General features: G+C 30.4%; 12 protein-coding genes and 2 long non-coding RNA genes across 24 annotated transcripts; 7 read left to right on the top strand and 7 right to left on the bottom strand.

Annotated features, from left to right (window-relative positions):
- Positions 1-406: 406 nt before the first annotated feature.
- On the top strand, positions 407-12,425 carry LOC130449306 (translation initiation factor eIF-2B subunit epsilon). 3 transcript variants are annotated; one of them, XM_056787038.1, is made up of 12 exons: positions 407-581; positions 2,005-2,137; positions 2,318-2,442; positions 4,190-4,381; positions 5,762-5,939; positions 6,528-6,772; positions 6,928-6,978; positions 8,236-8,546; positions 8,795-9,010; positions 9,569-9,687; positions 10,528-10,692; positions 12,121-12,423. In XM_056787038.1, exons 2-12 carry the CDS (start codon positions 2,033-2,035, stop codon positions 12,334-12,336), a joined length of 1,923 nt encoding a protein of 640 aa, XP_056643016.1. In that variant the 5' UTR covers positions 407-581; positions 2,005-2,032; the 3' UTR covers positions 12,337-12,423. The 3 variants fall into 3 exon arrangements, with proteins under 3 accessions (XP_056643016.1, XP_056643017.1, XP_056643018.1); XM_056787039.1 differs by lacking the exon at positions 407-581 and adding an exon at positions 671-842; XM_056787040.1 differs by lacking the exon at positions 407-581 and having other exon boundaries at positions 1,740-2,137; positions 12,121-12,425.
- A 3,016-nt stretch (positions 12,426-15,441) lies between these two features.
- LOC130449850 (sushi, von Willebrand factor type A, EGF and pentraxin domain-containing protein 1-like) lies at positions 15,442-67,299 on the top strand. The gene is made up of 31 exons (XM_056787891.1): positions 15,442-15,831; positions 17,020-17,151; positions 21,752-22,010; positions 22,335-22,514; positions 22,619-22,765; positions 25,559-25,741; positions 32,177-32,389; positions 33,557-33,754; positions 33,838-33,939; positions 33,997-34,149; positions 35,655-35,776; positions 38,520-38,634; positions 40,062-40,193; positions 44,064-44,141; positions 46,685-46,770; positions 46,832-47,159; positions 48,084-48,245; positions 50,141-50,257; positions 50,312-50,512; positions 52,767-52,985; positions 53,382-53,604; positions 54,533-54,779; positions 55,814-55,923; positions 57,385-57,557; positions 59,098-59,315; positions 60,596-60,788; positions 62,847-63,020; positions 65,079-65,261; positions 65,688-65,942; positions 66,561-66,746; positions 67,086-67,299. The coding sequence occupies exons 1-31, from the start codon at positions 15,442-15,444 to the stop codon at positions 67,247-67,249; spliced, it is 5,643 nt and encodes a 1,880-aa protein (XP_056643869.1). The 3' UTR covers positions 67,250-67,299.
- On the bottom strand, positions 67,296-74,593 carry LOC130449938 (NADH dehydrogenase [ubiquinone] 1 alpha subcomplex subunit 10, mitochondrial). The gene is made up of 8 exons (XM_056788045.1): positions 74,263-74,593; positions 73,484-73,734; positions 71,935-72,065; positions 70,880-71,090; positions 70,380-70,544; positions 70,140-70,254; positions 69,067-69,176; positions 67,296-67,430 (listed from the first exon to the last, which is right to left on the bottom strand). The coding sequence occupies exons 1-8, from the start codon at positions 74,488-74,490 to the stop codon at positions 67,421-67,423; spliced, it is 1,221 nt and encodes a 406-aa protein (XP_056644023.1). The 5' UTR covers positions 74,491-74,593; the 3' UTR covers positions 67,296-67,420.
- A 1,713-nt stretch (positions 74,594-76,306) lies between these two features.
- On the bottom strand, positions 76,307-94,761 carry LOC130449160 (protein timeless homolog). 3 transcript variants are annotated; one of them, XM_056786835.1, is made up of 4 exons: positions 94,615-94,741; positions 93,652-93,821; positions 89,774-90,082; positions 76,307-79,830 (listed from the first exon to the last, which is right to left on the bottom strand). In XM_056786835.1, the coding sequence occupies exon 4, from the start codon at positions 79,823-79,825 to the stop codon at positions 76,373-76,375; it is 3,453 nt and encodes a 1,150-aa protein (XP_056642813.1). In that variant the 5' UTR covers positions 79,826-79,830; positions 89,774-90,082; positions 93,652-93,821; positions 94,615-94,741; the 3' UTR covers positions 76,307-76,372. The 3 variants fall into 3 exon arrangements, with proteins under 3 accessions (XP_056642813.1, XP_056642812.1, XP_056642814.1); XM_056786834.1 differs by lacking the exon at positions 93,652-93,821 and having other exon boundaries at positions 94,615-94,761; XM_056786836.1 differs by lacking the exon at positions 89,774-90,082 and having other exon boundaries at positions 94,615-94,734.
- On the bottom strand, positions 82,437-83,210 carry LOC130449849 (transformer-2 protein homolog beta-like). Its single transcript, XM_056787890.1, has one exon. It carries the CDS (start codon positions 83,208-83,210, stop codon positions 82,437-82,439), a length of 774 nt encoding a protein of 257 aa, XP_056643868.1.
- Positions 94,762-95,283: 522 nt separating the features above from the next.
- Positions 95,284-102,953, top strand: LOC130449806 (nitrilase and fragile histidine triad fusion protein NitFhit). Of its 2 annotated transcripts, XR_008910502.1 has the most exons (3): positions 95,284-96,091; positions 101,794-102,686; positions 102,723-102,951. XR_008910502.1 is itself a non-coding variant. In XM_056787824.1 (2 exons), the coding sequence occupies exons 1-2, from the start codon at positions 95,467-95,469 to the stop codon at positions 102,558-102,560; spliced, it is 1,392 nt and encodes a 463-aa protein (XP_056643802.1). In that variant the 5' UTR covers positions 95,284-95,466; the 3' UTR covers positions 102,561-102,953. The 2 variants fall into 2 exon arrangements, 1 of the variants encoding a protein (XP_056643802.1); XM_056787824.1 differs by having other exon boundaries at positions 101,794-102,953.
- A 1,983-nt stretch (positions 102,954-104,936) lies between these two features.
- Positions 104,937-107,455, bottom strand: LOC130449652 (uncharacterized). Its single transcript, XR_008910478.1, has 2 exons — positions 107,289-107,455; positions 104,937-107,123 (listed from the first exon to the last, which is right to left on the bottom strand). It is a non-coding gene; the product is annotated as an uncharacterized LOC130449652 (long non-coding RNA).
- A 77-nt stretch (positions 107,456-107,532) lies between these two features.
- Positions 107,533-127,763, top strand: LOC130449920 (protein EFR3 homolog cmp44E). 2 transcript variants are annotated; one of them, XM_056788011.1, is made up of 14 exons: positions 107,533-107,804; positions 115,496-115,700; positions 115,800-115,950; positions 116,824-117,072; positions 117,243-117,394; positions 118,204-118,282; positions 118,864-118,999; positions 120,581-120,840; positions 122,603-122,775; positions 122,860-123,084; positions 124,429-124,675; positions 125,737-125,937; positions 126,813-126,971; positions 127,433-127,763. In XM_056788011.1, exons 1-14 carry the CDS (start codon positions 107,720-107,722, stop codon positions 127,565-127,567), a joined length of 2,457 nt encoding a protein of 818 aa, XP_056643989.1. In that variant the 5' UTR covers positions 107,533-107,719; the 3' UTR covers positions 127,568-127,763. The 2 variants fall into 2 exon arrangements, with proteins under 2 accessions (XP_056643989.1, XP_056643990.1); XM_056788012.1 differs by lacking the exon at positions 107,533-107,804 and adding an exon at positions 115,181-115,440.
- On the bottom strand, positions 111,701-115,151 carry LOC130449921 (uncharacterized). Its single transcript, XR_008910509.1, has 2 exons — positions 115,013-115,151; positions 111,701-114,225 (listed from the first exon to the last, which is right to left on the bottom strand). It is a non-coding gene; the product is annotated as an uncharacterized LOC130449921 (long non-coding RNA).
- Positions 127,764-130,826: 3,063 nt separating the features above from the next.
- Positions 130,827-133,873, top strand: LOC130449292 (proteasome subunit alpha type-3). Its single transcript, XM_056787014.1, has 5 exons — positions 130,827-131,339; positions 131,401-131,607; positions 131,759-132,004; positions 132,059-132,171; positions 133,607-133,873. The coding sequence occupies exons 1-5, from the start codon at positions 131,319-131,321 to the stop codon at positions 133,782-133,784; spliced, it is 765 nt and encodes a 254-aa protein (XP_056642992.1). The 5' UTR covers positions 130,827-131,318; the 3' UTR covers positions 133,785-133,873.
- Positions 133,874-171,755: 37,882 nt separating this feature from the next.
- LOC130449781 (glutathione S-transferase 1-like) lies at positions 171,756-178,825 on the bottom strand. Of its 2 annotated transcripts, XM_056787782.1 has the most exons (5): positions 178,752-178,825; positions 178,539-178,692; positions 174,302-174,502; positions 174,020-174,187; positions 171,756-172,017 (listed from the first exon to the last, which is right to left on the bottom strand). In XM_056787782.1, the coding sequence occupies exons 2-5, from the start codon at positions 178,677-178,679 to the stop codon at positions 171,865-171,867; spliced, it is 663 nt and encodes a 220-aa protein (XP_056643760.1). In that variant the 5' UTR covers positions 178,680-178,692; positions 178,752-178,825; the 3' UTR covers positions 171,756-171,864. The 2 variants fall into 2 exon arrangements, with proteins under 2 accessions (XP_056643760.1, XP_056643761.1); XM_056787783.1 differs by lacking the exons at positions 178,539-178,692; positions 178,752-178,825 and adding an exon at positions 174,561-175,122.
- A 1,010-nt stretch (positions 178,826-179,835) lies between these two features.
- Positions 179,836-188,072, top strand: LOC130449743 (TIP41-like protein). The gene is made up of 4 exons (XM_056787729.1): positions 179,836-180,092; positions 183,616-183,795; positions 184,821-185,040; positions 187,752-188,072. The coding sequence occupies exons 1-4, from the start codon at positions 179,914-179,916 to the stop codon at positions 188,004-188,006; spliced, it is 834 nt and encodes a 277-aa protein (XP_056643707.1). The 5' UTR covers positions 179,836-179,913; the 3' UTR covers positions 188,007-188,072.
- Positions 188,073-189,583: 1,511 nt separating this feature from the next.
- LOC130449741 (cyclin-dependent kinase-like 1) lies at positions 189,584-214,408 on the bottom strand. 4 transcript variants are annotated; one of them, XM_056787727.1, is made up of 7 exons: positions 212,950-214,408; positions 206,800-206,989; positions 202,980-203,265; positions 198,684-198,791; positions 197,011-197,240; positions 193,840-193,971; positions 189,584-191,560 (listed from the first exon to the last, which is right to left on the bottom strand). In XM_056787727.1, the coding sequence occupies exons 2-7, from the start codon at positions 206,965-206,967 to the stop codon at positions 191,447-191,449; spliced, it is 1,038 nt and encodes a 345-aa protein (XP_056643705.1). In that variant the 5' UTR covers positions 206,968-206,989; positions 212,950-214,408; the 3' UTR covers positions 189,584-191,446. The 4 variants fall into 4 exon arrangements, with proteins under 4 accessions (XP_056643705.1, XP_056643706.1, XP_056643703.1 ...); XM_056787728.1 differs by having other exon boundaries at positions 214,294-214,380; XM_056787725.1 differs by lacking the exon at positions 212,950-214,408 and adding an exon at positions 211,238-212,318.
- Positions 214,409-214,667: 259 nt separating this feature from the next.
- LOC130449720 (staphylococcal nuclease domain-containing protein 1) lies at positions 214,668-235,396 on the top strand. The gene is made up of 16 exons (XM_056787692.1): positions 214,668-214,826; positions 215,145-215,260; positions 215,525-215,667; positions 216,891-217,051; positions 218,666-218,836; positions 219,399-219,600; positions 219,972-220,109; positions 220,820-220,966; positions 222,801-222,984; positions 226,168-226,345; positions 228,180-228,318; positions 228,953-229,305; positions 229,839-230,082; positions 230,491-230,846; positions 231,113-231,221; positions 234,848-235,396. Coding segments are annotated over exons 1-16 (2,697 nt in total). The 5' UTR covers positions 214,668-214,772; the 3' UTR covers positions 234,850-235,396.
- The last annotated feature ends 2,827 nt before the right edge of the window (positions 235,397-238,223 follow it).

Here is a 238,223-nt window from a genome sequence, read left to right as displayed (position 1 = left end):
CTTTGCTAGTGTTATTGGAAGTGTTCATTTTTCATATTCAAAGGATACGCCAGTTTATTAAATTCATAAAAATGCCAACCTTAACTTCGCTATAATTCTTTATATATTTCTCTATATTATTTAGACAATTCATTTATTATAAACTTCAAAAAATCTTCTTCATTTTCGTAATAGAAAGATCTCATCCACTAGGACTATTCGGTCTATTTTATTGATTTTTTCGGATCTTAAATGTTTCTAATGGATATATTTATAAACAGAAAAATTCACGTATTATGAATTATGACCTAAATTTTCAAATTTAAATTAAAAATCTAAACAGGCTACTTCATGATTTCTTAGTAGGCTTAAAAAGTGCACTCAACTACTCAGCTTTCAGAATCATCAATAAAAAAAATGTTACTTAACAGTCTACTTTTGCTAGAATTAGCCTTTAAAGACAGCGAAGTGGAAAAAAATCAAACAATTGGTTTAAAATAAATTCTTGCTATTTTATGATTTTTCTGATCAAGTTATGATAGAAAATGCTGCAAAGTAATAAAATCTAGCTTTAGAGGTTGGTTGGTCAAGAAAAGTTTTAGGTAAGAAAAAGGTTTGGCACTAAAGCACACATCATAATATAAATAAAAAAAAATTATTTATGAAATTTAAAGTAATTTTTCAAGTGGCCACCTCCAGCCGCAATGCCCATTGTACACCTTCGTAGAAAATTGTCTTTTAATCGTCTAAAAGCTGGCCTGTTCTCTCTAACGTTACCGTTTAGTTCAACGTAACTATTTTCAACTCAAGACGTTTTCCACTACCTCTATCGTTCACCAAGATATAGACCAGGCAGACCACGGGTATGTTTATGTTTCTAAATGTTCTTGATTTTAGGTCCCTTCTGTTTCAAAATTATTGAAAAAAAAACTAATTTAGAAACAGAAGTAATATGATTTAAGTTAAAATTGAAGAAAAACAAATAATTGTCTACTTCGGTTTTCAATATAAATCGTCATCGTCTTCATTATGTGAAATTCCACTTTCGCTGTCACACTATCCTCCTTGTTAAATCTGCCTCGTTTTCTATATGTTCTCTTTCAATATATTCATCTTTAACTTTTGTCACATTTGCGTAAATATTTTTTCAATATTCTATATATATATATATATATATATATATATATATATATATATATATATATATATATATATATATATATATATATATATATGTATACATATGTACATATAAAATATGTACATATATTTATAACCTACCAGATAGGTCTTAGCAGATAGTTTGAACAATATATTAACAAATCCGCCAAAACCTTTCATTATTATAAAATTTTGAACGTGTAATAAAGATAGGAACATGAACGAAAAATAATTTAAAAGAATCATTAAAAGAAGTAGATTTTGTATCACTAAATGATCGAACCTTCCTAACGTTATCAGATCGAAACAATACTATTTCAGCATTATATGAAATTATGCAAAGAAATCTACTCTGTCTGTCTGAAATTGGTTTATATCATCGCGGAAACGGAATGAAGAGTCTCAGCAAAACTATTTAATGTTTAAAGGGCAGATCTGTTCCTCCTATTTAAAAATAATATAATTAAGCTTTTAACCATATACTGATAAATAAGGCTAAACATATGTGTTATATGTGGGTAATTCAATGTTTTCCAGCGTAACTTATTTTTCTGCCCGATAAATATATTACCATAGTTTCATTTGTATGAAAAACTCTTAAACTGAAAATACCAAACTTGTTGCTCTCTATGCAGCACAAAATAAATTTCTACAAATTTTTAAAATTTTTTAGAATACAAGATAGTTTGAGTTTACTTGTCTAATTTGTACATGTACTATTTTGTAATCAGATATTATATGTGTAATAGTAAATATAGGTTGTCCAATTATTGTCAAGGTGGAGGCCAAGAAGCTTCGTGTAGAAGCCATAGATAACCTTTATGTTGGAAGAAGTATAATATAAATAAAGTTACGTTGTTCTAGGATTGAAAAATTAATATTCTTCCAAAAAATGAGCAATAAAAAAGAAATTCAGAAAGAAAAAACAACTCAAGCAGTAGTGGTAGCCGATACATTTTCAGATGAGTTCTTACCTATAACAAATGCTGTTCCTCATGTTAGTATTTGTATTTATAATTGATACTGTCTTAGTTGTATTATTGACATGTATTTAAACCATTTCAGTAATACGTAAGATTAGGTTAACGTTTTTTTAATTATTTTATAATTTCACATACGATATACATATAAATAGATAACATATATTTATCAACTTATTTGTTAAATTAACTTTTAGGCCCTATTACCAGTTTTAAACAAACCGCTAATCGACTATACTTTAGAATTCTTATGTCTTGGGGGAATAGAAGAAGTGTTTTTATTCTGTTGTAGTCATGCTGAAGAAATTAAACAACATATTAGGTGAGAATTGCACTAGATATATAGAACAATATTTAGATAAGGATTCATTGACATGAAAAATGGTTTTTTTGGATTCATAATATTGTGGCTGCTTACCCTCTAATTAGAATTTCTTGACTTAGTAGGTAACTATTTGTAATATGGACTAAGAGTTCTCTTGGCTTGTATTTGTATGCAAACTATGTCAAAAGTAGCAAGTATGTTATCTGTTTGTTTCTTGTGTTAAAAGTAACGTTTTTAAATTCCCATTACTTTCTTTACTCATAATAGTTCAACATATATAAGTTATGCTAAACAACCAATTAGTTTCTTAAATTGGGATGATAGTGAAAAGGTGTGTAAATATATTCTACCACTCTATTGTACCAATTCATTTGTCTTAGTTAACATCATTTAAATAATTTCATATAGCAACAATGAGTTGTGGTGATGCACCATTTTGCTGAAACCAAATTTCTCATAATTCTTACCAACTGCATTTCTTATTCCAAGAACTGGTTTCACAAAATTTCATTTTGGGTCATGATTATCTTCAGATAGTTCTTGTATTACCTTTACTTCATAAGAATAAGACTTATTTTTAATTTCACAGACTTTTTTCTCAACAGAAATACTAATTTAATAATTTTAATTGTGAACAACTCTAATTTTGAGACTATTGAATGTAGAATTGTGTGTGATTTGAATTTGTAACTTAATAGATTATAAAAAACAGAAAATTTATATGGGGTGTTCTGTTTCAAAAATATATTGATGAGTTATTTTTAAGAAACATTTATTTCTAATCCACTTGAGCAGATAGCCTGAATTATTTGAATTGAACATTTTATTTGCTATCTATTTGGCATTGAAATATTACCAAGTTATGTTTATATTGTCTCCAACAGATTGACCAGAGCTTTATGAAATGTAAATTTTTTGATGGGACGAATATTTTCTACCTCTTTGAATTTTCCCATAATTCTGAAATCATCCAAATAGTTCCATCGCAAAAAATTACTCATTGAATCACAGCAAATAATAAACATCAATCAACTAATTAATGATAATAAAAAATAATATGGATCCATATAATAATATTTACTAATATTAAAGAAACAACAATCTGATTGCTAAATTAGGTTATAATACTGTACTTATATCACAAATAATAGAAATGAAATTACATTTTATTAAATGTTATTTCTTATCTTAAACCACCCACTTCCTACAAGCAGAATGCAACTATTGATATAATTCTTAAGTTATCTCAAACAACCGCTTCTTAAAAAATACCAATCTTCGGAGTTTAGTAATTTAATATCAATTTTTGGGTAAGATGAATCAATGAATTTAAGAGAATGTTAGCAAATTTTCAACTATTATAAATTAATTAATAATAATTAATAATTAAGATGGTATTTTATTACCCGTCACAGAGAGAAATATCAAATGTTTTCTCCGCACAAAGTAGCATTTGTGAACCATAACAAAATCAAAAGTAGTGTTGAAGTTAGTTAAGAAAACTATCAAGATTAAGCAAATATTAATTGATGGAGGAATAAAAAGGTCCTTACATCATTTAATGACAATACCAAAAAAAGTGTTTCACTATTTTAGTTATTTCCTGATACTGTTACAAGCTTAAATGGTAATTTTCATTTGGCATTCTGTTCTAAGTTTTAAAAAAGCTTAAATAAACTTATTACAATCCCTTTATAGATCATTAAGATGTAACAATTGTATTTTACATTGTGATTTATTTCAGCAAGTGTATAAATAATAGAGATGGTTGGATATTAACTATGAAAGTTAATGTGATTGTATCAGAATCATGCCAGTCTTTTGGTGATTGTCTTAGAGATTTGGATGCAAAAGGATTGATTCGTGGAGATTTCGTTTTATTGGAACCTGGAGTAATATCCAACATACCACTACTACCACTTTTAGAGAAGCACAGGTAAATACTCTCTAATAGTCCATATACAGAAAATCTATTACAAGGACTTCAATTTTAGTTAAATTGAGCATGATAATAACGACTTGAATTTAAAAGAAATTTGATTTGATTATAAATTATAAATGAATTGTGATAAAAAAATGTGATGAATTATTTTATTGAAAACTATGTAGAAACATTACAAAATTTGGATTAGTTTCCTATGGCTAGCAATGCAATTATTCCAATCTTTAAACCATGACAGGAAAAATTTGCTCTGCTATAGTCTTTTTAATGTCAAGAATGTTGTCAAAACATTTCCCTTTTGGTATGTATTTTATTTTTGGAAGTCAAAAGTCGTATTCTTCTAAATCTGTGGAGTAAGGTAAATGTGAACAGACAGGAAGTATTTTAGTGACCAAAAACTCAAGTGACTAGTGGCTTGACAATAAAATTAGCAATTTTTAGTTATCTTTTGAATTCAAGACTCCACTGCTTCCATTATGTTTATGGAGGTAACCTAAATTAGTTTTGAGAAATTGGTTTTATTGGACTTTTTATAATTGAAATTACAATCCAATGTATCGTTTAATATAGAACCACCGTTTATAGAAAATATGTTGATGGTTACAATGCAAATTGATTTGATATCTCATTCCTTTAAGTTTCCCACTAAAACTTCTCTCGAAGCTAATAGATCATATTTGGATTGAACTAAGAAACTATGTTGTGAAAAACATTTAAAAATAAATTTGCAAGCTTTATTAGAGTTGATATTTGCCTAAAATGTATTCAGCAAGTACATGAAGAAAGAATACATTTTTATTGTTAACCAATGCAGACATCATTTTTTTGTAACTGCAATCTGCCAAGTTAGCAATTAGCATTTGAAGACTTGTGGAGTATCACTCTCGTGAGTGTCCAATGTTACAACTGATTTAGTTTGCTGTATCAAATAGCATTGAGTTTGTGGTTGTAAAATTATTTTCTTTCTCAGCACTGGATATAGTTTTGCTGTAATTGATTAAGTTTGGATTGTTTTGTTGATCATTTCATGTTTTTGTTTCAAGTGGTTTTTACAGCCAGTAATCACTCATTCTTGTTTGTTTCCTGGATTTGATCTCCTCTGGACTTCTTAAACATTGTTTGTTTATAATGGTCTCCCATTTATTTTCCGTACCAATGTTTGTGGCTGTCTGTTCATCAAGTTGGTACTTTTTGGCAATTTTGATATACTTTGTTTGGAGGAAAAACTGAACACTGAACACTTGCTTTTTAAACAATATGCAATAAATATTTGATTTGTTTAGGTTAGGTGTAATCCTGCTGTGTTACTTGATTAAGGTGAAAAAATAATAAATATTGGTGATTCACAGATTATAAAATAACTATTAATTACAGAGAAACTGTAAAGAAGGACAAATATGCGGCTATGACAATAATTTTACAAGAATTTGGAATTGGTCACATTGGATGGCAATCAAGTGAAGATATTCTATTGGCTACAGATTGTCACAATAGAATTCTGCTTTTCAAACAACTTGGTAAATCCCACACCAGAAAAGTAGAGTTTCCTATTGTAAGTTTTTGAAAACTATGTTTCAGAAATTTTTCATTTATCAAAGTGTTGTTATATTTTTTCACATTAATTTTTCAATTTTGAAGAACTTTTTCGTCTCATAATATTACATTATTAGTAGGTTCAGGATGGCAGGAACCAGAACAGATATTAAGATTTATTCATAAAATTTTCAATTTAATTAGTATTATTTTTACGGCATAAAACAAATAGAACTTGAATATTTCTATTTTTTAGAATGTGATTGATTATGTTGATTCCAATCTTACTTATAGATTCCAAACATGTTTCTAAGATTAGTAAGAAATAATCTTTTAAAAATGTTACAAGGCTCGACATTAATGTTGAAAGAATAAGACTCGTTAGTTGCCTTTATTTTCTAGTACGTAAAATGTGGATGATACTCTTTCCTATGGCGTGGTGTTGTAAATAAACAGGGATAATAAATCTAGTCACTGATATGATTGTAATACTGTACCTAATAATATATTAGTAATCTTAACACAACAATTAAAATTAGTTAGTTATAATATAAATATAATTCATGTATAAAGTTGAATAGTGAACTGTTCAAAATATTTATTTCAGGAAATATTTTTGGAGAATTCAACTGTAAACCTTCTACATAACTTAAAAGATACTCGGATTGCTATATGTTCTCCATCTGTTCTTCCATTATATTCTGATAATTTTGATTTTCAAACCAAGGATGATTTGATAAGAGGATTGTTAATGAATGAAGAAATTTTGGAAGGAACAATTTACACTCACATTTTACAAGGTAGTGATTTTGGAGGAGCTATTTCTTCCTGGAAAATGTATCAAGCAATTAGGTATTATAATATTATTATTTCTTTTGAAATATTTATCTGTGTTTGGACAAATTTAGAAATTCGTTAGTAAAAGTTAACAAAAAAATAATATTTTTTTGAGTTCTTTTCTACTATTTTGTCTAATTCCATAATTAAACTGTAATTACAATTTTCAGCAAAGAATTAATGAGAAAATGGATACATCCCCTGGACCAACCTCGAAAAAAGTAAGTTACATGTAAAAATATATTTGACTCACGATCTGATTTTTTGGAACGTTTGTTCTTTAATACCTTAATACTCTTGTTTTTCTTTATTATTCTGTGGTTCAAGTATTCTAAAAATGTTTGCTATATTCCATCCAATATGTTGACGTGAATTGTCATACTATACTGAACATACTGTTCACTACCATCAACACTGACAATTTTGTTCACATTCAGTCTCTGAAGATGAAAATGTGCAACAGTTTAATTGTTATTGTTGGTTTAGTGGTACAAATAGTCTGCTAAGTGTGTCACCACTGATTCCAGACATTCCAACTCAGTTGCCATACTTTATTTTATCCCATGTACATAAAATTTACAAGTTAATCACAGCTTATATTTTTGGAGGTGTTCTTTTACTATATGTTTCATTTGTATTGAATGTATTGTTCATAATCACCAATATATGCTTATAGTTTTCAGTTTCTTCCTTGCGCATCATTTATTGTGTTCTACTTTTGGTTTCGTTACACTTCCATCGATGTTCTCAGTAAAGTTATTCCTCTGTAGTTCTTTCATTGATTGCTAACTCCTGACTTAAAGACTTAGAAATTAGTAGTAACAACGCTTCTTCCAACCTTTTGGTTTCTTTGCCATATTCCAAGTAATGTATATTTTTGTGAATATGTCGTAAGCCTCCCATTCCCATGCTTTTAACATTTCAGGTGTTGTTTTGTAGCATCCATTTTTAAGCCATTTGATCACTTCTCTAACTACTTCTTTCATTATCACTTCTTCGTTTTTATCGTGGTCCTATTTATTATTTATGTTATTAATTTCTTTATTTTGTAAATTATTATTTTCTGTTTCCATCAGTAGTTGCTTAAAATACGACTTCTTGTTTATTACCTTTTCTTAAAGATTTAATTATTTTGTAAAACAATTTTTGTTTTCCTTTGCTGTTACGTTCCAGTTTGTCCAGTTTGTTACCTGTCCATCTCGTTTTCTTTGCTTTGGCTACCATGTATTTTACTTTTTCATAGTTTTATATTGTTTGCTAGATATAACTTTTGTATGTATTTTCTTCCTTTATTTGGAGTCAGTTTTGTATTAGTATTTGTTTTGCATATTGCACTTATGATTTTCCTCTCTGCCCTTCACTTCCCTTGTGTACTTGTGCATATTTTTGTGTTGGAACCATGTGTTTCTTATTATCATCTATAAAATTTCAATTAGATTAATGTAACGGGCGCTCTATATTTTCAAAGATCTTTTTAGGAACAAGATTTTCAAAAATGGTGTTGTTATCGGAGCTGGGACTCAGGTTACAGAATCATCGAATGTTAATAAATCTATTTTAGGCCCAAATGTGAAAATTGGTAAAAATGTAACACTGAATAATTGTTTCATATTTTCTGATACCAAAATAGAAGACAACGTTTCTATTCTTCATAGTGTAATTGGCCCAGAATGTGTAATAAAAGCTAATAGCAGAATATTTGCAGGAAGTATTATAGGAAAAGGTGTTGTAACAGAAAACGGGGTGGAAGTAGAAAATAGTTTGATTCAAGCCGAGATCCCCCAAAATGGTGAGATATGATTTATTTTCACTTCCAGCAACATTGAAGTTTCGTGAACTGTTATAAATATTTAGGAAAGAAGTTGAAAAAATTTAGTACAATGAATGGAAGTGCAAGCAATAAAAAAATGAGAACTCACTACTAATTTTTCAATATAAATTTAATTAATTGTATTCTTTATATAAATAGGATTTAAAAAGTGCTTTTTAGTTAGCTTCTTTAACTTGGTTGTTAAATGCATTTCTCTGAAATTACAGGTGAAGAATTTGTTAAATTGGGTAATAAAGCATACCAACTGAAATTATCTTCTGAAAACGATAGAGACGTATTACTCTCAGCTTTGTACAAAAAGACATATGTATTGCGGATTAACGATGTCGAAAGCGATGAGGAACATGAAGTTTTCGATGATTTTAGCGATACTGAAGACGAATTGTCTTATACTCAGTCACCTGTTCCCGATGACACAAAATGTAAGTTATTTTAACATATTGTTTTGAAATTTAATACTCATTACTTATAAAATAAAAAACATTCTTTTCTCCCTTTTAAAGCCTTTACAATTACATATCTAAATTGCCTTGCAGTATAGGGGTGGCTCCATAAGAATAGCTCTTGGTGTATATCAGAAACCCTTTAAGTACAGTTGCACATGAAAAACTATACCAAAAAAGAAAAAACTGGAATGTAATTTGAGTTTATATGTGTGTTAGAAGGCGCAATTGATTGAAAAATATTTAAAAAGTTCTATTCTATAAAATTCATGGAATAAAAAAACAATGATCACATGAGTGTTGAAAGTGATGAGAATGGAAAAGCTTGTGAAATCAAATAACAGTAATTTATGATACAAATGTTTAGAGTATTGCAAAATTTTTCAATTGCTCGATAATTCAGTTTTTAGATATTCGTAGCTGTTCTGATAAAAAAGCTTCTTAATGAATACTGTTTTATCAATTTTTTTTAGAATGGAGATTGTTTAAGTTAAACGGAGTGACTGTTTATATTAATAATCAACTATTTGTTTTTAGTATTTTTTAATGAAGTCATTGATAGTCTAACAAGAGGTTTCGAAGATAATCTGTTATGTGATAATCTGATTCTGGAAATTAATTCATCCCGTTATGCATATAATGTAACTGTCAAAGAGGTGAATATATTTTTTTATTCTAAATTAATTGATATCGCTATTTTCACCACACTTTATTCAACTCGCACTGTTTGTATGTATGGTAAAAATGTTTTAATCAATATTTAACTAACTTCCCACTAACGAATCAACTTGAAATTTTGCATAATTACCTACTCTGGTGGTAATTAAATGGGTAATATTTATTATGTATTTGTTCATGATTTCATCAATATACGTTGAGCTTGAGCGTAGTAAGTTCAATAGATAGATTATAAATACTGCTGTATTGCTTGAAGCTAATGGGAAAGAAACAACGAGGCGCTAGCTGATATGGAAAGGCCCTAAGGTTTATCTTAATGTAATTTGATTTTATGACTAAACAATTAATAGAACATGGGAAGTATTTAAAATATTGTTTATAAAATTTTACTAATACAATTACAAGACTAAAAAGTAAAAAATAATATATTATCAACAAAACTTTTTTAAAAAATACACTTTATAAAGGTTTAAAAATTAACTAAAACATAAATAATATATTACAAAAAAACCTTTATAAACTACACTTTATAAAGGTTTATAACTGTACTAAAAAGCAAAAAATAATCATGGCGAACAAAGTGAAGTCTTGTCTATGTGTAAAAAATTGTCTATCTAGTTTTTATATTTGTTGTATCTGAGTTTTTGAATTTTGAAATCAGATATAAAAAAACACAAGGCACAGACCAATAATGACTTCTTGCAAACGATAACAGGTACTTCAACTATCTGATTAGAATATAAATTCACTTGTATTTAGAAAATTTCGTATATGAAGCATCTCTTTCAGGAATTTCTAATGCTTTACTCATTTTTTAGGTAAACTTCAACGTGGTAAAAGCTATACTTTGCATCTCTGTGAAGGAGCCTATTGGTGTGCAATATTTCTCACACTTATCCCGTTTATTGTCATACTTTGCTCCAGTCCTAAAGAACTACCTACGTAATGAAAGTGCAATGTTGGATAGTCTACAAGCACTTGAGGTATTTTTTACTGTGATTTCCATTGTTTTAAACAATTCAAATTTCACTTGTTATTGAATTTACATATATAGAGCTTTTGCAACTTGCTCCATTTTGATTCATATGTTTTAGGATGTAGTTCTAGCTCATGAGTTGGAAGCAGTGAAAATTAAGATAAAGTTTGCATTTGAGCAACAGCTCATCAGATCTGGAATAATGTATAGAAAAATGTATCCAAATATTTTTTCAGTACATAAAGAAGTTATAAAAAACTGGAGATAGAGTTTTTTATAGATTTATACAAATCCAAATGAGAGAATATTCTCAAATCACAGAAAGTTCCAAATAAACAAAGTGCCAATAATTAGTCATGAAATTTTTTGTTCCGTGAGGCCTTTTTAATATGTGTTATCATAAATCACATCATATAAATTTAAAAAGTTTCAGTATTTTGTTTTTCTTAATAAATTTCTTAAAAACTAAAGCACTTGCATAAAATATTTTTAATTTTTATTCCAGAATTTTTGTAATGATAATTGTTTTATGTATATTCACTTTATACATTGAAGTTGAGTTATGGAATTTCCCTATCATAACAATATCTCAGTAAAATCATGCTAGCTTCCTTATAGGTTACCCATACCTCAGATAGCACTTTATAGGATTAGCAGAAACTTGTGGCGATTCTATGAGAAAGATGATTTGTCAATACAAACATACTCAAAAAATGCTTTAATTGAGAAAGCTCTTAAAGCATAGATCTAACTCTTCACTCCAACTATACCATAGTTAATTCGGAAAGTACGTGGTGTACTAAATCATAATAGCCCAAATTAGAATGAACCAGTATCAAATCAAACTTCTGAGACAATTTCTACTTATTCGGTGATTTTTTTTTAAATGTCTGTATGCTTTTCCTAAACAGAACAACGATCCCCATTTCTCTTTACAGAATGATAATCACAATTTGCCACCGCAATAGGTACTTACTTATTACTTTTACATGCACAATGAATTTATTAACCTATTAATTGCCATATTATCCTATAATTCTCCAAATTGCTCTTAATTTAATAATAGACTAATATAAAATGATTTATTACGCCAGCAGTTTCAAAATTCTTTTCTTATCACTGTAAGTATCTTGATCTCTGATTATGCACATTACTTCTGCAATACAATGTAATACCTAATCTATATCTTTGAAACATGTTTTCTTGGCATGATGATATTGATTTTACCGAAAAATTTCCTTATAGATAATGGCAATGAAAATGATTATGTTCTTATTATAAAGCATCTAATTTCTGTAAATTGAAAAAAAAATAGAATGTTAATGTTAAAAGGATCTATTAAACTTGTTAGTTTGATAAAAATCATAACCTTTTGATTTATTGTAGTAAATATTAATAAACATGTCATTTTTGTAACATACTTTCACCCTTTTAGGATGTTGCAACAACAAACGAAAATGTGAATGAAAAGTGGATAATAGCAATCTTACAACATGTGTATAATAAAGATTATATAACTGAAGATGTAATCTTAGATTGGTTTAATAATCTAGATCAGTCTTCTAAGTTTAGAAATCAAGTTAAACCATTTGCTGAATGGCTCCAAGAAGCAGAAGAGGCGTCTAGTGAAGAAGAAGAAGAAAGTGATTAACATTTTTTAAATCAAGTTTATTTTGAAAACAAATAAACGTTAATTTTGGATCCATTTAGTTACTAAACCAATTAAAAAAACTGTTTTAAACCTGTATTTCCCCCGGAATTTCATCCGTTTTTTCAACAACACCGTACACATGCATTGATTTGAATCATTTTTTGCCTTTCTCATCGTTCTAGCCATGGATGATATTATGACTAAAGGTTGAAATCCATTTTTTAGTATTTTTTCCATTGTTGTAACTTTTTTTTTAATGTTATTAAATATTTGTTTTGATCCCATTATGTTCACCAATGAAACACCAGAGGGCGCTCACTCCGATAGTAGTGCTGCCTCTATGTTTCACGCACGATCCCTATAGAGATAGATACTGATCACAATCTCTCCTGTGGCTGGAAACTACAGATATCTGTCAATGATCCTGTTCTTACCTCCGCGATAGTTGTGGCCTCTTGATTCGGGGTCGCATAAATTCCTACACACTTTGTAAAATAATCCATTACGAATAGGACGTATTTACAACCACTGTCTGTCGTCTGAAATTGTCCAGCGGCCATAGTGCTCTATAGATCAAGCGTTCCAGAAGAGCCTCCTTTGGGGGCTTTTTTGTCGTTCAACTGCCCTTTTTGGGACTACTTTATAATGAATTCACCCCTTTTCTGGGTCAAATGACTGTTAGTGTCGGGGTCAAGTGTGTGCCCAAATAAGGAGACTATACAGGTTCAGGTGAATATTATTTTCTTTCCCATTTATTACTAACAGGCAATGGAAAGGGCCAGGAAATCTTTAACTGGGGAGGAAACTCTCTCCGGCAGTGAGTCCGCTGTTGGTTTTGATATCCAAATCTCCGTTAGGGATTAGCATACGGAATTCATTTCTCGAATTCCTGATTTCCGTCCCCTCATAATTTTTTTCTTTTCTTCATTCAAAACACCTCGTTCACAAAATGCTCAGATTAGCCCGGTCCGCAATTCAAACCTTAAGCAAGCCGTCTCTCTCCACCACCTTCATAAAGGAATTTCCTCCTCTTCAGTACAAACTAATCACCTCGACGGACATCGTCAGTTACATTGACATTTTACAGAACCTTATTAAAAAGGAAACTTCTGCGAAAGAAAAACTTTAAAAAGCCTTACAATTCATCGAAACATGTCACAAATTCCCTCAAAAATAACAAAAGTTCATTTCCTGCACTTTCTGCTAGATCCTTTGCGTCCATGGTTTCGTAGAAATCTCAGAAATCTACTTACAGCTAGATTACACTCATCTGAGCGCAATTCCAAAAAGGAATAGAAATATTCCTCGCCAAAAACCACAACCCACTCAACCACCCTTAATTTGAGAAATATTCCTCAAAAATACACCTCCCAGAGGGAGTTCTACAATCTCCTCAACACTCAAGAGCTGTTGAGGGCACAAATGAGCTTCTTCAAAGCCAACCCCAACGGTACCGCCCTCCTAAAAATTCATTCCACGTTTCATCCCGAAACACTGGCAAGAAAAATCCATTACGCCATTGGCGGCGAGAAAATCGCCGTCATCTCCACATCCCGCGTGCTAGTATCCGAAACGCTACAACGCCTCATTCCCTCCTTTTACGGATACAACTTACCGTGACTAGCGGTGGGTAACCGCATTCATTTTGCATTTACCCAAAAGCCAAGTACCTTCCTAGGAAGTGTGAAGTTCTACGAACTTCACAATAGGGACCGTTAATTGCCAAGGTTTGGCCAGAAAGCTTCGTCTATTGAAGCATCTATTAAGCTCCCACAATATTAAAATTTTATCTATCACTGACACCCTCTTGAAATTACCTCCAAGATTCACTGGCTACACCACTTTCCATTCCGTAACAAACTCCACTTGTCACACCACCCACTTCATCCAATTCTGTCCCAACAGAACCTGTAGAGAGTATCTTAACATATACTGCATTTCGGACATCCACAGTAACATATATACATATATCGAAAACTACGCAAAAAACAGCTTTGGAATTGTGAACTTTGAAGCCAATAAAATAAGGAAACCACACATAACACTTGTTTTCAAACACAATTTTAGACTAGTCTAAAATGAGTTTTAGAGCAAAATAATTTATAATAAAATTGGGACTCTAAATATAGCTAATTATTCAACCTGTATGAACGATTTTATCGTTATCAATTTCTACAATAGATGAAATATTTTCCATAACACGGGCGTAATAATTGTTCTCTATACATATCATCTTTATTCCATAAAAATGTTCAAATTGGCTTCTTGATGGAATATTATATATCGTATTAGTGGTTGAAGCACATAAACGTCACACATTATCTCCTACAGACATTGAGACAAACATAAGATTGCTGGCGCCATAAGACTTCTGTTTATCCATTTTATTTCACGATCGTTATAATCGAGACTGAATTAAAAAATGACTGATAGTACCCTTATGGTCGCATTAATGATAAATATAATAGTATACCAGTCTATACAGATTAATAAAAGACATAATTTTGTCTGGATTTTATTTGATGGATTGAACATTTTTGATGAGTGCTACTAAACAAATACCTAAAATGTAAAAATCTTTCACCTGACACGGTAGTTCAGAACTAAAAGGATGGCACACAATCATCAACAGCTTGAGCAAAGGGAAAAACAAAACTCAATAAAAATTTCAAATGGTTCAAGTTGATTTGTCTTAATAATCGAATTCTACACTTACGATTTTGTTGGATATTGCTTTGAAATTACTAGAAAAGAAAAACAAGTGCACTACTTTATAAATGTATCTTTATAATTTTTGAATTTTTGTTTTTTATGAAATAACAATTTATTTTGGTATTTTTCCATTTACTCATCATATTATCATAGAATTTTCCCTACATGTTCTCCGTATATTTTGATATAAAGTAAGAATTGACGTAATATTTTTGGTATAAAATGCGTATCATCTCTCGTAAGTTATATTAGAGAATTTCGGACAAAACAATAACCAATATTTTCATATATATCTGAACTGGACTATAACAAATGTTTGAACAGATGTAGCAAAAGTAGTTTAATGAACCTACATCTATTTTAGAGTTTGACCCTAAGCTAAGCACTCACATAATGACAAATAACATTATTTTAGTAATTTTAATATCGTTTATCATAGTAATAACAACTTCATTTTCAGAAAATTTTATAGATGATTTTACTACAAACAGTGAGTTTCTAAATTTTGGAAGAAAAAAATTATACAGCTCTGATAAAATTAATTCAGATAGTGAAAGTAAATCAAAAATCGATATATTGGGAGATATATTGAAAATTCAAACAGATTCCATTAAAAATTTCACAAAGCTGGATATAATTTTTCTAATAGATGCTTCGTCTAGTGTTGGTGAAAATAACTTTAAAAATGAATTGAAATTTGTGAAAAAATTACTCAGTGATGTGATAGTTGATTATAATCACACAAGAGTTGCCGTGGTAACATTTAGTTCACCGACTAACATAGTAAGTATTAATAATTATTATGGTATTCACATTTAACTATTTCAACAGGAAAGACAGCGTCAAAGATTATTTCAACTTCAGTTTTAATAATTGAATGACAAAAATGAATTGAACCCCGATGACAGAATAGTGAAACTGTATCTAGCAAAATGAGGATAATTTAAAACATACAAAATAATGCACAGGAAGTTGTGAAAGTGTATGTTGATGTGTAACAAGTTATCATAAATATCACATGTTACACATCAAAGAAAGATTACCGGTTGCTGATTATAATAGTGTCCCATACTTTTTCAACAGTATGATTAGAGTTTATTAAGTTTTATACAGATAATGAACGTTCAGTTTTGGTTTAGAAACTTTGGTATTTGATGAATTGTTCAATATTGTTATTATAAAGTTAAAGTTAATATTTATTCAAGTATTGACAGTATTTGTCGTTAGAAGGTATTAATGTTAACAACAAAATAAAAAAAAAGTTTAATAGAAATTTGAAGTTTTAAGCTGAGCTTTCTTCCTTTTTTCTTTTCTTTTAACCTTTACTTTTTGTGATTACTTTCAGACAACTTTTTCATTCTGTTGCAAATTATACCAAAAACTGGCAACCAAACGAAAAAACCATATTGTGTGATTTTTTTGTCTTTTTTTTAATCTTTAATCTTTTTTTTAATATATATGATTTATCTTTCTTTTAAAAACATTAAAAAAAACTAATTTTAGAGACTTAAAATCACGAACATTTAGGTCTTTTCTGTTTTAAAATTAGTTTTTTTTAATTGAAACAAAAAAAAAAATTTGGACGTTTCCACTTCTCTTTGAGTGTTATCCTGTCACAAAAAAGATCAATGACAATAAGTTTGGCTGATAGATCTATCCAACTATCAGATCCTGAATTTAGATGCTTAGCTATTCAAAGCTAATTTTTCAATCTTTATAATTGAATTTATGTTTCTTTGATATATCACGGTTCGTTAATGCAGTTTTATTTTTTTTATCGTATTGATGACCTCTCAGTCTATTTTCTAAATACTGAGATGTTTGCCCTATGTAGACAGCGTCACAATCATTACAAGGTGTTTGATATATAATATTACTTATTTTGTTTCTGTGCGTTTTAGATTTAAAATGTATTATGTATATATATAGAAAAAGAAAAACTATATATTTCTCAAATTTCTTAATTTTAAGTACAAGAATATCGATCAGATTGGAAGAGTTGCTCAAAATTACAACAAATGTGTCTTATTAAATAGACATTTGAAAGAGGTGAAATATAGAGGAGGAGAAACTTATACTTTGGGAGCGTTCCAAAAAGCTAAGGTAAATAATATTTTGATAACATAAAAAAATTATTCTTCTGAATGCTCTTGATTTTAGGTCACTTCTGTTTTAAAATTCTTAAAAAAATAATTCTAAAATAGAAGAGAGTTAAAATTAAGAGCATTTCTTTAGTTTCTTATATCGTAGACCTTATCATGTGTTTATATTACTCAATCGCCTTGATTTTAGGTGTCTTCTGGTTTGAAATAAATTTTTTATAATTTCTTGAAGACAGATAAACATTTGACTTTTCGACCTCTTGCAGTCAAGTCAAAATATGACTTGACACTCACAATTTACGTACATTAATAAAAGAACTGATTCAAATAACCTCAATTTACACATATCATTTATATTTTGAAAAACAAATTCTATTACTACTACTTCTAATGGAATAATTACATTCCATTTTTAAATTGCAAAAATGTATTGATCATCCGTTGTTGTATAAAACCTTTCTTTCCATTCAAGAATAAAATAATTTAGTGATTGACCTGTCGAAATACCTTCAACAGCTTTTATCACGCATATACTATTTTCAACCCTCCTACTTCCTATCTTTTCGGGTGGTAAGGTTGGCAATGCGAAATGAGCCCCGTATTCGGAATCAGATGAGGATATGATAGTAATGGCAGATAACTTATTAAATAAGCCTGATTCTATCGATAATCAAGACTCCTTAGCAAGAGAGGGAGAGATAGAGCATCGGTATAACATTATCCATCTCTCATTAATCTATTCTGACTGGAGGTTTCGAGTGATTGAAACGGCGAACTTATTGCAACGTTTGATCAAACAAAACCGGCCACTTTTGGCTAAGAAAAAAATGTTGTTTTATCAAGACAATGCACCAGTTCACACATCCGTTGTTACAATGGCCAAAATTAATAATATAAAGTTTGAATTGCTACCTCATGTACCCTATTTGCCGTGATGTCGACAGTTAATGGCTATTTTGAGGAACTTGAGGATTATTATTATAAAAAGATATCGAACATCGCTGGGAAAAGTATATGGACCTAAAAGGAGTGTACATTGAAAAATAAATAAATTTTTTTTTCCAGAATTATTGAGTTTTCTTTGCAGGACCAGGTACTTCTATATATACTGTTCCAATGTATATCCAATGATAGGAAAACTCATCTTCTGAGTACGATGCGTCAACGGAAATGGTAATTCGAAAAAAGTTAAAATGAAAAAATGTTGAAATTGTGGCCAAATATTTGAATAGTCAAACCGTAGAAATGGAAAAGACACTAATTATTTCAATCAAGTAAATTAAAGAGCAGCTTGGAAGTGAACGAAAAGTTCTTTTAGATAATAGGATGCCGTATTCATCCAGTTTGCGATTTACTTTGAAATAGCGTCACAAAGTTAATGATATTATTTATGATTATGAATCGTCGTTATGTAAGAATTCCTTAACAATTTTCGGTAGTTTTCGGGCAACAAAAGTATCGTGAGTATCAAATGAAGGAAATCTCCAAGTACAATCATAGCAATTTGAACCTAACCCCGCGAAAGTATCAACAATCACATAGATTCGGCAGAATCAGTGAAAAGCGAATATCATATCATGAGATTAGAAAATTTACATATGACATGACATTCTGTAAAGGTTGTCATTAAATACTACTACCTACAAAATAAAAACTCATCACTCTCCTAGAAGTTTTATGTCAATAAAAATACTTCAAGCCAAAGATGATAATTATATCAAGAAAAGCCATATCAGTTATTATAAACAAGTAATTTAATTAATACAACAATGTATGACGTTGAAGTTTTGAAATAAATTATTAAGATAGCTATGATCGAATGAACTTGTTCAATTCGAATGAATTAGCCATTGAATAGTGTATTTTTAGTCTCAATAAAGTATCTTTTTAAAAAGTGACCTTTGAGATAGTAACATTAATTTGGCCCAATCATAGGCATATTGGGTTAGGTTAGGTTAGTTATCCTCTTTAACTATAAAGAATGTTTGAGAAATATTAAAGAGTGCTAGAACAAAAGTAAATTATATTTAAATCCAAAAATAATTCAAAGAATCATAAGAAAAGTCGACAAAGAAAAATAACCTTAGGAAATGTAAGTGACGGAGTGAAGAAAACAGTAAACAGTAGTAAACCAACCAACAACTAGCAGGTATATGAGAAATAACCATCTACATAAGTTACCATCATCTCTTATGTATTCACCAACTTTCAAACTGCAATGGTGAACTCCCCTTTCTATCACAAAAAATTCTATTCAGGCTATTCAATATCGAAAGAACTCAAAGAACCCCATGAATCATCATAATTCTCAAAAAAAAAAAACGTTACAAGCTACTCTTAGAGGAAGCATAACTTCAGGGGATAATAGTTTCGTGATGAGAGCATTTGACAATAATACAGATGAGCCGATGAAGACTAATATGACACTAATGCCAGCACAGGAAACAATTTGAGCTATAGAAGGCTTACTTCAACAAAATACTGGGACAATAAATAAAGTTCTAACTTAGGAATTCACAGCAGCTAAAATCAATTAGTTACTGTTAATTGATATTCAGACTTATCAATCATAGTCTAGCTTTCAAAGTTAATTTCCTCTGTTACTAGGAAATATATATATTCGTAAGTTCATGGTATTCCAACCCATTGGGTGTCAAACCCATTACTCCAAAGACATTTCTTAGATGAAATTTAGCATTGATTTGCTGTAAGAGAACCCACTTTGGGTTAACTAATCTTAGTTATCTCCGATAAAACCCCATATATACGTATCAGCTATCGGAATTGATTGGTAACCATCTGGAAGTACAATAAACCTTCATAATTCCATCGGACACACAAGACTTTCCATTCGAATCAAAAACTCTTTGTGACAGGTTCTTGTAATTGTACTTTTTCCAAACATTGATTTTTCATGTTCGGGTTGTTTAAATAAATCCATTTTTCATCGCAAATCAACGATGCGTTTAATGAAATGATCATCTTACTGCAGGGCAAGTAGCTTATTACACACCTCTACTCGACGTTTCGCTCATCTAATTCATGTTTTAATCCATTCATTTATTGATATAATAATTCATTCACTATTTATAGATATTACCTAATGATTCGATGTGTGGTATTTTTAGAAGGTCCAAGGAATCCGATAATCTGCTAGGTCTGGTACTAGGTTGGTTTTCTATTGCTTAGTTATAACCTTAATATCCCACGCAGGTAAAAGACCTGAGCGCGAATGATCTTTAAGCTTCAAATTTTTATTACAGATCGCCACTATTATCATATATTTTTCTTGCTGCTACGATTGTTTCAAACTTTTGTTTCCAGTAATGTATTAACAATACACTAACTTATTGATTGAAAGGACGTGAAGAAATTTGTACTTTCAACAAGTAACAATATGTTTAAATTGAGACGTAGTCATTATCACATAAGAAAAACGACATTACTTATGAGACACCCTCCGTATATTAATTGAATAGAAAGCTCATCCTATACGCATAGTTGGATGGAAGATTTGCGATTTCTGTTGAGTAGATCCACTTTTATAAATCCTCATTAGAACAACGTACTAATGTTTAACATTTTCAAAGGTCAAAATTATGTTGTATAAGTAGGGTAGTTGGAAAGAGCTGTTTTCAAAAAGACCAAGCTTGAAAAAAGCAGTTTATATAGAATCGGCGTTATTAGTGTTTTCCACAATGATGCTTCTCTTCTCTCCCACTCTTTATTTTAGTAGTATTTTAGTCATGCCTTGAAAGTTTTTATTGAGCCTAAGAAACAGGTTAATTTTATAAATTTTGGCTCTTATCATTTTTGTTGCTTCAATTATGCCCTCAAACGGTTTCTGATATATGACTGTCTTATTGTGACATCCGGTACGTGTGGACACAACTCGTCATGTATATTAATTCTCCAGGTTACTGAGTAGATGATTCCAAAAATTAGGACAATCGATATCTTCTTCTTCTGGTGATTTGTCCCTTGATATTTTCACAATTCGTTCTTCCGTCATGCGGTCAATGTGCTCATTCCATTTTATCTTTCTATCCAGTACCCAGTCATTGATATTATCTATCCCGCATGTTCGTCTTATGTTTTCACTCCTTTCTCTATCCAGTAGTGTTCTTCCCGCTATTCTTCGAACTATTTTCATTTCTGTAGTCCCCAATATCCGTTTCGTTTTAGAGGTCTCAGGTCGGGTCTCTGCTGCATAGGATAATATAGGTCTGATTGCGGTCTTATATATGCGGGCTTTTGCTTCAGTTCGCATGTATTTATTTCGCCAGATTGTGTCATTTAGGTATGCTGCTGCTCTTGAGGCTCTTGTAGCTTGGTTTCTTACTTCCGTCTCCACGTCCCCGTGTCCAGATATTTCGATTCCCAGATATTTAAATTTCATTTCCTGGTGTATTATTTTGTTATCCACCACAAGCTTACATCTGATCGATATGTCGACAATCGATATGTTGTTTAAATTTCCAACTGAATGATAATTTATTGTTTCCTTTAATATATCGCACAAAGTCTATAAAATCTGTTGATGTTTCATAATTCCTTTCCTGTTAGTACTGATATCGACGGACTATATTGATTTGTTTCAGGAAATTATAGATGCATCGAACAGAACAGATTCTAAGAAAGTAATTTTTCTAATAACTGATGGTTACTCCAATGGCGGAGATCCTGTTCCTGTAGCAACAGAGCTCAAATTAAATTCAGTTATAATATTTACAATTGGAATTAAAAACGGAAATTATAAAGAGTTATATGATATTTCTTCTACACCCGGACAATTCTATAGTTATTTGTTAGACAGTTTCAACGAATTTGAAAGTTTAGCGAGAAGAGCTCTCCATTCAGGTTTGTTTTTTTGTTATTCTTCTCAAACGGCATTCGTTATTTTGACAAAAACTCTTGACATAACACAGTAGAAGATAACCAAGCTTAGTTTTTCACTGTATCATTAAAAAAAGTTTTTAGTTGACATAGATGTATATTATTCCTATGAAAAAATGAAAAAGATGCAATCTTTGACTAAAAATTACAATATTCTTAAGTTTAATAATTCCTGCAAGAAATAATAAGTAAATAACTTATAAAACCACTAATAGAAAAGTTTTTCATGTGGCTCCCACATATGTATATCGGTCTAACAATTAAAAATGATGAAGATATTTTTTGCAGATCTGAAACATGGAGATTACATTCCTTTGGGATACAATTTTGCTTGCAATGAATTATGTAGAGAAAGTGGGGACTGTTGTGATGAGAAGGCTATGTGTACATGCGGAACAAGTACCGGACATTACGCTTGTGTATGCAAGGCGGGTTATTATGGATCGGGCCTCAAAAATAATTGTTTCCGTGAGTAAATTATACAAAATCCATTCGTGAAACAACTAAACTTATAATTTTTCCTGTAAGTCATTGAGTTGTCAATGTAAACATTCAATATTTTTAATCTTCAGCTTGTGAACCAGGAACATATTCAGATGGACCAAATATATGTTTGCCATGTCCTGATCAGTTCCATACTACAATTTCACCGGCATATGGAATTGATAGTTGTATTTGCAAGGAAGGATACAAAGCTACCGGAAATGGAGAATGTAAAGGTGAGTTAAATACGAGGTATTATTTTCTTGTGGTATTACGTTAGAACAATGCTAAGAATAGGAGAGATGCAAGAAATTGGATTCAGATTAAGAAAGTATGAAACAGATATCGCGGCACTACCTACAGGAAAGAAAATTGAAGGGAGGAGGAATTATAGAAATCAAACATTTTAGCTGCTGATATTCATAGTTTTTGGGGAATTAAGATAGAAAGTCTTGGAATTCAGACCAATAAATGAAACGCTGGCATACTTAAGAATTGAAGTCTCTCTAAGTATCAAATGTGTACGTCCCAACTGAGAACAGTGAAAAGTACTAAATTTCGGCACCATAAAAATCACTGAATGACCTGGGTATCGCCAGATCAAAAAACATGCTTACAAATACATAACGTGATGGTAAATAGAAGAAAACACGCATCAGTAAAAGATGTCAGATCGTACGGAGGAGCATGTGCGGACTTCCAACATTTCATGGCGAAAATAACTAGTACAAACGCCATAAATAGAATTTGGACAAACTACATCTGATAGAGCATAAAAAGGTAATGTCGAGGGAATAAAGGATAAAGACAGAGAAAGATCACCTATATAAATAAATATGGGCACATTTCTTTCAAAGCTTGCTAACTCGCATTTAGTTAGTGTATAATAAATAGTCATAGTGAACAGAACAAAATAGAAAAGTCATCGAAGAATTTAAATAAATTATATTATAAAGTTAGTGTTCGTGATAAGTTGCTTATTAAAATTTAGTTAAATGACCATGAGAGACCGTGTTTATAAATTCACCCCACGAATAGAAAGATTGTAAATAAATAAGAAAAATATTACACAATCCAACTTCTATTCTTAAAATTTAATGTTATTCATGTATGTATGTATGTATGGATATTGGAGTATCATATAAACTGCCATTCTAAGGATCTATCGTGTTTACAGCTGATCTGTCACACTCCTTTTAAAAAGTATAGAATTTGGGATGTATGTAATTGCCGGAGATCCTCGTCTTCTATTTCATCCGCTCCCAGGTGTAGTTACGTAGTGTTTCATACTTCGAGAGAATATGAATAGAGGTTTCGTCCTCTATGCAATAACATCTGCATTATCTACTAATGTCTAGCGTCTTCAAGTGTGTGTCAAGCCGACAATGCGTCGATAGGACTCCTGTTAGTATTCGTAGATTGTTCTTAGATTGATACATTCAGAAGATCTTCTCTGATCATAGTTTCCTATTAGAGTCTTTGCCTGCCCTGTAGGTCATTTCAATAATGGGTTTCGTTCCTATCTACCTTCTTATTCACTGCTTCTTCCATTGTTTAGTAGCTGATACCAGAGAAGGGTTCAGTTCCCATGAAGGGCTTGTCTGCCCCCTCTTAATATCATTCATAATCTAACCAATAAATATTCAACTTCATTTATAACGACCTAACCTAATCCAACCAATGCGAATTTGACGTGTTCCATAATCTAGCTAAAAAAAAAAACACAACCATGATCAATAGAATGCATATTTATGTCACCAGTCAATTTTAATATTTATTTTGAAGCTTATGAATATCATGTTTGTTAGAAGAGAGTTTCAACACGCCAGAATCCTCAATTGATGAATGTGAGCAATTCTTTTAATATTGTTATTGTATTTTAATCATAATTCAATAGATATATATATATTTATATATATATATATATATATATATATATATATATATATATCTGAGCTTTCAAATGGCATTTGATTTGCCACCTTCCCACTACAAAAACGTTTATAAACTAGCAAAATGTTCTAGGAAATATTAAATTCATCTTAGGCAATAAATAAACTATGCATATGTACGAAAACTATAAAATGTTAGTGCCAAATTCTAAATATAGAAAATTGCACCAAGTCAATCACAATAAAGAACTTTTCACAAGAAACTGGGTAAAGTAGTTCAGCTCAACCAAAATTCAGAATCTAGAAATTATAAAAAGTAGTAACTCAATGACAAACGTGTCAATTGATATATGAATAAGTTTAACCCATTGAACCAATAACACTTTGTCGAAATTTTCTGCAGGACTTAGCATTGTACTTATATTCAATTGTAATTTCGATTGCTTTGGCTATGTTAATAACAGTAACTGCCACAATCCAAACTCAAAACCAGGTAATTCAAGATTTCTTCTCAGAGACTTCGAGGACGAAATCTGTACTAGAGAAAGGAATCCACTGATACAAAATAACAAAAATAACAAAAACAATATGCACATAGTCAGCGGATTCCAAAACATGGATCAAATAAATATAGGTTGATTGCTTTAAATTGCAACTTCATTGTTAACCCTAATTAAAAGTAAGATTTTTTTCCAAATTTCCGTTTCTGTTTGAGTAAATTGTAGTTATTGTAAATAAAACATTTTTAAAAAACATTTTTATATCCACAATATTATTTGACAATACTTTTTTATCTCTTTGTTCATCAAACTGGAGTGATTGTATCCAAATCGCTAGAAAAATTACCTATTGTTTTGACCATTTTTATTCCTCGGTACAAATGAATGTCAATAAGCAGATCCAAATTCATATGTTCAGTTGCCAATATATAGGTCAATTAACCATAAGTTAGAGGACCAAATCTGATTGCCTTCAAAATTTATTGATTAATAAAAAAGACGAATGTTTTTTAAATCATTTCTCATATTGGATATTGTTGAAATAGTTATGTTCCTGTAGCTATTAGAATGTATTCCAATAATCGTATTCGTGAAAGACATCTTACGTTTTCTCTTCTTTATTTATTGTATTTTTCAGAATTGAAATGTATGAAAATAATAGCTCCAGAACATGGTTACTACGTAAAAAACCGAATGTGCCCAAATGTTATTTTCAGTGCATGCGGTATAAGATGTGAAGTTGGATATAATTTGAAAGGGACCAGTGTGAGATTATGCCAAAAAAATGGTACATGGAGTGGAACGGATCCTTCCTGTGAGAGTAAGTTATAGTAAAAATCAATTTTTCTCAAACGTTTTTAATTATATACGGGAAAAACAATTTTTGAAGTGTGCACGAAAACCAAAGTTTGATGTGTTTGAGTAGAAATTCCGCGAACTACATTAATTATATTTGATATGAAACAACAGTAATATCACTCATTTATATGAAAGGAAGCTATCCTCTGTAATATATACAAGGTATATGATTATCGGAGAAAAAAAGACATATTTTGAAAAATATTTATTTAATACATCTGTACCTTGGAACAAAAAGGGCCAATGTCCAAAATTTGAAAATTTGAGTTAAATGAACAATTGAATTCAGGATGCGACATATAGTAATTGTTAAAAGGACCAAAGTCCTCTTATTATTAGATCATTGAAACTCAAATATTTTGTCACGGCCAAAGCTATTTACTGGAAATGCAAAAATGGCCAATTCCTCAAATTTAAATTAGGGTTCCTGTCATTTGACGAAAATAGACATTGGCCCTTTTTGTTTCAAGGTATATACAATCAATTAATCTTTTTTCAAAAACGATGGAAAAAATTAGAGAGTCACGAAAATGAGAAATTAAACACATATTGCAATCCAAACTAAAAACGCGAAAAATATATATCAACCCGTATGAAAGTGAAGTAAATACAAAATTATACTTTGTTCAATTCATATTCATACATCATTCTTCTTTAGTACTATAAGTAGATTTAATAAAGCAGAAGTGGCATCAGGCGAGAACTAAAGCAGAGAAACTATTCAGATTGGTCTTTGATATGAAAAACAAGCGAGAGAAACGTTAAGATTTGTAGAGAGAAAAATATAAACCACTAATTACAAGATAATAACTGTTAATAGTGTCTTATTTTATTCTTCTTTATTCTTTGCACTACAACGTTAAGTTATTCTTTAATTAAGTTCGTCCAAAATTGGCTGTTGTGCCCGAAAACATCAATGTTGTACGTAAACTGATAAAGTGAAATCGTTATGTGACATACCGTGAAATTGAGGCATTAGTCCCATTTGCATAATTCAATGCTACATGAAGATATGGCTGCCAAAAAGATTTGTTCGCGTTGGATACTGCATAATTGGACAATTGCTGAAAAAAAGCTCTTGTCGATTGGTGCAAATGCTGAAAAAAATTAATCGCGGTGCTTGAAAAGACGTCTATAAGATCGTGACAACAAATGAATCATGCACATAAACTCGAAACTAAGCAACAATCGACTGTATGGGTCTATCAAGTTGTAGTTGAATCACTAGACATGTCATAAAAGTTCCATTAGAGCAACGAAGGAAGGTCAATTCGGAATGATACACCAGCATTTGGTTGCCAGAAGTATTCGAAAAAAGATTATTCCCGCAGATCAGATATTCCGAGTACAACATTTTTCTACACCTGAACAAAAAATTTTTCGGCAATTGGTTCAAATGCATGCAAATGTGTATTGATCTTAATGGAGAATTTTTTCATAAACAGTAAAGTCAGATCCAATTATAAATATTTGACATCCAGCATTCTAAATATTTTTAATAATTCTTCTGACTGTGAACACTTGTTATTTAAGTACCCGATGAATCACCTTAAATTTAGAACAAGAACTTATTGCAAATTCTCAGACTGAAAAATAAAATGTATTTTGGCTAATTGAATAGAAAGAATTATATATAAAGAATAATTAATCAATTACGCTATTGCGGATTATACAGTGCTTTTCAGATAAAAGTATCCACCTTTAATAACTTTTGTAATACTGGTATTTAGAAAAAATCCAAAAACACGTCAATTTATGTTGGAAGGGGCAAGCATTATGGCTTATTTAAACTCACTGGAAAAGCCACCCCCTCACCCCTAGCAGCATCCCCTTTATTTTTTTAAATTACTTTTCATATTTTTTATGTAAAATTTGGATACTCCTCTTTGAGCTGATTTCAAAAATGTATAATACTTGTAGGTTAAAGTGGTTAGTTTATGAGATAAACAATTTTTCTTTTAAGAGCACAAATTTTACTTATTATTTACTTTCACCTTATTTGCCTGTACTAAAATGGGTTGTACAACAGTTCAAACTCTTTAATCTTTTTAACTGTGCTATTTATTATGAAGTTACAATAAGTGTTCAAAATGAGTACCATTCACTTCCATACAATGGTATAATCTATTTTGAAATGCCTCTCTGACATTGCTTAATACGGCTGGATTTAATTGTCGACATTGATTTTCTATCCTCTCTCGTAAATCATCCAGAGATTCTGGTTGGGTAGCATAAACTTTTGTTTTTAAATACCCCCATAAAAATAAGTCTAGGGGTGTTAAATCCGGTGACCTAGGTGGCCACTCCATCATCTGCCCCCTTCTACCTATCCAACGAGCGGGGAATGTTTCGTTTAAAAATTGTCGGACAGGCATAGCATAGTGTGGAGGAGCTCCGTTTTGTTGAAATACCAGTAAATCTTCGGAAAGGTTATCATCATTTTCTATTATTGTTGTAATACGTGGGTCAACCCCTTCCCTGAGTAACTCAAGATATGATTCACCATTTAAATTTCCGTTGATGAAGAATGGTCCGACAATGTGGTCACCTAGGATACCACACCAAACGTTTAACTTTTGGGGATGTTGTGTATGGAATTCACGTATAATATGTGGATCACTTTCAGCCCAATATCTACAATTATGCCTACTTACTAAGCCATTTAATGACCATGAGCATTCATCAGAAAAGCAAATATTGTTTAGCAATTGTGGATTGTTATTGATAATTTGCGTCATTGATTCGCAAAACTCTAGACGACGATCAAAATCATCTTCATTCAACTCGTGCACCAACTTAACTTTGTATGGGTGGTACTTGAATTTATGTAGAACTCGGAAAACTGTAGAAGATGAAACACCGATCACTCTACTTATTGTTGACAACGATTGGGGTTGTTGAGCCTCTAAGCTGACTTGCCCTAAAATTGCCACTTGGATTGCTTCGTTATTTACGAGTCCCTCTCGCTTATGCACTTTATTGCAAACAGACCCTGTTGTGGTAAATTTCTCCATCAGTTGAATTACATACTTATGAGTTGTTGAGTAATTCGTTAAATATTCTAGCAGCAGCTCTTGCACAATTATTATTTTGGTAGTATAAACCTACAATTTCAATTCTTTCTTGCAAAGAGTAAACCATTTCAGAGAAACAAAATAAATAATGTATCAAATTACACTATCAATAGTGACTACAAATTCTAGTTGACAATGTCAAACTTTAATAAAAAGTAGAGTTTTTTGTTGTTTGGATTTTTTAAGTAGAATAAATAGCACAGTTAAAAAGATTAAAGAGTTTGAACTGTTGTACAACCCATTTTAGTACAGGCAAATAAGGTGAAAGTAAATAATTAGTAAAATTTGTGCTCTTAAAAGAAAAATTGTTTATCTCATAAACTAACCACTTTAACCTACAAGTATTATACATTTTTGAAATCAGCTCAAAGAGGAGTATCCAAATTTTACATAAAAAATATGAAAAGTAATTTAAAAAAATAAAGGGGATGCTGCTAGGGGTGAGGGGGTGGCTTTTCCAGTGAGTTTAAATAAGCCATAATGCTTGCCCCTTCCAACATAAATTGACGTATTTTTGGATTTTTTCTAAATACCAGTATTACAAAAGTTATTAAAGGTGGATACTTTTATCTGAAAAGCACTGTAGTATTAAACGAACTTTCACATGACATATTACGAGATCCATATATAAATTTTACAAAATAAACAATTGTCAATTTTGAGTATGATTTTGTTGATCAACTACTCAACACGGAACTCTTGTTTAACTAACTTTTGAATGACATTTTCCTCCTCCACCGCCTCTTTCTTAAAACAAATATCTACCTTAAAAAAGAAATTAAAACCTGATGACATAAATATTTGCGGAATCAGCCCCACTTCTCGGCTCAGCATTTGAAAGTTAATCACTTCTGCACCAGGAAAGTTTTCAATATTAAGTCTGGATATGATAGCTATTCTGGAATAGCACTAGATTGCAGAAAAAACTAAAACCCAAATTAGATCCCAGCGAAACTGCCGAGCTCGCAAGTCTAACATCTAGGAATTCAAAATACCTCAGATACTGACAATCACGATCTAAATTAATAATATTACGATTTAGGATAACTTCGGCCATCAACTTTTGAACAGATAAATTATAAATATTCATTATCCTACAATGGAATTGCGACAGCTAAGAACAAATTCAGCATTTAACTTCAGCTTCTAGACCAAATCTTTTATGTCTTCTGGAGAAAAACTCCACAACAGCTAATCTCACGCGACCCAAATCCTTCAAAGGTTTTCATTATATCAGGTCAATGTCTATAAGAGCTAGTGGCGGTGCTTCAATATTCGCTTCCAATGTTATTTATTCAACCTTACTTACTTTGTATACAGAGCTCGAATCTATTGCTATAACTGCATATTGTCCAGATAAATTTACCATATGCTCTTTATATATTCTTCTTCTGAAGAAGAGCTCTTTTGTTTTACATACCAACTACCTCAACTATTTATCTTAACCGGTGATTTCAATGCACCTAACAAAATGCGAGCCTCTGCTCCATGTAATTTGATCGGATATTCTCTTCCTTTGCTAGTCCAAACCTAAAACAAAAATATGAACTTATCCCAAATAGATATCTTTCGAATATACCACCATGGTTAAAAACTCTACCCTAATCTGATATTTCCCTCTGCAAATTCAATAAGGAAATGCATATGTTTTATGGTTAGCCATTGTTGAGTAGTGAACAGTATAACAAGAATGCCTCAAAGACCGAAGTTGGAGTTGGATGTTATGTAACATAATTAGAGAAACTCATTGGATTCTATAAGATCTCTTTCTGTAGTGTTAATACTGGTAAACTACTTGCAATATTACAAGTGCTTAAACATACGCAACAGCATACAAATTCACGCATAGCAATATGCACAGGTTCCTTATCTGCCATAAATTCCATCAAATATGCATACACCAGATAGCACAAGCTATACATGATATAAATTAACCGTTGAGAAATCGAAATACCTCCATCACGATTATATGGGTTCGTGCTCACGTTGGTATTATAGGTAACAAAAAAGCAGATTGCCTCGCAAAAGAAGCAACATCTCTCACCTCCATCACTAATCTCCAAATATCTGAAGACGTAAAAGCTTACATGAAAAATCTAAATCGTAACACCTGGCTAAATCATTGTGATGAAGTTACTTCGGTTCTACGTGACATTCAACCAATAGTTAATAAAACCACCAAGTTTGATTTATCCAGCCGAAATGTGTCTGGCATTCGCAGATTACGTATTACCTACACTCGCCTCACACCTGGTTATCTAATGTCAGCATCTCCTCCGCCAAATTGTTAACATTGTCACACGAAGCTCACAATAAACCATATTCTATCTGAGTGTCCAAACTACGCCATGAGACGTCACCGGTTTTGTATAAAATCGAACAGCTTATTTCCAAAATAGAATATCAAGTCATTAGACTTAAATTAATTGTATTTTATTTCATGATTCCTCAAACTGATTTTACTATTTCTAAAAATAAATACTCAAATTTGTTTTGTTTCTATCAAAAGAATTTCATGTAGTGATTTCGTCGTTGGAATCAACAAAGGATAGTCACTAGGCGAAGAATACGGAGTAAATCGTAGCCTAAATCATCCCAAATTGAAATTACTGTTCTGCCTGCTGTTTAGTATCTAGTGTGTGGATTCACGATTACAAAACAGTAGAATTACGTCCCCAACAACATCAAACATTCCTAAGTACTTGTCACAGGATCGCGTGTATGGTCGATTGTGAGCAATTACGGGTCGTATCCAAAATGAAAACCAATGTCAAATTGTTTTTGTTTGTCAAAAAACAGCTTTTATGCTTGTATGGTCACGACGAAATTTGACAAATAATGCTTAAAGTATACACTATATCCTCAAATCACAAAGCATATCAAATACAAGGAAAATGATGCAGTTTTTTTTTCAATTTTGTCAGGAATTAAACTACGACATTTATGGGGCGGGGGATTCAAAATGAAACGGACGTACTGACCTCGTATATGCATAGTATAGGTGTACAGAAAATTTTGTTTTAAGAAAGTTTTAAGAAACTGTGAATTTGATTATAATAATGAGCAATTAATATCAGAACTATACTCGAAATCATACTACTTATCTTTTAATGCCATTAAGCTGTGAAAAACGCTTATTAAAGGTGACTCTTATAATAATTATTACTTCCGAAAGCTATCATTAGGGAAAACCAAATGTTTCTTTTAAAAATGAATCGAAAGAATGGTAAGAGAGTAACAAGCTTATTTGCAAATATGTATAACTTTTGACATTGTCTTAAACTATTTAATACTAAGATTCTAAATAATTTATTATTTTTCAGTTAAAACATGTAACCAGTTGGATATTCCCAAAGGGGGTAAAATGCAATGTTTCCAAACAGACACACAGAAAGAATTTAATCAAAATATGACAGAGCTTCCTGTTGACACATCTTGCAAATTTTCTTGTGACGAAGGGCATATTCTAACTGGATCAAAGGAACGAATATGTTTACCTATATCTAGATGGTCCGGGCTAAGAACACTTTGTAGACGTAAAATACTTTTATAATAATAATTATCAAACTAAATAAATTCGATAGGTTGTCAATTACAATCAGAATTACATGTCTCCAAATATACATTTGTTACTTTAAGTATACTCAAATATTTCTGGGCTGTCACGTCGTGGACTTATTTTAATTTACAAAGGTTTTGACATTGATTGAAAACATTTTATGTACACTACTAATTAAAAAAGTTATCTATCCCTAAAAAATTATATCTAGGTCAATTGCGAATATTTTAAGCTATTTTCTTAACTGATATATTTCAGTTTCTTATTTTTGTACGGTTGACTAATAGACATGTGATTTTTAAGACTTCTTATAAGTAGATTTTCAAGAAATTCTTGTCTCTCACGATCTAGAGTGAAACTATAAATGCCTGAGAGTATTTCAATCCCACTTTACCGATATGTGACTCGGTAGAATTGTGTAGAAGTTGACTTAAGAGCTGGGGATCAATTATATATAGAGTGTACTGAGAATATTTTTTATGGAAAAAATAAAGGAGTAGCTGTAGCAAATAATAATATTCATTAACCGTGTAATATGGCTAAGTTTAGTGGGTACGTAATATTCATTTGTGTTGTTTAGTATGATGACGTTAATATTTTCAAACGCCGTTTTATTACGTTATTTTTTACATAAAAAAGGAAATTACTGTGAGGTAATGTAAAGGTATCATTCCACTTTTGAAACCGTAGTCGCTTGTTATCATGAATATCATAGCAGACATTAGCAGCCAGAGAATTACTGGACATTGCAAATAGTAGTGACGGTCCATCGAATGAATCTGAGGATGATTATTAAACGGAAACTTATGTGTTCTTCTAGAAAGTCTACTCTTCAAGTTTTACGAAAATTTTACGAAAATCTAGAAAATTTTTTGAGCTTGATGTATAACAAAATTTAAACACACCAATTCTTAACTGTTGTTAGCCTGCAAAAGTGCACAGGAAATTTTGAATTTAAACTAATAAATTTATTTTGGTTACTTAGGTAACTCTTTCACAAATTCAAATACACGTTTTTTATTCGACATACCAAGCGTTATATAACGATTGTGAACTCTCAATCATTTATGGTTTGTTATAATGATGGATCTATTTTTTGTGGCATTCTACTCAATAGATTGATATTGGATCAATATTTTTCCAGCAATAAAGTGTAAAAAATTAATACCAATTAGTTTCGGTGATATTGAACCAGCTTCGTGCAAAGTTGGAAAACAAGAAATGGGTAAAACTTGTCGAATAAGATGTGATGAAGGATTTAAAATTGAAGGCCCTGAAGAAAAACACTGTTCTACAGAAAATGGGAACTGGGACAGTAAGTTTGAATCAACAACATGTATAGGTAAATATAATGTTAAACTTGAATTAGCTAGCTAATTAAATGTGTTTTGACTGTACAGCAACCATATTGCTTACAAATTTTAGATATCACACCACCAGTGATTGTTTGTCCAAAAAATGTAATTGTTAATTCTTTACCAGGAAAAAAGTATGGCCATATTTCTTGGGATGCACCTTCAGTAACAGGTACATAAAGCATTATTTTTTAATAGAATTTCATCAAGTATATATCATATATTTCAGATAATTCAAAACTCATTGTATCAAGTTGGATGAGTCCTGCAGTTTCAGATATAAAAAAAGCCAAATTTGAAATTGGTACCACCAGAATAACATATTTTGCTCAGGATGCTTTTAAAAATAGAGCAAATTGTTCTTTCGAAGTTACGATCAAAGGTATACTATATAATATTGTTTGTACATGTCCAATATGTTTGATATTCAAGAGAGATATCAAAAATTAGATCAGATTAAATTATTGGGATCTTCTCTGGCGCTTGTAAATCTGTTGATACACCACAAAAAGGTTTTGGTATAATTGTCCACATCGTTCCCCTTTTATCTAAGCTGAAGGTACTTAATCTGTCTTAACTTCGTTAGTAAGGTTTTCTAAAATAAAAATCACTGTATGGAAATTGAATATAAGTGATCCGAAGCTCTGTCCCATGAAAAGTGATTCCTTTAATTGGCAAAAATTCTTGCCTCAGTGATAGTGTGCTAAATTCAATTGTATAGGTTCATACAGGTAGAACACCAGTTTTTTAATTATACAGGATGCTGCGGGACTTGATGCAAAACATTCGGGAGTAAGTAGATGACGTAAAAATTTCTCATACGACCTCTCGTTTCTGAGTTATAGGCCTGTAAATTTGAGAAATTAGAACTTATATTTTTAAGTACATTTTCTAAATTATACATTCGAATATCATGAATTTTTAATGGATATTCTTGTGGCCGCTCATGCCCAATGGTTAACAATCCGTAACTTTTATAGGGACAACCTATATAATCTAAAGATAGCAGAAATCAATTTTTCAATCGATTTTAAAACAAAAAGGTACTCTTTGATAGAATTTATGGTTTAGAAGATACGTATATTTTTAGATCGTTTTACAAGAGACGTTCTGAAGAAAATTGTCATTATTTATTGAAAATACTAACAGGAGGTAATGAAACATAATCAAGCATTTTTAATTGAACTGCATACTGTCGAACATCGAATTAATTACATAAATAAAAATATGAAAAGTAGAAAAAATTTGTTGGTTAGGTTTTCTTACTTACTTACTACAACTTATCAAATAAAAATAAAAAAAAAAAACTTTAATAAATGTTCGAGGTGAGCAGATATTTCTTTGAATTTGGAATCGCGGTCTGCCTTATAGTATCACAATAAAAGCTTATTCTAAATTTCATTTTTCTAAAATAGAAGAGGTTCGTTTGGAAGTTAAGTTCCAATTTACTGATATATTTTTTTCAAATCCTTTGGAGTTGTATTGATTCTAGAATCTTGGGAATGAAAGTCGTTCCGATCAACTGTAATCGTCAGTTGGTTTCCTTGGGATATCATATTCCTCTTCCTATATTCACATTCTTAGTTTATCCTATTCTTCTTTAATATCTATTTTATATACAATCAGAATTTAATATTACGGAATATTTTGTACTCAAGGCTTAAATGAAAGTGTTTTAAGGAAAACGAATATTTATTATTATTAGTGAGAATGAGATAACGTATTAATGGTTATTATCTCTATTGAAAGAGAACTGATCTTATTCAATAAGTAATTTCATGGAGTCTAGTTCAAATAGCGTAAATGGCTGATTCTACGCCCAACTTATTAAGAATTTCCCACATTTCAAATATTTAAATCATTTTTATTAAATCAGTAACTTTTTAGATATGGAACCGCCAATTATTGAAAGTTGTGTGGATCCTCCAACTTTTCTTACTGGTGATACAAATGGGGCTAATATAAGTTGGGATGAGCCAATCGCATTTGATAATTCCCAAATTGTATCGGTAAGTACAATGAAGAGTTTCATAATACTACAAAAATGCTAGCTCCCTTCTAGAATTTAGCAAAGATCAAGTTAATGATAACAGTAATCAATTTTAGCTTCAATTTCCAAATAGATACGATTTTTTTGAAATTTCTGTATTTTCTATTCTTTCGGCGGTATATCACAATCGAGGTAGTTGTAGCCGATTGTCAGGACTGAATATCTATTCTTGATACTAACTATAATACAACCTTGCTTTTATACGAGAGACAAAGATGCCTTATTGTCAAAAATAAATACACATATAAAATAAAATCCAAATATTAAAGTACACACACGAAAAATACAATAAAGAACAATATCACCTTTTGAAATGTAGATTCTTCAAAGTTTATATATAATATACATTACATGTATACATTATCAATACAAATCAAATTCAATGATGTGCATAAACTAAATAATAAAATTAAATATATTAGACGGATTCAAATATGAATAAGGAAGGAATAGTCAATAATTTGGATCTTCTAAAGAAGTACCGACAGTGAGTCCTGCGATTAAAGAAGGACATAAAAAACTGTTATAGGGGTTGAGATATTCAGTTTCTTGGTAGGTTAGCGTAAAATAGAGCTTAATTTTTCATATAAATCGGCAGATATGTAACTCCAATTTCAAAGAGTTGTCTACAACAAGCACTGAGAATTTTACATATTCAACGACATCAATAGTGGTGTTATTTAGAACTAAACGCTGCAACGTATTTTTATATGGCATAGAATATTAGAATCGCACTACGATTGAAGAGTGATTAGATCACTAGATGTGGTCCTATGAAGTACAGCGACATCAGTGTTGCTCACAAAGAAACTAGTATCTTATTCAAAGACATAAATTTTACAGGCAGATGTGTAGATAGGCAATGTCGTTGATGAACAAAAGAAACGAAATAGTATTGAGCCTTGAGGCACTCCACATTCTATTGGCTTGCAAGCGAAAGGTGTTTCCCTGAAACCGCAGTACTGCATCACTTCAGTAAATTAAAATGTTGATGCACTAACGAACAGTTTAAATATAAATTAACGATTTTTATCACAAAGAATCAATGAATTTTTTTGTCTTTCAAAAACCTGCTGGAAACAATGATCGAGACTATTTCCTTCGAAAAAGTTAAGCCAACCAAAAAGCTGTAATATTTTATGTTTACCTAGCAACGATCAAATTTCAGCGATAATACTGCACTAGTGCCAAATTTTCGTCTAGGATTAATAAAAATCATTTGGTTTTAATTTTATATTTTAAGAAAAGGAACAATTATTGAAAATGCAATTAGAATATACAACTTTACTGGAGGCCGACGATGGTGTTTCTATGCTGCTTCCACCACTTCTTATTGTTACTTCGCTACTCTCATTTCGCATTTTTTGTACAATTCATTTTGAAATATTTTTTCACGAACAAAACTGTTGTCAATAAGTTACCGTAGATACCAATTCAATGCCAATATGATGATCGTCAACTACGGTATAATTTAAAGAATTACAAATTTTAAACACAGAATTAAGTTTATTTTGAATTAAATTTTTCTCAGGAAATAGTCTGCCAAAATGCCCTCTCGTGCATCTCAAATTGTCTCATAATTTCCTCGAGTGCGCATTCGCGCACTCGAGAAAATTAAATCATCGACAATTTGACATTAATATTGAATATATTTAATGAACTGCAAGATGTAATAGAAATCTCATGTGACTCTATATCTTTCTATCTCCATCTTCAATGCATCAGAATCTATACGCTGCATTATATGCTTAGTCTAGCGTTTTCAGGTGTCCATTTTGGCGACGTAGCCCAGATAGGAGTTCTGTTAGTCTTCGTAGGTTTTTCTCACTCGTGTTGATACGTTCAGCAGATTTCTGGATATAGTTTTCGCGGTGAGTCCTTGTCTGTCTCATCCTCTCTAGGGTGTCCCAGTAATTGGTTTGCTCCTATCTACCTTCTTTTCCACTGCATTTTCTATTGTGTTGTAGCTGATACCGCAGAAGGGTTTAGGTCTTATGAGGAGCGTGTCCCGGAATTCATTGTAGGGTAACTTTATTTTTTTTAATAGCTCCTTTAATGTTTCTAATTTGGATTTTATGATATTGGCGATCAAAGCCCTGATGGCTGCTTGCGATAGTTCCTTTCCAGATTAAACTCGACACATTTTTCAATAGCATAAATTTCTGCTTGAGAAACGCTTGGTGTGTTGCCCAGTCTTTCAAAGTGTTTTATTCTGGACCTCTATACTCCTATTACAGTTATGTTTCTTCTGCCATATTATCCAGTACTATGTGGAGATGTAGGAGATTTAGAAATACCTCTAGAGCAGCTGTGAATAATTTTAGGGCTACGGTTACACATATACAAGCCAGAATTTATACCTCTGTCTTGGTGGCCAGTTTATGGAGGTGAAAAGTCTTAAGACTCTCCGTGCACAACTTTCCGTTCAGTTTTATATCAATTGGAAAGCCAGAGCTTCCCGACCCCAATGGATCATCTTATTCAGTACCTTAAAAAATTATAGTTCTAATGTTATTATTATCAAAAATTAGGAATCTTCCAGACAGTGACTTGGTGGTTCAAAGAATTGTGTATTCTCTAATCTATTATAAAAATGTGATGAGCAACTTGTATGGCAGAATAGTTTCTAGCAAAAATATAGAGATGCTTCATCACACATAATGTATTATGATTGATTGATTGATAATAAGAATCTTTTTCAGATGAACAGATCCCACGAATTTGGATTCTTTCCAATTGGTACTACAGTCGTAACATATATAGCTTCTGATAATTCCAATAACACCAGTACATGTAAATTGAATATTACTGTTGAAGGTAAGCTAAATTTCGCAGTATTGATGTGCTTTGTGTGAGAAAAATACACTCGTTTGTTAGAAATATTTCCCAATTTTTATTTGTCAGAAATTTGGTGAACAGTAATTCAACATTAAAAATATATTATGCGAAACGATTATCTCCTGTTTAAGACATTCGTAACAAACCAATATGGATTTTGATAATCCCTACACTAATTACTAGTTTGACTCCTTCACTATTGTATAAAAAATTTTTTTTTATTTGGCGTGAGTTAATCTTCGGTAATTTTATATGATCAATTTATGCCCATGAACCCTTTTTAAATCGTCACTAAAAACTGTATTATATTCAGTGTTTTCGATTGAAACTTCAAGAATTTGATTCAAAAAACCTCAAAACTACGCCCCTTAGTAATTTGTTGTCTTGAACTCATATTTCATAGCGAGAGAACCAAGAAGATGCAAACTGGCAATTTATAATAAAAGTGTAGAGCAGGTTATGTCTTTTAAATATTTAGGGGTTAACATCACGAGCAATAGGAACTTGAAACAAGAAGTCAAAACGCAAACAACAGCAGCATCTAGGATATCAGGATTCCTTCGAACCGTGATATGGAGGAATAAATTTTTAAGTATCGAAAGCAAAACTTGTGTCAGACCAGTAATGACATACGCCATAGAAACGAGGGCGGAGACTGCAACTACTAAGCGGATTCTTAGAACGACCGAGATGAAGACATTTCGCTCAATCACAGGGAAAACACTAAGAGACAGAATAAGGAGCAATGAAATCAGAAGAATGTGTGACGTTCCGGATATAGTGAGATGGGCCAGAACTTGAAGAAGAGCATGGAGAGATCATGTCAATAGAATGGACGACGATCGATTGGCGAAAATCGCAAAGGAAGAGAGACCCAATACAAGTAGACCGCCTGGAAGACCACCAAAGCGCTGGTATGAGAGCTGGTCCTCGGAGTCACCACTTAGGCTGCCTCTTTGAAAACACAAGACATAGTCTTAAAATAAGAAGAAGAAGAAGAACTCATATTTCCTATTTCCAATTTTCTCCTTCACCATACGCATTTTGAAAGCAACAAAGCTGACTATCAAACACTTATCGAAAGAAATCGTACAGAAACTGTATAAAAAAAATTTTAATATGAAATTAATAAGTGTAAATGGTGACTTTAGTTATCTGCATCTAATTTTAGATATTAAATAGTATATGCAGATTGAAAAAAAATAATACAAAGATTTAGAATTGATGAAATGTCTGAGAAAATGTTGTTATATCATCGAGAAACAATAAACAGAAAATTTATGAAAGGGCAAATTTTGTAGTTTTGATAAATCGAAATTATCAATGTCGCAGTATTGTCAACATAAAATTGTCTTCATTATCAATTTAACAGTAGAGGTTTTAAACATCCTGATACTGTATTACAGTTTCAAAATGTGAGCCATTACCAGATCCACCAAATGGCCAAAGCAAATGTACACAACATACTGAAGGCATTCGATGTGTGATAACATGTGAAGAGGGTTACAGTATACCTATTTCGGACATAGCTGAAAAAGGTATGTACATTTATCTATGTTAAGCTAGGAAGGTAACTAATATTATTTACCAAATAATGAGTGTTCACACTCAGTTTTGATTCACGAATTTCTCAATATGTAGAACTTTGTTATATCTTGTGACTTGGAATGGATTATATCTTGTGACTTGGAATGGATAGAGGCATATTTTTGGAGTTTATTCCTTAAGAATCGATTTGCATATATAAGGGTCCGGTATGAGAAAAATGTGAGGAGTAAAATCTATCGATGAATGACCTCGTTACGTTTTTGGTGCGCACCCTATGACGCGCAACTTTCTAATTTGTCAGTGTCAACATACTTATATTGCTGTCTTTGTAAAGTTTTATTATCATTGTGTTCCGTTAAAGTGAACTGAAAGTATTTTCAAATAACTATGGCAGAAAGAGGTGTAGATGATATTGCCGGAACATCTAACAAACACGTGGTTGCAAGGTACGTTATAATTCATGTATTATATGTATGAGCATGTGCAATTTGTATTTATTAAATATTTTAATAATTATCGATGTAGTTCATATAAATATATATTTGAAATGAACACATAAAATTAGATAATCAACCCAATATGAATTATCGAGCGCATCCACATAAAATAGAAAATTTCTAACCTAACCAAAAATTAATTTTTTTGTCAATGTCTATAAATTCTTCCACGTTATTATGATTTATTTTATAAATAATTTTTAAATATTAACAACTGTGGTCAATAATTCGATAATATTATCAGAAAAATCGACAATATTTTTTCATTATAATAATGTTTTTATATAATTTTCTTTCGAAAAGTTATTTTTTAGCTTATTTAAATAATTTTCATGTACTATTTATTATTGTATGTAAAAGATTTAGTGACATAATTATCTTTTTATAACCATTTTTGTTAATTATTAATATAATATTATATTTTAAATAAAAAATTAATTATAATAATTTAAAAAACATGTTTATAAAAACCTTTTTTTATCAATTTTCTTAAAGTCGGTTAAAATTTTTATAATTATGCATTTATAAATTTTCTAATTTTTTTCATATTTTTTGACTAGGAAAAAATCTAAACCTCCAAAAACTCCAGCCGAGAGACAGCGAGGTTACAGATTAAAAAAAAAAATTAATAAAGGAAGCCCAAAATATTCTGGCAATCAACCAATCTTTTTTAAGTTAAATAAACTCTTTTTGCGTCTGGTTAGACTATCGAACTTAAGGAGTAAACTCCAGTCGTACGTCGGAGCTGACACACACAATTTTTTAAAATACGGTCCTGCTAAGAGGCGAATAACTCGTTTTAATTACGCTCCGCAATTCAACTCAAAATTTAGACAAAATTAATCATAAAGTGTTGAATTGTGTATAGTATGGAAAAAACAAGTAGGAATAGGTATATAAATAAACATTCATTAAATAGATAAGCAATTTTACAGAAAATATAAAATAACTCGTAAGAACGGGTATCCCTATTATTTAACATATTCTTAGTAATTCAACTGCAAACGGGGCCGGCTAAGAATTGTAATGAAATTCGGGAAAAAAACGGATTCAGTCAGCTCTGAGTGGGCTAAAGTTCTAATTTAGTCAGTCTTTGGCATAAACCACGGATTTCGTAGACTAACTGGATAGGAGAATGTGAAGCGACGATGATTACAGTACAGATGAAAGTAGAAAAAGGAAATACCTTGAAAATCTAGCGAACCTCGTAGGGAAAAGTTCTAAATCTACGATAGTGGTAACCAAAACCCAAACTATGTTACAGGAAATGAAGATTGCACAAAAAGAGAAAGAACGAAAAATACAAAAAATAGAGAAAAAGCAAAGTTAATTCAATTAAGAAATTATTATGGAGCTAAAACAGGAAAACCAAAGCACAAGGAAAGAAATGATTGATCTTAAGCAATCGAAAGAATCTTTGTAAAGAAAAACAAGAAATAAAAACGTGGTAATAAGCGAATTGAAGTTACGCGCTGCTGGGAACCAAGACATATTAATGCTAAGAATATCTAATTTGCTTAGAAATAAAAGTTTACATTGAGAAAGCAAAAACTCTTGAGAAAATAACGACAAACTACAACATAGACGTACTAGCTTTCCAAGAAATGTAGCAGAGGGGGAGTTGAAAAGTGGACCTAAGGAGACACATATTATTTAGAAGTGGAGGAAAAACAGATTTTACGGAGTAGCTAGAGATCATGAGAGAGGAAGTATACATTTTAAAGCGATTCAGAATCAATAGGGTAATATAGAAAGATAAACATTATAAATGAAGTAATAAAATACATCCCAAGATAAAAAGAAATCATATTATGGGACCCAAATGTAGAAATAGGAATAGAAGAGATATATCGCAATATTACAGGGGGCAAATGTCTACATAAAAGTAACAACGTAGCAAAACTGAAAAACACAATAAAATCCAGTCAGAAAGACAAATATGTGATGCTAAGAAACAGAAAAACACATCAATTGATTGATTGGGGAGAGATTTAGAACACGATGGTAGGATTAGCGACCCTTTGTCTAGAAAAAAGAGAGAAAGAAAAGAGAAATGGTTAGATAATGAAGCAAGTGATAAAAATAAAGCAAAAATGATGAGACAAACATAGAACTCAACTAACAAACAGAGAGTGCGAAGAGAAGAGAAAAATTAAAAAACCCATCTGCAGCCAAAAACGAAGAAACATCTGGAACAAACACTTATAACAAATAAAAGATTCCTATGATAATTGAGAAAGTGAGAATTTGTATTGAGAAGTGAAGAAATCAAGACATCATATGACGACAAGAACGAATTATTGTAGAGACGAAAAGGGGCAGCAACAACGAGACACAAAAATGGAACTAGACAGATGGACAATGGGCAATTTAAACAAATATTTCACCGACGAAGAAGGTATACAAGAAGAGCGAAGATATAACGAAAACCAAAATGATAAAAAAGAAACTTCAACAGAAGAAGTATACAGAATTATAAATGATCCGAGAAATAATAAAATGGAATCCCCGCAAAAATGATAAAATATTGTGAAATGAACTTACAGAGCAAACTATATAGCCTTTTAAACAGGTTGTGGAAAGAGATGGAAATATCAGATATATAAAAGGAGGCGCCATTTCTCACTATAACGCACAATGTTTTGCATATGCTGATCAAAAATTTGTGGGTAAAGCAAAAAAGAATGGCCTGCAGATAAATAAAGAAAAAACAAAACACGTGAGAATATGCTCTGAAGTCACAGATGAAAGCAAAATCTAGGAGTAACCTAGAAGGAAACGAGATAGATAGAAAGAATTCTGAAAGGTAACAGAGCGGTAGAATCATTAAGGAAAAATAATAAGAGCCTTTCAATAAAAGTCAAATTCAGAGCATATTTACACTGTTTGCTGCTAACACTACATTAATACTATCTAACGCGCATTTCGGTAACAAAGTTATCGTTTTCAAAATAAAACTCCTTTGGTACCTTTCAATCTTGATTAAACAAAAGGATTTGTGAATATCGTTAACAGAGTAGATTTGAAATTAGTCAATAATTCCCGCAATATTTTGAAACAATTAACAATTTTAAAGATAGAATTGTTCCTCGCAGTAAGACGTTCGATGGCGGGAAATTTTTATAAGTAAGTTTCAATTCACCTTCAGGCTCTGAAGACGATAAATCAGTTATCGATACGTGGGTCATATGGGGTAATTGTGAGGTAGTAGTTTATCGGTGGTGAAAATTTTATTTGATAGTCGACTGCTTAAATTTGTTTAATTCTCTTCCCCAATCCATTTCCGCAGTATAACATAGTGTGTTTACATTTATTCGAGTTTTCTGAACGTGAATTCTTACTAACTAAACATTTTTTTGATAGGAAATGATACGTTATTTTTATGCAACAATTTCAATCCGGTTTGGTATGGCCAAGACGACTTTTTCCCAGAATGTTCAGGTGAGAAAGTTTTCAAACGAATTTTTAAACTGGTTGATATTTTTATATAGATGTGTATATACGTAGGTATCAATAATATAGGAAATAATATACAATATTTTGCTGAAGTGGCCTGATGAATAAAAGTATGTGTTTCCCAGTATTATTACCGAAAAGATCGGCAAAGATCGTTCAATCTACAGGCAAAGTCATGACGTTGGTTTTATAGGATGCACGTGGGATAATTTTCTTTGACTATCTTAAAAAAGAAAAAACTATGAACGGAAAATATTATGCAAAAAATGAAGTGTTGTTTCATCAAGACAATGCACCAGCTCACACATTCGTTATTGCAATGGCCAAAATTAATTAAAACTTTTAATTGCTACCTCATGCACTCTATTCGCCACATTTAGCCCACTCGGATTATTTTCTGTTCCCAGACTTGAAAAAATGGCTCGGTGGTCGAAGATTTTCCAACAATGAGGTGATGTTGAAAGTTAATGGCTATTTTGAGGAGCTCAATAATTCTTATTATTGAAAGGGTATCGAACATCGCTGGGAAAAGTGTATGGAGCTAAAACGAGATTCCGTTGACAAATAAATATATTTTTTTCAAAACTTTTTGTGTTTTCTTGGTTGGGCCAGATACTTCTGAGATCATTCTCACATAAAAATATTGAGATAGCTTTAGGTGGACTACGCCAACTTCAATAGAGCGGACAACTGGGACTGTTGACTATTCATCAAGTTGATCTAGCAGACCAAATCTATAAAACATCTTACAAATAGTGGAAGAATCATTGTAGTAAGTGTAAGGATTGTATTTGTGAGACAAACCAAAACTACTAGAATTTCTATCCTCGACAACCGAAGATCAAATAACAATTGACAATTTAAGACATTTGAGGAAAAAATAATAAAGCATGAAAAGTGAACATTTGCCACTTGAAGAAATTACAAGAAGGCGATTCCAATGTTGCTTACTACAAAATTTGTTTTACACCGTACCATAACGAGAGGATAGATAAGATCTTATTTTGTGTTTTCTCGAAATATGAAGATACATTTTCCAGACAGAGCCTTGTCTCATCTCGTTTCGTTTCGTTATATTAGATTTTCTTATTATAAAATATCAAAAAAAATTAACATATTTACTTTTTCTGGAAAACTATTTAAATTTAATAACATAGATATGAATTAAATAGATGTAGTATTGAAATGTATGTATATTTCCGCAAGATTATGAACAAAATAATTTGAGACGAGATGGTCCATCAAAAAAGAAGATACTATTGTTGTATCCCATAACTGTGAAAAGCGACTCATATTGTAAAGCTTTTTTGTAAATAGGACGTTTTTCCTGTATAAAAAACTTGTTTTTAGTAGTTGTTGAATTTTTTAACACCGACAAAATGAGAAAGATTCAGTATTAGTTAATCAAGAAGTAAGTGGGTTCTAAAACAAATTGTTTAATTTTTCACAAATTTATAAAAACATTAATTTCTTACTTTCTCACTCTGCAAAGAGTATACGTTCAGAGTGTAACATAAAAAACCAGTGATTCTGTATAAGAGATTCTAAAATGAATTACTCAAGGCAAACAAAATATAGTTGTCCGGTACAGGACAGCTACACTGTAATTATTATGTAATATATACACACATACATAACATACATACCGACATGTCTTTCTTTCTTCATTGTTCATTCATTCATTCAAAAATCTAATTTTCATTGCCTCATTTATAAATGTGTACAGTCTCTTGAAGTAGTGAATCCAAGTCATCTGAATGGCTCCGAATATTAACAAAATAATTTCTTATACTCGTTTACATTGAACACACTAAAACTATTAGCTGCTATTCGTTCCAGGTATCTTAGCGCTTAAATACCTTCCTTGAGTTGAGTTGAGTGACATAGTATCTATACGAGCGCACAGCGAAAGGAATTGATTTTTATTATCAAATATTACTAAAATCAGATTTTTCAAAAGACTTACGTAAAAAATACGCATTTATTTCAAATATTTCCTCTTAAGCAGTTTCATTGTATTTTTCAGTTGTACCATAACAGCAAATATTAAGGTTAAATTATATGACCTGCACTTAATGGATTTTCATCCGCCATACTCTTTAGATAACACATACCATTTCTCACTTTCTTTCATTTCTGAAAAATATAAAAAAAAGATGAACCTCTTTGGAAATAATGTGGTGAAATAATTTGGAAAGAAAATATAGTGAATTATATTTTCATCGCTAGTCCAATAAATGATATTTGGTATTTCTATAGTCAGTTTGTAGCTGGGTGTGGGTGGCCAATGCCTACAAAACATTTTTTTCAATAAATGAGGGTTGAAAAGTGGTCATATAGTGATGGGATAGCCATTATAGGTGTCAATGACCAAGAAACACTTATAACCTGCAGTGAAGGTACCGAGACTTAATTGAGACAATTTAATTATTTCTAATCTTATCTCAGCTTCTCTTATATTACGCAAAATCCCGTGGCAGAAATTATTTTACTAACAATTAATTTTAAATAATAATAATTGTTTCTAGTCACTCAAATTCCAGAAGAAGTACACACTGGTGAAGTCGTATTTTCAGATCATGAAAGCTGTAGCGATACACAAAGTACTGAAACAGTTAAGTGTGTACCAAACAATCATTCTAATCAATTTTATTAATATTTTTAATTAACAATAGGTCAAAAATGATGTGAAGTTATTTCTAAGCGAAAAATTTTGTACTGAAAATTGTACCGTAGACACACAGGTAGAATGTTATAACGAAATTCAGAAAATGGCAAAAACAAAAAGATATATTCAAAACGACGAAAATTTGCATAATCAACGACAAAGACATAAAAAAAGAGTAAAAGTGAAGTTTCAACTTAAGCACGGATATGGTCATACAAAGAAAAAACCATCCCCAGATTCAAAAGTAGAATTTAAAAACGGACGTCAAGTTACTCTACATTACCTGACAAAACTTATATGCTCCAATGGTTCTATTCAGAGGGGTAAACGTTGCGGTAAGTTAGCAGTAGTGTAGTGTACTCTCAAGTTATTATTAGGTGCGTAAAAGATTATAAATTGACAGGGCCGGATTAAGCTAGGGGCTTGGGGGGGGGGGCTATAGCCCCGGGTCCAAGAGGGTCCCATCATTTGGAAATCATTCTGTATTTTTTAATGTGTTGATGCCACAAATCTAAAGTATTGATACTATTTTGTGAATTTTTCCGGGTTTCCGATTTCCTTAAAGGGGCCCCGTCATTATTTTAGCCCCGGGCCTTATAAATCTTAATCCGGCCCTGTAAATTGAAAAAGTGTTTTGACAAACCAACATTCCAATTATCTTTCTCTATCTTGCTTTCTATTACATAGGAAATATTAAAAATTTCTCATTTTCTCCACAAACTTCGAACTTTTATAAGTTACTTCAATTTTTTTATAATCAGAGTTTTTGTAGTGGAATTACCGCTAAATTAAAGAACAAAGTTTACTATTTCTAATATATTTCCTAGCATGTAACAAAAAAGATCAGTAATTATTAGTTTGGCTGTTTGATGAATTTAATGATTTAAAGACATAACAAATTTTCAAACACCGCAATTTGATACTAAGTAACTTTTATTTATTTGTTGATGATGAGTACATAAGTATTCGAAAATCAGATATTACATATACAAAAACCATTTAAACTGAGAACTCTCTCAACTAGTTCACTAGTTTTTATCAATGTTAACTCATCAGAAGAGTTAGGTTGATTATCGAGTTCAACTTATTAAATTCCCTCCAACTAGAGCATTCAAGGAAAATATCAATTTCCCAAAAATTAAAATGTTATCTAAATAAGTTCAACTTTTTAGTATTCAATATTTATTCGATCGTTTTATCATCTGTAGTTTGAAAACTCTACTTTTTAATGGAATAAGTTATTGTAATTTTTCTTACAGTACATTGTCCAAGGGGAACATTTCATAACGCAACAAGGGGTACTTGTCAGAGTTGTCCTTTTGGTCAATATAATAATAAAACTGGAGAGATGTCATGTAGCCATTGTCCAGAGCATTATTCTACTGGGAGAAAACGTTCAAAAAAAATTACTGACTGTAAAGGTAAATTTTTTGTTTGGCGAATAATTATTTCGCATGTCATATTTATATAAAATTTCGTCCAATGATTATTATAATATAAAATGTATTTGTTAATATTTATAATCTTGTCCAGAAACATTAAAAAGAATTGGAATCTGAGAATATTTCAAGCTCTGAACAGATTTTAGATGGAATATGTGGAGAAACAGAAATATTCTTTTCTTATGAACTAGGAACAATGATATTGTTACGAATATTGATAATTTCTCAACGAAATATCTAATAAAACTATTTAAGAATATACAAAACTTGAATTCCATGAAATCATATAAAATGGACCAATATCTGGACATATTTCCTGAAGAATAAAAACATAGCGTATAAAATACAAGGGCTATTCATAAATAGGGATACGTCTCCTTCTAAAACTCTCACTGACCGTGGTCGAGGTCCTGCTATAGACATTTCAATACTGGTTTTAGCAATAATGAAGTTTAAAATGAGCTATGTAACTGGATATGTGAATATCATGCTATTCATGAGAATCGGTTGGTGATGCGGTTATTAGCAGAGATTCTTAAACTATGGGAATCATTGTGTGAAGTGTATGGAAACAACGTAATAAATGGAAGTCCTGAAATGGTGCAATTAGTCTAAGAAAGGCCGTAATAATGAACTAACTGGTCGCTAAAGTCGAAGAAAACATGCGTGTTAAGCTCCGTTCTGGAATAGCAGAGTTTTTTGTTTTTTATATATGCCAAAGCTGCTCACAGACCATGAATGTGAGTGACGGAGAGCAACTTTGACTTTTTTAGACCCCTACAACGGGCACTACTGAATTGAACTGTAAGTAGTACGAGACGTTAAGAAGACATATCCATGTCATGGACAGTAGTTCCTTTGAATGATCTAGGAAATGTTTGCAAGACTAGTTACTCAGCAAATTATGGCGAGGCAAGGTGTGCTTCTTCTCTAAGTAGTACTGTCAAACTTTTGCAGTCCAAAATAAGCACCGAGAAGAGTTGAAGTCCAAAAGTTTGGTTTCTCATAATAATGCTCGACCTCACATGGCAACTGCTCTCAAAAACTTCTTAATTTATTCAAATTTAAAGTTTTTCATCTTATTTTAAAACTTTGTGCTGCACTTGTTTCCAACAATGAAGAACTGGCTAGTAACTCAGCGTTTTGATGACAAAGAGGAGCCGCGGATCTATGCCTCCGAGTGGCTGAAATTGCATGCGGCTAAATTATATGTCCATAAAATTTCAATGCATGGCCACCGCTTTGATAAATACCTCAACTTCTTTGGATACTATTTAGAAGAGTAGAATCTCAGATTATGTTGCTAATGGTAATCACTTCTCCGTGAAAAATAATATTCAATAACCATGAACCGTATTTTTTTTAATATTTACTTACACATCATAACGATATGTATAAAAATGTCTGTTAAAGAACAAAGAATTGTTATTCGACTATTCAATTACTGGACGATTGTTATTGTGTCTGTATATATAGTTCGACAAAAAAAGTGACACAGGGGCGGCGTGAGGATATTAATGCAGAGTTACAGCATTACTAATTGTTTTTAGTTTTATATAGCTAATACCCATCCAACTAGTCATCCTAAATGATTATTTGTGGACTAAGTTGTTTCCAATGACAGATACATATTTATTCCAACATTTCACATAGGATTTTTGCACACTATGGAGAGTGCCAATAATACTCTGTCATTCTGTTAATAATAGTGGAACACAATGCCTACATATATTGCAATGTTTTAGCACTTTTCAAAATTTAAACTATCTTAGATATATATTTCGTATATGTACTGTATTCTGTTTTCCACAACAATTATACCGCGCTGCGTTAAGTATTAGGAATAATTGAATATTTACTGAATTGCTTTTCAGAAATGTGCCCACCAGGTACACACGCACGAAAAAAACTTCAAAGGACATATAGACATTTTCATAATGCTACGTTCGAGAAAACGACATTAAAACCCTTCTGTACAAAATGTGGAGTAGGTGAGTATAGAAGATACTTACCATTGAAAATATTTGTATATTTTTTTATTATAGGGTACTTTCAACCAGGTTATGGAGAATTAAAATGTATCCAATGTCCGGATGGGTACACCACTACAAGTATAGGAGCAACAAATATTGAGCAATGCATACCAACGGCAGAAAAAATTTGTCAAAGCGACATTTGTAACAACGGAACATGTCTAACAATTAATAACTACGAATACACTTGTAATTGCTCCAGCGATTATATAGGTAATTGAGTTTGAGGCTAACAATACAACAGCAACAGATTAAATTAGGAATAATTGAAGAAATCATTGACAATAGAACAGATGAAAGTAGGAGTAATTGGAAAAGTCATTAACTTACTCCCTTAAGGGGAAAAAATATAGTAATTGGACAGCTAATAATACATCAGCCATCCAAAATACGTAAATAATATGATTTGTAAAATTTAACAAAAAGAAAATTGAAAAAAAAACCTTTTAGTTTCACTTTTTATTCTTTATACTTTGAAAACTCCACTTGTTATTTATCTTTTTATTACAGTGTATTGTGCGAGGGGAACTTTTCATAACCCAACAAGAAGTGCTTGGCAGAGTGGCCCGTTTGGTCAATATAATAATAAAAGAGGGGAAATTTCATGTATCTATTTTCCAGATCACTATAGGCTAACTGTTGACGTCAGTATAGAGTTGATGGATATAACAAAAACATTGCTCTAAAGATTAAGTACTTACGTTTATATATTTCTTTAATTTCTGACATCTTTTGATACACTCTCTTTTTCGTGTACTAGATTCCGTTCCAAGAATTTTTTTAATCTTTATAATTGAATTTTTGTTTTTTTGATATTTCATGGTTCGTTAATACAGTTCTATTTTTTTATCGTATTTATGATCTTTTAGTCTATTTTCTAAATACTGAGATGTCTGCCCTATGTAGACAGCATCACAATTAGTACAAGGCACTTTTGTTTTTTAGCGTTTTGGATTTTGATTTAGTGAAATATTTGGATGATGTATTATGTCCTCTATGACTTACACTAATATCATATTTATTGAAATAATTCGATAGTTGTTGGGAAAGTCCTTATACATATGGTAAGGAAACATGTTTTATGTTCTGATGTTTCGTTTCTGTTTTGCTTTTAAATTGATTGTAGCATCTGTTTATCCTTTTCTTGAACATGTTGTCCACAACTTTTTTCTGTATAATTATTTTCTCTTAATGCAATTTTTCAATTGCAGTTTAAATGTCTTTAGGACCAAGTTGGTTTCGTAAAACTTTCTGTTCTTATATTATTGTTAATTTTATATAATGTCACAACAAGATAATTGATTTTATTGTTTTGTTCCATTTAGATTGTGAATTGAAGATAAGAATTGAATTTTTTATTTCTGTTTTCAATTTGATTCTTTGATTAGGCACTAATCCAATCATCTATATCTCAAAAAAAGAATGGAATATTTACATCAAGTTTCCTTAGGATAGATTCCTCAATATTTTCCATTACCAATTGTGCTATAATACTTGAAATGGAAGGTCCCAAAGCACCACTATCAATTTGTTTGTATATTTCATTTTCATATTTGAAATATGTTGTTGTAAGTAGGAGTTCTATAGCTTTAATAAATTCGTTTGGAGGTATTTCTGTATATTCTTTAATTTTGACCCATTTTTTCATTAATATATTTTTCACAATGGTAATAGGAATGTTTGTATACAAAGATATTGAATTTAATGGAGTGAATACATATTCGTTAGTTAATTTTTTCTTTGAAATCACATGTCCTAACCAAACCAACTTGGTCCTCAAGATATTTGAACTTTAATTCATGTTATCCTATGTCATAAAAAAGATCAGTGATAATAAGTTTGGCTGATGAATGTATCCAACTATCAGATCCCGAATTTAGATGCTTAGCTAATCAAAAACTAATTTTAAAACAGAAGATATCTAAAATCAAGAACATTTAGAAGAATAAACATATATAAAAGGTCTAATAAATACGAATATATGAATGCATCTTAATGTATATATATTTTTTATCAATCTCTTAAAAATTATAAAAAAAGAAACTAATTTTGAAACAGGAAAGACCTAATATTAAAATAATAATGAAACTCATTCGACAAAGTCAAATTATTACATCCAAAGATACGCAGGTACCAAGTAATCAATTTATTAAAAATTCATTTTGACACGTATATATAGAGTTATAAAAACATAATATTTAAAACAGATCATTCCAATGTCAACGTTTTTTGTTGTTGATGAGAGATAAGACTCACCAATATGTAGAAATCTGTAAAAAATATGTTTTTCTTCAAATATAGATGAGAAACAAAGGGAAATAAAGGTAATTTGCACCATATAGTCTGATTAAATTTTCACTTATACCTAATCCTCACTACTATATAATAATTTTCTTCCTGAAATATTGAGATTTCATTTCAAAATTGACAAATGGCTATCAGATTGATCAAGACTCTAAATTTCCAGGAACACATTGTGAAAAGGGTATTGATTCATGCCAATCTAAACCATGCTATAATGGTGGAAGTTGTATTGATAAAACAGATGGATTCGATTGCTCTTGTAAAGATGGATATACTGGAAAATACTGTGAAGAATCTATCGAAATATGTGATAAAACTTGTTTAAATAATGCAGTATGTTATTTAGAAGTTAATGAAACTCAATTATGCTTATGCCCACCCGGTGAGTTTATATTTAAATTTATTAAAATAAGCATGTATGTGGCCAAAACAGATCTACATCAAATGTATGTGTACGGTGTTTTGGAATATTTGGATGATTCGAAGCAGCACGGGCAGTATGCATTTATTATCGATATATCCATTTTGAATTCACTCATTATTCTGAATACTAATTTATCATTTGATAAACTACCCCTTATTATGAAACGGTTCTAGAATTAATAACCTGATAATGTTGTTTTTTTTTTTCATCTCTCGATTTTCGCCTTCTAAAATCCTGTAAGGCTCCGCCACTTTACCCGTTATTAACATAGTTCAGACATTCCACCTTGATAGTTTTATTTCATTTCTTTGTATTTCAAATCAGTCGTATATAAATGTTCTATTTTAATTTCAGAATTTACAGGAGACTTTTGTGAAATTGAAGTTGATTTTTGTGAAATAAACTATTGTGAGAATAATGGAACATGTTTGAATCAAATTGATCAATTTCGCTGTAAATGTGTCGGTGGATTCATTGGATTACGATGTCATATATTGCCGTGCGATTATAAACCTTGTGAAAATTCAAAAATATGCATCAATATTCCTGAGGACAATGCTACGAGAGATAGTTATATGTATGTAGATTTTATTTCATTTTTCATAATCTACCAAAATATCGAATAGTTGGACATAGTAAGGCCATACCTGAGGAATTAAGAAATAATATCCTTTTGAAGCTTGCAGTCCAATTTTTCACGGTCGCATACGAAGGACGTTGATCACCAAGGGTATTAAGCATATATTCGTAAATCTGCTTACCTCTTAACCCTTCTAAATACAGATACTTGATGATGGCTCGATAAACCAATTTTTCGATTTTCACAATTCACTTTTTCGACTTTACACTGTCACTTCTAATAAGTTATTGTTCGTTGCTATGGTAACGCAAAATTTTGGTCTAGACTATCTAGATATCAATACATCTTCGTAAATTATCAAAATACCGTTTCTCCCTGATTTATGAAAAATTCATTTCTATTAACTTTTATAAATTCTGTTACAACTTTTATAGAAAAATTTTCTTCCTTTTATTTTCAACAAAATTTCTAATTATAAATACCTAACCAATTGCAAGAATACCACAGATATTTTGCAAAATTGCAATTGTCTAACTGATCCAAAGTCTTAAATTGGAAACGTCAAATTTGCGGTCTCTTTTCAAATAGTATTCCACACAAGCAAATTCAATTTTGTTATTTTCACCTGAATACGTAGAAGAATTTGTCATTTTGATACAAATGAATTGAGCAAATTATTTTAACATCTCATACCAATTTGGCCATCAGGGCATAATTTTCAAATAGCTATCACTTCAATTACAATTTGTTTATTGAATAAATTACTTTTAGTTAGCTTCTAAGATAACTTTCACATCAACAATAAATAGATCCACTAGTTGCACAAATTCTTAAAAAACAAATTTGTTATTGAATGTTTACATTTCTTTCCGCGATATCATCCAAGGAAAGTAAGTGCTAAAAGTTAACATTTTTATATTTTTAGGTGTGTCTGTCCAGACGGTTACACTGGCAAAAATTGTGATGAATTAATAAATAACTGCTTGAAAAATCCCTGCTTGAATGGTGGAACCTGTAACAATGATTTGACAACTTATTCTTGCACCTGTTCTAGTTTATACTTCGGTAAAAATTGTGAATTCAAAAGAAATACTGAATATACTTTCAATTTCAACGAATATAGTGTAACCAATTATATAAAACTGAAGCCATTATCCCAAAATTTAACCGAGGTAAGAAAATAGATAAAAAACTTGCAACAACTGTTGAAAATAATTATATCGTATACATGTTACTCCAATTAGTAGCTATTATTTGGGGTACCAAACATACGGCGGATGACCCATCAATTCGATGTTTTGATGTTCAGAAACGTTTTTGTTTGAACTGATGTGTGTCATTTTTTTAGCATTTTTTTTTTAGCATTTAGTCCACAAGATGGCATTACTGAATGTCACTTGTAAATAAATCATGTTAAAATACTTATTTGTGAGAAACTGTGACTCAATATTGTATTCGTTTGCTTATTTGACTTACCCACGATAAAAGAACATGTATATTTATACATACACGTATACGTTTCGGTTTTGATTTAAAACTATTTGCAAAAAATGTTAAGTACAATATGTACAGGTACGATAATGGCCGTTGTTAGCGGGAGTTCACAACGCGTGTTTATTTACATGAGAGTAAAAACTGCCTTTTCAGTTATTAATAAATAATTATTGCACTGGAACTTAATGATAAATTCACGATGAGAGTAAAATTAAAATGAGAGCACAGAAAAATCAAAATGATACGTATAACAGTCACTTCTACGATCGATACAAAAAGGAAATTGAAATTATAAATAAGAATTTATCGTACTATAATTATTATATTCCATTGCCATCTCGCAATCTTATTGCGGATCTGTGGATAAAATAAAAAAATTAAAAAACCGCACTGGAGAAATAGGGGACAAAAAATTTTATCTAAAAAATTTAGGGGGATGAAAAATAGATTTTATTCGATTCTCAGACCTACCCAATATGCACACAAAATTTCATAAGAATCATTCCAAGCCGTTTCGGAGGAGTTCAATTACAAACACCGCGACACGAGAATTTTATATATTAGATAAATAAAAAAAGACTAACAGATAGTTTGAATCGTATATGCAACAGAATTAAAATTAAAATCTTGATTCTTATATAATTGATTATATACAAAATATTGCTAAGGATTGCTTTAAGATGAGAAAATGAAATTTAATTCATTTTTTCAGATAACTGTTTGTCTATGGGTACAGACATTAGATGAAGTGAACTATGGGACTATTTTGTCATACGCTACAAGAAACAACGATAATGCATTTACAATAACAGACTACACTGGGTAATAAAAGTAATACATTAATACTATTTTACCCTATCATATCTAAATTTTCGATACAATTAAATCACTAATATATTTAACTTGTAACAATGTTATCTGTTTGATGTAGTTGTATTTAAAAGGGTTAAGAGGTAAGCATATTTACGAATATATGCTTAATACCCTTGGTGATCAATGTCCTTAGTATGCGACCGTGAAAAATTGGACTGCAAGCTTCAAAAGAGGCAAATTTTCCATTGAAGATGATGAAATCGGTGAATCGATCGGGAAAGCCAGTTTCTGTGTCAGTTCCCGAAAATATCGATGCAGTTCATGACATGATTTTATCAGACCGTCGAATTAGTCTAATTATTTCATACAAACGCGTTCATCATATAGTTCTCGTCGATTTGGACATGAGAAAAATTGCTGCAAAATGGATCCCCAAATGTTTGAATGTTGACCAAAAGCGTACAAGGGTAGAAGAAGCATTGCGTTCGATCTGTGCTCGATTTGAAAACGATGTAGACTTCTTAAACCGAATTGTTACTATGGATGAGACTTGGGTACATTTCTACAATCCAGAAACAAAGGAACAATCGATGGAAAGGCGACACTCTGATTCTCCGAGACCTAAGAAGTTTCGTGTCCAAAAATCTGCTGGAAAAGTTCTTGCTTCAGTTTTTTGGGATTGCCATGGAGTAATCATGATATATTTTTTGGATAAGGGTAGAACAATAACTGGAGATTACTATTCGATATTATCTGACTACTCTAGGGGAAAAAATTAAAGAGAAAAGATGCGGAAAACTAGCAGGACACCGCCCCTGCACACAAATCTCATGTTGCCACGCAAAAAATTCGTGATTTAGGGTTTGAATTACTAGAACACCCCCCTTATTCACCAGATTTGGCTCCGTCCGACTATCATCTTTTTCCTCAACTGAAAGAAAATTTAAAAGGTCGTAAATTTTCTTCCAACGAGGAGGTAATAAAAGTTGTAGGGTTTGCAGAGCAAGAAGAAACAAGTTGCAGGTTCGCTGTAATAAATATATCCAATTAAGAGGAGAATATGTTGACTAATAAAATATTTTGACTTTGAAATTTTGTTTGGTTCTATAGTAGGCTAAGAATTTTTCAATATATCCTCGTAAAAAAGTTTCATACCTCCCATCCATTTTTTGAGTTTGGGTAAAGGTAAAGTAGTACTTCTATGCACGATAAAGACGTTTCCCCGTGCGTTTGTATCGCTTTGTATGCATCTTTAAGTCAATACTTAAACTCTCATTGTAATGAATACCTACTTGTAAATATCCATATAAGCTATTTTGATGACCCAAAATAAAATCAGTTGAATATAGGAGTGCTAGATGTATTCCATTATATTTACTTTTTTCAATTTATTGTTAAATTGTTTGATTAGCCAAGATATAATAATAACACAGTGAAAAATTCTCCCTCAAATAATTATCCATGTTCCAGACTGGTACTCTACGTTAATAACAAGTATGTTGTGACTGACATACATTTGAATGATGGAATGTGGCACCATTTGTGTGTAAAATGGAGTCAGATAAATGGCAGCTATGAAATTTTTGTCGATGGAGAAAGACGAAAATATGGTGTCAATCTTTCGACTGAGAAACAAATTGAAGGTGAAAAAGACTTTTTAATGTATCGAATAATTACTTTACTATACTTTAATATTTGGTAAATGATAAATAACTATAACTTGACAAAATCCATTGAGAATTGTTCGTATATGACTTGAATATCCTTGTTGGAACAGCTCCAGGGATAACCAACAAGATAGTTAATCCCATGACATAAAGATTCCAGGAATGCATCTTAGCATTATCTGTATTTTATAACAGAACAGAACAATAGAATTTAACATAAGTAGAGATTTAAAATTGTCGAATTATCCAAGTAACTTTAGTACTAACGATGCGATGTAGACCCTAATAACATGTCTAGAGATAATACACAATAAATCTATTTGTCGTGAAGAATTTATGCAATATTTTGATTCTACTATTGAATCATTAATATAACCAAAATAACACTTGTGCGGGAAAGTAAAATTATGCAAATTTTGACCTTATTAGATAGTTTTTTACTTCGGGGGTTATAACTATTGTTACTACAGGTGAATAAATATTTACGAAATAGTCCATCAAATGAACCTTTTCTAGCTTTTTGTAACATTTTTAATTTTTTGAAAATATAAAAGATATTTTTTATATAACCATGTACATTGTTCAAAGGAGTGTCACAAAACAACTATCAAACCACCCGGATTTGATATTAGTTGCTATGACAACCCAGGCGTGTAATTGTTACTAAAACATCAAAGTTGTTCGAAACGTCTTGGAAGTGACCGAATAAGTACAATCTTCTTCTAAATTAAACCACATTAAACCGAATCCGATACAATAATATTAATAAATTCATCCGACGAAGAACTTCACGAAACCATTTTGAAGGCTGCAAATGAAGCTAATTCCGAGCTGTTACCTGCCAAATCCAGACTAAGGTATGAGAAGCAATACGACATTTTGTTACATGGTGTAAGGAGGAAGGGACCAAAACTTATAAGGAAGAGGTATTTCTGGCGTATTTTTTAGACCTAAGTAAGGTTTTAATACATTATGGTCCCGCTATTCGATGGTAAAAAGTTTAGTAAAAATAAAACAAAATTTGGATATAGGAAACTTCCATAAGCTAACGTCGTTTTTTAAACAAAAAAATATTGGTTTTTGAGCACAGAAAGCGCAAGTTTTTATCAGGGTTATGCTAGCTCCCGATGAGGTATACCTGATGATTAAAGTGAGTACCATTTTTGCACTGGCTGGCGCTCTCCGCAGATCCGAGCTTGTAAATATCACTGTCGACGACATTTAAGATAAAGGCTACCTAATTGTTGTGAAAATTTCTGATTCCAAAAATCATCCGTCAAGATCATTCGTTTCATCTGAAGAAATTCTATAGACATCTCTTAACTGTTTTCCGAAGAGAAACTTGTACTTTCCTGACTATATCAACCCGACGGACAGTACGCGATCGTTGCTAAATTCCAGTTCTAAGCAATCTTTTATCGAGTCCTTCATTCAAACTTACAATTTCTTGAAAACTCCTTTAAAAAATTGTGATTTCTACCTCATTGTATACATATTGACAGAATACTATTTCAAGGTATGGGCTATTTAATCTTGGGGCAAGATCAAGATATTTTAGGAGGTGATTTCAGCCAAAGTGAATCATTCGTAGGAAAACTAACTTACGTGGATATTTGGGCACGTCTTTTAACATACGAAGAAATTTTAATTCATTTGAAAGACTGTAATGGTTCGTTTTTTGGTGATTTATATCCTTGGCCTATCATGCAAGATTTCGTTCAAGGCGAAGTTCAGGTAATTATTTCAAAGATATGATAATTTTAACTTTGAGTCTTTATTTATCACTGTTAACAGAAGGTATAATCAAAAAGAAATCGTTTTCCGTGCATTGCAGCAGTTTTGTCAATAATCATATTTTTGTACATGTACTCGGATAAATTTTTGACCAAACACAATTTTTTTAAAAATTGAAAAAATGCGATAAAATATTTCTCTCTATACGTGTCCCACGACGAGTTTAAACTATTTATATATGGCAAAATAATTGACTAATGACAATGGAATAAGTGTCATTTATTACAAATCCTAAAAGTATACATAAAACATTAAAACTTGTTAAAAAATACAATAATAAAACCTCAAATAACTCAGGAAACGACTAAAAGTTGGAATAGGATGAGTAAATACAATTTGATTTGATTTTTTTTTCAGCCTTGACAAGATAAAGAGAAAAACTTTTTTATTTCTTAGTGCTTGTATCAACGGGTCAAAATAAAATTTAGACCACACCTGCATCTCTAAAAATTTATAGAAAACATTTAATATCTGGATAACGGTAAGGTTTAGGTATAGGAAAGTATACATGAATTTGCCTTATTATTTACCCCTGAAACGCCCTGTATAAAATGAAAAAAATTTTAACATAGATTCAAATACGTCTAACCTTGCTAAGAACAACCGAACAGAAACCATTTTCATATCTTTAAGGGTATCCTTTAAAAAAAATAATTTATAAGGGTCTGCAACGGTCAAATTTTTTACAAAAAAATGAATAACTCAAAAAGTTTGCAAGTTTTCAGACAAAAGTATACTAAAATTGTACGTAGATTTCAAACATGTATTAGGATACAGGGTGTTCTATTTAAAATAACAAAGTTACAGTCGATTTCTGGTAGAACTGGAAGTCGGTTATCTTTGAAAATATTTTAGTTAAAAAGATCGTATCCGAAAACACAAACTTAGAAATTTTCATTATTTTGCAATAAATATTTTGCCATATACAGTTGGTTTTAACTCGTCGTGGGACACCCTGTGTATTCCACCTATTGAATTATTTAGAACGCAAACGTAGAATTGGAATAATCTATAGAATTGCCTCATATAATTCGAGTTAGATCAATTTTTAATTTTATAAATAAAACATCCTTTTCGGACAACTGTGTATGTCGCCTTCTAGTTAACATGTAATCGACACTAACACAATTGTATACTCTTAGCTTCTAAACAAACAACATTTATAACAATTATAGAAGTAATTTTAATTAAAAAATATAAATAAGTTTTTTCATTGCTAGATAGAACATTCAACTTTCTGCAGAAGCTGCGACGCGCCGAAACCGCTATATAATGGTTATATTGAAGTTGAAAATAATAGTGCCGTTTATTCGTGCTATCCTGGGTTTACTCTGAATAATCCAAGCTATTTGAAAGGAAGAAAATGTACTAAAGCATCTCACTGGGAAGGTCAATTCGAACCATATTGTAAACGTAAGCTTTTTTTAATCGAAGAGGATACTTGATAATGCTTGTGTAAAATTTAAGAGTAGATAAGATTATTTGTTATAAATAGGGTATTGTTATTATTCAGATCCACTGAATAAAACAGTTGAAACATTGTGTTGTTATTAGTTGGCAAAGCTTTCCGCACAGATCTGCCAGTTTCTCTATAATAATAACAATATTCATTATTTTGTTTTGTAATTATTTATATACAGTTTTATATAACCCCTGTATGCTTATAAATTTTATTAATTATTGAAATTTGATTATTACTACGACTAGCTCATTTTTATTTAATTCGGTAGCATGAGATTCTGTTTCTCTTTGAGTTCCGACGTTTAGATTGGTTATAAATATAAATAAAACAATACCAAAACCGCTATATAATAACCGCGCTTCTAAATCATCAGATAAAGTAGAAGCACCCATCATTACCACATATACACCATAAAAATGCAATTTCGATCCGGTTACTTTACTTATATTGAAGAACTATACGCAATACACTCATTCATTTTAAAGAATTTAAAAAATCCCTATCCGTAATATTAACAGGTTCCCTTAGCACACTAAACTAAGCAACTCTTATATACCAAAAATCCAATCGCCTTTCTGTTCAAAGCAGAAGTAGCGTACTTCAAAAATGAAGATGCCACAGTCAAATTTATGTTTGTACCATCACACTCTGGTACCAGGGGAAATGAGGAATTAGACCACTTTGTCCAATAAGCAACAAAGAACTAGGATTATCTAAATAGTTTATCCTCATGACATGAAATGTAAAATTGAATCTAATGTGCATTGCAAGACAAAACAATCTGGAAGAAATTGAACAATCAGTGAATCCTTGACCTTAAACAACACCAAATAGACCAAGTGAGGATATCGCGCTTTTGGCTAGGTCATAGGAGTTTAACCCATAAAAATCTGATCACACCAACTAAATTACAACGATGCGGAGCTGAGATGTAGATGTTAGTGTGAAAAAGATACAAATAATGTGAAGCCACAAGAAATAAGTCACATTTCTGAGAATGTAACGGAGACTATAGGTGAAAACATGAATATAGAAAATATAATTGGATATTTAGAGGAAACGGCTTCAATATATTATTGTAAATTTTAGCTCATTTGTAAAATGTACTGTAATGTAATGTGTATCTTTCTTCAGTAATAACCGTAGTAGTTGAAGCAAACTAGCAAAAGAACACCATCAAAAAACAGCAATTCGCCATGTAAAGAAAATGGAAATTCACAGTGACATATCTCCCACCCCTATAATATTTGGTCTACCAAAACCGATATACCTCTTCAACCAATTGAATCAAGAATTATGCGGATGATTGCTTTACTAATATACCAAAAATTGAAATTAGAAGTAGTCAAATATTAAATTCTTATTATAAAATACTTGCTGCCACATTATAATTAGCAAAAAAATTAAAAACCGTTCGCACCTCTTGTTATTCATACTCAAGTCATCTTTGTCAGGAAAAAGATCAGAGATTACTTACTAAGTTTGGTTGATAGAGCTTTCAATTCCTAAGTCAAGATGAATAGATATTGAAAAAGCAAAAACTGTCTAAAATGAAACAATTATATGGATAAAATGATAAATAAAAATATTTAAAAGAAAAAATATTATTATTCTTGAACAAACAAGTAATTGAACGTAATTTCTCAGCAACTAATAAATATGATATAAGAATAAATCAATCAAATGAATTTAAAAAAAAACATATGATTCAACAATTAAAATATTTTCCATTCCTATCATTTTGAATGCACATATTCCATATTTCTAACTGAAGACAATTTACTGAAAATTGTTTTTCCGTTGATACAGACTAATACCATTGTTTGTATACAATTAAAGCTTTAGGCTGCGCTAATACCTACATCGTTCTTCGCAAACCTACATCTATTATGTACGAATTAATGGAATCATTAGATAACAAAAAGCTTATTTGACACTACTATATTATATAACTTTACTTTAAAAAAGAGAATTATTTGTAAAAATAATCATCAAAACTTATTTTATAGGGATCTACTGCGGATATCCAGCTTCTATAAGGAATGGTTACACAATAGGAAACAGATACTTCTATGAAGATAAAATCCTTTTCAAATGTTATGAGGGCTTCTTCATGATTGGTAGTCCAATAATAACCTGTAAGGAAAACGGAGTGTGGTTTCCGAATAAACCACAGTGTATAGGTGAATATTCAACAAACCATGTATATAACATGTTTGTTTATATATAATATTTAAGTAGACTGACGTTCAATTTCACATTAACAATGCATGTTGCAATTCATATAAAGTTAAAAATTCTTGAATACGTGAAAATGTTTAAAGTATGTAATTAAGATTGATTGAATAATTGGAACTAATATTTTAAGATATTAAAAATGTAATGTTTACCGATCTATCTCTAGCCCGGGATGGAGAGCAAATATATTAGTTGACAGTAGACCACATATTGTGGGATTTATGATAACTAATTTGAGTCGATTATTTGTGTGTGATTGAATAAGATCGGTCATCGTCATAGCCAATACGGGGTAAATCACAAGTCGTGTTTGAAGTAAAAAACCTAACCGAAGGGACTTTACAATGGTCAGATAGCGTTTTCCGCTATTATAGACCAGAATATCGTGGGATATTGCTATCCATTGCTGATCCATTTAGACCCAATAAAATTGACCCTAATAAGGCTTTCGTTTAGAGGACGGGATTGTTTCCGTGTCGTTGATTGTATGACAATTTAACCGTTTTTATTCATAAGAGTATATTAATTAGTAAATGTGAAAAAATTAATTAAAGATTCTAATGTTACATTTTAGTTTGTTATCTTTTTATCTATTTCCAGTCTTTGAGTATATTTTCACCATTTATGTATTTTGTAAATATACCAACTCGAAGTGTTTATTTGTACGTGTGGTGCGACTCAACTACAAAAGAGAGCTGTTAGATATTTACTCGGACTAAACAGGAGAGCTCACTACAGGGACTTCTTTAAAACATTAAAAGTTTCTGACTCTTCCTTTCTTTTTCGTCTTTGATTCCGTTTGTATAATTCGTAAGCACGCTTCTCCAATTTCAGAACGTTGCACGACTATCCACTTAGGAACGCAAAGCACGACATTTAACTACCTACTCAACGTTTACAATTAGTTAAGGGCTCAATATTTTAAAAAGTCCATAAAATGCACAATCACTTGCCAATTGAAATCAAATCGCTATCATCTGTTCCCGCATTCCGCAATCATTTGGGGGCATATTTACTGGAAAGTGCCTTCTACTCTATAAACGAATTTAATTCCGGATATGCTGCACACTGGTTTAATTTTGCTATGGACTTGTATACTAATTATTACCTATAATTTTGTTATTCATTGTGGTTTTCTTCTTTATATTGAAATTTTATCTTTATCTAGTTATTTTTATCTTTGTTTTTTAGTTTTTACTAGCTTATGTCCACAAATTGAAACTTTTTATTAGCGCAGCATTAATCCCACCTAGACCTTATAATGCTGAACCCATTCAAGTGCAGGTATTAGATGTTGTGATGTGTTGGCTTTCTCGTTGTTTTATTGAGTAATGTGTTACTGATTTATAGTTTCATGTGTGATATTTTGATGTATACCTACTTGTGTATATCTTTGTGTTTGAAATATCCGTAGTCAATTTTAAGTTTTTATTGGTTCCATATTCATACTCAATAATGGTAATAATAATAAAATGTATTGAATAATATTTTTAATTGTTATTTTCAATTATATTTAAGAGAAGGTACAGAGAAATTAATGAAATTTCCATTTGGTTAATTTTAAGTTGATTAACAATTTGAAAAAAAAAACAAATTATTTTATATCATTAATGTTTTATAATAATATAGGTATTTAACAATAAATCTTAAAAGTTTCATTAATTTATCGTTAACGGTTGAAGGGAGGGGTGGCACTTTCACATTGGAGTCTGTCAATAATATTTAATATATAATATTAATATTCAAATTTAACGTTTTTCGGGATTTTTCATAAATATGATCAGTAACTGGAATAATGATTTTTTTCATGTTGGCCTACACACTACGAAAGACTGGGAATTGAATTTTCTATGTTTATTTTATTCTTAACTTCGAATAAATATCTGATAATAAATTTCGATGTGTGTCATTTTTTTCTATTATCCTTTTTTCATTATCATTACACATAAGTGTAATATTCTGTTAGACCATTTCATCCCAATTAAAATTTTCCCTTGTTTTAGGATTGGAACAGTGTCAATCTTTCGAAAAACCAGAATTTAGTAATTTAACAGTAATTGCAGATCAAAGTTACGAAGATTATAAGGAAAACAAAACGAAATTCGATATTGGAACGCAAATTGAATTTCATTGTGATGAAAATTATGAACTGGTTGGTAATAACACAATAAACTGCCTTGAAAGTGGTAAATGAAATATTGCTTTTTAGACATTAAATTATATCGTTATGGTAACAAGAATGCACTTAGATATTTTGAGTATGCTGTGATTGATCCTAATGGTAACACCTATTTTGATCAAGTTTAAGCAATTATAAGTAAATGACAAGTGCAATTATAAAGTATATTCATTCGTAACTTTTGCAAATGTATACTTTTTTATGGTACACTTTTATTCAATTTTTTCTCATCAATTTGCAATTGATATTGAAAGAATATAAATTTGTATTTAATATTTTAGATTACTAATGAACAGTAGCTCGTCATTCTAAATATGTCTATATGTCCACATGAGTGGGATGTTTAGTATAAATGTGGGCAAGAAAATAACATTCTTTTTTCGTAAACTTACATGTACAAATGAATTAGAATGAAGATTTTCATCAATTTCAGGTACATGGGACTCTGACCCTCCTAAATGCACAGAAGTAGTAACCACGACGTCTCCAAACACAAGATGTTCCATAGAACAAATTCCTCCTGCTCCCGGCAATGGATACATAGATGTTGATTCTCTTAACGCAGTTATAAAAAACAATGCAACACTAATCGAATACAAATGTAACGTAGGTTACCGACTTTTGGGTGATAAAACTACAACATGTATCTTAGATGGATATTGGACAGAGGCGAATATAACTTGTGACCGTAAGAAATTATTTATTTAGTTTTTAGTCTAGTTTTTACTCTTTAAGTTTTCTGTTAATAGAAAATCAGAAAATATCTGGTAAAAATTTGTCTCGACACCTATTTCGGTCTTTGTCAAAACAGGACTTAACATTGCCAATTTGTATAACTATATTAATGATTAGATCACTTACAACTTAAATATATAATAAAATAAAAAACTGTTTTAAAAAGAAAAATTAGTGTTCTCTTTGATATTAATTTTAAAAATACGTGGCAGCTATCAATCAAAATATTCATAGTTGCATAATTTAGACGATTTAAAAACATAAGCATACATAAAAGGTATAAAAAATAAGAAATTAGAAAAATTTATTAAAATATTTTGATAAAGACCGAAGTAGTTGTAGAACATTGGCAATAAAATACCAAAGTTCACTCTATTTTTTTATATATATTTCCAGCTTTCGAATAACTATGTATTAATTATCCGGAAATATAATGGGGAATTGCGGTTTTATAAGTTTTTTTATGAAATTAATTTATATAGATCATAAAATATCATTTTAAATGATAATGGTAGCCATATTGAAAGTTAAATGAACTAACTGATTTGATATCGACATGTAAATTTTTCAGCAATCACTTGTATCACGACACCGAAATTAAAAAATATGATGATAGTAGGATATGAAGGAAATAATATGCATTATTATGGTGATGTGATAAATTTCAAATGTGACGATGGATACGATAAGCTGGGAAACCTTGCCATACGGTGTTTGGCATCGGGGAAATGGTCACGTATTCAAGGAAAATGTTTAAGTAAGTTTGTTGAAAATGTGTTGAATCTAACCACTAGTTTTACGTTATGATTTTTGGAACCAACTTTTGGTTTATATTTCAAAGAGATCAGTCTAAGTTGCATACTAGTGCAGTTGACGTCGATGAAGGCCTAACTGCACCAATCCGAGAAATTTCAATCACTTTCAACTACAAAGAAAAATAGATTATTTACATATATTTATTCCGAGTATAAATTAAGTTCTGACATTTCTTTGATCATACATATTATTCATTAAACCATTTGTGTATATAGAAAAAGCTGAAACTAAATATTTTATTGTATTCTGTAAATATTTGAAAGTATTTTTACGTTTTTAGGAAAATCATGTGGTAAGCCAGATATTTCAGATGAAACAGAAATACAAGGTCGATCATATTTGTATGGAGATAAAGTAACAATCACCTGCACAAGTGGTTCTTCTTATATCTTGACTTGCACAAAAAATGGATTGTGGGATGGTGAAAAAGACGATAGCTGTTAATTAAAGATTTAAAAATTAATTGATAATGGAAAATAAATAAAGAACATTTAGTGGTGTACTTTTGTTTTATTTATATTTTATACAATGTTTACAACCTGAACAATTGGAGTTAAATTCTAATGATACAATTTCTTGGCAAAGGCTTGTGATAGGTACAATGAAAGAAATCCCTTAAACTTTCCTAAAACATAAAAATGAAGAGTTAAAAGGAATTATGATGAAAAATAAAAAAAGTTTTATAATAAAGTAACCGTCTCTATATCTTTTGAATTGATTCCTAAATTTAAAAAAGCTATTTTCACACCCTTTTGGTTTAGTGAGCTTGGATTATTTTTATGTCTTACTCATGTGAACTGCTGAAGGAGGAAGAACAATTCCAATTCCTTGATGACGATAGATCCAAATTGATTTTTTACAGGGCACTGCTACCTCGAGGAGCGACTATTGAGAATAAGTTTAGAATAAACCCAGTGATAAAATAGGGAGGAGGGTGAACTCCTGTTACTTAGTTCTAGAAGGTCTCGCCATTGCAAGCGTATGCAGAAGAAAATCAGGCAAGAATTTATGAAGCAAGAATTTTATCTTGTTGAAGCGGACAAAAATATTGAGTTCGTCAAAAATTGGAACTAGTTGTAGATGGCGAAAGCAAATGAGACCAAAATTAGCATTAAGATTACAGTAGTTGCATTCTATTCTTAATTATTTTTTATTTTTATTTTTTAATCATCCAATAGCTGCTCTTTTTCTTTTGTAAATCTCCCAGTATTGACAATTACCGGTTCTTAACCAGTTAAAACAAGTAAAATAAAAAATTACCTCAAAGGGAAATTACATTTTGTTAGTAGTTTAACCGTATATCTAAAAAATAATGCTTAAGTTACATATGATCAGAATTTTTTCTCGGCGTTTAACAATTGTAAAAATCTATTATTAAATTTAGTTTTACCTCACTACTCGAAAATTCTCTTGATTATTATTCCAATAAACTTTTTTTCAAACACTTTCCCGAAAAATATTGAAAATTAACTATAAACTAAAAACTGTGAACATAATTATGGAGAAAAATTGTATGAATATTTCAGAGGAATACTGAACACGCTGTTTACTGCTTCTATAATATCAACATTCACAATCAAACTGTCTAAAGTAAAGATTTACTTTTTAAAAAATATTTTCATTTCATTTAATTTTAAACTTGATGACTATAACAGTTGAAGATAGAACAAAGACTAAATAAAAAACAAATAAAGTGGAACAAGAATGCTAAGAAGTATAAAAGGAGATATCAACACATGTCTACTGATAATGTGGTCAAACACTCTAGAGTATATGGGAACTGTTATGTCCGCAATATTATTTTATGACTTCTCCCCCTCCGATGTAGGAATAGTAAAATTATTAAAATGAAACTCTAGCTCTAATGAACTTTTACAGTCAACAAATTTGATTCTCAAAAGTGAGGTAGCAGCTCATTTTGATCTTCTAAGTGTAGATTCTTGATGTCGATGATTCCTTGAGGCAAGGACATTATTGATTGAATGTTTCATTGGATCCTATCCAGATAGGGTCAATGTAATATTTATTTAAATCTAGTTTACAATCTTCATTACAATTTGTTATTTTCTTCGAGCAAATTATCATATGTCCATTTTTTAGTATAGTAAAAAGCAGAAGTGATCTTTTACTTGATTATAATTACAGATTACAGAGGTCAGTGTACAGTGAACATTGACACTATTAAGCAATTTGCAATATGTTTGCAAGTTTTAATAGTTATATTATATTTTTTCTATAATTTTATTATAACAGTATCCTACCTTCTCTCGGTTAAGGGTAAAGTTTCTCGATGAGGACTTTTGATTTTAAATAAAAGACTCCCGTCGCCTACATTAACGTTGTAACCTTTTTCATATTTTTCACCTGGAGCCTTAAAAAAAGAAAAAATATGAATTAGATGAAAACCAAGAGATAAATAGTATAAAAAGTGTAAAATGCCTATTTGCAAACAATGTATGCTCGCATAATTATAATACAAAAATTTATTATAATTCTAGGCCTAATTACATTTGCCTATTTAATATGGACTCGATCTGGCAACACTACAAATTTCAGTTTATCTTAGTCAAGTTATCTTATAAAATATTACGTGGATTCCCAAGAAGCTGAATTTTTAAATAAATATTTGAAATACCATTATAATGAAATGGTGAAATATCCCTATCGATCTTATGTTTGTTTTAAGGTCCAGATTCGAAAAAGAGTTTTCAGCGACATATATATTATGTATATATAAATGCATCTAAATGTTCGGAAGAGGCCTAAATTCAAGAACATTTAGATGCCTTAATATATCAAAAGGAAATAAGAAATTAAAGATATTTTTGTATATATATTGACTGTAAGCTATCTTAATATTGTGTTGTAAGATTCCAGAAAGTTTGAGAGTAAATTCAATGTCTGTCATAATTTAACCACTGAAAATTCTTACAAATTTGGATAGCGATCAGAATAAATATTTTAATATTGATGTCAGAGTCAATTTGAATATTGATTTTTGAAATTTATTATTAAATATAATAAAATTCATCAACAATCAATAATCCGAAAATAATTAATGCAAGTAATTTTTATATTGTAATAATTTTATATATATTATTATATTGTACTTGACTATAATTTCAGTCCCAGACAATGAATCGAAAGCGCGGAAATATATTAGAGATAGTACACTTGTACACAGTCACTTTTCAGTAATTCAGTATTTTCATATAGTTACTGTTTATTTCTTATAATGCCGAGTAATAAGTTGTTGCACTCTTCTATCTAATTTTATCTCTTATTATATTTTATTTACAGACGAATAATATAATTTATTTTTTCTGTTACTCACCTCGCTCATGACTTTATGATAAGTGTCTGCTTCTGAAGCTTCTACGCATAATTCCGGAATTTCGAAACAAGGGATATTACAATAATTCATAATTTTATCTTTCTTATCAGCATATCTAAAATATTGAATGAAAAAATTATTATGAATATTGATTCATAGAAATAAGTAACTGTAGATAGTTAAATTACCAAAAGTCAAACATTCCACTAATATCATTATCAATAACTTTCTCTTTCTTACTTATGTCTCAATAATGCCCATTCTTCTTCCAATCTGTAAACCCAATCTTTCAAATTTGGGTCTTGGGAATCATATTTATTGAAATCTATTCTTTCAATGTCTTCAACCACTATTTCCACATCTCCTTCATTAGTCCAATCATATATTAACAACTCAGCATGTTTACTAAAATAATAATAAAAGCAAAAATAACTAAATAACTTGAAAAGTCAATCTCAAAAAAATGTTTGGAATAGACAGAAAGCTCACGGGAGCAAGTCGAAGGTAAAAACAATACTCATTTGATTCTTTAAAGAAAAAAACATGGAATGGTTCATAGGGAGATTTTTCTAGCTCAAGTATTTTATCGTAAAGTTATTAAGATGACGATTTTGATAGAAAAATCGATCAGTATCACTTTCCTAGGAGATTTAATTTAATATTCGCCAAGGCATCAGCAAGAAAGTAGTATTTTCCCACACTATCAATTTGCTAAAAATCACAGGATATATATTACATACCCAATTTCTCTTAAATAATTTTGTTTGTATTGTTTTTCCATAACTTCCAAATACTTTGTAGTTAAAACAGGTGAATCTTTCTCATAACTAATTGCACGTTTCTTTATATTCTCTATTACTTTGGGTACCGGCACATCCAAATATATTACTAAATGTGGTCGTAGAAGTTCACCAATAGTGCAATCACGGAATTCATAATACTTTTTGCGACCTAAAATAAAGTGATATGAAAAAATGTTCACATTTTCGAACAAAAGTTTTGTTATTCCAGTATCAATTGTTGATTTCTTGGTGATTGGTGCTGAAAGTGTTAGATTTATTTCTATCTTACAGAAAAATATTTCGAATTCATTCAGGAACATACCAGTGAATAATATGTTCATTTACCAGACTGCTTTTTTGTTTGTCTAAATTCATATAGTTTACCTAGGTTTTTCAATCCAAGAATGCTTCAATTCCAATATTAATTTATCAAAAACTTTGGGAAAGGGTGGATGTGAAAACAATAAAAAATAATGATTTGGTATTAAATGTTAACATATGAATACATTTATTCAATATATTACCATAACAAAATTTATTTTTGGAAATTATATGTACAAATATCTAAAATATTTACTTCTTATCTGAGTGATCAGGACATTTGGGGTGAGGCATCTTAGTCAAGTCAATGAGTTTTCTTAATAGACCCTGTCAATCCGCCACAAGTTTTTCAATAATATTATTCTTAAGGTAACTTGTTGAATTCATTCCATTTGGCCATGTTTGTGAACAAGATTTGGAACTTAAAATGAAGTATTGAACAAATTTCTACTAATTCATTGTAGAATAAAGGATGTCACAATAAATTTCTAGTTCCTTCAGATGATGACCATCATTTTCTCAGATAAATCTCACCTTTTTCAATGACCTTTTTCATTGTGATATGATGTTGCAGAATGTTAAATTTTATTCTCTCAATATTTCACCTCTTTCTCTTTATTAATTACCAATTGATTGTTAAAAAATAAAAAAACTAGAATATTGGATTTGTTCATAGAACAAAAAATACTCACCCAATTTATTTATATAACATTGGCTATACATAGCTTCAGCAAATACAAAATCGGAATAGACACATCGGTCTAAAACTACGCCCTGACCTGTGCTGAATACATGAGCTAATGCATCGACGTATTGAGATAGTCTGTAAAATAAAGATTTTACTTTATTGACAATGTTTTAGTTTTGATCCTATTATCAAATAGCATTGAATTTATAACTAGCCAATATTTTTTGTCATTGAGTGAAATAAAATAGTTCACATTTTGAATATGAGCAAGTCAAATTACCAAGTTGCACTTAGTTAAAGTAAATAGATGTTCATACAATAAAATAAATAAAAGCCCAAAAATTTAATTTATATACAGTACTATACCGATTTGGTTTATAGAAGAATTTATGTTTTGTCAATGTATAAATATACAAAGTTACATACATGTCAATAGTAGTATTTACTTCCTTAAATATTATAAATAAATAAATAAAAAATTAAATATAAATATGAAAAACTTATTGACTGATGTTGCAGTTACAACGTTATAAAACTAAGGTACCAAACACCTGGGTACCAGGTACCATTAAAATAGATATTTTACACATAATATAATAAAAAACATTTTTAGTTTGAACAAAAAAATATTGTTTTCTCATAGTGAATTATTGGCTATAAAAGACTATTTGTACAATGGCACTTGAAATAAGGTACAGTTTAATTTAGTTTAAACATACTTCATAATCTTAAAAAAGATATGATTTAGGTTCCTCAAGTCATTGAAACAAATAGTGAGTTACATGTGAGGTAAACATTAGGGTACCAATTTCACCTTTAATTTGTGCCCACAATGTTAATGCAATGATAGAAAAATGCAAGAAAGAAGAAAATACAGTTGTATAACAACTGTACGTTCATGGAGAAGAGTTTTTGGTCAACATATTAGCAACAATTTTAAGCAATTTCTAGGTCAATCATTGAATCAAACAAAAAAAAGTTATCCCTATTTTTAATTTCAACCCAAAATGTCAACTATTCAATATTCTAAACTTCTAAATAGACACTGCTCTCTAGAAATGTGTTTTTATAGTTTATAACCTACAGAATCTATAGCTTTAATACATTGTACTAATACAATATAATATAACCTTCCTTTTAATGAAAACAGTTCATTTTCTCAGTGAAATTTTCCACTAGTTATCATTTTTAACTTTTATTAACCAATGAAGCAGCTTCCATGCAATAATATTAAGTAGTAACCATTTAACCAAGAAAGCACATAATCACATAATCAATTTGGTGAAATGATATAAATTATTACTTCTAACTATAAAATTGAAAAAAAAATATGATAATTAAATGAATGATCAGAAACATAATAAACTTAAGAATACATGGGAATGCTGAATAAAAATTTTTGAATAACTTTGCAAAATTTCAACAATTCTCTGATCATTAACACTAGAAATATTTGTAATAGACTTGTTCAAGTGTGAAATATCCAAATCAAATTTTTCCTACTAGCAAAAATTGGTAGGTAATACTGAATGATATTATGAAAAGTTACTCACCTAACAATATATTGCTGAATTTGAAATCTTAGAGTATGTCTGTGATTGGGATTCCTTAAAAAATCCATAACGTCCCAACTCTTGCAGCTATCTGGTAACTGAACATCTAGCTTTCTTAAATCAAAACCATAGCTATTGATATAAGTCATATCTAAATTAGCTTCTGGTAAATAAAGCATCTCAAATTCTTCTGCTATTTTTTTAGCAAATTTTGATTTGCCCGTTGCGGGCAGACCTTCAACAACAATAATCTAAAATAACAAAATACTTAGGTGGTATCAAAAGTAAAGGATAGTCTAAATAGGAGTCGTTAAAGCACAGTTTTTTTTAAATTGTTTCTCCTATTGGTGAACCTGTGAGGGTTACTCAAAAAACTCTAAAACAATTTCAAAGAGCATAAAATTCCCTACAAGGTCCATCAAACTGATTTGCATTATTGTAAAGAGTAAGTATTAAAAATTTGAAATTTTTTAACATGCATTGTAAATGGTAAAACTTTATAATTATATTGTAAGTACCTAAAATTGATATTAAGAGTTCAAACTTGGGAAGAATTTTTTTTCTATATGCAGATTAATATTTGGCTTAAGCACCAAAAAAATCTGTTGGAAATAAATCACCCTATAATATATAAATTTGTTCTGCCACTAAAAAAGGAAAAAATTGATAAATGTTGGAAGTCTCTGTAAAAAGACGTTTCATATTTTGTTAGTAGTTTCACTTAGTCCAGAACTTTACTCGGTATTTAGTGGATTTTTTGAGCAACCCTCTCCACTTACCTTAGAGTTCTCATCAAACCTAGATGTAGTTTTGTCATATAAATAATGAAATAAGTTGAAACTCTTTTCTTGATAGGGCCAAGGTGCAGGCTTAGTCGGGTGGTCTTCTCCGCTTCTTGTGGACTTACTAGTAATTGTTCTAATTAAAGTTACATTTCGGGATTTATTCAGATTGCGAGTTACACCTTGATTAAATCGAGTCCAGCCCACTCTGACAAAAGTAGACATATTTGGAACAAATACTAATTCCAAATTTTAAAAATTGCAGATGTATTAACTTTATGTAACTTCAAATACTTGTCAATTGTCAATATTAGTTTGACTTATTGACACTTGTCATTACGGACTGACAAACATCTAAAATTTTTAGGAATAATATCATTCCTAGAGATAAATTACAAATTTGAATCTCTTCTAAGAACTTGCAGAAATAATTTTATAGCACAAAATAGCTTTTCAAACTAATATTATTACGATTAATAAGATTTTACGACAATAATAATAAATGTTTTGATGGTACAAAAAATAGGTGAAAAGTGAGTCCTTGGGTTCTTTTAGGAATATCGGCGATCTTGCTAAGTTTTTATAGTTTAAACAGTTTTAAATAGTTTATATGGACAGTTTCTATAAGTGGAAGCTGTTCCGACTAAGGAAGACAGAATGGCAATGATTTCTCTATCCTCCGAAGTTTTAGCTCAGTTCTGCGCATTCTCAAGCACGCGCAGTATAGATAAAGTGTCTTGAACGAGAGAGAAAATTAATATATAGGGACTTTTTTTCTATACAGGAGGATTACATATATGGATGTCAAATCGTGGGATATATGCAATCACCATCTTCTTATGGGAATCTATATAAGGTGATGACATAATTCGTCTGCACTTATTGATTGTATTCTGTTTAGAAACTTTACAGTTACATAACTCTTACATTTGTTTTTTCATTTTTCTATGATAAAATTTAGTTGGTTAACCTACAACTTATCAAATAAAAATAAATGTTCGAAGTGGACACCTTGCATCTTTACATACATCTTTAGTCTACGGTGTATATTTCTTTGAACTTGGGAAAGCATTTGAAGATTCTGCCTTATAGCGTCACAATGGAAATTTATTCTATAAATCATTTTGTTCCTTGTGTTTACCGTTGTTTCATACACCAAGCTTTGAAAATATTTCTAAATAATGAATCCATTGTATTTAATTCAATGGAACGTGGTGACCATACAAATGGACCTCCCCGACGAATCCATTTGTTTACATAAATTAAGTAAATTAGTTCAATTTTTTGTATAAAATGTCCTACCAAAAAAAAATGACGAACAGCTTTATAGCAAAATGCATTAGATGCAGCTAATGCTGATCCCATAAGTAGCATATGCAAAATGTCACTACAATTTAACATATCAACGACAATTATTGATAGGATTTTCCAGGAACAACTTCTTTACCCCTTTCACATCCAGAAAGTGTATGCCATGGCAGTACATGTTAATCCAGCAAGACTGGCCTTCACTTGTTGGTTTCTATATAGGATTACAGAAAAGCAGAAGGAAAGATGCATCCTTTGTTATAGATTACATAAATGTCGGACGAGGATTTCTGAAAAATCAAATTTTTCAAATATGCAATAAGTTACGATTATTTTATTATTATAAAGGACAATGTAACAGTTTTGTATAAATATGAATGAAACAAAAAACATGTCAAAGAAACTGTTAAATCTGTCATGGTAGAAACGTAGTAACGGTTTAGGGTGGGTCATGACGCCCCCCTGGATCCGCGCTTGACGACACCTTTCATTGAATAATTCATCGTTTATTTTATTAGCCAAAGTACCAATCAAACAGAACTAGTTCTAAGAGCATGCACGGCAAATAGTCTATTTTATGAGGCTAGAAAATGCAATAATTTTTGTGGTATCATCATTAAAAGGAATTAAATTTTTGATTTATTCCTCTAAAAAATTTGCGATTTATTTAATATGATATATGAACTATGAAAAATACTTGGTAAATGAGGTAATTTAATAATAAAAAAATGAGTAAAATTAAAATAAATTTACTATTATCATTCATACAAGGAATACTACATCTTTCATGCATATCTCTTCAGTTCTCGTTTTTACTTTTACGTCGTTTGTTCGGAGGGCTTTCAATCTCCGCAGATGATGACCTACTTCTTTTTGTAGCTTGCTCTTTTAATTGATCGCCTTTATCACTGTCGTGGTTCAATACCTCAGTTTGATTCTCACTTAAACTTAAACCTGTATTAGAAACGTCTATGTCAATTTTAGTTCCTGCATCACAAGTTAAATTATTTTCTAATGCCTTTGTTATTAGATCATGAAACATTTTCAAAGTATCTAGAGTGATATAACCAGGTATTCGCCAATAAGTTTCTTGTTCATCGACTGGTTTTGCGAATCCTAGTGATGATAACAGCTTTTGGAAAGTATCATTTTCCATAGCATTCTCAACCATATTCGAAAGCGGTACTAATGGAATTCCTCCATGATTTTCCTCAAAATCTTCTATAACATCAAAAATACTTTCATTTAACCAATCAACTGGTTCCTTATTGCCTGCATTTATATTTTCCAGAAGTATCTCCATTATATCATTTTTAGTAGCAATAGCAATTGTCAAATTTTTCTGATTTGGAGTATTTCTATGTTTAGTGGGAATAGATAAACTATTGGTATCAGATTCAAAGTCAGTGTTCTTTTTTCCTTTCTTTCTCAATGGTTTATTTTTCGTTAGTTCATTTTTATCTTGTATTAAGTGTAATGATAACATTTTTTCAATAACCTTGTTTTTTGGTTTGGGAGTGATCAATCCATTCATTATGCTATTAAGTAAGTCTGGAGAATTTTTAAACTCTGAATACAATTCTCTTAATCGAATTTCCTCATCTGCGGACCAGTACTGAGAATTGGTGGATCGCGATATTCTACCTTTTTTATAATCATCTATTAAGTCAAGTTCTCTTAGTTTTCCCAATACCATTCGTCTTGTTCTAGTTTGTTTCACAAGATTACTTAAGATCCAATCAACGATATCTTCCTTAATTTGTTTACTATTGTGCTCTTCAAACAATGTACGCAATTCATTTTCCTCTTCTTCCGACCATTTCTTGACAGTAACTTTATCGTTGGGCATATCTCCATGTTCAATTTCAAATGCTTCTTTTCTGGATGTCCAAAATAAAATTTCTATGAAAACTTTTGGATTGGTTTGTGCGAATTTGAAAAAGTTTCTCAATATATATCTAGCAAATTTGATAAGCTCGTTATATTGCGGCAAGTCTTTAACAGTGAACATCCTTTGAAAAGTTCTAAATAAACTGAGTTGGAACATCATTACATAATATTTGCAGTCAAAAGCAATTCTATGCATTAATTTCAAAACAGAATGATTTGTATTTATCGAGTTTGTATCAAAATTTTTTAATGCCAGAGCACAAACTCTAACAATTTTTGGATGTACCAACCTCTTAACAAAATCTTTAAAATCCAAACTGATTTCTTGTTGTCTGTAATCTTGATCTACTTCTTCATCATCGTATTCGTCATACTCATCTTCTTCGATCGGTTCTGTATTTTCCACTTTATTTTTTCCTAAATCTGCATAAAAAATTTCTCTTATACAAAGAAATTCTTCTTCAGAAGACAAATTATCATTCCCAAATGAATTATTTTCAGGCCACACTTCTCTAGCGGCCCTCATTATTCCTATAGCACTTTCATATTCTGAATTTCTTAGCTTGTGTTGAATTTTTTCCATGGCAACGATCTTTTGTTGATCCAGTGGTACATCGGAAGCTGCATCAAATGGAACATCCGTTAAAAATTCCCCCCCAGATTCTAAAATTGCGGATATTTGAGGACTTGCTTCATCCCACATATCGTCCAGGTTCAAATCTATTACTCTAACTTTATATCCAGTCTTATTTTTCATTTTCGACTTAGATTTTTTCTTCACAATAATTGTACCTTCAGTTTTGCAATACACCTCAAACATTTTTAAAAATAAATGTTGGGTTTCCATTAAATCTTTCAAGTAGAGATCAGTCATTTGTAATTCATCATACATTATTAACAATGTTATTATGAATTCTCTGTATTCTGGTAAGTAAAAAATGTTGCTTTTTATTACTTTGGAAGACTGAGTTACAACTTCATCTTTTGATTTATCCATCACAAAAAGAGTCAGCAACAATTCTTTATAGCTTAATAACGCTGTGTGTAGCCGTTTTGACCAGATTAAAACCTTTTTTTTATCGGTTTTCATTAAATCCAAATAATTTTCACACTGTTGTTGAACGAAATGAAAAGTTTGCACTGATAAAGTTTCACTGATTAATTTTACTTCAAACTTATAATGTCTATTAAAAGACATAAAAAAACCAAGGGCCCATAAATAATAAGACTCATCTTGATTGTCTCCAGAATGTCTAGCTATTAAACCTTTGATATACTGCATTACGTTATTATATGCTCCATTTAAAAATTCAATACAAAATTCTTTCAAAAATAATCGAATGGTGAATGCGGACCTACGGTCTACTTGGTTGCTTAGTAGTGGTGTTCGATTTCTAGCAGTCTTTTGCAATTTTTTATCGGCATCAAAATTTATAGAATCTAATTTATTGAGGGGTTTATGAGAAATCAACAAATTATTATCGTTGATACTTTTCATGGATTGTACAACAAAGGTTCCACCAAACCTGGAATGTCTTGTACCAGTGTAAATCTTTGTTTTCTTGTGTTTAATGTTCAATTCGGAGTGTCTTATATTTACTAGTTCTGCTTCATCTCTGATTTTTTCCCTTTGACTCCTTTGTAAAGCAGCATTTGCCAGCTCATTGGGTTGTTGATTTCTTAACATGAAAAACAAAATTTCTAATATATAGACAAAATATCCCTGTTCTGCAGGGTTTGTGGTTATATATAAGATAATATCCAATAGCCCAGAGTGATGAAGCGCCCACAAAACTTGATCATGTAGACTGGCGTCGTTGTCAGGCCTTTTATCTATGGAATCATCAGAAACGAATAGAACATTTCTCATTAAAACCAAAATTCTTTCTATTTTCACACTGTTTTCTTCAGCTCGTTCTGAATTATCTACTTCCAGAACTTTACTCAAATGTGTACTAAAAACAGCCCATATTGCTTCATCAACAAACGCTTCTTTGTAAAACTTCAAATGGTCTTCCATTTCTAAGTAATAGTTCCTAACAACTTTATCTGTAGGTATTTCAAAATTGAATAACAATAGTGGGGGAGTAGTTAAATTCATAATAAGACGAAGCAAAACATCGAATAAATCATTCTCTTCGTGATAATGTTTCAATAACGGCAAAAGATCCGTTATTAACACTTTCGTATCGCCGAGTTGCCTTCGAATGGAATGCAATTCGTCATCACGTCTTAAATAACGAATTATATCTTTGACAGTTTCAAGTGTATTGGAGTCTGCATAATACTTATTTGTTTTTTCATCGAAGTAGCCCAATGCATTGCATGTGGCTGATATTTCTGCAGATAATAAAGATGACATCGTTTCTGCAAAATATAAAAACAAAATAAGTCACATAATATTTATATTTCAATAAAAAGTTCTTTCAAAATATTATTTATCATTGACCCCACTTAACACATAAGTATCAAAATGTAATTGCTAAAATTTGTTTCGTTCTAAGCAGAAGAAAAAGTAATTTTAAATATATGGTTTGTTAACTCTAACTACACATATTTAAAAGGTTATTTTCTGTAGTAATACAATAATTAGTTAAAACAATTTAGTAGTAATTAATTGTTATTCAGATACTTCAACAAATTTCTGCCATCTTTGGGTATTATTCATACAAAGTAGTACTTTTTTATTAGATTATAGTTAAATGGTGCCTTGTCCCGTTCAGTTCTCATTATCTGAATCACCTAATAACCTGAGAAAACTTCACATATATAATATATCCAAAACCTGTCAAGAATCACTCCTGAAGTAATATTATTGTCTAGATTGAAACTTCCCTACATATGGTAATGATACAAGTAAATTTTAATAAAAATAAATCATCTCCCCAAGTTTTATTATTTGTGATTTGTTAATATATTTCAATATTACTATGAAACAGTTCTATTTATTGAAACAGCAGTGAATGGGCGAGGCAAAATTCACATGTTGGAATTAAAATTAAAAAATTAGAATATTGTGGCTATGGGAGACTCACGCCTGTAAGCTCCAGAATTCAGGGTTAACTTAAGTCAAAAATCAATTCCAGCTTGAAAACAGCAATTAGATTAGATCTTGTTCCAAAGTGGCAGTCATGCGGGATTCAAAAATTTAGACTTAAGGATGTGTTGAAACAGTGCTCTACATAGTGATTGTTTAAATATTTTCTGGTCTGCTGTGTGCTACCATGGAATCAGTCTTCTATTATAAAATAAACACATAAGTTTCAAGTAAAAATAGATCGTAGCCTCTTTAACGTCTAATTTTCCAATTCTCTTTATTTTCAAGTTTTTAATAAATATTAATTCCACGTAATCTCAAGTTGTGCTATAAAAGATTAAGAATTTGAAATACTTTTCGATAATTTATTGGATACTACTTGAAAGTCACATCTTAAAAAATTCTTAACATATTATATGGGATCAATTCTGTCTGTCTAAATTAGTATTTTACAAAGAAAAATGCATTCAATTAGCGGACTGGCTGAGGAGACCCTTAACTTATCCAATATTTCATTTTAGAAAAAATCTAGAAAATGATCGAATTATTGATTTAATGCAAGCAATGATGCTTCGTTTTACAACACATAAATTAATTTTAAACTTTAATTAACTTCAAATAATTAAATATATTTCTTTCTGTATTTCATAATGACATCAAACAAAAATTAAAGTAGCCTAGCTAGACACATAATTTATACAAAATAACGGGGTATTCGTTTCGACAAAATTCAATTCAGAAAATGGAATGTGCAATCAGAAGAAAGGTAACACAAACTTTATTTGTTTAACGTTTTGGACAGCTAATACATAGTATTTTAAAGGAAGTTACATCAATTACTAATTTGTAAGAGAGTGAGTCATAAATACAGCATCCATCGACTTATCGGATAATTATTTTCAATTTGATAAATAATATAATCTGAAAAAAAAACGTGTATTTCATGCGTAAATGGCTAAACAAAAAATCAATTAATAGGAAAAGATTATCCAAAACATTACTTAAGTGTGAAGTATCATGGGAAAACAGTTTATAAGCTCATAAGGAGTCAACTATCCCTATATCAAATTCTTAAAAAAAATCCCTTTATCTCAGCAGGTTAAGAACCTCGTCATCCCTGGAAATTGATTAGAGTTTTGAATCACTTATAAAAAAACAAATCCTTTCCAAGACGAGAAAATTGCTAGTAGATAACCTACAAGATCAGTCAGTGAATTAACTGAAACTGAAAATCACCCTCTTATGATACACATATTCTATAATAGTCGAGACTACTAGTGTCATAAAACAAAAATGAGACTTTCGTTACTTAAAAGTTTTCAGTTTTCAATTCTGACTTATCATGGGCCAATAGCTATACCCAAATCCAAAGAATACACCACTTAAAAGTTTGTACTTCTGTATTATAAATTGATAATTTATTGTAAAAAACTATTTTAGTAGAAATAAATAATAATTGTATTTTAAAAACCTATTTTTGTATGTTATACAATAGTTTTTCTAAATAAACAATTTTTCAGAACTGAATTGTTTGGAGACTTATCTTTTCCCCATGCATTCATCAATTACTTTTTATCCAAAATATGAAATGAAAACTTTTTAGTAATAAACGTTTTGGCACTATTTCATCAAGATAAGTAATATTCAGAACACCATAATTATGTATTTTACATAGATATTTCAAATTTAGGAAATTGTTAGAACTTCCAGATGCATTTTAAATTCGTTTTAGCTCTATAAATATATATTATCATTTTAGATGCATTAATATATTATCATCTATAAGGTGATCAGTTTGTTTGGTGGAGTCTCCAACCAAGCCCGCTATTCATGCCTTAAATGTATAAAACTAGAGTTTATATCAATAAACTCAGAAAATTAACACTAGGAAACTAAATTTTAAATCAGACACAGTGCATTCAAAGAAAGAAGGTAATCAATAACGACGTGGAGAATAACTTCTTGATCTTGAATAACGTTTTCTTCGGCTGCTATAATATGGAGACGGTGATCGTCGGTGACTGTAACGAGATCCTCTATAATAATCATCTCTGTCACTTCTGCGCCTGTCGTACCGGTCGGAATATTTATATGTTGGTTTTCCCATGTAAATTCCAGGAGTAGGCGTATGAGCTCTTTCAGTAATTGAATAATCAACTCTGATGCTTTTTCCATTAAGTTTCATGCCAGTGCACTGCTCCTTAGCTACTTTTGCATCATCACTGTTTTCAAAATACACAAATGAGAATCCCCTTGAACGTCCGGTTTTAGCATCAATTACTACTTGCACCCTTTCTACGGGACCATACTTTGACATAAGATGATATAATTCGTCCTCAGTAGTATAGACACTCAATCCGAATACTCCCAAACATCTCGATTGTTTAGGATTGTCTCTAGTGCCAGTATGACGTTTTCTACTCGACATAGGGCTGTGTGAGTACGATCTACGCCCATAACCTCCTGAGCGTGAGCGACTTCGTGAATATTTTGATGACTTATAACGTCTATTCGAGCGAGAACGACTTCTTGATTTGTGTCTTCTATCTCTATCTTCGCGATCATCTCTACGTCTATCTTTGTCACCGACGCGGTAAATTTTGCGACTACGACTAGGACTTCGAGAGTAGCTTTTTTCCTTATGATTTCTGGGAGACTCTTCACGTTCGGCCATTGCTTTTGGCGATCGACTTCCTTCTCTGTCGCTCATATCACGTTAGGCACCTAAAATATAAAAAAAAATGTCTAGAACTTAGTATGATTGATTCAGTTTATAATATTATCGAACAGAAATTTATTAAAAACTAAATAGAATCCCAACAAATTAAAATGCAATGTACACCATATCTTATACAAATACTTATGAATTAATTGAAGATTTTTTTCTGTCGAGGATGTATATTTCCAGCCACAGAGAAAAACATTACTTTATCATACAATCATATATATAAAGATTAATTGCATAAAATATATTATTTAAATAATAAGATTCCATTCTTTGTAATTAACAATAGTTGTCAGTTAACTACGAGAAGAACATGTTCTACTAAAAAATATTCAATTATGGTCATTTCTGTGGCGTATCTAAAAAGAGTAACGAAGAGCTCACGTAAGGAATAATCAAATTCATGAAAAATTACAATTGTTAATACATAAACCAATCATCACAAGAATGATAAGACTTGATAGATAAGATGAAATGTAAATAAAAGCTACAAATTAAAACCTCAATGACTATACCCATTAAAAATAATAAAGCCCTAAAATGTTTCTAGGCTTTTACCTCAAACGCAATTTCCAGCCAATGTAATGTAAATATACATTGAAAGAAAATTGAAACAGATAATCCACTATATTAGGGACAATCCAAGCTGGAACAGGGAGTAAATAGATTATCTCTCCATTTCCGTTATTACTAACAAAATAAGACATGTTTGCATTAGTAGAACTAACATTAAGATCAAAACAAACAAAAATTAAAACAAGTTCCTACGATATCCCAAGAGTTCAGGAATACGTTCAAATTCAAGTTTTTAACGATCGATTCAGTAAAATCGAACGTGTTTGCATATTTACTTCTGAATAATTGGACACGAAAACATTAAAATTATTATTGTAAGTTATTTAGCATTTGGATCATTCTGGAGTATTTTTTCATTCACTTCCTAGACCTCTTAATTAAATAATTATCAATCTCAATTTTGTATACTTGTTATGAAATTATCTGTTTGAAACCCAGACACTTACCTAAACTAAGTTTCTAAATCATACTAATGCAACGTTTAGGTAATATTTGTAAGGATCTATATTTCTTATTTAAACTACAACATACTAAGTTGGCTCACACCTTTCAAAATGCCACTTTTTTAGTCATATGAATTTAGAAATTAAAGACAATTCTCGATTAATAATTGCTAGCATGATGAATACAAAGTATTCGAAAGTTTGGAATATACATTAAAGAGTGTTTGATTGCCACAGTCCCCTCGACTAATATTCAATTACATCTCATGCGAAGAGCGTCTTTGTCCATATCCTCTTCCCCAATGGCTCGAAATTGCAAGGTTTGTCAAAACAAACATTTGCGTGGTAAAAAAAATTTCTTTCCGCCAGGTGTAGGAATCATCTAAGCGGTAAATCAATTGTTTGCATTGGTTTGAACATATTTCTTTCGAGGCGCATTAGAAATGCAGGGCATGGATGTAAAAATGTATTAACCTTAATAAAGACCGTATAAAAATATCTGTTATTTTTTTATTATAAGAGGGTCTGGGGTGGAGCTACGGGATCAGCATTTGTATTTTCATACCAAAACTTCAGATTCCAGCTTAAACCTATGTAGTAATTTGTGTTAATTACTGAAAACTATCGCGAAGAGCAATCAATGTAGCGGCTAAATATTTATCGTCCTTCCTAATACGACAGAAAAGGATAGTATTAAAATAATAAAAAATCTTGATCGTTAGAATTACAACCACAGACCTAGCAAATTTCCACTACTTTGTTTTTGTCACTTTTATATTTATTTTGTAACTCTTCAGAGATATCGAGGTTTGGTCTTGTTTGAGTATTGTAAAATGTATGTGCCCAGAAAGATTTTGTTGAAAACCAGGCATGGCATAAGAAATTTACCCACATATTTTATGATTAATAAAATATTAGACAAATAAAAATTAAGTAGGATAATGCATATTATATCATTACTTACATCAAGTTGAATTTCCCTTTTCTAATCATTCAAGACAGCCAAGCACCAATTAAGAAAATTCTTGATTCTATGGGAATTCCATCTGCATCTATCAATATCTTGTAATTTCTTATTTCATATTTTTATTAACGTGCCCGAAGGGATCAAAATAATCTATTTCATCTAAATACTTTTTTGCTCCAGGCAGAGTAAATTGTTGTTCCATGTTCATAGAATAATTTCGCTAGTTTTCAAAACTTAAAATACCAATTTATTAATCGAGTAGATTTATACTGATGATTAATGCAAATGTTATGACATTACATTTCGATATATAGATGGTGTAATCAAATTTTTAAAGAAAACCTTAGAATCCTTGTCGTTATAAGTACATATCATGTCTGGAGCGTTAAAGATTCATACTTTCCACAATAACGAATTTCATACTAGTCTTGGTTAATTTGATGATGATCCAAAGTCGTATGACCAAAAACATGAAAAAGTCATGAAGGAAAAATTAAGCGAACGCAAATTTCCGTGAGAATGCTGTCTGAAGAATTTACTTCAAATACTTAAGTTGTCCCTAAATTAGTGAACATTTCCGTTGAAAACTGAATGTATGATTTGACACAAATATTTCCATCGTGAATTTGGCAAATGACATGCACAAAGGTCCGTTGATCCGCAGGTACAACAATGGAAATAATAATCGACTGACTTTCGTTCATACCAGAATAACATTGAAGCGTAAATCCACGCCACGCGTACATGTAATATTGAGTGTGTTGGTTTATGGATGGTAGATAATCATTATTTTGGATTAATTGAATCATATTTTTAATAAATATTGGCCAAGAAAAATGATTCAGCACTTGTCTTATACTAAAACTAACTTCCTAAGTTCCTTTAGTTTTAGAATTCACTATACCTGTAAAATTCATTGACTAAGAAAAGGCAGAAGAAAAATCAGAATATTTAGTTCACTAGCTACTTATTTTAATCCGTAAAACACTAATTGCGCGTTGATTTTTGTTTCTACGCCCTACCCTTTCTTGATGTGACCTAGTACCGACGAAGTTATTTTTCGAATAACGAAAAACTAACATTGATAACAATGAATTGTTCAAAAATGATCACTCTGGTTTCAGTTGTGGCAACCTATTCAAATTCTAAATAAAAACTATTGCATCATAGCAATGTAGTGATCTATAATTATATACTCTCAGGAATTTTCACTGAAGTGGTGTTTGATAAAGTATCATTAATATCAGGGTTTTGCAAGTCTCGGGACAGGGCCATCAGCGAAAGAAAAATCTTAAATTGAGGGGCAATAAAAACCATTTTTATATGTTAAAACTCAGATTTTTGGATTGTCAAGGTGAAATCGTCTGGCTACCATTATCATCGTATCTTATACCACTTTATTTTTTGTCTTTTGAGGTTTTGAAACAGTATGGTATTTAAGGAAATCACAACAAATGATTTACTAAATCGTACTCAAGAAACCACCATGATCTCTACATATTCTCGGATATGGATAAAAATTACATTTAAGGGCATTTGGGTCATGTTACTTTCTCATTTGGTAGTATATGGCAACTTAGTTTAGGTTTGTTAAGAGTTATTAAGGAAATCCGTGTGCTTAGTGAAGGAAGTTATTCTTCAATTTGTATTTGTCAATTTATATTATGAAGTCGAAGGGATTTATGACAAGCAATAATCGTTAATAAAAGAAACTGATTTATCGTTAATAGGATATATTACAAGCAATTATTCATATATCGGTGACTCTGACTGAAACACAACGTATGAAATTTGAAATGTTTAAAATGATTTGTAACAAAGGTCAACTTCCCAATCTACGCGAGGAAAACGAAAAACTACTAAGCAAATCGGGACAATTACAAATATTTCATTGAACAAACAACTACTGTCTCCAGTCGTCGGCATGACGGGCTGACGGTGTAACGGATTATTGGTAAATTATCTCTTTTGACACACGATTTTGTTACGCATAGTTTCCATGTAATGGAGTTTCACCATCATCGTACTTCAAATAGACTTTCTGCTTAAATTCAGACCTAATAAAAGTTGCAAAAAGTGGTAGTTTAAATGCTATTGCCAGTTTGCAAAAACAGTTGATGAAATATCTTCTTCGGCCTCACATCGTCGTTTTCATCCTCAAACAACTTATCACAAAAAGTGTCAACAAAACGCTAAAAGTACGTCAAACCTTGCAAATTTTTCGGAAAATGAGAGAAACAGATTCCTTAAAAACCGACAAACTTCTTGTTAATAATGTTTTTAATATATCTTGTTTCTTCGTCGTGTCCTTCTCTCCCCTGTCTTTCATCACTTATGTGCCGCAATGGAGCAAAATCAAAGCCAACATTTTTTTAATAACCTTCACGGGCGCTAATTGAAGATGTTTGGCAACCACTTGCATTCATTTCAAAGACATCTTCAAAAGAAAATAACTCGCTCACATACTACAGTCAACAATTTTAAACTCACTCCAACCACCATACAATCGTCTTCATCAAAATCTTAAACATGGTGAGAAAATGATAACACAAAAAATACATAAATTTTTTATGGATTTTGTGATATATTATATAAATAAATATAATAATATAAATTTCTTATTTCTTAGACCTTTTGATATATTAATGCATCTAAATGTTGATTTTAGGTCTTTTCTGTTTTAAAATTAGTTTTTTTTTGATAGTTTTTAAAAGAAAGATGAATTTTGACGTTTCGACTTTTCTTTAAACTTTATCAAAATATTGACACTGACAATTTGCTTATTTATATTGATCTAAGATCACCTTCATCATAAATATCAAAATAAGGATAAAATCAACTTTGTTTCAATAAGAAAAATTAATTTTTCCTTGGTTTCCACATCTCAAATATATTAAATTTATTAGAATTTACAAAATAGAGCTATAAATTTTACTCAAATTATTTAGATCTTTTTTATCATTTATAGCTTTTTCGTTCTTATGGATGTGAACCATTTCTAAAAATTCTCTTTTTTGTGTATAAGATTCTGTTTCAAGAATTGAAGTCAATATAAATCTATAAATTTAACTTAACTTTAAACTTTTTTCAATTTTTGAATCTTTATAATTGAATTTATGTTTTTTTGATATTTCATGGTTCGTTAATGCAGTTCTATTTTTTTTCATCGTATTGATGGCCTCTTAGTCTATTTTCTAAATACTGAGATGTTTGTCATATGTAAACAGCGTCACAATTAGTACAAGGCACTTGATATATAATATTACTTCTTTTGTTTTTTGGTGTTTTAGATTTTAGTTTAGTGAAATATTTGGATAATGTATTATATCCTATATGATTTATACTAGAGGACATAGATCGATATAAATAAGCACATTGCCGTGTCAATATCATATATTGATAAAGACTTAAAGAAAAGTCGAAACGTCAAAATTTTTCTTTCTTTTAAAAACTATCAAAAAAATTAATTTTGAATCAGAAGATACCTAAAATCAAGAACATTTAGATGCATTTATATATATAAATCGACAAAAAACTATAATAGCGGTGTTTTTGTGAATGTGATCATTTTCTACTACCTCCAAAATAACGCGGAATTAAACAATGCAATCTCAAAATTTTTTTGTCTTAAAATGAGTTGTTTACGGCCCCAAAATTTTAGATTATTTTCTTCCTCGGTTGAAACTATCATGGAATATTTGCAGCAGTTCAAATTGTTGATATGCTTACATAGTCGGAATCACTTTATAAGTAAATTTTTCAACAGACGCCTGCTAAGTGATCAACAAATTAATCATAAACCAGATTTCCGACTACAGTTTTTTGAATAAGACTTATCAAATTTTAACTTTCCTATATGTACAATATATTGTAAATTCAAACATTAGAAAAATTATAACAGGAAATTTGGTGTTGGTTTAATTTTAATCGATGTGCACTAAAATTTCAAATTTAACCAAAGAAGGTTGATGCCGAAGAAATAAGGAATAAGAACTAAGTTAACTGCCCTGAAAAACTATTAATTCGAATCAGAAATCCATCCATCCCGTAAGGAAATAAACGTACTACATTATTTAGTGTACGAAAAAATAACCTTATTTAAGCAATTAATGGTTCCAAAACACTTCAGATAAAACGAACAGAAGAAGTTTATTTCAGAGTACTCATCTTTATTATCAACTAAATAGAAAACTATAAAACAAAAATATAAAAGCCCCCAACTATAGTGATTGAAGTTTTAAAATGATTTGCAAAACTGATTCAGTCAAGGATTTCCTTTCTACTACCCAGAATGTAAAAATGTTACGTAAAAATTGAAACAAAATGAGGAAGTCAAACAAGATAATATGGTCACTTAAATATGCGTTTTGAAGCCACCACCTTGCGTAGGGTTCTCCATCGTCAACGGTTCCGCATATTTCAACTTAATTACCTAACTTAACATTCATCACTTAGCAGGGCACTGCATCAAAATTTCGCTTATATCGTACCTCTCACTATATTATGACAATAAACGAGGATCAACATAATGTCATAAAAAGTCTTGCAATTGCAATACTCACCAATATTTAGAATTGAAACTATCAAAAATAATGTTTATCAATGTTATAACAACCCTTTAAGATTTCTTGATCGCGTTCAAAGATGATAACTTGTCTTGAATGGTTCGTCTAGAGTGCTTGTCTTTTTGTACAGTCTTGAGCGGACATGAGACGACATGTCGAGATCCATTTACTGTTGCTTTTCTGAACTTCATACAATGGAGACAAACACTCTGACTAATTTCTTAACGATGTGGATAAACTTGCATTAATTCTTAAAACTTGCAAAAATTCTTAATCTTAATTGAAGTATGTTTTCTGTATGCAATCCTGAAACAACCGAAGCCCAAACATGTAAAAAATGTTTATAATTTTTACAAAAAGAGCGATCTTACGAGTGCAATTGACACTGCGATAAACTAATCCTCAAAAACTCCGAAATTGCTCTTTCTGTTGGTAGCTTTAATATACTATATAAACATCAATTCAACTCAAAATATAATTTCATTTGGGAAAATATAGACAGTATAAGTTTTATCTAGAAATGTTATTCTTGTTACTTATTAGATACATTAGAATTTATAAAACAGAATTAGAAATTTTTATAATTCCCCAAAAATTATCTATTTCCCAGCAAATGAGATTTTTAAATTTCAGACCACTGAAATATTTTTAAACTTGTTATTAATTTAGTTAAGTATATTAATAACTATTGACATAATGTACATATAGTAATGATAGAGTTTATCTGTCCTATTTTTCAATTGATTGTTTTGAATTTTTTGATGATTTTTCAAGACAATGTTTCCTCGTTTTGCAGCTTTTGCTGTTTCAAAAACTGTGCAATTGAATCCAGAATCCATCAATGTTTTTCGAGTCTGAATGAAAATCACTGAAGTTCAAATACCTTCAAGTCCAAATTGGTATAGTATACCACTCTGTTTTCATATTTTTGAATCTGTGTTGTGTGATATCAGAAAAAATCAATTTATTATTACGTTTAGTCTGGATTTTGAGGATGATAATTGAATAGTTGGCAGAAAAGAATAAAATATTTTTGTTAAATTTGCTTCAGTTTGTACAAGATCTTTGATTGCATATTTCGCTTAACACTTAATATGTTACAATAACACACAATTTATATATTTTCTCCTTAAACTCAAAATAATTCAAAGTGTGTATTGTTTTTACAAACTTACATAAACTCAACTTTAGATATATGTCCGTCTGTTTGAATTTGGTCCCATTTTTCTTTGATATATCTTTTACAATTGTAACTGGAATGTTTATATGCGAAGAACATTTATTAATTAGAAATATTTTTGTTTTAAATCCCAAAATGGCTTATTTATTCAGCTCCTTAGGTATGAATTCTGCTTCACCTCCAGCATGTAAGATAATGAGCCTCTGACCTACATTGGTGCTTTTATACATTCATTTTTGCCATTGTCCCATGCTTTTGGAACCACATGCTAATTGTGAATGTAGGTTTCATCAGTATATATAATTGGCTATTCCTCTTTTTTGTTTTTTTTCAACTTTCTTAAGTAATCAATTCTTTTTGCTTTCACGTCGTATTTCTCCATTAGAACTTTCCTCTTATCTTTAGTTGTTTCCATCTGGATCCTAGTCTTTTAACCAATCTTCTAAACAAATCTATTTGCCAGTAAAATTTATCCCAGTTCAATTTTTTACTGATTCGAAGATTCTTCAAATCAGTAAAATCGCAGATTAATTATTGTTTTTTTTTTGAGCTTCTCTATAGACTTTCATCGTTTATTAGGGATGCAAAAATAAGTGCCTTTTCTAAATAAATAGGGTCTTTGTTCACATATTGAGAAGTTTGTCTTCAATTTTTCAAAATTGAAATGCAATTACAAAAGTTGCAATTTGTAGAATTGGTAAGTGACCATTCAAAGTTGAAAACTCTAGAAATATATTAGAAGTTTTGTAAACTTGAAATTGTTGAACATACACCACTTCTTCAATTCATCCATACATAGAAAGTCATGAACTGTTTCAATATTATTTTAATAATAGATTAGTTTTTGAGAAAAACTATTCAAAATATAACCAACCCTAAACCAGAGACATTTTTTATATAGAAAATAATCTCACTTTATATTAATATTTAATGTATGAAAATATCATTGACTAATATAATATTGGAAAAATATATTGGTTATTAAGTTTAAGGAAACAAAACTATTTTTACAATACCAATATTAAAGTAAAAATTTCTCAAATTACTCTATATCTCAAAATAGATATGCTATATCTTACCTTAACTAAATTACTCTAAATGATTTCATATTCATATTTACCCCAAGGGATTAATGCAATAACATTAAAATTATATATAATAAAAAGAAGCAAAAATCCTAAGATATTAGATCTTTTCAGTACCTAATCCATGCAATGGTCTGCTAAGTCACCTTCACTTGGTCAAATAACTACACATATTCAAATATAGCACCAATGATACATAAAGGATGTCATTTACTACATTATGTTCGAAACATTCCAGATGAAAAATGTAATGTTCGAAACTGTAGGAAACACAAAATATTTTGCCTAATCATAAAATATTTTGCCTAATCATTTACATAAAAATAACAAACAGTAAAACTTTATGATAAACAAAAAAAACTTGAAAATAAATGTTGGCAGTAAAATTATTGCAGTGAGAAAAAGTTATATAGTATACCAATAAACATTTATTCTAATCAGCCCATATAGGCCAGATATTCTGTATAATAACTTGCTCTGTATTATTTAAACAAAAAATTGTTAAGTAGAATATATGCAACAGTTGTCGATTGGTCTCAATGTAAAAGAAATTGTTCAATGCAAAGCCAAACAGAATAAATCCATTAATTCAATTACTGTACATATAAATAAAAAGCTTAACATTTGTGAAATTTAAATTATAAATAACTTGTGATATACTCTTTATTTGCTTTTTAAGTGTTATAATTTTGGATTGGGAGTTTGTAGAAAAAATTTAAGTAAATGTAATTACCTAAATTCAGTATAACACACTAGGGTGTTGCAGACATTCATGGATGTCATCTTGAATATATATTTCATTGAGAATTTTTTACAATACTAACATTTAGTTTAGTTGTGAAGTATTTGAACAATCACATGATTTGATTATTTTTTGTTAAGTGTAAACTTTAATGATAATATTTTTAAGAGAGAATGAAAAGGCTTTTTAAATGATATAACACAAATCCACATATCCCAATTAAAAAAATCATTTTTACACAGGATAAAGTAACTTTTTAACTTGAATTTGATGTTGTGGAATTTTTATAATCACATACATAACCAAAAGATGAATTTAATCCAATTAGCTTTTCCACACTGTAGAAACTAAATATATCAATAAAGATGATCTATATTTTTCCTATGTGGAAGTTCAACTATCTAGTATCAAATGGACATTTAATAGTACAAACAGAGATATATAACAATTTGGTTGAAATTGAAGTTTATAAATTGTTTTCTTGTTAACATAAAATGGTTATAACTATTACATGTAGTGTATTTTGCAAGTAGACTTAGGAGGTTTGCATTGTTAATGTCGTTTTTTTAATCCAAAAATCAATGTTATATAGAAATCCACTAAAATGTATTAATAAAAATGCTAAAAAACTGAAAAAATGCTAAAAACGAAATTTTAAACAATGGAAATGCTGTAAATATTCATGATATAAGCACATACAGCACATCATAATCAACTTGTACAATGTTAGAACTGAGATAAGTAAATGCATATGAAAGATTAAGAAATATGCAATGGAAGGATATTTCCTAATTCATAAAATTTATGACTTGTTATTTTTTTAAGAAATTATCTTCATCTCAAATTAACTTTTCAGAAAATTATTTACTTTTTAAGGATTTTCTGAGCTTGACAGTATAATACTATCCTTAGTGGCATAAATTTATTTCTTGACTTATTTTCTAATAATTTCCAAACAAGTGTCCAAACAGTTGATGGTGCACTTTACTTTTTCTACTTTTCATATTTCTTACTTCTTTGATTTACTTGTTAATAGTACTGAAATCAAAAAACACAAGTCAAGGAATATCAGTGCTACTTTTCCAACTATTTCAGAGATATAACCATCTATAAGAATCTAATTAAATAGACAATTCTATTTAGACCACAGTAACCTGTAAATTATTAATGAAGTGAATCCCTTAAGAAAGCCACACTACTTGTAGTATTTAAATGATAATACTTCATCTTCAAGCTATTTGCATAAACAATGAATATAATAAAAAAATAAAATAACCAAGATGCTAGGATACAAATAAAATATATGTAAAATCATATGTTGAATAAGATATTAAATACCTTTTTATAATTGAAACAGTTTCTTTGATTATAAGACTTGTGATCAGTTTTGTTTGTTGGGACAATTGTAGATAAAGATATTATTTAAAATTAATAGTGTACATTGCATTAGAATTATTTTATTTTTGGTAGAATGGTCATTTAAAAATGTCATACTGATTTAATTATTCAATTAATTCCTTTAGAACACGTTTTTCGGACTATTCTTTGGTGGAATTATTAGGCATAATTAATATCCGGCTTTACAGCACACAAAAAAACAAAATAATTAAGTGATACATAGAAATAATTAATAAATTGAAGAATAATCGAAATCTGGGAGACTATATTCCAAATATTAGCGAACTTTAAACTTACAGCGGCTCATGACAAACCATAATGGCACCTATTTATTTTTGGTGGAATTATTAAACTATTGATATTACTAGAATATTGTGGGAAAAAAGTTTAATACATTTAATACATACATAAATAACAAATATGAGGTACTTACTACGTTGCAGTTGTATTCAAAAACCACCCAGAGAGATAATTTATAAATTATGGAAAACGATGACAAGGTTAGTTTGGCGTTGGCGGTACGAGAATGACGTTTGATCGTTATTCCTTAACGAAGCGTTGGGAGGAAAGACGCGATGTCACGTGACCTATTTTAGTGCCAACTTAAGTGACTAAAAAAAGTCATAGACATAAAAGCAAACAAATTGACTATTTACAGCTCACTTAAACCTAAGATGGAAAGTTAACAGCTTTTTAACTTATCATTGCTTCATTGCAGTTATTTTGTGAACATAGTGTAAGCATATCTTAGATAAATGAAAGTAATTTTTTACTTTTTTACTCTACTTAGTTACTACAAACTTTTGACCTATGTTGAACTGTTGAAATTATTAAAACGAAATAATTTTTACCTATTTCATTCATATATGTAATATGACATATGATTTCATTACCCTTCATAAAACTCGAGTTGTCCATGTAAATATTTAAAATAATTCATCAATTATTTTGAATTAGTAAAACAGTTAAGTTAAGTTAAGACAATTTGTGGAAATTCATAATTGATTGTAAACCTTCTGAAATATAAACTGTGAAGAAACCTTGTTTAACAACGTGGTCTAAATAAATGACAGTTCTCCTTCAAGTGGATGTATTTTGCGCCACAAGACAAAGATACATTGCAAATAAGAAGAAGAATTTTACATTCAGATTATACTTGTTTGGTATTTCAATTCAAATTTCGTATTTTTTATTAACATTAATAGTCTTTAAAAATAAATGAGATATTAAATTGCTACTCACTCTAATCTGGTAGAACCAGTCGAAAAGTATCTAGAATGCTATTATGATTATATTTTGTAAAAATTTTAAAAGACTTTCAATATTTATATCTAAAAAAATGAATTCTAACAGTTTATGTACAGTTGCTGTTTGCCAATTTACAGCTTCAAGAAGTAAGGACGCGAATCTTATAATTGTTAAAAGACTCATTGATGAAGCAAGAAAAAATAATGCTAACATGATTTTTCTACCAGAAGCAACTGACTTCATTACCTCTGATAAAAGCGAAGCACATCGACTAGCAGAGAGTTTGGAGGGCCAACTGGTAAGCGAATATAAAACGGTTGCTAAGAAATATAACGTTTGGCTTTCGGTTGGTGGTTTCCACGAAAAAATTGGGGAAAATAAGATGTATAACACTCATATTTTGATAGATAATACAGGAAATATCAAATCAGTTTATAGGAAAATACATTTATTTGATGTTAGCATACCAGAAAAAAATATTAACTTGAAAGAATCCAAATCATGTACACCTGGATTTGAAATTGTTCCGCCAGTTGAAACACCAGCTGGGATGTTAGCATTGTCAGTATGTTATGATGTACGATTTCCAGAAATTAGTTTAATCCAAAGAAAAATGGGGGCACATATTTTGACTTATCCTTCAGCATTTACAACTTCAACAGGTAAGTATTGAGATACTTAAAATTTTGCATAAGTAATTAATTATTTCTATTGCTTCATGTTATATATATATATATATATATATATATATATATATATATATATATATATATATATATATATATATATATATATATATATATATATATATAATCAATTTCAATTTTCATGAATTTATTAATTTTCTGATTCAATTGCTTTCAATTTTTCTCTAATTTTATAAATAGGACTAATTATTTTATTTTTCTGTATGTATATTTTACTATAGTCTATTTCAGAAAGGTATATAGTAATAAAATGGGGAATTCCGCCCAGTTCGCCTCATTTATGGTGTCAGCCTTGAAATATTGTGTAGGGATTATTTAGGTAGTAGAATATACAGAAGATACAGTTTTGCATTTAACAGGTACAATTCAAAGTTCTATTAGTGCCTCTGCCTAATTCCAACCCTATTTCATATTCGGCTTAACCATGCGCCATAAGGGCAATGGTGCCTTGCCCAAAATTTTTAGACCTTTATAAGTATATTTGTTTAGTTTAACGCTTCAGTATTTGCTGTTAAGTGATATTTACACCAACGAAAAGATGTTTCAATAATTCTCCACTATCAGTGAATGAAAAAATTATTATTTTAAATGTACACAATTGCATAAAATACAATTACCCGAAATTTAATGCACAAGAAACTATTGACCGATATTCCCGAATGACGGGAGTGGGAAGGTCCACCATTTTTAAATTATTGCGGGGGAGAAAGATAGCAGGCCAAGTGGAACCTCCCAAAAAAAGTCGAGGCAGACCAGTAAAAGTCCTTGATGAAGACCCTAAAAGTATAATTTGAAGAAAAGTTCACTCTTTTTATTTTAAAAAAGAAATACCCACCCTAGATCAGATTTTAATGGAGCTTGGCCAAAATGACAGTATTTCGTTTATAACTAAAAAACTTTTATGGACCACTTTGAGAAATATAGATTTTGCCTAGGAAAAGCATAACCGTAAAGCACTTTTACTGAAAAACAATGAAGGTACCTTCAGGGAAAAGACTAATAATTCATATTGGAAGCGAAAAGGTATTTTTAAAAGAAGGTTTGCTAACCTTTCAGTCGTGACATACGGGAGATTACCATGAGGACATGGATTCGGATGTTTTTGAAGACTATTTTGGTGAAATGATAAAATATCTTCCGGTTAATTTAGTAGCAGTTATGGATAATGCAAGTTATCATTCTCGACGCATAAAGAAGACTCCAACTTCATCTTGGAGAAAACAAGAAATTATTGACTGGTTAACCACCAGAAATATTTGAATTTGAAGATAATTTGATAAAAAAAAGAACGAAAATGTGGGATCTTGACTACTTGATCGATCGAACCGTCGACCCATTAATTATAACGGCTTCGTTTGACAAATTTCCCATCTCATTTCTTAATATGAATCGTTACGACACTTATATCGTAAATATCTATTATGAAAAGATAACAGTTTTTAAAAGTTTCATCATTAAAGTCTATGACACCATTGAAACACTTTTTGGCCGTTTTTTCAATAACAAATAGCTTTTTTCCAATTGCAACTACAGCAACAATCTACTCCAAAATGATGCTCAGCATGTACGCGTCTATCGATATCCTTTTTGTTTTCAAAAGTAGAGAGCTTGCGTACTCTATTTCAGTAAAAGGCCGGGCTACAAACAGCTGTTATGTTGTGTCCTCTTCTATCGTATGAGATGATTGGTAGGCACCTCTCAGTCGCAAATATTCACTTGGAGCAAAATTTATTCTCTTAAAATTCGGCAACCGGTATTCGGGACTGATTTTTCGCAGGTAAAACGCACGTGTTCGTAATAAAATAAACTTTATTTCTATTTAAGTTTCATTTATTAACCAGACCGGTGCAAATTACTAGTATCGATTTACCTGTTCGTACCTGGCAACCCAGGAGTTGTGACAGGAAAAAAATGGGCAATCTTACTTTTGCATATACTATGGGTTGCATGAAATTTACTAGGCAACCCAAATACAATATATTTTTTGATATATTAAATTACATAAAAAATATGTTTCCTCCATTACCAGCTCGGTGAAGGTCATTTTATATGGGGAGCATATACTTTCATCGACTATAATAATTCAACTTTAACTCTATTTGACTATTCATGTCTGTTTTGCTAAGAAGAAATAATTTCTCATCATTTTTAAGTACACTTCTGTTCATTGAAATAGCATACAAGTCTTGTGATAGAGTTTTTCCATTTTTTAGCTGTGTTAATTTACTTGACATTTGTTTACTATACTCTACTCGGAAATAGTGTAGTGATAAATCAATCCCTCTCCTGGCCACCATAGCCGTAGTCACATTTTAGAACAATTTATTATTTTATTTTATCAAACTTTAGCAAATCCAACATTTATTTTCTAAGAAATTTATTGCATCAAGTTCAAATTTTCAACTATGTTTACTTATCGGCCAAAACAACTTTGGGGTATTTTAAGAAAAGAATGATGTTGCCAGGTAAATATTTCACGCCCTTTATAAAATATACCTATACCAGACAGGTTAATTTGAAAACGATTTGTAAAATGTTTTCTGGGAAAAATGATAATTAGGTACATTTTGCAAGAGGGCAATGAAAGATTAAAATATGAGGTATACTTAAATGGTTATTGACAAGTTTCAGTTTAAGAAAAGGTCGTATAAAAGAAAATTTTCAATACACAACTGCATTTCTAGCGCAGTGTTTGTCACAGAAACGTTTACAAAACTTCAGTGAATATTCAATATGTCGACCTTTGAAAACTATACTCCAATACATAAAGTGAAGACGCATGCACTCTCTGTTAACTTCTTAAGGAAAGGAAAACAAGTGGATGCTTAAACCTCGGTCAGGAAGGCCAAAGGTGAAGATTACAAATATGCAATCCGCAGGAAATTCCACTCATTTTACTTTAAAAAGAAAATTCCTACAATTGATTTGATTTTGGCGTCCTTTTTAGAATACGGATGGCCACCATTCAGCAGAAATAAGCTTTGGCAGGTTCTACATGGACTATATTTTTGTTGGGAAAAACAACGTGAAAATTCATATTTAAAAGATTCCGAAGAAATCGTGTGTTGAAAAATGTCTTTTTTACGGACGATTAAGAAACTCCGGGAGGAAGTAAAAACTATTTTTATTTGGACGATACTTGGGTTAACGAGGGGTTCATTGTAAGAAAAATATGGCAAGATAAAACGGTTAACAATTTTAGGAGGGACTATCAACAGGATTGAGAGCTCCATCAGCGAAAGGCAGACGATTAATAGTATGATGTATTGGCAGTGACAGTGGTTTTGCTGATTTTGTTTGAATAAAAAAACCGGTGACTATCACGAGGATATGAATGCAGATGTGTTCGAGGAATGCTTTATACAAATGCTAGATTTTATTCCAGCCGGATCTGTAATTGTTATTTACAACGCCAGTTACCACTCGAGACAAGTTGAAAGTCTACCTACCACGTCATGGAGAAAACAAGACATTATTAACTGGTTATTAAAAAAAAAATACATTCAAAAATGACTCAGTGAAAAACGAACACAAGAAATATAATATTGATGAAGTGGCAAGAAATCGCCAAATTACTATTATTCGTATTCCTCCCTATCACTGTGAACTCAATCCGATCGAATTGATATGGGCCCAAGTTGAAGGCGAAGTAGCTCGGAAAAACACAACATTTAAATTAAAGGACGTTAGAATATTAATAAACGAAGCTTTAAAAAACGTTACTGCTGAAACTGGCAAAAATGCATTCACCATGTTATCAAAGGGGAAAGAAAAATGTGGGAATTAGACAACATTATTGATCAAACTGTAGAACCTCTCGAGATTAATTTAAACAATTCATCCACTAGTTCTTCGGAATAAAATACATATATTGCAAATATGTTACAGAAAATATTTGTAGACTGTTGTATATATTATAGTAAGGTGTAGTTTAGTACATTTTGTATTTTTATTTTTCATACTTACATGTATATACTCGTATTTGTGAATAAATAAATAAAAATAACTGTATATACTAAAAAGCAATAATATTTTATTAATTACGAAAAACCCATTGCAACGGCTATGAGTGTAAGGGTCTTACTACTTTTGGGGAGATTCAGAAGTTGGCGTGAAAGTATTAAAATAGAGAGAGAAATAAAGATATCCTTTAATTTTGGAAAGATAAGGATGGCCATTCGGATTATCTACCGCTTACATTTTAGTACGATCAATTATGTGGAAAATATATCTCCAGTTACTTATTTATCATTGGCATATTTAAATATTCCAAATTTTGGACGTAAAGTACCGTACTAATAATTTCAGGGTTTTGCATTTATATTGAGCATTTATTACTCTTTCCAAATAGAGTATAATATTAAGTTATCACGTTCTGAATTTCAGTTAACTGAGGAGGCATAAAGTAAATTTTTACTTCAACTGAACTCAATTATTGAATTATATGTTACTGACAATGACAGTGACATTAAGTAGGAACTCTGATTTACACAGGCAAAATGTAAGCGTATGCTTTTCCAGTGAACAGCACATACGTAACACTCTTGCTCAAAATTCTCGCGTAAATCTTGTTCCCTTTGCTCATGATTTTGCAAACCTTCCTCTAAACTTGGTCTTGTTTTATTTGCAAGACCAGAATCAGAATCCTTATCTGTACTCGAATCCGTTTCTATACTCTCGTTCTATAATTATTCACTATATCAACATTACTTACGATTGATCTGGCATCTGGAATATCTCTTTAAGCCAAATATTGCAAAGGTAGTTTCCGGTTACAATGCCATAATGTGAAACTACTTGACGGTTTTGATATTGGTACTAACAGTATGGCAGTGTCATTTTCGGATTTGTAACTAAAATTCAAACTGTACAAGTCCTAGTACACAGTCTATCGTTTATTCATTAATTCGTCAGGATAATACATTTTCGTGAACCTCTCAAACCAAATACAGGATGAACTATCCAAGTAATATTGGAGTATTATCGTGAACATTATTTTTTTTTTTTCATTTCTGTGTCAAGCAGATAGAATCACCTCGGATTAGGATGAGTTTAGAGCCATAAAACACATTTTAAATCGGAAAGATTCATTCTAAAACTCTTATTAAACGCTTATGGTATTTTGCCATTGATTCTACATATCTATTCCATCTTAGTTCAATCACTCGGCCAAGTTATCGTATTTCTTGTAGTTATCAGTATTTTTGGTGGATTAGATCCTATAAAACTTGTTTTTTATCTCTCACAAATTCTATTAATCGTTCTTTTTCCATGGTTAAATAACAAATCTGACAACTTTCGAAATAAGAAAATATCGTTATTGCTATTTCAACTATAACTGAACTGGTTTGACCCGTTGACTAATGAGAATCATTCCATAAGAATATTATTTTCAACTATGACCGCAACTGTGATACGACGGACCTGTGGAAATAGGCTTTAGGGTAAATAAATACACTGTATACAAAGTATAGCAGGCAATCGATGTTGTCAAATTATCCAATTTTTCGTAGAATTACCATTGACCTTGTCATAGTATACTCACCAAAATTTTTTTTAATTTATGTTATAAATATATTGTGTATATTAAATACCTTTGTCGATAAAATTTTCAAATCATTTCGGATTATATTCTTTTAACGTTTGAAAATTTACAGGTGCGGCCCACTGGGAGATACTGTTGCGGGCAAGAGCAATTGAAAATCAATGTTACGTAATTGCTGCCGCTCAATATGGTCAACATAATGAGAAAAGAACATCTTATGGCCAATCAATGATTATAGACCCTTGGGGAGAGGTTATATCGCAATGTCCAAAATACAATGAAATGTTTCCTACAGATGAGAGTGTTGCTGTAGCCGAAATAGATTTGGAAACTATCAATAGAATACAACAAGAAATGCCTGTACAAAGTCATCGTAGACACGATATCTATAATTTGAGTTTATTGGCTAATACAGTTGAAACGTGGAACGACGGCAAACCGTATCATTTTGCAGATAAATTAATACCTAGTTCTACTGTTTTCTACCAGTCTCAGTACTGTTTTGCCTTCACAAATATTCGATGCGTAGTTCCAGGTCATGTCCTAGTATCCACTTTGAGACGCGTTCCGCGACTCGTAGATTTAAATCAAGAGGAAATTGCTGATTTATTTCAAACAGTAATCAAAATTCAAAAGGCGATGGAGCTTGAACATAATGCCGAATCATCGACAATTTGTGTTCAAGATGGCAAATACGCAGGGCAAACAATACCTCAAGTGCATGTACACATTCTACCCAGAAAACAAAATGATTTCAATCGAAACGATGATATTTATTTAGAATTAGCAAAACATGATTCCGATGGTGCTCAGTTATTCAGGTCATCAGAAGAAATGTCCAAAGAAGCGGAGAAGTTAAGAACGTATTTTAGTATTTAGTTGGAAATCGATTGAATTAAAATAAAAATGATCTTGAATGATAATTCATGGATATCATTTTTTACTCTATATTAACAATAATCGAAATTTAGTTCTTTAACATATTTTCCAAATTGTGATCAAATCGTGTGTTACCATCAGTTGCATATGAGACATTTCCAGTAAAAAAGTTTTTAATATTATCTTTAGTGTAAAAGGGGTAGTATGTTGTTGGTTTTTTTTCTTAAATCGTCTTTGGTTCTGTTTTGAAGTGAGATTATGATGCAACATCGTTTAGTCTAATAATCTATAAATGAAATTATCTACATAACCTGTACCAGAGGCAGATAGACCTAAACTATGTATAATATTCTAATGTAAAATAATATATTTTGCTTGTGTGATAGTATTATTGAATTACATTCCTTTCAATCCCACTCATTAACTATTACACTCACTTTGTTTTACATACCTTATTTTTTTCTTAACGAAAACGTGATTAATGTTCCTATTACTTCAATATTTGAATAAAATTTTGCTGTTTCACAAATATCAAAATAACAATAACATAACACACTTTAATATTTGCGATTCTTCCGCCGCTGAATTCGAATATTTTTTGTAATTATAATGCAGCTAATTTCACATTTAATTTTTTAGACTATAGTATACAAAATAGCATCAATAAATTTTTAATTCGACGCTATATCTTATATATTAAAAAAATTGATGATTTCCATTCCGAGTCCGTTGAGGCGTTCTACCCAACCGATTTGCTTAATTTTTTTTCAATGAAAGGTATTGATGCACAGATCAGCCATCAACCATCGGATTTCATCTAATTTTCACCATTCTCAAGTTACACTCAAATGCGATTTCCCCCTGTACATTACTTATGGGAGCTTTTCACATACACACGTTCTATCGTCAATATCTCAGGTTCTATTCAAGATAGAGACTTCGTTTTGGTTTAAGAACACTCGCTGAAATACCTTCTTTCTTTTGAGTTTTGAACACTTAAATCGGTTGAGTTGGAGAGGAGCTAGGCGCGGACATTCAATGTGGAGTTATGGATTTGTAGGTTTTTGGCAATTTTTCTACATTCAAAGATCTATATCTCAGGTTCTAATATAGCTACAGAGTTCGTTTTGGTTTAAGAACACTCTCTGAAGCACCTTCTTTCTTTTGAGTTTTGAACACTTAAATAGGTTGAGTTGGAGAGGAGCTAGGCGCGGACATTCAATGTGGAGTTATGGATTTGTAGGTTTTTGGCAATTTTTCTACATTCAAAGATCTATATCTCAGGTTCTAATATAGCTACAGAGTTCGTTTTGGTTTAAGAACACTCGCTGAAACACCTTCTTTCTTTTGAGTTTTTGAACACTTAAATCGGTTGAGTTGGAGAGGAGCTAGGCGCGGACATTCAATGTGGAGTTATGGATTTTTGTAGGTTTTTGGCAATTTTTCTACATTCAAAGATCTATATTTCAGGTTCTAAAATAGCTACAGAGTTCGTTTTGGTTTAAGAACACTCTCTGAAGCACCTTCTTTCTTTTGAGTTTTGAACACTTAAATAGGTTGAGTTGGAGAGGAGCTAGGCGCGGACATTCAATGTGGAGTTATGGATTTGTAGGTTTTTGGCAATTTTTCTACATTCAAAGATCTATATCTCAGGTTCTAATATAGCTACAGAGTTCGTTTTGGTTTAAGAACACTCTCTGAAGCACCTTCTTTCTTTTGAGTTTTGAACACTTAAATAGGTTGAGTTGGAGAGGAGCTAGGCGCGGACATTCAATGTGGAGTTATGGATTTGTAGGTTTTTGGCAATTTTTCTACATTCAAAGATCTATATCTCAGGTTCTAATATAGCTACAGAGTTCGTTTTGGTTTAAGAACACTCTCTGAAGCACCTTCTTTCTTTTGAGTTTTGAACACTTAAATAGGTTGAGTTGGAGAGGAGCTAGGCGCGGACATTCAATGTGGAGTTATGGATTTTTGTAGGTTTTTGGCAATTTTTCTACATTCAAAGATCTATATCTCAGGTTCTAATATAACTACAGAGTTCGTTCTTTTCTATTACAATGATTTCTGATACTTATTTAATGGATTCGATGCGATCGAAGCCGCTGGCAAAAGTTGGTCTGATATAATAATCATTGTTATTGTTACAAGATTTTGTTGAAAATTAAAATAAATTGATAAACTATAACAGGATTTCTGCTAAGTTCTATTGTTTATCAAGTATTCATAAACCTTCATTATCAGCTAGACCAATAGTAGCATCAATAAACACTCCAATTGAACCTCTTACTATTTGGTTAACTGAAATTTTGACTTAATCTTATAACTAGAACAATAATTATTATATCAAAGACTCCTTTATAATAAATGAAACTGTTTTACCCTTAAAATTATTCTTCATTAAAGAATATGATAATTATAACTTTTCCATACAATGAAATTGACAATTTGCTATTTTACTTCAATAGTTTCGACCCTCATATAGAATTTACTATAGAAAGAGAAAATGCTGAATAATCTTTATCTTTTCGTGACACCTAATTTATTAGAAACGAAAATATAAAAATTGTTTGGTATAGGAAACCAATAAGTTCTACAAGATATATGGAATTATCGTTCATATTAGAGAATGCAATACCACTATACCGAAAACCGTATCAATATATATTTGAAACATAGAAATCCAGCAGCTACAAACTGTACAATATCTAAATATTGAAAACAAATTATTCCCCTCATTTGATGTCAATAATATTAACGGTTCAAGAGATCTGTAAATTTCTCGATGAAGAGGAAACTTTTAAGCAGAGCCGGACTTAGAGTCATCGTGGCCCCCGGGCCAAAATACTTAAGGGGTCTATGTAAGGCGGGCGTTTTACGTGAATTCTTAGGTTGATTTTTCATTATAGTCAATTTATTCATTATTTCTAACTAAAAATAGTACAAAATTACGTTCATAAATTAAAAACGTTTTTTTCTTATTTTGCTACTTACAAATTCTTCAATAACACTAGTGCAGTCAATCGATTTCAGTAGCTCATTTTCAATACACAATACGCTATATTGATTTAGTTTGCAGTGTTTCCTATGTTTCGCAATGTACGAGGTGATTTCAAGAAAGCCTAAAAAACAAGCGCTCGCGCACACTCGTAAATATGTAATAAAATATCTACAGCTCATCCGGGGGAAGCGTAGTTTATAACTCGTCGTTGTGATTTTAAAAAATAAATCAGCGATACCATGCATTGGGCGCAACTTCGAGCTTTCATTTTTTTAAATGTGATTTTTCGGAACTTTTAAAATGATTGTGCATAAAAAAATTTATTTTGATTCTGAACATTGGCTATGGACGTATTTTTTCGCTTGCATTCATATGTTTAAAAATCAATCATACGGTTCGTCGCGAGGCCCCCCCACAGCGGGGGCCCCCGGCGCACGACCGGGTTGGCCCATGCCTAAGTCCGGTTCTGCTTTTAAGGAATTTTCATTATGAGGACCCGCTTATCATTCCACTCAATGAAAATAATGTACAGACATAAGGTTTTATATCAAACTCTAGATGCCTATAACATTAATTTGACTTCATTTTTGTTATTGTTTTCTTGTGATTTTTATATGTATGTACTCCTAGGTGGAGTAATAATTATTTTTTTACGAATATTTTCGGTAGGCGTGTAATTGGAAGATGTGAAACTTTCCTAAACAAGAACTTTATATCGAAGTGTTCGATTAAAAACACGTTTGCAGATAAAGGTAGCTAGTTCGCTTACAAGGTGATAATGAAACATCGCTAAGAGTATAATGAATAAAGGATAGTGTGATAACACGAAGTTAGATAAAAAATAGTTTTCCAATTGTTATGAACAACCTTTACATTTTCGGATAAGCATGCGTTAATTAGCTCTTGATATATCTTTACAATAATTGAAAACAAGAAATTGATAAAACAAGACTACAGAAATGAAAATAGTTCGAAGAATAGCCGGGACACTAATGAATAGAGAAAGAAGTGAAAACATAAGACGAACATGCGGGATAGATAACATCAATGACTGGGTACTGGATAGAAAGATAAAATGGAATGAGCACATTGAGAAAATATCAAGGGACAAATCACCAGCAGGACAAAGAGCAGAGGCAATGATGTGAAGAAAAACATGCAATGATGCCTATAGACAGCAGGAAGAAGAAGAAGAAGAAATATATTTCTTTATAATAATTGAAAACAACATATATTTTCTCCAAAAACCGACCTGAGAAGAAGTAGCAGAATATCGCAATTGTCACAAGGTTTTAAAATGTATATACAGTGTAGAAATGCACGTCATATGAAAAAGTGTACTTTCAAAAAATTTCCGCTTCATTATTGATGCCCCTTTATGCTAGAAACAGAACCATACGAACTTGGATCATCTTAAGAAGAAATCATGAATGTATTACTGAGCGTGGCTCCAAAGATATGTCGTGTTCTTAGTTTGTGTTGGGCCAATTTTTCGCGTAGCTCTCTACCAAATCCGATTTCTTAAATTGCGACTAAAATCGTTTCTTTCGTTAACCGACTACCTACAATAACAACAACAATTTTGTTATGTTATCTAAGATAATATCTTCCTCATTATCAAACTTCGAGCAATACTTAATTACTAAAACCTTTTTAAATGTAGGTTTTAGTAATTAGTCAAGGTCATTAATCTAATTGATGACTTAGATATCCAATAAACTACATACATGATACGTATCAATATTTTGATAGTTTTACTTCTTTCCTAAAGTGTCTCATACTTTTTCTATGCGGACAATGGACATAAATCGTGTGCTGAATTTCATAGTCTTCATTGTTCTATTCACTTAACTGAACTCGAGTATATAATCTTGAACTATTTTGGTACATTGTTGAAAAATCTATAGATTGACCTACTTTTATGTATATGACAGAGACTTGCGCGATTGGGTTTTATGGGGCAACCCCGATATATCTAACTCAATTGGATATGGAAAAGAGATGTACATCGACTCCACCAACACAAAAATCAAACGAAATGAAAAGAGTTGGCATTTTATATTTTCATCATTGTGAAATAAATTTTTCCGTCGTTATGTTTTTGTGATCTAGGAACAGAGAAATATCTTGTGTGATCCCTTGTTTACTTGTTGTGGAAATGTCTTTTGTTAAATGTTGTGTTGAACGTCATGAAATCAGTGATATTATGGAAACATTTTTACAAAAGTGCGCAGAATCTGGATGTAAGTTTTATTTTTATAAATAATAATCCGTTATTTTCTATATTTTGATAAAGACAGACCGAAGTAGGTCGAAACGTCAATTTTTACACAATTTTTTAAACGGATTTTCATAGAAAAGTGACCTAAAATCAAAACAAATAATCACTATTATAATGTAACATCACTCAATAAGTCGTGTGACTAACTAAAAAAAAATATATTTTCTTTTATTCAACAATGTAATCTTTCAAGAGCAATACAATTATTTCAACGCTCTAACTTCTCGATGTCGCGCTTGTAGAAGAATTTGTCTTTGGCCTCAAAATAGGCTTCAGTTTCAGCAATTGCCGCTTCACTTGAGCTGAATTTCTAAGCGGCGAGGATTTTTTTGAGATCAGCGAATAGCTACTAGTTACTGGGGGGCCATATCTGGTCTATATGATGGATGAGAAAGCAATTCGAAGTGTTAATCGCTCAATTTAACCATCGTTGCTTTCGTTTTGTGAATAGATGCATTGTCTTGGTGAAACAGTGGTTTTTTTCTTCGACATATAAGGCCGTTTATCTTTTATCGATCCAACAACACTATGTAGTATTTGCTATTGATTGTCTAACCATTTTAGAGATAATTTATGAAATTACTGTTGTGCCTTTGGACGCTTCGGACGTGGTTCATCGGCTGCAGTCCACTGAGATGATGATCGTTTTGATTCCAGAGTGATGGATCCATGTTTCATCATTTTCACACCGGTTCACAAATAAGTTTCGCCTTTTAGGTTTTGAACGCTTCCTTTTGTGACGATTCGAACTTCTTTGAGGAGTAAGTCACTCAGAGGCTTTGCGATATGGGCAAATCCAGCAAAAAAATTTCTGAAATATCCGGTTAGGCCTAAATATGATTGCACTTGTTTCTGGTTCTTCGGCTCTAGAAATTTCTTGATCGCTAGAATTTTGCCTTCCTCTGGTTGGATTGTTCCATTACTTATTATGAATACCAAAAATTTTACCTTAGTTTTCAACAGTCGGCACTTTTTCTTTTTTATTTCTAGTCCATATTCCTCAGCTGTTCTTGATACAAGTTTTAGTCTTTCTATAACATACTTTCTAGCAGTCAACTCCCTGAAGATATGAGCGATAAATCGCTGGAAAACTGCTGGACTACTACACATTCCAAATGGACATTTCATAAACTCGTACTTACCATTCGGCGTTACAAAAGAAGTGCCGCTAGCTTCAACACAATTTTTTCGTTAATGTTTATGTCAACACTCAAAACGCCTTTGCAAGCCATTCCACTTGGGTTTACGATTATAACTCTCTGGACTAAGTGGAACGGGAAGATCGTGGTCGAGAACGTGCTTGTCGTGAGGGCTTAGTGGAAAGCACCTAATTCACCTGTTACCGCTAGTACTGAAGCTTTGAAGTTTATTTTCATGTTCCAAATTTCATCAGTCCAAATATCACCATTCAAAAGGAAAGGGGGAGAGGGGAGTTTTAGCTACAATTTAACCAAAAGAAAAATAATCATTTAGACGTAGTATATTATAAATATAATTAAAATGAAAGAAACAGATTAAGATAGTTCCTTCGCATAGATAAAGTTTTATTTATACCATATATCCATGACAAAAAAAATCTATTTTCAGGTGTCGCTATCCAATCTCACAATCCGCTCCAGTTTTGATTAGCAACAGTCCCTTATCAATTACTACTTAGCTTTTGATAAGCTCAGTTCCCTTGTGTTTATTTCAGTCACCTCATTTATGTAATTAGTTTATAATATTATGTAAAGATGTAAATTATAAAATGGTTACAGTTGCACAAAATTTTTTTGATAAAATGAATAAATTACTATTTTATTGTTCGAAAAGATCAGCTAAGAAAATAAATTCGGAGTGTATTCATTGCAAACGTTTAACTATCACAGACGAAAGAGGTAAGTTTTGTTAATACTTTTTATGACCTGCGCACCATTGAAATGGAATATGTATTAGTTTCGTTTAAACTTCAAGTATAAGGTTATATTTTGATGTTGACTTATATTGAAAATGTCTTTCTCGGAATAACTTTTATTTCCCTCTCACTACTTGCTTTTTAACCTTAGTATATTGACTTTATAGATAAATTGTTCATCATTGATCCAGGCAAAAAAATAGAAAAGCCCTTAATTACAAGTTAATCTCAATCAATTTAACAGAATTCATTTGGTGGTTCCAAAATTTTAGTTATGTCATCTTAAACAAAATAGATGTTTTTTTTTGGTTTCTTCTCCAAAAATGTAAAAGTTTCAAAATAATTAGAATTAATACGAGGTCTGGCTATTAAACAACGACTAGGGGGCGTACTAGACGGGTGTGGTAAAAAATGAGTAGTGCATTGGGTACCTAGTTATCTTATCTATCCACGTCCCAAAACACGTTTCCGTCATTATTAAAGTAAATGTGTAGTAGCAGTTTAAAACGAACGTGTTTTTTTCTCGTGCCGAAAAAACACGTACGTTCGAAAAACAGGAGCAACGTCTCAATCTCAAATTTTTCGTTAAACGCCTATATAGAAACATTTTACACGAGGAATCACACATGACGAAAGTCTGTGCGAAGTTGGTACGTACCAAAAAATCTGACTCTGGGTCTGCTCAGATTTCCCTGAAAGGTTAAAAACATCTTTGAACTTCAGGTAATTAAAAAAATTTCTATATAATTGTAAAGAAGTATTTGCCAGCTATATTATGAGCGGTATTTCATTGGCAACGTGGCAAGGAAACATCAAAGTGGACTAACTTTAATATATTTTCCGAGCTTTCGATTTCTTATGTTTTCATCGTCTAGGAAATAATTAATTAAGATTTTTGATAGTTTTGGATAATGCTTGTATAAATTTTCAAACACATAGGATTCAAAATTCAATTATTCAAACTGACGTTGACAGAAATATTGATCAATTAATATTCATCAATATTTCTATCAACGTCAATTCGAAAGTATTCGAAAGCGCGGAAAATATATTAGTCCTCTTTGGTGTTTCGTTGTTAAGTTTCCAATCAAAACAAAGGATTTCTACTATTCACCTCTGATCGTCGATCAGAGGGGTTGTAATTCGATATTCGTCGAGGTATTAGCCAGGAAAGTAGTTGTTTTCTCCTTTGAATACATAATTTTCTTGATTTTAGGTCTCTTCTGTTTTTTTAATAATTTTTGGAAGAAACATAAAATTTGACGAATCGACTTTTCAAGTCTTTATCAAAATACCATAAATAGAATTGATATAATAAAGTCTAAACCTGACAAAAATTATTAATAAATTTCCAAATTACGTTACGGCAATGATAATTTATTCAATTATTTTTAATGTTAAATCAAACTGACCAAATATTTAACTTAGTTGACCGATGCTCAGCGAATGATTTTCGATCGCACATAGGTGGAATTTTTCAATTTTTTCGCGAATGAAGTGCTAAAATTTCTCAATGATCTTGAAAAATTTCAATCTATAATAAAACATGTTCTAACGTTGACCAATTAATGAGACCAACTGATCTTTTATGATCAGTTTCTGACCATTCAGATGGTATAATTGGTTAATCGAAATTTTACACATGGGGTGCTAAGATCGCGGAGCTATCGTTCTTTATAGTAAATATCCATTTACAATCTACAATATTTTTAGGTTTTGGTACTAAAATCCAAATTCTATTTATAATTGAAGAGTGTTCAGATAACAAAATACATTTGTTCAACTCAGCATCTCACATAGAACTAATTCGCAAGTTGAACTGTGTGCATGCGTTCTTCCACACACCTGTACATACGCTCTCCGCATGACGATACACTTTTGTACATTCTTAATGAAAATGTAACTCTATATATTTTGAATTTTGAGTGAAATTACTATTTTTTGCAATATCAATTGAAACAGAATTATCGTATTCATCAATCGATTTTATTAATTTAACAGAATCTAATAAATCCTTGACAAATTTTATTTCATTTACTGTTTCCGAGAGAGCTACATATTCCGTAAACGTCGCTGCTTTGGTTACTGATTTTTGTTTCCTCGACTTCGATTCCGGGGTCTCAATCTGCCTACTCCATACAGCATATCACCATTTTTTGGATGATTCCTAGGCCTCAATCTGCCTGCTCAACAAAAAATATTGAATAATCAAAATAGAAATAGAAGATAATATGCTTAACATCGAGTACATCATGGACACTAAAACTATAACTGCTGGTCTTGAGCTTCAGTTTACCTAGCCGCTTGGACCTTGAAATTAAGGGGGACCACTTGGCGAGCTTTGTGTTTTTGACGCGCCTGGGTATATATAGTTTAGATTATTTTAAAAAGTATGGGTTTATTTTGGGGTTTAAAAAGAGACACAGCCATGGAACAGTTGTCTATGAATTCGTGTAATTTGATCTTATCACCGTCGTATTTGTTCCGAACATTTTTGCATCCATTTCTGAAGAATTTTAAGTAGTCTTAGAAGTTACGGTAGTTATTGTTTGTGTTTTGAGATGGAATATTTAAATTTCAAAATAGTATTAAGATTCTAATCTTCTGCGTATCAACGTTTCTGAAACTAAAGTTTTATAATATAAAATTAAATTGCAGCCTTTTGTACTACCACTGACATCGTAAAATTATACACCTCTATAACAGTTTATTATGCCCTTATTGAGTTGTATCTCTGATTTGCCCTTACCTTCTGGGGTATGTTTAGGACTACTCAATTTGAGCAAATCTTCAAACTACTTCTAGGACTAGGACTTCTTTAGAAGATTCATAAGAATGACTGTTCCGTTTGCCTAATTCGTAAGCATGCTTTTCCAGTTCTAGAAAGATCATTGCACATCTATCCACTTAGCAACGCGGATCACGACCTTTATCTACCTACTCCACGTTAAGAATTAGTTAACAGCTCAATACTTTATAATAGAAAGTGCTAATGTTGACAATATATAGGTACATATAGAAATCTTCACATGTACATTTTGAAAGGTAATTTAATTATTCTCTGTAGATTTTATGTTTATACTTAATACTTAGATTTTATTTTATTTTATTTGTGTCTTTATTCAGTTATTTGTATGTTTGTTTCTTAGTTTTTTACAATAAAACATTTCTTTCTCTCTCTATGTAGGGGCATGTGGAGTAAGACTGGATAGCGAGGTAAGATGGATGGATGGATACTCGTAACTATCATGTATGGTCGGACGGAAAAGTCGAAAGCAATTTTCAACATCGGTTTTCTGTAAACGTGTGGTGTGGTTTGGTTGACAGTTATTTAATTGGCCCTTTCATTTTGGAGAATCGTCTCACAGGAGATAACTACCTAAATTTTTTACACAATGAATTACAAGGCCTACTAGACGATGTTCCTGGTCGTGGAGGTCTCATTAATTGGCCTGCAAGATCTCCAGACCTCACACCACTAGATTTTTGTGTACGGGGCTGGATGAGAAATGGAGTCTACAAAATAAAAGTGGAGGCACGGGATGCACTAATTAGACGAATTGAAAATACTGTAGCCCATATTAAAGAAGAAAGAAATGAAGAAACATTTATTGAAAGAACGCTATGATTAAGAAAATTTTTATGTGATAATTTGTTAATATGCTATAACTTGAAAACAAATGAAAATCGGATAAGAACATAAGATTTTTTTAACATTATTTTCACGTGTATAATACACTCCTAGAGTTTGGTGTGCTCCTCCCAGCTCACCCTGTATACCTAAATATACCCTGGAATTTTAGTATTTTCTAGGTATATCCCAAACATATTCTATTCTAATTCATGAAATACAGTCGAAGCTCAGGGGGAACGGAAAAACTTCGAATTATCGAGGATTTCGATATAGCGAAGTGCGATTTATTGAGATGATTTCTGACTCGATATAATATAGAAAAAATGTGCCTGTTTTATGAAAATATTATACATATACAACAATACAATTTACGCCAATTAACATTTTTTTAATATTTAAATGAAGAATTTTATAATATATAAAAAAACAGTTAGAAATAAAATAATTACGTAATTAGAATATGAACAATCCTTGGTCATTATTTCACAATAAAACAATTGACTTGAAAATCAGATACATATTGAATGTGTGAAATAAAATTAAGCTGAGCTTTGAAAAAAATCGGAAATTGTAGTTTTTCTACCTGAAAACTACAGTTCTTCCAAAGCATCATCCAATATTGCAATAGATTGGATTACCCGATCACTCATTACAATTTTCTTTTGCAAGAATTTCCGCAAGATGGTAACAGCACATCAGGCATCACGAAGTGTGTGGTCTGAATCCGTTTCCTCGATCTGGCTGTCCACATTGTCCTCGCTGTCATCTTCTTCTGCATCTGAGGAAACGGATGCGATGATGTTTGCATCGCTTAACTCCCCGCATATAGCCATAAAGCTTCTTTCAAACTTAAATCTGTATCATAGAAACAAGAATAAAAAGCATCAGTACATGGATCAAGAAAAAAATTATGGCACAACTAAATCCATACCCATCATCTATCGCATAAGAAATTGAAGATTTCTCTGAAATCGAATCATCTCAGGAATAATGTCTAAAGCTTAATCAATTTTACAGTGGAACTTCAGAGGACTCATAAAAGATTCGAAATGCTTAAAAAACTACTATTTGAAATATCAACTAACATAATATGTTGACAAGAAACAACAGTCAACATCATTATAACTTAAAAAATTATACCTGTTTCCACAAAAAAGGAAAAGCATCTTGAGGCGTAACAATATACGTTCTCAATAAATATACCTACCAATTGTATTTGCCAAATACAATCAGAAAATATAAATCCTGTTTTAACATTTTTAAACGTAATAATAGAACATAAAATTTAAATTTATATAAACAACAACACACAAATAAGATATATTCTGAAAAAGAATAGACAAGAGTCATAGACTAAATTCGTATTTACGATAAATTCCTCAACACCTTCCTTAATTTGGCAAAACATCCTGGAGATGTCTGGAATAAAATAACCTCCAAAAAATTTCATTCTTTGGTATAAATAACACAATAATAACTCAAATAATTCAAACTATGATCCAACATTTTTACAGAATATTAAAAATATCAAAAGATGTATATGCATGTTCACCCTAACAGAACTTTATGCAGATCAAAAACATGTGTTATCCCTACAAAAACTCTCAGATATCACCAAAGATTACTTATTTAAATTACACACCAACATTTGGACTAATAAAGGCTTATCTTCAAGCTGGCGCTAAGCTAACTCCACATTGAAAACCCGATAAAACGATAACTAAACCGGACTCATATCTTTCAAACAACAGATATCGTAATCTAATCTTACATGTTAAGTTACTTTCTCTATAATAAAAGTATTTGTACATTATGTAATAGACCCGAAAAGTAAGTTCAATCAATCCTCAATTTTCAGTTTAAATTGTGGTGGCTGAATGGTTTTTCATTCAAATAGAACACCTTCACCGATATATTCTCAACGTCAAATGTCAGTTTGCTTATGTGTCATGATGATAAAATATAGGATAAGAGAAAATGTAAATTAGAACCAGGCAAATGTTCATAGTTCATAATATTTACTTGAGAATATTACCTTGGACCTTTAAACACTGACAATAATGTGGAACGGTATAATTATTTTCTCCAGATTTGAAAATGTTTGAACGCTTTTATTGTCTTTTAGGCTGTTGTGGGTGCTGTAGTGCTTTTAGGCCAAGGTATAAAAGGCTCGTGGATAATATTTTTCCTGTTTACCCCCAAGATGGATTGGTCAAATCTAATATGGAAAAACTCACATTTTATTCCTTGAGTTCTCCAGAAAAATTAGATAGAATAGGAGAATATTTGTATCAGAGAGCTGCAAGGGATATATACAGAAAAAAATATGGGTAAGCCTTCGCTAGTTGTTTGAATTTGTAAGAAAAGAGAAGCAAATAGTTGTTTGAATTTGTAAGTAAAGAGAAGCAAATGATTTTTTACATTTTCAGTTTTGTGGTTATTGCGATGGAGGCGATGGATCAACTTCTTCTGGCTTGTCATGCTCCAACTCTAAATTTATTTGTAGAAAGTTTTTTGAAAATGGTTCAAAAATTACTGGAATCGACAGAGCCGGAATTACAGATTCTAGCTACACAATCGGTACATACTCAATTTTGCTTATATCCTCTAGGAGTTAAATTTATGTTTCTGAAAGCAAAAATTCATTAAATATTGATTTATATTCTTAGAGACTTTTCTCTGAGATTAGACATACTTGATCACAATTACAGTTTTTATTTCATTTTAATACAATTTTCTAGAATTTTATTCTCGTTTTCATTTCACATTTCATATTATACTTTCTAAAATTATTCTATATAATCTAAAAACATTGTTTAACAATAATGGACTCATGAATAATTTAGTATCCACTTTGTATAAGATGTAGGAACCTAAAGGGTGCGAAAATTATGATAAATTTTGATATCAGGAAGGCAAAGAAATTACGATATACCATGAATTTAGCCCTTATATTCTGTGACTGTTGATGTAGTGGTATTGTAAGCAGTGGTTTAGTATGAATAACACTAATGGTATAATCTGAAAATAATAGAGAAGCAATGCAAGTTATCTTATGCTTCAAAATATGCATGTTTTTTCTGTTAAACCAATCCTCTCAAATACAGATATGCAGTGTTATGAATTACAAAGTGAAATGTATGTATGTACTCATCTGTGAGTATTTATATGCAACTATAACTTACACACACATATGTTTTGCAATAGATTTAGAATTCTGGAACTCAAATTTCTGGTAAATTATGGTATAAAGTATGGTATCATATTATTAAAAATTTTTTAAAAAAGTATAGTTTTACGTCACATTACACAACAAGAGATATTTTATAAAACAAGTGAAATTTTAAATAGTTCAAAATAATTGTGAAAACTTTGGATAAGATCTTTCTTTCCATTAGTTATACTAGTAGTAAGCACCTCAGTATGTTAGATTGAAAATCCCCCTTTTTTTAGTTTGTAAAATTTGCAAATATTGAAGAAGACACCCCTTCATATCACAGACGGTATGACTTTTTTGTTAGTAAATTTTCTGCTATGTGTCACAGTGGGGAAAAAGAAGAAGTAAGAGATAAAATTCGAACTGCTGGTATTAAAGGTTTGCAAGCTGTTGTTAGAAAGACAGTTTCTGATGATCTTGTTGAAAATATTTGGGAACCAGTTCATATGGATAAGATTGTACCTAGTCTTCTATTCAACATGCAGGTAAATGTGTTTGTATTTTTATAATCAACAGTTTGCCATTAGTTTCTATTATTTGAAACTGAATCTCTGTTGTTTGTTTGAATATGATATAGGAATGATATTTCTATTTTGATTATTTCCCGCAGCTCTGTAAATCAAAGAAATGATTTTTTATTGTATTAATTTTTTAGGAGTCTGCTTTTCACAAGAAAAATAGTGATACTGTTGACATCGGTCCAGAAGACACTTTGGATCCTCCCATGTTAGCAGAAACTTGTATGCGAGAATTAGTAGGAAGAGCTTCATTTGGTCATATTAGAGCTGTTCTGAAACCAGTTTTTAGGTGAACAAAAATTCCTTGTTATAATGATGAAGTTTATTGTATAATTTCAATTTTAATCTTACTTTATCTGTATTAAGAGAATGGGTTATTATGAGGTTTAAAGCACATAAATATAACATACTTCTTTGATCAAAGGTCTCAAATGAAAGATACAGAAATTTTTCAATTAAGACTGTTAATATCAGTAATAATACTTTTTCTCCCAAATATTGCTACCGACTAATATTAAGTATTAATTAGTATTCAATCTAAAATTTTCAAAAAAGTGTTATTTTGATTCAATATTTGACACGCTTTGCTGATAATCTTATTTATATTCTACACAAGGCTTTTTGCTCTCTTTAGCTCTATCTCGACCTTCTCTTTCTAATGCTGGCACTTCGGGACCACTTGTGAAAAGATAGGTAAGGTTGGTCCACAACCTTACCTATCCTTATGAAGGACGTTGAATTTTTATAGGTTAGATTATGAATGACTTGAAATTTTGAAAGATTAATTTATAAGTGACATTGAAATTTTATAAGTTAAATCGTTATGAATTTTTATAAATTAGGTAGTTGCTGATGACGTTGAATTTTTTCATAGTATTTGTCTTTTCTTCTACGTTGGTGATACGAATGAAGATTAATTTACAAATCTTCCAGAACTTTTTGGCTTCCTATTCCGATCGATTGAGATTTTATTATCGTTTATAATGAATATAATTCCAAGAAAAGTATGTGTATATTCAAAAAAGCGTTTTCAAAATTTATCATAGTGAAAACTTTTGCATCTATTTAAATAAAATGGACGAATCATGTATTTTTTAGGCATTTCGATCTACATAAATTGTGGGTACCAAATCAGTTTGCAATTCATACTTTCAGGATAATAATGTTTTCTATACAGGTAAGTGAAACAAGTTTGTAATATATATATATATATATATATATATATATATATATATATATATATATATATATATGTATATATATATATATATATATATATATATATATATATGTATATAAATTTCTTCAATTTCTTATTTTTTGGACTTTTTTTGATAGTTTTTTAAAGAAACATAAATTTTGACGTTTCGACTTTTCTTTAAGTCTTTATCAAAATATGATATTGACACTGACAATTTGCTTATTTATATTGATCTTTATATATATTATCGACAATCCGCCGAAATTGGCATCCCTAATATAATTAGCTCGCTATTACAATACGAACTGAAGACACATCTTGTCGGTGCTTCTACTTGATTCATGTAGTTAAACATTCCTCAGTAGACGTCTTCTAGCGACATCTGTACTTCAAACTTCACCAATCTGGAATATTTTCTGATTAATAAATTCAGTACTCATCTGCATACTTTAATAGCAATAAAATTCCCAACTTCCAATGTGTGTAGCTGTGATTACAATAAATATTCTCTAACATTTGATGACCAAATAGAAGAAAAAATAGTTTCATTTTTTCAGGCGCAATACTCGTATACAGTAGTTGAGACACTCATGGCACATCTTGACGACAATACAAAATCAAGTCCCACCGTTAGAACTAGTATTGCCGGCGTGTTGTCCAAAATAATAGCTATTGCTGCTGGCGAAAGTGTGGGTATGTATATTCTAATTTGATTTTGAAATTGTTTATATATGCTTGAAAACACGGGCAATACAAACTAAAAAGAACATTACCAGCATCATTTTGAGACCAATCCGATTAAATATTTATGAATATATTTCCTTCTCCGTTCTCAGAGAATGGACAAGAATCCCGTTTCTCTTGTAACCAATGTTTCCGTTACCTCCTATCTCTCTTATTTACTCTGGTCACTTTTTTTCCGGCGTACCTTTTCTTTTCTTGTTAATACTTCCTGCTTCTATTACTTTTTTGTGAGTTTGTCCGTTCCTATTCTGTAGATCTATCCATACCAATTAAATCTACATTTGTCCCAATTTGTTTTCCCTGCTACTGTTCTGAAGTCTTTTATCCTATTTGTCTTCATTTTCGCCTCATCCCTCTATCTCTTAATGTCCAATTTTCAAGTATATGACCATCTTTGTCCCAGTATAATTTTATTTAGAGTGAAATATAATCTCGTCATTTTATTATCTTTATTTGTTATGTCTTTTTCGCACTTCCGACCTCTGTTAGCTCTTAGGCATTAATATGTCATTATTCTTTTTTTATCCCAGCCATTTTAGCTGGAGCTATGGCATAATCTCAATGTGCTATCACTGTTTTAATCTCCATAATCTGTCTTTCTTGTTTTTCATTAATTATTCGTATTTCCCTTTGTTTTAGTATTTTTCTTGTACCTTCTATAAACTTATTCTCCTTTATCTAGAATTCTCAATTTCTTTTCAATTTTCTTCTTGTATTATTATTGGAATTTACTTTTCCACACTTTTTTTCACCACTTTTTTATCTTTTCATTTATTGATCTCTCTTCCAAAATTGCAGTATTCTTGTTCCATTTTCAAAGGACTCCATCTTGATCTGTCTTTCCATCCCCTAATCTTTATTTTCCTTTGCCACTCCTCTTTTGAAATTCTGCATCTCTGTTTCAAATGTTTGTCATCGTCATCTAGATTATCATTCAACTTACTACTTTTCTTTGTATTATCATTTTGTTTTTTCTTGATATCCTCTACATTCCTTGATAACTTTTTTGATTATGCTTTATTTATTTTATCTTCCTTTTGCTCATCATTTTTCATCGGTTCTCTGTTTTTTGCTTCACCCTCTTTTCTATTTTATCTTATCATTTTCTGTACTATATTCGCCATTTTTGTCATCGTACCTATTGCCTAGGTATTAACTTTCACTTCAATTCAGATAGAGCCAAGGCCTCAGCTGTCCTCTACCTTTACTTGCAAACATTACAAATTGCAAAAATTGTCTCATATCGACTCCGAGCTAATTGTAGTAATTTTAATAAGTTTATCAGTTTTGTTTGCTAAGGTTGTTTACTTACGGTTATAAGTGCTGGATAAATATTTTAGACAAAAATCCTAGTAGAAAACCTAAAAAGTACTGGAGTATCGTTAAAGAAATGAGATCATACTAATTTACTTAAGAGGATCATAGTTGTTATCTTTAAATATATTATTGTGTAAATGGCCTAATATGTTTTCATTTTATTTATACTCAAACACGTGTTTTTCAATGACACCATACAATAATTTTTTGTAGGGCCGTCGGTTTTGGAAATAATCAACTCATTACTTAGCCACCTTAGGGATTCGGTCAAAAATGAAGCCAGTCAAACTGAAGAAAAACAGTATCAGGAAGCACTTATAAACGCTTTAGGAGAATTTGCTAATCATCTTCCTGATTATCAAAAAATCGAAATAATGATGTTTATTATGAGCAAAATCCCTTTTCCTTTGGTAGAAAATCAAACTCCTGCTGACAATCTACTGCAGAATATTCTATTGAAAAGTTTATTGAAGGTATTATAATTCTTATTATTTCAGATGTCAAGTACTATTGCCATCATTTCAAATATGAATTTTTAATAATTATGAACTTAATTTCCATCCTATTTAAAATGGGTATATTATATAGAAACTTTTGATATATTTCACTTTCATACAGCAACTCAGAAAATTTTCACGTTCGTTTTTAGTTTGTGTGGGGGCAACGCGTATTCTATTGATAAACCTGTGAATTCATTCAGAAAATGTGTTTTTAAGTAAGTTTTGCTTGGTAAATAACCATCACCCTTCTGTTGAGATTATCCTCAAAGACAAATGTTTCTTGCTTTTTTATAACTGTTTACACTGGCTTGTAAGAAATATATCAAATCCACAAAAATCTGACCTATCACAGTAATTAAGTTCTAAAATAACTCCAAGTTGTGATGCTCTTTTTTTCCTCGTTCCTTCTAAAAGAATGAGTGACAGTCTTCCTCAGAACTGTATATAGATTTGAGCTAGAGCAAACCAATTCCAGCAATCAAAACAAGACTTTCTGCGGTAACGATGGGTTATCAGCTAAGTTATATTTGAATTTTCTAGAAGTGATGATTAAAGTTTTATGTTCTCTAATCAACGAATCAGTTGAAAAAGGGCTTTTCTCTAACTGTCTAAAAACAGATATAATTTTTCCCCTGCACAAGGATGGAGCAAAAATAACACTAGTAACTATAGTCCTATTACATTATTACCAATCCTATCGAAGATAATTGAACGACTAATGAAAAAACATCTATTACCCTTTCTTTTCAAACATAAAATCTTGATAGGTCAACAATCTGGTTTCCTACCTAATAACTAATGACGCTATGTTTCTGTTCTCAATGAAATATATGCTTCACTTAACAATAAATATTATACGGTTTCAGTTTTTTGTGATTTTGCTAAGGACTTCGATTGTGTTGTATTATTCAACAATTCTGACTAACAAACTAGAATATTATGGCATCCGAGGTGCTCCCTTTAAATAGTTTGTATCTAACCTTGAATGTCGAAAACAATTGTTAAGAGCTAATTTGCCAGCTAGTAGTGGTGTACCCCAGGGTTCAGTTTTGGAACCAGCTCTTTTTTTGATCTTCATTAATGATGTCACAGACTGGTAAATTCACTTTAATCGCAGATGATACCAGTGTAACCTTGAGTGGTTCAGATATTATACAAGCTTTACATTCTACCATAGGCAAAGATCTCATTACTATTAGTCATGGTCTAACGCGAACGGTCTCTATGTAAACAAGTATGGTAACGCAGTATTTTGTTTATGCATGGAACTGGTCTAGGCTAACTAGATATCAATACATTCTCGTAGTATCATTCTTAAACTTCCCATATTATTCGAAAAATTTTAGAATTTCAAATATATAAAATAAAATTGTGCAATAAAGTATGTAAAAATAATTATATAAGAATAGGAAAAAAAGGAAAAGTTCCTGAAATACTGAATCATAAGTTTTTTTTGTATTTTGGTAATATCTAAATTAAAAAGTAAACTAAAAAATTAAGGTATAATAATAAGGTATTAAGGTATAATAGTAAAAAATGAGTTTGAGAGATAGAAAGCTCATCCCTTAATGAATTATTCATAATATGTAATTTAAATAAAAAGAATCTAATTATATTTTTAAACAGCTTTATATTCTTACTGAATGAATGTATAATTTCTATATATGTGACAGAAATTGTAGTTTGGCAAGTATGTATGAAATAGAAATAAACCATCCAATCTATTGTATTATAGGTCGGCACCAAATATCAAACAATACATCTAAATACTACATTTCCGATATCATTCCTGGAGCCTTTGTTAAGGATGTCTTTGGCTCCCGATCCAGATATGCGATTACTCGTACAAAAAATCTTACATACTCTTATTGATAGACATCAAAATTTAGATAAGCTTGCTAAACCAAGGTGAGTTTTAAATGAATTATTTTCACATAATACATAGTAGCACATTAATTTCATTCGATTCCAACGATATATTATTATTTTTAGCGTTACTATCTCTGAATTGAATTTGGTGTTGGAAAAATCATCTAGGCCAGATCTGATATTTATTAACAAACATGGGCCAATTATTTATGATGCTCTCTACACAAGTCTTCAAATGGATACTAATACTCCAGAAAATATAGAAGCAGTATACACTACACTGGCATTACTCTGTGTGGAATTAGCTAGTGCCGAAACTGTTATAGATTTGTTGCAGTTAACTTTAGGGTGAGTACATGATATTTTTGTTTTTTCTATTATTAATCAAAATTCACCTGACAACATATTGAAAAAATAAAAATTGCAAGTATAGAATGAAGTGTTACAAATACTTCCTACTAGTTGGTAATATAAAGACATTATATCATATAAATTATCAGAGGATTCGCGTATTTCTCTTTCAGCAAATAGATCTGAAAATGGTTTTCTAGTAGGTTCATTGGTGAGTGTATTAAAAATTTTTTGGGAAGTCGTTTTGACTTGGTAGCCACTCTGGACCTATACCTAGAAGACTTTGCATTTCATTGCTCTGCTTCAAAAATACGCAGACTCCTCCCCAAGCTTTCTGATGAAATGGGTAAAACATTTGCGCAGAGTAGATACTCTGTTGTTTCCACGGCTTCCTCACATAATCTGCAATTCGTCCTCTGTCTTACCTATCGTCTTAAGGTGGTCTTAACGGGGCAGTAACCAGTTATAAGACCGTCCACCAGTTTGATTTCGTTTAAGAATTGTCTATGTGCTTCTCCAATAAAACTCCATCTGATTATTTAGCCATCCGTTCTTTATTGATGTGGCATTTCATGAAGCAACAGTAGGGCTTTGGTCCTAACTATGCAATCGTTGCTCATTATTTGGTAAAGCTGTCTGCTTCATCAGTGCCGGGCATACCTTGGTGGCCTGGTAGCAACATTAGGGTAACCTTGTTTCTGTTATCTAGTGCTCTTAGAGTTTCTTTTATAATCCCACGCCTAGCTTAGACCTGCACTCAATATCTTTCAGGCCCTTTAGGCGGCTTTGCTATAGGAATAAGGTTTCTATCCAAACACTTCTGAGCACATTTGTTTTTTGCTAACAACTCTACCTGAAAATAGTATAGAAGAGAGATACATTTCAAGATTGTAGAAGATCTTTATTGACTCATAATTTGCGTTCATCACTATTTCGAATGAAATGTTAAATCCATTACATTACCCAAAATATGCCTAAAAAACCCATATCTTAAATAGAAAATAGCCAGGCGATTTTCAATCTCAATCAACCTAACCTAACCTAATAACTTTAGGTGGTTGCTGTCTATGACTACAGTTATGTAAAACTGACGAAGAACAAAGATAGGGTCGTTAATGGTGTTCTAGATAATTAAGTGATTCATTGGATTCTCCGTTTGATATATTAGATATTGAAGCCATTAAATTTTATGCGGCAAAATTTGTATTTGTGTTAATAATACCCTGAATGCACTAAGTAATTTGACAAATACTTTCAGAAATGAAATTTCGGAACTTTGTATGGCATTTTCATTAATGAGAACAATATTTTTTTACTATAACTTCCTTTTCATTGTTACAGAATCCAAAGTCTGGCACTCAACAGTACATCATTATCACTCGCTCAAAAATGTAATCTTCATGCTATTGTGATTTGTCTGTTAATGCTCATACCAACTGTAATTAAAATAATACCACTTGCTGACTATGCTAGACAAATTGTAGAACAAAGGAGACAAGAAGCACCACATTTACTTCCAGATTTATATTCACATTACCCATCAAATATTGAGATACCAAACAAAATTCCCCATTTGTTGGTTGATCAGGTATATCTAAATGCTAAATTTAATAATGTAATGAATTTTCTGGTTCAGTATTATTTTTGGTGTATCCATTTCTTTTTTTTTTTGAGATATTATTCTATATGAAACATAAATGGGTGTATTATCTTACGACAATGTTTGCTATATGGGTGATTCTAAGTTATATCAATAATATAATTCAGAAAAATACTGAATGTCTTTTAGTTCCATAGTTTCAAAGTTTCTTGAACCATATAGAGTTTGCGTAACTACATTACATACAAAACATGATTTTTTAAATAAGAACCCATGAATACTGAATGCGGTTTACTCAAATTTTTTTGAAACATTTGGTATAAAATTTTGTTACGTTATACAGGGTTTAACAAGAAGTATAGACACGCTTATGTGTAAATTGTAGGTAAATCAACGCTCTGTAACTTACTCTACGTTAATGGAAAAAATGGATTTTACCCAACAGAGTTTCGAAATATAGTGTAAATTATCCGTTTTCTAATAAATTCTAATTATTTTTATACAGGGTAGACGAGAACTCTGGCCTCTCATTTTCACTTGAACACCCTGTATTTATATCACAGTTATGGGATGGAATTTAGGTCTAATCAAGAAATGGCGGATATGATTTGGGTAATAGGTAAATGTAACAAAATTGCTTGTTTACATCTAATTTCGTCAAAGATTTCTAGATCGCAAGGCTCCTATGAGAAGAGCATTGTGTGCACCATATTACAAAACTCTGTTAGTTAAAATATATTTTTCTCAACATAGCGATGATTTGCCTACAATTTTCACATAAACGTGTCCATACTTCTTAAAGGACTGCTTTAGTTTGTATTGGAGTTACGTACCACTGCATATTTTGGGATTATTTCAAAATATGGACCTCAAAGACATCTACTATGTTCTTAATAACTTATCACTTGAAAAAAACGATGTACCGGAGATGTCGTAAGATTGGTACACCCAATATTGATATTTCAGACTCCATATAGTGAAACCTAATTTTTAATTATGAAATTATGAGATAGTATAAAAAACTTGATCCATATATTAAATCTTTGTAGATGGCAGTATGCGAATATGTAAAAACAAGTGGAATAGATCCTTCTCGCCTTCAGCAGACATCGCCGTATGGAGCAGGTGGTCCAGGTCTTATAGTTGGTTCTCAACGAAATAGTTGGATCGAAAATGGTGCACGAGGTAGCATAGTTGAAATGGCTGTGAATGAGGTAGACAGCGCCGCAAGTTCACCTGGTGTTCAGAAGGTAATATATATTAGTTTGTTCATAAATCGTCTTGATTTTAGGTCTCTTATGATTGAAAATTCGTTTTTTAAAAACAAGTAAAAATATTGATGCTTTGATCTTTCTTATTTCAGTCATTATCAAAATATGGTTTAAAATTGATAACTTGCATAATTATATCAATCAGAACATCACTTACATCTCAAGTACCTTGTAATATCTCAATATTTATATAATGAAACAAAAGGTAATCAATACTATCAAAAAATAAAACCGCATTAATAAACGATGAGATATTAAAACATAAATTCAATTACAAAAATTCTTGAAACAGAATCAAATACATGAAAAAGGGAATTTTTAGAAATGGTTCATATACCTAGAAACGAGAAAGCTGTCAGTGATAATAGAGAACTTAACAATTCTAGTAAAATTTATAGTTCTATTTTATTAAATTCAATGCAACTATGAATAATTCAATGGGTGGCTGCTACATATTGAAATATAACAACTACGCAAAAATTATTTTTTGTGATTAGGACAGATTTTAATTTTGATGATCATGTTGTAGGTGACCTATTGATTAATATAATTATGCAAGTTGTCATTGTCAAGTTATATTTTGCTAAAGTCCGAAATAGGTCGAAACATCAATTTTTATTTGTTATAAAATATAATTTTCGTTCAGAAGATTCCTGAAATCAAAACAATTCAGCAGCAAAAACAAATCAAAGAGTGTAAAAAATGTTTCCTGAATTCTTTCCAAGTTCTTATTGTAACCCAATTACATAAATATAAGATGTAAACTACAGACTCGGATAGTCAATAAAATGTAGTTTTAATTCTATTCCATAATATTATTTTTTAATGTACAACAAAAATTTTCTACTTTATAGAAACACACTGAAGAAGATCTTAACTTTGAAAGCATGAAGAGAGTTTTACAAGAACCACCTGAAATTCGAAAAGAGGCAGAGGCCGAGAGAAGAAAAGCGTTAAGTCACACATTCAGAACAGCAACATTTTCAGAATTAGTTAGGAGAACACAACCAAAGGTAGTAATCAGAGTATATTTACCAAAGTAATTAGGTCAAGTTCCATTATATATTTTTCAAATTGATATTAATCCATTTCTCTATTTCATGAAGTTGTTACCCTATTTGATAGTAACCAATTAGAATTCTTTGTCATTTAAACTAATTGTGTATTCTTTTAATGTGTTTAATTATAGTCAATCGTATAAAATATTTATACAAACAACATAAGTTTACTAGACGGAGCATGTTAACTCTGAAAATAATTCATTTTTGAAATATACATATATATATATATATATATATATATATATATATATATATATATATATATATATATATATATATATATATATATATATTATACTCTTGATTTTAGGTCTGTTCTGTTTGAAAATTAGTCTTTATCAAAATATCATATTTTTTAAAATTATGTTCTTTTACGATGTCTTTTTTATAAAAAGTGTTTATTCGTATTTCAGCATGATGTTTTACAGAGTAAATTGAGCGAAATATTCAAGTCACTTACTACAAACGAAAATCGAAGTCCTACAGATGAAAAGAAGAAAGATATTCCACACTATGAACAGAATTTTCCAGAATTATTCTACTACTGAAAATATTGATTAGTGTCTAAATAAAGTATATTTCTTGACGACAGTATTTCTTAGGTGCAAGGTATATTTACAAAGTATATTTCTGTATTTTGTGTTATCTGTAGACTATTTTAAGATATTACATTTGATTTGAGAACAAAGAGTATTATTTACGATATTTATCCTGATAACTATTAAAGTGTATTATATTCGCCAATTCTATTTTTACTATACTCAAACTGGTTTTTGCAATCAATGCTGATGTCAGTCATTGGACATTAACAATATTTACCAACGCTTGTAGAGTTTAACTAGTTAGAATTTCAGAACACCCACTGTCTGTTTTAATAATCAAGTTACCGTATTCAGAGACTAAAGGTAAACTGTTCTTCAGTCTCATAATTTTTATAATTCTGACTGTTGTAGTAGTGTAAACAGTGTGTTTATGCCTAAAGCATATTCAGTTCTCCTCAATAGATTTCACAAAAAATTTTAAAGATCTTTGTCTGTTTATATTTATTAAAACTTATTTAGCTCTAAGGTTAATTTTTATTTGGATTTTATTTTATCTTGACGTTTCATAAAAATAATATATTCATTAAAAAATAATATTTCCATTAATAAAATTGATGCCAAAAACACACAATGCAATACCACCGAAACTATATGGACTACCAAAATTACACAAGCCAAATATTCCGATGCATCAAATAGTATCATATATCCAGTCACCTTTTACAATCTATGTAATTTAGCAAACATTTTATCAAAATTAACTAAAAATTATTTTTATGTAATAGCTTCATTCATGCTTAAACAATTTTTAGATACATTACATATACCTAATAATAATAAAATATCTCTAGATATTATCTCAATATACACCAATATTCCAAATAATATAATAGCACATGTTTTAAAAGAAAAATGGAATTCAATTGAACAAAATACATCTCTCCCTTAAAATGAGTTTCTAGAAAGCATAATGCTCATCCAAACAGATAATTATTTCCAATTCCAAAATAATTATTATCAACATCTAAATGGTTGTACAATGAGATCTCCAATTTCTTCCTACTTAGCACAAATTGTTATGGAATATATAGAAAAAAAAGTATAAAAAATGTAAAATTCAATGTATTATTTTTTAAACGCCATCTGATAAATGTGATGTTTTCCTAGATGATTTTAATATAATCAACTCTAAAATCCAATTTAAAATAGAAATAGAAAAAAATAACTATAAATTTTCTAGATATGGCACTCATTGAAACAAACGATAATAAAATTTAAATTATACACAAAAGAAACATGGTTAATGTAGGTGCTAAAGCTGGTTCGCACAAAGTGATGTCTATGGCTGCTTTTATTCCTGTATGTATGTCGAGACTTGTTGGTCTTCCGTCGTGCAAGATGGCTTATACCTTGGATTAAGCCTATGAAAATGAACCGTATTTTCAACCAGCCTCCCTCCTAGTACCACGTAGGCAGACTGGACGAGGGCGGCTGCTAAACCCCCTCACCAACGTCAAGGTCAACGGTTCCTTGAGGGGGCACCCGTGGAGTGTGCAATCGATATTTTCATATACAATCTCGTTAGTTTTTCTTGATATTGTTGGGTGCTGAGAGTTGTTTTGTATTGTTTTTATGGTGTAACGATGATTCTATAGATACTTTTTAGATCTATTTCAGTGGAACTAATCAGAAGAAACTGAATATTTTTTATTGAATCTGCAATTAAGCTAACTGTTGTGTTCAATTTCAGATATTAAGTTTTTTTTCAAACATGAGCGAGGTTGTGAAGTAATAGCAGTAGCAGCTGGAAGGTATAAAGAACTATAGGTGGAGTGTACCTACGACTATGATAAAATATGTTTATATAATTATATGAATGTTATATTTTATTCCTATTTTATTAACTGTAATGATGATGATTTTTTTAACAAGAATGAATGTATGTAAGAGACAAGTAAAAGTTCTATAAAGCTATATGTATCACCTATTTTTAACAATGTGCGATAAATAATAATATTTAAATAGATATTTCGAAAAAACTTGGACTTCATTAAAACAGGTGTGACCCAAATCTTTTTTCATGTTGAAGATGAACTATTTATTCCTTGAAAAAATGCGAATCTTTATTCGCTCAATTTCCAATCGAAATAGAGATTAATCTGAATCAATCCGGGGGGGTCAGAGATTGTTTAGGACAGTAGTAACTAGAACAAAATCATCTAATATAATTTTATTTTCTCTACCGAGAGTATAAAGTAAATTTATGGGTATCTTTTGACGTCTGAGAATGTTTTTCACCTAAATATATAAAAAATGCTATTTTACTATAAAAGAATATAAAGAGTTTGTGGTAATCCTCCTCTTAACCAAGCATAAAGAAATTAATGTTTAATATTATTTGGCATTGAAACGTATGAACGGCTGGAGTTGAATACAAAATAAGATAGATAATATATTCATAAGTCTAAATAAGTATAAATTCACGTTTGGCACCACAACGGCAATTTTATCTGATTTGCTATTTAAACCCAGTGTAAGGAAATTTTCAATGTATAATTAAAACAGAACTCTGTACTTTCCAACAAAATAAACTTAATTGCCTTTGCCGTTCGCGACGTTGGCCATTTGACGTTACTAGCAAATTCTACACCCTATTCATAAACTTGCTGTCGTTAACCTGAAAATTTTGTCCCCGGGACTGCCGGCAGTTTTGGTCTAAGGCAGAACTGCCGGCAATCCCCGGCGCGCGTCGTAAACTGCCGGCAGTTTTGGTCTAAGGCAGAACTGCCGGCAAAAGTGTACTGGACGAAGCTATTATCTTTACTGTCAGCTGCAAAATGTGACTCCAACTCTCACGGGCAGGGCTTTTTTAGGTGTCAATGTCGCACTGGTTATGTGACAAATATTTGTATTTGCAAGAAAAACAAACAGCAGTACCTGTAAGAACCAATCTGAGTAATATTTTATTTTTAATTCAATTTAGCCAGCAACGACGACGCTGTTAAAATTTTTAGATTAGAAATTAACAAAATGTTCGTAGTTCGTTGCACTTTACGAGGCTTTTCCGATAGTTCAATTAACTATTCGCTACTACGTATAAAAGTAGATATGTACATATGATGTAATCAAATAGCCAAACTATAATAAATATTTTACTAATAAATACACTAAGTACAATCATTTGCTTTCTCTACGGCTAAACATTTTCGAATGGGCATTACCTCATATTTGACAGTTCGTTAGATTACATGCAAGGTTATATTTTGATTTAGCAAACTGTTGTGGCTGTCATAGTGAAAGCGGTGTCATCGTGAAATTAGTACATTAATAAGATAATACCGCGTCTTCGTAGTTTGTAGTGACTTTTTAATAATTCATTTTTTTTAATTATTATGAAACATTGTGTCAGATATAACAACACGACTGTCAAAGAAATCAGGTTCATCTAATTTCACTTTGTGTTCATCGATACCTTAATACAAACGCTAAAATGTGGGTACTAAGAATTGAATACGGAATAACGGGATAAGAACTAGTCGAACTCGTTTTAATTTTCTCATTTAATAAGGACAAAAAAACGTTCCTTAGCATTAATGGAATCGATGTGACTCGCGAACACAGAGCTGTTATTAAAATATGGCAATGAGGAATTAGACCCGCGAACGAAGCTGTATGGATGCTGTCAAAAGTCAAATTCGATAAAAAGCAATATCACTACGACTTGCCGCATTTGTATTTTTAATTTGAGAAAAACAAAATGAGTTCAATTGGCACCGGGGTCTGTATACATATATAAAAATTGAAGTTGTCTAGAGAATTGAAATTATTCTTATTTGCAGTATGATCTATCAGCTTCTCAATTTTCTCCTGATGGCAGGGTTTTCCAAGTTGAATATGCAATGAAAGCGGTAGAAAATAGCGGAACAGTAATAGGACTGCGAGCTAAAGATGGAATAATACTAGCGGCAGAAAAACTTATTATGTCAAAATTACATGAACCATCAACTAACAGAAGAATCTTCAACATTGATAAACACATAGGAATGGTATGTTTTCATCATTAAGCATTTTTGATGCACTCAATTTAAAACTACCTGTTCTAATTTATTCGCTAATTCTGCTTTTTATCTGATTTTTAATATGCTTTAGATACCCATCAGTAGTTGAAAACTAGTATGAGACAAATATCTGTTCTAGGCATTTTCTGGCTTGATAGCAGATGCAAGACAAATTGTTGAAATTGCAAGGAAAGAAGCAGCCAATTATAGGCTTCAATATGGAACAAATATTCCTCTTAAGTATCTAAATGATAGAGTCAGTATGTACATGCATGCATATACACTATATAGTGCTGTTAGGCCATTTGGATGTAGTGTGATATTGGCAAGCTATGAAGATAACGAGCCATATATGTATTTAATTGATCCATCAGGAGTGAGCTATGTATGTATATTAACTATTTTATAAAATATATTTTCAATAAGTTTCTCTACAAAGGGTTATTTTGGATGTGCTACTGGAAAAGCTAAACAATCTGCAAAAACTGAAATTGAAAAATTGAAATTAGGACAACTTACGTGCAAGGAACTTGTTAAAGAAGCAGCGAAAATGTAAGTATGCAAATCAAAATTATTAAGAACTATCATTTGGAACAATATTGAACAATTTAATTTGATTTTATGAAAAAGAATTTGTTCATATAAATTCATTAAATTATGTTTGAAGCTAATGGGTGTTCAGTTTATTGTTATCAAAAAAGTGAGTTTATGTTATTATTATGTTAAATATTTCACTAAAAACACTTTGTATATATCATATTGTTCTTTAATGTATTCAAACTATTAGTGTGTTAAAGTTATCAGTATCAGTTATACCATCATTAATCTTCACATTTTAAAATGATTTACAATCTTACAGGGTGTTCCAGTTTGCTGTGTGATATCGAAAGTTACATTTTTTGAATATAACACCCTATATTTCATTGCATATTTTAAATCAGCTTGACTTTCCCTTTACAATAATGTAGGGTTGTAATGTGTTCTAAGGGATATTTCCAAAGTAATAACCAAGTTTCCATAAATATTGTAATAATACTCTTTACAATGCCAGAAATTTTAATAAAATGTAACTTTGATATGATAAAGCATTCTGGCAGACCCTGTTAGATTCTATATAATTTAAATGTATCTAGAAGAGTAGCCAGTGGACAGTAAAAAGATTAGTTAAAAGTGTTATTTGTTTATTTGGGGTTTTGCTACTGTGACGTAATTAAATTATGTTAAAATTTGTTTTTGTTTTAAATATGAATTTGTAATAGCTTTGATATTTGTACAATGCAATTTTATAACACTGGTATCCATATTACAGTCGCATTTGAGTACTTCGCTTTCTTGTTCCATTTCTTTCCTCATTTCCTTTTCCACTTTAATATATTCTTCCACTATTTCCGTCATTGCTCTCATTTCAACGTCTATATTCTTTTCCAGCTCTTGTATATATCTCTGCTGACCCATTATCCTACTGTTTAATTCTGTTCTAATTTTCTGTTGGTTTTCTCCAAGTTTATTAGTTGTTGTTTCATCTATAATCTTGTTTCATTTCTATCGTATGATTCATTTTTTCTTGTTCTACTTTTTCTTTTTTTTTTCCATAAACTTGAGTATTATATCCATGTTTATTAGAGATTTCTCTTTATCCTCTATCCTTCTAAAGAGGATTTTGGTTTTTCTGTTGGTCCTTTTCTGTTTATTGTTGATGTTACCTCCATTTTAATGTCGATATGTTGCGAAAATTTCGAAAATATGGCAATACTTGCCGATAAAAAATAAAAGAATTGCATGGTAAATGTATAAATTCAGCAGAACTAGATCAAAAGGCTTTTTGGTTCATCTGCGCGGAGGATAAATATTTTTCTTGATAGGCACTCTCTAATTCTTAGAAAGAAATGTTTGGCACTGATTGTAAGAATATGAAAATTAAGAATTATTTTAATGAAAAATAATTAATTTTAAATGAGGGAACTAATTATTTCTATTTATGTTTTAGCATTTACCTTGTGCACGATGAACTCAAAGACAAAAATTTTGAATTAGAACTTTCATGGGTATGTAAAGATACTGATGGTTACCACGTCAAAGTTCCTGAATCAGTATTTGCTGATGCTGAAAAAGCAGCTAAACAAGCTATGGAGGCGGATTCGGAATCTGAGACTGAAGAAATGTAATTTTGGTAGTGATTAGTAATGATTAATATAAGTATAATTGTTGCCACTTCAATTTCTAATAAAGATTCAATAGATTTTATATGCTTTTACATTATTTTTCCTTTCACAATGATTTATACACCATTTCTATAACTCAATTCACAACATTGTTAAAAAAACAATATATTAAAAACAAATTGAGAATAAATAAATAATCTGACTAGTTTACGAAAATCAAACTATTAAGAACCCAGTAATAGTGTATAAACTGCCTTAAATACTAAGTCTTATCTTATACAATAATAACTATAATGATAAAATCAGTAGTAGGATGTTTATGCTCGTTTACAGTCACAGTAATATAAGATAATAAATAATTGAATTGACAATGGGAATGTGGCAAGGTAACACCTAAGTTGACTAACTCTAATATATTTTCCGAGCTTTCGAATTGTTATGTATTCATCGTCTGGGAAATAATTAATTAAGATATCCCGTGATTTTTGATAGTATTAACGCTTGTATAAATTTTCAAACTCATAGAATTCAATATTCAAATTGACGTTGACAGAAATATTTCTATCAACGTCAATTCATTGGGATCTCTCTGTGGCAGAGCGTTGTCGGTTGAATATAGAAACACCCAGTAGGTAGAAAACGGTGTATCAAAAAATGGATGTAAAACATACAAATAAGTTTCGGCGTGTATTTGTAGAAATCTTTATAATGAATGATCTTTTGATTCATCCTAATTCTACCGACTTTTGTTTTAGATTTGTGAGAATTAATATATTTCCAAAATTCGTTGGGGTTGTTTATATTTGTAAATTTATTTCCAGTATTTTTTTAATAGACCTGTTTTCTACTTTCAATAATATGCATATATTCCTTCTAAGTTTTTTTGTATATTACTGCGATGTCTTTTAAAATTTGATGAAACTTAATTTTTCTTTTCTATCTTTAATAATTTTTGAGCATCCCTACACTGTTTATCATACCATGGTTAGTCTTAGAGTTATTATTTGGGCTAAAGGTTTGTATTTTTGTTTATTTGTTTATATCAAACTTATAGTTGTCTATGATGTAGGCATGAAGCTTTTTAGTGTTCATTACAACTACGTAGAATTCAGTAAATTTGCTAGTAATTATGTTCTGTTACTAAGCAGCTCAGATAATCAGAAATGATTGTTTCGCTAATAGAAAATTATTAAATAGAATTTTTGTTATTAAAATAGGCCCTGACCAAGTCTATCACACTACAGTCTGTGTGCCCAATGCAGTATATTTACCCAGATAATCATTATACCTGCATTTTAAGACGAAATAATTTCTCGTAGTTTTAATGTTATTTTTATGTTTATTATTCTGAATAATACAGTTCAAGTATTGTTTCGGCCATAAAATTTACCGATATTAAGCCTTTATCTCCTCACTCTCTATTATTTCCAGTCCTGGCTCTGCACATATTTCTGACTGTTCTTCGTCTCTTTCTATATGTCCCGCTGTTAGTAGCTCTTTCATTTGTCTAATATTTCATTTTCTTCAGTTATAATATCACCATTTGTAGATTTTAGGTTACTTATTTGATTTTTATTCTTTTTTTATTGATCTCAGCATTTCTGTATTTCCAAAAATTAGGATAAGATTAAAGAAATAAAAAAGTCGTCGCATTAACGGCGCGAGAGACTATAGCGCATTTTTTACCGTTAGCAATCAATAAATATTAACAAAAATCCTAATTTATATAAAAGACTTTCCATGAAAAAATTGACGTTTCCACTTATTGCGGTCTTTATCAAAATAATACTCGACTTCGACAGCTTGCGAAATTATATTGATTAATATATCACCTACAACATGAATATCCATGTAACTTCAAAAAGCAATTAATAGCTTTTACTTATTTTTGAGAAATAACAAAAATTTCTTCCGTTTTGGCACATCTACAATATCATATGTACAAGGACTTTTAACTAGCAAATTAAGTTAATAAATATAATATACATGATAGAAGTATTACGTTCCTTGAATATTTAGAAGTGAACCAGATATCAATGGTAAATTGTAAATTCCCAAAATTGTAGTTTAAAAGATAAAAATTAATTATTTCATCAAAATTTGAGGAAAAATGATTATGAACCTAGAAAATTAACAAAGTAAGAATATTTATTTGTAGGTACTTATCGATCATATAGATATTTTATACCTACTCATTTATCATTCACATTGTTTTATCGGGTTTATGTTAATTGAGGATTCTTCACTGCAATATCGTCAATCTTCAAAACAATTAATTAAGTTCATTTTGAGTCCCCTCGTACATCATGGAACAAATGGAAATTTCTAGAATAAATTCTATTAACGCAGTAGGGGAAAAAATCAATAACATTGAAGAGAGACAACGATAAATTCTTCTAATGTTGAAAAAAGAAAGCAAATCTTCTAAAAGTCATGCGCCAGGCAAACCTTCTAGAACGCTATAGAATGAAGGAGAAGTATAAATTCGGCTACTGCTGTCGTTAACGCGCAGTTAGTATTATTATTTGGTGTATGAAGTATGTAGTGGAGTGAGTTCAAGGTCAAGACATCTTTAATGTTTGAAACAGGATTTGTATATTTTTATTTTTACTTAAATTTTTAATTATCTGTGTATCAACGTTTAGAAACATAATTGGTTACTGCAATTTCCCATGTAATAAATAAGTAATATTTTGTTGCTTTACCTCTTTACACCTGGCCAGTGTAAATAGGTTTGTTGGAAGTAATTGAATGCACATAATACTTTTTGTTTCTGCTTGGTCCCAAAAAATATTGCATTAATTTCAGAGTATTTCATCATACTACATAAAACATCGTAATCCAAAATGGCGGCTAGGGTGCGGTCCGCCACGTATTTCGAGATAAGACAGAATGTATTGACACATTGAAATCGATTAATCTACAAAAGCTGTTATTGTTTATCTAAGATGTGGTATGCTAAAAAAAAATAGAATATGATTTAATTATTTAATATAATAATTTAGAGAAGCTTTGGCTTCGACTACGCTTTAAATGATGCTAACGTGTTGGCAAACTTTGATACTTTTCTAGATATTGGTTACATGCAAGATAACGAGTACCTACTATATTTATTTTAAATTGGAAAGGAATAACAACCCTTGCTATACGACAAAATTCCCTACATTATATATTTTACTAGTTAAAAAGGACCCTCTGACATCGTTATTTTTAACAGTTTTATAGATTTCCAAGTTGAATAAACGAGTTTTTGTGAGCATCTTAAGACAATCTGTGAATAATTAAAAAATAAGCCTGTAGAATTACTTAATTTAACCACTGTTTCTAATGATAATGGACCACCATTGTTAACTAACTTATACAAATCTGCTCTTTATATTTACACATATGGAATGTAATAAAACAAAAACCATGGTTATAAATATATTAAAAATAAAATACTTACGTTTTCGGTTATTAATTATTTTTGTAACATTTACCCATTTGTTTTATATATTTATATCAGAATGTTTATGAAATCACAATAATGTGATCATTACACAAATCTCTAACAACACTTATAATTTTAATATAACTGGGGTTCTTTATAAAACAATAGTCACATTGTGTGAAATACTTTACATTCTGCATATTTATAAAATTCGAAAAAGTTTCCTTGACTACTTGTAGGAGATTTTAAAATTATGGGCGCATTACAGTAAGTACAGAATTCAGTATTCATTAATATTTTAGTGGGTTTTAACAAAAAAAAAACCTTGACGGGAAAACAAACTACAGGCATTATACAATTTATGACTGCATTGTTTTGGGTTTAAGTGGTAATGTATTAATGTTTGTATCAATTTCTTGATACCCTTTGGTTAATATTGAACATTAACAACTGTATTTTATAATCCAATTTCGGTATAAATATTATTTTCACCACTTTTTTAATATATAAAGGCTAGGAGTAAAGACTGTTAGTTATCAAAATTAATGAATTCAGATTAATCGATTAGTAGATGAAAAATGAAAAAATGACAAAAATTGTTCTTGAAAACTTCATAATTGCCATTATATATTCTCATAAGAAAGTTTTTGTGTGGATTGGATTAATTTTTTGTAATGCTTGTCACTATTTGGTTAATCACCAAGGTTTACGAATATTTGCAATTAATATTTGGATAAAGTAAATTGTAAATGTTTTGATTTTTTCTAATGATACCAAATTCTAAAAAGTTTTATAATAGTGATTTTTATTGTGTTAAGAGAAATAATCAATCTTTCAACATTATCAGTAAAATTATTATTCATTATTTTCTAATCTAACAGCACAGATCTAGTTTTGACATAAATTCTCTTAGTTCCTTTCCATCATTTTCTATTCATAGTACCCGTCATTAATGTTTAAGCTTAGATTATTGAGAATGAGAAACAATAAGTATTAAATTACAGCAATTCCTAATTATATTTGTTGCGGCAAAGTTTCCACATCTTCAATTCTATGAGAAGTTTAATGAAAAACAGTAATTTGCGTAATTATTACTTACGAATTTTATTTTTTAGAGCGGTGACACTAAATACCAATACGTTTAATAAAATTGAATTCCATTATTTTTATATCATTCGATCATTTCCAAATTTGAAAATTTTCTACTTGTAATAACAATAATTTTTAAAAATATCTAGTATAGTTATGTTAGAATATTCAAAACAAAATATAAGATATGTACAATATTCAACAGTTTACCACTCTTAAACACGACGTAGTTTTCATTTTGGTTAGTTACATTTATATGCATACATGAAAAGAATTTCTATCTTTATTTTGATCTAAATTTTATAGCTTGTTATTTTAGGAAAATAGTTACACCTGATTGGGACAATTCATCGCGAGGTTTTCATTCTCAGTTAAGTAAATATTTTGATATCAATGTTTCATAATTCTTCTATTTGGGGTTTTGTTAAGTAAATTTAAATTCATTTTAAATTTTGTTTTTACAGATGAATAATTTTGATTTTATTATTTCACTTTCACACACGTACTTGAAAGTATTGACTATGAAATTCAGGTTTTTGTTGATATTTTAAACCAATGTTTTAATTAATTTTATTACCTGGTACTTCTGGAGAAATCTAAACTTTTTAAAATTCATCTTTTATATTCTTGCATAGCTTAGATAGAATTTTTAGAGATTTTTATTAAATGTAGTTTTTCTTGTTCATCCGATAATTTCACTTTGAGACTTTTGTACGTTTGAATACTTGCAGTGAGTAAAGTTTTCTACCCCCTTATCTATAGAAATAAAAATGCGCAAAAGATGCTAAGATGTGTAGACCGTAACTTTTCGCGATTAGCTTTCCAACGACGACATGCGCATTTCTACATTTCACACCAACATCGGCTAGAAAACTGTTAGTATTTAAATGTACAAATATGTATATTATAGAAGATTTAGGGAAATCACTCAATTTTTTGGTTTAAAATACTGAATTGGCCCAATTAGTGTGTAATTTTTTCACATAAAAATATTTCTTCACCAAAGTGAACTCTCAATAAAGAATTGAGGAAAGAAATAATTTCTAGTAGCCCCCACTTAAGGATCTAGGTTTAACGTTGAACTAATTAGCCTATTTGAATTTCTAATTATAACAATTTTTTGGTTCGCCTAGTAATAATTTTACGATGAAAATTTTGTTTTAGAGAAGTTTGTACGTTTTTTTATATCAAAGATGATTCATAATTTTACCCATTTTTTCATTGTAAAAAAATCAGGTCTATTACCAACGCACATAATTTTTTTTAAGAAAATTTCAGTTTATTTCAGAAACAAGAAATGTCAAAATAATAATATTTGAGAACTGATGGTGTTTGGTTCTTTTTTTGATATAGATCCCTTATATTATCGAAGACTATGGTTTCCTCATAGTCTTAAGCTCTATAAAAAATAAGGTGGATTTTATCTTGATTCACGTATTAGTTGATCTCAATCTTTTGGCTCTTCTGAACTATAGATTTTCTTTTTTTTCAAGGTAAAAGCGTGGTTATTTGGGAGGAAAGAATGGCTCCCGATGGGTAATATAAAAGTTATTTTCTCAATGCTCTACAGATTACGCCAACATATATTGAAAAGAACCCTAAGACGTTATTTTTTCTTTCCATCCCATCACCGAAGATAAACTAAATGATCATTGGAGATATGTTTATGATCAAGTTATTCCCAAGCATAGACTTAACATCATTTGTTTTTCAATATATTCAATTATTTCCGTACATCTACTGGCATCTGTTTCTAACCAAAGTATTTTTAATAAGTTACAATTGATTAATTTCACTTTGTAATTCTGTTCATCACAACGTTGAGAAGTGCCATCATCAAAAGAAATTTTGGGAGACGTTTAAGAAAAAACTTTTTGACAAAAACATTTTATGCATCTAACATTCAGTTGACCCGAAGTAAAGAACGGGAGTATATCATAGTCACCTTAGTAATGATATCCTCTGACCTGTAATGTAACAGATGTAATGTGTTTTATGTCTAGAATATTATGTAAAGTTTAGCGACTGTATTGTGATTAGCGATGTTACAGAATTTTCAATAAAATCCTGGATTCTCCGTCGACGTCTGCGCTACAATGGAAACTTTAAAAAACATTGTGGTACATAACTTATTTATCTTTAATCTGAACTGTACCTTTGATTCAGGTTCTTATAACAGTGTCTTGAGACATACGGAAACATTAATAAGCATAAGAACAAAAATTACCATGTCAAGTAAAATTGATTATTTGAAATTCGTTATCTTTCCCGGACTAAGCAGTTCTTGACACATGATAATTTCAATTTGCCCTTAGGTAGTACCACTCGTTTAAAAATTTAATGAAACTGATATTCGTTGCTTTTACAATAAACCCTGTAATTTATTTCGTGATTACATCAAGTTCTCAAATGTGTAAAATAAATACATCAATTATCATTTAATTTATTTAATACTTTACTTTAGTAACTGGCAAATTTCGACAATTCTCTGCAATTAGATATTTTATTAAAAAAACTAAAATGTTACGTTGGTATTAAACACTGATACTTCATAATAAAAATATTGAAAAAAAAATTTAGTAATAAATGTAACAATATCATTTACAAAGTTTAATTAATAATTTGAACTAAATTATTTTGAACTGGATGTTGAAAAATCATATCAACACATCAGAAAATAAGTTTCATCAATCCATTTCTTTAAGAATAGTTCCTATATGTACTTGTTACCGATAAAATAGGAAGAATTAATTCCGTTATTTCCATTTTGCATAATAATTTTCAAGTATATTTATTTTACAATATAAAAAGTAGTTGGAAGTGTGGAACATGAACAATTTTGTATGCACACTCCGAGTAAAATACGGCGCTCACAAAAATAAGATGTCTGAAAAACTTTCGAAAGCCTCACGCACTCTGCAACCAAGGATGAGTTGAATAAAGTTAACCCAACGGTTAACAGTAACGTACGATTATCAAGTTGAATTATTTAAAAAAGGATTATTCATTCTTAAGCAAAATATTCCATCGAATATGTCATAGAAAGAATATTTTCAACTTGTTGAAGAATTGCAACGACCGAAAAAACTAACCTCGCGTCGTACCATTATTAAAGAACTATATTATCTATGGCAAATAGAGGATTTAAATTGATATCATCATATGTTTCTACAGTTTTAGCTATTTTGGAACGAGCTATAAAAACTGAATCTGAAATTATACAACAATTTACATCAGTGAAATTTTGCGTAGCTTAGTTTAAACATTCCAAAAACTGCGACAGCCCACGATTACGTTGGAAAAAATTGTTAATTGTTGGTTGTCAAGTTAAGAATAATTAGGCACACTTAAGCAATTCCACCGTTAGTTTACAAGTTTGCTCGCATTGGATAAAAAGCGTATTCCAATGAAGACTTAAAGCTCTTTGTAGCTGTTCAGCAGAGAACTCTAATTTTGCCCTTATTTGTAATTGAAGGTGCAATTCCTCCCACGAGTCAAAAAGTATGGATTCGAAAACTTGTTTTGGAGTATTTATTGTAAACGTACATAGTATGCATACATGAACTGCTATTTTTCTGAGGAATGGATACTATCATTTTAAAGGGTTCAAAAAGATGGAACTCTGTAAAAAATGTGGCCCAATGAAACATTATTTTTGATATGAAATATATAGAAGATTTAAGTATATAAAATTCTTGTTTTGCTTTCTTACGTAAAATATAGAGGATGAAAATGACGGAATTAAGATACTTATACTGTTTAATGGAAAGAAACAGAAAATTTGTAGTGAATATTGAGATTAAGTAAATGTTTCCCCTTGGAGAGATTTAAGACTAAAAGTTTTTTTGGCAGTTAATTAATCTGTTTGGGTTCTGACAGTATTATTTAAAATCTCTACATCGTGAAGTGATTTCAGATTAACTAACTAAAAGTTTATATTAGTGTATTATAACCAATAATTTTAATAAAATGGTGGGTACTAAGTATTATATCGATCATCTGATATGACTTCAATATTTTTTATTTTGAAAAAGTTTATGATTTCCATCACACTATGAATGCCTATTTTTTAAATTATGTATATATTTCCAATATTAAAATATATTCTTGTTTTATTTTCTTATAATAATTGAACATTTAAGTATGGAAAATATCCTGCAAAATGTGGAACATAAAAATTTAGTGGTCACGAAATGAGAGGGTACTAATAATATTTGACGGAAGCATGAACCAAAAAATTCATTGTGAATATTCAACTCATGTCTTAATATGTACTGAATATTTTAAAATCTCATCCTCATCGTGATTTAATTTGAATAAAAAACAACATAATTCGAATAAAGAGTATTGAGGGTGTAACTTCTATTTTTAAAAATTATAAAAAACATAGTTTCATTATAAAACAGACAATTCCAATATTTCAAGCATAAGAATATCAAACAAAGGTAGCATAAAATTTTCTGAGTACACCAATTAACAAGCAAATGTTAACAAATTAGCAAAAAGGTATCAATGAAAACAACGATGAGAAAAAAGAGTTTTGTTTATAACAAAAATTTATTGCAAATATTTAGCTAATATAGATGTCTTTTTGAGAAGATTGTTTCCTCGTAGGTACCCGTAAAAATATTTTTTGAGATATCTCGTCAGATAGTTAACTAATCTTTAAAAAATCACATCCATTTTCGGGAAATGATAGTATTGAGAGCTGTGATAAAATAACTGAAATGTTGTCAGTTTAAATAAGGTGTTATTATTAATACTAATAAAATAAAGAAATCAACCAAAGATTGTATAAAAAACTAGTCATTCGACCCATAGGAAAATTTGAAAGTCTTCGTTTAGTATAACATATCGAATGACGTGTATAATTTAAAATTCCAGAAAAGTTTCATTATGAATGTACAATTGAAACTATTATTATAAGGATTTTTATAAAAGATAAAAATATATTTATTCCAAAAATTTAGTTAAACAATGAAAATAATACATAATCCCAATATTATAAGTGTTTGTATTGATTTATTGGTACAATTGAACGGATAGTTTCATGCGGAACATAGAGAATTAAAATTAAAATGTGATAAATATCTATTAATTATCTGAGGTGGTATAGAATTTTTATCTGAAGTCTTGAAATAGGAAATTTCGAATAACAATTTGGTATCAAGTTGTGAATAGCCCATAAACTACATTATTAAATGAACAAACGAATATGGAAGACGATTTGTCCTGATTAGCTAGGTTATTTTTAGCAAACAACTAAATTTTAACAAGAAACATGAATTTTCAACTTTTTACCATATTTATAAATAATTATGGTTTTATAAAAGGTTAAAAAACAAGAACAGCGAATGGAGAACAATTAATTGTTATTTGGCGAGTAAGAAAAATATTGCCAAACTTAACTAAAAAACTCAAGCATCAGTTTTTAATAAGAATATAATATAGAGAGTTATATTTTTTAAATGATTTTTTGTAATATCTCAAATATAAATATAGAATTTCGTTTGGAGACTATTATTTAAAAAATCGTTATGACGGTGTGATTGTTGTCAGAACACTTAGAAATATTTTTTTTTTAAATTGAAAACGTTGGGAGTGGTAAAGGAAATTAAGAACGACAACAGAGTGAATGAAAGTGTAGTAGTGTGTTGAGGTACTTCTTGTTCGTCCCATTATTTGAATGCGTTTTTCGTACAGTTTTAGATCAATTGATTATTTGAGTGTTGAAATTAGTGAAAATTTGTAAAACAATGATTACGAAATAGAGTTTATAATGATGCAAACAAAGGAAGTAGAGAGGTATTTCCCATTTTTAAAAATATGCGGTACACCTAAATAAACAACAGGGAAAATCTGATTAATTTAATGATATTTATAACCATCCTAAGATACTCTTTCACACTTTACAGTTTTATACAACAAAGGTGACATAATCAAGATATTTAAAAGAGTTGTAATCACGAAAAATAGATATTAATTTGATCAAATGAATTGGGTAAAGGTTTATAAACAAATAAGAATATATTTTCGTCATTAGTGTATTGTGTTTGCGGTGAAACCCAAATGAAAGCGAAGTTATTAATTAATGGTGTTTGGAATGAACGTTTCAGTACTGCATTGAAAGAATTCCTGTCAATTGGCTGCTATAAACAAAATTATACTTAATTTTTTGAAATTAACATTTCTTTCTAATGGTTATGTCCAAATTAGAATATTCATACATTACTCGTATAAACTACTATTTACTTTAGAAAATATTGAATGATGTTTGTATTTGTGTATTATTTGTATTAATGACGCATTATTTAGTAAAGAAGAAAATTAAAATTCCAAAATATATTGGAATTAATAGATTAATATATTATGATACAATACTTTTACAGCATCTGGAAGTAAGATTTTCTATTTGTTGAAATATTTTTTTATAAATTGGTGAAATGAAAAAATTTCTAATAGCAACTGAAGGTCATTCAATTGAGCAAGGTTAATTACAATCATTTGTAGGTATATTATGATAAAAACATAGAAAACAAATGATTAATTAAGCGGTATGGAGATATTTTTTATTCTTAAAAAAATGTCGTGCTCAAATACAAGAAGTAATAAGTATTTGGTATCGTTAAGTGTCGAGTCTCTTGTCAAGAACAATAAATAATTTAAATGAGAGAAATAATTTCGATCAAGACCATTTCGAAATCGTTAACGCATAACTTATAAAGCAAAAAAATATTAGATTTAGTAGAACGTACCTAATGAAACCAAGAAAAAAATTTGATTATTAAGATTATGAAGTGGTTTGGTTCAATGAAGACCATTTTGAAGTCGTTAATGCAAAAGTTATTTAAAAAGCATAGAAATATTAACGAATATATAATGATATAGAACGTACCTAAAAACGAGAGAAAAAACTTGTTCATTAAGAATTTAAAATGTTTCAAAGTGGCGTGTTACTTCATCAAGAAGTTTGATGAAAGTAAAAACTCTGAAAGAAGAATAATTGATATAATAGAGGGAATCTTATAGGTATTGAAAGAGAAATTTCATTTTCATTTAGCATTTTAATAAATTTGTGGTGTGTCTGGTTAACCTACGTAATTAATTTAATAACAAAAATATTTATAACAATCTTAATATACTCTTTCACACTGTCTAGAATTATACAGCAAAGGTGACATGTCATCAAGATCTTTAAAAAAGTGGAAATTACGTAAAATAGATATTAGTTTGATTAAATCGAAGTGTATAAAGGTTGTCAATTCGTGTTGAATCAATAAGTTGAAATGACTGTTGCTGTTTGATTGCTTCAAGTGAAAATTGTTCTAAAATTTTTGAAATGGACATTTCAAAAATACTATCCATCAAGACCATTTTGAAATATTAACGAATATATAATAATGTAGAAAGTTAAAAAAACTTAATTGAGAATTTAAGTGTTTTAAGGTGGCGTGATCCTTTGTGAAGAAGTTAGAAAAAAGTAAAAACTCTGAAAGAAGAATAATTCATAAAATAGAGCGAATTTTAAGTGTAATATTTGTGAATTTTATTCATTTATCATATGACCAAATTTCAAATACGATTTTTAATTCAGTTGAAGAATTGGTAGCAAATTGATGAAAGTATCAAACAAGAATTATGTATGATAGTAATATAGATATTAAACGAGAATTTTCATTTAGCAAATAACGGAAGTTGAAAAAGGAATCCAAGTTAAACATGATTTTTTCATTTTACCCATAAATAACCTTGATATTAAAATATGGGAGAGGTTATTTAGGGATATATATTTAAGGTGAACCAATCATTTGTTATGTGTTGTTTGTCAAAACTGTTGAAACTATTTGGTACGTACAATAATTTAATAACGAAAGGTTCAAAACTTTGGTGTTGATAGTAAGAAAAAGAAATTTTGATTCCGAAATATGTTGGGAATGGATTGGAAGTAGTTTTGAAAGTATGTATTCACAAATTGCCGTGCATTATCAACTAAAAACAAGAGTATCAGTTAGTTTCCACATTAGTAGGTCTAAAAATTAAATGTAAAAATACTACAGAATTAGTTTTGAAAAGGAATTTACTATAAAAATTCAGCGTTTAAAATTGATCTCACAGACCGAATAAGAAGCTGAGAGGTCGGTTTGTTAATATTGGAAAAATGTAAAATTCCCTGTAGAAATATTTGAATGAAAATTCAGAACAATAAACGATAGATCAAGTTCTTACCTTGAAGCAAAATTTTGAAAAACTTAATCCCATTATTTGAACGTATAATTTCAATGAAGAACATCCCGAAGTCATTAACGCATAACTTAATTGAAAAGCAATGAAATATTACCGAATATGTTAGAATGCAGAACGTACCTAATAAAAAATTTAAAAAATTATAAAGAAGATGAAATTATCGTTAATTCATTCGGCCAATAATTAATAAATTTCATAAAAGAAAATTATGTTTTTGGTAGAGTTGAAAAACATTTGTTTATTCAGGTATGGGATAGTTCTGAGAATTTTAATAAGTATTAAAACAAGTGATGGAATAATGATAAAAAAACAGAAAAAATGGTATGATAGGCAGAAATGGAGGTATTTTTTTAATCTTCTAAAAATATGGTAATAAGAAGTAATAGCTGTTTGTTATCGCTTCTCGTCTAGAATAATAAACAATTCAATTGAGAGAAATGTTTTCTATGAAGACCATTCAGAAATCGTAATTAAATACAAGCAAAGAAATAATACATTAAGATAAAACTATTAAATAAACTTTGATCATTCAGACTATAAAGTTATTCAAGGTGGCGTGTTACTCAATCAAGACCTTTAAACAAAGTAAAAAACTCTGAAAGAGCGATAATTGATAAAATAGAGAGAATTGTGGTCTATGAGCTAATATTTTTATTTTCGGCAGCTTTTGTATCGGGTTAGGAATCGTACTGAAATGAAAACACAGGTATTTTTGGCTTTTTAGTTGAATTAATAAAAATAAAAATTTGCATCAATTTCTGTTAATATAATGAGACAAGCTAAAGTGTATTTCGCTTATTGATAGCTTAGACGAATTTCTCATTTAATTCCAAATATTTTTTTAGTTTTTCACAATTTTCATAAATAACCTTGACGTTCTTCGGGTATGAAAATTCCCAATATATATATCTAAGTTGGACTATTCTTTTGTTGCCTGCTCCTCGTCTAAACTGTTATAATTGCTACGTACAATAATTTAGTAGCAAAAAAATCAGAATTTTGTGTTGTTTAGTGAGAAAGGAAAATTTTGATTTCGAAATATGTTACGAGAATGAAATGGTCGTTGTATGTAATCACAAATTATGATAAAAAATAGACAATAAATGACATATTTAATTTAGTGCCTTAAGATAAAAAGTAATAGGTATTTGATATTCTTAATCATATATTAATAGACGAGAATAATAAAAATTTAATTGAGGGAAATATTTTGAAACAAATGAATTCCGAATTCGTTAACACATAACTTAGATAGCAAAGAAATATTACCGTATATCTTGAGATTTTGAACGTACCTAAGGAAACCAATGAAAAAATAGATTATGAAGAATATAAAGTGGTTGTTTGACCAAGCGGCCCATAGGAAGTTATGAAATTTCTTGTTTAGTATGCCCAACACACAAGAACAACTGATAGAAATATTTTTAATCAAGACAATTATGTAGTCGTTAAAGTATATGTTGATTAAAATGCCAAGAAGTATTAATGAAAGTATAGAGATGTAGAACGTACCTAATGAAACAATTAAATACACTTTTTCATTAAGAATTTAAAAGGTTTTAAGGTTGTGTGTTACTCCATAAAGAACTATGATAAAAGTAAAAACACTGAAAGATGGTTAATTGAAATTGAGCGAATCTTTAGAGTAATATAGGTATTGAAAGTGGAGTTTTATTTTCATTTAGCATTTTAATAAATTTGTGATGTGTGTGATCAACCTAAATAAACATTATTCAGGGAACATCGGATTAATTTATTGAGAGAAATGTGTATAACCATCCTAACATACTCAAAAATTTCTAGAATTATACAGCAAAGGTGACATCAAGATCTTTAAAAAGTGGAAACTACGTAAAATAGATATTAATTTGATCAAATGAAGTGGATGAAGGTTTATGAACAAATAAGAATAAAGTATGTTTGAAATGAACTTATTAGTATTCCACTGAAAAAATTACTGTCAGTCGGTGTTGAATCAATAAGTTGAAATGAGTGTTGGTTTTTGATTGCTTCGAGTGAAAATTATCCTTCAATTTTCAAAAATAACATTTCTCTGTAAAGGTCATATCCAAATTAAAATATTTACGCATAATAATCCATTATTCACTTGAAAAGGTGGTCATTTGTATTACCGACGCAATATCATTATTTAGTAAGGAAGAAAATGATAAGAAAATTCCAAAATATGTAGATGAGATGTGGTATTTCTGGTTTAATGTATAAAATAATTATAAAGCATCTGAATGAAACATTATTCGATTTTTTGCTAAATAAGGAAGGTCGAAAGAATTAAATGAAAGTGAAAACAAAATTTTCGAATAAGTTTCCTCAAAATGAACCGTTTCAAATACATAAATATCTGTAGGTTAACTAAGTAGTACAAAATTTTTTATCTAATGTGGTGAAAGACGAAATTTCGAAAAGCAACTGAAAGGTCATACGTATGAGCAAGGTAAAATTTGTAATTACAATCATTTCTGGTATACATATTATGTATTTCTTATATTTTATAAATTGCTGGCAAATTATGATGAAAAATAGAAAACAATTGGTATATTAAACAGGTATGGAGGTATTTTTTATTGTTATAAAAATGTGGGGCTCAAATACAAGAAGTAATAAGTATTTGGTATCGTTAATCTCAATCTCTCGCCAATAACAATAAACAATTTAAATGAGAGAAATATTTTCAATCAAGACCATTGCAAAGTCGTTAACGCATAACTTAGATGGCAAAGAAATATTACCGTGTATCTTGAGATTTAGAACGTACCTAAGTAAACAATTTAAAAAAATCGATTATAAAGAATATAAAGTGGTTGTTTGACCAAGCGGCCCATACGAAATTTTGAAATTTCTTGTTTACTATACCAAACACACAAGAACAACGAATAGAAATATTTTTAATTAAGACAATTATGTAGTCGTTAAAGTATATGTTGATTAGAAAGCCAAGAAGTATTAATGAATGTACAGAGATGTAGAACATACCTAATGAAACAATTAAAAAAACTTATTTATAAAATATAGTGTTTTAAGGTGGTGTGTTACTCCATTAAGAACTTTGATAAAAGTATAAACTCTGGAAAGACAATTGATACAATAGAGGGAATCTTATAGGTATTGAAAGAGAAAACTTATTTTCATTTAGCATTTTAATAAATTTGTGGTGTGTGTGATTAACCTAAATAAACATTATTCAGGAAATCATCGGAATAATTTATTGAGAGGAATAGTTATAACCATCCTGATATACTCTTCAACACTTTCTAGAATTATACAGCAAAGGTGACATCAAGATCTTTAAAAAGTGGAAATTACGTAAAATTGATATTAATTTGATCAAATGAAGTGGATGAAGGTTTATGAACAAATAAGAATAAAGTATGTTTGAAATGAACTTATTAGTATTCCACTGAAAAAATTACTGTCAGTCGGTGTTGAATCAATAAGTTGAAATGAGTGTTGGTTTTTGATTGCTTCGAGTGAAAATTATCCTTCAATTTTCAAAAATAACATTTCTCTGTAAAGGTCATATCCAAATTAAAATATTTACGCATAATAATCCATTATTCACTTGAAAAGGTGGTTATTTGTATCACTGACACAATATCATTATTTAGTAAGGGAGAAAATGATTAGAATTCCAAAAGCATCTTAATGAAACATTACTTGATTTTTTGCTAAGTAAGGAAGGTCGAATAAATTGAATGAAAGTGAAATGAAACTTTTGCAAAAGTTTCCTCAAAGTGAACCGTTTCAAATACATAAATATCTGTAGGATATCTAAGTAGTACAAAATTTTTTTATCTAATGTGGTGAGAGAAAAAATTTCGAAAAGCAACTGAGAGGTCATACGTTCGAGCAAAGTACATTTGTAATTACAATCATTTCTGGTATTCATATTAGGTATATTTCTTATAGTTTATAAATTGCTGGCAAATTATGATAAAAAAAATTGGTATATTAAGCAGGTATGGAGGTATTTTTTATTGTTATAAAAATGTGGTGCTCAAATACAAGAAGTAATAAGTATTTGGTATCGTTAATCTCAATCTCTCGCCAATAACAATAAACAATTTAAATGAGAGAAATATTTTCAATCCAGACCATTTCGAAGTCGTTAACGCATAACTTAGATGGCAAAGAAATATTACCATATATCTTGAGATTTAGAACGTACCTAATGAAACCAAGAAAAAAATTTGATTATTAAGATTATGAAGTGGTTTGGTTCAATGAAGACCATTTTGAAGTCGTTAATGCAAAAGTTATTTAAAAAGCATGGAAAAATACTAACGAATATATAATGATGTAGGACGTACTTAAAAACGAGAGAAAAAACTTGATCCTTGAGAATTTAAAGTGTTTTAAGGTGGCGTGTTACTTCATAAAGAAGTTTGAAAAAAGTAAAAACTCCGAAAGAAGGATAATTCATAAAATATAGCGAATTTTAAGTGTAATATGGTACTGAAAGAGAAATTTATTTAGCATTTTTATAAATATGGGGTGTGTGTGCTTAACCTAAATAATTAATGTTCAAAGAATATCTAATTAATTTAATAACAAAAATATTTATAACAATCTTAATATACTCTTTTATACTGTCTAGAATTATTCAGCAAAGGTGACAAGTTATCAAATTTTAAAAAAAGTGGAAATTAAGTAAAATTTGATCAAATGAAGTGGATAAAGATTTATGAACAAATAAGAACATAAGTTAATCGTTTTTATATTGCGTTTGCGGTGAAACTGAAAAGAAAGCAAAGTTATCAATGGTGTTTGGAATGAACTTTTAGAATTACACTGAAACAATTACTGTCAATTGGTGTTGAATCAATAAGTTGAAATGAGTGTTGGTTTTCGATTGCTACAAGTGAAAATTATCCTTCAATTTTCAAAAAGAACATTTCTCTGTAAAGATCATATCCAAATTAAAATATTTACGCATAATAATCCATTATTCACTTGAAAAGGTGGTTATTTGTATCACTGACACAATATCATTATTTAGTAAGGGAGAAAATGATTAGAATTCCAAAATATGTAGATGAGATGTGGTATTTCTGGTTTAATGTATAAAATAATTATAAAGCATCTTAATGAAACATTATTTGATTTTTTGCTAAATTTGCTAAAAAATGAAAGTGAAAACAAAATTTTCGAATAAGTTTCCTCAAAATGAACCGTTTCAAATACATAAATATCTGTAGGTTAACTGAGTAGCACAAAATTTTTTTATCTAATGTGGTGAAATAAAAAATTTCGAAAATCGACTGAAAGGTCATACGTTTGAGCAAGGTACAATTTGTAATTACAGTCAATTCTAGGTCTCCATATTATGTATATTTCTTATAGATTATAAATTGCTGGCACATTATGATAAAAAATAGAAAACAATTGGTATATTAAACAGGTATGGAGGTATTTATTATTGTTATAAAGATGTGGTGCTCAAATACAAGAAGTAATAAGTATTTGGTATCGTTAATCTCAGTCTCTCGTCAATAACAATAAACAATTTAAATGAGAGAAATATTTTCAATTAAGACTATTGCAAAGTCGTTAACGCATAACTTAGATGGCAAAGATATATTACCGTGTATCTTAAGATTTAGAACGTATCTAAGGAAACCATTAGAAACATTGATTATAAAGAATATAAAGTGGTTGTTTGACCAAGCGGCCCATACGAAATTTTGAAATTTCTTGTTTAGTATGCCAAACACACAAGAACAACGAATAGAAATATTTTTAATCAAGATCATTCCGTAGTCTTTAACGTATATGTTGATTAAAACGACAAGAAGTATTAATGAATGTATAGAGATGTACAACGTACATAATGAAACAATTAAAAAAACTTGTTCATTGAGAATATAGTGTTTTAAGGTGGTGTGTTACTCCATTAAGAACTTTGATAAAAGTATAAACTCTGGAAAGATAATTGATACAATAGAGCGAATCTTATAGGTATTGAAAGAGAAATTTCATTTTCATTTAGCATTTTAATAAATTTGTGGTGTGTGTGATCAACCTAAATAAACGTTATTGAGGGAACACCGGATTAATTTATTGAGAGAAATGTGTATAACCAACCTAACATACTCAACAATTTCTAGAATTATACAGCAAAAGTGACATCAAGATCTTAAAAAGTGTAAATTACGTAAAATAGATATTAATTTGATCAAATGAAGTGGTGGATAAGCAAAGTTATCAATGGTGTTTGGAATGTACTTTTAGAATTACACTGAAACAACTACTGTCAATTGGTGTTGAATCAATTAGTTGAAATGAGTGTTGGTTTTCGATTGCTACAAGTGAAAATTATCCTTTGTTTTGTATTACCGACGCAATATCATTATTTAGTAAGGAAGAAAATTATGAGTATTCCAAAATATGTAGATGAGATGTAGTATTTCTGGTTTAATGTATAAAATAATTATAAAGCATCTGAATGGAAAATTATTTGATTTTTTGCAAAATAAGGAAGGTCGAAAGAATTAAATGAAAGTGAAAACAAAATTTTCGAAGAAGTTTCCTCAAAATGAACAATTTCAAATACATAAATATCTGTGGGTTATCCATGTAGTATAAATATTTTTTTCTAATGTGGTGAAAGAAAAAAATTTCGAAAATCAACTGAAAGGTCATACGTATATTGGTATATTAAACAGGTATGGAGGTATTTATTATTGTTATAAAAATGTGGTGCTCAAATACAAGAAGTAATAAGTATTTGGTATCGTTGATCTCAATCTCTCTCGTCAATAACAATAAATAATTTAAATGAGAGAAATATTTTCAATCCAGAACATTTCGAAGTCGTTAACGCATAACTTAGATGGCAAAGAAATATTACCGTATATCTTGAGATTTAGAACGTACCTAATCACAAATTATGGGACTTGCAATTCAAAATAGGAGTTGGAAGAAGGTCTAAAAATTGAAATGAAGAAAATCTACAGAATTAGTTCAAAATAGGAATGTAATATAAAAAAATTGGCTTTTTAATTAGTAATCCTATAAAAATGTGGTGTCTCAAAAAAAAAAGAAGTAATAGGAATTTCGTATAAATTGATATCAAATTATGATAAAAAATAGACAACAAATAGCATATTGAGCACGTATGGAGGTATTTTTTATTGTTGTAAAAATTTAGTCCCTTAAGATAAGAAGTAATAGGTATTTGATATTCTTAATCGTTTATTTATAGACGAGAGTAATAAAAATTTAATTGAGGGAAATATTTTGAATCAAATTAATTCCGAAGCCGTTAACGTGTATTTTAATTGATGTTGAAATATGGGAGAGTTTTTTTTAGGAATAAAAATCTCATATATATGTATTTAAGGTAGACCAATCATTTGTGATGTGTTTATATTAACTCCCACTTTAAATAATTTACCAGTAAAAGGTGCAAACTCGAGTTATTCAGTGAGAGATAAAAAAATTGATTCCGAAATATGTTACGGAAATAACAATGGTCGTATAGTTTTGAAACTATATACTCACAAATACCAGTGTACTATTGGACTTGAAAAACAAAAGTTTCAGTTAGTTCCCAAATTGATTAAAGGTTTATAAATTGAACAGATAAAATGCTAAAGAATTAGTTTTGAATAGAAATGTAATGTAAAAAAAAGTTTGCTTTTTGATTACCTTACAAAGGGAATAAGAAGCACAGAGATTGTGTTTACGTTAATATTGATTAAAAAATTGATAATATATGATTCCCTGTAGAGGTATTTGATAGAAAATTAGAACCACAATCAGTGATTGATCATCTTACCTTTAGCAGAATGTTGATGCATATTACTTGATATTACCTAATAGAATAATTAAAAAAATAGAAAGTGGTTGTTAGGTCATTAGGCCCTTATGAAACATTGAAATTTTTCGGTTAATATGACAAACAAACATCGAATAGCAGGTTTATTAGTTTAAAATTATGGAAAAGTTGAAAAATTTCATTATGAATGTACACAATTCAAAGCTATCACTTTAAGAGAAAATATATTCTTAGTAGAGTTGAATTAATGAGTTATTCCATTAAAAAATTTGCGTCAATTGCTGTTAATATGAATTGAGGTCTGTTTTTCTTCTTGATCGTTTGAACAAAATTCTCACTCACATTCAAGTCAAAAATATTTTTTCAATTTTACACTTTATTGGTATTAAAAGGGTTAGAGGTTATGTAGGGATGAAAATTCCCAATATATATTCAAAGGTAAACCAATCATTCGTAATGCAGAAAGCAGAAGGTGCAAAACAAATAAAACTTTTGATTCTGAAATATATCTGAACATCTAAAACTTTAACTGAGAAAATACTACAGAATTAGTTTTTATTAGGAATGTAATATACAAAATTTAGGTCTTTGAATATCTTAGAAATCCAATAAGAACCATAGAGGTTCATGTAATTACATTAATATTGGAAATAATGAACGTCTATAAACGATTGATCATGTTGTTACCTTAAAGCAGAATGTTTGAGCATATTTGGTTGTACCTAATGAAACAATTTATTACAAAACAAGGGAATAATAATAAAAAACAGACAACATATGGTATATTAATTAGGTATGGAGGTATGTTTATTCTTGTAAAAATGTGGTGCCTCAATATTTATAGGTATATGTCATTCCAAAGTAGTATATTCACACATTATAAACTGTTGATTTACTTAAAGATAAACAAATTGGACGATTATGTGTGTGGCTCGTTGAAACCGTAGAACTGATTGCAATATTTTACTCTAAAGCATCGGAAATGTAAATTCGAACAAGGTATTGTTATAATTACAATTTCAAAGTATCTAAATTCTGTATTCTTCATATTATACGAATTGCTAGCAAATTATGAAAAGCCGATCTACCAATAAATTTAAATAATTCAGATATTAGAGCAACAAAGAAAAAATTATTTTTTATCATATAAAAATTCATGATTTAAAAAAGATTATCTGAGAATACAAATAACCAATATATAAAAAAGAAAAATAAATTGATGATTTTAGTGTATTGTATGAAGAAAATGTTGAAAAACTATCCATGAGGTCCATACGAAATTTTGGAATCTCTTGTATAGAATGCCAAATACACAGAGCAATAAACAATTGAGAAAAATATTTTCAATTAAGACCATTCTGAAGTTGTTACCGCATATCTTAATTGAAAAGCAAAGAAATATTGAGGAATGTATAAAACTGTAGTATCTACATCGTATATAACGTATCTAATGAAGGAATTAACAAAACTTTATCATTGAGAATATATAAAGAAGTTCTAGGTGGCGTATTGCTCAATCAAGACTCAAAAGTAAAAACTCTGAAAGTAGGATAATCGTAGGATAAAATAGAGCGAGTTGAGGATCATGAGTTAATATTTTTATTTCGGTAATTTTCGTATCAGGCTTAAAATCAAACAAAGAAAACGCAAATATTTTTAGGCTTTTTATAAATGAACCAATAGCAGTCAAACATATATTTTTTTTAATTTTACATCATATCGATGAGATTGAAATAGGAAAAAGTTATGTGGAGATTAATATTTTCAATATATATTTAAGGAAAACAAATCTTTTGTTGTGTGTTGCTTGTTGAAATTAATTGCTTTGTACAATAATTTAATAGCGAAAGATTCAATTCGCGTTCTACAGAATTAGTTTAGAATGAGAATGTAAAATAAAAAATTAAATTTTTTTATTATCTCACAAATCTAAAGATTCAGAGAGGTTCGTTCGATCACGTTAATATTGGAAACAATATATAATTATATATAGAAATTTTGAATAAAAATCAGAATGACAATAAACGATTGATAATGTTCTTACCTTTAAGTTAAGGAGAATGTTGAATAGATGCACATTATTTGAACGTTCCTAATGAGACAACTGATAAAATAAAAAGTTGTTAGGCAATTCGACCCATGAGAAATTTTTCTGTTAGTATGCCTAACATATATTGAATGACATGTGTGTTTTTATTTATTTTATAAAAATTGAAAAGTTTCATTATATATGTAAATAATTGAAGTTATTAATTTTTAAAAAAAAATTCTTTGCTATTTGTAGAGTTGAAAAACATTTGATTTGATTTTGGAGTCTTTAACACATTATAATTGAAAAGCAAAGAATAATTGACGAATTTATAAGATACGGAAGTGTGGAAAATGGAGTTGAGAAACTATTTTTAAAAATATTTCTTTCCGAATTAGAATATTCATACATTATAAACTGTCGATGCACACTAAAAATATACTTTTGTCATTTTTGTATCATGTTTGCGGTTAAAGTGAGTTATCAATGGTGTTTGGAATAAACTTATTAGTATTCCACTGGAAAAATTACTGTCAATTGGTGTTGAATTGTTGAAATGTGTGTTGCTTTTTGATTGCTACAAGTGATGTAGATGAGATGTCGTATTTCTGGTTTAATGTATAAATTATACAGCATCGAATGAAACATTACTTTATTTTTTGCAAAATAAAGAAGGTCCAAAAAATGAAAGGAAAACAAAATTTTCGAAAAATTATCCTCAAAATAAACAATTTCAAATTCAAATATGTATCTATAGGTTATTTAAGTAGTACAAAATATTTTGTGGTGAAGGAAGAAATTTCGAAAAGCAACTGAAAGGTCATACGTATGAGCAAGGTAAAATTTGTAATTACAATCATTTCTGGTATTCATATTATGTATGTCTTATAGTTTATAAATTGCTGGCACATTATGATAAAAAATAGAAAACAATTGGTATATTAAACAGGTATGGAGGTATTTATTATTGTTATAAAGATGTGGTGCTCAAATACAAGAAGTAATAAGTATTTGGTATCGTTAATCTCAGTCTCTCGTCAATAACAATAAACAATTTAAATGAGAGAAATATTTTCAATCAAGACCATTGCAAAGTCGTTAACTCATAACTTAGATGGCAAAGAAATATTACTGTGTATCTTAAGATTTAGAACGTATCTAAGGAAACCATTAGAAACATTGATTGTAAAGAATATAAAGTGGTTGTTTGACCAAGCGGCCCATACGAAATTTTGAAATTTCTTGTTTAGTATGCCAAACACACAAGAACAACGAATAGAAAGATTTTTAATCAAGATAATTCCGTAGTCTTTAACGTATATGTTGATTAAAACGACAAGAAGTATTAATGAATGTATAGAGATGTAGAACGTACCTAATGAAACAATTAAAAAAACTTGTTCATAAAATATAGTGTTTTAAGGTGGTGTTTTACTCCATTAAGAACTTTGATAAAAGTATAAACTCTGGAAAGATAATTGATACAATAGAGCGAATCTTATAGGTACTGAAAGAGAAATTTCATTTTCATTTAGCATTTTAATAAATTTGTGGTGTGTGTGATCAACCTAAATAAACGTTATTGAGGGAACACCGGATTAATTTATTGAGAGAAATGTGTATAACCATCCTAACATACTCAACAATTTCTAGAATTATAGAGCAAAAGTGACATCAAGATCTTAAAAAGTGTAAATTACGTAAAATAGATATTAATTTGATCAAATGAAGTGGTGGATAAGCAAAGTTATCAATGATGTTTGGAATGAACTTTTAGTATTCCATTGAAACAACTACTGTCAATTGGTGTTGAATCAATTAGTTGAAATGAGTGTTGGTTTTCGATTGCTACAAGTGAAAATTATCCTTCAATTTTCAAAAAGAATATTTCTCTGTAAAGGTCATATCCAAATTAAAATATTTACGCATAATAATCCATTATTCACTTAAAAACGTGGTTATTTGTATTACCGACGCAATATCATTATTTAGTAAGGAAGAAAATGATAAGAAAGTTCCAAAATATGTAGATGAGATGTGGTATTTTTGGTTCAATGTATAAAATAATTATAAAGTATCTGAATGGAAAATTATTTGATTTTTTGCAAAATAAGGAAGGTCGAAAGAATTAAATAAAAGTGAAAACAAAATTTTCGAATAAGTTTCCTCAAAATGAACCGTTTCAAATACATAAATATCTGTGGGTTATCCATGTAGTATAAATATTTTTTTCTAATGTGGTGAAAGAAAAAAATTTCGAAAATCAACTGAAAGGTCATACGTTTGAGCAAGGTACAATTTGTAATTACAGTCAATTCTAGGTCTCCATATTATGTATTTCTTATGGTTTATAAATTTCTTGCCAATTTTTATAGAAAATAGAAAACAATTGGTATATTTAGCAGGTATGGAGGTATTTTTTATATTTATAAAAATGTGGTGCTCCAATACAAGAAGTAATAAGTATTTGGTATCGTTGATCTCAATCTCCCGTCAGTAAAAATAAACAATTTAAATGAGAGAAATATTTTCAATCCAGACCATTACCAAGTCGTTAACGCATAACTTGATGGCATTTAAAAAATCGATTATAAAGAATATAAAGTGGTGGTTTGACCAAGCGGCCCATACGAAATTTTGAAATTTCTCGTTTAGTATGCGAAACACACAAGAACAACGAATAGAAATATTTTTAATCAAGACAATTATGTAGTTGTTAAAGTATATGTTAATTAAAACGCCAAGAAGTATTAATGGAAGTGTAGAGATGTAGAACGTACATAATGAAACAATTAAACATACTTGTTCATTAAGAATTTAAAATGTTTTAAGGTTGTGTGTTAGTTACTCCTTCAAAAACATTGATAAAAGTAAAATCTGAAAGATGGTTAATTGATCAAATAGAGCGAATCTTTAGAGTAATTTAGGTTTTGAAAGAGAAATTTCATTTTTATAAATTTGTGATGTGTGTGATCAACCTAAATAAACGTTATACAGGGAACATCGGATTAATTTATTGAGAGAAATATTTATAACCATCCTAATATACTATTTAACATTTACTAGAAGTATACAGCAAAGGTAACATGTCATCCAGATCTTTAAAAAAGTCGTAATCACGAGAAATAGATATTAATTTAATCAAATGAAGCGGATAAAAATTTATGATCAAATACGAACATATGAACTTTTAGAATTACATTGAAACAATTACTGTCAATTGGTGTTGAAATGAGTGTTGCTTTTTGATTGCTTCAAGTGAAAATTATCCTTCAAGAACATTTCTCTGTAAAGGTCATATCCAAATTAAAATATTTACGCATAATAATCCATTATTAAATTGGAAAAATTGTCATTTGTATTACCGACACATATTTAGTAAGGAAGAAAATGATTAGAATTCCAAAAGATGTAGACGAGATTTCTTATATCTGGTTTAATGTATACAATAATTATAAAGCATCTTAATGAAACATTATTTGATTTTTTGCTAAATCAGGAAGGTCGAAAGAATTAAATGAAAGTGAAAACAAAAAAGTATCCTCAAAATAAACAATTTCAAATTCAAATTTGTAGTACAAAATATTTTTTCTTATGTGGTGAAAGAAGAAATTTCGAAAAGCAACTGAAAGGTCATACGTATGAGCAAGGTAAAATTTGTAATTACAATCATTTCTGGTATACATATTATGTATTTCTTATAGTTTATAAATTGCTGGCACATTATGATAAAAAATAGAAAACAATTGGTATATTAAACAGGTATGGAGGTATTTATTATTGTTATAAAAATGTGGTGCTCAAATACAAGAAGTAATAAGTATTTGGTATCGTTAATTTCAGTCTCTCGTCAATAACAAGAAAAAATTTAATTGAGGGAAATATTTTGATCCAAATTAATTCCGAAGTCGTTAACACATAACTTAGATAGCAAAGAAATATTACCGTATATCTTGAGATTCTGAACGTATCTAAGAAACCGATAAAAAAATCGATTATAAAGAATATAATGTGGTTGTTTGACCAAATATATGTTGATTAAAATACCAAGAAGTATTAATGAATGTATAGAGATGTAGAACGTACCTAATGAAACAATTAAAAAAACTTGTTCATTGAGAATGTAGTGTTTTAAGGTGGTGTGTTACTCCATTAAGAATTTTGATAAAAGTAAAAACATAAAATCCATTATTTACTTGAAAATATTGTCATTTGTATTACTGACGCAATATCATCCATTATTATTTAGTGGAAGAAAATTATGAGTATTCCAAAATATGTAGATGAGTTGTGGTATTTTTGGTTTAATGTATAAAATAATTATACCGAATCTGAAGGCAAAATTATTTCTTTGTTTTTTTTTTTTCAAAATAATGAAGGTGTAAAAATTGAAATGAATGTGTGGATATGTAGAACGTTTCCAATAAAATAATTAAATAAACTTGATCATTGAGAATATAATGTGTTTTAAGGTGGTTTCTTACTCCTTTAAGAACTTGAAGCAAAAACTCTGAAAGAAGGATAATTGATAAAATAGAGCGAATCTTAAGAGTAATATAGGTATTAAAAGTGAAGTTTTATTTTCATCTAGCATATGACCAGCTGGAATTATTTTCACTATAATCACAAATAACCTCCATGATATTAATAAATATGAGAGGTTATTCAGGAATAAAAATTCAAAATTCCTATATATATTCAAGGTAAACTATTCAATTGTTATGTGTTACCTGTCAAAAATGTTAAAACTAATTGTTAAGTACAACAATATAATAGCGAAAGGTGCTAAATGTTTGGTTATTTAGTGGGTAAGAGAAAAATTTGATTCCGAATGTTAAGGAAGTGGAATCGTCGTAGTTTTGGAAGTATTTATTCGCAAATTGCCATTCATTATGGGACGTAGCAACTAAAAACAAGAGTATCATATAGTTTCCTACATAGTAGAAGGTCTAAAAATTCAAATGTATGAAATAGTTGTGAATAGGAAGGTAATATAAAAATTTAGCCTTTTGATTTTGATCTCTTAAATCGAATAAGAAGCTGAGAGGTTGGTTGGATAACGTTAATATTGGAAAACTGTAGAGATATTCAGAACGACAATAAACGATAGAGCAAGTTCTTACTTTGAAGCAAAATATTAAAGCACATGATCCCATTATTTTAACTACCTAATGAAACGTTTAGAAAAATATAAACAATACAAATAATTGAAAAGCAAAAAAATATTACCGAATATATTAAGATGCAGAATGTGCCTAATGAAACTAATCAAAATCGATTATTGAGTAAAAGTGGTTGTTAAGCCATTTGGTATCTCGTTTAGAATTCTAAACACACATAGAAGGACATGCTGTGTATCAGTTTAAAACTTTGAAAATGTTTCATTATGAATCTCGACAATTAAAGCTATTATTTAATAAGAGATAGTTATGTGTTCTCGGTAGAGTTAGAAAACATTTGTTTGTTCAAGAATGGGAAAGTTCTCATAATTTTAATCTATTTTTTGAATGGTCATACAATTTAATTGAGAGAAATATTTCCAATCAAGACCATTCCGAAGTTGTAAACGCATATAACTTAATGCCAGATATATTAAGAAGCAGAACGTGCCTAATGAAACAAATAAATAAAAATTGATCATTGAGAGTGGTTGTTAAACACCATTCGGCCAATACGAAATTTGGAAATATCTCGTTTAGTATGCCAAAGAAATTTTATGAAAATTGTTTCATTATTAATGTTTACAATTGGAGCTATTTCACGGAAGAATATTAAATATTCTTGGTAGAGTTGAAGAACATTAGTTTTGAACTAGAATATAACATAAAACATTCAACTTTTTGATTATCTCACAAATCCAATAAGTACCAACCAGAGACGTTCGTTTGATTACGTTAATATTGGAAAATATGTGTAGGTACTTCGCCGTTGGAATAAACGATTGATCATGTTTTTACTTTTAAGAAGAATGTTGATGCATATTATTTGAACGTTCCTAACGAAACAAATATAACATTGTTATAATATAAAAAGTTGTTAGGCCCTATAGTCCATACGAAATTTTAAAATTTCTCTGTTAATATGCCAAACACATTTGTGTGTTAGTTTAAAATTTTAAAAAAATTGGAGGTTTTTATTATAAATTTACACAATTGAAGCTGAAGGCAAACCCCAAAATGTGTACAAGAAATGTACGTAGAGAATTGGTAAAAACGTTAACAAAAATGTAAGCTTAAATGAAGTTTTAATTTAAATGCTATGAAAAAATATGAAGATAACAAGGTTTGTTATGGTATCAATAATCAGTTTAATTTCAGTAGAATATTCTGTTGAAGAACGGCGTAAAAAATGTATTTAGTATATACAAGCAAATCCTTACAAATTACTTAATAAAAATTCTAAATATATGAAAATAAAATGTGTTAATGTCAAAAATGTATTGAAGCAATTTCTTGTTTCAATTTAAATTTTATTTTATTTAAGTTGCCGTTTTTTTTATTTGGTACGGAAGTTGCATATATGTAAATTCTTTGAAAATATATTTCGTGACTTTATTGTGGGGTTTGCGTAATACGTCTTTTTAATTTCTTTAAGGTCGTTATTCATATAGATTGTTTTCATAAATATTGGTAAAACTTTTAAAAATATTCAAAGCAAATATTTCAAATTGGAAAATGAAATTCTTACAACTAAATTGTGATCAAATTAGTGTGAGTTAATAAAATTTTGAAAATATTGAAAAGAAAAACTAGTAATTAAAACAGTATACTGTCATTCTGGCTAGTATTTGGTTTTTTGATTGTTTTCAAATCCGAAATTTGAGTAAAAAAACTCCCATCGCACCTTATTCAAAGGGGAACATTCATACAAGGCTTTCGTAAGTAACTTACAATCCTTTATTCATTATACGAGGCGTGTTTTTAATGTAAAATACAGTTTTAAAGTAAAAAAAAACAAATATGTTCCAAAGATAATTTATACCTTTGAAAAACCGTGGTTTACTTTTCCAGAAACTGACCGCCTTGCGTTCCATTAAGGTCGTTTTAACTTCGTTATCAATATGGCGCTGCCCTGCTAGATACGTCTTTATGTGCAGAAACAAATAGTAGTGATAGATTTTGTGTTTGAAGTGGTGTATGTGGCTATGTGGGAATTATTATGGAGCAAAACTACACGCGCAATTAACATGGTTGAAATCTCGTACTTTACTGATCACATTTTATAATGTTTTCACCATAAATATCCCTGATGCTTATGGTAAAAAATCAGCAGGGAAAACGTCTTACAGTACGCACTTAACATTTGGGATTCTCAACAGGTGTAGACAATCTAAAATTTTTATAATAATAATTATTTTCAATCAGTAAAACATGTGGTATGGAGAACCTTTCAAGGTATTTAACCAAAGATAAAAAATATTATTTTCGCGTTAATAAAGAAATAATATGCTGTTTGTTTAAATTTGAACACTGCTAATATATTGCCAAATATGCTTAATGTGATTTATGTATTTACTGCTTTTTTCGTTTCGCTTAGCTGACTTGTTTCCATTAATAATTTCCTTGCGGGCGGTAAAACCTAGTTTTATCTCAATTGCGGAAATCATTTTTTAAATTTGGCCCGGATATATTTTTTTCAATCCGCTACACGGCTGAATTGATTTCGTAGTGAAATTTTACATATATTTGTTGATTTTCATATTACCCCCTCCGTAGTTGGGGTTGGGCTCGCTCAGGCTAATCTCGCAAAACGGGTACTTCCAATGCCCTTGAAACCCACTTCAACCTCAAGAATTCTATAATAATACCTACATCTGTTAATCTACAGTCGTAATTTACATTGATTTAGATAAAACTGAAACCTATTTCTTTTGAAATTCAATATTTTTTTCAATTATTAATATTCTTTTATTAAATAATAGATTTGAGAGTTTACGGGGTATACGTAAAGTGCTGAGACAAGTAAACTACGTATCTGTTTGTTTTTCTGAACTTGAATGACGTGCGTCAATAGCGTAGTAAAGGAGGCATATTGACTCATCCATAATTTGGAAAGGACAGCCATGAGGTATAATAAATACTCTTTCGCGACGTCGTAGGTGTTAAATTTCAGTATTAGTAATAATTTGAACATATATTTTGTACTCAATCTAATTTATAAGAAGTGTCATACAAAATGTGCAAAATCAGTAGCAGTTCCTTTAATGTTTGACTGTGTAACTCTCATTATCCAAAACTTTTACAAAATTGTTCGGTCCTAAATAGACTGAATTTTTTATCAAAAAATAGGCAGTGATTTCATTAACGATGTCTAATTCATATAAAGTTGTCCACAATTTGTATATTTTAATTGTTTCGTGAAGAGTAATATCTATTAAAAGCTACCTTTTTTGTAAATAAATTATACAAATTTTCGGATCACTTGTTTCATCGTACTATTTAAATGGATGTTCTTCCAATTGACATTTTAGGTGCTATTGTAATACTTGCAAGACTCCAATCATATTTGAATACTTACTCCAAACAGAACGACTGAAATGTTCCAATATATATTATGATGTCATATTGGGGTTTAACACCTGGTCAATTTTTATTAATAAAAATTGTGCTATCATTCATTTTCATAAAAAGAATATGTTTGGTACAATTTTATTAATCCAATGATAAATCACTAGTTTTGTAAATATGCAGAAAAAGGATGAAGACAATCAAGAAAATAAATTCTAAAAGTACTTACGATAACGACAATATTCGTAAATAATGTACTTACATACCAAGCTTGTTTCATTGTCAAAGTTATAAATAAAAAGTTTAATAAACTGGGTATTTTAGGATAACATCTCTAAATTGACCTCACATCTTCAATAAGTAAATTTTTGTTAACAATATGATGTTTCAACAAGTAATTACAAATAATATCAAATATTATAGAAAAAATGGAAGAAACTGAACAATTTCAAGGTGTGTGGTGATCTATTATAACATTAATATCTACATTAAAGTTATTTACATAATAGGTGCCAGATATATATCCAAGGTGTATTAAACATAATTCAAGTATATCATTTTTTCCGCATACAGATATATACAAAATTATCAATGCTTACTACAGTACTAATTTATTAAATTTATAATGAAGGCTTTTCGAATAAGTGGACAAAATCGGACCAAAAAATTTAAATGGAAGGAAAGGAAATGTTGATTCCAATTTTCTGTTCATTTTTTCTCTATATTTGTTCTAATTCACTTCATAATATGGTTATACCATCAATAAATTCATTTTTGTATCCTTGAACAAGTTACGTAAAAACTTGAAATTTGCATTTAATATTTTGGAAGGATGAAATTTTAATTTTTTTAGATTGTACTTGTTATAAATTCAATCATGCGTTGTTCAAATTTATACAATTAGACCCAATACGAATCTCGAAGTTATTAAAAACGTCTTTCAGCCATTTCTCATACTTACAAATGGAAGTTTGAAAATGGTTATTAAGTAATAAAACCTTCTATATATCAAAGAATTTTTTTGAATTATTCGAAATTTTATAAATTGACGAAAATTAATTATCTAAAAATAAACAAATTGTGTCTGTTTGATGATTAAGCTCTACAAAAAATTTCATATTTAAGTCCTCGTTATTTAAAAAGAATGAAATATTTTTAAACTAAATAACTTCATCGGTCGGTCTCCTTGTTAAAATTGAGTATAAAGAGTAAGTTTATATGAAAGTTTAATTCAAATACTCTGAAAAAATATGGAAATAATAACATGGGTTGTTATGTTATCGTTAATCAGTTTAATTAAAGTAGAGTATTCTATAATTGTATAATAATAAAAAATGTTGACGTCTTTGAGCAATTTGAAGTATTTTCTTATTTCAATTGAAATTTTATTAGGTTGCTGTCCTTTATTTGGTAGGAAAATTGCATATCAATGCTTTTCAAATATATAGATAAAGAAGTATTCGCGTGATACGACTTTCTGATTTCTTTGACGTCGATATTCATATATATTATTTTCATCATTATCATCAATAACTTTACTTAACACCAATGAATTGGATATATTGGTGAAAAGTGTTGAGAATTTGGATGTGATTGAACTAGCGAATTATTATGTATTGAGTAACATTGCAACTAAAAAAATATAATATGATAATTGTGAATCTTGTGAAATGATATCGAAGTGCGAATCTTAATATGCCATTACTCGTACATGATCTAGCTTTGTTATATATTAAATGAAAACAAAATGCCGATATTTTTTTTTGTAGAGTTGAGTTTGTTGACTGCATACGTTACACCTATGGGGATTTAAAAAAGAAATAACATAGAAAATGATAATTAGCATTATACGAATGCGTATTTTTGTTTATTATGTATAATTGCATATTCCAATATATCAAATATTAAATATATTTGAACTGCCATCTTTGAACTCACCATTAAAATTATTCAAAGCGAAAGAATAAATATTGTTCTGTATAGTTTTTCCCTAAGTTAATTTGAATTTGAATACTTTAAAAACATTATTAATCAGTTCAATTTTTTCATTAGAATATTCTACATTTATTGAAAAACGACGTGAAAATTACAAATAGTATATAATAGCGAAAATATTGTTTATCTCTCAAAGTCGCTCATAGAAAAAGTTATTTTTGATATTTTTAGGTTTTCAAATATGTATGTGATTAAATTGATTTAAAGATTTTTAATCTAGTCCGACTTCAGAACATAAAACTAATTTATACGTGATTTTCTTGTATAGAAAATATAGAGTTCGTATATAATCATATACTTGAAGTTTCATTTAACGAAATTTTCAAAAATTTTTGAAATGTTTGCACATTACTTTTCGGTATTCACAAAATTACCAGAAATCGATCAATTTAACCCAAATGTTTTATTCATCCAACTTGATCGTACGATTGCAAAAGAAACTCATTCGAAGCTATATCCTCACACCAAAAAATATTTCGGAATATATTCTTCGAATTTGTAAGACTTGAAATGCAAAATTTAGAATGTGAAGACATGAAGCAATGTACGTAATTAAAAAAAAACAAGTCGACAAAAAGTATTGCGTCATTCTCTTTATAAATAATCTTGGATGATCGATTCCTGGTAATTTACAATTAGATTATAAGTTGGCCAAACCCCATCCAAGAAAAATATACAATAAATGAATTTATCAAGTTGTCCAATTATTGTATGTTTTTCTCAACCGGCCTTTTTGGTAGGGGATTTTTACATTGGTAAACAATTTTTTCTGTAATTGAAACACATGAATATTCGTCACACAGAGGGAAAAATGATATGGGAAAGCAGAAAAAATAGATTTGACGCAATAAATGGAAAGGCAGCATAGATCAGAATAAAAGCAAAAACCCTACTACTATATGTCAATTGTTAACATATGCGCCCCGAAAGAAGAAGCAAATGAAGAAAATAAAAGGAAAACATGTATGAATTGAAAGGATGTACGGTGTGGAGCAGCTAAACGGAATAAAGTTGTTAATAAATACATGAGGACTTGGATACGAGATTTGTATTTTGACAAACTGTGGCAAAACGGTCCCGTCCGCAGATCCACACACCGTGATGAAAGTGGATTTTAGAATGATTTAAAACTTTTTTCGTATAGTTGGTTTTCCTTCGCTGACGTTATTTTATCATCGGGCTTTAATCCATTCAATGTCTGCTGCAGGCTCGTAAAATAAATCTCCAACGTTTTCCTGGAGACAGCAGTTAGCTAGACGTTAAGCAACTTTATTGTATGTCGTTGTTGAGGGCTAAGGTCCCAATCTTTTCCTGGAATGTTATTCTTAAATTTGGTTACAACTCGTCCGCATTTTTCCAAATAGGCCTTCGCAAGCATCCTTTAATCTAGAAGATTAAGTAGGAACCCCCAATCGGCACATTTCACAGCCGCATTTATAATGACTCTTTCTTCTGCAGTGTATGTTTGCCATGAAATTTTTGGTTTAATGTTCTTATTTACAATGGCCTAACGGCGATTTTTTGAAGTGCTTCCTCAAGTTGTCTAATTTTTGTAATTCCGAGTGCCAAGTAGCTTTTTATAATTTAGTACCATCTGACACACAAATTCAAGTGGCCCCTCCGGTGTATTAGAACGATTTTTGGATGCTTAATTACGAATATACATTAAAAAATAATTAAACTTACCCTAGTGCATCCAAAGTTATAAGCACTTAACAAAATCTACAATACGGCATTATCTTATTTCCCAGGAATTTTTGAGCGGTTTTCTTTCAAATAAAATCTCCATGTATTAACCACGACTTCCGTACGACCATCTTGCGTCATTTTTTAATTATAGAGTTCCTATGTCAGCTCAACGGATGCCTGGAACTGGATCAAATTTAACTTGCATGATTTGATTACACACAGCGGGACAGGTGAAACTAAATATAAAAGAGTAAAAAGTAAAAAAAAATATAGTAACTTATGTACACGATTGATTTTGAAAAAGCAAACGAATAAATGACTGTACTGGAAAATTTGCTAGGCCTGAAGCATTTCCAATGGGATAGGACCAATTTATCAACAGATTATGAAGGGTAATCAAAAAACCAATGGGAACTGTTATTTGAGATAGGGGGATATAAAAAAAATTAGCACAAAAAAAACATATAAATGCTTGGATATGTACCGCCGAATATATTTTTTTGTTTATAGGGCTGGAAATAGAGATATTCTGAAAAAGACCAAGACATCTAAATGATCAAAGGATCAAGTGAAACGGACGTGTTTGAATTAGTACTTATGATTTACTAATATTTTGTATTCATAAGAAAAATCCAATTGTTTTTCATGAATCAATTATGTATTCTTATCCGAAAAAAAGATTTCATAGAAACCGATCCGAAGGGAAGAATATTTTATGTTTTCAGTTTTTGTATCTGCCTATTTTACAATAAATTGTGCAAAAATTATAATGCAGTTTTATTCAATTACAGATTTACATTTGAATAATTTTTACATTGTTACTCTTAGTAACTTTTCATTTGTTCATAGTACGTTCAACGTTTTTCCTGGTACATCCTGGTATACCTACAAGTTGCACTGTACATCGCGACGTGTTATGTATAACGTACGAGGTAATAATTTCATGTCCACTTCAACTTTCATTTTGCCTGTCGTCATCGACTCCAGGTAAACCTGATGCGTTTGAAAAATTCCATTTTGGGAATATGAAAGATTTATCAGGATATGAATCTCAAACGTTATTTAGTATCAGGGAATTAAAATGTCCTCCGTCGAATATAATAATCAAAACTAGATTTGATTGCTATTAATCTAGAAGCCAGATCAAAGAGAGTTTGAAACCCTGGTATTTTGCTGTTTCTTCTTCAAAGGAGAGCTTTTTCAGTTTGAGGAATAATGGAATGATATGATTTATAATAGCAATCGGCATTCGACCATTGTGTATTCCTAAAACTCACTTACAATGATTTATTTTCATCGAGTCTAGATCAAATTAGATGAGCTAGTGCGTAAACGCTTTGAATATATTGATCTATAGTGTACCCTGGACTGTGAACCAGTCAGGTAATAACGACTTTGCATATTGTATGGGGGTTATGCGACTTACCTCTTCTGTCTTCAAGTTTCTCCAATGTTGTTTAGATGATAATTAACCGGAAGTGTCCAGTGAGTATACCAATAACTCTTCTTAGTTTATTTTTGCTTAATGGAAGGGCCTTTTGGGATCAATTGGTAGAATGAGAAAGAAATCTCTTCGATTGTTTCAGACTACAGATTTTTGGGAAATCTATCAAATGTTGTCCTATGACGTTGTCCCACAATTCTTCTACAGGTGATCAGCTTATCCATTGCGTGCAATCCGCTGGTAGTGTGGCCGTGTATCCGCATTAAAGTACCTTTGTTGTTTGCTCTCAGCGAGTTCAAAGAATGTGAGCATTCCTGTACTAGCTATGACTCAAGTGTTTGATCTGCTATATGATCGAGTAAATACCTTTGCATTGTGGTTGTTGTGTTTTTCGCAAAGGGTACGTATGGATAAATAGCGTATATTTCGCCCGGAAAATACAAGGTTCTGAGCCTATTATGATAGCAAGCTTGGTTTTCCGGCCATATATCCATGCTCCTACGTGTCAATTTTTCATTTTTGAACCGTTAGTGTAGGATACCAATGAGCCTCGTGGGAACGCAATCTCTGCATCTGCATATTGCTGTCGATTTTTTATTCCGACTTTAGTTTTTGGTAGAGCATAATTTGGAAATTATGTAATTCGTGATCATATTAATGGACACCTTACATTCTTTTAGAATGCTTAAATGCCCAGTCAAGTTGCCTTTATTGCCTACTTTGCTGCTTCAAATGACTTGTAGAGCTGCCATGGGACAGAATAGTGATTATGCTTCCAAAACCAAATAATTTTTGATTCATTCTATACTGTAAGTAGATCCTCCTTATTAACAACGACCTAACCTATTAAAATTTAATGTTATCCATAAATTTACCAATCAATATTAAACATCAATCAAAGTCAATTTGAATATTGAATTCCATGAGTTTAAAAATTTTTACAAGCTTTAATAATATCAAAATCACCGGAAATCTTAGTTAATTATTGTAAGTAAAATTTTATTATTGTTATATATTTATACATATTTCTTATATTGTATTTGAAGCTCGGAAAATATATTGAAGTTAGTACACTTTGGTGTTTCCTTGCCACGTTCCCAATAAGAAACTACTCATAATATAGCTGGCACACACTGCGTCTCACTAATTCGTTTGGTTAACTGCCTTAACCGAAACAAATTGGCAATACAGTCATGCCAGAAGTTGAAAACCATCAAAGGGAGACTCTTTAATGGTCCCTCATGGTACTAATTCACTTTTTCATAAAATAAATAGGTCTTCGTCCGGAGACCGTATCGTTAAATGTGAAGCTTTGGTTGAAACTAGATAAAAATATAGATTATATAAAATTATAAATGAAAGTTTAAAGTATAATACAAGTGTTAGGTCCGATTGACAAACGAGTCACTATGGACAAAACCAGTCAAGAGCATAAGAGGCTCTGGAGAAAATGCATGGTGGGTGAACACCACTAATGCCTTTCCGGTCGATCAGACTATTGAATGACCAATGGAAATTAACCCAAATGAGGGTCTCAGTCCCGTGTTATGTAAAGTTCAATAATGTGTTATTATGAATCAGTCAATGTAACTCATGTGACTCTAATGAAAGTAAGAAGGATATCTCAGTTATTACGTTTATAGAATTATTTAGTTGGGATATACGACGTTGTTTTCTTCTCTAAATAGCGGCAGACCTTATTTCCGAAATATTAGGTATCTATAGAAAGAGAGATATGAAGAAATAAAATAATTTTTGATGCTTGTTTTTGTTTATTCGAGTAAATAAATTTGAACATATGTAAGAAGTAAATTGAATTTTTTGTCAACGAATGTTTTAAATAGCAAAAAAACAGATAATTTTACAGTTGCCCAGGTGCAAGTTTGCTTCTGACTGCTTTACCATACATATTTGCCCCTTTCTGATTAACCTCTTCATAGTCGGGAATCGCCAAAGCACATCTTGATATCCAGTTAACAACATTAGAATATGCACTTATATTCCAACCTACCGCCTAAAAATATTGGGGGAGATATTAATATGGAAATCTTAATCAATTATAACAAAAATATGAGGTGATTGAACTCGTTTCCACATCATATACACTCGCGGGGACGTTACATCCTCTCGATCTTTTGTCATACTATCTCCCCTCTAATACTACTATTACTCCGTATATATATATATATATATATATATATATATATATATATATATATATATATATATATATATATATGTACGAAACCAACTTGGTCCTCAAGATATTTAAACTTCAATTCGGGTCATCCTATGTCACAAAAAAAAACAGTGATAATAAGTTTGACAGATAGATCGATCCAATTATCAGATCCTGAATTTAGATGCTTAGCTAAAGATTCGAGCAAACCAATTCGTGTATATTACCACCATTAATGGTGGATCGGTAAGCCATTGTAAATAGGGATAGATACTGATCTCAATATCTCTGGTGGCTGGAAACTACTTTGGACCGATATGTGTCAATGGTCCTGTTCATTCTCTCGACCTTTCCTTCTGATTTTGGATATAATACGGTCGTCCTGGTCTTCTTCATTCCCAGTTGGTCACAGATATCCTGGAACACACAGTTGTGGCCTCTTGATTCGGGATCGCATGAATTTCCACCCATTTTATTAAATAATTAATCACAACTAGGGTGTACTTACTACCACTTTCTGTCATCGGAAATGGTCCAGCGATATCTAAAGCGATCATCTCGAAAAGACTTCCAACATTGCTTCATGGGTGCCTTTCTCTTACGATATGGTCAATTAATCGTAGCGCAAAATGTACATTTCTTACACCAGTTCTTTCCATCGGCGGGATGTTCATCCAATAAAACCTTTCACGGACTCGCTGAAGGGTTTTCTTTACTCCCTGATGATCTCACGATGGAGGTCGTGTAATTTCCTCAGTACCTCGGCTACTCTCGTTCTTGAAATGACTAGCTGAACCATCATCATGCACAAGAATTCTTTTTAAAATGCCCTCTACCAGGACAAGGGATTCCCACTGAGCCCAATATGGTTTTAGGTTCGATGTTGGATATCGAAGTTGTATTCTTGAAGGTGTTCAATCCATCTGTCGATCTGGCCCTCAGGATTCTTGAGCTGCATCAACAACTTGAGTGCTTAGTGGTAGTGATACTAGTAGAAAAGTTCCACGGACTTCACTACCGCCAAGTTCTCTTCTCGTGGCGCAGTAGTTCCGTTCTGGCTTAGAGCACTCCGAAAACTCTTGATTTTTATGTGAGTCGAGTTAGTGGCTTCACAATATCTCCGAATTGTCTTACGAATCTTTGATAGTATGTGCAAAGTCCAAGGAAACTCCTAACTTGATATTTATCGGTTGGTCTCGGCCATACTATATGGAAGCAATTTTTTTCTCTAGATCCAATGCCACTCCTTCGTTACTCACTATATAGCCTATATAGTCGATTCGGTTGGACTTCACACCGGACGTTTCTAACTCGCGATTCTCCATCTCGGTTTTCAGTTCCGTCACTTTCAGATCACCAAGTCTCTTTGCCATGTTTATGTCAATATACCTGACACTGTCTCTTACGTTCTCAATTCATTTAAATATTATTCACTACACTTAACAACTAATAATAATCCACTTATCACTATCACTTGAATATTTATTTAAATTCTTCGATTACTCAACTAATTCGTTCTGGTCACTACGACTATTTATGATGAATTAAACTAAACTGGGTAAATGAACTGGTTTATATAAGTAACTGAAACAGAATTCTTCAAACTTCTAGAACATAAAGAAGCAAAACAAATAAATAAATACACCTAGACATTATTCAAAAGAAACAATGTAATTAAACCGCTTGCTATAAAAAAAATATCAAACGATTTCCATAATTTATAAAAAATAATGCGCTTTCACCGAATTTTAAAATTTCATTGTAGCTGGCCATTTCGCGAACTTGTTCCTAACAATACAACTACACACATATGTGTATTAAAGGAATAATTGTTTACCACTATGCTTGAAACGGATGCTACTAGCGAGCAGTCAGCAATTGTTAAATGTTTGCCTGCTACAAACTCATTTCCTTCCAAGAAAACATCTAAGAATCCTAAAGCTTCTTCCAAAGGCAATTTATATTCATCATAGATTTGATCTTCCCCCATATATAGAATTGGATACTACAAAAACAACTTTATTATATTTACGCATTTATTATTGTGATCTAGTAGTAAAATCGTGTTTCAAGACAATAAACGGAATGAACGATAATTGAAAAATAAATAAATACTCACACATATTTGTCTAATACAAGGATATAAAGTGCCGCAGTCAAAGTAGAGCCTTTGATCTACAAGAGCTTTACGTTTTGGATCTTTTGGATATAAATTTGCATCCTTTGCATAAACTGTCGCTAAATATCCTGCTATAGCATGACCATCCCAAATAGTGAAATCTCCATCAATTAATGTAGGCACTGTATGTTGAGGATTAATCTGCGAAGTATGATATGCTTAAACAAATACCTGATTGAAATGCATAGATTTATATTACTTTTGTAAATAAATTCATATGTCATTTGATCACGCTCTGAGCCACATAAGTCACTTTAGTTTTCTATTTTGTTCGACTAACAATATCGGATACAATAGGACTTTTTTGGGAAAATATGATCGGTTAATCCGCTAATGATATTAGATATATGCAATACTTCTATATGGGCAGTTTCTATAAGTGGAAGACTTGAAGACAGAATCATAACGCTTTCTCTATCCTACGAGGTTCCAGCTCGGTTCTGAGCATTCTCAAGCATGCAACCCGAACGAGGTATCTGAAACGAGAGAGAAAATAGTATATTGTCAGTACTTTAATTGAGGGACATTCCTTCCCATTTAAACCGTCCATACAGAAGTATTACATATATGTGATCTTACTGTTGGTAATTGTGGTTTTCTATGAATAATTCTTAAGTGCTGCATAATTGGGTTACAAGATCTTATGGTTTTTGTACTTTTTAGGTATTCGGCATAAAAACGCAACTATCAAGATATTGATGTACAATCCTTGTTGTGTGTGTAAATGACTAAAATCTGTTTAATAATTTTTGAATAACTGAAATCTACAAATGAATAAAGATTTATAAACACAGAAAAATTATAGAGATAACTCATGAGCTGAAGTAATCAAAGTAAAAAGTTGATCTAGAAAATATTAAATGAGAAATGTCCAATTGGTTGTATTGAATGAATTGAATTGCCGTGTGTACAGCTTCTCTTATAGCTAATCTGTAGTGGTTGTCTCATAAATGTAACTTGGAAGTTCTCAGTTCTTGGAAGCACGTCGGACCTCGAATAGTTTGTAGTAATAAAGGTAAACAGAAGCATTCAACTTTTTTCGATGTAGGTACAATGAAGACTCTCCCCAACATTATACTCTGAAACACTTCATCCTATTATTGCACTGGCATACCACGTTTTCGAGGCAAAAATCTTTTATGTGTGCCAAATGTAGTAAGATTGTATTTTGGGCACTACCCATACAGGTGACGACCATTGAGAATTACTGGGTTGTATGATATTTTGTGAAAGCATTCTATTGATCGGATCTTTCACTTCTTGTTTATGGATTTGAGGATAGCGATACGATTTGACATATCTGGGTTCAAAATTTTGGGTATCTATAGTATGTTTTATTCCATTAGTAAAAGTTGATGCGTCTCATTCTAAATAAAATATATCAGAAGATGTTCGAGTCTTAGTCTTAGTTGCTTTTTTATTTCTAATGGCAGGCATTTCTTCGGTGGTTAATTGAATATTTATAGTATTAATTTGATATGGTTCTAAAATAAGTTTTGGAAATGTCACAGTTTTAGGAATACAGTTAACATTTAAAACTACAACGAAAAATTCTCCTCTCACATTTATTTTAACCACAGCGTTTTGTAATTTAACTTTTTCTATTTCGTGAGCAACCAGTATAGCATAAGTATTGACCAAGTCGCATTTTAGTTTAAAAATTTGTTCGGTTCTAGGTTAAATGAAAATTGTATTTTTGTTCGGTGCGCTCCCCCCGACTCACCCTGTATAAAATACGCGTTTTTTTTATTGGGAACGTGGCGATGAATCACCGATACACGAACTAACAATAATATATTTTCCAAACTTTCCAATAGTTATGTATTCATCATCTGGGACTGAAATTATGGTTAAGTAAAATATAATGAATAGGTATTAATGTATAATAATAATAAAATTACAATAATTAATTAAGATTTGCGGTGGCTTTAAGCTGTATAAATTCTTGTAAAAACTTGAAATTCATGGGATTCAAAATGACGTGTGATGGGAATTGAAATATTGAATTGAAGAAATTCGGTGGTGATTTAAAAGACTGGTTGCAATTTTGGAGTCATTTTAAAAACATTCATGATGATAGAGTATCACTAAAAAAGATAAGTTCCAGTATTTGACTCAAGCAATGATTCCGAATTCAAAAACATCTGATTTAGTAAACAGTTACCCCCCAACAAATGATAAAGTTATTGAAAGTTTAAAAAGTCGTTTATGTTCGAGAATTATTAACACTAGTAATAAATACTGCTATAAAATCAAATGAAGAAATTACATTGTCAAAAATTTATGATAAATTCGAGGCACAATTACATGCTCTTAAATCACTTGGGGTTACAAAAGACAAGTTTACCAGAAGAGTTAATAGAAACGTGGCAAAGGCAAGCAACTACGATCAAATGTAAAGACATCGGAGAAAGGTTAACTAAGTTGACATAATTTTCACAAGATGAAGTAGAAAACGAAGAAAGACTTAAAATGACTGTAAGTGGATTTAATTTAAATGACGATAAACATTCAAATAATGTTAGTAATGTTAAATTCAATAAAAAGAAATTAAAGTCGACGAATGAACCTAGCATTGAATGAAGGGGGAATAAAGAGAAGAAGTCAAAAAACTAGTAATTAAAGAAAAGAGCATTAACATAATGAAAGTCGACAACACAATGGAATGGATAATGGCTAAAGGTAAAAACAAGAAAAACAAATGGAAGGATGTAGTGAGAGTGGCATCATGGAATATTAAGACAATCCTGGCAATGGAAAAAGTGGAAGAAATTGCAGAAGAAATGTTGGAATACAAAATAGATATATTGGCACTCCAAGAAATACGATGGAAGGGAAAAGGACAAATAAATAAGGAGAAATATATTCTATTTTATGGCGGGGAAGATAAACAAGGGAGGAACGGTACAGATTTTATGATCAGCAAAAGAATGAAAAGAAATATCAAAGCTAAGAATAAAAAATAGTATAGCAAACATAACAATAATTGATATCTAAGCAACAGAAAAAGATGAATTCTATGAAAACCTGGTTAAGGTATGGGAGGAAGTCACAAGACATTATACATTATTAATTATTTGAGATATGAATGTCTAGTCTAGCCAAGGAACTCAACATGTATATTAGTAGTACTAACTTTAAACATAAGACAGAACATAAAATTAAGTGGATGATACCAGGAAGTACCAAGGGAAACCAAATAGATCATTAATTGTCAAATTTCAGCGCATGAAAATGAAGAAATCCTCTGTTCAAATTATTCAGTTACATTGAATTTATACATTTATAAAATAGTAGTAAAACATTGCTCCTATTGCTTAGGTCTTTTTTTCATTGATGGATTTCTCAATTTTGTGTACAAGAGACATTTCTAAAAATTTACTTTCTCTTGTATTTTTTTATATCTTATGATTTGTTAATATAATTTTATTATTTTTTATCATATGGATGACTTCTTAATCTATTTTCTAAATATTGAGATATCTGATCTGAATAAAAACACCTATTAAGTATAATCAATTAATCAAAACAGATTCTGAACATCAAAATATATCATATGTCTGAGGACTTTATGATATCACTTCAGTCACTTAGAATCATTTATAAAGGAACTAAAACATTATGAAAATGACAAATATTTTACAAAATTGAAATCTAATAGACCAAAATATAAATGAAGTGATATTATATATTAGTTGATTTATATATGATTTGAAAAAATTAAAATGCATTAACAACAAAGTATGAAACATGAAAATAGAAACATGTTTAATTACAAAAATTCACACATCATGGAAACATGTTGGTGCATATACATTTATATACATTAATGATACAAACTACCTAACAATTGAGCTAAATTGAAGGTTTCTTTTTTCCATACAATGTGACAGGTTAGAAATTAGGCTGAAATGTAAAAATGACCTATAATAAAAACCATTTGTTCAAGAAAATATAAAACCAGGTACAAGAATTATGAAGTTAAAGAAATACTTATATATTGAAAAACTAACTTCTGAAAAATTGAAAGTTAACAGGTAAGTTTTTTATGAACACGTTTCAAATAATTTAATCAAGTTTATCAAAATATTATTCTGCTTGTTTTGTTACTTTCTACAAAATCCAAGTACCTTGATATAATATTTACAATTAATCATTTAATATCGATATTTCTTACCTTAATAAATTCCTCACTATACTGTTCTTTTTTAAATAAATCTACAATCTGTAAATCAACATCAACACTTGCAGCTTTTGCAGCTAGATAGGCTCCTCTAGACGGTCCACTAAGTGGAAAATGATATAAAGTCGGTCTCATTTTAAATATGCACCTTTAATAAAAATTCAAATGTACTATTATTTTAGCTTAGTTTTTATTCATAAAACCTGCCCTTGTGTATATTTTGTGTTTTCAAGCGTAGATACAATGTAACACAAACAGATGCTAAATATGTTCTTCTTTTTTCTGTTGTGATTTGTCTTTACTTATATGACTACGCTTGCTTCAAATATTTGGAATCTACCTAAAGAACTTATTAATAACACTGTTAATTAACAGTGTTCGAAGATAAATGACAAGAATTGATAATCAAGTATTGAGGAAAACATCAAAAGTTTAAGTAATAATTTTTAAGTAAGTACCGTTTTGGAATTAAAAAAAGAAATGCAAAGATATCGCAATAATTTTATTTTTACCGTAATCTACTTTTTTACATAATTTCCGTGAATATTGAGGCATTTGTCATAACGTGGCACCAGTTTTTGAATACCCTTCTCATAAAATTCTGCCGCCTGACTTGTTAACCACTGTATCACCAACTGTTTTGACTTCGTTATCGTCTTGAAGACGGTGACCGCCCAGGCGCCAGATCAGAGCTGTAGGGAGGATGATCTAGAGTTTCCCATTGAAAAGATTTGATGAGATCTTTGGTCCAATTAGCCACATGCAGCCATTCCGTGGATTGTTGTTTCAATTCTGGTGTGACGTAGGCCACCCATGTTTTGTCACCAGTAACAATTTGGTCTAAAAAATCTTCACCTTCATTGTGCTACCGCTCAAGGAAAGTCAATGCACTGGCGTCAGTGTGTAGACAAGAGATGTAGGTAACCAGCGCGCATGTGCGGAACGCTGACCTTGGGGTTGAGGCGGCGGAATCGCAAAACGGTACTTACTTAAAAAATATGCCTCGTACTTTAAACGCAGATCAGCTGTTTTCTTAGATTGTCCAATTGCCTCCGTACGAGTTGTTTACCTTTTATTTGTTTGCTTCTCAACACTTTAACGTGAAGCTTAATCGATACGTAAGAATATAAGTGCGATGGTTTGAATGCACTACATTATTGAATCACGAAATAGTAAACCTTTGTAGAACAATGGTAATAATTGTGAATACAAAAACCAGATGTAGCCAAGTGTGGTCAAGATGGAGGCCAGAAGAATTAATGACGAGGAAGAAGAAGACATAATGACACTTGACACTGAAAACACAGTTAAACTTCAAAGTGATTAATAATAAGTATTACCTTAAGTTAATAATTTTTTTTCAAACAAAATGTGCACTGTAAATAAAAATAATGGGGAAATTGAAATACACAGGTTACCAGTGAATTCTGAAGAGTATACAATAAATGACTGGACGATGAAATTTACAAAATCTCATATTCTTCATTCAATTTGTACAAATAATGATGCATGCAACTCTAAACCTGAAGAACGATGTCTACTTTGTTTGTAAGTTACATTTCAATTAAACATTTCCATAAGAAACAATAGGGAATAAAACAAAACCTGTTAGTTTCAGTAGTACTGTTTGTTTTCTGAAGGGTTTACATTATTTAAAATAATGAGAGATAAATTAAAGTATAATAAAAAGCATATGATCCATAATTCATAATTTTAATATTTTAAAATATTTTGTTTTATATGTAGGTGTTTTAAGTGAAAAAATTCTTTTTGAATCAAATTCACTTAAAATTTTAAGACATGTTCTCTCTTTAATTTCTACATTTCTCAATAATCAGTAACTTTATTGAATTTGATACTTTTTCCTGAATAAAGTGTTTCATTGCTCCCCAAATCAATTCTATTGGATTCAGTGTTTTCGGTTATGAATATTATTTTTATCAATAAATTGGTTAAGCTGAAGCATACGTTCCAAGGCAAGAACACTATCTTTGGTAAAATTGGAATAATTTCTTTTGCCCATTTTTCGAAATTTTCATGCTCATTTTGGCTGAGGCTTAATTGGCGCCAAGTTTAAATTGAATAATCAATTAGATATTAATTACTCTTCTTTACTAAACCTATTTTAGGTTTAGTAACAAAGAGTTGAAACATTTTTATATTGGTTTATTATATCTTTTTTACAACCATTTACATCGTTTATTTGCTGTTCAGGAGAGATACGGTGGGTCTTTAATTTTTTTAAAGTTTCAACCCGCGAATAAAAAGACAAGACAAGACGTTTATACTTTGATGTGTGTTAAAATGTACTTTGTGTTTAGTTCTATTTTTTGCTCATCATATTTTTGATAAACATTCATTTCAAAGGTTGTACCTATTATAGAATATTATTAGCCATACCTTTAGATTTTGATTAAGATATACTTGTCTATGATATTTCTTTTATGTCATTATTGATTTTGATATCACACACTTATGAAAAGTCAGGTATATTATTCTATTTTTATCTCAATTTATATGTTTATTTATTATGGTTACTGTTGATTAATTACACTACTAAAATGGCTACTAGTATAGCACATTTAAAAAATAAACGGGCTGGTGTAAAAAGCTAGTTGACTTGTATAGAAAAATTTGTTGTTTCATTCAATGAAGAAGTCTATTTGATAGATAGTTTAGTTAGACACTATCAAAATTATCAGATTTTGCAGTCTGAAATAACAGATTTATCTGAAGTAGATGTTGATGGTAATTTAAGCTAACGTGGACTTGCTGAAGAAATTGAGCAGACAGATTCATGTGTATAGCTAAACTGTACTTTACTTCAGAAAGGTATAGAGTAATAAAATCTCATTAGGTATGCAAAGGGACCACAGAGTGACCCAACGAATATTTAAGCCACTTTCATAGTTTGGCATTGATTTAATTGTAAAATTCTTTCTTTTTTTTAAGTGCAGGTAGTACCACCCGGGTTAGGGTCAATATATGGGTTTAGTCTATTGTTATCCATTCACAAACACTGAAAATAGTGTGCTAAAAGCGTGCCGGTAGGATACTTGTAAAAAGGAAAGAATTTTATTTTAACAGAATAAAAATTAGGCATTATATATATATATATATATATATATATATATATATATATATATATATATATATATATATATATATATTATTAGGTACACTTATTTTTTTTTGAACATTATACAAAAAATACATTATACAGAAATTAAATAATAAAAAATCATAATATTCTTCGTCATCTGAGGAACTGTCTTTTCCTCTTGACATTATAATTAATGGGTCGACGGTCCGATCAATCCTACATTTTCTCCTCTTCTTTAATGACATGTTGGAATGTTTTTCGCCAGTTCTCTGGTGTCACCTCCCTAATGACTCGATCAAACAGTAGCTTAACGTATTTCATTTTGAATGTCGTGTTGTGTCTTGTTACAAATCCTTTCACTTGCGCCCATATAATTTCTATAGGATCTAGTTCGCGATATATGTTTATGTTTTTTTACTATATCTTCCACGACGTATTTCATAAAACGATGTTTGTGTAAATTTGGTATAGCTAATAGGTCTTTTTTTATCAAATTATCTTTAAATTTAATACTTTTGTTGGTTGAACAGTGAATAATTTCTTGTTTTCTCCAAGAGACAAAGTTACAGTAGTTGTTCAAACGCTTAGGTCGCTTACTTCAATACACTTATTACACTGTATTGTCATTGAAAAACATGTCTTTGAGAATAAATCTGGATGGGATTGAATGATTTCTGCCATAGCTTGAATTTTAGCTATTAGGTCTTGTTCAGATTCGATCATTGTTTCATACACTAAGGGCTTCATATAGCCCCATATAAAAAAATCGATAGGATTTAAGTCACGTGATCTTGGAGGCCAAGAATTGGTCCACCTCGACCAATCCATTTTCACAAAATGCGCGTTTCTTAATTGCGGTAATCAATTTTCAAAGTGTTTGACCACTCGGTTGGCTGAAGGCACTATCACAACCACAACTAAGAAGTGATAACAAAGCGCCATCAATGGCAGTTTTGCGACTCCTACTAGAGTGTGAATACGCCTCCACCAGCAGTTTCCTCACCCTCGGTATAATCGTTTGGTTGAAGGCCTTAACACGACCACCACTGAGATGTGATTATTCAACGCCCTCAGTTGCAGTTTTCTCAACCCACGAAACCTAAAGCTCTGCGGTTGGGAACAGCAATCCCACAAACTATACTCGGATTCTAACCTGAACAGTCAGGTGCGGTCTCCAGCAGTTGCTGCCATCACTTCTACTGACCTACCCCTCACAATTCAATGAGTTATATCGGCTTACCTGGGTTTCTCCCACTTAAGTTTGGAGGGACTGGTGCAGAAACTCTTTACGGTAAAATTTCGGTCATTTAGTCTGCTCCGGGTCTTGTCTTTGCTGTAGACTGCGTGGTGGACGGGCTGCTGGTTATTTCGAGAACTGCCTTTTACAAATATTGAGACGACTACCGGTATTTCCCTTCTACCAATCCGCTGGAGCGGCGCGGTTTCGACTTCCCTTTTCGCCTTGGTACCATCTTCACCAAATTGCAGAAAATTTTGGAATAAAGGTGGTTGGATCTCCAGCATATCATTGCGAACTAAACCCGATCGAACAGGTATGAGCACAGATAAAGGGAGCACTTTCAAGAAACATTCTTTTTTTTGAAATAATTGATGTTAAACAGATGTTTTTGGAAGATGTGAATAATGTGAAGCATGAAAACTGGGAATAAGCAGTTAATCATACGATTGAAGAACAATGTGAAAGCTGGACAATATTACTAAAGACATGATCGATTCACCCATACTGTAATTATTGCTTGCAATAGTTCATCTTCTGATTTGAATTTGTTGAACTAACTCAACTTATACTATTGAGTTTTCATATTAAAACGAACGAAAAAGAACAAGTTGTAACAGAATACACAATGTATGACATTTTTAATACATACTGATTCAGAAATACATTTATTGATTATCGAGTAATTTGAAGTATGTAACATACATATTAATATATTATTCTTTCTACAGATATAATAATGAACTTGAACTACCTCATTTGCCCGAAATGGTATTTCCAAATAATCGTTTAACAGTTTGTCACAAATCAGGTCTCACCTTAGATTTTAATGCATTGGATGCGTTAAAACAAGTTAGTAATGGGAAACAATATATACAGGTAGCTCATTCGGATACATGGAAGGAATCCAGGTTAGTGAAGTATTCTATTTAACTATGGTATGCATCTCAAAATATACCAATATTAAGAAATGTATCCGTTTTGGCGAATAGTAAAAAAGTATCTGAAAATCATGGGCGATAAAAGATGAACAGAACAGATGACTCTCTGAAGAGGTTTTTGGTGTGTTGCATACCGGTGGTTTCCAGCCACCTGTACAAAAATCTGTCTCCAACTCTTCTGCTAATTAGACATTTGATGAGACCATCGAATAATGCATGCATATAAATTACAGAAAATATTAATTTCTATAAACACAGTAATAAAGTAAGTAACAACTAATTTATGTTAATGTAAAACAGAGAACGTATTACACCCGACCGGATAATAGCCAAGATTTTATTATCTGTTGATATGTGTCCTCCATGTACACGTCTACCGAAATAAATACATATAAATTTTTAAGAGTATAAGGAATGAAATAAATGAATGGCAGATCTGGTCGATTACTTTCAAAGTTTTTCTGGTACTTTCAAAATTGTCTGCTACAATACAATACACCCGATAAAAGTGTGTCGTTGTTATATTCCAATAGTAATAATAATACATTTTCAAATTTCAAAGCGGCATACGTGGTCAAATGGATTTAAAATCCTCCAAAAATCATACCTGTCTTACGTGGTGTTCTATTTGATGGAATTATTTGAAATGATGAAACAACAAATATCACTATTGATCTGAATTAATTTTATGAATTACATTTATATAAATAAAGTGGGGGCTTAAACTTCTACGCCAACTCTTATTTTCATGAAAATGGCAACACCTAATACATGAAACCTTATTCAAAGTTTACCTATTTTTACATGTAGCATGTACTTAATCAATTCAAAAAATCGTACGTTGGTTTTGTTTAACTACTTTTGGTACATAGACATAATTTTAGGTGTTACCATTTTTGTACTCTAAGAGACCGTATAAATATAGGTGACACCTCGTATAAGTTGTTTTTGTTTGGCAATAAATTGTTAATAACATTATTTGTACATATTTGTAGATCCGCAGAAAATTTGGAGGAAAAAATTAAACCATTTGATTGGACTTTTAGCTCCAATTATAGAGGAGGCCTGTCAAATGTGCATACTATTACTGAAACGGAAGAGAGAATTGATATTGAGAGATTAAAACAGAAAGAAAAAATTTTATTTTATCAGGAACTAATGTTGTACGAAGATGAATTACATGACAACGGTATTTCGTCGTGTACAGTTAAAATTGTAAGTTCATAATTCAGTTGTTTGTATATAAAATACAACCCATGTAAGTCTTTATCGAACACATATTTCCTTCACAAGACAACTACAAAACATTCGTAATAGTTTCTTTAAATTGGCATAATAATCGTAAAAAGCGACAACGATAATTGACGCAATGACCGTACTAAAAGTTGCGTTTGACGTGAACTTTGTTTACTGTATTGTTTTTGGCGAATATTTGGATTGAACGTGTATTTATTGTTGAAACCAGTTCTTTTGAGAACTAATTTCACATCGGTAAGTACGAATATTATAAACTTGTAAACTTTTGACATTTTATAACACCTAAAATGCCGCGCGAAGGGATGATTACAATGTTTATTATATTAGTGTGTAAATAGTGTCTATATTTTTGTACAATTCATATATTTCTATAGTTATTTTCAGAAATGGCTGGAAACAACTCAATCCATGAGCACAAGAGTTTGTTATAAATTGGATTGAATATTTTGAGATGGAGAAAAACAATGGCGGAGTTTTCAACCTCTTTCATCTGTTCTGGAGGTATCATTCTAAAGTCAACATCTATTTAAGGACGTTTAAATTGTATATATGTAAAATGTAAGTAAATAAATACATATGTGAACCAATAATACAATACCGTCCCATGTTCTTAACCCCTAGATTAAAAGCTTACACTTTAATTAAAATTAAGGACGATTACACATCATAGCACAAAGCAAAAATTTTTAGAAAACAGGTGATTTTAATGTGTGAGTATACAGATTGGATTATTTCAAACTTTTTATTTTTTAGAGAAGCATGTCACTGTCAAAACCATAAATGACGAACGAAGAATAAGGCAATTCCTTCTATTGGACCTCTTTATAGGTGTTATTGAAACATTTAAATTTAAATATAAAAAGAAAGACAACAGAAGAGCATTAATAGAATGAAAAAATATTGCTAGCCAAAGAGCAGGTTTCCTTCAAAAATATAGAGAGAAACGTGATAGCATAATTTCAAGGCAAGTTATATTTGTAGATGGAACATGCCAAAGAAAACAAATTAAGTTCTTGGCAGGACAATAATGTTAAAAGTGTGAACCAGGAGGTTACAACAACAAATATTTTATTAATGTTCATAGAAAGGATTCGTATGAATAGCAGTTTAGTGTTTTCCTGGAAATAATCGTCATCAAATTCCATGGTGAAATGAACGGCGAAATATTTACAAAGTGGATTTCGGCTTAATTCCTAATTTAGATTAATCGTCGTTAATAGTAGTGAACAATGCGTCTTACCATACGAGCCCCGTCCCATTTCAGTTGGCTCAATTGAAAAAATTACTTATTATTTACAGGAGTTACAAGTCTTAACATGTGTTATAATTACAAACCAAAAAAAAACAAACAAAAACCTAATGTAATCAGAGAAGCTTAAACATTAAACATACTTTTACCATTGCGTAACATCCCCTTTATTTTTAATAACAGCTGTAATTCTTTGAGGCATGGTGTTTATTAAATTCTGGTAGTATCCGGGAGTAAAATCATCCCAAATTTCTTGTAGTCTTTTTTTTTTAATTCCATGAAAGTTCTAACTAGATTTGCACGCAACTGCTTTTTCATTTTATGCCAAAGGTTTCTATTGGTGATAAATCTGGACTACATGAAACCCACTCTAAAAGTGGAATATTGTTGTCTGAGAAACATTTGGAGGCCTTTTTTGACTTATGGCATGCTGCTTCATCTTGCTGAAAAATAAAGGCTTTCTCAGCGGTTAAAGTTACGTCTCTTGTTGGCAACAATGATTTTTCTAACATATCCAGGTACTTTTCAGTATTGACAATTCCGTTTATGAAATGTAGTTTTCCCGCTCCTCTTGCAGATATCGAGCCCCACACCATCACAGTTGCCGGAAATTTTACTTTCCGCTTCAAACAATCTGGATGAAAAGCTTCATCACTCCAATTTATACAGCTCCACTGTACAAAATTCTAATTTTTATGCTCTTTGGCCCATTTAAGTCTATTTTTCTTTTGGATTTGAGTCAATAGAGGCTTTATATATTATATATTAATTTTCGCGGGAGAAGGTTTATTGGTGCGAAAATTTGGTATAAAACAGGTAAGTCAGGTCACTAGGCTTTAATTTATTTTCAGTCTCTGAAGTCGATAACTTCGGATCGAAACACGCGTCAGACAGTGTAATTGTGGGTGTTGGTGGAGTGGTGGTGTAAATAGTGTGTTCAGTACGCTTTCTTTAATATTATCCTCGTCACATGATCGTCTGTTGTTTTCGCATTTTTCCCAGTTTATTAGTGAGATAGTCATATTATACTGTTTTCTTGTGATATTAAAGATATTTGATAATCTTTTAACTTACTTTAACTGTAACTATATTTCTCCAGAAGCTGTGTAATAAAATATGAAGTATATCCTGCCAATTTTTACCTAGACATTCCGACAAGAGTTGTGTAGAAATATTACATTAGTTTTACAGATTTACTATTGTTTAATTACTGATACGATTAAATAAGTATACAATTTATAAGGATGGAAAAATTTATTTGAAAATATTTTCAACTTTAAATCTCGTTCGAATAATAATGATTTTTTTTCAATATTTCAGATAATAATAGTAGTTTTAATTTACTGCAGATTAAAACATATTTTCAATTCATATCAAAAGGCAAATATGATTTTGTTAATTTATCGTACTTATTTTTTAGAGGGTGATGCCGAGCTCATTTTTCATTCTGTTAAGATTTTTTTTGAGAGTAGACAATGTGATGGTACGAGTAAATGATACAAGATTGTTTCACGATTTTACGACAAACTATTTACTACGCGAATATACCAATAAGGAATGCGGGATAAAAGAATTGAATTTACCTTTGACTATGTTTGGTGATCCAAATTTATTGTCACCACATATACCTTTAAGAGAATCCATATATGAAAAAATTATATTTCCATCAATTTAATCATGCATTCAATTATAAATTGATTTTTATTTGTATTTTTTATCAATAAACTATACTTCTTTTAAATGTCTTTTACTTTTCGGTAAATATATAGGGATGAAAGTAAACGGAAAATAGGGAGTGAGTCAAAGCGTGTAGAATACAGGAAAAGGCATATGAAGTTGAGGAAAGAAAAAAGAACAGATATGAAGAAACATGAAAAGAAATGGATGTATAGAAGGAATAACATTTAGATATGGAGTGAATATTATACGAGGACATAAATTCCGAGTTGAACCGCTTTTGAAATGACTGTTTTCTTTTGAAAACCTTTTTGCTTCATGAATTAATGGCGAGGCTCATAAATACTGTAATTTGTTTTAGGTATAACGATATTTCTTGTTCGTATGAAAGGGTATATATAGTTGATATTGACTAACATGGTGTCAATTTGAGTATCCTCAAAAATTGTAGGTTCAATTAATTGCCCAGCAATAAAAACTCAGAAATATCCTTAGGTATATCTGTGTTTGAAATATTTTTATTCAATTATTTGGTATTATAAAAAAATTGATGTTCTTATTAATTAGGTTATCATATTTATTGTTTTAATTATCGTGATTTGAATTAGGAGAAATCTTCCCATAGGTAACTTTCTCAACTTCGATATTTTTTAAAAAGTAGGTGCAAGCCGTAATGTATCACTTATTCGATTCCAAATTAGACCCCAAAACTATATTGTTATCTTGGACAATCCAATCTATAATTCGGTCGTTTAGTTTGTCTAAAATTGTTTATAGGTGGCCTTTTAAATATATTGGTTGATTTTGATTTTTTTTCATGGTTTTTGAAATTCGCTTACAGAAATAAATCTATTAAAGTCGTTTGGATTCATGTCAAAATCAGGGATTCAATTTGAATATTTCCATTTGTATCGCCATATCTATTTGATTATTCACTGTACCACTTGAACTTGTCGGGTTGGTGTCTAAAGAGGCTAAATATCAAAATAACGTTTATACTAATGGAATTTTGAGATAATAATTTCAATTTGAATATATTTCATTTTTTATTGAATAGACTAAATCAACTGAAAAAAGTTCTGTATTCTGATTTTCTTTATTTTGATCAAATATTGTTATTTTTATTGATTTCAGTTCTATAAGTTCCATATCTTCCAATATGATTGTATTTTACATGAAAAATTCCCAAAAATTAACTTAGAACGCGTGGAGGAAAGTGCTGTTTTGAATAAAAAATTGTTTCCCTATTTCTCATCATAAAAAAACGATTTAAGGGGCTTCGTAAAAAATTTTATTTTCAATGACCACCCTACTCGTCCTACAAGCTCAATTCGCGCATGAGCGAGCTTGGAAATTCTTTTTGCAACATAAAAGAGAACCAAATTTGATTCTCAGTACTTCCATTCCACGTTATACATAAAAAAGTGGTTAGATGTAAATATTATTAGAGACGGGGCAAACGAGAACAGTTCATAAGAATCGATTATTTTTATATATAAAAAAAAAAACGTTAGTGTAAACGAGTCACGTGATCAGGACTGTCCAAAAAGAGAAGGAACTATTAATTTCAGACTATTTTTTTTATATTTAAAATATTTATTTTCTATTTTCATCAAATGATATCATTAGTTGTAATGCATTCTCAAATAATTCATTTTAATTCCCATAAAGGTAAATAAAATTTAACGGCATAAAATTTTATTTTCCCAACGGTTGATGATTTAATTTGGTTCTCGAGACAATCAGCATAATACAATTAATAAGCATTTCTCAATAAGAATACCGAGGTTGATGAATAAAATACACCAAGTGTCTCGTTTCAAATATCAATTGTTTATATGTAATTGTAAATAGAAAGTAATGGTATTCCATTTTACACATAAGTATTATTATACATATATACATTATGTTACATCGCAGACTGCCGAGATTATTATAATGAAATACTGAAATTTATACAATATTGACATTTTGGTGTAGAATCCTTTCCAAATTGAAAACTTAGTACCAAATTGGCAGCAATGTATTGAATATTTAATTAATCCTAAAGAACCCATGATTATCGATACGTTTCCCAAAAGATCATAGCAGAAAGCAGCTTTAGATCTTTATAAATGTAATGAGATAAGGTACTAAATAATAACTGATTATTACTCTAGATTAATATTCTGAAGAACCACCCTTCATATTTGATTCAAAACAATTCTGGTCACATTTACCGTCATAACAGATGACACTTAATACCTGCTCCTTATTATGTAAAATCTAATCAAATAACCCGGGCAATAATAACGTTAATGATGAAGAAAAGTCAATTGTTCACAAATGTTACTCAGAGTATAATGTGCCAATGTCTCAAAATGTGTCACTCGAACCCAAAGTCTGTGGGTCGCCAACAAAAGTGCTTTCGCCCCCAAACTCCCAATCTGTGGCTTCCTGTAGTTTATATTTAATTGTAAATAGAAAGTAATGGTATTCCATTTTAAGTATTATTATAAATATACATTATGTTATATCGCAGACTGCTGAGATTATTATAATGAATTGAAGACATTCTTCTATACGATGATAACTATAACAAATAGTAACGATGCAATTTGGTCTTACTAGTAATAAATGATCTCTTAAGTACGCTAGCTGTTTCAATCTCCAATTTCACAACAAAACATATAACAGCAAGTCATTTCGGACGTTTAATCCATTAATTTGGCGAAATTATAATTTTTTTGTGTGATTAATGAATAAATTAGTTAAAAAGTTATTCCGTGAATTTGAAAAAAATCAAATAGAGTGTGTTTAAGTTATGTGACCCGATTATACTTGCTATTAAAAAAAATGGGTGTTGAAGTGGAATTGCCATAACCAAAAAGGTTATCGATGTTTGAAGATACAAGTTGGTTGAGCCAAAAACAATATAAACGAGTATATATAAATATATTTTTATATGACAACTTATTGTTATTGCTATTGGATACAGTTACACACCGTTTAGGGTCGGGTTTGCACAAAACTGCATCACAATATATCACTAAAAAGAGCACAGCTGTTGCAAATGTTCAAAATGGCGAAGGGCCAAAATGCTATAAATCGAAGAAGAAACTTGTTGATGGTTGAAGATCATGTTGGTTTGAATCCTCAGCCCTTAATTTATATTTAGTTTGAGCTTTTGAACGGCAGAAGGAGTATTCCTGGATCAAAAGTTCATTTGTTCATCAACGCGATTTCGTCTAACTGCTTCCACTAACAAAGTTACAACACTGTTGGAACAAAAGGCTTCAGGTTTCACGAATAGCAGTCTAAGCTACTTCATCTTCCATTTCTTGAAGATGCACTATAGAGAGAAGAAAGTTTCTGTATAAAATTGTGTTTCTTCTGAGTTGGTTGAGATGACAGTTGCCAATATATTTTTTTACATCAACTGAAGAGTGAGAATTTTTGTCAAATTGTTGGTAGATGATCCATTTTTGATTTATGGATGTTATTGTTAGGTTTGGAAGGGCTGATTGAATTCGAGCTGGAAAGTTGTGGCAATGTATTTCCCAGAAGTGAATTCTGAAAAAAAAATTATACAAAATAGTAACGTATTCAATCAACATAACAAATAATTATGTGAACCATATAACATAAACTATATGTTAGATGTACTCCTTCAGCATTACAAAATGTTAATTGAAAGAAAATTGAATCATATGAAAAGAACTACGAATAATTACAGTAATATCACATGAAACTCACATATTTCGTCCTTACCAAGCTACTATATTTTTGAAAGATTCAAAACCTCGGTGAACCTATTGATTTATTTATAACTAGTCTTCATACATTAGCCTAGTATTGTGATTATGGCAAAAATGTCCGAAAGTCACTAGCTTTGGGAAAAACTTACATTACAACAGTGCTGGGTCTAACAGCTAAACAAGCGGAGTTACAGGCTTTGCAAAGTAAACAACTCTTTAGTATCCATACACAAATTTGTCGGGTACAAAAGTAGTGCGTCAAGTTGAAGTGCGCGAATAAATAAAGATAAAACGTTATCTAAGTGCGGATTTTGTGGTCTACGGCCTCATACACGAGAACAGTGTGGTGCTAATCCGTCTACATTTAACAAATGAAAGAAAAAAGGACATAGGGTCTCCGTCTGCACAAAATACAAATCAGGTCAGGTGTCCCCAAGTTGATAAAATAGATTTAGAGAATAAATATAATACAAAGATTACGATTCTGACAAGGATATGTATGTGAAATCGATTTTATGGTATATATTATAATCGATCATGAAATTAATAATAAAAAATTCTAAAGAATGGGTTGTTCCGTTATATGTTTCTATATATTCATTTTCCGACAGCGGTACTGGTATCAGTTGTCTTCCAAAAAATTATTAACTCTGATCTATTTAAAAATATTAAATCATCGGATAGAATCATAACCGGTCCATCTTAGGTTAAATTTTCGATTCTAGGGACGCTAGACAAGTTTGGGTTCATCGACTCAATATCCAATTTACCCTGGAAGATGAAGGGGAAAAACAAAAATACAATATTTCAATTTCCCTTGCGTAGAAGAATTTGTGACCAGTGAATGCAATGCCGTCTGAAATACTATCTAAGGGGCCACAATCATTGAGGATAATGTATCCTGTTATACTTTTCCTTATTTGACATCTGCTGGAAACTCAAAATCACAATACGCTTCAACAGTGTTCAGACTAAAACTATTTTTTTACCACATTTGATTTTTGAACTTAGGAATGGTTATATGTTTGTCTAATATACACAATTTCATAGTTCTGTAATAGAATAATTATAATTTCCCAATTAAAAATATTAAACCGTTCTAGAACTTGTATTGAAAAGTTTGGCTGCTTCTTTTGCAAATCATGTCAACTTTTTCAAATTAGATTCTTAAAAACGAAGTAAGTGGTTCATGAGCAGTCACTCAAATTTCACTATTAGTTCTTAGTTATTGAAAATACACTTCTTATGATGTATCTGTCTTGGATAAAGATGTACCGTTTAGAATCAAACTTAGTAAGCCCATTTTGTTTTAAAATATTTGTGAAGAATTGATTCCATATTATTGGGGCTTGTTTGAGACCTTTCTGACATTAACAAATTTGGTTGTGGTCGTTGTAGCCTTCAGGTACTTTCATTCAAAATATTTTCTTCTAGTTTTCCATGGAGAATCTATTTTTAATTGACGATTGTGATGGCCACCATTTTATCCAATATAAGTGGGCGATCCAGTATTTGACCGTAAAATGTGACAGTTGTGCATGTGCCTTGTATGGAAGTAATGTGAACGGACTTTTCTTCAGTTACTTTAATGCGCCAATGCGCCTGATGGAGATGGCACCAAGGTTAATTTGCAGTGCCCAAAATGCTGCAGCTAAGCCTTAGTGAGACTATACGGCAGCGATGTCATCTCCATATGCCGCAATACGCTACACCTGAGGCTGTTGTATGCTAGGTTATAGTTTTGTCAAGGAATTTTACTTGGAGATACCGGTATTGTAGATATGACTACAGACTTTAATCATTTTGCACTATCGAACTAGTGTAAATCAATGTTTTGTTAATATGAGAAGTTTCATCTGAAACCAGTATTTCTTAAGTTGTGAAAAAAGATCAGACCGTAGTATTTATAAATTATAATTACAAGACTTGCTTTCAACATACCTCATCACTAGCCTTACGATTAATGTGAAATACTGATTCAAATGAGTAGTAAGTCGATTACTTTAGTTTATTTGAACTAATATTCAGCTTGATGACAGATATTTTTTTCCAATTTTCAACTCAATTTTGTAGATGTAATATAAATTGACTCACCCTTGATTTATCTCCTAACCTATCAATATTTTTCATATCGGCTTTATTCGTTATTCTTAAATTATCAAAATATTCATGTGCAAGTAGTTTCTCACAAGTCCATCTTTTCATTGGATCCAAATCTAGACATTTCTAAAACATGGATATAATATAATTATATTTATTCTTCCAAATGTTCTTATTGGTGTTTCCTTGCCACGTTCCCAACCAAATTATGTATTGTTAGGATCGGATGTAATATCCCTATTCAGTAGTGTACACTCAAATATATGCCTTACAGCTCTACAACATAAATTGAGCGATATAAGTAAAGTTTCCCATCTTAATAAAGAAACTCTATTAGAATTCATTCTTAACAATACATATTTCTTACCTCACCTAACCTATAAATTTCAATTTCACTTATAACATTGAATATCATTCACTACAACTTATCCTTACCTAATTTATAAGAGTTCAATTCATTCATAATCTAACCAATTAAAAATTAATGAAAATTCCTATACTAACCTGAATGAATATTTAAATTAATCAATATTTCTATCAATGTCAATTTAAATATTGAATTTTGAATTCTATGAGTTCAAAAATTTTTATACGAGGATATATTCAAAAGTTCTTAGCCTCCTATAGAACCAAACAAAATTTCAATGTCAAAATATTTTATTACTCAACATATTCTCCTCTTAATTGGATACATTTATTACAGCAAACCTGCAACGTCTCTAGACCTTTCAAAAAAATGTTTCTTCTTGCTCTGCAAACCAAACCTCCACAGCCTTTATCATCTTCTCATTGAAGAAAATTTACGACCTCTGTTATGAAATATAAGAACGGGTTATCCGGCACTTTGGGTATCTAAGCGATTTGCGATAGTGCCAAAATAATCTTTGACATTATGAGTACCAGAAATATACCAATTTGAGTAGAGCGAACTTTAACTATCAAACCACAGAATAAAACGAGGTCAACTTGTATGTAAGCAACACAAATTTCGTTCTGCCACTAACCAATCGTAACACTAGTGTTTAAAAATGTGTCATTAATTCCTAGCTTCCTGCTACAATTCCTTCAGATCAGCTAGATTAATCCTTTTTGATTCGGTTTGAATGGAGAATATATATTTCTCAGCATATAGTCACTCCACAAGAAGTGGATGATGAATTTTGATAAACAGAAAAACAATAGCTTCAATTTTCCGATAAAAATAAAGGTTTGAGTTCGGTTATTGAGTGTATGTATTCGCCAAGTGTGGTTTTCAAACGAACGACACGTGTTTTTCCATCGATATTTAATGACTCTAGCTAGTGGCAATTCTAAAGGAAAGGTACTAGTACTAGATTATTGTTATTAATATCAGAGGCTGATTTCAACAATTTTGGATGTTGCTGCAATTGATTCAAATCGACCGACCAGCGCTTTCAATAACATTGTTGTATTTTTGTACATTGTATCCAGAAAGTTAGTCTATCAACTCGCATTTCCGAACAGTCGATTTGGGGGGGTAGGCAGTTATAGCGGTGCCTTTCAGAAAATAACCAGGGATCAGCGGTTAGAGATCACTATCGGCGCTGAAACTATAATCAGAGTAGTTCTGCAAAAGTTATCTACCAAAGTGAGAACCATCTACGAATACTAACAGAAGTTTAATCGGGGCACTGTCGCCTCAAAAAAAAACACCTGATGATGCTAAACCTAGCAGATAATGCGGCATATAAGTTTTGTTGCACAGAGGACGGAACCTTTATCCACAATAGAGACTTCTTTTCTCAGTTCTCAAAACTTAGGCAAACGGGGCCTTGGAATCAACCAAAAAAGAGGTGATTCGTTGCGTGGTGTAGGCAGATTGAGACCATAGAATTGGATCACTTCTTATCAAAGAAAGAATAGCCCCCTTCCCTTCATAATAGCTTCAAAGCGGGAGCCAAAACGTCGATAATTTCCAACGCGGTTCAACCACTTTTGTTCATATATATATATATAAATATATATATATAAAAATATTAGATTCATCAACTTCAAAATTGAATATTTTTATTTTGATATGCATGTTGCAGGTGATCGATCTATTGACTAACTGATATTACGCAAATTGTCAATGTCAAATCCAGGGCCGGATTTAGATTTATAAGGCCCGGGGCTAAAATAATGACGGGGCCCCCTTAAGGAATTCGAAAACCCGGAAAAATTCACAAAATAGTATCAATACGTTAGATTTGTGGTATCAACACATCAAAAAATACAGAATAATTTCCAAATGATGGGGCTCTCTTGGACCTGGGGCCCGGGGCTATAGCCCCTCCAAGCCCCTAGCTTAATCCGGCCTTGGTCAAATCATATTTTGATAAAGATCGAAATAAATCGAAACGTCAAATTTATACCTGTTATAATAAATGATTTTCTATCAAAAGATTGAAATAAATTATCACGTTAACACAAAAAACCTTTAAAAAGTACTAAAATTAAAGGAAATTATATAAAGTGTGAAACTAAGAACAACCGTCGGCCGTAACTTATGAACAAAAAATTATAACGAAAATTGGCCCCGAAAACCACTTGAAAGTTATTTTCAGAATTTTAGGTCCACCAATAGATGGTGTATTTGAAAATATAGAATTAAAAAGTATATTATTTGAAAATTCACCTAATCAAGTACGAATTTTGTGCATTTTTTATTTTACAAAGTACAGTCTGTCTCTTCCAATGAAACGGTGGGGACAGTAAGAACTTTGTAATGAGAAAATACCTGTAAGTTCGATTTTGGTCAGCCGATTAGTATTACTTTGATGTTGTTAGAAAAAAGTATATAAATCGTAGACAATCCAATTAGCAACGTGACTACTAGAGGGCATTGTTTCATATATTTTAGATGTAGTGATTTCTCTTGACAAATTCAACTAGAAGCATAAAAGTTTGAGTCCCTAGATATCTTTAGAAATGTGTAAAAACAGAGATTTCGCCCAAACGGAAATTAAAAACGTAGTCTCTGTCAAATAGTTCATAAACTTTGTTGTGGGATTGTAGTACTCAAACACCAAAGTGTACTCTTCAATATATATTCAGAGCTCTCAAATACTTATGTATCTATTATCGTGGAATTAATTAATTGAAAATTATGGTGAGATGAGATAAAATGAAAACAAAGGTTCTTAATATTTACTAGATACTTACTTGAAGAAAGTCTAATGTAGTGGCATCCACCATTGGTAATCGTTCTTCTAAGGGTGTTATTTGTACCAGAGTTGGTAAAATAATGCCACTAAAGAAATCATTGTTTTTTAAAGCTTGCATATGCCGTTGTAATAACTCTCCTAGCGTACATCGTATCAAGAAGAGCTGGTCAACATCTGATTTTCCCGGCCAAAGCGCTTCTCCTTTCATCAATTCTGCTAAAACACACCCTAAAAAATATTATTAATGATATTATCATGAAATTACTTAGTCGAAATCTACGTTAACGTTATAAAACCGTATATAAAAAAGTAGATTGGAGGAATTTCCAATGAAAATGTCACATTAGAGCCACTTCGATAACTACAACTACATAAAGGAATGACTCTTTCTAGCATTTTGATTTCTGTTTATAATAAAAATTTTGAATAGAAGTACACACATGTATTGGCAATTTCGATAATCATTGATTTAGAATATAATCGTCAATTCTATAATCAAAAATCTCCAAAATTACCAACAAATTGTTTATATGAAACAAGTAGTTTTTATGTTTCAATTGTATTGAAATTAAACAAAATCATGAATTGAACAATATATAACTTTATAAATTTTCTATTTCCACTTCTTTAGGGGTGTCGATGTCAATTTTTGGTCTTCTTTTTGGAAGGATATTGAGGGGAGTAACAGAAACGGTTTTTCCGGAGAGGAGTTTCCTGCACAACTTTCCATTTTCTAAACATATAATATGTGTAGATCAAAGCAACGATGAGTGTACTTGTAGTAAACGTAAGCCAGGAAATATTAGTCTTAACAAACGGCTTGTGTGTGAGCAAACGTAACGATTGTTATTAAAACAATTACGATATGATGTAGTCCATCAAGTCCCGAAACACACAGACAAAAATCTTGACGTTTCGGCTCAAACTTTGAAGCCATTATCAAGAGAAAGGTTGGGATAGGGTGGTTATTTGTTCATTAATAAGAAGTGATTTGATTCCATAGTCTCAATCTGCCTACTCCAGGCAACGAATCACATCTTTTTTTGGTTGATTTCAAGGCCTCAATCTGCCTACTCCTTGGAATTCCACCGAGGAAATGAAATAACTTATCATTATCTAACTTATAAAAATTCAACGTCAATCATAATCCAACCAATTAAAAATTCATAAAAATTCCTATAGAAACCAGAATCAATATTTCTATTAATAAAAATTCCTAATAACGTCACTTTAAACATTGGATATATAATTAATGAAAAGCTCAGACAATATATTGAAGTTAGTCCGCTTTGGTGTTTCATTGCCACGTTTCCAATGAGAAACCGCTTATATTTTGTGTGTGTGGGTGTCAGCAAAGAGTACGGAATAGAATGCATTTCGAATTCTTTCACCGCAAGAAATTCGAAACGCCACTAAGCACGGGTTTTTAAGAAGACTCTAAAAATGTTTGGTAGTTGGGAGCAACCATTTCGAACATTTGAACATTTACTTCAATTTAATTTTTAGTTTTGTTCTTCTCCTCTAAGTGTAGTGTTTTTGAATATTTTTTAATCAACTGAAGTATTTTAACCTTTGTCATTCGTTGTAGAAAATAAAGTGACGTGAATTGATACATCCTCTTCGACTCTTCGAGTACTAAAATGTTTTTTTAGAGACAATAAAAACACCTACCTATAGCCCATACATCAACTGGTGTACCATACTGAGTGTCACCAACTAGTAATTCTGGAGCACGGTACCACCGTGTTGCTACATAATCTGTATATCTTTCTCCCGGATCTGGAAATAGTGATATTCTATTCAAGTATTAAGACATTAGCTCTTTACTTATTGTAAATTGACAGTAATTTATGCATTACTGGATTCTGTGATAATCAAATTTGTAATCAGAAACATATGGTTCCATGACAACAAAAAACTGTGTTTAATAATTTATTTTCTCATTGCGTTAATCAGCAAAATTCAAAATGTTATTGGAAAAAACAAGTTATTTGATTCATTTACAACTACATTGAGAACGAAATAGAATCTTTGAAACCCAAACAATCATCTGTTAAATATTAACCAGAAAATTCAATAGACATTGCAACTGAAAAAAATAATGTTACAGTTATTGAGGAAAAACATCTAGATCCAGAGAACTAGTTGACAATAATACATCATATAAAAACTTATTGATGTTATATAAAATTATTTTACAAATTCATATAATAACCTTCATAGAAAATTATATTTATATTGTAATTATACTACTCATCACGGTTTACCGTATAAAATAACACCTAGTTGTGGTTCAGAGTTCAAGAGCAATGGCCTGTAAGACTTTTGTAAGTTACATAAAATTGAATTGCACTATATTGCAGCAAACAATAGTAATTCTAATTCACCAGTCGAAAGATTTCATTCCAGTTGGATTGAACATCTTCTTAGACAAACTAATAGAGATTTGACACCAGATCAATTAATGAAACATTCAATTTTAGCATATAATATTCCTATTCATTCCGTTGCCCACTTAACACCCTGTAAAATAATTAAAGGTCATATAAATAATCCAGATCCTTTTGACTTAGATGATCTTTAGTAATATCGCACTTTATTCAAAATCATAAAGAATCTTCAAAATTATTTAACGATAAAATTGAAGATAAAGATACTGAAGTAAAAGCGAGAATAATAAAAGAAATGAAAATAGAACTGACCCTCCTTCATATTCTAACCAAGACATATTTGGAGACAAAAAATTACCTAAATTTATAAGAGCCTAAATTATTAAAAACTCTGGTATACTTCTAGAAACAAACAAAGGAACTCATCATAAAAATAGATTTGGAAGATATTAATAAGCAAGTAGAAAATTTCAAACAATATTTTTATACTTTAAGAACTAGTTCAATACAAGCGAATGCAATAAATCCTATTTCATACCATAACTTTACCATAAATATTTATCCCAATATTAGATTTGAAAGAGGTTTAAGAATGCTTTGGAAAAATAGATAAATTTTTTGGAACTCTCGATTCGAATGGTACAATAACGCGAAAAATGTTCTATAACAACAACAATTATGAATATGAATGAATGAACAACATTATGGAATTATCAACAAAAACTTCAGAATAACTCAAATTTTATAGTACAAGTACACAAATTAATTTGGATTGTCAAAATTTAATTACACTATTTTATAATATTGAAGACGCAATAGCATTTTCTATATTTAATATTGAAATATTCAAATACTTTTTACAAAGAGGAAAAAATACAATAATATTCCAACGTATTATCTCTTTCCGGGCTCACAAGTAACTTTTTTCAAATCCAAAATAATCTTCGCTACTCATGTATCAATATTAAAATCCCAAACCCCTGAATTTTTCCATTTATATCCCGTCATCCAAAATCATAAAATATGTATTCCTTCTCAACCTTACTTGGCCAGGAATCCAGAACAAGTTATTTTGATTAAGTGAGAATGTCCCGTTCTGGAAAATAAGTATTGCAAAGAAAAATTTTAAATAAAAGACAATTGTACTATAGAACTGTTAAATGGCCGTCCTCCTACAAACTGTTTTGTAAGTAAATCTATTCTAAGAATATATAATAGAACAACTGACAAATAGTGAAGTTTTAGTAATTCAACATTTCAACACTAAAACGATATCCAAATGCATTTCGGATCTTTATTTAGAAGTAAAGCATCCATCAATTATTAGGATTCCAAGAAATTGCAGTATTCGAAGAGAAAATGGAATTGTTTCAACTAACTTACCAATTAAAAAATGAAACTCGATCATTTTACCAAAACTAAATTTTAAATTTTCAAACAATCAAATATATAAATTACCGAGTTTGAGTCAAATAGAAAAGAGAAAGAATTCTGAATAGATTTGTTAAAGTGAGTGTTTAGATACTGTTGAAGTGATATATTAATGCTAAGACATTATTGTCTGTTTGAAAAATGTTGTTAATTCATATTGCGTATTTCAATGTTCAAAAAATGTTAAATATTTGCTTACTTATAAATTTTCACAAGACTACTCGGAACTGTTTTTTGGTGCTATTAGAAGTAGAGGTGGATTCAACAATAATCCTACTGCACGTCAATTTGAAAATACCTTTAAAAGACTTTTAATTCAACAAGAAGTAAAAGCAGGAGATTCGGGAAATATTATTACATTGGATTCTACTGGCATATTGCATTGTAGTAGCCAAGACCTAGTAAGACTGATAATATTCAAAAAGATGCAGAATTTGAAAACCAACTGAAGCAAAATATTGAAGAATTTCAGTATTTAAACTCGAAATCATGGAATTTGACTGATTATGTTTGAGATGTAGTTAGTAGTTATTGCAGGATTTGTGGTAAAATGTTTAAGACAAATTATGCTCACGTTGGAAGAAACAACCTAAAGGGATTTTTTTAAATTCTTCGAGGACTCTCTTGATGGAATATGAAAGAATAAGAAAAACATGAATTCAATTGGAAGATTCAAAAATTCTTGGAACGGAATCTAATACACGGAAAAGAGAATTTTTAGAAATGGTTCACATTCATAAGAACGAAAAATTATAGCTCTATTTAGTAAATCCTAATAAAACTACAAATAACTGATTAAGTGCTGCTTCATCTTTGAGCCGTGAGCAGCAGAGCTCCATCACGAAAGTCGAATTTTTCGTCGAATGAAGAATTTAACTAATACACAAACAAATCTTTCCATAAAATGAATTTCTTGGAAATGATATCAATTCTCAATCTTATTTCTTTATATGGAAAATTTGCTATTCCTCAATAACTTTTCATTTCACAAGTTAACTCTCTCTCTCTCTCTCGAATGAAAATTCATAATTTCAATAGACCCGGTGGTCTCGAACCCTCTTGTTCAATTCCAATTGACAACAAAGAAAAAATTGTCATAATGACAAGAAATTTCGAAAATGGGAAGTAAAAAATTCACCCTAGCAACGATCATACTCGTATTATTCATTAAATAGGAGGCGGTCCATTTCAACAATTACAACGATCAAAATGATTTCGGGCGTTTTGTGCTAGAAGAACTGAGAAGAAAACTTTGAACTTGAGAAAGATAATTCTTCAACATCACCTCTACTTGCATGCGAAGTTCGAACCCTCTAGTTAAACTTTTTCTGGCCAAAAAATCAGAAAATATAACAAAAATGAGCATAAAATGGAGAGGGGTGGAAATGAAAAGTTTCGACCTTAGACAGGAAATCATCTCTCAACTAATTGAACCTACATGTGAAATTTCATTTTTCAGTCGCTTTTCGTTTGACCAGCAGGGGTGAGCAAAGGTCAAAAACCACTTTTTTTACACTGCGACCCCTCGAAATATTCATTTGTTTTCAACCAAACTCTAATAACATCAATTCGCCGCCAAAGAAGTCATGTATACTGCAGACATTCGAAAAACCATCATAATCGTGTTCAGAAGGTCTCAAAACATGGGAAAAATGATGTGCCCCCCATTTTTCTTCTAGTCATGCCTACCGTAATAGTCTAATTTTTCTTCGAAAAATTCGACTAATAATTTTTCTATTAGAATCATCATGATGTAGTTGATCTATTGAAATTGTCAGTGTCAATATCATATTTTGATAAAGACTGAGGTAAGTTGATACATCGATCGTTCAAAAATTATTGAAAAAAAAAGAATATACACGAATTGAGTATTCTGATTAGCTATTACAGTTTATCTTTATTTTAAGTTGCATTTTTTTGTTCTGACTTACTACGAATATAAAAGTGCATGTGTAGAGGTTGGGAATAATTTTTATATGAAATTGATAAAGAAGCTGGACAAGTATCGTTTCAAACAGAGATAATAGTGCAAATTATGGATACACAACCTTCTATTGGTTGATGAATAGTTTCATTTGAGATGCTAACCACAAGCTAAAGTATTGTCCCAGCATATACGAATAAAAATTTTCCAGTCTATACTTACTTAGCAGTCTTGCAAAACCAAAATCACATAACTTCACCACACCTGTTGCTGTCATGAGAATATTTTCTGGCTTGATATCCCTATGAATACATCCACGTTGATGACAATAAGCTACAGCTTGAAGCGTTTGCCAAATTATTTGTTGTGCAAGCAGCTTTGGACATCCTCTTGGATATTTTTCTAATTCGCTGAGAACTGTTCTATCGCAGAACTCAAACACTAAATGAAGGCGGCGTTTTCTTCTGAATATTTCAATAAGGTTGACTAGGTTTGGGTGCTTGAGGTTCTAAAAAGCAATTTAAAAAATGGAATTTCAAACTCTTCTAAGCACCCTGATAATGTATTACCCAAACAAAAAATCAAGAAGAAGAGAAACGAAAATTCAATAACGGCTTCAAAATTATATTATGCACAAAACTGTAATATTATCAATTTGATTATTTTTTCATAACGTATCTGACTCTAAAATATGAGGTACCTTCTATAAATACGCAAAGAACAAAAATATACCTGAACCATACTATTTTAGAAGAATTTAATACCCAACTGGCAAGAATCTTCTGGAATAGTATAGATCCATGTTGGATGAGTACAGGTTTTTTAAACGACAAAAAGTGTCATCGTTTTCTATTTCTGTAACATCAGCCATACAATATTGACATATTGCAATATTTATGGCCTACAATAGCATACATTTGGTAAAAAGTGGCCCTCCTCCATGAAGGATAATAATCTATTAAATTTAATTGTATCGTCACCACCTTCTACTCCTAGTATTGTAATCTACTATTACCAGACATTTGGAAACTCTTGTTACTAAATAACAAATTGATCACAAATATTTTTTTGGATGAATATTCCCAAACTTGCTTTCTAAGAAAGAGATGAACTAACACTTTACTTAATGAAAGAGAACAATTTGAAACCTAAGTGGATGATGATAGTGCTATCATTTTGTTTAAAATTGGATGTTGGTGTTGGATCACAATATCGTTTCATAATACGTCTAAACTACCAATAGCATTATGATACGAGTATGTCAAAAACAGTCACAGATAACAAGGACTGTGTTGATAATTACATTTAAATTACATACCTAGTGGGTAAGAAATCTATTATCTATCATATCTTATTCGTCCTTCCCAAGTCATTATATTCAGAGGAAAAATCTTTCTAACAAATTTAATCGATATATTTTACTCTTATGTCACTGATAGTGTCTTCTTCAGTTTCGTTCGACGTCTTTTGTGCTTAACAGTCTAGCTGCGATAGTTTTAGTTTTATCCGAGATTAGTGTCCTTAAGAAAATGTATTTGCCGCTGCTTCTGGTAGAAGCTGGCTCCCACATAGCAGCTCACTGATACCATTAGCGAAGACATATATCCTATATAAACGCCAGTTTTACTAGGTGCATAATGTGTAACTCTACTAGCCATAACTCGTTATTTAACCCTTTTTTCTGTGTATAATTGGATAATCGGCCGATTAAGGTGAAGTTAATCAATAATAACTTCATCAAACCAAATTTATCATACTAATTACATCACTATTAACAATTATTACTTCATTTGGCGGATTGCTTCAGTAATAAATAGGTATTCGCCGGTGTAATAATTTTACCTTTGTAGTAAAAAGTGGACCGTTGGTGCGAGTGGAAGGAAAATCGTTAGGGAGCTACCTCGATCCTAACGAAGACGCTGTGGGTCGCCAGAGCTTACAAACGCCTGGGCAAGGACTTATATGGAAATCTCTTCCTGTGCCCCACTCACACGAAAGAACGCACTATTTATGCAAAAATGACTCCACTTGAGGTTGCTGAACAAACTCGGGGAGACTGACACACTTCGATCCGGGACTGGATTCCCTTCAATCGCAGGACTGAACTCTTTTTTTGAGAGGCTCTCCATTTATACAAGAACCCTTTGATGACCACACTTCTCATGCAATTTGTCTTTAGAGGTATGTAATATATAGAATCAACATATATTGTTGATGTTTTCTTGTTCAGGTTAGTAAGTCTAACGAGTTTAACAAATATCAAACTCTGACGAAATTTGCTGGATCAGTTTTTTACAATAATTGTTTCAGCTCGTCTGATGTTATAGTCACAGAGCTTTTTATGATCAAGTCATTCTAAAATATTATTCCCTTTTTTCTCTGATTGATCTTTCATATGTCCGTGTTTATTACATTTTTATCACTTGCTACGTATCTCAAATATAAAACTTTCTCCAATAATGTGTGCTCCTGATAAATATTTACTTCCAACAGAGGGTATAGTGTTGTAATAGATCTAGAATATTTTGGATCTCTTTCAAATTTTCAAACTTATCTGAAAAATCGACCGATGAAAGACAGTAAAAGCAAAGATCAAGAAAAGCTTCAACTTCCTTTCGGTTCCTCCACAACTGTCACTACTGGAAAACAATACTAATTTGGAGTGGCCTGCATTTCTTGGGCCTCCTTCTCCTTAGCTAGTGGCACTCTTCAGGATCGCTGCTGTATTAAACTGCAGTTTAAATTCAAAAACTCTTTGTATCTATCAGCATGAAAACGCAAAGAATTGAAATTTTAATAATGATTGGTTGTGGAGATAAAGCACGTACGCAGAAAGAAGTATGTACGTTATTTGATAATAAATACCCCAACCGAGAACCAATTTCAATCCACTATAAGCAAAATCGAGAAGAAATTCAGTGAAACGGGTCATGTCAAAGACTTCCCTAAAGGTAGTAGAAAACCAATATCAGAAAAGAAACAACTAGATCTTCTGTTAGCCTTTCAAGATAATTCCCACACCAGTTCACGCAAGTAGCATTAGATGTTTTTGAAAAAGGTTCTTTTCTCGGATGAAGCTACATTTCTACTAAACGGTCATGTCAATCGTCAAACTTATCGGTACTGGGCTACAGAAAATCCACACTGGATGCAAGAGTACCGTACTCAATACCCAGAGAAAGGGGCGGGAAGAATAGATAATAGGATTATTGGGCCATACTTTTTTCGAAGAAACCTTTACAGGTACTCGATATTTAGAATTTCTTCAAAACTTCTTGCTACCTGAGTTGAACCTGAGCTAAAAGAAAGGATACGTATTGAGACAAATAACGTTATAGAGAAGGTTCAAGAAGAGTTCGCGGCACGTCTTTCTCATTGTATTTTAACTGAAGGTAAACAATTTGAGCACTTAATTTAGGTTTCGTGGTATTTAATGAGTAATACATATTAATTTTTCAAACAAATACAAAAATTAATTACTGTACATATTGATAGGTTGCAGAATTTTTCTTCAAAGTCGCCGGTGTACGAAATAACGAATTTATTCCTTTCATTTGCACCAAACTGTATAGCTAGAGTATATGAAATATATAAAAATATCTGTTTAAAAGGTAAAATAGGAAGGTATTGTAGATAAACGTTGATGTACACTAAGCCCGTTAGGAAACCTTTATCTGGTTTGGATCGAGAAGGACTCTGTGGGAAAGGGTGGGCTTGGATGAACGGTTTCATTATTCTTATTGGTCGATCAAAAGATCGGTTGACTAGTTGATCCTTATGGGGATATAAGTCCTACTAGATTTTAAAATTTGAGATAGACATTTTATATTATATTAAACTGAATGATGTGTTGTTGGGATTCAATTCAACAAGTACACTGGTGTTTGATTATGCCACACTTCCACTAAGAAAACGGAAACAAACTCTTTGACAGCTAGCTTATGAGCGTTTATATTGTTCAACAAATGTGGATGATGAATGCAAAAATAATAAATCTTTCGATTCTTGTTATTCTACTGATATTTATGATAGGTTTTCATACTTTCAACAGTCTAATTTCCCTAAGTGCTATTTTCCTTATAAGAGGATCTTCTTCGCTTTCGGCAAATTTTTTAATGGCTACTATTTCTCCGGTATCCCTGTTTCTACATTTGTAAACAATGCCATAGCTGCCTTCTCCCAATTTTCCAAGTTTTTCATATCTTTCCATGATCTTTGACGGTGTCCTCTTTCTGAAACAAAAAAATAAGAATCTTTATCATTAGTAGATTAATTATAACAAACAATTTTTCTTGTATCTGATATCAACCAAAGCTGCTTGATATTCCTCCTATAAATGTTTCTAGATATTTCAGAATTTTCAGAAGCACTCCAGCTAACTACGCTTATGGATACCTAAAGCACATTTGAAATCACTCTTTTATCTGTTATCTGGCATAGACAACTAAAAAAGACTAACAATAAATGAAAAAAACGCCAATACCTACTGAGGAGGGCTAGAGCGGAGAAGGAGAATATTTTGCAAATGATACAAACAAAACAAAAACGTAACAATACACTAGTTACAGTTTGTTGACTCATGGTATTGAACTTTGAACCGTCGTAACAAACATAAGTTGCTGATCCAGAATTTAACAAATATTTTATTCAACAGATGATTTTACTGAATCAATTAATCAACATTGTACACTGTAATTTTGGTTGTTAATAGTATGTTTTGATGTTCTAATAAAGTATCTTTTTAAGAAGTGACTTTTGTGACAGAAACTTTTAATTGGCGCAGTCAGTAGTATATTGAATGAGCCATTAGTAATCATCTTCGTTATTAATCGTTTGTCCCCTGAACAAAATCCTTGGGAAACATCTCAGTTCATACAAACGTGTTAAAAAATCAAGAAGTAGTTGAAAATGGAATTTTATTTGTTGGAAGAGGTAATTATAATATCATAAGGTAATTTAAAGTCCTAGAAGATGAGAAAGTAGAAAGGAGAAAACTCGTCAAGTTTGAAGATGAATTGAACATAGGAAATAGCATCAGTTATAACCGAAATGCACATCAAAATCGTAGTTAGCCTGTAAGCAAACATAACTTTTCATATTTTTTCACCTATATGACCGATACACCTCACGCCCAAACTCCTCAATCAATCCCACCGATCCCCTAAGTTTTGACGCGCCCAGTCTCGAAATGACACAAACTCAATCCAAACTCAATAACAACAAAATAATACTGAAATTATAAGATTTCCTCTTCACACTACAACATTCTACATTAACTTCCGAAAATCAGACACAAACCAAAAAAAGGATAAATCTATTTTCAAATCAACCATTGAATTGAATGAATGAATGAATCTAACAATAATTTGAGAAATTATAACATTTAATAAGATTATATTTGAATACTGGTATTTAAGGTTTGTATGTTTCTTATTTCTTAGACCTTCTGATATATTAATGCATCTAAATGTTCTTGATTTTAGGTCCCTTCTGTTTTAAAATTAGTTTATTTCATAGTTTTTAAAAGAAAAATGAATTTTGACGATTCGACTTTTCTTTAAGTCTTTATCAATATATGATATTGACACTATCTATAGATCTATAGATCATATAAATTATCTAATTATTTGAAAAATTTTATATCAAAAATACATGGGATTTCAAAGAAAAAATTAAAAGTATCAAAATTCCTAATGAATATGTATTTATTTCGTTAGATGTGGTTTCTTTATATACAATTATTCCCATTACCATTGTGAAAAATATATTAATGAAAAAATGGGACAAAATTAAAGAATACACAGAAAAACCTCAAAATGAATTCATAAAAGCTATAGAACTTACACTTACAACAACATATTTCAAATATGAAAACGAAATATACAAACAAATTGATGATGGTGCTATGGAAGCTTCCATTTCAAGTGTTATAGCATAATTGGTAATGGAAGATCTTGAGGAAACGGTTCTAAGCAAACTTGATATAAATATTCCATTCTTTTTCGGATATGTAGATAATTGCATTACTGCTGTACCAAAGAATCAAATTGAAAACATGAGTAAAAAATTCAATTCTTATCATGAAAAACTTTAATTCACAATCGAGGTTCAGCAAAATAATAGAATCAATTTTCTTGATGTCACATTATATGAAATTAACAATAACATAAGTGCAGAATGGTATACGAAACCAACTTGGTCCTCAAGATATTTAAACTTCAATTCGTTTCATCCTATGTCACAAAAAAGATCGGTGATAAAAAGTTTGGCTGATAGATCTATCCAACTATTAGATCCTGAATTCAGTTGCTTAGCTATTCAAAAAGCAAAACAGATACTATAATCAATTAAGAAACAAAACATTAATCCTTGCCATACATACAACGCCTTTCCCGACAACTATCGATTTATTTCAATGAATATTATATTAGTGTAAGTCATGAAGGACATAATACCTACATTATTCAATTATTTCACTAAGCTTAAATCGAAAACACCAAAAAACAAAACAAGTAATATTATATACCAAGTGCTTTGTACCAATTGTGATGCTGTCCACATAGGACAGACATCTCTGTGTTTAGAAAACAAACTAAAAGGTCATCAATACGATAAAAAAATAAAATTGCACTAACGATTTTATAGGTTACCTCGTTATGAATGAAGTTGAACTTTATAGGTTAGGTGAGGTTAGTTGGTTGTTAACGGCGTTGAATTTTTATAGAATTTGTTTTTTCAAAATCTGAGAGATATGCATAAATTATACTAAGGTTATTTACATCAGTTTTCTTATTGATACATTGATCATTTTGGGAACATAAAATAAACGTTTGTTGTAGTTTTTTTCAGTTGTCGAAACTTTGGCAGATTCATAGTTCATATTGTCTTCTTCATGAGTTCTAATGAACATCTATCAGGATATAATCTCCTATCACTCTTGTGGTAAGTTATCCGACTGATAAGTGACCTTTTCGACTGACCAATGTAATTTTTATCACAATTTGACCAAGGTATTTCATATAATATGTAAGGCAATTAATTGATTGGTGTTTTATCTTTTATTTTAAGAAAAATATTTCAATATTGTGTTGTTTGAAGATTCGAGAAAGTTTAGGAGTAATTGTTATTATATATGGTAAATGTGTATCAATCGGTGAGATATAAATGTCGGAATTAACGTTCGAAGGTGATATCGGTTCAATTTTAAGTCAGTGTCAAATGTGTTATAAAAATTCGTTTCAAAAGTTATGAAGGGTATGAGTTTTCATAAAAAAGTTTGTAAAGTATTTTAAGGTTCTATTATGAAAAATTGGATCCGAAATTTTGAGAACTCTATCTTTAATCTGTTTGATTAATTTAATCTTAGTGTTATGTGGTTGATGTGAATGATAATTGATACATCAGAGTTTATTGGTTTCATTATCTTTGATACTTGTAAATTTAGTATCAAGAAAAGGGAAAGATTTTTAAGTAATTGTAAATGAGGATCGCAACTATAAAGTAAAATAGTAAATTATTTAATAAATATTATTGATAATATTTGATAATAAAATAATAAATTTCATTGAACGAAAGGGATAAAATTATATCATTTACATATTTTTTAATGAAGAATAATTTAAAGAGTGAAATCGATATTGCAAAATTCAAAATATAATCCATTACATAACCCGCTAATACAGGGGATATTGAAGACCCCATTGATTTTCCAAAGATTTGCTGGTAATTTTCATTACTATAAGAGTAATATGTGTTATTAAACATGGATGTTATCAATTCTAATAGAATTACATTATTAAGTTTTCAGTTTTTAATTATATCACTCCATTTATGTTGTAAACCTGTAAGACATATATTGAAGTGGACATTACGTAATAAGGATATTACATCTAATCATAATAAGATGTAATTCTTTGGTAATACCATATTATTAAAATATTCTTTGATTTTAAAGGAATCTTTTATATAATAACTATTGTTATAATCATAAGATATAGTCATAATTTCAGTTAATCATTTAGTAAGAGGTTCAATCGGGGTGCTAATTGATGCTACAGTGGGTCTAACTGATAGAGTTGGTTTATGATTTTTTGGTAAACAGGGGAATTTAGCAGAAATATCTCAATGGTTTATCAATTTTATTTGAGTTTCTTTGTCAATTGGTAAAAAACCAATTCTTGACAAAAAGTTAAGAGCTTTTAATTTATTATATTCATTGTCTAGATTTTACGTCTCTCAATAAAATTTCGCTTGAACGCACATATTGACGTTTCGACTACTTTAAAAATAAAATGATATTCATATCAGACGTCAAATTGAATATTGATTTTTGGATCGTATGAGTTAAATAATTTTTTTAAAAGAAAAAAGAAAATTCGAGACACCACAAATCTCAAATAATCAATTCTCCAATGATGAAAACATAAGTATTCGAAGGCTCGGAATACATATCAGATAGAGAAAGTGCTCAGAGGACATACCTTTTGGGAATCAATTGTAACTGGCTTCCAATCAACCACAGTTTACTTCCGTTAAACCATTTCTCCATCCAAACGAATCACGAATTGTGTGAACACTATGCGCTATACGAGTACTTTCTTCTCATGCCATTGTGTTTGCATCATTGGCGTTGCCGTAGTAATGTTAAATATCGATGTTTCAATACACCACAAATCGTTTGGTGGCGGATGTTTCCATTTTCTATTACTAGGAATTTGTTTCTACCTTGAGAGACCATAATTTCATTACGAAAAATTCGGTTTGTATATTTATTAGTGACACAACGAAAATTGAAAGAGCGGTACCTCCGTTTTTTTTATAATATGGTTATGAAATAATAGTTGATGCTGATTTATGACATTTGTAGATACTATACCTATCATAATAACGCAATATATCCTCGGAAAGTATTTTTTCTACGACCGTGCGCTTTAACCCACTTTCCCGCACGCATTTTAGTTTTGAAAGAGTCACTTTCCCGCACTAGTGCGGGAAATTGAAATTATGCAAATTTTGACCTTATTAGATAGTTTTTTACTTCGGAGGTTATAACTATTGTTACTACAGGTGAATAAATATTTACGAAATAGTCCATCAAATAAAATTTAAACCTTTTCTAGCTTTTTGTAACATTTTTAATTTTTTGAAAATATAAAATAATGAAGATATTTTTTATATAACCTTGTACATTGTTCAAAGGAGTGTCACAAAACAACTATCAAACCACCCGGGTTTGATATCAATTGCTATGACAATCCAGGCGTGTAATTGTTACTAAAACTTCAAAGTTGTTCAAAACGCCTTGGAAGTGACCGAATAGGTACAATCTTCTTCTAAATTAAACCACATTAAACCAAATAATTCCACTGGACCGGCAATTCTTACTAGTCTACAGAATGCTGCAAATTGTTTTTTCAATATTAAGATTTATAATACTTAATAGTTTTTAGTTAAAGTTTTGTATATTATTATGTTTGTTGGAATAAAATAATTTTTGAAAAATGGGTCGTTGTGTATACGGTCGTAGAAAAAATAATGTTCCTAACTAATGCGTAAAGTGTCTTTCCGCACTTGACTCCTTGCCTGAACTCCGCTCCGCGTCATTCGGATCAACTGCAGTCGCGTGCGGGTAAATAACACGCACTTGTTAGGAAAATAACTATTTAATAACCATTTCCAAGTTGTTGAAGACTACTCTTCACTATATATAATAGATAATATTTTTGACGTTGTTATGTTATGAATTCTCCACTTCTTTGCATTTCATGGCGAAATAAAAAATTGTTCTCTTCTACATCGAATTTATTTTGTTTTTGGTATGAATTGGTGGGGTCCTATTCAAAGTTGGAAATGTGGGTGTTGTAATACATTATTTGAATGTTCTTTTAAATACCTATTCAGCCATATCAATATGTACAGTAATTGATTTTTGTATTTGTTTAAAAAATTAATATGTATTACTCATTAAATGGTATTAAAAGAAAATGTTTATATGTTATCTTCATTTAAAAATAAAATGTATATTCTTGAATTGAAAATATAGTTCAAAATAAAATCCCAAATAACTCATTTAATTCAACAGGAACATGTACGTGATATCAAATGGGCAATAGAAGAACCTAGAGATTTGGTTGACCAATTGCAGTTTAAACCAAATACAACGAAACCTAAATTAAATGTATAAATTGTTTACCTTCAGTTAAAATACAATGAGAAATCCACTGATTTGGAAAGACGTTGTTCAAATAGTTGCGCACCAATACAGCATAGTGTGGGGGCGCACCATCTTGCTGCAGCCATAAATCATTTCTGTTTGGAAACAGCTGGTTCAATTCAAGTAGCAAGAAGTTTTGAAGAAATTATAAATATCGAGGACCTGTTAAGGTTTCTTTGAAAAAGTAGGGCCCAATAATCCTATTATCTATTATTCCCGCCCAAAAATTAACTTTCTCTGGGTATTGAGTACGGTACTCTTGCATCCAGTGTGGATTTTCTGTAGCCCAGTACCGATAAGTTTGACGATTGACATGACTGTTTAGTAGAAATATAGCTTCATTCGAAAAAAGAACCTTTTTTAAAAACATCGGATCTCTGTTATTTTGTTCCATAAAAATTTCACAAAAGTCAATTCGTCTATCAAAATCATCTTCCATAAGCTCTTATACTAAACTTACTTTGTGGGGATGCCACTTTTCCTTCTTTAGCTTTCTAAGAACTGTTGAATGGTCCATGTCTTGGATAGGTGTTTTCATGACATACCTCTAGCTTTTTCACAAAGTCATATTAGTTATAAGGTTTGGCAAGCTCAATGTAATAGACTTTGGCACCTGTGTCAATGAAGAATTCAATGGGCACTGCAGCAAATTCATCTTTCATTTTACCAACACATGATTGCGTCCTCGGAATATTGTAAACATTATCGGAAGCATAATGGTAGTCAAATATTCCAAATTTTCTCTAAAGTTTTCAAAATCAAAGAGTCTATATCTGAATATAATAGTTTGGATAGATCTCCATATTTTTGCTTGATGTAGCCATAATAAAATTCATACATAATTGTTTTTAATAAGTCCAATATGGCGAAGTGGCTTATCATATGTTATTTTCAATTTTTCGATTCGGATGTCCACAAAATTATCATTAAACACCTCAGAGGCTGTGTAATCAAGGCAGCACCCTTAGACCGGCGTACACTTTACCATCGGGTACACAAGCGAATATCTTGTCGTTTTTCCACGTTTTCTATAGTCTTCTAAAGAGATTGAATTTATTAGGTATTTGAATAAGTCTTTCTCGAATTCATTTTTGGAAAGGTTGCGTAAATTTGTATTGAAATCAAAATAAGATTTCAACTAGGGTAATTGTGAAAATTCTTATATTCTATGAATTTTTATCGATTTAAGACCTTACTTTAAACATTGTTTGAAATTTGTGTAATGTATGACATATTTTTCTTTATCATACAAATTATATATCAACTTCGGGTCGGTCCTACCTAAAAACAAAGCCAGAGACAAAGTTGAGAAAATTATGTTACCTTTAAAATTCGTCACGGTCTTTGGCGTTCTAAGTGTTCGGTTAAAGTCGAAATCAGCTCGGTAAGAGCTTTTTCTGATTGGCCTAGATGTGTGTCATTTACGCTCCAAAAGTTCCATCACAGCCACAGCCTATTTTTAGCATTTGCGCATTTAATCAAACGATCCATAGATAAATTGCAATCGGAAATGTATTTATGAAGCAATATTTTGCCGTTTCTCTACAGATAACACAAACTCTGAATGAACTTCAACATTTGGACATTATTTTTATTGTCTAACAAAAATCGAACTATGGTAAAATACAGATAGTGGAGGAACCAATAATATAAATTATTCTAAACCAAATTGCCATGAAAGTGTAACAAAGTATTTGTCCCTAACTTCAGTTAGCTATCAATCGTGTGGTCACGTGATGCTGACGTTTTACTGAGATGTCAAAATTTTTCATTCCTCTTTCATTTCACCGATTATATCCACGATGACGACCCAACAAACGACTACAATTAAACCCATACGCGGAATTATAAAACAGGTAACAAGTACAAATTTAATTTAAACTAAGGAATAATTCCATATGTTCATTAAAATATTTCAATTAGCTATAATGGAATACAAATTTAAAATTAACTAGAAGTATCTATGTTGCCCAGTTGGCACAATTTCGGCATATGGATTACCCAAAACTTGTTAATGTAAACTAGTTTTCTATTGAAAACATATCATAGTAAATTAGATTATTCTTTAGTCAATATGTTCATGAAATTTTTATAGGTTATAAGTAATATGAGTTGGCATTATTACCAAAATTTTAATGAAAAATATGAATAATACTAATTTGTTTTTATTGTAGATTCTCTCCGGGGATTCTGTCATAATTCGAGCACAATCTGGAGCACCTCCACCAGAAAAACAAATAAATTTTTCTAGTATAACAGCCCCAAAATTGGCTAGACGTGCTGGAGACATGTAAGAATTTATGACATTTGTAGTTTATTACTAATTGGTATTGGTTATATTCAAACCAATATACAATATTCAATACAATACATTAGTTTTAACTACAAATGCATTTTTCACTGATATCCTTTATGGACAATATTAATTTCATCTTGTATTATTTTTTTTTCTAAATTATGCTTGTGATCAACCACTGTACATTATTAGGTTTCATTTTTGTGTTATGTATTTGTGTATTGATATCTCATTGGGCCTTTTTTTGTATTATTTTAGTGGTGAAACAACCAAAGATGAACCGTGGGCTTGGGAAGCGAGAGAATTTCTACGTAAAAAACTCATTGGAGAAGAAGTATTCTTTACTTTTGAAAAACCACCAAATGCTGTCCGTGAATATGGAGTTGTTTATTTGGGAAAAGGTGAGTTTTTACCATTCATATAATGTATAAAATGTCTAAATGATAGATTCTTCATCCACAAAAATCATTTTAGACGAAATTTTTTCATGGTTGGTTAGGTTAGGTAATTATAATATCAAGCATATTTGCTACAACTCATATATAATCTTTATTGGATCGGATTAAAGATTTAAATCTTTTTATTATAATTTTTTTGTCAGTTTCAGTCATTTTTCTTTTGGATCTATTCATTTTCTAATTGTGTAACTGTTTCTTCCTTTAATTAGAGATAAAACAAATACAGATTATACAGTATAAGTGATTAAAAATTTGAAAATACACCAGTAAAATCTAGAGTTATATATTATATTTAAAGAAATACCATTGGAAAAAATAATATTTTAAGTAGTATCAATATTTAATGAAAGAAGTGGATGGAATTAGCTAATAATGAAATTAACAAAATATATCAAAATACGAGGGTTATTACTTAAGAAATAGACAAATACAAACAAATATTTATATGTGTATTCTCTGCAAAACTTGAACAACCACATTGTGCAAGGTTGAAATTATAATTTTGTAAAAAATACAATAATTTATGTTTTATCCTATTTTTATAGCTTATTGTTGAAAAATGAAATCATTTTGAATTTAGAGGACCAATCCTCAACCTACCTAAGTTTTAATTAAATACGATGGGTTCACTTTTTTCAAATCACAGACTTCAAAACATTTGATATGTTCAACTTCAATTGAACCTCAATTTAAAAGTTTTCTTAGTAATGGTCAGACCAACTAGTTCAGAGATGAATACGTCAACAAAACTGTATTTTAAGCAAATTCAAAAGTGCATGCATAGCCAATGATAGTGAAATGATAGTATCCCCAGTCACAATGTTTTATGGCTATAGAAAGTTTTCTTCTACTTTCTGATAAAAACTTCAACAAAAAATTGTTTCAGTTATCTCTTACAATCAATTTTTTTTCATATAAAAGATACATAGCAATTATTATGTTGGTTTCTTCAGAGCTCAACTAAAACAAGATAATTGGCGAAATAGTATCAAAAGTATCTCGTGAAAGAATTTCCTGAGAATTTTGAATTGATCAAAATATGTCTAAAATAAAAAACATTAGCTTCTTAATTATTTTTTAATGTCATAGTTGCTGATACATGGCTATTGGTCGATAATAAAATGAGAGAATTATTTCAAAGATTTGTATATTTATTATTATTTTAGATTTCAATACCGCAGAAAACATAACAGAGACATTGGTGTCTGAGGGTCTTGTTACTGTTAGAGATGCTGCAAGGCCAACACCTGAACAAGTCCGTCTATTGGAATTACAAGAGGCTGCTAAAAGTGCTGGAAAAGGCATGTGGGGTGGTGCACCTCCATCAGTAAGTATAACTAAATATGTAAATATTAAAAACAAATTTCACACCAGACATTTTCGTTTATGTAATGGTTCAAGTAAATTAAAACATATATTGTTAATACCATATACCAATTTAAAAAAAAATTCTCTTACAACATAAAATTGATTATTTACAAACGTTGGATGCGCTAAAAAAGTGTGATTTAAGATATTTTTAAATCTTCACAGTAATTTATATAACAAAATATTGCAAATCCAAAATTTTTGTACTCCGAAATTTCACATATTTTAAGAGATAAGTTTTTCAGCTGGACAAAGAATATATAGGATGGATATTATTCTAATGAAAAGTAATAAAATGTCGCAGTGAAATAGCAGTAACATCCTACCGTGTGACGTTCATACGGACATTCTACATATATTCTACAAGACATTTATATGACTTTCGTGTTATATTTCGTAGTTTGAAGATGTTCAATTGGTCTTTAACAAAATCTATACTAAGCGTGCCGTCGAGATTCAGTATTTCAGCAAGCTAGGCAATTACTTGGTTGTATTGATATGATCCAGGAAATTTCAACTGAGTTTCATTGAATTGTAGAAAGTCAGATAAATCATGGCATGTTCTTCAAAGCTTTTCATATAATCAATCATTTTTAATGACAACTCACTATTTACAGTAACAGGTTTTCCAAATTGGTTGAGTAAAAATGTTGCGATTTTATATAAGGTTCCAATTTCATGAAGACGGGATTAATTGTATTCTTCTGTAGTTAGTTGTTTATGGTTTCCTTTTAAAGCCAGTACTGATACTACATAATCCCTAATTTTCAAATAATTTTGCACATTTCAAAATCGTTGGTCAAAAACGAAGACATCTCCTAGGTTTAAAATTTTATATAATAAACATATCTACTAGACGTTCATATTGTAAAACGTTTATATTTTTTATTTTCTTCTTTTAGCATAAGATTTATGTTGATATTCATGATTTTGACTCTTCTGATGAATTGCATAAGTGCTGTTACAAGTAAATATAAATATTTTATTAATCAACATATTATTCTCATTTTAATTGGATACATTTATTGAAGCCAACCTGCAATGTCTCTAGACCTTTAAAAAAAATGTTTTTTCTTGCTCTGAAAATCAGACATCCAGCTTTTTTTACCTCCCTGTGTTGGAAGAAAATTTACGACCTTATAAACTTTTTTCAGTTGAGGAAAGAGATAATAGTCGTACGGAGCCAAATCTGGTGAATAAGGGGTGTGTTCTAGTAATTCAAACCCTAAATCACTAATTTTATGTATGACAACATGAGATTTATGTGCAGGGACTTTGCCCTGCAAGAAAAAAACACCTTTGGATAGCTTTCTGTGTTATTACTCTTTAATTTTTGACTGTAGAGTGGTCAGTAATGTCGAATAGTAATCTCCAGTTATTATTCTACCCTTATCTAAAAAATCAATCATGATTACTCCATGACAATCCCTAAAAACTGAAGAAAGAACTTAATAATTAAATGGGATTAAAAGAAAATGTTTATTTGTTATCTTCATTTAAAAATAAAATGTATATTCTTGAATTGAAAATATAGTTCAAAATAAAATCCCAAATAACTCATTTTATTCAACAGGAACATGTACGTGATATCAAATGGGTAATAGAAGAACCTAAAGATTTGGTTGACCAATTGCAGTTTAAACCAATAAAAGCTATTATTGAACACGTACGTGATGGATCTACAGTACGAGCTTTTCTTTTACCCGATTTTTATTACATCACATTGATGATATCTGGAATCAGAGTAAGTATTGTTTTGGTTTCAGAGAAAAATTTAATTGTTATTAATTATCTAGTTACAGAATTCTGAAATCAAAATATATAAGTCTAAAATAGACATAAATCGCAACTTTCTCAATTTTCAAAATCTGATCTATCTATTTCTTTCCACATTTATTATAGGCCAGTGAATAAAGCAATTTTTCTCCCAAAAGTTCAACTTAAATTGCTCCTACGATTTTATCTTGCTTTGTGGTTGTCACAGTGTGCTGAATCATTACCAACAATCTTATCATCCTCTTAGGATGTCTTTAGCTAGTTGGCTTACATGCACTACTTTTGACTTTTTGGTCATATTTGTGATTCAATAAACATCCGTTATTTTCTTCAACAAAGTTCTCTGTCTCCGAAGTTTAATGGTTAGCCTTTCTTGGTGAAATATGCAGCTATACCAGATTTACAATATTCATTTTCACCAACGACTCAGATTTTACTACACTGTTGAGAGAGCTGCTGCACACTAGAAATTTCTAGAGATTTAATGATTTTTGCTATGTTTTGATTAACTCAATATTACATCATTTCAGTGTCCTGGCTTCAAATTAGATGCAAACGGCAAACGAGATCCCTTAGCCAAAGTAGAATATGCCGAAGAAGCTCGTTATTTTGTTGAACTTCGTCTTCTTCAGAGAGATGTAGAAATCGTGCTAGAAGCAGTCAACAATAACAATTTCATTGGTACCATTATCCATCCCAAGGGCAACATAGCTGAACTTTTACTCAAAGAAGGTTTGTTTGTGTGTACTTTCATAATAATTATTATTTTAAATTTATACTGATTGTTGCTAATAAAACATTCCTAAACAATAAATTTATAGAATAATTATCAATTATATTTTATAGTAATGTTGACATTTATTAGAACTAATTCTTTGTCCAAGTAAGGTATATTTGTTTCTATAAGAAAGCAGATTATTATTTTTGCATTATTTTAATTTTTGTTCTTAGTTTTAAATTATAAATTTAAATTTAAAGTATTTTTTTATGTCTATAAAATATCAATTTATTTATGAAAATTTGTAAGAATATAAATCAACAACAATTACAAACTTCATCTTGCTCACTCCAAAAAATATTAACTCTTAACATCTATCGTTTAGGTTTAGCCAAATGCGTTGATTGGTCAATCATGTTGATGAAAAGTAGCTCAGAAAAGTTAAGGGCCGCTGAAAAGCAGGCTAAAGAAGCTCGTAGGAGATTGTGGAAAGATTTTGTACCCACTATGCCGAAGATCACAGGTAATATTTTCAATTTAAAGAATTCTACATTGTCAATTTCAGTTATATATAACGTAAATCTTGAAATATTAAGATTTTATTAATTTATAACAATTCAGAAATAGATTTTTTTTTATTTCACAACTATACTATGCTTAAACTTCCCTATATTCTTAATCGTAGAGTTTCAGTTATGCACCCAGGTTTTTTAAATTGTTGCACTTGAAAATACTAAAATTTGTGCTCATTTTATGTACGAAGTGAGATCAAAAAATATAGTGCACTCCCCTGTGCACTGTCTACCAGTCTTCCACAAGGCCCCCATTTTTTCAAAGATAATATTTTCTAACAACACAATGAAAAAATTCTATTGAAATTCATTTTCAGATTCTTAATTTATCAGTGTGAAATATGTATAAAAAGGACTTAAAAACTTTTCTGCTTTGCTAATTAATTAAACAATTTTCAATTATCAATTTAAGCTGATTTTAGGTTAATGATATTTTGTGAAGAAGTATATGATGAGTAAGAAAAAAATTTGCTGGAAATTATATTTTCTATGTTTCCAGATTACTTAATAAATACTTTCTTTATAATATGTTACAGTGTTCTTGGCTTCGTTTGACAAAAGCATTCGATCTGCATTTTCTGCTTTTCATTCAAGATAAGGCTTTGTCCCACTCAATAATACATACATGACTTTGGAATTTATCAATCTTGATGTTTTTTAGGTAAAGAAAAGGAATTTACTGCTGTTGTAAGCGAAATAAATAACGGAGATGCAATTGTCCTTAAAATGCCCAATGGAGACTACAAAAAAGTTTTCTTAGCTAGTATTCGTGCTCCCAAGGAACCAGGTAGAGCAAATGATGATGAAGGTTCGTGAGAATTTGTAATCATTTCATGTTTGAATTATTTCATTAAAAGAAACTTTAATTTGGAAATAGAAAAGTCGAGTATAACACAATATAAACTGCAAATATTTATTATTTTTATTAAAAACGACAGCATATCTTTTATGGTATATGAATAATGAGCAGAGTGGGCAATAGTTAATTGTAAGTTTCCAAATACTAGGTTTTAAATATAATAAAAGAAGGAACAACTAAAATCCCCATACACATGTCTAAACATAAAATTCACAAAACATCGAGTGCAATCGATGATTATTGAGAGATTTTCCACTAATTTTGCTAAAAATGGTTCTATATTGGTGAGATAGAGCATTAAATTTCATTGGTTGTTAATTTTGTTTTGTCAAAATGCTTGTAACAAACACTTTTTCAACTAGGTATGATAATGGCTTAGCTATTTTTCAGCAATGATCCACTTTGTTTCAATTTGTGCCACAAACAGAACTTCTAATAGATTTGGTTAAACTTCTGCTTAACTTCCTTGTCTGTGTTAATGTTGATCAATTATTTTTGTATTATCACATTGACTTCTTCCATGGATGTGATATTGTACTCATTTATTATACATTATGGAATTTGAATATTCAAGAAATCCTTCAACCTCTTTGGTTGGATGATGAATAATATTAAATTTTTATGGGGTGGGTCGTTATAAGTGAAGTTGAATTTATTGGTTAAGTGAGGTTAGTTGATTAGGTTACCGAATTTGTTTTTCAAAAATCTAAAAGATATGTATAGATTACACTATTATTTCAATAAGTTTTGTATGAATACATTGATCATTTTGGGCAATATATGTTGTTCTAAAAATAGGCGATTTAGTAGTTATTCTCAGTTGTCAAAACTTCGGCAGATTCATAATTCATAGAATGGCCTTCATACAAAACATGACGCTAAGAACACCTAACTGAATATAATTTGCTATCACTTTTGTGGGAAGTTATTCGATTGGTAAGTGACTTCTCAGATTGACAAATGAACTTATCACAATTTAATCAAGGAATGTCATAAACCATGCTAGGCAATTTATTGGTTAGTGTTTATATTTGATTTTAGTAAATTCACATGGAAGTATCAAATTTTGTTTGTAAGCTATCTTCGAATTATTTTTTTTAAGATTGCTGAAAGGTTAGGAGTAAATGATTTTATATATGATAAGGGTGTGTATTAATAGGTAAGAATGCAGTGTCAGAACTAGTAATGTTTTCTCGGCTGATGTGGAAGTCAGTGTCAGATGTATTAGGTAAAATTCGTTTCAAAATGTATGAAGGATATGAGTGTTCATAAAATAATTTTTTAAAGTGAATTAAGGTTCTTTTTATAAAATATAGGGTCAGAAATTTTGAGCACACTATTTTCATCTGTTTGTTAACAAACTATAATGCTATTTCTGCTAAATTATACTGTTTACCGAAAGCGTTATCGCATATGTAAACGCCTATGTTGAGGAGAAAAAGGGCAGCTAACACAGACAAACACAGTTTCAGTACCCACTTGTATTTTTCTAGTCTCATCTCTAAAATAACGGGGTTAAAGTATTAATTGCTAAGAAATTTTCACCTTTTAAAATTTCTTCAGCTTCATGAATATTTGTTTTTTGTTTGTTCGACTGATTCATACTAAATGGAATATCAACAACGGTTCTTTCTAAGAAATAAATTAGGTGTACAATTCAAAACACCAATTACTTAATTCATAAACATAAACAAAAACCGTGGATTCAGAAATATCAGTGAGAACGTTCATAATCGTGTTATGGAGAGATATCAATAAAAAAATGATGAATTGTGCATTTTAGGTAAACCAGTTCCAAGACCAAAAGGTTTCCGTCCTCTATATGACATACCGTATATGTTTGAAGCTAGAGAATATTTAAGAAAAAAACTGATTGGAAAAAAAGTACACGTTGTTATTGATTATGTTCAAGAAGCAAGGGAAGGTTTTCCTGAGAAAGTTTGTGCTACTGTTACTATTGGAGGAAAGTGAGTGTTATAATCTCGGTACCTTTCTAAATTCATAGTCTGCAAAGAATATTATCAGAATAAAAAAAATAAACAATGAACACTTATCAAGCTTCAATAAAAAAATATTCGAAAATGCGATTATATGAAGAAGAAAAAAATAAATTAGTCAATAACAAGAACATCCAATTGCGAATTCTTTATGTCACTCTTATTAAACTACCTAAAATTGTCGTAAGTTTTACTAGACCAATCTGAGTACCCTCATGAATCCTAGGTTGTTTGATGAGCTTGCTGTTGAATTGAATACTTGAAAATAGGACGCTAGTATATTTAGTATTCATACTGATAATGACAAATATACAAAATCATTTATTCCTCAAATTTAATTTAGCTTACATAATCTACAATCAATGAATAATTCAAGAATTTACAACTAAAACCAATACAATTGAGAATAATCTATTCCAGAATGGTCCAATCCAAAATTCTCCAGATCAGTTGTGATTAAAATACACCTATTTTAGAATAATTGATTTTTTTTTCACAAAATCTTTATTTCTGATCCCTAAATAATACAATGCTTCTAGCAACAGGGCCTAAAATTTAACAAAGCAACTAAAATATTTTAAATATAACAAAAAATAAAAATCAAATTAACAAATTTCTTATAATTTAGTAAATAAATATTTAAGTCTATTTTCAGGAGTTAACTTTTTGGGTCACAGCACATTTTTTTCACATCTTGTTCTGTTATTATCTGCGGTATTCTGTTGTAGATTTTAATACTTCTTTATAAAGGCGAGTCTTGGACTTGTTTTGTTCTTACAAATTTTTTAACTAGCTCTTACTTCTTTCTTGTATTGTGAGAGTGGCGGTTTTTTAATTGCACTAGAGCTGTTTGTTTTTTTTAGGTGACGATTTTTTATTTGATATATTAGCTTAACTTGTTCAAACTGTTTTCGTTTCTCAAAATTTAAAATGTCCGAGTATCTTTACAAATTTATAGTGGAGGTGCTATATGGTAGTGAGTAGATTATTTTTATACACTTATTTTGTAATCTCTAATTTTTTTAATGATTTCCTAGGCAGATTTCCCCAATATGGTAGTAAGTATGTAAGGTGTGGCACTACAAAACTGTTTTCAGTTCCTTAATTTCTCTAAAGTCTGTCATCTTCCACTGATTCATAATTTGATTTTTTTCAGGTTTTTTAATATTTGATGCAAGTTTAGGTCCAATGCTCGAGAAATGTGTATTGAATTCTTCTGCTATTTTAGTATCATCTACAATTTATACTCCGTCTCTATTTATTAATCGCATCTTCTGATTATTACTCTTCTTCTGTCTGTTTGTCAGCTCATTTAGTTTTTTCCAAGTTTTCATGGAGTCGCCTAACAAAGTCAGAAGCCTTATTTTTGATGATCTGTAAACACTCCATATGATAAAATTATTATAACCTATTACAATCATCCACACTATCTACTTGTACATTGTGTTACTTAAAATTTTGTTCATTTTTTATATATATATATATATATATACTGGTTTCTCCTCCTCGGCTATCTCTACAGTTATGGATTGCTGTATACTGTATATGGAATAGATGTACCTCTTACGTTATAGGCTCGCTGTAATAAATGTATCCAATTAAGAGGAGAATATGTTGAGTAATAAAATATTTTGACACTGAAATTTTGTTTAGTTCAATAGTATGCTGAGAATTTCTCAATATATCCGTAAAACAAACTCAAGAATGAAGATCGTTTGCGGCCATCAGATACAGGGTAAATCAAATTACTTAAACATGGTTTTGTCGAATGAATCACCCTGTATTTTATGTGTGAATCGAAAAGTACTACCAACATACTTTTTTTCGTCAATAATTCCTTATACCTAAAATTATTAGCTCTTGGGATATTTTTATTTTTCTGTTCAAAACAATGATTATGACGTACACATATTTAATTATTTAACAATTAATTATTGGTTGGCTATGATTTATGTCTCAATAACTGATTTAATGGTTTGGTACATTTTTTTTGCTTTGCTTTTTCAATTATGTTCTATTTGATGATTAAGCTACGTCTAATAATAAAAATGTTTGTGTTAACTAATTCATGTCACATAGTGAACAATAGTCAAACTAGATGGTCGTTGAATGCGTGGGGAGGAATATGTAGTAGAACTCTATTTTTTTGAGAAACATTGAAATGCTGAGATCTATTTGGATTTTGTAATAAAACGATTACTTTCTATTGGAAGAAGTCCCAATTAATAAAATGGAACACATTAAGAATGAAGTGTACAAAATACCTCCAACAACAAGGGAAGACATGATTGAGAGAATACGGAATGTTATCAATGTAAACAAGACGTGTATGTATATTATAGCAAATAGGATAGCTTTTTATTGTTTCATTCATGTAATTTATTTGTATGCGTAATTTCAACCTCTACATTACCAAATAGCAATGATAAAATGTCAGTTTCTGACAAATAAATCATAGCTACTCACAATTATTAAATGATTAGATATATGTACGTAACCATTGTTTTTCAAAGAAAAATCAAAATATCTCAAGAATTGATAATTTTACGTATAGAGAAAAGAAGAAGTATGTTGGTAGAACTTTTCCATATTCGCATAAATGACATTTAATCTCTCAAATTTTCAAATTGATATCGCAAAGGACGAAGAATTCACTGAATTTTTATCATACCAATCAATGACCCTATATAAAAAATTCAATGTCGTCTCCAACATTTTTGGTATTGGTCTTCTCTGTTTATAAGTATTTTTGTCAGAACATTGTATATTATATGCGAAAGTGCTAATCATCAGTAGTAATTGAATTCTTTCTGGTGACCTTTTTTGTGGATTGGTATAATTAATACCTTGTTGTTCCAATTTTCAGCGATTTACTGTGGAAAGTTGTGAAATATGTACCCTCTATAAAAATTTTGAAACATTTTCGTATACTTCAAATTTTAAATCCATACTACCTTGTGAATGCACCATATTCTATTTGTTTTGAAATAAAACTATCATAATTCAGACATATAAATTTCTTTGATTTGTCCGTTTTAAACAAAAACACATGGACAACTGTAGTTAGATATTCTTCAACTTGTCAACATTACTTTTGTTAAGATATTGTATTTCATGCTGATGGTTGTCTCTTATATTTACTATTTGTTTTAGGAATGTTGCTGAAGCCCTAGTTTCAAAGGGTCTAGCAACAGTTGTCAGATATCGACAAGATGACGATCAACGTAGTTGTCGTTATGATGAATTGTTGACTGCCGAAGCCAAAGCTAGCAAATCTCAAGTTGGTCTCCATGGTAAAAAAGATGCTCCTCCACTGAGGGTTATTGAAATTGTAAGTTTTATAAAATCGAATACATTTTACATTAAATGTAAAGCTTTGTATATTGAAAGACATTATCATTTGTCCTCTTAAGCCATTTAAATTGATGAATTGAGTTTTATACAAGTATTACTACACCTATTTGTAAATACATATTGTGAGAAAGTACTGTCGGACATTGAATAAGGGTCTATCTAGCTGGAACCAAGGCTTGCTATTTAAGTTTTGAAATAGACAAATAAATATGGCTTAGTTGTTTTTCGAAATATTCTCCATTAAGATCAATACAATTTTGCATGCGGTTCCGAACAATTCTGATAAACAAATGCTAGTGTGCCATTTAAAATTGACCATGATTTGTCGTCTATCCCGATCTTATAGACGTCTTTTGATGCACCGCGATTGAATTCTTTGCATCAATCAACACGAGCTTTTTTGACTGATTGTCAAATTTTGCGGTATCTAAAGCAAACAAATCTTTTTGACAGCCAAATTTTCATGCAATATTAATATATGCAAGTTGAACGAATGCCCAAGTATTCCTCAATCTCACGGTATGTCAAATAACGATCATGTGAAATCAATTTATGCACAGCATTGATGTTTTCTGGCATAACAGTCGATTTTGATCAATCTTCATGAAATTCATCCTGTAGCAAAGTGCGACCATGTTTGAATTTGGAGAACCAACGAAATACGGTGGCTGGAGATGGTGCTTCATCACCAAAAGTCGAAGCGAGTTGATCTGTACACTGTTGTTGGTTTAATCCTAGTCATAGAAAATCAATGTACAAAAGTGTTCGCGATTTAATTCCATTTTGTGGCCAAAATTAAAGTTTCAAGTATCTGTAAACAAATCTGATAGCACACATATGACAACACAGAGTACATTCACTATTAAAAATATCCAACTTTATAATGGCAACGTTATATTTGACCTATTCACTTCAGTGTTGCCATAAGTAAGCAACCTTCATATTACATTTTATTCACGTACATGTGCTTCTGAAAATCTTGCACAAAGTTTTTTTCTCCTTTGGACGATCTGTGTAAATTTGTGTGATAATTTTCTCAAAAAATAATTCCTAAAATTGTTAGATCTGGGTAGCCCGGTTATAAAAACAAAATATATTTTACCTGTTGGCCTTCTGCAATATTTGTAAAAATTTCATGTCAGAACTGAACTTTTCACATCAATGTTGCCATAACTCAAAACCCAAAAGTAGAATTTCTGATATTCAATGTACAATTAAAATTTTTAAACAATACATTCATCCAGTCAGAATTTTGTATTGAATAGTAGGTGCAACGTAAGTTTTTCCTCATTCTGAAAAATCAAATTTGATTTTATATCATTATAAGTCCATTTTTTAATGATATACAAATATACAACATTAATATAAAATTTCAACTTTCTACGTTCTTATTAACCTATATTGTCAACAAAGTTGCACACGGATGCCCAAGTTTATTTAATAGGATTGCTAATCATTGATCCTTTGAACACACTGTTTACACGACCACTACACCATCACACAATTACAATGTCTGACGAGTGTTTCGATAAAGAAGTTATAGTCTTCAGAGACTAAAGGTAAACTGTTTACCTTCAATATGTCAAGACGATAACTTGGTTATAGAAATGCGCGCCAGACAGTGTAATTGTGAGTATTGGTCTAGTTGTAGTGTAAACAGTGGGTCCAGTATGTCAGAAGATGAATTTCTAATGGTTCCAATAATTCCAACTTATTGATAGTACCAACTCAATTTTTTTCATCTTAAATATCCATCCATTAGGCTGATGAAACTTTATAAAACATGCAAATATTAATAAAATCATTTTTAGGATGCAGCCAGAGCAAAATTAGAACTTGCTGCTTTGCAAAGAGCTCAAAGAATAGATGCTATTGTAGAGTTTGTTGCCAGTGGTTCAAGATTGAGGTTGTATATTCCCAAATCAAACAGTTTATGTACCTTTCTGTTAGGTATGTATAATTAAATTCTAAACTGTGAGACTCTAGAGAGTTAATGAGAGTAAAAGACGATAATATTTTAGATATGTTTTGAATCTAGAAAGAAACATAAGAAAACATTGTTGCATGAGTTTTCTTTGTGTTCACTTATAGTGTGTTTTTCTAAGATTGAATTTTTGTTTATACTTTCCTATAAAGATTTTGCCTACAAAGCTAGTAGCTTATTTTTCTTCAACTACTCGCTTTAGTTTCTTTATTTGAATACTATAATACAAATATCCCTTACCGAGGAAATTCACACTTCTAAAAACTTATATATAAACATAAAAATCAATATTTTTTATTGTAATAATGCATTATAATATAACGTGTTTTCAATTCTAATTTATTCACTCACTTTTTGTCCCACCAAGTAAGATAAATTTTAAACATAGTAAATTTTCATAATACTCTCAATTATATTTTAAAATACTTGATAAAACTAATTCATTAGTGTATAGTTTCTGCTGTTCAGCAAAGTATTTATGGGTTTTTTATCGACAACTGCTTATTCGTCAAAAAGGTTAACATTCAAAATGTTCCATTAGAAGTGGATGTCTTGGAGTCGAAAATAATGTAGGATACATCATATCATAATTTATTGCAGGCGGCATTACTTGTCAAAGAGCAACTCGTCAAGCAACTGATACACCTGGAGAGCCCTATGGAGACGAAGCTTTGCTTTTCACTAAAGAAAGATGTATGCAACGAGAAGTATCAATTCAAGTGGATACACATGATAAAGCTGGGAATTTTATTGGTTGGTTATGGGTTGATAACGTAAATATGTCAGTCGCTTTGGTAAAGGAAGGCTTTGCATCTGTCCATTTCACTGGTGAAAAATCTCAATATGCTTCATTACTAAAGAGTGCAGAAGACAGTGCAAAAGCCCAGAAATTAAGAATATGGAAAAATTATGTGGAGGTAGAAAAAGAGGAAAAACAAGAAGAAGAGAAAGTGGTAAGTATTATAATACTCAAGAGGACTTTTCAAAAGCTATAACCTGGGAATCACCTATCAGCTAAAATCTAATAAAACTATAAATTACTTACTTATTGATTACTGCTACATATTTGTGGTGTAAGGACTAAGGAAAAATTAATTTTTCTTATTAGAACAAAGTTCCAGTTTGTTTTTATTCTTATTTTGATATTAATGATTAAGTTGATTTATTTATTAATATAAATACACAAATTGTCAGTGTCAATATCAAATGTATTTTGATGCAAACTTGAAACGTAAATTTTATTTTTCTTTCAAAAATTATTGAAGAAACTAATTCTGAAACAGAAGAGACCTAAAATCAACAAGATTTAGAAACATAAATATATCAAAAAGTTTTGTTTTTTTTTATCACTGATAAAACAATGGTGTCAAACTAAATTGTCACAATTGTTACTTTCAGATCCATTATTTCAAATATTCAAATATTTCAAAATCACACCTTTATAGGTGACATTAGATATATTGAACTTATTTTTAATAATTTTCAGCCAATTGAACGCCAAATAAACTTTGAAGAAGTAGTGGTCACAGAGGTTACACCTGAAGGTAATTTCTATGTTCAAAGGATTTCTGAAGGACCAAAAGTGGAAGCGTTGTTTGCTAAACTACGGCAGGAATTTGAAGCTAATCCGCCTCTTCCCGGTGCTTACACGCCCAAACGTGGTGATATCTGCGCTGCTAAATTCACAGTAGATGATGATTGGTACAGAGTTAAAGTTGAAAAAGTTCAAGGTGATTTTTGTGTGTGTATTTTTATTCTGGGGATGAATACCACCCCAGGGATAGTAATATTTTTGTTTAAACTAACTGTAGAAATATATAGAAAAGAAAAACATTTTAAGCACAGATTACTTTCTGAAGTTTTTTGGAAAAATCAATACTTTTTGACTTATTCGAGATTATATATATATATATATATATATATATATATATATATATATATATATATATATATATATATATATATATATATATATATAAGGCTGCATATTAACATGTAAGCAGTAATAGTCAACCTTTCAAGTAAACATGAACTACATAATTTTATTCTCACATAATTCTCAGTTTTAAATTGTTTAACTGGAAATAGTTTTTCATGATATAGTTTTATTTAAGTTCTTAATTATTATTTCGTTTCAGGAGGAAAAGCTACTGTTCATTACATTGACTATGGTAACAAAGAAATTCTCCCCACTACCCGCCTAGCAAGTTTACCAGCCGCATACATAAGTGAAAAATCTTTTGCAACTGAATATGTCCTACCCTTCGTTGTCCTGCCCAAAGACGAAGAATTTGCATCAACGGCAATAAAATACCTCAAAGAAGATACAGCTGTTAGTAAATTATATTTGAATGTTGAGTATAGACAACCTGGATCGCCTCCTGCCGCTTCATTGCATTCTGATAAAACTTCTGATTCTGATATCGTCAAAAACCTTATAAAAGAAGGATTGTTAATCGTAGAAAACGTTAAAGGAAGACGCCATAATAAATTGGTAAGACATTTTTTTTATGTTTCAGGTGTTTTCTGACAAATAACTATAAAGTTAGATGTATTTATATGTATAAAAATATAAAAATTACCAAAAAACCAGATAAAAAGGGGGTTTAAGTCCATTGATTTAGGAAAGGAAATCAAGAGTTAAACTAGGATTCTTTCTTATTTATTTATCATAATATAAATAGTTCTGAGAGTAACAGAAATGAATAGCAATTTTTGTGAAACGTATGTCAGTCTTTTTTTATATGAATTTCTTCACAGTTGGAAAGCTACAAGGAGGCCCAGGAAATTGCGAAAAAACAGCATGCCAACATTTGGGAATATGGAGACATCTCAGAGGTTGATGCTAAGGAATTTGGACTTGGCAATTGTAAGTATGGTACATAATGAAATACTAGTAAACATCATAACAGAAGTGAAAATCGTACATTTAAAATGAAATTAAAGACAAACTTTTAAATATTCTGGTTAATGGTACGTTTTCTTGATTCTTTGTAAATAAATGTAGTAATTGTTTCATTATACTTATCTGCAAACAACCGGTTTTCATCTGTTTTGACAAAAACATAAAGGTGGCATATTCAGAACAGTGCACGGAAAATTTTTCCCGATCTCCTATTTTTTTTCGTGTGTTAATAATAAAAAAGTTATAAGAAAAAAGAATTATTTATTTTCTGGAAACAACATAAGTAATATATTCAGAAATCGTTGGGATTCATAGTAACATTTTTTGTACAGTTTGTATCATTGCAAAAGTCCCTTCGGTATTTCATTCTTTAGAACTAAAGATGTTGAGGCAGACGATTCGCAGATATTTTTATTTTCCCGATGGTATCTCTCAGAGCTTGTGAGAAGTGTTAATTAATTGTTGTGATACTTCTATTTTTCTTTATATGGATTCTATTATATATCCCTCTGATACGTCGAAAGAAGTCATCCTTCGTGTCTTTTGAGAGTAAGCAAATCAGCGCCGTTTTCCACCAACATGTTTGCCGAGGAAAGCATTAGCCCATGTCCACTAAATGGTACGAGAGCTAGCAACGTCAGGAAAAAAGAATTTCAAGTTAGCCAGTTTTTAGATATGCTACTGCATATGACAATGATAGATTCTTGTTGCAAAAAATTCAATAAAAATAATAAGAGAAAAAATTCTTAAAATGTTTTGAAAAATTGGTATTTTACCTATACAGTTAAGATGCACACTAATGAACCACTACTGCCAGCCAGATAGCTTGTATGACTTCTGGAAGAGTGAGAGATATAGCTTATAACAAAACTGGCCTACCTGAAACTCTCTGATACTGTTCGGGATTTTTCGGTTTCAGGTATTTAGCAACAAATTTTGGGACAGAGCTGATAGTATGGCATCCAACATGTTGAACGTAACACCTACAATTTCGGTATGCAACAAATAATCTTCTGCTGTTCATATTTTTAGGCCGTAGATCTGCATATTTACAGTAAAGTGCACAGGGCTCGAATATACATCTCTCATTTGTAATGGTAAAACTACTTGATATCTCGCAAAAACACAACAATAAATAGCCTACTTCGTCTAAAGTCAAACGTATTAATTCATCTCCTCGACATGCGACAAAGATCCCAAATACTAGAATCACTTTTGCCAGTAGATATAGTTTATATGAAGCTTCGCATAAAAATGCGATTATTTAATCTGCCGTTCGTACACTGGACTTTTTTTAGTATATAGCCTACAGCCTGATGCTTCAAGAAAGCAATAGTTTTTAGATATTTTGTGTTTGCTAGCAATTTCTTTTGTAGCTAGACAACAAAAATTTCATTTCATTTTGTGGCTTTTTCGACAGAATAAATATTTCTACTTACAATTTTCCCTTTTTTGAGATCTCGCCATTCCATAAAAAGTTGATACTTCCCTTCATATCTCGACCTGGTTTTTGCTGCTAACAAATCAGCACTGGCTTGCAGCTAGCTCTAATATATTTTAAGGAACATGGGTTTTCTTCTGATTACATTTTTTAGAACTATCATGTATTAAACTGACAGACAATAAAACGATGCTGATGATAAATGTATCATTGCTATGGAAATGTTAATCATGTTTGGTACTGTTACGATGTATTATGATTACATTGGAAATAAAATTCAATCCTTATAATTTTTTGCGTTGTTTTTACATAGGTATAATAAAAAGTATCGTTCTTTACACGTTTAGAAATAGATTTTTTCGTGCTTGTGTGACTTCCCACATACATGGGAAAATACTTATTTCCAGACCCATAATGATATGATAATCTCCAAACTGTTTTGCAACTGATGTGCGCTTTAGCTGCAGTAGATGAAAATTATCGTATTCAGAACCAGAACCTAACCTAACCAGAGAAAGATCATATAATTTATTCAATGTTGACCAATTTATCAGAGATCATCATCAAAAACTTGCTTAATATTTTTAAAACAACGTTACCAAGGGACAAGTGACCCTAACTGAACAATGGAAAACATCTGTAATAATACCCATTCTAAAACCGGAAAAGTCGCTAAATGTCATAATAACTGTAATAAGTAAAATGCTAGAGAATTTAATACGCATGACAATATATCACTCTTTAGAAGGCAATAGAATATTTAATTATTTACAAATCGGCTTCAGAAAAGGATGAGGAGTAATGGAATGCCTCACAAAGTTAGCTTTAAAGTTGTGTACTGCATTTACTGAATAGAAAAGAACGTTATGCATATTTTTGGATATTTCTACAGCCTATAATAATGTTCTTTTGGATAAACTAGCACAACATCTAAATGAAGTGGAAATCAATGCAGACTTAATTCTGTTGATCACAGACATGTTCACAGAAAGGAAATTATTTATCAGATCCCCAAATTCTGGCAGGTTAGTTGGTCCTAGACAATCCATGAAGGGTTTACCACAGGGCTCGCCTTTAAGTCCTCTTATGTCTACACTGAGGAAAATGGTGAATCGTTGTATTTATTAAAGTTGTCCAGTATCCAGATGATATTGTACTGACTTACTCACCTTCTAATATTTAACATCTAAAGTATAGTATGAATGAAGCACTGCAACAAGTTAATGGATGATTGATTGAACATGGCTTGGCGATTTCAATTGCTAATACTAATAGTAATATAGAATGGGACTTTGAAAGAACATATAAATAATAACTGTATGAAAGCAGATGCAGGAATCGTTATGATGAGAACTCTCACCAGAAACTATAGTAAGTAAGACTATAGTATAGTAAGACCACAAGTACGGAATGGAAATATTATACAAGACTTCAAAGGAGACATAGAAAAAGCTAAATCAGTTTCGGATTCGATGAGTGCCTTGCAAATATTAACCGCTTCAAAATAATGACCAAAAATGATAATATCACTATATATATCAGACAACTAATTAATTCTAATATGAAAATGGAAAAGACATCAAGTTATAATAGGTACCAAGACATTCAGGTATCTCAGGAAACGAAAAAGCGGATGATTCAGCCAATTAAAGAAGACAAGAGAATTTTATAAGGGACCTGTTTGATGTCCTGGGTACACCACAGGAGATGAAGAGTCTACATTTGTTACCATTTGTAGTCACCTATTCCTAATTTTGAGGAGCATGAAGTAGTTCTTCATGTACTCACGGTACATTCTTCAAACAAGCTGATAACAAGTAAACACAGATCTTGGCTGTATGTCGTTAGACAAAAAGAAGAAGAAATCCTCGGTGACGTTAAATAATCGTTTTGTTTTGTGCCACATTCTGGACATTATATTTAAACTCAGCTTCATACAAAAGCTTCGGCTTCCTGATTACAGATTTTTAACACTGAATCCGCCATTAGTTTCAATTAAAACTTTTCGCATCACACTTTGTATATAAAAATATATGTATATAAATCTTCTAATGTTGTAAACATCGAATCAATTGTAATGATACATGCTTATCTATAACAAAAAACAACCTTTTTTGATAAAGTATATTAATTTTTCTTGGCATTTCAGAAATAAAGTGGAGGGACCAGTTGATCAGAGCAAACCAGCTACATTGTGGATTCATAAACTTCCAAATCATATTGATTGTATTAGCAAACTTCCACATATATAATCTATATACATAAAAGAAAATATACATAATTTTATAGGATATATTTTAAATTGACACTATTATTACTTATGATACGTAAAGAAATATGTTTTAGGTGTAAATTTTTTTTACTAGCAATTCGTTTATTGTTATTTTTTGTAACACTTTACTCTGCATTTTGAAATGATTGGAATCGGTTACATGTTTTATGTACTTTTTATGAAAATTCTTTATACAATATGTAATTTATCTATATTTTTATCATTAGTAAATGAAAAAGTTCCATAATTTTTATGTTAAAAAGATATTTGGTAACTAGACTGATTGTCATTTATTGGCAAAATTTAGAACAGGCTCTGTATTGTTATTTACTTATGTATTGCAACTATAATTTTCTGGGTAATGAAGATGATGTAGGGTATGGGCTCTGTTTACAAATAAATCACTTTGATCGTTACGTCTTTTATTTATTTCTCACTGATGCATCGATATTTGTTTAATTTTACAAGACGAGACCACAAATCTATAGTAACATTATAAAGCTGAAAATATTGTTAGTTAGTTGAAGGCTCATATGTAACTCAATTGTTAAAAAAATTACTCAGTAACATATATTTATATTTTTAGGTTAACACAGAATAACATTGTAATTTAAATTTATGTAATATTTTCTAAGTTGTTCTTATAAATATGGTATTAATTCTAATTGAAGTCAGTACATCACATCAGAAGTATTCAATTTTAAACAAAAAAGTATGATAATTATCTTAGGAGATATCACAGTTTTAAAATAACTTCGCAGCAAAATAAGGATCAATTATCGCGTGGTAGCGAGAACCGCCGATAGCTATGAAAGATGTATACTAGGTAAGTTTTTAAAGTGACAACTGAGCTACCTACAGGTAACCTCCACTGAATAATAAACTTTCTAACACAGAAATCAGTTATATAAAACTGCCCTTCATTCATAGTCTTCCCTGTGAATTAAAATAATCATTTAAAATTTTATCTTGAAGTACTTGTTTTATTATTAATTTAAAAATTGTTAAAATCAGTGAAAAAATGAGCTAAAAAACAATATTACAAATTTTCGTAACATAATTTTTTTTAATGGAACACCCATTGTTTTTTAATTACCTTGATTTTTTTATGAAAGTTTTTGTTTTTAAATGTAACAAACTAAATGGAATTACGTACTCATCTGTGATACATTACCAAAAACAAACGAAAGAAAATTTACAATGAATGTTCAAATGCTACTATATTCACTACTTAACAATGACACAACCTGACATCACATTTTGTAGTACTTATAGCGGATGTTATGGTCTGCATTTCTTGTCTAATTTGGTCTATAAGCTGACAAATATTTTTATTGTTGACTTTAGATTTTCAATAACCCCATATGAGCTCGAAGCAGGTGATCTGTTATTCTATTCTACTGTTCCCTTTTTCCCATCGTTGTGAAAAAATTCTGCGTAAAAGTTCGTGCGGTTAAAGCGAATTCGTAGATTTTCATCAGATCAAAGTATACATTTATTAATTTCTTAGACGTTTTTATATGTTCGGATGTTCACTGGACACTGTTCGGATCAGCTGATTGTTCAGTTTAGCCAAAATAATCAAAAAGAATGCAATTTAACGTGTCCGTAGTATTAAAATATAAAGGACCAATACACAAAACCAAGTTTCAACAGTCTATTTACTAATAATAAAGTAATATTAGATTTACTAAGCGCGGGAGACATCGAATTAGCTCACTGCCCACTATTCATAGTTTTATGACGTGAATTTTTGGCGAGTCTCAGTGAAATAACGCATTTTCACTAAATAACTATACAGGATGAGCGTATTCCAATTATTGTTTTGGCCTGTACATCGGTCTGACCAAATGATTAATCTATTTTCCTGGCTAAAGGGTAGTGGTCGAAATGTAGAAGTGATGTATCTCAAAATGCAAAACTCGATTTCCTACAAATCCCGTAGCGCATCATCATGACATACAAACATGTTTGCAACGTTTTCAGTAATATTGTGGATTGTTAAGTTGTAGTTGGTAGTACACGACGCCATGAGTTAATATAGGTGCAAATAAGACTTGCTGTAGGTATACACATATTGTTATAGCATTTCTGCTTGCTGAATCTTATGAGTCTTATATACTTGGTCAGCTCTGCGATTGTGTAGACGACTGTCAACTTCGATCGATTTCCTCTCTTCTTCATTCCGAGCCAGTACCAACTTGGCGTCAAATTGATCGCAGTTTCCATGTGTCAGAGCGAGGTGTCCCAAACCTTAAATTAAATTCTCTTTTGAAAATCTGGATTATCAGGGTATTTCTGCTTGAATAAACTGTACACTTTGGAGTTCAGTACAACATTTTTTCGATGATACATTCCTACTATAATGATAATTTCTATAGGGAAAGATTCAATGTGCTCTCTCACTGTAGTATCGAACTCATGATGACAGTTCAAGTGAGTGCCCCTCTTATCTTTTGATGCAAACTGACCATCTTTCATTTTTTTTTTGTAAAATTTGAATTTGCCTTTGTTTCATGACAAACGTGTTACACAGCGTTTTATGACACACAGGTTTCCATTCAAGGAATAATCAAAAGAAGCTTGTCGTGTTGATGTGGAATCTGATTTACCGGGACGCCTTTTCCGTGGTTCCCGTGGGGCGATAATTTTAAGGAATAAGAGAGACTGTTCATTGTACGTTAAAACGGAAAACTGACGAAATAAACTATGTACGTACGCAAGACTAAGAGAAAGGCATTCTTATTTCTCACAAGCCGCTGAACAACCTCGAGGATTTGAAGGTGAAACCTTTTCAGGAACGACATCACTCTTTCCGCGATTGGTTTTGTATGATTTTGCACTTATAATTGTACGCTTCTTCTAATTCCATTCCGCTAACTGAACATCATGTTTACGGTTATTCACTATTAGCCAATATTCATGATAGAAAATGAGTAAACAATGCAAACATACTATGAAACCTCACAGCAACAATAACACGTGGGTTCAGCGCTGCCAAAATGAACCGTTTTTCCACCAAACCTAAGTATGATTCGGCCCCCTTCTAGCGCATTATAGACTATCTAGCGGTTTGAAAACTAACTACTTTAAGGTTAGATTCGATCAAGCAAGTGACGAAGATTGTTTATCAAAAACCGCCTTTTTCAATATTAAACCAAGCATTATATTGGGTAAATTGGTCAATAGTTTTGGTCGCTTTGAACAAGATGTCTTCCGGTCCTCGGGACAGATAGAATAGTCTTTATACAGA

This window comes from Diorhabda sublineata, chromosome 10 (assembly GCF_026230105.1).
Source record: "Diorhabda sublineata isolate icDioSubl1.1 chromosome 10, icDioSubl1.1, whole genome shotgun sequence".
Lineage (NCBI taxonomy): Eukaryota > Metazoa > Arthropoda > Insecta > Coleoptera > Chrysomelidae > Diorhabda > Diorhabda sublineata.
The sequence above is the reverse complement of the archived record's forward strand: the minus strand, read 5'-3'. Positions and strand labels throughout refer to the sequence as shown.

Coding starts and splice junctions, on each gene's coding strand:
- LOC130449849 (XM_056787890.1), bottom strand. CDS start 83,210: ATGAGCGACAGAGAAGGAAGTCGATCGCCAAAAGCAATGGCCGAACGT.
- LOC130449306 (XM_056787040.1), top strand. CDS start 2,033: ATGAGCAATAAAAAAGAAATTCAGAAAGAAAAAACAACTCAAGCAGTA. Junction 2,138..2,317: donor TAACAAATGCTGTTCCTCAT/GTTAGTATTTGT, acceptor ATTAACTTTTAG/GCCCTATTACCAGTTTTAAA. Junction 2,443..4,189: donor GAAATTAAACAACATATTAG/GTGAGAATTGCA, acceptor GATTTATTTCAG/CAAGTGTATAAATAATAGAG.
- LOC130449781 (XM_056787782.1), bottom strand. CDS start 178,679: ATGAGACCGACTTTATATCATTTTCCACTTAGTGGACCGTCTAGAGGA. Junction 174,188..174,301: donor CTTGTATTAGACAAATATGT/GTGAGTATTTAT, acceptor TTGTTTTTGTAG/TATCCAATTCTATATATGGG. Junction 172,018..174,019: donor CATCCGTTTCAAGCATAGTG/GTAAACAATTAT, acceptor CAATATTTTTAG/GCGGTAGGTTGGAATATAAG.
- LOC130449920 (XM_056788011.1), top strand. CDS start 107,720: ATGTCTTTTGTTAAATGTTGTGTTGAACGTCATGAAATCAGTGATATT. Junction 117,395..118,203: donor GTTCTGAAACCAGTTTTTAG/GTGAACAAAAAT, acceptor TGTATTTTTTAG/GCATTTCGATCTACATAAAT. Junction 120,841..122,602: donor TATTGAAAAGTTTATTGAAG/GTATTATAATTC, acceptor ATTGTATTATAG/GTCGGCACCAAATATCAAAC.
- LOC130449720 (XM_056787692.1), top strand. CDS start 214,773: ATGACGACCCAACAAACGACTACAATTAAACCCATACGCGGAATTATA. Junction 215,668..216,890: donor AGTTGTTTATTTGGGAAAAG/GTGAGTTTTTAC, acceptor TTATTATTTTAG/ATTTCAATACCGCAGAAAAC. Junction 219,601..219,971: donor TGAACTTTTACTCAAAGAAG/GTTTGTTTGTGT, acceptor TCTATCGTTTAG/GTTTAGCCAAATGCGTTGAT.
- LOC130449850 (XM_056787891.1), top strand. CDS start 15,442: ATGACAAATAACATTATTTTAGTAATTTTAATATCGTTTATCATAGTA. Junction 34,150..35,654: donor TTTCGAAGTTACGATCAAAG/GTATACTATATA, acceptor GTAACTTTTTAG/ATATGGAACCGCCAATTATT. Junction 54,780..55,813: donor TATCCCAAAATTTAACCGAG/GTAAGAAAATAG, acceptor TCATTTTTTCAG/ATAACTGTTTGTCTATGGGT.
- LOC130449806 (XM_056787824.1), top strand. CDS start 95,467: ATGATTATATTTTGTAAAAATTTTAAAAGACTTTCAATATTTATATCT. Junction 96,092..101,793: donor AGCATTTACAACTTCAACAG/GTAAGTATTGAG, acceptor GAAAATTTACAG/GTGCGGCCCACTGGGAGATA.
- LOC130449743 (XM_056787729.1), top strand. CDS start 179,914: ATGTGCACTGTAAATAAAAATAATGGGGAAATTGAAATACACAGGTTA. Junction 183,796..184,820: donor GATACATGGAAGGAATCCAG/GTTAGTGAAGTA, acceptor ACATATTTGTAG/ATCCGCAGAAAATTTGGAGG. Junction 185,041..187,751: donor CGTCGTGTACAGTTAAAATT/GTAAGTTCATAA, acceptor CTTATTTTTTAG/AGGGTGATGCCGAGCTCATT.
- LOC130449741 (XM_056787725.1), bottom strand. CDS start 211,305: ATGGAGAAATGGTTTAACGGAAGTAAACTGTGGTTGATTGGAAGCCAG. Junction 197,241..198,683: donor AGTTGATGTATGGGCTATAG/GTAGGTGTTTTT, acceptor AATATTTTTTAG/GGTGTGTTTTAGCAGAATTG. Junction 193,972..197,010: donor CTACATTAGACTTTCTTCAA/GTAAGTATCTAG, acceptor TCCATGTTTTAG/AAATGTCTAGATTTGGATCC.
- LOC130449292 (XM_056787014.1), top strand. CDS start 131,319: ATGAGTTCAATTGGCACCGGG. Junction 131,340..131,400: donor TGAGTTCAATTGGCACCGGG/GTCTGTATACAT, acceptor TCTTATTTGCAG/TATGATCTATCAGCTTCTCA. Junction 131,608..131,758: donor TTGATAAACACATAGGAATG/GTATGTTTTCAT, acceptor TATCTGTTCTAG/GCATTTTCTGGCTTGATAGC.
- LOC130449160 (XM_056786834.1), bottom strand. CDS start 79,825: ATGTCATCTTTATTATCTGCAGAAATATCAGCCACATGCAATGCATTG.
- LOC130449938 (XM_056788045.1), bottom strand. CDS start 74,490: ATGTCTACTTTTGTCAGAGTGGGCTGGACTCGATTTAATCAAGGTGTA. Junction 71,091..71,934: donor ATGTTATATAAATAAATTGG/GTGAGTATTTTT, acceptor ACTTTATTTTAG/GTCGCAAAAAGTATTATGAA. Junction 70,545..70,879: donor AATTATTTAAGAGAAATTGG/GTATGTAATATA, acceptor TTATTATTTTAG/TAAACATGCTGAGTTGTTAA.